This window comes from Anabrus simplex, chromosome 1 (assembly GCF_040414725.1).
Source record: "Anabrus simplex isolate iqAnaSimp1 chromosome 1, ASM4041472v1, whole genome shotgun sequence".
Lineage (NCBI taxonomy): Eukaryota > Metazoa > Arthropoda > Insecta > Orthoptera > Tettigoniidae > Anabrus > Anabrus simplex.
The window spans coordinates 1208602959-1208847752 of NC_090265.1; the positions used below are offsets into that span (position 1 = coordinate 1208602959).

At 38.8% G+C, this 244794-nt stretch overlaps 1 protein-coding gene and 1 pseudogene across 1 annotated transcript; one reads left to right on the top strand and one right to left on the bottom strand.

Moving 5' to 3' along the window:
- Nucleotides 1–15376: 15376 nt before the first annotated feature.
- Nucleotides 15377–19632, bottom strand: LOC136877519 (striatin-interacting protein 1 homolog pseudogene; annotated as a pseudogene).
- Nucleotides 19633–19969: 337 nt separating this feature from the next.
- Nucleotides 19970–207653, top strand: Atg6 (Beclin-1-like Atg6). Its single transcript, XM_067151648.2, has 8 exons — nt 19970–20426; nt 32507–32667; nt 49324–49475; nt 69642–69699; nt 91166–91353; nt 153032–153305; nt 164820–165034; nt 207295–207653. The coding sequence occupies exons 1-8, from the start codon at nt 20315–20317 to the stop codon at nt 207422–207424; spliced, it is 1290 nt and encodes a 429-aa protein (XP_067007749.1). The 5' UTR covers nt 19970–20314; the 3' UTR covers nt 207425–207653.
- Nucleotides 207654–244794: the final 37141 nt, after the last annotated feature.

The following is a 244794-nucleotide window of genomic DNA, read 5'->3' on the forward strand; positions in this document are numbered from 1 at the left end:
ATTGAATCTGTGATAACCCACACATTTCACCTTAAACAACCCGGAGTTCAAGAAGTTAAGCTTCCAGATGCAGTAGCTTACCCGCTTAACAAAGTTTGTATAAAACCTGCTAAAGTAAATGACATTAAAAAGTTAATGCCATACATTCCTCATGAGCTTCTGGAGTTCTATACTGAAATTCTAGCCTGGCCTACCTCTGAACGCAGCAATGATGATGGTGGTGATGATGATGATGATGATTGTTGTTTAAAGGGGCCTAACATCGAGGTCATCTGCCCCTAATGGTACGAAATGAAAGAACAAACATGTCAAATTCATCCACTGACCAAAAAAAAAAAATTATGTCGTCATGAAGAATGAATGGATGGACATGAACCAAAAAAAAAAAAAAAAAAAAGGAAACAAACAACCAAAATACAGTGGATCAGACTCAAAGATCATACATAATTGATTACTGACCAAGGGACCACTCATAAAGCACGATGATGCTTGATGTCGAAAGGGGTGCAAAATCCATGTCTAAGGCCCCACAGAATGGTACATGTCGCGAGTAAAGTAGAACCATGGTATTGGCATGTTGGGGTACTAATCAAAAGTAGCGAAACTCACGGTGTTCCACACAAGACGGTACTACTCACAAGTATTGTACTTTGTACAGGTAACGCAGACCTATGGTGTTTCTCACACAATGGCGCCACTCATAGCCAACGCAAACCAATGAGTTTCCTCACCTAGGTGTGCTAGGCACGGATGCCGGTCCCACGGGCCCCGTGGTGTTCCTCACAGAGTGGATACTAATCAAAGGCAACACAGACCCACGGTGTCGCTCATATAGTGGTACAACTCACAGGCTACGCCCCAGACCCGCAGTGGTGCTCACATGGGTACAACGCACGGGTACTGGAAACCCCCAGGCCACGCTCACGACTACTACTAAACACAAACCCATTTCGTACCGAACATAGTGGTACAACTTGCAAGTACAGGCAACCCATGGTGTTCCTCGCGTGATGGTACGAATCAAAAGTAGTTTCATGGTTCTAATTCAATCATCCCTTGGTCGCCCCTTTTAGTCGCCTCTCACGACAGGCAGGGGATACCGTGGGTGTATTATTCATCAGCCTCCCCCACCCACAGGGGGTGTGTGGTCCGCGAGAGGTATTTTATTTCCCTTATGTCCGCCGGCAAGCCGGTTAGGACCCCCCTATCCGCCACCTGGGATGCGCCACGTGGGAGTATCACCTCTCCCCCTGCTACGCCTGCGTAGCAGGTTCGTGGCAATGATGATGAAAATGATGACTAGGTTCAACTTAAATGACATTTTGTACTGATACATTGAGTGTTTCTTACCTTTATATAAATATTATACTCAGAATCTTTGATTGTTAGTATACAGATTGACAAAAACCGAAGATGTTCTGTTTCTACTTTGTGAAAACCTTGCAGTATGCTAAAAGGGCCTCTGTCCACGGCACTTACACCTAGTTTGCAAAGTAACTAAACATAAAGATTGTTAAAATAGTAAAAACGGGTACCGTTGAGGTATGTACTATCTTCCAGTAAAGTTAATTTTTTTTTTTTTAAATAGGGTCATTGAGAGAGAGGTTTTTTCGTTTTTCTCAAAACTGGGTTGCTGAGACCGACGCTTTTTTAACATGTGCCGATTCAAATACAAGGGAACCAAAAGTAGAAAGCCTCAACTGTTTGAAAAGGCTTCATCTAACACCAGATGACAGCGTATTGAATAAAAAGGATGTTTTTTAGGGAGAAGTTGAATTTAGTAAGTGGTGTAACCTCCCACAGAAAGAGGAAGGAGTTATCCTTTTTCGTCAACACCCTCCAGCCGATCAGTGAGTTAGTTGCCTTCAAGGATTATCTTGTAGCGAATGGCGTGATGCCTTGAAAATGACAAACTACGTAGCGGCCGTATGAGCTATTCAAGGCAAGACCATAGACACTAACCGTTGTTGGTGCTACCACAACGAGGTAGACACGCTTGCTCACGTCCTAGGTTACTGCTCGCATTGAGAAACTCTACGAAATACTAGGCACCATAAAATACGATCTGCCATTGCTCAAGCCTTAGGAACTCAGGCTTTACAGTCTTTGAGGAGGTTCACTCTCTCTCTGTTACAGGCAGAACCTGTCGAATTGACCTGATAGCCTTCAAAGACCACTGAAAGGGCTTTATAATAGATCCGATGATTAGATTTGAGACATCTGAAACACAACCCAATGAGGTACATGAGGAAAAGAAAACAACATATGAACCAACCATCCCCTTCTTCAACAACAATACCAGGTGGATGATATCAAAGTTATAGGTTAATGCTTAACACTGGAAGAACCATGCCTGCCTTTTTTGTGAAGTTCTGCAAATCATTTTACCTCGACAGGGCATTAACAAGTTCCAGCAAATGCTTTGAAATATTCTATCCAAATCCTAAAAAACGTATCTCCCAAATTTTTTAAAGTACGGTAACTACATATGTCAAATGTGCTTACTAACCATTATGTGATCAACTCACAATTACTTTTAACATTCATCTTGTTTTTTTGTATTTTGTATACTTTGCCCTCAGGGGCAATCTCCAGTTGGGAAAAGTCAAAATATATAGAAATAAATAACAGCTAAAATTTGAAAAATAGGTGATGATAGCCTAGTTCAGCAAATTCACACCATTATTGAAGATATCTGGATTACAGAAAAATATCCTGATGAGTGGAAGTGTGCCTTAATACACCCCTTGCATAAGAAAGGGGATAAATCTGATGTCAATAACTACAAAGGGATATCACTGTTACCAGTTGCCAAAATAATTCTCACCAAAGTGCTACTCACAAGGCTTGAGAAGCAAACAGACCACTTAATAGGTGAATACCAGGCAGGTTTCAGAAAAGGAAGATCATATGTAGAACAAATTTTTAATCTCAAAACCATCTTACACATATGTAAAACCAGACAAACTGTGACAGGTTTTGTAGAGTTCAAAAAAGGCATATGATTCTTTAGATAGACAAACACTTTTTGATGTTCTGGAAGAGTTTAGAGTGGATAAGAAAACAAGACTGACACTACCTCAAAATTTAAGTTCTTACATGAAATTGCTGAATCTTTTGATATTAAGACAGGGGTCAGATAGGAAGATGGCTCGTCTCCATTACTATTCAATCTTGTGCTAGAGAAAGTAATCCGAACCTGAGAAAAGGAAACAAAAAGAATATCGGCAAGCTAGTTAAAGATAAAATTACCAGGCGAGTTGGCCGTGCGCGTAGAGGCGCGCGGCTGTGAGCTTGCATCCGAGAGATAGTAGGTTCGAATCCCACTATCGGCAGCCCTGAAAATGGTTTTCCGTGGTTTCCCATTTTCACACCAGGCAAATGCTGGGGCTGTACCTTAATTAAGGCCACGGCCGCTTCCTTCCAACTCCTAAGCCTTTCCTATCCCATCGTCGCCATAAGACCTATCTGTGTCGGCGCGACGTAAAGCCCCTAGCAAAAAAAAAAAAAAGATAAAATTCACATAAATTGTTTGTCTTTTGCAGATGATCTGGTAATTCTATCCAACAATAGGCAAGAAGCAATCCAGTCCCTGGCAAAACTAAAACTGGACTCCAAATTTCATATGAAAACACTTGATACATGGAAGGATCTCCTTGATACTTGAACAAACAACTTCTGGTAACTCAGTTTGGCAAAATCCCTGAGGTAAATAATTTCAAATACTTAGGGGAAATCATCCAACCATTCAGATTAAATACTGAAGCAAGCAGAGAGAGAAAGAGAATTTCTAAATTACAAATAGCCTATAGAATTACATGGAACAGGTACAACAAAAAATCAATATCTCAGAACACTGCCTGAAGCATTATACGCATCAGAAACCTTGATCACTGGAGGCAGATCACTAACTAAAAATTTAGAAAAACAAGAAAGGAAAATTCCTAGGAAAATCTTTGGCCCGGTATACATAGAAGAAGTGTGAGGTCTCCTGAATTATACCAGCATTCTGAGAAAATGTCAGACACTATCAGAAAAAGATTAATGAAATTTTATGGCCATATTCAAAGAACGGACAATGAAAGACTTCCTAAAATGGTATTTAATTATGCCTCCTCCCCAAAAGTTAAGAATAATTGGATAATAGAAACTGAAAAGGACCTTCAAGAAATCAGCATAACAGTTGAAAGTATATGGAACAGGCCTAGCTTTAGAACATTGGTAAACAACTACCATTTTGCTGAAAATCCCAAGAGGAGAACCATCACTGCATGGATGGACGAACGGAAGATAAAACAAACAAGAGGGTGAAGAGATTCTGGGAAGAGAAGAAAGCAAATTCATCTGCTAAATAAGTTCAACCACACTCCTTAGAGGGGCACAACGAAAAAAAAAAAAATAATAATTTTTAAAAAGTATTTTTTCAATTTGATAACCAATTTTCATCAGGTGGTGGTGGTGCTGGTGGTGGTGATTATTGTTTTAAGAGGAAGTACAACTAGGCAACCATCCTCTATATAACACTAATCAGAGAGAAAAAATGGAAGGGGTCCGACACTTTGAAAAATGAAGGTATCGGCCAAAGGAAGACAAGGGCCACGAAGGGCATGAAAATGAAAGACTCCCTAGGCCTCCATATGTACTACCGTCGAGGTCGGAAAAGAACAAGAGTTGACCAAGGGAGGTCGGATAGGATAGATGAAAGTGAGGAGCCTGGCACAAGTAAGTGGAAGCAATGCCAGGACTCAGTTGAGAGCCCCGTAGTCGTCAACCCATGCTCCAAAGTTCACAGCCTCTGAGGCCCCTTTTAGTCGCATCTTACGACAGGCAGGGGATACCGTGGGTGTTATTCTACAGCCCCCACCCACAGGGGGGCCAATTTCCATCAATGAAAAGTTCTGGAGCAGCCAAGAAATCTCAATATGTTACCTTCTAAGAAAGATTAATAAGATGGACACATGGATGAATTGGAAGGGACATATTTGGTTTCACTTACCATAAACAACATTTTATGAATTCTTAAATTTTGCTCAGATACACACATACATTATCCAAAGATAAAACATACTAGAGCAAGGATGGTGAACCTATGACATGTGAACACGACTTCTGTGGCACGTCAGACAACATACTAACATATTTTAATGTTTTTATCATGTTATAAATAGGTCAAAAATCTAGCAACATAGCATATTTTAACATTACGCTTTAATAATCCATCTCTGTGGTCTAGCGGTTAGTGTGATTTAGCTGCCAACCCCAAAGGCCTGGGTTCTATTCCCGACTCTACCACGACAGTGGAAAAGTGGTCCGAAGAGGGGGTTCGATTCCCACCTCAGACATACTTGAATGGTTTTTCGTTGTTTCCTACTTCTCCAGGCAAATGCTGGGATGATACTTTACATAAGGCTTCGGCTACTTCCGTCCCTCTGCCTTGTTTTTCCCTTCCGATCTTCCCATCCCCAAAAAGGCCCCTGTTCAAAACAGCAGGTTGAAGGTACTGGTCCTCCTTCCCAGTTGTATCCCCTGACCCCATGTCTTACTCTCCAGAACACTGCCCTTGAGGCAGTAGAGGTTGAATTCCTCACTGAGTACGAGGGAAAAACCTACCCTGGAGGATAAACAGATTAGGAAAGAAAGAAAGAACGTTTTAATACAAGGTATTCCTCAATTAATTCTCTGGTCATATTTTTTGCACATTTTATTAGGTTAAAGCAAAACTATACCTTATTCTTAAAATGTACTTGTTTTTTAAAATGTAATTTTCAAGAGAAGTATGCAAAATAAAATCATGAAACATTCATTTGAGTGGATTTATATGTAATGCAATCTAATACCTAAATGAAGTCGGATAAGGAATTCCGTAATGATTTTAAAGGAAAACAACTGATGACACATTAGACAATCAAAAGTAATAAACAAGACCTTAAACGACACGATAGTCAGTAAAGGTTTGCTATCCCTGCACTAGAGGATTACGTATGACAAACGTGCTAATATGTATGTCTACTCCTTAGTCCCGTTTCCTGATATGGGGTTGGGGATGAGGCGATATGAAATTATACGACATGTTTTTACGGCCGAATGTCCTTCGTGATGCCAACCTCAGGGGACGAACTAATGAAGATGAAATGAACGATCGTGAATGAAAATAGGTAGGAGGTGGAAGGAATCGGCTGTGGCCTATGAATAGGAATCGAAGAGAAAATGGGAAACCACAGAAAACAATTCTCAGGACAGTGGACGGTGAGGCTTGAACCCACTTGTCCCCTGAATACAGAGCTTGTCTCCATAGCCGTAGCGCATGCCACTCCGAATGGAACAAACCTGTTAATACAATCGTTATTATTTTATGGGTCATATTCTTATTTTTTCTTAGTAACTTCAGTTAGTTTTAGTTGCATGCTGTATTTAACTTCAGCAGAATGAATGAATGAATGAATAAATAAATAGGCCTACATTAATTAATGAATATATATTTCTGAAGAAAAATTTCACGAAACGATTTCAAGAAAAATAAACAAATAATTCTGAAGAAACTCTCCTTACAATATCAGAAAATGCCAAAATACTGACATAAAAAATTTCTGTCTACATCTACAAAGACCACGCAGCTTTTGCTTTTGTTAAACAAGCAGGGCAGACTGTGACAAAGATTAATAATAATATTTATATCACATTTTAAGTTGTATTGATTAGGTGGAGAATCCTACCCTTTATCTTTGAATGTAAAACAAAGATTAGAACGTGTTATAAATTTATATAATTTTATAAATGGTTTTATCATCATCATCATCCTTTCCCCTTATTCAGCTCCTGCTGGGTCTAAGCATTTATGGCACTCCTCTACCATCCTCTCTTCTTCCACCATTCCTCTTCCATCATTTTGTCCCAGTCCAGATTTCATTTCCATTACCAACCTTGACACCCAAAGGGGCAACCAACAGCCACGGGTGAAGGGATCCTTCCTTTGGAGGCCAGATGAAGCCTTTGTGTAGGATGCGACACATAAATTGACCAAAAAACAGAAAAGGGTCAACAGTTTGGATGGCGGAAGAGGATCCAATCCCAATGGCAGATAAAACTAAAGAACTTTCTCCTGTCAGCAAAGTCTGTACTTCAGTGAAGTGGTTGCAAAAGGCATCTGTACTCCTGAGGAGCTGCCTAAAGTTACACCTGGGAGTGTCAAACCCACCTTAATACAGTAATAGCCTAAATATGAGAGTGGTACTTCTACAATTGCCTTGGAGAAGAAATGGTTTTATATTGCTGCATAAAGCATTCTTTTGTTCACTACTGTAATTTAGACTAATTATCCATTCTTCTTTCTTTCTTTTTCTACTACTTTTCCCACACCTGTGGGGTTGCAAGTGTGAACTGTATCGCACATGTTGATTTGGCCCTGTTTTGCGGCTGGATGTCCTTCCTGACGCCAACCCTAGACGGAGGGATGTAATCACTATTGCGTGTTTCTGTGGTGGTTGGTAGTGTAGTGTGTTGTGTGAATATGAAGAAGACTAATTACGGGTAATTACCCATTGCATATTACAAATTATGGTATTTACTATGTTGTGTTAAATTAAATACTGTATTAACACTGAAAAAGCACATATTAGAAATACATAAATATTTCTTATGCAATACAAATAAAAACACTGAAATAAAACATAATTACATAGGCCTATAACAATCAATATACTGTACTACAGGAAATAGCCTGGAGTAAAAATCTGATGTGACTTCTCACTCTAATGTCCAATGGAGTAATATTTCTGCTTAAATTAAACAAATTTGAAACATGAAGTACAGTATACTGCCATCTCCAGTTCATAAGTAAGTTTCACAAAGAGGAAAAATCCTCTCAGTTTTTATTACTGTGTTGACGGGATGAAAGTACCTCATGGGGATCAATGTAAGAAGTTCTTCATTGTTGTAATCACATTAATGAGGTTGTAAGTAAAGGTAACAGATCTCTTCATATGGTTATAAGGGTATTTAGAGGTTGTAGTACAGATGTAAAGATTTTTTTTTTTTTTTTTTTTTTTTGCTAGTTGCTTTACGTCGCACCGACACAGATAGGTCTTATGGCGACGATGGGACAGGAAAGGTCTAGGAGTGGGAAGGAAGCGGCCGTGGCCTTAATTAAGGTACAGCCCCAGCATTTGCCTGGTGTGAAAATGGGAAACCACGGAAAACCACCTTCAGGGCTGCCGACAGTGGGATTTGAACCTACTATCTCCCGAATACTGGATACTGGCCGCACTTAAGCGACTGCAGCTATCGAGCTCGGTAGATGTAAAGAAGACTGTGTATAAGTCTCAGGTAAGACCTCAATAATAATAATAATAATAATAATAATAATAATAATAATAATAATAATAATAATAATAATGTTGTTTTAATGCAGCCACTGGCCATAAAACAAGAATACAATCATATATATACATCCATACCTGCTTATTTCGGGTGGAAATCACTATCACTATCAGGCTTTCACAAATTCACTAATTGAGCACTTTCTCTCGGAGCATTCCTGTATATGATATCGCCCGCAGATTTGACCACAGAGCTTGCACACACACTGATCACTTGGGTCATGGAATTTCTTCTCTGAGCACAACTTAAAATGGAAACCATGGACCGCCATTCTTGTAGCGATGTGGCGCAGCTGGTAATTTGTGCCCATCCACCTTCTGTCCATCATGGCTTCGGTAGTGTAGAAGGAATCCCAAATTTCCATTTTCTTGGCTTTCAGATCTTGTAGAAGCTTCTCGTATGCCGCATTAACTGGCAGTATTAGCTCGTTCCGAAGGTCCTCTATCAGGTACGTTTCCCTCGTTAGCTCATATACCAACCGCGATCGGGTTGACTTTGATACTCCCAGGACCCTGTTGAGGTAGCGAGCTTTGATTTTCTCCAGTTGTTTATAAGTAAGGTACTCTCCTATGAGTTCGAGACCATATGTCAGCACCGGTATTACCTTTGCCTTAAATAGCTGCATAGCTGTCTCTACTGCAATAAGGGTAATATTCCCTATGTCATTCATTGCTGTGATCGCAGCAACCATCCTGGATCTGATGTGTATGCGGAAGCAATGCCCACTTGTTTGCAGAGTTAGCCCTAGATATTTGAAATGATTTACTCTTCTTAGACGCGATCCTCTACACATTATTTGGTCAGCCTCCGCGAATTTACCGCCCTTCCTGAAAATCATCATTTCTGTTTTGTCCTCGTTTATCCAGATTTCATTTTCTTCTGCCCATTCCACGAGTAGGTCCATAGGTCGTTGCAGTTCATCGATGTTCTCTGAAGCGATCGCCATGTCATCCGCGTAGATATACATTTTCGCATTGGTACTTTCTTTTATCTTTACCCCTACATCGCATGTGAAGGCATTAAATAAGATTGGACTCAGTGGATCTCCTTGGAGGACCCCTATTTTCTGTGGTATCCACTCTGATACGCCTATCCCATCGTCCATTTGCACATAATTTTCCGCTAGTATATTTGATATAAGCGTCGTCATATTAGATCTTCCGGTCAATTTTTCCAGCTTCTTGACTAGGATCTCCCTGTTCACTAAATCGAAAGCCTTCGAGAAGTCTACAAATATCACGTAGAGTTTTCCTCCTGGTGTTTCCAACGTAGATTTGATGTGTCCTAGCAGATTTTCCATAGCCATGATAGTGGACCTTCCTTTTCTGAACCCGAATTGTTCGTCGGGTAGCAATGGATCTATCATTCCCTCTATTCGCTTGGTCAGGACTCTTGTTAGCAATTTTAGGCCTGTGGACTCTAAGGCTACTCCTCTGTAGGAGTTAGGGTCGTCTGTGTCTCCTTTACCTTTGTATAAAGGCTTTATTGTGGATTTCTTCCATTGTGTTGGTATTCTGCCTAGTTCTAGACACTTATTAAGCAGTGCAGTCCATATAGATATAGTTTCTGTCACTGTCTTTTGGATATGTTCATTCCTAATACCATCTGTACCTGGAGCCCTGTTTTGCTTAGCTTTACTGATGGCCCAACTTACTTCTTCTGTTGTCAAAGGCTGGGGCTCATGACAGACCTCTGACTGACTGAACTGAGGCCTGGTTTCCTTCGAGCAGATGACCTTGCGCAGATGCTCCTCCCAAGTTTCCATCGGTATGTTTGGCTGGAATCTTCTTTCTTTGGGGCGTAGTGCTTTATATGGATCCCTCTTGGCTTCCTCTATAATTTTCTGTTTTTCTCTTTCGATGTTGTCACTTATTTTCTTTTTCAAGAGCTTTTTGTACACCGTTCTTTTGGCTCTATATTCCTCGAGTAATTCTGTAGTTTTTATATTCTTAGCCTTGTGGAGTGACTCTATCGTTTGTTTTCTTTGTAAGTAACACTCTTTGTCAAACCAGGGTTTTCCTTTCCTTTCAGATCGCGGTAATACCGCTGCCTTAAGGAGTCTTTCTAGGGAGAGAGCTGCTTCATCTAAATTTTCCTTCTCTATCAAGTTCTCGATATATCGTTTTTGAGTAGCCTCAGCCTTTATTTTCCCAATGTCAATTTTCTTGCCAAGCGTGATTGTCTTTCATTATTTCTTTAGTCTCGCTTATACTTGAGATGATCTCTGTGCTTACCGGGATGTGTTTTCTCACGACGGCTTCTTCTGAGCAAACTGGTTTAGCCGGGCCAACTATCTTGAATCCCTTAGTAAAGATGAGATCTATAGTACTCCCTCCGTTTGGACAGACATACATCCAGTCGGATTGTCGGTTTAGCAGTTGTAGGCCTTGTGATTGTAGGAACTCCACAACTTCTCCGGTTTTCCCTTTTTGCTTATCTATGGCACAGTTTAGATCGCCTGCTAATATAATTCTCTCATCTTTTTTATCTTGTTCAAAGCTATGCCGAGACTGTCAACAATATCCATTGCGGAGCATTCGGGGTTGAAATACGCTGCCAAAATTACTCCAATCTTAGTCCGTACTACGAGTATGTCATCTTCTCCCATTAGCTGTTTACAGGGGGAGAGATGGGGTTTAACCAATACTGAGACTCCTCCTGATGGTCTTCCTCTTCCTCCAGGCATTTTTGCTGTTACCTCGTAGTGGTAGAATCCTGGTATAATGATGCTATTATATTCTATGATGAAGGTTTCTGTCAATACGCAGATATCGTACTTTACTATTGTGTTCTTCGTCAGTAGGTTCAGGGCACCTCTTAATCCTTCAACATTCCAGTTCATGATGTTAAAAGCGTTGCTGCAACCCTCTAAACTTCCAGGGTTGCCGAAAGGGCCAGCAGAACACGCTAGAAGGCCAGAAGGAACTTTTGTGAACTCTCTCAAGATCAATCATTGGAATCCCTATTTTGAATGCTCTTGAGCCGGGTTTCTCACTAACTATATCACAGTAAATTCTACCCTTCACTTCGTTTTCTCTTAGGTAGTCTACAATATCGGCCTCGGTAGTGTCTGGGTCTAGTCTTCCTATGTATAACCAGGCAATTCTCTCCGCCCTTTCAGTCTCGTAACTCCTTCTCTCATACCTCGTACTGATTCCTTCCGTGAGTGTTCTTTGTGTTCAAGGGTTTCTTGTGTTGTTAATCCTCTGGTATCTTCTAAGTTCCTGCGATTCGTTTCTCTTTGTTGGTCTGCTTTCCTTTTATTTATTTTTCCATAAACGTTACTAGTACTTTCCTCCGGGTTGTAGTTTTCCTCCAGGTCAATTATGTCCCTTTCACGGTCGTTTTCAATACGGTATTTTCTCTTGTATGCTATTTCGTGGGGATCCCTGTCTCCTTTGGCTTTTCCTTCCCCTTCTGAGGTAGTTCTTCTTTTCTTCCCTCTCTTTTTCCAAAGCTTTGGAGCTCATTTCTTCTTTTTCGTGCTGTGGCTCTATTGCGGGTCCATCATTTGCCACACTTGCCTTACGTCCCATTTTTCCTCGTTGATGTGGGGTTATAGTATCTGTAATCATTGCTGAATGCGGGTTCGGTGGTCCGATATTCAAAGATGATTCTTCCCCTTGTTTTTCGGGAGGACTCGGCGCCTTACACTTAGTTACTGAAGATCTGCAAGTTTCGAATTCCTTCCGCAACGCATTGTGCATTTCTTCCCTTAATAAGCTATTCTTCACGGACTCTATTATAGTTTGAATACGTGTCGATAGTTTATCTAGTAGTTCCTCTTCCATATTGATTGCCTTTATTTTTGATTTGCATTTACTGCATAACCAAGTTAGCATGCAGTGTCTTCTTTTTATTATATCAAATTCCCCTTTAGTCATTTACGTGCAGCCGAAGTGCTGCCATCTATTACAAATCTCGCATTCGACAGCTTCGCCTCCCCATCGGCGACTTGCTTTTTGCAGTTGTCGCACCGATCTGTTTCTGCTGGGGTTGTACACTTCTCTGACATGATGAAAGTCACCACTTCGTAACGATCCACCGGCCGTGTAATTTGAAGCTATGTATAGTATAAAGTTGGCACTACACGGTATGATCAGTTGTCCCTTTCCGCACAAAATTCCGCTAACAACGAGATAAATATTGGTCTTTCTTCTTTATGCCTTCCTGAGTTCACCCAGCGAAAAAATGTCGATACTTTCCTTTAACAAACACCAGATATGTAGAGCAGAGTTACGATGTGAATCGTGGTTTCTATGGCAATTATGTTAAATCGGACAAGATGGCTGACACTTAGGGCAAGAATTTATAGACAGATAAAATAAATTGCCTTTCTATCTAGTGTTATCTATGGAACCATTGTAGGAAACCCAAAATGGCCGCCACTTAAGGCGTAAAACTTTCACAAATTACACACCAATAACAGCAAATAAAGATTGTAAAACTACTAGACAACACAAACACTAGGTCAGCACATCAAAGTAAGCCGCAAACGCACTCTAGAAACCACAACAGAGACACAATTCTTGGATATAGATCAATATGTTATGCAGCACAACTTCACTCATTTAACCAACATGTACCATATTTTGACTCAATATGAGTACGGTTCCAGTCAACAGGATCCACATCAGGATTTCTTGACACGAGAACTGGAAAAGATCCAAAGGAAAGCAACATAATTTATTCTGGGTGATTTCCGACAAAAGAGTAGTGTTAATGAAAATGTTGCAACTTTGGGCTGGGAAGACTTGGGAGTAAGGAGACAAGCTGCTCGACTAAGCGGTATGTTCAGAATATGTAGAGATTTGAGGATTTCCACCCAATTAATACAATTTTTAATCACTCTTAGCGATGAAGTATATTGTAAATAAGATGCAGTACGTTTCATCTCCTAAGAGACATCTTCAGCTGCTTTATACAGTTTAAATTAAAATAAACATAAGAGACATTGACAATGATCTAGTATAGTTACAACTCTTCAAACTACACTGAGTACATTTTAAAAGATGCTTAACCGAGCTCGATAGCTGCAGTCGCTTAAGTGCGGCCAGTATCCAGTAATCGGGAGATAGTTGGTTTGAACCCCACTGTCGGCAGCCCTGAAGATGGTTTTCCGTGGTTTCCCATTTTCACACCAGGCAAATGCCGGGGCTGTACCTTAATTAAGGCCACGGCCGCTTCATTCCACTTCCTAGACCTTTCCTATCCCATCGTCGCCATAAGACGTATCTATGTCGGTGCGACGTAAAACAGATAGGAAAAAAAATGCTTAGAGAAATATCTAAGTCATAAAATTAGAGTCTAAAAAATAGAAAAACATCCACTGTTTCTTCAAGTTACAATAATCACATTTTAAAATATTCTCTTCAAAGTAAAATTCATTCTTGTTATGATTAATATAAAATACATTGTTCGTAAGTTTCCACAATTAATCCTGATTGAAGCGGGGAGAATTTCTCAAGGTTGAAAAGAACAATGTATTGAACTATTACGGTAACAAGAACGACAAAAAGATACATATCTTTATTGAACACTGCACACTTGAATTCCACAACTTTTGTTATCGTAATAGTTCAATACATCATTCTTTTCAACCTTGAGGAATTCTCCCCGCTTCAATCAGGATTAATTGTGGAAACTTATGAACAATGTATTTTATATTAATCATAAGAAACACAAATTTTACTTTAAAGAGAAGATTTTAAAGTGTGATTGTTGTACCTTGAAGAAATACTGTAGTGGATGTTTTTTTTTCTTCTATTTTTAAGGCTCTAGTTCTATGACTCAGATTTTATTCCAAGCATCTTTTAAAATGTACTCAGTGCATACTCATTAGTTTGATTCTAGGACTTAAAAAAGTTGTAACTATACTAGATCGTTGTCAATGTCTTTTATGTTTATTTTAATTTAAACTGTATGAAGTAGCTGAAGATGTCTTTTAAGAGAGGAAACATGTACTGCATATTTTTTAAAATATAATTAATTGCTAAGAGTGATTAAAAATTGTATTGACTGAATGGAAATCCTCAAATCTCTATATATACTGAATATTCAAAGTCAATACGGAACAACAATGAAATTTATAACTTGCGATAAGTGGTACCGGTATGTTCTGAGCTGTTGGTGGAGAAATGACGTGGAATGGCATTAGTAAACGAATAAGACTGAGTGAAACTTTTAAAAGTAGGAAAGATCGTAATATGAAGACGAAGTTGGAATTCAAGAGTCAACATAGTGGTGCAAATATTCATAGAAGAAAATTAGTGAGAATTAGTGATTGGAATAATTCATTGAGGAAAATGTTTGAAAAATTTCCAAGTTCTTTGAAATCAATTAAGAAAAGACTATGTAAACAACTCATTGGGAATCTGTCACCTGAGCAAGAGTCCTAAATGTAGATCAATAATGACCGATTGATTGACAATGTGCTTTTGGGAAAGGATGAGGGAGAAATCTAAGAACAGTTTGATGCAGTGAATAGGAAGAACAATAATTGAGAATCAAAGTGAAGGGAAGGGAAAAAAATCCTGAGAAGTATGTTACAAACGATCAGAGAGAGATTTTTTAAATTATGTATTTCATAGATAGGTTAAATGAAGAAGGAATGCATTGAAAATATGAAATTATGAATGAAAAGGAAGAGAAACCACGGATGACAGTTTAGGAACATAAAGCAAAATTATATTAGTTTTTCTTACAGACTGATGATGCAAATAATAGGAAATAATAAAAATCAATCCTATAATATGCAATACACAGGAAGAGTAGAACATGATGATGATGAGTGGTACATAGTAATATGGAGAGGAATCATCTCTGCCCTGACCTGGCTGCATATGGATGAGGGCATATGATGATATAATCAACTGTAAAAAAAAAAAAAAAAAAAAAAAAAAAAAAAAAAAAAAAAAAAAAAAAAAATTACACAAACATTTTGTGGGAACTAAATACTGGTAATACTCGTACAAATCAATCTTAAAACACATAATACATAGGTAGAAAAACTCAATATACTAACAGGAATACATCTTTAAAATGGCCTCGTCAAAAAGATCCAGTTCATCTCTGCATGTCTAATGGGTTAAGTTAATAATGATTCATAGTATTTTATCAAACTTATAAACATTTTAGTTTTATCTTGTATGGCAATGATCACATTAAAACATAACAGTGAATTTCCTTTTACAGCTTGCTTATGTTACTTTCCTGAGTCACCAGTTCAGTATTTGCAGCGATCGGGCCCTCTTTTTTAATGAATCATATCAAAGAAACAAAACCACTTGATTGGTAAAACTATGTAATATGCATCTCAGCATAAATTACATTATTTCAAAAGGTAAATCACATAAATCTCACCTTGTATTATTTGTAGGAGAGTGGTGTGTTCATTGTCAAAGGAAGGGACCCACCAACCCTTGAAATACACTGACTGTTATAAGAAAATAACATAAATCATGAGATATTTTCTACTATCTGCGCACTTTTTAGTGATAGATTTACACCCTAGTGCTGAAGTGGTCGACCTTGGCAATCTTCGAGTTTCTTACTGGCAATCTTTGAAACACAAACTATGAATCGCTTATGCATCGCTGTGCGACGTCTGGTGTACACTTTACGTACTAGTACTGCTGTTATTTAAACAGCAAAGCCAAACTATTGAATTCACTCTAGGAATAAGATTCACATCAAGAAATGTTATATAATGTGTGTGTGACACAGTTGTTAGCTTAAAATAACAAAGGTTTAGAAAATTCATATCGATCGATCATATTATCGATTCAATTCAGATTTCATTTCCATTCAGTTGGCAGTACTAACGGAACTGGAAGTGCTCCCTCCTTACTCCTCAAAACCGTACACAAATCTATCGCTAAAAAGTGCGCAGATAGTATACAGGCCCCACCCCCCTGTGTGAACAGCTACTGTCACTGGATGAATTTATAAAATATGGTGTCACTCCAAGAATTTAATGCAGATTGGTGTGATTGCCAACTGTGACAAATGAATTAACCTAGGCTCTTATTAAAACAAAGCGGCGAGCCCTCCTCCCCACACACACATGCACGCACCCCCTCAATCAACGGGATGGTTCTTTTTTATTATGCACCCCTCATGGTTAAAAAGTGACAGAATGTTACTAAAATCTGATCAACAGCAAATGTCATGACTGATAATCATGTGAGCAAATAACTAAGCTGCTAGCAACAAAGGAGTAGTGAGTGGGAACCTACAGATATTGCCAGAGGTTTGTATTACATTAGTTCTACCCCCAAAACAACTTAACACAGGCTGTATAAGGATCAAAGAAACATACAATGATGACTTAAACCACACTTTCCTATATTTAGAGCTATTGCTGATCAAAATGAAACACACAATGTTTAAAAGAAAGTTACAATTAGACATTATTTCATTTTACTTTTCCCCGTTTAAAATGATTAATCAGTTACCTGTACTCAAACACAAACGTATTCAGACTGAAATAAATAGTACTTAAGTAAAGGGTAATTAAAAGAATAGAAATGTTGCTCCCATGGTATTCACTACAGAAATACCAAATTAATTTAACAAGAACATACACAGTATAATATTAAACTCACAATGTCAAATTTACCTTGGACATATCAATTATTTACACTAAAACTACATGTTTTTACAGTATTGATATGTCACTATGGTGCCAGCCACATATGATACAAGGAAATAGTTGCAACATCAATTTCCACTTTCAATTAATTTCAACTCTATATAAAAGCAGGCTTATCATTAAAGGATAATTCAATCATGATAGCTAACCAAACTTCTCACCAAATGAACCCCCAAAAACTTCCTGACGAAGCCACATTTCATAATGTTGCTTGAAATAGTCACTGAGCTCAAAGGGCTGACCAAGTACACTTATGCTACAGGTATCCAGTGGTTCAAAATCAGGGTCCCTAGAACCAGAATTATATCGTCGGTTGTTAAACCTATCCACACAGGCACGTAGAGCACATTCTTCAGCTTGAAAATCCCACGGGCGAGCATCCAGATCATTGCCGTATGCCCAATCATCATTCAAACGATGACGTACTTTTTGATAAATGGCACTCATCGTCTTCATGTTTGACTTACGCCACTGACGACCTAGGTATTTAGTTTGCATTTTCAGTAATTTTAATACATAGAGTTGCATCATGGCATGGCGAACTTTGAGAGTCCTCTTCAAAATAGGAGCTGATTTGAACACTACCAACATCATTATCCTAGAATGTTTCCACTTAGTAAGCTTATTGAGAATCCTCAAAAGATTAATGCACGAGAAGATATTGCGCCATGAAAATAACTGATTATCTCCTATCTCTAAACTTTCAGCAGTCAGTTTAGGCTGATCACCAATAACACAAGAAGGAAAATCCATGATGGGAATAGTATTTTTTGCACCAACATAAGCCATAATGTTCTGATTAAAGAACTTCAAAACAAGGGGAATACAATTCGCAAACACTAAGTGCTGAGACATGAACTCAAACTGATACACATGATTAAGCTTAAAGTGTTTGAGTAATAACAACAGTATGCCAGAAACTGCTTTAACAATGATTTCCTTGTGTCTATTAACATCTATTCCCAGTTTCATTGACTGAAGAATTGACATAGGCATCTCTTCAGGCAAAACATCAGCCATAATGTTAATGGAATCAGTTTTTGCTTTGGAAGTTGGAGCTGCAGCTAACAAGATCTTTAGAAGTGCTATCATATACTGGGGTAGATTTGGTAACATACCCTGATAAAGAATTTCTGCAGGAGTCAAAGGTATTGAGCCCTCAGGAGCTGATATGGGATTTCTTGATATATTCTCTTCTTGCTGTATCTGAATTTCTGATAAGGAGATGTACATGTTGTGTTTCAGGACGCTGACACCTTCATGAATAGGCTCTGGAAGACCAGCCAGAGATACCCTATCACCCTGAAGAGGAAAACCCACAAATTTCATTCTCGTATTTTCAAGAAATTGATCCAAGTCTTTCTGTCGTGCTTTAGGAGTCCAGGGTAGTCCTTTCCCTTTGACTGATATAGGAGTATCAGGTTGAGGACTAGGAGGTTGTTGCTCTTCAACTTCTTCCATTATTTCTCTCTCCTCAAACTCTCTACCCTCATCATCAACTTGATCAGTTCCTTCAAACTCCATGCCATCATCGAGAGAGCTTTGTTTCATAAGACTTCGACGAAAGGGCCTTATGTTGCGTTTCTGATTCTGAGCTTCAAGCAAATCAGCAGCACTTGCAGGAGGAGAGGAAGCTCGCATTGTTCTTGCAACTTCCATTGTGTCTTGGGATACACTGAGCCCATATTTTTCACGATATGCATGTTTTAGCTGGCATAAAGTCTCCATACCACCAAGTGTGAAGAGTATAGTTTTCCAGAGAACCAATAATACCTTCTTCATAGGAAAATGTGGAGCTGATCCACTGCAAAAGCGAGTTACCATTCCTAACAATTTAACAACAAGTAATTCATCTCCCAAAGGATTACTTAATTCACTTTTGAAAGCTTCACGGAAATTCTTTCTCCCACTATTATCACCCTCATCCTCTTCATCTTCTAGCTCAAATCGCATAACCTCAATCATAGTATATAACACATTCAGCACAACACGCAAATCTGCTGAGTCTGCTAAGCTGACTGTAAGTTTTCGTAGAGCAGTAGATGCTGCTGAACTATTTTCAATTTCCATATTCAGAAGTTCTACAAAGGCACCAAAAACACCACACTCATAAAGGAGGAGGACATTCCTCCTAGACCAATCCTGCTGTTCTGCATCCGACTGCAATTCAGCCCAACATCCCTGAGCTAAATACAATATACACCTTGCTGCTTTCATTCTAACTGTTTTATTAGAAACTTCACACTGATCTAGCAACTTAGCAACGACAGATTTTCGCTGTTCATCTGAAAATTTCAACCAGAAGGGACCCAGTTTATAATCCTTCATCTGCTCTTCAAAAGCTTTCACATTCTGCTGAAATTCGGGTTGTTCTGTATAACTGTACAATTCAGCTATCTCATTAACCAATGTATCAGAATCGTCATAGTTGAAATCTATATCCGGGCAATCGGGACCACTCTCCGAATCCTGTCTCTGCCGCTTGAACAAATCTATTAATTTGGTGGGACGTCCACGCTTCCCATTACCATTCGGGTCCATGATTATGCTTCGAATTAAACTTGAATAAAAAACATAACCTTCTTCCACTCGCTACCACCAATATCCTGACCAATATACCATATAAACAAAGATAATGCATATAAACAAACGAACATAGAAATATTTATACAGTATAGCCAATGTTGAAAACATGCAGCAGGGGGATTTAAATTTATCTAACCAACGTAACAAAGAAATTAAATCATCAACATTAATATAATTCTCATAATAAATCTGCACATTTATCTATTGAAGTACGTAGTTTTTATACCCTGGAATCTGTTTTTAAAAATAAATATGAAGATGAACCCAAAGAATAGCAATTTTACAAAATAACTAAATAATCGTAAGCAAAATGTGTCAACCCTGGGCGCTGTAAGATAGCATTGCGATAGGATAGTGTTTTCCAAGGTTGTGAATGATTGTGACTTGACGTATGTTGATGAAGGGATACTTTTTTTGTTATTTTTTGTTAGCCCTACTTAAAATGGAATAATGTGGTGCAAAAACTATAACTGTCTGTCGGAGATATGAGGAAAATTTTGTGCTCGAGTCTGATTGTTTGAAACAACCATCCAATTTTGTTGCCACTCCGTCTTTGAAATTGTTTTTATTGACCTTTTTGACAGTTCTCACGCCGTCGTCATTCAGTGTGTTGTTCATTGCTCTATGATTGCAATAATGATGTAAACATCACATGTTCCGAGTACCACGTATATGCGATATTGATCAAGTTTCCTTACAATGGTCGAGCCGAAGTGCAGTGTAAGCTTTGTTTGCCAGAGATGTCTTCAGCCTTTAAAACTTGATCCTTCATTCAACAGTTTAGGAGAACACACACTTGCTGAACTTTCTTGTAAGTACAGTAGTGTCATATAGAGAATATGTTATTTGTATGCCTTTAGTTAAGTTTCAGTTATTTTGGAAAGAGCATTAATTAGACTATGAGAAATTGTTAGACTATTGTTGATATTTAAATTCATGTAACTGCCTTTTTCTTTTTTGAATTTTCATGATAGATTGATATTGATAGAAAGAGGTGACCTACGCTTCAAGGAGGACAGGAATTAAAATACAAATGTAGTGGCCCCCGGGCAGGATTAATACCAAAAAGATGATTGTGTAACCAAATTTATTGGTGAATTTTATTAATAGATTGAGTATTCTTGTAAGCAAGTTTTAAGATATTGTAGGCATCTACGTCATCCATGTGTTTTCGAAGGGGAGAGAACACTAAGCAGTTAAGAGAAACAACATTACCATTACCTGGCTGTTCACAGAAGATGAGGTAGAAGAGGCAATTCAGAAAAGTAAAGACCACAAGGCTTGTGGTCCAGATAGCCTATGTAACAAACGCTTGAAACAGAACATTACAGAGCTCAAAGCAGCTTGGACATCCGTCATGAATCAATGCCAAGAGGATCCATTACGGACAGATGGAGATACGCCACACTAAAGGAGCTAGGCTATAAAGAGAAGGGAAATCATGAGGATCTACATGCTTACAGGGGTATTGCATTAGAATGCATTCCATTTAAAATAGCCTACTGACTTAAGCTCCTTGAAAAAAGACTAACAGAACTTGTGGACCGTGTGATACCGGAAGAGCAATTTGGGTTTTGTAAGGGTAGATCTACTCTACACGCTGTTCAGTGCTTACAAAATGACAGGGGGACAGAAGCAGAAACTACATGTTGCTTACATCAACTTCTCAAAGGTCTTTGGCTCGGTCAGCAGAACATTACGGATAGAAAAACTTGAGCCGCTTATTGGAAGAGATAATGCCCTACTTGTTCTGATACGAAATATACTTGCAGAGAACCACGTACAAATTGACGACAACTTGACAACGTCCCTTCCCATAGAACAAACAACAGGACTGCTTCAGGGGGATCCGTTGAGCCCAATCCTGTACAACATAGTGACCATGGATGCAATCAGAAGAGCAAGTTCGGAGAATGTAAAAATTTATGTCTATGCGGATCATATGGCAATTGCGTTTTCACCGGGTGAGTTGGCCGTGTGCGTAGAGGCGCGCGGCTGTGAGCTTGCATCCGGGAGATAGTGGGTTCGAATCCCACTGTTGGCAGCCCTGAAGATGGTTTTCCATGGTTCCCATTTTCACACCAGGCAAATGCTGGGGCTGTACCTTAATAAAGGCCACGACCACTTCCTTCCAACTCCTAGGCCTTTTCTAACCCATCGTCGCCATAAGACCTATCTGTGTCGATGCGACGTAAAGCCCCTAGCAAAAAAAAAGAAAAATTGCATTTTCGTCCAGTGAAGATCTACAAACAGCTTTTGATAGATTAGTGGAATGGGCAGGTAGAAACGATTTACAGCTAAATGCAAGTAAAACAGTAGTCTTGACATTCAGACGAGGAGGGAAAATTGCATTAAAAGACACAATTTATTACAGGTGTGAGAGATTATCAACGCCCGCCTCCTTTAAGTACCTGGGAATGACTCTACAGGTCACGGGTACCACTTTCACGCTACATATAAAAGACAAGGTCGCTGCTGCGGTAATAGCCATGAATGAAATTAAGCATCTACGGAGTATCTCAGTGGATATAGCGATGAAGCTCTTTAAAGTGAAGATCTCACCAATAGTGAGTTATGGACTACATCTAATATGAGACCATCTTACCAATAGTAATTTAAGAGATTTAGAGAAGACCAAAGCTGTTTATCTAAAGAAAGTTCTAGGCCTATTGAAATTTACTCCCTCATGATTGGTATACAAACTAGTAAGAGAAAGGTTCTTCATAGAGGACCTGCAAGAGTGGATGCTACTGCATACTACACCTGCCCACAACAATGTTCAACAAGAACTTTATTCAAAGAAAAAAGGAAATATGGAGCGCGTTTTATACCATGGATGCCATGATTACTCAAGATTGGAAACAATCAAATTATGAACTACGACATGTCATGACACAATTTGTGGTACATGGCTTCCATCACAGAATATGTGACAATACGAAACATCATGATCTGCAGGAGGATGGTATGTGTCAGCTGTGCAAGAATCGTTGTGATCGCTATCACCTCCAGGAATGTGGGAAAAGAGTGGTTGTCCTTGACCAAATTTTGTACTGACTAACATAGAGAACTTCATGGTATTCTAAGTGAACATTTATTCCATCTATTTTTGTATATACCGTAACTATCCCATGGCCATTGGTGCATTAAATTGTTAAGAGAAATGCAGAGGAATAATGTCTTATGGGAGGGAGAAATTGCTGTAGGTTTTATTTTTAATAGCTAATAAATCTGCACGTTCCACAAGCAGTCATAAAAACCAGTGTGTATGATAAATTAGGTTCATTGGGTAATCCACAGATTTATCTGTTGAAGTACATAATTTTATACCCAGAAACTTTGTTTTTAAAAATAAGTATGGAGATGAACCCAAAGAGTAGTCATTTTACGAAATAATTAAATAATTGTAAGCAATATGTGTCAACCCTGGGCACAGTAAGATAGCATTGCGATAGTATTTTCCATGGAAAATAAGCTACCTCGACTGATATCTTTGAACTGTCAGTCTCGGGATCATGAGTTGGAATCTCAACCTTTGAGGGCAGCTATTAATTGAGTGGTAAAAGTACATTTTAAAAATCTTTTCTGAGATTAGTAAATAGGCTCCAGTTAATCTCATTACCTTTGTAATTTTTTGTTATCTGGGTGCATCTCGGTCAAGAAAAATTATCCTCTCCACTACTATTTATTCATCACTGTTTAACTTACCTTTCCAGGTCCCATTATCATATAGCGTACTTTTGTCAGCCAAGCCCATCCATCATAATCTTGAATCAGGTAATCCTGGTGAGGGTCCCATAGACTGGAACCATACTCTAGTTGGGGCCTTACCAGAGACGTATATGCCCTCTCCTTTACATCCTTACTACAACCCCTAAACACCCTCATAACCATGTGCAGAGATCTGTACTCTTTATTTACAATCCCATTTATGTGATTACCCCAATGAAGATCTTTCCTTATATTAACACCTAGATACTTACAATGATCCCCAAAAGGAATTTTCACCCCATCAATGCAGTACTTAAAACTGAGAGGACTTTTCCTATTTGTGAAACTCACAACCTGACTTTTAACCCCGTTTATCAACATACCATTGCCTGCTGTCCATCTCACAACATTTTCAAGGTCACGTTGCAGTTGCTCACAATCTTGTAACTTATTTATTACTCTATAGAGAATAACATCATCCGCAAAAATCCTTACCTCTGATTCCACTCCTTCACTCATATCATTTACATATATAAGAAAACATAAAGGTCCGATAATACTACATACATACTTACATTATCATTATAGACTGTTATGCCTTTAATCAGAAAGAATGCCTTCCCAAAGCTTACATACAATGCATGTCAAACTTACTGGCCTGTAATTTTCAGCTTTATGTCTATCGCCCTTTCCTTTATACACAGGGGCTACTATAGCAACTCTCCATTCATCTGGTATAGCTCCTCCGACCAAACAATAATCAAATAAGTACTTCAGATATGGTACTATATCCCAACCCATTGTCTTTAGTATATCTCCAGAAATTTTATCAATTCCAGCTGCTAAATGAGAACCTATTAAGGGAAAGATAACCCAATGTTACAACTTGTAAGAAAAATCATGGCAAGAAAAGGAGGTTCAGACAGGCCTAGATGATTCGGTCACTATTTAATAATAAAGGAATAGCGCATGAATGTGCATATAGATTAGGCACGAGGCCACGATTATAGTAATTGCTCACACTGCACTCTTACGTTTCTTTGCTGTCGGCTGTCAGAGATTTGGTTTTTTCTTTGCACCATTGGATGTTGTACTTCCCACACTCTCCGCCGCATAGTTCGCACACACACATTTTTTTGTAGGTTCATGGAACGATTTGAGAATGCATATCCTATGCTGAAACCCATGTATGCTGAGGCTGGTCACTAAATGCTGTAGCTCATAATTTACTCCTGTTCAGTCTCTTTGTATGAAGGCATCTGTTGCATAGAAGTCTTTCTACATTTTGACTGCTTTTTTTTTCTTTTCTTCTTTGAATCGCTTGATTCTCTGCTGTCGTTGCTGATAGTTGATGGTCATATCCCAGGTCTTTCAGGAAGAAGGTCTCTTACCATTTCATTAACATATCTGGAGAAGTGATCCTTGTGACACACAAAGTTTTTTTTTTTTTTTTTTTTTTTTTCAAGAAGACTGTTTTCACTTTTTTCATAGTTTCCATGTTTTGTTCAGTTAGATGATCACATATTAGTGTTGCTTCACATTAGCATAGAACAAAGGGATATAACAGTAGATGTGCTTTCACTCTAACAAAGTACAGAACTGTCCTATGCTACTGCCTGCTGCCAAATGCGACAACAACAGCAAATGTGCTCATAATACATTACAATACGCAAGTGCACAGTAAGAGTGCATGGCTGGGCTACAACGAGTTGGTTGATGTCTGGGTATACTCGTAACTCAGCGGAATTAAATATATTGTACCTTCCCCTGTTCCTGCTTGGCCTATCTCAGCAGAGACTCTGTGTGGTACGTCCGAAAAATCGGTCGAAAAAATCTAAAATGATCACAGAATACTGGACAGGTTCTAGAATACATCTTCGTGAATGAGAACTTGACAAAATCAGGGATAAAATCAGGTTTATTTAACTAAAAACATAAAGTTCGAATTCAGAATCAGAATGAAAAATCCCTAAATAAAACAACACAGATACACGTTAATATACAATGATGTATAACGACACTGGTCATTAAAAAAAATACGGTACACAAACCCAGTCATAGAAAGCTCAATGAATTATGGAACATGAACGAAATTTACCTAATTATTTATAACAGAGATTGTGGTAAGTTGAACGGCGTTTAGCCATTAGGCTGTGATTAATAACCGTCTCTTCACATGAGAATACAATGATGGACTCGAATATAGTGACCTAATTTCATTACTTCTGAACTAGTCGTACACACTCTCTCTCTCTCTCTCTCTCTCTCTCTCTCTAAAGAACATTTTTTTTGGGACTGGCCTTAAATTTTCCACTCCAAAACGGCACAGATTCTAATTTAAATAATAACAGTAATGGCATCAATACAAATTAATAAAATAACTTATTGTTATTATTTCGATCAAATATCATCAATACGGATCAGAAATGATATTTATCACATGTAACAGATTCTAATCACTATAACTGAAATGTGGGCAAAGAACAGAGGTGTGAAACCTCACAACTCAATTATAGCCGATCGGCTTTAACTCCCTCTAACAATACACTGGACATAAAAATTACAATGAACACAAGTAAACCATTCCTGGAAAAGAAAATACACAAATATTTACACTACATGAATTGGAGTGAGCGGGCATCGCTCTCACGGTTTGCAAGGCAGCACTCCCCCATTCGATCGTTGGCGATTACTTCAAATATATTCACAGTGTTAATTTATCTCAATTGGACCATGATATGATATGGTTCAATATTAAGGTTCAAGGTAAATTTGAAACTTTGAACTTCATAACAAATTTAGCATAATGTAATTTGGTTTTTATGCATCCAGTCACATAAATATCTGATCTACTGCCAGAAAAAAATTGGTAATGGTAATACTATCATCAAAAAAGCTAGATGCCAGACTCTCATTTCAAGTCACCATGGAGACCTGGCACCCACGATTTTTCAAGCTCTGCACAAACCTAAACGAAGTCTAACCTCTTGTTCCTCACTTTGTTTGTAACAAACCAATGGTGATAAATTAATACACGTGCACACGTAAACAAATCTTATGCTGTAAATAAATCATTTGTGATACATTTACTTTCAGCCTCTTCCAGTCCCTCTCATGGAGTGCTTCATCATCAGTATACTCTATGTAGATTTCATCCACGTAGCACGTGGCTTGTATTGAATAGGTGGTGATGATAGAATAAATTATTTTTGTGATAATTTGCTTATAGTCAGTTTCAATACAGAACAATCATAAGAATTGTCTCTTGCAACCAGTTTACATCCACATTGTCTATATCTTTTTTTCATTTTGTGATACTTTTCTCTAGTTCCTGAGAGGACAGAAAATCATCATGGTTCATCTTGACCAGCGTGAACTTCTTTTGTCGGCATGCACCAAGAATAGGCCCTAATCCTATGCCAGTCTTCTGGCACATAAAGAACCTTCCCTTTGATTTCTTTCTCTGTCAGCCGAAAGTCACTGTCATTTGGGAGATAGGAATGCTTTTTCATGGCATCTTCTTCAACATCTAACAACTGTTTTAGCTTATCACATGTTTTGCAAGTATCCTGTCTTGGAGCGTGGAAATACAAATTGAACTGAGTCTTGAAGATATATCTGTAAGAATACTCCTTCACGGGTTCATGGCCTTGATGTCTGCACCATTCCTGATACAGAGTATACATCTGCCTCATGTTCAAATCGGGACAGAGGTACTTTCCCTCAGGATTGTCGCGTCGAGAGTAGTGGCTCTGAAATGCTGGAAACAGGTTTATATGTTCCTGGCACAAGAGCTTTTGCTGGTCAGTAATTTTCTGGGCAACCTTATGTTTTCCCCGCCGATCCTCACCAGGAGACTTTCCGTGTCATTCTTTAGCTATAGCTCTATTGACCCTTCCTCAGACACTAGAAATGTCTGTAGAAAAAACATTTTGCACACTCATACAGTGGAATTATTTTTTTGTAGGTGATACAAGTTCGTGGCTTGCCTGGAATTGCCCTTACTGCCTTTTTTTAACTGCTGTATGACATACTAGTCCACACAAATATGCATTCTGCCTTGAATAGTCACCCATTTCATAGAATCTTTCAAAGAGTTTTCTTTTTTCATCCCCATAGAACGATCCTACACATCCTTTTGGACAGCCACAGTCGGTATTTTGGAATTTTTTTTCCTTTACTAGGGTTCCTTTTATATTTACATATGCCTTACCTGAATTACGCAGGCACTTCACAAGTTCTCATTTTGGTGGGTTCCTTTTTCTCTTCCAGGTTTTGGTGGTTGCAGCCATGGTCACGCCCATGGTTACTTTTGTGACTTCTGTGGCAGCTTTTATCGTCGTCTGGATTTAATTTGGTTTTAGCTGACAGACACCTTCCAATGCTCCTAAAGACAAGACAGAGTCTCATGTATTGTAGGAATGTGTTCATTCAGAAAATATAATTACAACTAACAGAACACTTGTATAACAATGGCGTATGGCCTCCAAAAAGGCTGAATCCAAGTCTTTGAGTAGACTCCGTATTGAGAATGGGGCTCTACCTATGAATTCTAATTATGAACACGGCACACACACGCAGCCCCCAAGCCATCAGAATTAACCAATGGGGGTTAAAATCCCTGACCCGACCGGGAATCAAACCCGGAACCCTCTGGACCAAAGGCAGCACACTAACCATTTAGCCATGGAGCCACACAGAACACTTGAATCTAAAATAATAATAATAGGCTGAACAGTATCTCATTAGAGTTTCTGGTTTACTTTACGAAAGTAGCTTAGTACCTACTCTATTGCATGTTTGAATATCAAGTTTCGTAATTGGACATAATGAAACTTCAATTTACAATAACAGGAAAGTAATTTACAATAATAAACTTCATTCTTATATCCGTACGGAATTCAATACTAGTTTCACATTCAACAGTTAGGTAATACAGTAAAGTAAGGAAGCACATTGGCAGCAACAAGTTATTGACTTACCTGATCCTTCAGATGCACTGTCAGTATCATCAGAAGCTTGGTAGTCCAGATCGTTGTCACAGTCGTCACTATTTTCTACACATTCTAACAATTTATCCATATTTATACTAGTGGATGCCTTACTGCAAACTGTTACCACAAAGACAAACCAACAACAATCTTAACAATCTTCCCGCGCAATGCATTACAATCATAGTGGCTTAACTCTGACTTATGCCACTATGATTCTGTAAATTAGCTAGTGTCCTTGACAAACAATAAATTGTGCTGCCTTCTAGCAGCAATTGATGGTATCTGAGCTTACTTCACTATGAATCTAAACAGTGTGTGTTATTCTAATGCCAAATCGTGGCGTAACTCCATTTTTCAATTTTGCTGACTTACGCCACTATATTTCTCAACCCCTCAGTTAGTAGCATAGTGTCAGTAACTGAGTAAGGCATTAGCAACAAGAGACCATCGACCTGTGAACCACTGCAACTTGCTGTAGCTATGCTGTGTGAGAAGCTATTCTCAAGTTCTACCTTTCTTTAGTTTCCTTGATATATCATTGTTCAATAGCAGATTCTTTGTGATACAAGCATTTTTTCTTTTGTTTTAATATTGTACAAACATGTACAGGTTTTCAGCAATGCTGGGATGAGAGTGGGCCTCAATTAGAGTACAACCTCAGTATTTGCTTGGCATGAAAATGAGAAATCCGTAAAACCATCTTCAAGACTTCTGATGATGGGGTTTGAACCCACTATCTCCCAAAATACAAGCTTACAGCTAGACATTATATAAATCTACCACATAGCAAACTCTTTCTGTGTAATAGTAAACATTCTGAAATTGGGTCCTCCTGTTTATTTTCATAGTCTTTAATTTTCAATGTATTTACATCTATTGTAAATATGTACTTCAAACATTTGCAATGAATGCAAAATATGGAATAAACTTTAAGTTACAGTCTATGTTTAGTGACTTATACATGGTGTGTTCTGCTCTTTTAAACTACCTTTGAAATGAGGAAGTGACTAAAAATTAGAAACTAATCTTATTTTACACAATATTTACATATTCTATAAATTAAAATAAGGGAGAACAAGTTTGTTAATTTCATTGATCTGTTTCGGTCCCATCTTGGTTATGACCATATGAAATGGTAGAGGTATTGAAGTGGGGGTGGGCTGCTTGCTTGTAATATTCTTTATTCTTTGTGTAGACTGTCCGTATGATGAATGATGTTAAGGTGTTGCTTGTTGAGTCTGTTTAATCTTAGCATACGGATAAATGTTACAGCAACTTCGTAAATTAAAATGCCTGTACACAATAGCTGAGGCCATATTATTATTATTATTATTATCATCATCATCATCATCGTCGTCGTCATCACATCACAAACAGATATTAAATGTGATGTCTTAAAAAAGAATTGTATTTTGTTATAAAATTTAAGTCTCTTTAAATATTTCTCATTGGATTGGCCTTGTTTTCAGTTTTTTCAACAAGAGGGATCACATTCACTGGTAGATTACAAAATGTTGCCAGACATGGAGCCAATTTAATTTTGGTTTTTGCACGCATATAACTTACTGAGTTGACATCGAAGCCAGTCTGATTAAACAGAACTGCAATGATACTTTACACAATGGAATGGTACGACATTTCTTTTCCACTTTGCTCAGATTTCTGTTGAGGACAGGTAAATGTAATATAAGGTACAGTGAAAATTCTCACTAGCAGACACTTTTGGGGATTTACAAAGTGCCCATTATTAAGAGGTGTCCACTATTCAAAGAAACTAGAACAGATTTTGGGACACATTTTCCATTTGAACACTCTCAGCTGTAGTCCATAAATTAATCAGCATTCCATCTATAAAATTGAGTTTAATAGCCTAATACAGTACACTCCTTGGCTGAATGGTTAGCATCCTGGCCCCGGCCCAGGTTCGATTCCTCAACTGTATTTGATTAATTCCTCCAGCTTGGGTCTGCGTGTTTGTATTCATTGTAATACACATCTTCATTTGCATATAACACATCACACTGCAAACCACCATAAAAACACACAGTAGTGAATGCATCCCTCCACATAGGGTTGATGTCAGGAAAAGCATCTGGCCATAAAACTGAGCTTAATCCACATTTGTGCTGACCCCATGTAGTTGAAAAAAGGCCAGAATGAATTAATACAGTATAGTGAAACTTCCAGATCAAAATGAAAAGAGACAACATTAATTAAATCTAATATGTGAGTTTGTGTTGTGGAGGCAATTTCAAGTTCATTTTCTAGATGCTTTTCTACTATATTTTGATATCTGGACATTCTATTCGATGAGGATACGACATCAAAGTTCAGGCATTGGATACAAAATGAAGTGAGAAAACGATCTTATGAAGCATGGTGTAAACTCCCTCATGTAGGAAGGAGGAGTTGAAGTTTATGGGCAATATCTCAAGACTAATTTGTGGTTGAACAGTAGGAAAGGCTTATCATTCTCCCAGTCGGCTATTCCATCAAGATGTCCTGTAACATCTCAGCTGTGAGAGCGGTACCTGGAAGGAACCAATACACGACATTGTGCTGACACCCAGGATGTGGAGAGTGGGAACTGTAGGGTCGTCCTGGGAAAGTGTTCTAAGAGTGAATTGTTGAGGAAATATCATCATCATATAGTGTGCTCTTCAGTTGCTACATCACTACATAATTGCACTGATAAGTTTATGAGGAGGTGCACCGTACTTCAGAAGATGGCAGTAATTGTTGAATAGGTATAATCTGTATTAATAGGAAAGAAAAATGAGGACTGATTTTAGACCCAACAGTATGAATGGAACAGGACAACCAGCAAGCTGTTCACTTTGATGAGGAGAAGAAACCTGTCTATCAATTACGCATACCTCGCTTCAGTGAGAGAGATATATACCGGGTGAGTTGGCCGTGCAGTTAGGGGCGCACGGCTGTGAGCATGCATCTGGGAGATAGTGGGTTCAAACCCCACGGCGAGCAGCCCTGAAGATGGTTTTCCGTGGTTTCCCATTTTACCAGGTAAATGCTTTAATTAAGGCCACGGCCGCTTCCTTCCCACTCCTAGGTCTTCCCTATCCCTTCGTCGCCATAAGACCTACCTGGTACGACATAAAGCCAATTGTAAAAAAATAATAATAATAATAAGTGTGAGAGATATAACCTGAACGCAAAGGGTCTTCTTGAGGAAGAGCTTTCAAGCATGTGGTAGCCATCGTGAAAGAACTCAGCATCATTCAAAATGAGATGAATGACATCTGTACCAAAATTTTGAGATTCCTTAAATATTTTGCACTACCATTTGTATGGCATCTTTTAAAATATTTTTTCATTAGATTATAATTGCGAAATGTAATTTGAGGTATTTCCATGTAGACCTATTTGTATTTGTGCATGTTTCTTCTGAACCCCTGTGGTCACCTGGAATGTCTGACAGATTTTTGTTTTTAAGAAATATATAGCATTTCAAGTCTCTGCATCTCCACTATGGATGAAGTAATTTTTCACTTCTATCGTATTTGGGATCCTTCCATGAAATCACTTTGTGAGCTTCTGTTGCTTCCACTGCTTCATCCTCATCCATGGTTGATATGGTAGTATCAGCAGTCACATATCGAATGAGACATTGTCAGCATCCCTGGAGGGATCCTTTGTATACACTATGTCATCAGTGGACTCAAAGTCTGCTGTACCATCATCAGATTGTTTTTGAAGTTCATGAAGTTCATATTTAGTGCTTTCATTTTCTTGTTCACCATCCCTTTTGGAACTATGTCCAATATGTAAAAGAATGTATCCAGTAATACTGTATATGTATGCATGTATGAACATAATTTCAGTATAATAGTAAGAGAGCTCAAAATACCCTTCATTCCTGTGATTTGAGACTGCCTCCTCCTCCCTTATCCTTCTTGTGGTGTTCCCTTTTGATATTTTCTTTCTCAAATCGTTGGCTAATATTTCATCTAATATTCAGAGTCTGTATCAACGTAATTTGCTCCTTAATTATATTGTATATAGTACTCTTGTTGATACTGATAATAATTGTGATTAATATTTTATCTTTACTTCTCTGTTGTACACATTATCACTATATTAAAATCTTCTGTAATCTGTATCTTTCTGTATGAAATGTAATTGCATGACTTTTATTGTTTTAAGAAGCCATATTTTATTATTCCAGTGCCTATTCATGCAGCTCCTGAAGTGGATCTTGAATCTCAAGCAGGAAGTCTTGATCACTACATTCCACCATTTCGCCTCACTGAATCAGGCAATGGTGCTAATGGTTTCATGCTTGTTGGGGACGAAGGAGAAACATCAAGCCTGAGTCATCATATGAGGGTAATAAGTTGATATGACTCAATTTGAGTACTATATATAGCCTATGCAAGATTGGGCAAATAAATATCAGTTGTAATAATTGTCATCATAATTCTTTCCCCTCATCCTATTACAACTTGATCATGGAAAACATAGTTCTGCCCCATTCCTTTTTATCACTTTATCACTCCTCAGTGATCACCCATCTAGGTCCTGTTGTATATGCTGTTCTCAACTAGGTCCATTCATCATAACCTGATTATTACTATCAAAGGGTAGAGAAGGATCCACATATTCAATACTATAAGCTTGTATAGTGTCCTATGTAATTATTACTATTTTCGACTCCACATACATTGGATCATCTTCAGCCACGATCCGATTAGAAAACATATGTTCACATATAACCAATAATAAAGAAAGTCATCATTACTGTACCCCTTAGGCCAAGACTTTCACTGTTGTTTGTTTACTCGCTCGCGGCCTTCTCGGAAAGAATTTTCTCCAGTGGTGCTCTGTGCTGCCAACCTCTGTACTTAGGAACTATTTAGGATAGGATCTGGACAAGATTCTTGCCGTGCGGACGGTTAGGATAGGATCTGGACAAGACCATTGGTCTGGACGGTTAGAAGCGGCGAAGCGGCCCTAGGCCTCTAGTTTCGTGAGGAAACACGATTGGTGCTTTTATTGTGCTGCGTTTGGTGACTGATTATAATTAACTTTCTTCACGGCAAGGAGATCACGTATCACTTTACATTGGCCAGTAGGAATACAAGTAGCTACTTCAGAAATGAAAATGGCGTGTAATAATTTTAATTAGGTTATAAAAGTAAATGTACTTCTAGGGGCAGGATGGTGGGTTCCTGGACATCGCAATGAACATATCTCTCCTCTGAGATGCTCTCCAAGTAAGGTTGCATTTATTTCCACTTATAACTAGAGCCCGGATTTCAATGCACTGTCAGATTTCAAAATATGCATGCATTCATGCCCTATCATATGGCGAAATATGCACAATAAACTGGAAATATGCACTATGAAAATTCAGCTCCTTTTGAAACATTGTACAAAATCTAATTTCTGCAATTTGTCTTCATTTAAACACATTCTTTTATCTGTCAGCGCATTTTTAAGCACAGAAAATGACCTTTCTATGTCACAATAAGTGACAGGTGCATACTTAAATGAAGACACCTGGGACAGGTCAAATTGTACATCTTTGCATTTTTCACCACAATACGTCTTTTATAAGCTTGACAAATTCAAAATCAGGATTTGAACGGATCACTGTTCAGCTTATCTCTAGCTGCCACAGCTACTTCTCCATGCGATCTGTTCTTTTTTGACATGCTCTATTGGTGAAAAGTATCTAATTCCCTCCATGGGAACTTAGAATTTTCCAAACAAAGACATGTGACGAGTGAGAGTTCTGGGTAGGAAATTACAGGATAACAATGAAAGGTTCAGTGCAAAACTAAGGTTTGTAAGCTGCTATCTCAATAACATGGCCTCACAGAGAGAGAAGTGTGGTACTGTACAAGTTTTGTTTATTTTGTCTAACATAGAAAAAAAATGAGCCGTCATTTAGTAACGTTCAATTTATAGCAATTTATAACTGGGACACCTTATTCCTAAGAATTACAGAGATTGACGTGGGGCTTTCCGGCTTACGTCAATGTTTACTCAAGCAACAGATAAGAAAGTTAATTGGTTTATGGGATCTCTACCGTACGTATGCCACTAACTTTGGTTGTCAGATAGGATACCAGGAATACATTTTCTCTGTTTCTCAATAACAGACATACTGTAAAACATGGAAAAACGGTCCCAAATTCTGCAAACCACCATTCATAAAAGGCACTATTATGCAGCTTAATATTATATATGCACCAAAGTCAGAAGAAAAGTTATATTATGCAATATAAACGTCCAAATATTAGCTATTGAATCCAAAATCTTCAAAATACTCATTATGCATGAATTTTCTCCTAAAAAGGCCAAAACATGCAAACATGCAGGGAAAAAGAATGGTTATTTGGAATCATTAAGTCATAAAATGAATATTTGTAAACTTTGTAAAGTCAGCCAGCTTATTTAAAAACATGGATAAGCATGGAAATCCAGGCTCTACTTATAACATTAGAAATATGTTGGCCCACAGGGTAAAGTAACACCAAACAATCTGGTATGTTTAACTTTAAAATCCAAATTTAAAACATTGATGAAGTCCGACAACGCATCCAAAATTGAAACCAAATGACACATCAAAACTGCTGCGGCTGGTGCCGAAATATGTCATCTCTCCTACAGCAGCCAAACGTTCCTGAGTTGATCTGGGAGTTGACATTCCCCGTCTGTATAGTTGAGCCACTTATTCATCATCCCTTTTGGAACTATGGCCAGTATGTAAGAAAATGTATCCAGTAATACTTATTCATGTTTTGTTGAATAGTAATATGGGTAAATTGTGTGCACTTGGCACGGACACCAACACCAGATTGACAGTTGAGAGGGTCAAGTGCACACAATTTACGAGGAATATAGGGACATTCACTTCAAACCAAATTAAACAATAAATCACTACATCTGATGAAAAGGAATACTTATTCAAGTTACGAATGTTCCCCTTCAAGGTACATAAAAACCATTACCCATATTACTATTCAACAAAACATGATTTATAAATCAAGTGGCTCGACTATATAGATGGGGATTGCCAACTCCCAGCCTTTAATGGCATACCGTTCCTTGTTCAATAGTATATTCCATACTCTGTAGTAGCATACACTCCCAGGTTGCTATGGTCATCTGACGAGAAGTTGCATGGATATGAGTTAAGGGATGTGATGGGTAAGCATTGCTACTGTGCATTTGCCAGTCTCAAAGCCTGACAATAAACATTTGTTCCGTCCGCAGTTATTCTTGCGAATTGAGGTGGTGGTGTGAAGTTTCAAAGTGGTAGTGCTATTGTGCTTTAGTTACACATTTACTGTAAGTACTGCACAATGAACGGTTTAGTAATGAATGTGCATCTATTTCAGGGAACCTGCACTGTCTATTGCGACTAATATTTATAGCTTAGTGTAGTATCTGTTATTTACGCCGTACCTACAAGCTGCCACAACTTCTCGTCAGACACATAGTATATCCTCCTCTTGGTTTCCATATCCAGTCCTACATTATCCATTACTTATCTGCATAACTACTTGAAGTTCTTCACAACTTCAGTATCCTTAGAGTAATATATTTTGAAATTCTTATTCTAATTGAGCAAGCAGAGGGGTCTGTTCCCGCATCGTGCTCACTTGTTTCTCTCCCTGTCCGCCTTCTGCGTGACGTCGTGTGATATGAGACAGCGGTCGCCCGTCCTGCTGACACGTATCACCACTACAGTCTAAAATGGTCATAACATCTGCACCATTCAAGCAAATAATGTCCTGACAAGGTTATTGTAATCCTTATAAAATACTGGAGGAGGTCAAACAATTTATTTTGATGAGGAACTCGAGGATGATATCGAAATATTTATTTAATTTTAAGGAGTTATATTTTTTACCGTGGACTGTAGCATAAAATCGCTTCTAGAGAGCAGCCGGTTGGAAATAGGTATGTGCCATTGCGGACTTTTTTGTAGAGGATTCTATGCGCTACATTTCGTACGCTTACACTTGGGGTCTATTGTTGATGGTTCACGCAGTGTAAGCCAAGAAAGCAAGTGACCGACCGACATTTTTGTCTCTTTCTAGGTATTTACTATATATCGGATCACGGATACATAATAATTTTATAGTGGTTCACTACGTGAACAGTGTTCGTGTTGTCAGTATCTGAAGTAGAACCACTGTGCTGATTAAAATGCAGTCAACATATTATGGAAACGTGTGTGGTGCTATAAATTGTCGGTACGTAAAAGAACTCCTGCGGGACAAAATTACGGCACCTCGAGTCTCAGAAAACTGTAAATGTTGTTAGTGAGACGTAACACAAATAACATTATTATTATTTCGCATATTATAAAGACAATAACGACAACAACCATCATAGCCAGTTAGTTTGCTACTGTGATGACATAACAATACTTCCTCGTCGGCAATGCTTGGTTATTGAAACACTTTGTAATAAACTCTTGAATATCTCCATTATTACAGTTCGTACGGTAAAAAGGTGTCAGATATAAATGACTAAATGAAAATCATATTTTCTATAATTATTGTTATGTGCTAATAGCCGGGTTGAGTAGCAACTCAGATGGTAGATTGCTGGCCTTCTTAGCCCAACTTGGCAGGTTCGATCCTGTCCCAGTCCGGTGGTGAAGGTGCTCAAAAACATAGTGGGACGTAAAATCCAATAACATTAACATTATTATATGTTAATAACTTATATTTCTGAATATATTTCGAAGCTCGTGAAATAATACAGTATCCGTGATCCGATATACAGTAAATACGAAGAAAGAGACAAAAATGTAGTGCGAGAAGAGAACTGTTACTGGATCTCGGTTATTTTAAAAGGGGGCCTCACACATCCCAGTCATGAGTGGTTAAAAAATATATCCCAGTTCGAAATTTCATTTGGTGTGTTTCACGGTAAGACTGTATCCAGATGCAAAAACGTGAAAACTCTTATTTCTATTATTAAGTCAAAATTTCCAGTATTTTATGACAAAATAATTTGTCTCTACGTAAGGACCAGGACATTTATTAGGATATGGCATTTTAATGCAAAGAGTAACGAGCTAGCACTGAGAAAATATGCCAATAAGAAGGCTAAGCTTTGGGCTGGTTCTTCAAGTAATTAAGTCTCCTGACACGTACGTTTTAATAACTTAATATAATTCCATAAATATGTCGATATGATGCATATTTTCCTATGCCATTTGATCTAAATATTTACTTCATCAGGAAATAAATTATTTTCAATCAATCAATACTGATCTGCATTTAGGGCAGTCGCCCAGGTGGCAGATTCCCTATCTGTTGCTTTCCTAGCCTTTTCCGAAATGATTTCAAAGAAATTGGAAATTTATTGAACATCTCCCTTGGTAAGTTATTCCAATCCCTAACTCCCCTTCCTATAAATGAATATTTGCCCCAGTTTGTCCTCTTGAATTCCAACTTTATCTTCATATTGTGATCTTTCCTACTTTTATAAATGCCATTCAAACTTATTCGTCTACTAATGTCATTCCACGCCAACTCTCCGCTGACAGCTCGGAACATACCACTTATCTCCCGTATGCAGTTATCAGACTGTGCTTCATAAATAAGCTTCTGATAAGTTCACCTGCATACACCCCAGCGTCAGTGGGTAGGGTCTGACACATCCCACTCTGAAGAGTCTAGTGTCAGACCTAAGACGAAACACTGGTTAATAGAGCAAACGCCGGAAAAGCCATCCATCTAATTTTTGATCTGACATACCACTTAGTCGAGCAGCTCTTCTTCTTTCTCTCAATTCTTCCTAACCCAAACATTGCAACATTTTTGTAACGCTACTCTTTTGTCGGAAATCACTCAGAACAAATCGAGCTGCTTTTCTTTGGATTTTTTCCAGTTCTTGAATCAGGTAATCCTGGTGAGGGTCCCATACACTGGAACCATACTCTAGTTGGGGTCTTACCAGAGACTTATATGCCCTCTCCTTTACATCCTTACTACAACCCCTAAACACCCTCATAACCATGTGCAGAGATCGGTACCCTTTATTTACAATCCCATTTATGTGATTACCCCAATGAAGATCTTTCCTTATATTAACACCTAGATACTTACATTGATTCCCAAAAGAAACTTTCACCCCATCAACGCAGTAATTAACACTGAGAGGACTTTTCCTATTTGTGAAACTCACAACCTGACTTTTAACCTCGTTTATCAACATACCATTGCCTGCTGTCCATCTCACAACATTTTCGAGGTCACGTTGCAGTTGCTCACAATCTTGTAACTTATTTATCACTCTATAGAGAATAACATCATCCGCAAAAAGCCTTACCTCCGATTCCACTCCTTTACTCATATCATTTATATATATATAAGAAAACATAAAGGTCCGAAAACACTGCCCTGAGGAACTCCCCTCTCAACTATTACAGGGTCAGACAAAACTTCACCTACTCTAACTCTCTGAGATGTATTTTCTATTTTTGAGTTGCTTGGCAATATTTTATTTCTTATCGTAATATCATCATCATCATCATCTTCCTTCCAAGTATTGGGCCATGTGACCCGTTACGGTCTTGCATTTTACTTTTTGTAAGACTTGAAAGCAGTCAAATGTCCTTCCGACGGGTTGCTAGCCTGAAGGAAGTAAGACCATTGGTGGGGCTGCCACCTCTCAGCTAATGGACTAGCTGAAATCACAGCATTTCCTCCATAATGGATGTAACGGTTATACTGCTGTGACTCTGTCAACAGGGCTGGGAACAGGTTTTCATCTCGGGAAGGTGAGGTTGGCCTTTGGGCAGGAGAGGTTATGTCATAATCATCATCATCATCCTTCCAAATACTGGGCCATATGGCCCGTTACGGTCTTGCATTTTCTTTCCATCGCTTCATTGGACGTCCTATAGATCTCTGTCCTCTTGGCTGATAGCGTAGGATCTCCTTTGGTAGTCTTCCAGATTCCATCCATTGAACATGACGTTTCCAGTTTTCTTGGTAATCATAGATGTAATTGATTACTGATTTCACATTCAGTCCCTTAAGCACATCTTCATTTCTTATACGATCCCATTTCGTATAGCCTGCTGTTCTGCGCATGAATGTCATTTCACGTGCTGTAATTCTGGAAATGTCTTGAGTTCTTATTGTCCATGCCTCACTGCCGTAGCAAAGGGTTGGTCTGGCTAAAGTGTTATAAAGACGTAAGCGAGTGTGTTTCTGGACAAGAGATGGCTTCATGATATGATTTATGATTCCTGTTGTTCTGGTAAATTTGGTTATTTTTGCAGAGATATCAATTTCCCCTTGGTAAGATAAATTGTATCCCACCGAGCTCGATAGCTGCAGTCGCTTAATTGCGGCCAGTATCCAGTATTCGGGAGATAGTAGGTTCGAACCCCACTGTCGGCAGCCCTGAAAATGGTTTTCCGTGGTTTCCCATTTTCACACCAGGCAAATGCTGGGGCTGTACCTTAATTAAGGCCACGGCCGCTTCCTTCCCTTTCCTAGCCCTTCCCCGTCCCATCGTCGCCATAAGACCTATCTGTGTCGGTGCGACGTAAAGCAACTAGCAAAAAAAAAAAAAAAAAAAAAAAAAAAAAAAAAAAAAAAAAAAAAAAAAAATTGTATCCCAGATAATTGAATTCGTTGACTCTTTCCAAAATTTTATTATCTAAACTTTTTTTACTCAGGATAGGGTCCTTCCCCTTAAAGGCCATTATTTTGCTCTTTTGTGGTGAAATGATCATGTCGAATTTTGAAGAGACTTTCTGGAGATTAAATACTGACCACTGAAGATCATCTTCTGATGATGCTACCAATGCAACATCATCACCAAAGAGTATGGCATCTAGATGTGTGAGATATCTGCTGACTGGGATTGATCATGTTCCGGCAAGGTTAGTTGTGACCCACGAAACAGATGGCTCGGACTGTTACTGCGTGGTTTCCCATTTCAGCTTCAGGCAAATACAGGAATGGTACCTTTCTCAAAGCCACGGAGGCTTCCTAACCCGCGCAATTACACGGGAAGGTGTTCATATAGATTATGAACAACAAAGGAGAAAGTCCACAACCTTGTCTCACACCTCTGCTGATCGGTTTCCATTCAGTCTGATGATTACCTAACTTTATTGCAATAAGGTTGTCACTGTACATGTTGTATATGTTATCTATTAACTGTTGTGGGACATTATCTTCTGCTAAGATATTAAGAAGTCTGTTCCTGTTAACTAGGTCAAAGGCTTTCTTAAAATCAACAAATGCTATGTGAGTTTCCAAGTTAAATTCCCTGCGTTTTTCGACTAAGATTCTCAAGGTAAAGGAAGCATCAGCACATGAGCGCCCCTTTCGAAATCCATGTTGTTCATTTCCAATCACATTTTCATAATACCTGAATAATTTTTCTCTGACAATGTTTGAGTAAATTTTGTAACCTGAGTTGAGTATACTTATCCCTCTGTAATTTCCACAATCTTTCACACTGCCCTTCTTATGAAGAGGAATAACTATAGCTTTTTGCCAATTCTCTGGTGGTCTGTTGCCATTCCAAATTAAATTGATGAATTTGAGAAATCTTTGCTTGAAGATGTCACTGGAATACTTGAATAATTCTGCATTTATTGAATCTTCTCCAGATGCTTTTCCATTTCTAAGTTTTTTGAGTATTAGCTCCAGTTCTTCGAGTGTAATGGTTTCCGAAGACTTGTTAAGAGATGTTGGCAGAAGAAATAGCTCAATATTTGAACCTCTCCAAAGGTTCCAGAAATAAATGAGCCACTCCGTTAGAGGTATTGCATTAATGCGTATGTCTTCTTTTACATCATTATTTAGTTTCTTGAGTATTTTATAGGTCTGTGGTTGTGGTCTTGTTATATCAGTCTCCAGTTGTGAAACAAAGTTTTCCCAACTCTTTCTGTGCTTTTTCCACACTTCCCTTTTTGCTATTGCTCTCTTGTGGTGATACTCTATTTTATCTTCTAATTTGCCAGTTGACAAAAAAAATTTATAAGCATTTCTTTTGTCTGAAATAACCTTTTCAATCTCTTCATCCCAGATTCTTAAACCCTTTTTCCTCTGCCATTTTTCTTAACTCCCAAACTCTCAAAAGCAGACTGCTTTAAAATTGAACACAAATTAGACCACTCCATTTCCACGTTGTCACTAACTGGTGTCATCTGTGTAAGTTCATTAAGTCTGTTCTGGTACAGCCATTTTATACTGGGGTCTCTTAATAGGTTAACATTGTAAGAAGTTTTAATTTCTTGTGTTGTTTGTGTGTTTCTTTTATACCATCTAGGCCTCAGACGAATAGGTGCTACTAATAGATAGTGATCAGTTTCCAATTCAGGGCCTCGATAGACTCTTGTATCCAAGACTAAATCTGCCAATTTACCATTACAAATTATATAATCTATAATCGATTTCTGATTTCGTGCAGACCACGTATACTTGTGGGTGTCCTTGTGTGGGAACATTGTGTTCATAATCTTTAACTGATTGAAGACAGTGAAATCTATTAATTTCGTTCCATTGTTATTACGGGTTGTTTCTCCATGGATTCCGATGTGATTCTGAATTTTCTCATTACCAACTCTGGCATTGAAGTCTCCCAGTAATAGTAGCATATCTTGTTTGTTAATTTTATTGACTATCTTTTGTAGATCATTATAGAACCCATCACTTTCGTTTGAATTGCCCTCCACTGGAGCGTATACCCCTATAACTGTAAGATAACCCCTGAATAGTTTTAGTCTTAATTGGATAATCCTTTCATTCCAAAAGGTGTAGTTATCAATTGTTGATCTTAATCTTTTGTGTACCATGAGCAGTACACCCGCCTGTGCTCTAGTATCTCTGTCAACCCCACTGTAAAACTGTAAATAATTTACTGTCTCTTTTGATCCCTGAAGCTTTCTTTTTGTTTCTGAAATGGCTGCAATTAAAATGTCATGTATTTGATAGTTGATGTTCTACCTGCTCAGCATGTGACGAAATTTAACTCATTTTCAGGTTTTTAAATCTATTGGAAGTGCCATTACTTATCGAATCGGACTAAACCAGACTATTATTTGATGAAAGATTGAGAAGATGTTTCACAGGCACGAGAACTCACAGGCTTGCTGTACTGCGACTGTGTACCTTACTTGCTATCGTTCATACCGCATGATGTCAGAGCGCTCCAGCCAATGGAAGCTTCAACCCCGAGAGTAGCCTACCTTATATTCTAGTTACCTTGTTGAGCAAGTTGGTTACACTGTAAAACAAGAGCTAAAAGGTTTCCACCTACTCAATACGGAATAATATGAAATTTATTACCTATGATTGGCTACACTGACCTTAATTAAGGCCACAGTCACTTCCTTTCTAATCCTACCCCTTCTTATCACATCATCACCGTAAGACCTGCCTGTGTCGTTGCGACGTAAACCTAATAGCAATACTCTCATTCTAGAATATTCTTGGTTGATAGTTTCATTTCTAAAATGTTTGTTTAACTACTGTGAACAAACTACTGCTTATTCAATTACTGCATTTCTCCGAATCCAAGACAACCATGAATGCAAGACGACTCCCACTTTTTCCTTAAAAAAAAGTCAGGCTTAAAAAGTCCTTTGTGGAATCATATGAATGCCATTCTTGTACAGTACACATTTTTAGACTATCTTTGTTTTCATGCCAACACCTAACTTTTGCTTTAGTTATGCTGTGTTTTCTTGCAGGTGCACAGTTATTCTTTATTCCCGCAGGTTAAATAACCATTAAATTAAAATTGGCATCATAATACAGTATTGAAGAGAACCCGTAGAAAATTTGCCGGCAATACCTGTTCCATATCTCTAAAATACGATGTCTATTAGGAAAATATATATACTCTCTATAAAACTAATACTTTTACTAAGCGTCATGTACAACTGGCTGCCACTAGACGCGCATCTTGCTTGCCTGCTTCAGTCGACTTCAGCGGCTAGCGATGCATAATGAAGACGCGGACTTTGAAGGAGGTCAACGAGTTTGTTGCGCCATGGTATGGCCATTCCGCCCTTGCATTTTTCACGCACATACCTCATAATTTCATCTTTGACTTCTTTAAAGCATCCTTGTTGCGGGCCACTGAATGCATTTTTGTACATTACGTATTTTTAAGATATCTTTGTCTTCATGCTAACACGGAACATTGGGTGTAGTTATACTGTATTTTCTTGCGGCCGCACAATTATTCTTCATTTTCGCATGTTTAATAACCATTAACTTAAAATTGGCATCATAATATTGATAAGAACCCAGTGAAAATTTGTCGGCAATATCTGTTCTACGTGGCTTTACAATACGTCGATCTATCATAAAAATATTCCTGCTGTCTGTAAAACTGTTAATTTTACTAAGTGCCAGGTACAGTAGACGCCTTATAACTCTCCACTGAGTAGCCATGGCCTTTCTAAGAATTTGAAGGACCGGGCGAGTTGGCTGTGTGGTTAGGGGCACGCAGCTGTGAGCTTGCATCCGGGAGATAAGAACTACCTATGTCAGTGCGATGGAAAACAAATAGCAAAAATAAAAAATGAAGGCACGCATATTGTGGTGCCATTCTGTAGATTGAGAACCGTTTTTGTAGAGGCTAATACAGGGACTTTAAAAAAAAAAATCTATTCAGGGGATTGTCGCTTGCTTAGCTGCTCACACTGCGAGTCTGTCTCCCGCCAAGTAGAACATCATTCTCTCTTCACTACTGTATTTCCCGAGAATCAGTGACATTACACAGAGGCAGTGTACAACTAGTTGCCGTGGCTAGCGATGTAGCCTATAACCTAATAAAGACACAGATGTTGAAGGTCAAGTTTTATGCGAGCGTGGGGGGTGAAGGGAAGCAGCGTGATTACGTTGGTAGCTGCCAGTGGTGTTCATGACTGTTAGGTCATAAATGCAAGACGACCCTTGATTTTCCACATGAGATTCTGAGAAAAAAAGTCTTCTTGGATTTGGAGAAATACGGTAGTAGCTCATCTTTGTAAGTTTTGCCTAAAGACTGATAAATAAATGAGAACCGTAGTACGAGTCACAACTGTAAACTTGCATTTGGAACATGGTAGATTCCAATCCCACAATTGGCAGCCCTGAAGATGGTTTTCTGTGGTTTCCCATTTTCCTGTCAGATAGATGCTGGGGCTGTACCTGATAAGGACACCAATGCTTCCTTCCCAGTCCTAGTCCTTTCCTATCCCATCATCATCTAAAACCTTTCTGAGTTAGAACCATGTTAAACCACCAGCAAAAGGTAAATGGGAGCTGTCAACAGCCATTTAAACTGATAGGTTTCTTCCATTCTATTTGAGAATCAAAGGCTTGCAGAGGGCTTACAGAAATAGCATTGCATTAATGCTCATAATATTGTTAAACCTGCAGAATAAACACTTCGCCAAGAGATGTTGCCCCTAAGGACAAAGTGTACTGATTTGATATTCTGATATCAGAAAAAAATATTGATACAGACAGTATCATTCAATATTGGTAGTACTGTGCAGGCAGTTTCAAACATGAAGATAAGGAAAGAGCAGTAACGAATGAACAGTCAATTAATGTTTCGAGTTGTCAGTTGAAATTACATTAGTAGATGAATAAGCTTGAGTGGCGTTTTTAAAAGTAGGAAAGATTATTAAATGAAGATAATGTTGAAATTCAAGAGGACGAATTGGGGTAAATACTTGTTAATAGGAAGAGGAATTAGGAATTGGAATAATTCATGAAGGGAGATGTTTGATAAATTTCCAACTTCTTTGAAATCATTTAAGAAAAGACTAAGTAAACAACTTATAGGGAATCTGCCACTTGGGCGACAGTTCTAAATGCAGATCAATGGTGATTGAACCTTGAAATCTCTGTTATTATACACCGATGCATTATGTCAATTTTACAAACGTAAAAGTATAAGTAAACTAGCAGAACGTATGCTACTCATCATTGACGTGTTGATAGTTGGCAGTGTTACTGACTTCTGTTTCTACCTGACATTAATGTGTAAACTGTAAATTGCTGGTAAAGAATTTAGTTTAGTTAACACCTCTGTGAATTAGGTCATATATAGAGACAGGCAGTAATAAGAAAGGGAATATGTAATAGAACAAACACAATGGCAAGGCAGTGTGGGAAGAGAGATCAACAGAAAGAGGAGGCATGGACTCTTTGTACACTGTATCGGTGGCCAGTCCACCTGGGGCAAGAATCCATCTGACCAGCACTTGGCCAGTGGTATGACACAGTAAATATAATTTCCTGGAGAATCATTAGAATTACAAAGAAAATTAATTTCAACTTTTTTCCTTCTGAAAACTGGAAAGTAACATGCTGGGCTTTCTTTGGTGATAGAACTAAAGATGTGCCCGTTACTTCATTTTTATTGGATAAAGCATGGGCAAGTTCAGTAAATTCCTATATAATAATGGGCACCATCTCTGGAACATGTGTTTTAAGGTTTTAGTGGAAGGTGTATAAAAGAGTTTTGTCTAGGCAGTGACAGACAGAAAATTAATCATAGCAGTAGATTTCATTGTGATATTAAAATTTTTGTGAATGCCTCCGTAGCTCAGACGGCAGCACGTCGGCCTCTCACCGCTGGATACCGTGGTTCAAATCCCGGTCACTCCATGTGAGATTTGTGCCCACAGGGTCGAAAACGACCCACAATAGTCATTTGCCATCATTTATCCCCATGGATTCGTTTTCGACTTAAAATCATGATTATGTATTTGTCAGTATGTTGGCTATTATTGTGAATGTGTGATTGTTGATTTGAAGCTGTATTGTTTGCCTTGTAACTGCAAACAGATTGCTGTGTTACATCCTTCAGCATAGTATTGATGCAGTGCGGCAGAAAATGCAAGTTGACAATTTTGCTGTTTATTATTTTAGCTTGGTTCTTGTGCTGTTACTTAGAGTAAAGAATATAGTTTACGACTACATGTCACAAGTTTTTTAATTTTTCTATATGGTCATATAATAAAACGAGATATTTGATATGGGTCGTTTTCGACCCTGTGGGCATATAAGGAACCTTTCATGCATTTCATCAAATATGATCATAATTGCAGTATTGCTCAATGAAAAGATATAGCTTAGTTTCTTTCCGTTATTATTGCAACGTTTTTATATTTGGGGAGAGGGAATTATCACGGGAATCTATTACAGACTCGGTACTCGGATTTTAGAAGAGCTTGAAAGGTTATCTTCCAAACAGGAGGTTTCAACTACTGATGTGGCTATAAACCTCCCGCTGATGAAGTTCATTGCTTCAGACAAAAGGTGTAAAGGCAACAGGAACTGTTAGAAAGGACCGTACGGGACATTGTCCACTAAAGGGAATTGATGTTATGGGCAAGGAGCCTAGAGGAGCATTTGACACAATGATAAACAAGAAACACGGTATCAGTGCAATTAGGTGGCATGATAACAACGTTGTTAAGCTCCTGTCAAGTGAGTACGGAGTTCATCCTATTCGACCCACGCAAAGGTAATCTTCAGCACAGAAAAAAGGAATTGCCATTCCTCAGACATTCAGTTTTCATCAGTACAATGGTTATATGCGCGGAGTGGATCAAATGGATAGCAATGTTGTTGTGTACCGGGTTGGAATTAGGGGAAAGAAATGGTACACACCGATTGTATTTTGGCTGCTAGATGTTTATGTGAACAATGCCTACCTTCTAGCTCGTTCCCTTGGAAGAACCAATGATCTTCTATCATTTCGTAGGGAACTAGCTAAAGCGCTTCTTCTGAAATATGGAGTTGCGCGAACACAACCCGGCCCATCTACCCGATCAAGGAATGTCATAAAGAATGTCCCAGAAATCGCACGCAAAAGTGATGGTCATATGATTACTGTGGGTCAGAAACGTAAAAGATGTGTTTCGTGCAAAAGTAAAACCACGAAAGCATGCAAGAGATGCAATGTCGCATTGCATGATAAATGTTTCTTAAAGTTTCATGAAAACTGAGACTTCAGATGCACACAGTGCTTGTAACTTTCTAGTGCTGCAATATTTTTGTGAATGTGTTGTAATTCACCATTGTACTTGAACTCATAATTATCTGTGTAATAATATTTGTGTATAATTGTAATAAACAAAACAATAACATTTCACACAATAATGGTTGTCTGTATTAGTAAATAACTGTAAGATATGTAATTACAACAATTTAGGAAAAGGTAGTTTATATGCCCACAGGGTCGTTTTCGACCCATGGCCAATCAGACAGTAACGCTAATAGAAACAAAAAATCAGTGTTGCCATTAACCTAATATAACTAAAAGAAGCAACAAATGTGAAAATGAACACTTCATTCAAAAACAAAAGTTGCGGGCATATATGGGATAAAAGAGTTTTGTCTAGGCAGTGACAGACAGAAAATTAATCATAGCAGTAGATTTCATTGTGATATTAAAATTTTTGTGAATGCCTCCGTAGCTCAGACGGCAGCACGTCGGCCTCTCACCGCTGGATACCGTGGTTCAAATCCCGGTCACTCCATGTGAGATTTGTGCTGGACAAAGCGGAGGCGGGGCAGGTTTTTCTCCGGGTACTCCGGTTTTCCCTGTCATCTTTCATTCCAGCAACACTCTCCATTCTCATTTCATAGCATCTGTCATTCATTAATAAATCACTTTGGGAGTGGCGACCCCATCATACTAACAGCCTATATCTGCTTCATTCATTACATCCCTGACCCGGTCAATGACTGGAAAACAGGTTGTAGGTTTTCATTTTTCATTAAAATTTTTGTGACAAGCAGTTTCCACCTATGTATGGGCTATAGGGGCAAGATGTGTAAAAAAAAAATTAAGTGGCAATGAAAATAACTTTTTAAATTTCTACTTTAGCAGAACCAGTAGCTGTACTGTTTTGTCACTAAAAAAAATATTATGGGAAAAAATAGTTTTAAAAGTCCAAAGTATCATGTTTAGTTAGTCTCACTTAGTGATGATAGATACTCAGGGCCTCTGTGCTAAAATAAATGAGGTAATATATTGAGTGTATCAAAATGCAATACCTAAACTTCTAGGGATGATAGAAGAAACAGTTTTTTAATTAAATAACCATAGGTGGTTAAGAATAAAAATTGCTTGTCAATTTAATTGTAATCTTTTTAGAAACTGTTCAAAAGTGTATTTTCCTGCTTCAGTACATGCTCTGCAATGATGTGTCATTGTCTGCCGTACACATTCAAGCACCCAATTGACAAATTCTTTCTTAGATTCAGTTGGTCTCGTACACACTCTCGCTCTGCTTGAAACAAACAAAAAATTTACTTCGTGCTGTCACAGCCTGGATATTGCATTCTGATGTCATGATATGTTGAACAGAATGGTTGATGGTTTTGAAGAATGAGTCATAATTAATTTATAGCTTTACAGTACAGTTCTCGAGTTTGTCAGCCAATAATTTGTTTCAGACCCATGGCTGTTCACCAAGAATCGTTCACTTAGGTCTCTTCTATCATCCTTAGAAATTGGAATATTTAACTTTGACGCATTTTGTATTTTGGCTTGCGGACTTCAGTATCATTCAGCTCTGTGTGAAAAAAAAAATGTCAGCGAACTTCTTTAAAACTGATGTTCTGCAAAGTAATTGTGATTTTACTGATTACTTATTCAAAAAGTGAATAGTAACCAAGTGAAAAATTTCTCAGGTAATTCAGTCCTTTTTTTTTCTTTTTTTTTTCTTTTTTCGTTTCCTTATATAATTTTCCCATCAGGGATCAAATCCTCTATATTGACATTAAGAAAATTGAGATTGATTCAGATATTTTCCTAATAGGATGTTAAATGTAAATTTTGTTTTGTTTGTTTTTTTTATCTGGAAAACTATTACCTTGATTGAAAAATATCACTATACTTTCTAAACAGAACAACATTTCTAATCTCCCCTGAAATGATCTGAACATACTACAAATCACCGTGTATGTGTTTTTATATTCTTCATTTCATATGACTGTTTAAGTTACCCAGTAATTTAAATTTAAGGTCCAGGCTGGACTGTTCGACATCCTCTCGGGAAACACAGAGGTAGATCATCCTTTGTGTGAAGAATGCACCGATACTTTGTTGAATCTTCTGGATCAGCAGCTCACACTCACAGAAGAGGAATGGAAAGAATATAGTGAATTCCTCAAAAGGTACTTCATTTCTTAACCATTTGCTGTAAATTTTATATCATTTTATAAGTTGTGGAGTGACATCTATTTTTCACAGTCTTCACAGACTTCTTCACTCTCAAAAAGAGCTTACTTAATATAGTGCAGTGTACCATATAGGTAAATAATCCATGCACCCTAATTTTAGGAGAGAGAATATTTAAAAATTGGCTTTCATTTATGTTTTACATAATGACGTACCTCAAAACTGAATAAAATATAGATTTGTTTTAAGAAACACATAATCATCATGTGCTGTTGCAGAAACATCCAAGATTCTACCTACAATAGCAAAAAAAATAATGTGTGAATTACAATTTTTATCACTAATGTTATGTGCAATAAAATTGTTAGGGCAGGCAGGGTGTGGGACATAACAAGCAGCGGAGCCTTAGGACTGGACGAGGTAATAGAAAGAAAGAGCATCAAGGCAGTAGAAAAATGTATATTCTGAGCTTTATTTTTTTGTGTGTGTGTGCATGTTTCTTTCTTTCCCTTAACAATCTAATAATAGCAAATTATAATAGTAAATCTATCATTAACAGCAGATACATTCTTTTCAAAAGTTTTTAAAAGCTCTTGGAACGCTATCAAATAACAATGAACAAAATCTTCCAAGTTGTCCTTGATATATTCAGGTACAAATCAAGCACAGTGTCTGGCCATACCAGATATTAAATGAAATAAAATGTAACCTTTAATTTGAGGAAAGCTCAGATGCACAAGGAGAACAGGGACATTGGAAACATCAGTCACAATCCCCATATAAAATGACCTGATAACAGTCTAATGGGGCATGAATGCTCATTGACTCAGAGGATAAGCTCGTGCTAAACTACAACTATAGGGAGAAAAACTACAATAAAAAATAAATGAAGGTTAAATTTTGTAAAGTCCTAGTCACAGCGAAAAAAGGTTGATAAATGGAAACAAGGCTTAACACTCCTTTAGACAGTTTATAGGCAGAAATTGGCACCTTCGTGAATTTGAAATGTGATGAATAACTTAAGGAGAGGCCTATATAATTAAATTAAGTAGGAAATGTCAAAGTTCCTACCCTAAACATTTCATGATAATACCCTCTAGAAAAATCTCCATCAGCCAACAGGTTTTAAATGTTATGTCTACATGAGGAGAGCTGTGTGGTTTACCTTGTCCCAGCCACCATCTGCCAGAACTAGAGAACTCTGTACTCCACCAGGAGAGAACCAGTAAGACCTTTATAAGGCTACTATGGGATCCTTTTTAGCAAGTTGGCTGCTAATTGGACCAAGTTAGTGACAACTTAAAGAACGAGGTGTACGAACTCCTAAGAGTACATTATCCTCCTAAAAGTTTGAGCTTTAGCTCCTGGGTGGTTCTCAGATCAATGTACAATTGGTAGCCTACTAGCAGGTTGAATAACAGAACCAAGAATAATGGTAGTATATCAGAGTTCAGCACTTCCCCATCATACAATTAAGTAGTATTGTAGTGTAGTAGTAGCCTATATTAATTAACTTACTGTCGTGTGATCTTTGTGAACTAACCTAGACAATATTTCTTTCCTTTCATTTTTATTTTGCACAGAATGAGTTTTCTTATTTTTCCTTTTCTTTTCATTGTTTAGTAAAGAATGGCTAAGGACTGCGAGTGTCGGAACTGTGGGTGTGGCCAGGCATTAAGGAGTATGCAGGAGGAGTTGGAGAGCTTGAGGGAGATACAGTAGAAGTCCGTTATAGCGAGAATTCATAACAGTGGAAAATTTAGCGAATTGTCGTTATATTCGATTTTTTGTAAAAGTCTGGAAAACCCCCATACACATTAAATTCAGTATGAAATGGCAATCAGTTTGCTCAAAATTTGAATTTTCGCGGATAATATCCACATTGTGGCTTACTTGTTTGTTGTTTTTCGAAATCCAATACTATGCGAAAGTGTGTATTTAATTTCATTTGAAAAAAAAAAAATATTACCATATTTCTCCAAATCCAAGACGACCCCCACTTGTTCCTTTAAAAAATTATCAAGCTTAAAAATGGCTTTGTAAAATCATATAAATGTCTTTCTTATACAGTACGCATTTGTAGACTGGAGACGCCGAACATTGGCTTTAGTTATGCCGTAATTTTTTTGCGGCTATACAATTATGTTTTATTTCTGAGGGTTTAATAACCATTAACTTAAAATTGGCATCATAATATCGAAGGGAACTAGTTGAAAATTTGCTGGCAATACACATTCCACGCGTCTTTACAATACGATGATCCATCAGGAAAATATTCTTGCTTACTGTAAAACTGTTACTTTCACTCAGTGTCAGATATAACTGGCTGCCGCTGCACACACGTCCTGCTCGCAAGATTCGGCCAACTTCAGCGGCTAGCGATGTATAGGGAGCGTGCACGGCCGCTCTTAGCGCCTCTAGTGGAAGAAATCGGTAATGTTTTGGTGATCTTGTCTTGAGCGGTCAATCCAGGCTGTGTAACTGTGGGTGTGAAATTGTGGTAGTAATAGTGTATCAAATTGCCTAAATCAAATAGAAACTTTTGTGCAGTGAACTGCCACAACACACAAAGAAACATGCATGGAAAAGGAATTACATTTCACGCATTTCCTGGTCGTCCATGGGAATCGGACAGACGCAGGAAGTATATTTCGGCTGTGGGAAGAATAGATGAGAGATGTTACATGTATTCTTCGTACAAGCCATGTTATGCATTTAAATTATACCTTAAACCATTCATCACCTTGACTTGGAAACTGAGTTTTAAATGCTATATCAAGCATTATGCTATATCAAGCATTTTTTTTCTGTTAGCGTAATATGAGAAGCATAATAATCCTCACTTAAAACATTCTTCTTATTATTTGTTTTACATTGCACCGACACAGATAGGTCTTATGGCGACGATGGGACAGGAAAGGCCTAGGAATGGAAAGGAAGCGGCCATGGCCTTAATTAAGGTACAGCCCCAGTATTTGCCTGGTGTGAAAATGGGAAACCACGAAAAACCATCTTCAGGGCTGCCGACAGTGGGGTTCGAACCCACTATCACCCGGATGCGAGCTCACAGCTGCGCACTCCTAACCGCGCGATCATTTAAAACAAACTCTCAGAAGTGAACACTGTGGAATCGTTTTGAAGTTGAAGCAACTCGTTCATGAGTTTATTAAAATTTATTCTTATGCCAATACTGACACTATTGTTGCACAACTCTTCACACAAACTTTTAGCTACCGATTCAGACTCTCTGTTTTCAGCTCCGCTCTAATCATTTCAGTCCAAGGTGAATTATCTATATCTGTTTTTCCTAGTTCATCGATGGTAATAACAGCACCCTTGTCAGTTCTCACCCTCTTCTTAGGAAATAGATCTTCAGCCTTCTTCCCTTTCGCATATTTTATGGACCCTAGAAGATATAAAATCTACACTCTATTAATCATATTGTGAGCACTTAAATTTATTACATAATTAACAGCGATAATATTACATACCAGCTGTTTTCAAATTTGGTTTCGCCCATTCTTGCGGCAAATTTGTCTTACTAAATCCTGAATCAGAATTGTAGTACTGTATAATGGCACACAGCCACACAGTCACAGTTTGATTCAACACAGTTTTGTTGATTGTCAATCTGTAATAGAAATTCGAAGTATTACAGACTTCACTGAATCACATAAAATTAAAATGTAAAATATAATACTGGTCCGCCTCTGTGGTGTAGTGGTTAGTGTGATTAGCTGCCACCCCCGGAAGCCCGGGTTCAATTCCCGGCTCTGCCACGAGATTTGAAAAGTGGTACGAGGGCTGGAACGGGGTTCACTCAGCCTCGGGAGGTCAACTGAATAGAGGGGGGTTCGATTCCCACCTCAGCCATCCTCGAAGTGGTTTTCCGTGGTTTCCCCACTTCTTCTCTAGGCAAATGCCGAGATGGTACCTAACTTAAGGCCATGGCCGCTTCCTTCCCTCTTCCTTTTCTATCCCTTCCAGTCTTCCCATCCCCTCACAAGGCCCCTGTTCAGCATAGCAGGTGAGGCCGCCTGGGCGAGGTACTGGTCATCCTCTCCAGTTGTATCCCCCGACCCAACGTCTCAAGCCCCAGGACACTGCCCTTGAGGCGGTAGAGGCGGCATCCCTCGCTGAGTCCGAGGGAAAAGCCAACCCTGTAGGGTAAACAGATTAAGAAGAAGAAGAAAATATAATACTGTACGTTTAACAATAATGAGCTAACGTAATTACCTGAACTGTAACCTTGCATGGGCTTTTGCTAACACTCTTCTATCTTATGACAAAGCCGGTAAGTGTACAACTGGAAACATTTCGTCTTTCTCAACTTGTAACTCACAGCCACTGTCAACTAGTTTCTGCGCTTTATTCACTGTTGACTTGCTACTATTTTGGAAGTCTATGTACTCAAACCCAAATTGTATTACAACTTCCATAGCACTACTTCATATCTTGATGACAAGATGCAACAATATTTTTTGCCATAACTATGACGCAAGTCTTCACTTCAGCGGAACGCACTCTCACCGTATTAATTCTTGGAACTCTGCCAGAGCGCTCTGTTACTAGTACCGTGCACGCTCCTTATAGGTCTTAATCACGGACTTTGAAAGTCAACGAACGAGTTTATTGTGCCGCGGTATGACAATTCCGCCCATGCATTTTTGTGCAATACCTCACAATTTCATCTTCGACTTCTTTAAAGCATCCTTGTTGCAGGCCACTGAATGCATTTTTTGTGCAGTACGCATTTTTAAGCTTTGTCTTCACGGTAACGCCGAATATTGGCTTTAGTTAGGCTTATGCCGTATTTTGTTGTGGCTTCGCAATTATTATACATTTCCGAGTATTTAATAGCCATTAACTTAAAATTGGCATCATAACATCTACAAGAACCCGTTGAAAATTTGCCAGCAATACCTGTTCCACGTATCTTTACAATACAACGATCCATCACGAAAATATTCCTGCTATCTATAAAACGTAATTTTAAAGCGTCAGGTACAGCAGATGCGTTATAACTCTGCCACTGAGTAGCCGTGGCCTTTCTAAGAATTCGAAGGCTCGCATGTTTTGATGTCATTTTGCAGATTTGAGAAACGTTTTTGTAGAGGATAATAGAATGTCATTCTCTCTTCACTTTTTCCCGAGATTCAGTGATGCTACACATACGCACTGTACGACCGGTCGCCGCGGCTAGCGATGTAGGCCTATGATAAAGAGGTGGTCGTTTGTCAACGAGTTTTTGTGCGCGCACGCGGAGGGATGAAAAGAAACAGCGTGGTTACTGTGGTAGTTGCCAGTGGTGTTCATTACTATCAGGCCGCAAATGTAAAACGACCCTTGATATTTCACATGAGATTGTGAGAAAAAAAATGTAGTCTTGGATTCGGAGAAATACGGTATCAATCCAGAGGCTTCTGTGGCAAACATTGCTGTTTTCTGTCTCAAACGGCATCACCTAACCTCAGTAGCGTAGCCAGGATTTCAGTTTGGGGTGGGGCCATTTATCCAGAATTTTATTTTGATAGGTGTCCAAACTTCCAGAGTTTAGATGGTGTAGAAAACCTAAAAAGCAAATTAGTTTCCTTGGATCCAAGCAAAAGTGGTGGATTCGTGCGGATTCTGGAAGCTAATAGTAATATTCTTCTTCTTCTTCCAAACACCCCCCGCGCTTTTCCCTCATCTGTGGGGTTGCGGGTGCGAACTGTGCCGCATATGTGGATTTGGCCCTGTTTTGCAGCCGGATGTTCTTCCCGATGTCAACCCTATATGAAGGGATGTAATCACTGTTGTGTGTTTCTTTGGTAGTTGGCAGTGTAGTATGTTGTCTGAATATGAAGAGGAAAGTGTTGGGACAAAGTCCTAGTCTCCGAGCCAGAAGAATTAATCACACGCGATTAAAATCCCCGACCCGGCCGGGAATCGAACCCGGGACCCTCTGAACCGAAGGCCTCAACACTGATGATTCAGCTAATGAGTCGGACTCCGGAAGCTAATATTAATATACGTTATATATAAAATGCTTAATAAAAGTAGATTCGTTAAAACTCCTGGGGTGTCTGGACTCCTTGGACGACACCCCCCCCTCTCTGGGCTACCACTGTTACTCCCATCTCAACATAACTGCAGCATTTCATATATTCCGAGTACAAGTGAAATGATGCAAGAATAAACAGTGTGAGTAAAGGGGCAATATTCTGGTTTAGATTAAATACGGTAATGTTATTATAATAATGGTCATGTGATAAGCAATAAAGAAGTGACACTTTATACAAATAATGCAGCAAAAAAATACGCACACACACGTCGAATACAGGTTTGTCGCCCTTCTTGTCCATGGCTAGATGATGAAGCCAAGAGAATGATGGCCCACCGTGACTCGTTATTTTGACATTATAAACAAACCCTAGATGACACAGACTTTGAATATTACCGCATCTTAAAACATCGCACAAAGCAGTTAATCAGAAATAAGAAATGTATATAGGCCTATTTCCGGAATTTAGCTAACAACTTAAATTCTAATTGCGCATGTGACCAACTTAGAGCTCTGGGAATAGGAAAACATCAACAGAGACAGACGACTTCTGACATTCCACTTGACGAACTGAATGATTACTTTAGTAGAATAAATATTCATCCTACCCCAATTAACTGCACCGACTCTCTGCCCTCCCCTCCAGCCAATCCACCATTCACATTTCACAGTGTCACAGAAAATCAGGTTGAAAAGGCTTTGCATTCCATTAAATCAAAGGCTACAGGTGTGGATGATATTCCTATTACTTTTATACATGACATTATGGGTGCTGTCCTGCCTGTACTACTGACGCACATACTGAATTACTGTTTACTAAACGGAAATTTCCCTACTGTCTGGAAAACAGCCAATATTATACCGCTATCTAAGAGTTTAAACCCACAATCACCCTCTGACTATCGTCCTATGTCTATACTCCCTGCGCTTTCTAAAGCCTGAGAACATTTAGTATACGAGCGGAATACCTAAATCAAAGTGCTCTTTTGTACCCTTTGCAATCTGGATTTAAGAAGGGTCACAGTACCGTCACAGCACTTTTGAAGGTTACTGGAGACATTAGAAATGCTATGGACAAACGACTGCTCACTATACTTATCCTTCTTGACTTCAGTAGCGCCTTTGACACTATAGTAATTCGGGCTATAATAAAGAAAATGAAACTGCTAAATTTCGACCTGGCTGCGCGTAACGTTTTTAGTTCTTTCTTGAATAACCGTCAATGGCGTGTAACAGTAAACGGCAAGGCCTATAAATGGAAAATGAAACTTACTGTTGCCCCACAGGGCAGTATTCCAGGGCCTCTAATTTTCTGTATTGATATCAGTGACATACCATCTGTCACAGGAAATAACACACACCACCTTTATGCTGACGATCTTCAAATATATTGACATTGCAAGACAAGACATTAATATTGACCTCCGACGACTCAGTATATATGCACAACGAAACTCTGTTAATACTAAACTGCACAAAATCTCAGGCAAACATAATTGGATCACGAAAATTACTGAACTGCTCAAACAATGTCGTAATCCCGCCTATCCTACTGAATGGTAACATTATTCCCTACAGTAAAACGGTTAAAAATCTCAGCGTAATGACGAATGAAACAGTTGATTGGTCTGATTACACGAAAGAAATACGTCAAAAAGATTTTTGGAGTGCTTCACTCTCTTAAACGGCAGAGGGATGTATTTCCATTTCAGCTACTGGCCAAACTCATACAGACACTCATTCTTCCTATTCTTGATTATTGTGATGTTGTTTCAGTTGACATGACGAGAGAAGAAACCCTTAAACTTCAATGAGCACTGAATTCCTGCCTGCGATTTATTTACAATATCGGGTACGATGTTCATATCATCCCGTACTTTCAGGTTTCTTGGTTGATGTCTGACAAACGTCGGCAGCTACACACTTCAACGATGGTGTTTAGAATGGTAACTGAAAGTCAGCCACTGTATATTTCTTCTAAATTAATCTTTTTATCATCATTTCACAACTTAAATACATGTTCAAGATTCATTCTTTCTATTCCACTGCTCCCCACAAATAAAGTTAATAGATCATTTGTGGCGGCTGTCGCCAGATTATGGAATTCCCTGTCAGCTCAGGTCAGAGAAACTAGCTTTTTTAAATCACGATTTAAGGTCACCCTGCCGAGACTACCTGCTGAGGAGAGTTGACTTAAAGGTTGAATATGAATGTATGCGTGCCTGAGGATTAGTCATTTTTAAGAGTTTTTAATATTTAGTTTTAAAATTAATTTAGTAATATATTTAAATTTATTTTCAATTCTATTCATTTATGTAGTTTTTACTATTTTAAGTATCTCAGTATTTTATTTAATATTCTGATTAGTATGAGCCCAAACTTCGCCACTGTACAGAAGGCACTAATACATACATACATACATACATACATACATACATACATACATACATACATACATACATACATACATACATACATACATATATACATTGTCATTATAGACTGTTATGCCTTTCAGCGTTCAGGCACTAATAAATAAATAAATAAATAAATAAATAAATAAATAAATAAATATAGAATGTAAAGCGTATGGGTATATATATTTTGTTAGTTGGTAAAGAAAAATTTCACGTCACAACATATGCTAGGTAGGGTTTACTTTGTCCTATTAGTTTCCCTCGTGGTTAGGGCCGCGCAGCTGTGAGCTTGCATATGGGAGATAGTCGATTCAAACCCCACCGTCAGCAGCCCTGAAAATGGCTCCCCGTGGTTTCCCATTTTCACACCAAGCAAATGCTGGGGCTGTACGTTAATTAAGGGCACGGCCGCTTCCTTCCCACTCCTAGGCCTTTCCTATCTCACCGTCGCCATAAGACCTATCTGTGTCGGTGCGACGCAAAGCAAATTGTTAATCAGTTTCCCTCGCAAGCCTGGGATACATAATATAGTAGTATAAAGTTCAGTTTTGTGACTCTAATATTCGTATGTATAATTTTTATTAACGCGGCGCCATAACCAACAACACGGAGCTGTTGCCATTTCAACACCGTTTTAAGGGCCACCGACCCAAGCCGGGATATGAACCTGCCAACTCGGACTCAGAACGACAGCGATTCAACCAACTGAGCCACATGAAAAGGAGGCATTTGTAATTATTGTTATAAATAGATGCCGTTAGAATTTTTACAAAGGTTTTATGAGGAGCATTTATTACGGCGTACGTTTTCCAACTGTCATAAATGCACGAGGCCGGACAGAAGAACTAGCTGGAAGCTAAAGAGCCTTGCAAGGGTGTCGCTTCCTTCTCTGTTCACTTTTCCAAACCAAACTCCATGGCGTAACAGCCCCGAAGGGCCATCGCCTACCAAGCGACCGCTGTTCAGCCCGGAGGCCTGCAGATTGCGAGTTGTCGTGTGGTCAGCACGATGAAACCCCTCCTCCGTTATTCTTGGCTTTCTAGACCGGGGCCACCATCTCACCGTCAGATAGCTCCTCAATTATAAACATGTGGGCTGAGTGTACCTCGAACCAGCCCTCAGATCCAGGTAAAAATCCCTGGCCTGCCCGGGAATCGAACCCAGGGCCTCCGGTAAGAGGCAGGCATGCTACCCCTACACCACGGGACCGGCTGGTTACCTTTAGGTCTCCTTATTTTAGAATTTGACTTAAGGCATCCTGCATTCGATTCCCGGCACTGACAGAGTTAAGAAAGGCATGCGATGGGGAAGACACAGCCTTGTTTTTGTGGGTGCAGTAGAGTTGGCCTTGAGTCTCCCATAATCAAAATATCTATGACCTTCATGGTGTGTAGTACCAAAGTGATTCCTTTTTTTAAGAAGACAAATTAAATGAAAATTCTACTTCCTCACAAACAAAGAACGATAATATCAATTTTATGAACAGTTTCAATAATGCAGCCGGTTTATGTTAAGAGTACAGAAGTTATGATTGTACATGGTAAAAATCAAAACCATCAATATGTACTTAAGATCCGTCACCGCACTCGGTAGGGCCAGCTTTTTTTCATATCCACCGGGCGAGTTGGCTGTGCTGTTAGGGGCGCACAGCCGTGTGCTTGCATCCGGGAGATAGTGGGTTGAAATCCCACTGTCGGCAGTCCTAAAGATGGTTTTTCGTGGTTTCCCATTTTCATACCAGGCAAATACTGGGGCTGTACCTTAATTAAGGCCACGGCCTCTTCCTTCCTTCCCACTCTTAGCCCTTTCCTTTCCCATCGTCGCCATAAGTCCTACGGTGCGACGTAAAGCAAATTCTAAATAATAAATAAAAAATCTTTTCACAACCCCTTCCAAGGAAAAGTTGTATACACTCTACTGGCCTCGACTTACTGAAATTATTTTGTGGGTGCGCCACTGCATCCACTCACCATTTAAGGTACAAGGTAAGCCCGAAGAATGGTTGGATACTGAAAATACACCACCATAAATGATGCGGTTATGGCTCAAAACTATAAAGAAAGGTAAGGGACGGGATCCAGTGTTATAAGTAGAAACCATATCAATACAACGTGACTTCTCATTTTAAAAATGTTTCATGCATCGACTGCGATTCAAGCCTGGGCCGTCCTGATGAGAAGATAGAACCATTGGAACTGAGTTTTCACGCCCGCCAATTACAAAGTATTTACCCGCACTTTTGATGGTGCAATTGGAGGTTCCAATCAGTCACCGGGCATTTGACAAAATATATAGGCCTACATATCGAACTTAGGCACGCATCCCCGATTGTCTTGCTACTGTTAGAATTAAAAAAAAAACTTTTTCATAACTTATCGAGGATGTACATAGTTTTGGCTTCTCAGTGACGAAATGGCCCTCTTCAAAAAAATTTATTTACTACCGAGCCGAGTTGGCCGTGAGCGTAGAGGCGCGCGGCTGTGAGCTCGCATCCGGGACATAGTAGGTTCGAAGCCCACTATCGGCAGCCCTGAAGATGGTTTTCCGTAGTTTCCCATTTTCACACCAGGCAAATGCTGGGGTTGTACCTTAGTTAAGGCCACGGCCACTTCCTTCCAACTCCTAGGCCTTTCCTATCCCATCGTCACTATAAGACCTATCTGTGTCGGTGTGACGTAAAGCCCCTAGCAAAAAAAAAAAGTTTACTTATATGGCACAAAATGGGGAACTGACGTACAGCTCAAAATCCTGTCACAGTCTTCCGAACGCTGCAACTTAAACACAGCACATCTCTAACCACAGTACAACCCGAGGATCCCTAGGACATTGTTGCTTCCTAGAACCGATGTGCAAAATCTGACACTGTGTTGTAAGCTTGCAGCTGTTTCTGGCCGTGGCCCCAGTTATCTCGGTGGTCACGTTCCAGCCCCCAAATGAGTAATCCCTTGGTAATTGCCCTTTTCCTGTCCGGCTCCATGGCTAAATGGTTAGCATGCTGGCCTTTGGCTACAGGGGTCCCGGATTTGATTCCCGGCAGGGTCGGAAATTTTAAACTTAATTGGTTAATTTCGCTGGCACAGGGGCTGGGTATATGTGTCGTCTTCACCATCATTTCATCCTGATTACGAAGTTCAGGTTGGCTACGCACTCTGCCATATCTTGAGGTGAAGGCCTATCTCATTCTTACTTAATTGCGGTATTTAGCATTAAAAGTAAGTGATCGTTTATTCAGCGTTTATCTTTAACGAGTTAACAACGGTTATCGAGCACGTTATTTACACGTATATAACGAAAACATGATCTCCTCTTTCATTTTCTTCACGGAAGAACAGTCAACGGGTATTACTAATAGACTCCGACATTGCCTTCGAATGTTGACGGGTGAGCTCGCTGGTGGGCATAGCGAGAAAACGATACGGTACCGAAGATGATCGATCGCATGCAGTATAATGACTGGGTGCATAAATATCGGCAATGGAAAAAATGGAGCGCGTAATCGCTTGTAATAATGGGTGCGTCAATGATAGGGTTCTCGCTGTAACCGAAGGATAATACACAGTTTAATATAGGAATTTTGAAGGGATGGACAAAAGTTATCGTTATAACGGGGTTCTCATTATATACCGTACTCGCTGTAGCGGACTTCTACTGCAATTAGGATTCTCTCAGAGGACAGGAAGGAAAGTAGGCCTCGCTCAAACAATGTACATGATACAGTAGGTGTAATAGAGGGATGGGAAGGAAAGGGGGGAATTGTACAAGACAGGTGGTCTAATGTTTTAAGAGGAAGGAGATTGCAGGCTAAGGGCTCCATTCAGGATCAGAATTCAGGACAGGTGTCGGTGAGAAATCAGTACGAGTCACTGCAGGTAGAACAACCGAGGGAAGATGAGAAACAGGGAACTGTTGCCGAGAAGTGTGGAAGTAGGAGAGAGGGAAGAGGTAGGAAAGGGAAATGTGGAGTAGTGGATAGGAAAAGACAGGTGGAACAGGGTCATGGGATGGACAAATGGGAGGAGGGAGTAGCTTCTGCGGCTGTCAGGAAAGATAGGACTGACCAGGAGGGGAGGGGATCAAATGAGGTGGATAGGGTTGAGGCTCTGGTTATGGGGGATTCCATCGTTAGACATGTTGGGAAAGTGTGTGGAGGAAAGGGTACCAGGGTGGAGAGTTATCCAGGAATTAGGTTAAGGGAGATGTTGAGGAAAGTTGAAGAGAAGGAGGAGGGAAAGGAGAAGGTGGTAGTGTTTTATCTTGGTACTAACAACGTAAGACAAGCAGGTATAAATACCAACATAGTTGGAGACGTGTGGGACCTGGTAAATGCAGCACGGTTGAAGTTTAAGAAAGCGGAGATTGTTATCAGTGGAATACTGTGTAGGAGGGATACTGACTGGAAGGTGATTGGGGATTTAAAGGAGACTATGGAGTGGGTATGTGGAAAACTGGGAGTGAGATTTCTAGATCCTAATGGGTGGGTAGGAGATAGAGATCTGCACTCAGATGGCCTTCACTTAAACCGCAGTGGTACGTATAAGTTAGGAAATTTGTTTAGAAGGGTTATAGGTGAGGTACATTCAGGAAAAAAGGGTGGCCTAGGGAGCGGTGTTAAGGGAACAGGGAACTGGAAATCAAGTAGAGATGACATAAAAATGTTAGTGCTCAACTGTAGAAGTATTGTACAGAAAGGAATCAAATTAAGTAATTTAATAAATATATACTTACCAGATATTGTAATAGGAGTTGAATCATGGCTGAGAAATGATATAATGGATGCAGAAATTTTCTCACGGTACTGGAGGGTGTATCGTAGAGATAGGATAGGAATGGTAGCACGGGAAGTATTCATTCTGGTGAAGGAAGAATTTGTAAGCTACGAAAAAGTTAAAGATGACAAACACGAAATTCTAGGTGTAAGGCTCATCTCTAAAGATATTGGGGAACTTGATATCTTTGGAGTGTACAGACCAGGAAAGGGTAGTGCAGATGCTGATTCAGAATTATTTGATAAGATAATCAGCTATGTGGGAAGCGATAGGGAAAGGAACATGATTGTAGCGGGTGATCTCAATTTACCAAATGTCAATTGGGAAGGTAATGCGAACGACAGGAAGCATGACCAACAAATGGCAAATAAGTTAATATGGGAAGGGCACCTGATTCAGAAAGTGATGGAACCAACTAGAAGGAAGAATATTCTGGATGTGTTGCTGGTAAAACCACATGAGCTCTATAGAGAAACCGAAGTAATATATGTTATTAGTGATCACGAAGCTGTTTTTGTGGTAATTAGAAATAAATGTGAAAGAAAGGAAGAGATTAAAATTAGGATTATTAGGCAGTACCATATGGCTGATAAAACAGGCATGAGGGAGTTTTTAATAGGTAACTATGATCGGTGGAAAACGGTAAATAAATATGTTAACAGTCTCTGGGATGGGTTTAAAGCAGTTGTTGAGGAATGTGAAAATAGGTATGTACCTTTAAAAGTGGTAAGGAATGGTAAAGATCCACTATATTATAACAGGGATGTAAAGAGACTAAGAAGGAGGTGCAGGTTGGAAAGAAATAGAGTTAGAAATGGTTGTGGAAATAAGGATAAATTGAAGGAACTTGCTAGGAAATTGAATCTAGCAAAGAAGTCAGCTAAGGACAACACGATGGCAAGCATAATTTGTGGCCATACAAATTTTAGTGAAAAATGGAAGAGTATGTATAGGTATTTTAAGGGAGAAACTGGTTCCAAGAAGGACATTCCAGGAATCATTAATGAACAAGGGGAGTGTGTATGCAAGGATCTTCAAAAGTCACAAATATTCAATCAGCAGTATGTAAAGATTGTTGGTTACAAGGATAATGTCCAGATAGAGGAAGTGACTAATACTAAAGAAGTATTAAAATTTACCTATGAAAGCAATGACAATTACAGTAAGATACAAAAGTTGAAAACTATAAAAGCAGCTGGAATTGATAAAGTTTCGGGGGATATACTATAGACAATGGGTTGGGATTTAGTACCATATCTGAAGTACTTGTTTGATTATTGTTTGCATGAAAGAACTTTACCAGATGAATGGAGAGTTGCTATAGTAGCCCCTGTATATAAAGGAAAGGGTGATTGACATAAAGCTGAAAATTACATGCCAGTCAGTTTGACATGCATTGTATGTAAGTGCGATTGGACTTGACAAAAGAGTGACTGAATGGGTGGCTCTGTTTCTAGAAAATAGAACTCAGAGAATTAGAGCAGGTTAAACTTTATCTGTCCCTGTAATAATTAAGAGGGGAATTCCTCAAGGCAGTATTATTGGACCTGTATGTTTTCTTATATATATATATATCAATGATATGTGTAAAGAAGTGGAATCAGAGATAAGGCTTTTCACAGATGATGTTATTCTGTACAGAGTAATAAATAAGTTACAAGATTGTGAGCAACTGCAACGTGACCTCGATAATGTTGTGAGATGGACAGTAGGCAATGGTATGATGATAAATGGAGATAAAAGTCAGGTTGTGAGTTTCACAAATAGGAAAAGTCCTCTCAGTTTTAATTACTGCGTTGATGGGGTGAAAGTTCCCTTTGGGGATCATTGTAAGTACCTAGGTATTAATATAACAAAAGATCTTCATTCGGGTAATCACATACATATGATTGTAAATAAAGGGTACAGATCTCTGCACATGGTTATGAGGGTATTTAGGGGTTGTAGTAAGGATGTAAAGGAGAGAGCATATTTGTCTCTGGTGAGACCCCAACTAGAGTATGGTTCCAGTGTATGGGACCCTCACCAGGATTACTTGATTCAGGAACTGGAAAAAATCCAAGGAAAAGCAGCTGGATTTGTTCTGGGCGATTTCGGACAAAAGAGTAGCGTTACAAAAATGTTGCAAAGTTTGGGCTGGGAAGACTTGGGAGAAAAGAGACGAGGTGCTCAACTAAGTGGTATGTATGTCTCAAATATTATTACAATATTGTTAAGTCCACCTGTTCAATACAATACAATATAATCCACTATTTCATATAGTTAAAATTTTATACATAATATATAAAAGTCACTGGTACATGTTTCACCCTCCTTTACGGGCATCATCAGCCTATATCAGTCTTAAAAATAATACATATGGAGTCTTTCTAATCTTATAAATTATGGGGTAAAATGTTGAACAGTGATTTCGTTAAATATTATACAATAACATCTAAAACAACGATAATGCACCAAAGTGTGTTAAAAAAAAAGAGTAAATTAACAGTTTTTGAAGATTAAAACGTGGTTAAACATGAATATTTGAGAGTTTAAAACTAAAATGGATTCTTTTGTTATATATCATTAAGACTGTGACGGCCTTGAGTGTAAACACAATCATCAGAGGGGGATGTTTCTTCAATTCCCATAGTATGAATCCAAGATGGTAAAATCACTGTCAGTTATTTAAAACAGAAGTGTGAACGTAATAAACATGTTAAAATGTATACGGTTGATATATCTGAAAGTAGAAAAGAAAATCGAACTTCTTGTGGAGGCGTTGCTGATGATAAAATGTATGTCAAAGCTAGCGGATGTCAGTATATATGTTGGTGTGGTAGTTAACATGTTTATTGTACGTTCACACTTCTGTTTTAAATAACTGACAGTGATTTTACCATCTTGGATTCATACTGTGGAAATTGAAGAAACATCCCCCTTTGATGATTGTGTTTACACTCAAGGCTGTCACAGTCTTAATGATATATAACAAAAGAATCCATTTTAGTTTTAAACTCTCAAATATTCATGTTTAACCACGTTTTAATCTTCAAAAACTGTTAATTTACTCTTTTTTTTTAACACACTTTGGTGCATTATCATTATTTAGGATGTTATTGTATAATATTTTACGAACATTTTACCCTATAATGTATTGTATTGAACAGGTGGACTTAAAAATATTGTAATAATATTTGAGACATACGTCAACTTCAATACGGAACCAAAATGAGAATAGTTACTTGTAAGTGGTATGTTCCAAGCTGTCAGTGGAGAGATGGCGTGGGAGGACATCAGTAGACGAATAAGTTTGAGTGGTGTCTTTAAAACTAGGAAAGATCACGATATGAAGATAAAGTTGGAATTCAAGAGGACAAATTGGGGCAAATATTCGTTTATAGGAAGGGGAGTTAGGGACTGGAATAACTTACCAAGGGAGATGTTCAATAAATTTCCAATTTCTTTGCAATCATTTAAGAAAAGGCTAGGAAAACAACAGATAGGGAATCTGCCACCTTGGCGACTGCCCTAAATGCAGATCAGTAGTGATTGATTGATTATTAACCCATATGCACCCACCTGCCATGTGCACTGACATAGCTAGGAATCCACCAACTTTTTAGTGTGCAGGCTTGGTGTTGCAAGCTTTCAGTTAAAACTGCAAGTATTATCACAGGTTCTGTTTTATATTATTGTGAAATTCCACATTACTGCCCATGACACAAAAAACAGAACAATACAGAAAACAAACACACACAAAATCCCTGAAATTTTTCATTAACGTATATTACCTCAGAAGTTCTTTACTGCGTGGAAATGGTCCATACAAAGTGGACCACTGTTAGGTGGTTTCCTTCCTCTGCTTGTGTTTCAGGCATGCAACACACTGTTTTGTTGTTCTGGAACCCTTTGATTGGGAAGTGGTGACCAGTCATTCTTGGTGGTAACTCTCCAGGTGTGACAGAACGTCTAGCTACAACCCCTTCTTGAAATGAACAACCAATAATTTCTTCTGTCAATTTCTGTTTGAAAACATTAAATGTTCTGCCCTGTTTCCCATTGATAATTCGGTGCAGAATGCGAGAATTCAGAAGGATCATATCCAAAATTTTAAAAAACTTTTTTGTAGGCCTTGTGAGTTTTAAAGTAATAAACTTCATGGTTGGGTTTCGTATTGAGTTGAGACTTAACTTAAAATGAATACAAGATTTATTGCTCCACCTTCTCAATACTTAAAATCATTTAACGTTTAACGTGACACTCACTCTGTCTGTTGCACTCCTTCCAACAGCTCGTTCCAAACAAGCGCAAGGTGAGTACTCGTTATTTCACACACACACACACACACACACACACACACACACACACACACACACACACACACACACACACACACACACACACACACCCTCCCTTAGTACTTTCTCTATCAGATTTTTCGAGTTAATTCTAATTTTGTTCTTCAGGTTCTTTGGGTTCCGACTGAATTGAGACTTCCCTTAAACACAGCATTTGCTTAAGCTATATAGAACAAGTCCAGCTTTCTCAATTCGTCAAGTCTACTGTATATTGGTCATATTGGACAATTCCCTCTGCGCCATCGTGGAACTTGCCCCCTGAACTTTCCAGAAAACTAAGACTTCACTTGAATTTAAATGTGCAACACGAGTCCAACCGTCAACCTAGACTTTGGCATCAAGAAATTTTAAACGACATCACAATTATTTTATTCATTTGTTAATTTTTACATATTCTGGTCATATTTATTTTAACTTATGTATAAGGTTTGTACTTGTATGTCATTCCACTACCATCAATCCTCTTGTTCATCCATATTAATTTAGTTTATGTCTTTTGCTTGCAATTTCGGCTAGGCTGATGATGGTCCAAAAAATGTTTTGTTAAACGTTAAATGATTTTAAGTATTGAGAAGGTGGAGCAATAAATCTTGTATTCATTTTAAACTTGTGTGTTTTACACATAACACGAAATTGACTGAGAAGTTGGTCTTCTAAATCTACACCTCCCATGTTAAGCCTTATAGGAAATAAAAGCTGTTGGTGTGAATAGGACAACTCCAGTCTTCCAGTCATTCTTTCCAGTGCAAGCAAAGTCTAGTCCATGAATTGTTGAGAACACTAAAATGTCCTTCTTGTCCTTCCAGTTGATCACACACATACTGTTGCAAGAATATATAATTGCCTCCCCCTTCTGGAGCTGTAGGCATACCTTATCTATTTCTTTGAGCATATTTTCCTATTGGCCCTGACTGTTCCACACACATTTGTTCCTTTTGAGTGTAAATAAAGATATAGATCCGGTGACGAATACCAGTTATCTACTTACAAACAATAGCCCTGATCCAGTAAATTACAGTGAGACATCATATCTATCACTATCTTGCTGCTAGCTGGCATATCATTGACTTTATTTCGACCTACATAAATTTTGAAGGAATGTATGTAACCATTGTTTGAGTCAGACAGTTTATAAAACTTTACACCAAACCGTGCTCGCTTAGATTTGTTGTACCAAATGAAATGAAAACAACCTCTACATTTCATCAGTAATTCACTAATGAAATGTTCCTCCCAGGTGTGTACAATGTTCTAAATTTGGTTTCAATCATCTCCATAACTGGGCCCAACTTTCTAAGAGGAACGGATGTATTAGCGACCTCATTATTTGCCAGATGTAAATATTTGCTCAGCTCAAGAAATCTGCCGTGAGGCATGACAGTTCTAAAATAGGGTGTATCAATACTTACATCTTTGCACCAGTAAGTCTGAATTGTTGGTTATTGTATCAGTCCCATTAGAATACAAAGAGCTATATATACACATATTTCATTCAAGTCGGTCTGAGAAAAGTTGGGATCAGCACTGGCATACCTATTAGTTTTGTCTGCTATGAACTGTACAGTGTTGTCATCTAAGTATTTCTGGGCTCACGTTAACTAGATAGTGAGTAGTTAGTATCTTTGGAGTCTAATAAAAAAGTTATGTTATTGAGAATTTGTTTAAGTTTTTCTGCGTAGATGATGTGGGATCTTTCTTTCTCAATTCAAAATTATTGCTCGTTAGAAAATTCTTAGTCTTTTCAATATAATCTTGTCTTTCTATCAGCACAATAGTATTACCTTTATCAGCTTTTGTCACAACAATATTATTATTATTATTATCTATCTTCATCAATAATTTAACATTCTTATTCAACTCCTTATGGTTCTCTACCGTATGTTCTATCATATTCTATATAATGTTCTACTAACTTTGAATCTAAGAGTAACTTGTTCATCAACTGGGGCTGTACCTTAATTAAGGCCACGGCCGCTTCCTTCCCACTCGTAGCCCTTTCCTGTCCCGTCGTCGCCATAAGACCTATCTGTGTCGGTGCGACGTAAAGCAACTGGCAACAAAAGGTATGTTAGCTATGATCACTTCAGTTTCAGCTATTAACGTGACCAAATCTTTTACATTATTATAATTCTCCTTTTCCCAATTCACTGATGAATGGAATGGATGATTTTCTGGAAACATGTATGATAAAAAAGTAATTTTCAATCATTATAAGGTGTATTGTCAAGGTGGACCCAACATTAATTATTTTAAATAGTTTCTTTAATAGGTTCAGACAAGTCAATACAGGATCAAATAAAATACCTATTATGGTTAAGTTTATCAATAATGAAAAATGATTATCATTGAGTGTGGTTCAGTAATGCAAACCGGAGACAGAACAGCTTGGACCAAACATAGCAGACTTACTTGTCAGAACATTGTTTTGTATTTTGTGTTTAAGAGTGGCTTCAACATTGAAAGGAAATTTAAAAATTATTACATCATGAATTTTCAGTGTGTTGTACAATTTTAAAACAGTATTGTTACATGTTATAAAAAAAATATTAAACTCTCAGAACACTAGTTGAAAAACCATTATATCTTGTTTTTTCAGGCTTGAACAAGAAGATGAGGAGCAGGGCTTGGAAGTACTTGAAAAGGAACTAGATGAAGTAAGTGTTCACTCACACTCACACTCACCCCCACCCCCATCACCAATTCAAGATTCACACTTCTATTCCATAGCAGCTGGTATCATTGAGGATGTAACAGCAGGAACCCATACTCCAAAGCAACTTTTGGTTTTTAAGTTAGTTTTCTTGTCAAAGGAAGAAAATTATTTTATGATATTAGTATAAAACACTGTTTTCTGTCATAATTGAGGTGCTGCATGCAAAAACAGTTTAGCCTTGCATCACTAGTTAATCTGGAAAATATATTTTCAGAACCTTCAGTACATTGTGGATAGAGATATAAAATATGGATGAATACATTGCAGAAAATACAAGGCATTTTTCAACATGTGGAAAATTCCTAATAGTTTAGTATGAACACACTAGCATAACACCAATAAAGTAAATGGATGCACTCATATTACTTGAGGCGATGCAATTTTTTTTTTTTTTTTGCAGGCACATCCTCAAAGGAGGTGAGGTGCGGGTTCTTCTTTAACCACATACCAGCCCTTCTGCCTATCTTAAAACTCTGACCGCACTGGGAATCAAACCCCGGCCTCTGAGGGTGACAGCTAATATCATTAACTGTTACGCTGTGGACATAGCACCAGTTATACAGTCTGGTTCTGGATGTCAACTTTCAATCTCTACTGGGGAAAATATTTTTGTTTTAGATTTTTTTATCCAAACAATGTCCATAAACATACTGGTGAATCCCATGCTTCGTGTATAAATTCCACTGACCTACAGACTCCTACGACCTCTGTTTCAGAAGATAGTGGGTTTGAACCACACTGTCGACAGCCCTGAAGATGGTTGTCCATAGTTTCCCATTTTCACACACCAGGCAAATGCTGGCTGGGGCTGTACCTTAATTAAGGCCAAAGTCATGTCCTTCTCACTCCTAGCCGTTCCTATTCTATCATCACTGTCGGTGTGACGTAAAGCAGATTGTAAAAATAATATATTTTTTAAAAAACCTCTGTTTTCAAAGAAAGAATTGTGCTACTTACTGAGGCTGAGACAAATGATGTTCCAACTCTGACAGCACAGAAATGGATTTCGTATTACTTGTACATCAGACCCTCCTCTTTTTTTCCTCCCATTTTTACAGCCTTTTACAGGGGTGTCCATTATATAAGAACCTCCCATTTTTGTATGGTAAATATATGACTTTTAGGACTACATAATGGTAAATAATGAACACTTGACTTTTAGGTCTTGACTCACATAATACACTGACCCAGTTTTTCCCTTACATTTCTGGAAACAAATTCCTTGCTTAATGGACATATTTAATTGTCAGCAAAAAAGATCTTAATAGGTAATAGAAAATCTTAAAATTGGATGGATTGCTGTATGCAGTAAAACTAAATAAGAGATCAACAGCTGCACACTCTTGAACAAACTATGCCGTACACTTGCCACACGCTTTTGATACCATGAAATTTGGAATTTCAGAATATGCCTCACAATATAGGGAACTGCTTCATCAGACACTGTCGGAGGAGTATCATCAGGATGTAATACAGCACTGGGAGAGCCTGAAGACCACTATTTGGGATGCTTGCAAAGAAACGATGGGTTATAAGACCAAGAAACATCAGGATTGGTTTAATGAAAATGATGAGTTTGAAGCAGTGATCTCAGAGAAGCGTGGTGAAACGACATAAACTGCTTTGCAAAGAAAGAAGCCTTTTGTCTTACCAAAGCAAATGTCCAAAAAAGAACCTGTGTGCTCAAGAATGCATGGTGGACAACCAAAGCAAAAGAGCTGCAATATCTAACAGACAAAAATTCGCGGTAATTCTTCCAAGCCATGATAGCAGTTTATGGTCCCACCACCTTTGGTAGAAATCCACTCTGTTCCAGTGATAGAAATACACTTCTAAGGCTGGTATTCATAGTCGCAATAAGTAATACTTACGTTCAAGTTGAACTTAAATCTCGACTTTATTCCAGATTCCGGCACAAATAAGTCCTACTTAATAGTGATATACTTCATAAAGTCTAACTTCATGAAGCTGGACTTATTGAAATTCATAGTCATTTAAGTGTTACTTATGTGATGAAATAAGTTGAACTTCGTCAAGTCAAGCAGACCCTTGACTTATTTCACATCTTAACCTATAAAATGGATGAAGATTTTGAGGAAGTGTTAGACAAAATCCATGCTCCAAAGCGATACTTGAAAAATGTTATGGACCCATTTGAATTTTATAGTGAAGTGGAATTCAAAAGGAGGTTTCTGTGATGGCATTTCATATTTGCCCATACTTCCCGCAATTTTTAGCATCTCGCTATAATAAATTATAACGAAATTGGTGCTAGTTATAATAATACTTATAAAATCTTCGCTTCTGAAATAGTATTTTTACCATTATAAGAACATTACTTACATTTTCTACAGTGTGTATTGAGGAATTGAATTCTTCAGCAATACTTAACCAAGCATCTTCCTTTTGCTTAGAAGATACCGCGTTCATTTTCTTATTCTCTACTAGCAAATGAATGCTTCGCTACGGTATTCTACATTATATACAGATTTCTACGTGAATTGCTGTGAGTGAATTGCTATTTATTAAATAACATGTCTCTTAGCGTTATCGAAGAAACGCCACGCGAGGACCCCATACTTTCTTTCCCGTGTAACGTACGACTTGTGGAGTTGTGATAACGGCAGGCCCCCTTGTCTACTGCCGGTCACAATCGATTTGGGGAGTTTTCGTTACAATGACAGGCCCCCTTTCGTACTTCCGGACACATTACATATGAGGAGCGTTCATTACAACGGCAGGCACCTTCCCTACTGCCAATCAGTATTGAGTTATACTATTATCATTATAATGACAGGCCCCACTTTCTAATGCCAGTCAGCTTACTGTCAGTCACATTCGAGTTGGTGAGTTTCAGTTACAATACCAGGCCACTTTGCCTAAAGCCAAACACATTTTAATGGGTAAAACTGTTTATAATGGCGGGCACCCTTGTCTACTGCCAGACACAATCGGGTAGGGGAGATTTGAACAAAATTGCATGTTCCCTTGCCTTCTGCTAGTCAAACTGAGAAGGGAATTATTCATTAAAATGGTAGGCCCTCCTTACTAATGCCAGTTACACAAGAGTTGGAGAAGGACCCCATTCTTTTTTTTTACAAGTTGCTTTACGTCGCACCGACACAGATAGGTCTTACGGCGACGATGGGATAGGAAAGGACTAGGAGTGGAAAGGAAGCGGCCGTGGCCTTAATTGAGGTACAGCCCCAGCATTTGTCTGGTGTGGAAATGGGAAACAACGGAAAACCATCTTCAGGGCTGCCGACAGTGGGGTTCGGGACCACTATCTCCCGAATACTTAATACTGGCCGCACTTAATAATAATAATAATAGTAGTAATAATAATAATAGCAATAATAGTAATAATAGTAATAGTAATAATAATAATAATGTTATTTGCTTTACGTCCCATTGGAGTTTCAGATGATGATCTTGGAAGATTTTTGGCAGAGGTCTGGTGTTACCGTCAGCTAATCTCCAGATATCCTTGTACAGTGCATTCGAGAAGGTGTCCGACTGTAACAAAACAGATATGTCATTTTTAAAAAGTAGTGCTTGGCGTTTCGTTCCATGCGCTATTAGTCCTAACCCACCGAGCCTATATGGAAGATAAAGTTGGTCTCGTTGTACTCGAAATAGCTGGCCTTGCCATATGAACCAACCTATATATTTTGAGAGTTGGCCTTCAAATTTCGTAGGTAGCGGGAACACTTGAGCTAAATACCAAACCTTTGATAGCACATAAATGTTTATCACCACAACCCGCTGAGTTAAATTCAAATTCCTTTGACGAAATTTCATCATGACAGCCCTAACGTTGGCGATAACTATAGCCCAGTTGGTTTCTAAAGTATCGAGCACACATTTCTTCCATTTAACACCAAGGATCTTCACCTCATCAACCATACGAAACCAGTTCCTTGGAATGATTCCTGACCCTCCATTGAAGTGAAGTAAAGTCGTTTTTTGGATTAGATTTCGCTCCTGAAGCGGCACTATAGGTGCTGAGAGCTTTAGCAAGATGATCAATGTCATTGGTACATCAGACTAACATCGATATGTCATCAGCGTAAACACACAATGAAAATGTATAGGTATTTACTCTGTATCCTTGTAGCTGTGGTTGAAGTGTCTGAATGAATGGTTCCAGTCCTATGACAAAGAGTAGCATGGATAGTGGGCACCCCTGTCGTACTGATCTCTCTATCGGTATCAAAGTTGAAAAGTATCCGTTGACAAGCACTCGAGATATAGAGTTGAAATTGATCATTCGAATGTACTCAATCACTATATCAGGGAATTGAAAATGCTTTAAAACTAGGTATATTGATGGCTAACACGGTCAAAAGCTTTATCGAGATCTATGTTCAACAAGCTTAGTTGGTCACTTGGCTGGGATTGGACTTTCAAATGGATATCACGTAGAGTTCGCAGATTTGTCAGAATGGTACGTCCGGGAACACTGCAACACTGTTCATTTCCAATTACATCTGGCAGGACAGTCTTCAGACGACGGGATAACACTCTGGCTAATATTTTATAATCACTGCATAACAATGTAACCGGCCGGAAGTCCTCCACCTGAAGAGGTAATGTCTTTTTTGGGATGAGAACTATAATACCTTCATGTTGAGATTTGCATAGGGCACGACGGTTCAAGATAGTGCGAATAACATCACAGAATTCCTTTCCAATAATATGCCAGTATTGTTTGTAAAATTCATAGGGGACCCCGTCGATTCCTGGAGAGCGATTAGAAGGAAGATTTGTTATGATAGCTTGAATTTCAGCATCAGTAATTTCCATGCTAAGCAGTTCTTTGCTTTCCGGAGTAAGTTCGGCGTTACAGGATTGAAGTAATGTATTGACTTTGTTTATATCAATAGATTCCCTGGCGTATAACTGTTGATAGAATGAAGAAATTTCTCTCCGTATATCTTCCGGTGACGTAATCTCACTTCCATCAGGCGATTGTATTTTATGAATGTACCGGCGTTGCTGCTCTCGCTGTGCACGTGCTATGTGGTAGACACTGGCAACTTCATCGGGTAGGGCCGTGTGATCCTTCAGGCTCACGTTGATTTGTGTGAGGGTCCGCTGCTGCACTTTCAACAGTTTGTCTCCTTAATCTCATCGTAATTTTGTTCACCAGCATTATTCCTCTCCTGGAGCTTTCGGAGGACGGTATAATGGAATTCAGTGGTATCGCGTCTCTCTTGAGCCTTGTGATACGCAATGTTTTTGAAAATTCGTCTTATCCCTGGTTTACTGTTGTTTAAAAGTTTCATTTCCGTATTGATAGATATTACTTTACAAAAACAATATAAATATAAGTCACCACCTTATCAATACAAAATTTATTCACATTCAGCTAGTAAATATGGTCAAGACCGGTTTCGGCCCCTAGGGGGTCATCTTCAGTTGACATGCATAAAAGATATATTTTACAAAAACATCACATATAATGGTTAAAACGGACCCATTATATCGGAACATCATAACTAATCAAATACTGTTGTGAAAACTTCGTTAACCCCATTTTACCCCAAACAATGTATATATAGCACCACATATTAATAATGTTAATACAATGTATTTTTAACAAGGTATATATATTCCACTGTTTTAGTTATGTGTCCAATTTAACAAGATTATCCAATGCCTATGCTCAACAAAACAAATAATTTTCTAAAAGTTTAACCCTATTCCAAGACATAAAATAAGAATAATAGGCTTTATAAACTGATACTTTAGTATTTAAGATATATGCCAACAAGGTATTGCATACTAATATTTTAATCACAAGTGTCCAAACTAATAATTCTACATTTTCATATGACTGATCAATAATCAATTAATGTAATTTAAGAACCAATTTTTAATGTATATTACTGAACTTACTACCATTAATTTACACAAATGTATGTATATCTTATTCCACATTGTACAACCCAAATTAGATAGTGATAACATGAAAAATAGCATGTAATTTCATGGATGATGTATATTAGTTAACTACTTACCTTGACACTGTATGTTGGGAAACTTAGGATTGACACATACAATAGCTCAAATGTACCAAGACATACATACCAACATTTATGATCAGTTGGACTTATTTTAAGTTTTAACCGTTATATGTGATGTTTTTGTAAAATATATCTTTTATGCATGTCAACTGAAGATGACCCCCTAGGGGCCGAAACCGGTCTTGACCATATTTACTAGCTGAATGTGAATAAATTTTGTATTGATAAGGTGGTGACTTATATGTATATTGTTTTTGTAAAGTTATCCCTGGTTTGATGAGCCGATCCCACCATTCTGCACAATCACTATATTTACACTTCTGAAGTATCCATATATTCCAGTGGCGCAGAAATGTGTCCGTACACTGGTCATCCTTAAGTAGTGAGCAGTTCATTTTCCAGTATCCTCTCCCTATATAATATACTTTATGTGGGTACTGTATTTGACATACGACTGCGTGATGGTTAGTGAAGCTAACAGGTATCACCTCATAATTCCTAGGTTGAATGAGTGCTCGTGAGACGTACATGCGGTCAGTGCGTGAGGAAGAGTTGTACTGGATATAGGTATAGTGAGGAAGGGGCACATTCAACTCATCCACAACATCAGTCAGGTTCAAGGAGGTTAGGAGGTCATGTAAGGCAGGGTTCGGCGTGTAATTGTGGCCCGTTGAGTCCTCTAAACGCTGAACACAATTGAAATCCCCGGCAAGGATTGTTTTGGATGTTAGGAAAAACTTAAAACGGTCCACCTTTTCAATACAAAAATGTTATATTTATTTATAACATGTATTTGCACTTGGAACTAGTTTTGACGCTGTGTTTGCGTCATCATCAGCCAAAATGTGGGAAATAGGCAAGATGTAGGCATTTATATTACACAAGGCGTTACATTAAACAATACACATCTTATAAGGAGATAAAAACAGGGACGAATATAGAAACAAATGAATCGTTGAGAAAACAAAAGTTATACATATTAAAAATAACCTTAACCACATATCTTGCAGTGCGAAAGTGTTCTTCTTGATTGATTCCTGAATATAAAAACACGCGCACACATTTCTGGAGAGCCAGCAGGCAGGACAAAGTAAAGTGAAACCTTAAGAGTTCTTCTGAGAAGAATTCCTCATTTTTTCTATGTTCCGACTAACTAATTAAGTCTCCCTTGAGTTCTTGATAAACATACATAACAGGAAATTCTCCTTCACTCTCAACAGTAACTCTAAAGACCAACGGTAAAATTTTTATTTTAAATATTGTGCAGAGACGTGAAAGCATGATTTTGAACATGATATAACTCCTTCATATAACCCAGTTTTTTAATACAAGGTGTTGCATTGAATAATACACATCTTACGAGGAGATAAAAACAGGGACGAATGTAGAAACACATGCATCGTTGAGAAGGCAAGTTATACATATTAAAAATAAGCTTAACCACATAACTTGCAGTGTGAAAATATTTGCCTTGAATGATTCCTGAATACAAAACGCGCGCGCACACACTTCTAAAGAGCCAGCAGGCAGGAAAAAGTAAGGTGAAACCTTAAGAGTTCTTCTGAGAAGAGATCATCATTCTTTCTATGATCTGACTAACTAATGAAGTCTCCCTTGAGTTCCTGATAAACATACACAACAGGAAATTAAACAATATACATCTTACAAGGAGATGAAAACAGGGAAAGTTATACATATTAAAAATAACCTTAACCACACATCTTGTAGTGCGAAAATATTCGTCTTGAATGATTCATGAATACAAAACACACGCGCATACATTTCTGAAGAGCCAGCAGGCAGGAAAAAGTAATGTGAAACCTTAAGAGTTCTTCTGAGAAGAGTTCATCATTTTTTATGTTCCGACTAACTAATGAAGTCTCCCTTGAGTTCTTGATAAACATACATAACAGGAAATTCTCCTTCACTCTCAACAGTAACTCTAAAGACCAACGGTAAAATTTTTATTTTAAATATTGTGCAGAGACGTGAAAGCATGATTTTGAACATGATATAACTCCTTCATATAACCCAGTTTTTTAATACAAGGTGTTGCATTGAATAATACACATCTTACGAGGAGATAAAAACAGGGACGAATGTAGAAACACATGCATCGTTGAGAAGGCAAGTTATACATATTAAAAATAAGCTTAACCACATAACTTGCAGTGTGAAAATATTTGCCTTGAATGATTCCTGAATACAAAACGCGCGCGCACACACTTCTAAAGAGCCAGCAGGCAGGAAAAAGTAAGGTGAAACCTTAAGAGTTCTTCTGAGAAGAGATCATCATTCTTTCTATGATCTGACTAACTAATGAAGTCTCCCTTGAGTTCCTGATAAACATACACAACAGGAAATTAAACAATATACATCTTACAAGGAGATGAAAACAGGGAAAGTTATACATATTAAAAATAACCTTAACCACACATCTTGTAGTGCGAAAATATTCGTCTTGAATGATTCATGAATACAAAACACACGCGCATACATTTCTGAAGAGCCAGCAGGCAGGAAAAAGTAATGTGAAACCTTAAGAGTTCTTCTGAGAAGAGTTCATCATTTTTTATGTTCCGACTAACTAATGAAGTCTCCCTTGAGTTCTTGATAAACATACATAACAGGAAATTCTCCTTCACTCTCAACAGTAACTCTAAAGACCAACGGTAAAATTTTTATTTTAAATATTGTGCAGAGACGTGAAAGCATGATTTTGAACATGATATAACTCCTTCATATAACCCAGTTTTTTAATACAAGGTGTTGCATTGAATAATACACATCTTACGAGGAGATAAAAACAGGGACGAATGTAGAAACACATGCATCGTTGAGAAGGCAAGTTATACATATTAAAAATAAGCTTAACCACATAACTTGCAGTGTGAAAATATTTGCCTTGAATGATTCCTGAATACAAAACGCGCGCGCACACACTTCTAAAGAGCCAGCAGGCAGGAAAAAGTAAGGTGAAACCTTAAGAGTTCTTCTGAGAAGAGATCATCATTCTTTCTATGATCTGACTAACTAATGAAGTCTCCCTTGAGTTCCTGATAAACATACACAACAGGAAATTAAACAATATACATCTTACAAGGAGATGAAAACAGGGAAAGTTATACATATTAAAAATAACCTTAACCACACATCTTGTAGTGCGAAAATATTCGTCTTGAATGATTCATGAATACAAAACACACGCGCATACATTTCTGAAGAGCCAGCAGGCAGGAAAAAGTAATGTGAAACCTTAAGAGTTCTTCTGAGAAGAGTTCATCATTTTTTATGTTCCGACTAACTAATGAAGTCTCCCTTGAGTTCTTGATAAACATGCACAACAGGATATCCTCCTTCACTTTCAACAATAGCTATAAAGACCACGGTAAATTTCATTTTTAAATATTGTGCAGAGACGTGAAAGCATGATCTTGAATATAATATAACTAATTCATTTAACCCAATTTTTTACACAAGGTGTTACATTAAACAATACACATCTTACGAGGAGATAAAAGCAGGGACGAATGTAGAAACAAATGCATCGTTGAGAAAGCCAAAATTATACATATTAAAAATAAGTTTAACCACACAACTTGCAGTGCGAAAATATTTGCCTTGAATGATTCCTGAATACAAGACGCACGCGCACATATTTCTAAAGAGCCAGCAGGTAGGAAAAAGTAAGGTGAAACCTTAAGAGTTCTTCTGAGAAGAGTTCATCATTCTTTCTATGTTCCGACTAATTAATGAAGTCTCCCTTGAGTTCCTGATAAATATATACAACAGGAAAATCTCCTTAACTCTCAACAATAGCTATAAAAGACCAACGGTAAATTGTATTTTAAATACTGTGCAGAGATGTGGAAGCATGATCTTGAACGTGATATAACTTCTTCATTTAACCACCTTTGAAAGTTTCTCTCTATATTACATAGCTTCATTAACACACCATTCTGTAGATGCACAATATAATCTTGTAATCTTCACAGGTCCGGTATTCAGCTCAACAAGAATATAAAATAGGTATTAAGGAATCTTTGTTGAGAGTGTGGAGGTTGACTGTGCCAGTATTTGTGGTCTATTGTTGCAGCGTTGCGTGTAGGGTGGGGGCAGGTTTCTATGATGTTTATTGCGGGACATGAGGCGGTAAAGCTATGGCGCGAGATGAAGAGGAACAGAGCGTGTTGGATAGTTTAGGTCTGGGCAGCGGCCGTTGTTGGATTAGGAGGGGAGAGGGGAGGAGCGGTAGGGGAGGAGGAGTGGAAGGGGGGGAAGTATGGAGTGTGATGAGGTGAAAGTGTGTGGCGTGACGAAGTATTATGCATAATCTGAAAGACAGATCTGTTTTTCCCACATTTTGGCTGATGATGACGCAAACACAGCGTCGAAACTAGTTCCAAGTGCAAATACATGTTATAAATAAATATAACATTTTTGTATTGAAAAGGTGGACCGTTTTAAGTTTTTCCTAACATCCTTTCTCAGTTCAATACGGACAAAATGAAATTCCTATGTCTAAAAGGATTGTTTTCTCTATTATACTATGCAGGTGTGAAAGTAGATCACTTTGAAAGAATGTCTTGCGTGGAACACGGTTGTGGTTCCTTGATGGTGCATAAATATTTATTAGGGTAGTATCATTGATATGTCCTGATATGATTCTTCCAGAATAGTGACACTGTACACCTTCGAGGTCCAGATCATGTCGGGTTAAGAACCCTGTTCCCCTGTTAGCATTGCCTATATTTATATACTGGTTATAATATGAGGAAATGGATAACACCGGAAGGGCAACTTCTTATAGGAAGGCGACGTCAACATCAGTAGCATGGAGAAATTGTTCCAAACATTGAAACTTGAGGTTGCATTGTATAACATTAATGTTCACACTGGCTACTGTCAGTAGTTGAGCCATCAGCAATAGGAACAACGCCATGTTACACAGTAGACTGAACCGAGGTGATAATACGTCCTAACTTGTAAGTCAAGAAGTATCTAGCTAACACGGGGTGAGATGAAGCGGGTCTTTCTTCTTGCTACTGTTCGAGAGCTGGATATCGGCACGTGCTGCTGTCCTCGGGTCTCGGTGGGACATTGAACTATTTTGTTGTTTTTTAGTACCTACAAGTGTTTCACGTATTGATTCAGAAGCCTTATTAAGAACTGCAGCGGAAGATGAATTATGTATTTTCATTTTCTTATTGGCAGTGACGGGCCGCAAGTCGTCAGCCTCGTTCGCCTCACTATCATCATGCATTTCTATTCTTTGTGTTCCTGAGGGTTGTTGTTTATTTACTAGTTCTGGAAAGTGTTCGTCAGAAGTTATAAATAAGGAAGGGGCATCCGTAATTATTTCCTCGTCTGGTGTTGGTATAGCTGGCATATCAGCCGTGAGCTCCGTTTCCATATGTTCGCTTGAGGCTAGTGGGGTGTCCCCAAGGTCAGCTGAAGGCTGTATGCTCGGGGAGAGTGTGTCCTATTCGGGGTTAGCGCCAGTGACTGCCCCAGAATATAGTACACTACGCGAATGTTTACTACTGGCTGCTAGTGGAACCATTCGGTTCGGACAGTTGTTACGTAAACGGGTCGTTTCATTACATATGAGACGTGTTTGTACCTGTCCATTATATGAGATATACCCGGGGTGGCCACCGAAATTTTCTTTTGAGGGAATCGGTTTTTTAATAACCATAGTTACTGCGCGAATGCCATTATCAACAGGAAACATATAAGAAGACGACCACTGTTCTTTTCGCACTTCACTGACGGTTCCATATTTACTGAACACTGACCGGAATATTTCAGAGGGAACTTTCAAGGGAACATTGAAAACACGAACCGTAGTCAAATTCAAGTCAGCTGGAGTGATCTTGACATAACACCTTTTCCCAGATTCATAGCAAAATTGTACAGGATCCTGAAAAGTTTGTAAGCATTTCTGATAAATGGAATCACTGATTACCTTAATGTACATGGCTCGCTCCTGGGCATTCAGTTGAATAGCTTCCACTTGGTTGACGGTTAACCTGAGTGTGTTAGCAATCCACCGATGAATTTCCATAGGCGAAGGTCGGGGACTCTGACCATCCCACAAACAGCGTACGGTGTTTTTCCGTTGGTATGTTGACATTTCCCTGTTATTTTTTTTCTTTCACTACAGTTAAATCCAGAAGGATTGTTCACTTAACCTTGTCGCTATACTACAGAGTATTACACTTCACTGATTACTGTCGTATACTGTTCAGGCGCAAGCGGACAAGTAACATGTCCGTCCTCTACCGCAGGCACAGCACTAGCCACTCAGCCCGGCAGCGACTGAAGCTGTCGAGCTCGGTGGATTCCATTCTTGTTGCCAGTCAAAGTAGATGGGGGGAGAATTTATAACAACAGGAGACGCCCTCCTGCTGACAGTCACTATCAATTTGTAAAGTATTAATAATAATGACACACATTTTCTAGATCGCTCCAAACCGACTTTTCTAGATTTACTGCTTCTAAACAGTCCATCATATCGACAAACGGTTTAAGCCGTCAGATGCCAGTTTTGTAGTTCTACATGTTTGGCCTTCAAACATTTTCTCGTATCTCCCATATTTATGGGTTCAATTGAGTTAGAATATTTGAATGGGGTGAAATTTGGGTATATTTTTAACACTTTATATTATTTTTCGCATACTGACGTGGAAGCTAGAATCATGAAATTTGGCTCGCAATATGGCCAGCATTGGTCGTGTCAGTGTGCGTGCCAAATTCGATGACTCTCTCTTTCCTATAAGTGTGTCAAACTATGACATATACGTGTAAAAATCATAAAATGTACGTACAGTCTAGAAATACAGCCACGCCTAACGTATAAGGGAGAGAAATACGACAAAAAATCGGGAGTAAAAAGTGAAAAATTTAAAATTCTTTGAATTTTTCCGCCGCTTACAGGCTAAAAGCTATAACTTCGCCAAATTTCAATTTTCTAGCTCGTCTGGTAGATTGTGCCGCCAGCTTGATTTGGGGGAAGGGGGATAAAAATTAGGAATTTCCCGAATGTTTTTAAGCCCACTAAACCTATAGGTTATCGCTTTGGGTAAATATATATGAGTGCGTTCTTATGCTGAGCCCAAAATTTCAAGCCTCCCCAACCCCCAGCGTGCCCTTTTGAGGGAATTTTGAGAATTTTCGATTTTTGTAGTAAGTTGTAAGTTTCTGAGATGCATGGAACTACCTCATTAATTCACGTCTATTCTCATTTGTGTACCTTTATATATATTTATAGACCGACTTGCTTATATTTGATGGATAGATAGATGATTTGAGAATGGTTCAATAAAATATCCTTGAAAGCCTAGTTTTCAACGCAAGTAAAATGCTTGCGACTGCATTTCATATCCATTTAAGAAAAAGTAACTACAATTTTAGCCGCAGAGGAACACGCAAAAGAACAAATAAATAAACAAATAAACTCGAAATAAGGAGTGCAGCGTAGATCTAGTTGGCCGTGTCTGAAGGATGACTCGCATATTCAACTGTTGTGATGATGGCTGTACTATTTCTTATACTATAAAGTTCAACTTAATTGTGCAGAGCGTCTGCATAATAAGTTTTACTTTACAATGGCGAAAAATGAGGGTATCCTCCTATTCAATACATCATATATTCCGTCATTAGACGGAGCAAACAAATTCAGACATGTTTCGGCTCGCTTGAGCCATCTTCAGTGAAAATGGCTGAAGATTGTAAAGTGAAAACCGTCAATACGGAATGATTCCAATATCTTGTAATGCATAATAAGTAACGCTTTATCAAGTCCAGCTTAATAAAGTAGAACTTGACCAACAACTATGAATACGAGAAACGTTTAAGTCGACTTCACAAATAAGTACAGCTTTGTTAAGTCGTTCTTATTAGAGAAATAAGTCGCTGACTATGAATACCGGCCTAAAAGGTCAGTTCTCCATCATGAATAGATGGAAAGAGCATTTTGAAGGTCTCCTGAATCAAGAATCAGTTGTTGATGAACAGGTGTATGACTCAATAGAACAAGCATCCATGAAAGAAAAACTTGGTTCCCTACCAACACTGGATGAAGTTGGGAATCATGCTGTTTATCAAGCAAGGTAATTGAAATGGCGTATGGCTTTTAGTGCCGGGAGTGTCCGAGGACATGTTCGGCTCGCCAGGTGCAGGTCTTTTGACTTGACGCCTGTAGGCAACCTGCGCGTCGTGATGAGGATGAAATGATGATGAAGACAGCACATACACCCAGCCCCCGTGCCAGAGAAATTAACCAATGATGGTTAAAATTCCCGACCCTGCCGGGAATCAAACCCGGGACCCTCTGAACCGAAGGCCACTACGCTGACCGTTCAGCCAACGAGTCGGACATCAAGCAAGGTGACACAAGGCCACTGGTCTTGACGATATACCTGCGGAAGCTCTCATAGAAGGCGCTGAGGAACTCATAAGACACTTAATGAACTGATTATTAAAATTTGGAACACTGAAATGCCTCCCGGTTTCAGAGATAGTCTTATACTGTAGTTCTAATATTTAAGAAAGGTGATCAAACAGATTGTAATAGCTATCAGGGAGTATCATTATTGTCTTCCTTGCGAAAGCTTATTGCTAGAATTTTGACAAATCATACACTAACCTTACTGGAGGAAATACTACCAGAGAGCCAGTGTGGCTTCAGGCCTTCTAGAGGAACCATGGATATGATATTGACAGCCTGTCAGCTTCAGGAAAAATGCAGAGAACAAAATAGACCTCTTTATATTGCCTTCATTGATCTCACTAAGGCATTTGTTTCTGTAAACTGTGATGCTTTGTGGAAGATTTTAGGATTGTACATTTTTCAACAGAAATTTCCATCTTGAAACTGTTGTATACTGATATGATGACAGCTGTTATCGGTACCAACTCTGTTGGAGAGCCATTTCATACCAATACCGGTGTTAACCTGGATCCGCCCAAGATTTTATTTTTTTACAATAAACTTGTAACTTCTAGCATTGGATAATGTGCATACGAAGATTCCGGAAAAACTTTAATTTTATTTATTCGACATGTAACTTCCAAGAAAAGGCCCGTGCCATATATGGTACGCTGGGCGATAGTGCTGTCTTTTGTTTCATATACAGGAATTTTTGATGTTATTCCGCATTTGGCTTACCAATACTTTCTTTTGTAAATCATCAGTATACAAGTTTTTCTTTAATATTTGCCAATATTACAAAAATAATGTTGTTCCAGAACTATTAAAACTACCTTGATGTTTGTTTTTTGATGTTAGGGATGATTTTATAGGGGTTGTAAATGACTTAGTTGTTAATTGTATGAGGAAATGCATTTATATTTTAAATAATAATGCTAAAATCTCACAAGATACCCAAATCACTTATTACATCGTGAGGCAATCAGACAGTCTGTATGAGGAATTATAGCAGCGGTATGTACAAAGATAAATCACCTGTTCATAACGTTGATGTTCTGAAAGGCAAGTACACACTACTTATTACCTTTGCGCGTATGATAATCAGTAAAACAGTCTACACATAAACCTGCATTGCACTTGGTACACTGGGTTCTAGGCCTAGCAAGATGATTTTCTGACACGCATCTCTTTCTCTTTGTTTCTGGAATTGTAGAAGGCCAGTGATGCATTCCATCGTACTGAAGTTCCTGCACTGCATTATGTCCAAAACAATGAGATCTGCTGAACAAGAGATAAGATAAGTCTAGGCAATTGGTTGTCGAAAATCAAGGTGAGAAATGCCTTCTCCATACATGTGTTTCAGCTGCAATGCATTGTGCATTCCTACATCGACGAGCCAGGGAAATATTGCCCACCACCACTTTTTCTCGTATTCCGACTCGCACCTCTGTCAAGTTACGACCCATACGATCAAGTTGTACTGAAAAATCATGTATGGCTGAAACACTCAGACTTTTCCACCTCTAGCCTGTCCTTTTTCTTTCACATAACGAGATACCTGTTCTTCAGGGTGCACTCCATAACATGTAGATACTACGGTTACTACTGAATTATCCACCCAACGGCAAACCTAAACAGCTTCCTCCAAGCTCTTTAGGTAATCATATGTACCCCGTTTTTCTTTCTTCATGGTAGCGGAATATTTCAAATTACAATCCTTAGGAATGCGATTTTCTCGAAGTGTGCATGTAGCACCCTATCCCCGTACACCAAGATGTGTTAGCAATCCCGTTCCAGTGAAGAGATTGTTGAAGTATTATTTGAAGGGCAAATTTTTCAGATCCGGTCGAAGATTATCCAGCATTGTTACAAGGGGGGCTGCGCACTTCCTAAATTCTGCTTCATACTGGGCATTCACGTTAGGATTTTTTTCTTGGTATACTTAAAAATCTACAAGATATCCATGACGAGTGTTTAGACACCATACCTTACAACCAAAACAAATAGGTTTTCCTCTTATAAGTTGTTTGCAGGAATGCCTCCCAAAATACGGCATCTCATACTCATCATATTATAAGTGCTCCTCAGCTCGAAATTTTTCCATGAAACAAGCCCGTAGAAGGTCAATCGGAGGTTTCAACTTCCACATTTTGTCGTTGAAAATTGGGTTCGTGTTATCAGCATAGTGAATGAAACAGCAAATTTCAAGAAACCTATTTTGCCGCATAGCACTTGTCACCACAGAATGGTGCACGTCACACGCTTCCTCTCAATATGATCTCTTTGGAGGAACAATATTTTATCTAGATAAATCAAAATTGTAATGAAAACTTTCATTTCTTGCCGAGTAATATTCGGGGAAGGACAGTTCACAAAGCTGGCATATTTGTTAGATTCAGAAACTAAGTGATCGAAAATGTCTTGTGTAAAAATTGACTCAAATAGTTCAACGCACTATTTTTCTCGAAGTTCGGCGAAATCACTGTTGGGAAATATTCCTGAACGTGTGCTAAGGTTTTACTTTTCCCATTTTGCAGGAATTCAAGGTACCTTTCTGGGTTTTACTTGTACCAACTCAGCTTGAACCACTTCAACAGGCACAACTTCAAAGTCTTGATAGTCAGTTGGAGTTTCACGTGGTTCTAATTCTGCGTTTGCCCGAAGCTGGCTACCAGGTAAATTATCGGCGAAGCCACCTCCATCTTCATCCCCGCTCTCTTCATCTGACAAAACTGTGGCGTCTGGAGGCTCGATGAATACCTTTTCTACATCGGAAAGTTCATAATTTTCCAACAAGTCTAGTACTTGCTCGTATTGAAATTCCCCTAGAAAAATGTACAAACCCATAAATGTGAAGCATGTGAAAAGACAGAATGAATAACTGCTTAAAAAGATACATTTCAGCAAGAAAACTGCAATGCAGTGTCAATATTATGTGAAAATTTTACTCTATATGATTAAAAGTGGTTAAATTAAAACATATAATTTATAGCCTTATGCTATTATGTGCTGCTAGGTTGATAAAGAAGAATGAAATGAACAGAAAGGAGCATCAGAACTACAACAATTATAGGCTGAGTTGTGCCACGCAGAAAGACGGCACTTCCGCCCAGCGTGCCAGATAAGTACCACCAAACTTCTACTTCAAATGAAAGGACGCATAAGCACCTTCGAGAAAAATATAGCACAACAGGGTCTATATAAATAACTATAGAAGTAAAGCAGGAATTACTTACTTAAAACAAGCAGCCCTTACTGGCACTCATTAAAGCAAGACAATACCATAGTAAACAATACAGTGCGCTCAGTTTCAAGAATAAGAGTCCAAGAAGATGGTGTAGTTTGCCGTGCCATGTATGGCACGCGGGGCGGATCCAGGTTAAGCAAGACTATGTGATTGTCCCCACTTTGTTCTCATTATATATAGCCACCATTATGCAGTTAGTCAAAGATGTTCTTCCTCCAGGAATACAGATAAATTATAGACTGGATGGGAAACTGTTTAATTTGAGCTGTCTAAGGCCAAAGACTCATACACTTTCTACAGCGTTATTCAAGTTACAGTATGCTGATGATGATACAGTTGTAACTCAGTCTGAAGAACTAGTGTTATCCTGAATGCCTTTTCAACTGCACACAGAAAGATTGGTCCCAAACTGAACACCAGTAAGACACAGATTCTCTATCAACCAGCCCCTGGAGAAGGACATAGACAGATCAGTGTCGCCATCGACGGAGTGAGCCTTCAAGTAGTAAACTCCTTTCCTTACCTTGGCAGCATCCTCTCATCAAGCGCAAATATAGATTCGTAAATCGTATTTAGATTCAATCGTGCTGGAGCATCCTTTGCCAAACTACGATCCCGAGTATTTGACAGTCATGATGTCATTGTCGCGACAAAGATCCTCGTATACAGTTCAATTGTAGTTCCCAGCTTACTATATGGATCTGAATCATTGACATGCTACAGGCAGCATATTACAAAGTTGGAACAATATCACCAGCGATGTTTAAGGAGAATTTTGCATATAACCTGACAAGATAGATGCTCAAATGTCAACGTACTTGAAGAGGCACAGACCACCAGTATAGAAGTCATGTTTTTAAGACATCAGCTACGATGGACAGGGCATGTAATACGCATGTCCGACAATTGTATTCCCAAGCAAGTGTTTTACTCTGAGTTAACAATGGATAAACATTGTTTGGGAGGTCAGAGGAAGCGATTTAAGGATGTAATTAAGGCTAATATGAAGATGTGCCACATTGTTGCTAACAATTGGAAGTCCTTAGCCCTCAATCGTTCATCCTGGAGATCTTTAGTTCATTGCGGCACACTACTTTTTGAAGAAAACTGTAGGTGAATAGCGAATGATATGAGACAACGAAGGAAGAAAAAAAACGAAATAGGAGAACAATGGCCGCTCCACCTGGAACTATCTGCCATCTCTGCAGAAAATTCTGTGCCTCCCGTATTGGGCTGTTCAGTCACCTACAGACTCATAGATGAGGAGGAGTTCTGATTGAAAGACCAACCTACTAGTTTTCAAGTATTTGCTATTGTATTGTACACTTGCCATGAAGCACAGCAATTATATCCTTAGCCTATGTGTAAAGATGATAACAGTGTACAGTATTTTTAGTGTGTGTGTGCAATAATTATTGGCAATGACAAGAAATGGAGGATGGAGTAATCATGTTCTAATTCAAGTTTTAAGCAACAGTGCATGAAAAACTAATCACAACTGATTCATTTTAACATGCACAAAATAACCTAGTATTGTTTGAATGCCTGTGGAAGTTGGTTGTGTTGATAAACTACTGTTTTGTTTTTTTTTTTGTTTTTTTGTTTTTTTTCAGTGTATAGGAATAAGTAAAAATATTTAACTCGTACAGTGAGTACCAATAATTTCTGCTGTACTTAATTTCCAGTTATACTGGTACACTGCCGTTTACCATTTGTGTTTTGTTACCTGTTAGCTACACAGTTGATGCTAGTTGTTGATTATTTGTAGTGTCTAGTGGTTTGCCTTGTCACTATTCATGTTCACAACTGATTCACTTTAACATGCACAAAATAACCCAGTATTGTTTGAATGCCTGTGGAAGTTGGTTGTGTTTCACATTCAGGATGGTGCTTTTTTATAATGAGTGTACTTTTTCTGTTATAAATTCTTCCTTGCATAAAACAAGCTCCCAAAATTTTTGTTACATAAATTGGGAAAAAAAGGGAAATTTGTTTTTGCCAACTAAGATTCAATATATTTTGCCTCTCCCAATGCTCTTTGTTGAATTATATCATGAGTTACAGCAAAACCATCATTTTCCCACTTAGTTATATACTCTAGCACTTCATATTGATCTTGGGATATTTACCTTTTAGGTACTAGGATAAAAACTTGCACTTTTATTTGCCACTTTCATTTTCTCGTTTTTGGTTGCTCCATTGTCTGATCAAGTTAGGTTGAATATTAAATTCTTTGGCTGCTGGATTCACACCTTGTTTTTCTGCAAAAGAGACTGTGACTGAAGGCTGTGGTAGAAATACACTTCTTGTTTATTGTGTTATTCAACTCAATAATTTTGTAAAAACTCACTTAGCAAGAGTCTAATGGACTAAACACAGGTCATTATCGAAAGGAAGTTGTTATGGCATTGTTGTTGGTTCATTAACATTCAAAACATGATTTTGTGCTGTTGTAGTGCTACAAAAGACTCTGTTACAAAGTTGAATCCTTGTTCTTCTTTGATGAGTTATGTTTGCCAGAGTGGGGAGTGTGAGCTTTTATTTTCCTAAAATTTCCTTGTCCTGAAAAGCCACGGGGCTTTAATATGCGAGGGGTACACAAATAAATACGGTAATAAGTTTTGGGAGGCACGAGATACTAATAGGCAGCATGGCAGTTATGGTAAACAAGTTTCATCTTTTTCATTTGAAACTCAGAGTACTTCAAATTTTATTCAGAGATTCAATCAGTTTACCTACATCATGCGATGCTACTCAGTGGTAATAGCACAGTACTGTTCTGGCAGATTACTGTCCAAGAATCCCATGATTTATTTCCATATTTACTGTATTCAGCAAAGGTCATGACTGGAAACATGATGACTTCAAAGATGATCTCATACATTAAATCAAGTTTGATCTGCAGTATGTATCTATGTCCTTGTGGAGCAATTATTTCTGCGTTGTGCTGAGTAAGGATATTGTGTGATGGAAGTGGAATACTGCTCCAAATTGACAGTAACCTAATAGCAACCAGTGTCTCCATAGTATGGAAGAATTTTATGACCTCAGTAGGAAAGTTTCAGCCTGATTTTCAAAGCTGGGTTATATTCAAGTTCTTGATTTATGAGCAAAGATACTAGATTTAAATCTTATTGAGAATATGTAGAGCAAGGTGTGGGGATTGATGAGATACTATTTGTCCAGAATTTCCCTTGAATATCAGTCTCTCTCTGAGGTAGTACATTCTTGTATGCAGATGAACATGGCCTACTGTGAGCAAATGGTAATTTCAATATCACAGCAGTTGTTTGCTTTTGAAGTAGATACTACCCCCAGATGTATTCAGGAACTCTCTTTAGGATAGGAAAAGAATGATATCTGTTGTTGAAATCTAAACTCTGCTGCAGGGTAAGCGGGATTGGGGATACAGGACAGAGAGATAAGAGAATGCTAAGTGAAAGAGTCCCTTCACTGCACTTATTACTCTGCCATTTACTGTATTGTTTTGCAATCTGTCAGCACATTTTCTGTACTCAGTCATAATTGTCAACATTGCAGGTAGAATTTGTGCAGTTGAATGTACACTAATGATAATTTTGTGTTTGTGTTTTTAGCAGTGGGTGCTGAAAATTCATGAAGGAGACATAGATATCTTTTAAGTTCCATTCTCCTGTCAATTGTACACAGAATAAAATTGGATTATAATCTCTTCTAGCTTAAAGCAGAAGAGCAGCGACTTATGGAGGAATTAGCTACACTGCAGGAAAAGGAAAAGGTGGTCAAAGAAGCTCTTGCTGAACAGGAGCGGGAACATGAACGCTTAGATGGGGAAGAGGAAAGATATTGGAGAGAATACACCCGTCATCGACGAGATCTCATGCTAACAGAAGATGAGTTTCGAAGGTAATTCATTCTGATACAGTGGTAAAATTTGTTGTCATAGATTTTTAAGTTAAATGAGGATAATTTTTTAGCACTGGCACTCTTTATTATTTGTAATCAGCAAGTACATACAGGGTAGTTGGAAACAATGTGAACAAGGTATATGAGAATTAGAGGGTTGGTCATACTGATAAATACCGTATTTACGTGAATAATCCCCGCACCCTAATTTTAGAAGGATGATTTTGAAAAAAATGAAATGAACTAAAATTCGTTCCAGCGAAAGAGTAACATAGGCATAAACAAACATTTCATATCATTCCTCGATTTCCACGTGGTCTTTACGCAAATATGAACATGACAGATATAGCAACTTTGCCTGAACATATTTGAGATGATAAAAATACTTTATCACTGCTATAAAATATACTTGCCATGAAAAGTAGTAAGTAGGCTTTCTTATGTGGCAGATATTTCATTAATCTGAACTTGCAATAGGCTCAATTCGCTGCAGATCGGAAGATTCTTTGTCTTTTGTATCACTAGAATCCTCTCCTAAATCACTTACAAATTTGTCACACCCCACGTCTAAAACACTTCTCAAACGTGATTCCTTTTTACTCAGAGAGTAACACGACCAGTGGTGGATACCATATAATCCCGAATAACACCTGCCACCGAATAAGACCCTCACCCTAAATTTGAGAGGGCAAAATACGGAAAAAAATAAAAAATCAAATAACTTACATACCTATTTAATTTTCTTCAAATATAGCACAAATATAAATTCAAACAGCTTACAGTTAATAAAATCATCACAAATATCATAAATAAAATTGGTCCAATCCTCAGATCATTCACAATTCACCGTTGTCATCTGAAGTTTCACCATAGGAACTTTCGATGCTGGCATCTTTCCACAAATAGTCATCATCACTGCCGTCCACTGAATTTGAAATTCCACATTTCTTAAAGCTTTTGGACACTAGATCGTTGGGAATGCGCGCCCATGCGGTCTTGATCCAGCTGCATATTAGTCCCACTTCAGGCCTCTTCACTCGTCTGGATGGTGTTAACGCGTGATCACTATCAGACATCCATTCGGTGTACAACTGTTTCATTGCAGTTTTGAAAGGCTGGTTCACGCACACATCCAACGGCTGTAGAATAGAAGTGAGTCCTCCGGGAATTATCGCAAGATCGGTTTTTCCTTTCCTCCTCATATCTTTTACGGTGTCAGTTGTATGTCCTCGATAACTGTTCAACACAAGCATGTTTTTGTAACAAAGCTCCTGCCAAACGCACTTCACCTAGTCCATCCAGCCGGACTCGTGTTCTAATAATAACACTGGACGGCAAGTTTTCTTTCAGAAGCGTTTTCCTTCTCAGAACCACGTATAGAGGGACTTTGGTTCTGTCCGCTAATACGCACATTACCATGCATTGTTGCTTTTCGTTACCACCTATTCTGATGGTTACATTTTTAGAACCCTTCGTATCCACTGTATTTTCCAACGGCATTTCAAAATAGGTGTCTGGTCAGCATTCCCAATTTATGACAGCAAATAAGAATTTCGCTTCTCAAATGAATAATGTGATGCTGAAAGGCCGATCATTTTTCTTCATACACCCCAGGGAGACGATATAGATGTTGATTCCCATAGGAAATCTGAAATATTTGTCCTGAATGAGTAAATTTGTAATACCAATATAAATCGTCCGTTATTGGACATTATAATGCCCCGAGGAGACGTTGTAAAATAGACGTACGTCTCTGAATGCAAAATCCCTTTCTTCAATAAAAGTTTTGGATCCACCTGCCGCTTGCAGTAAAACCCTGTGTTTTGGGTTCTTTTGAGATCTCTAGTGCTTTCAATCGACACATTTCACTTCAAACACCATATTCTAACTCGTGTTTTTCTATCACAAATTTGTGGAGTCGTTCTTCAATTTTTGGAAATGCCCTCCGCCCGCAGAACGCTCTGCGATCGCAGTTACTTTTTAGAAGTTTTCCTTCTTCTTCCACCAATCACGAATACATGATTCATCAGTACTGTAGTTTCTGCCAATGGCACGATTTCCGTATATTTCAGCTTCGCTTACAACTTTTAAGTTTCTCACGCACAGTAAATGACCACAGATGCCGTTTTAAATCCATCGCTTACTATCAAGACAGCACTTTCACGGGACAGATACGGAACTCGAATGTGAGCAAGGTAGACTTCCGTAACCAACAGCCTCGACTCTCGCAAAGTACGATGTCTCGCAAGATCAGCTATTTGCACACCCAGCATGCTAGCAACACTTGTGAACCAAATGACGATCGAGCATCCGCAGCAGTGGCTTTCATATTTACCGCATATATACACATATTCTTTGATTTACCGTATTTCATTACCTTACATTTTGCGTTTACATGCCCCTGTAACCATATTGAGAAAAAAATCAATCTTGTTTTCTAGAACGCAACTAAAACACAATAAGACCTGAGTGCCCGTTTACATGTGGTATATTGAGTACGGTAACCGTATTCAAATCTATTTCAATACTCCATGTAAACATAGTAAATATTTACGAGAATGAACGGCTTGAATACGACCCGCACCCAAGATTTAGAACCAATATTTGGGGGGGGGGAAGTGCGGGTGGTATTCGGGATTATACGGTAATTCTTTTCGTGCAATGAAAACACTTGAAACAGACACACCTGCAAACTCGTCTGTTAATTTTGCTATACAGTAAAACTTTGTTAATTCAAAGTCGTAGGGACGCAAAAATGTAACTTCAAATTACGTGATTTCGAATTAACCGTCTAATGTCAGTCCTTGCCGCGTCACAATATATTTTAAGACCCGTTACTGCATGCAATTAATATTGATTCACAGTTCAAATCTTTCAAATGTCACGAAAAATACTATTTCCAATATGTATCCAACAAGGCGCATTTACAGTATTCAAATAATGCACTTGGATAACTCCCTCGTAAACTTAACCTCACGCAACGAAAGAAAAAAATTATTCAAAAATGAGGAGAAATCTATGCTGGCTCTCATTGGATTACTGTACTATGCATTTTATAAATGCTTTGTACTTGCACGGAAAGTACCCGATGCCCTTAAAACACTGTGACTTATCGAACATTCCTATGTAGAGGGAAGGAAGTAGGAAGTCTCTTGCTTCTGTCTGCATTGCAACACAGGACTGTGACTCTATCCTTGTACGATTTCCCACCACGGCACTTCTCTCCTAATTCAGAAGTGCCAACCTTTGTCGCATCACAAAGTATTCTAAGACCCATAAATGCATGCATAACATTGATTCACAGTTTAAATCTTTCCAATGTCCCAGAAAAGAACTATTTCCAAAATGTATCCAACAAGGTGCATTTACATTATACAAATAAAGCACTTGGATAAATCACTGGCAAACATAACCTCATGTGCAACGAAAGGAAAAGCAAGATTCAAAGACGAGGACAAATTATGCTCGCTCCCCTGTGCAGGTGCCTTATTTTTTGGATTATTGTACTGTTTGCATTTTTAGATGCCTTGTACTTGCATGGAAACATCATGGCTTATGGAACAAGGGGGAAGTCTTTCACTTCCGTGTGCATTGCAACACAGTACAGTGATCCCATCTCCTTTAAAACTATAAATCCATTTATACTCGCATGCAGTTTCATCGGCATTGACAATATTGTTCTATGCGTGCAAATTGATTATAATTATGAGCCACACTTTTTCGCCAACTGTCGGCATTGCCAGTGTTCGCCGACTCCGTTTCTCCACACATTGCCTGCTATGTCATATTGTGACGTTCCTTAAAACACTAAATACTAACGAACTAAAAGTTCACTCAAACTATGAAACACACTGTAGACACATTGAGTGAAAGTGTGGAAAGCTATCCCTGCACGTTCCAGAAGACTCATTCTGTCGTGACGCCGAGAAAATTTGAATTTAAATTACTCTGTAAAAACTATTTTTTTGAATGTGAAGGCAGTTTTGAATTAAAAGTATGAAGAGTTTTCCGTTTAAATATGACGTATGGGGACAGTTTTCTTCCATCTGCAGTCACACAAAACATAACTGTACACCCATCATCAAATTCTACATGAACCAGGAGTGTGTTGCCAGCCTTGATGCGAATAAAACCCGCACCCCAATCTCGTGCCTCAAATTTTTCAAAAATGTATGCGGGGATTATTCGCATAAATACGGTAAGTGGAAAAAAATAATTAGATATCTCGCGCTGTTGTCATTTTATCAGCTGCTGAATTTAGCCAATCAGATCACTTCGCGGGCGACTTAAGATGGTCCTTGCAAGGGGATGTTGCTAAATCTGCAGGTACCTTGTGACTGGTTTGAGAGCACCAATAGAAGAAATAGACTTCTCCAGGGGAAGGACTTGAACAAGGATCTGCCTGCTGATAGGCTTGACCCATAACAAGCGCACTACGGTGGCATTGGCTGAAACCTATGGTGTGTTAGTGTTTCATGTTCATTTCTCAGCATGGCTAGGTGTGTTAGTTACTAAACGGTGAACCCAGATTAGCACATTGGGATGAAACGCTGGCATCCAAGAATGAGCTAGCTGGAAAGTTTAAAATGTCCAGTAACGGACCAATTATATTGGAATTATAAATTTATTCAGGACAAATATTTCAGGTTCCCTATGGGAATCAATATCTATATCATAAGCGGGATATTCCAACCTCTCAGTGAAGAGATGGCATAGAATGACGTTAGTAGGTGAATAAGCTTGAGTGGAGCTTTTAGAGGTAGTATGAAGATAAAGTTAGAATTCAAGAGGACAGATTGGGGTGAATATTAATTTATGAAAGAGGAATCATTGATTGGAATAATTTACCAAGGGAAATGTTCAATAAATTTCCAAGTCCTTTGAAATCATTTTAAGAAAAGACTAGGTAAGGCATCGATAGGGAATCGATCACCTGGGTAACAGCCCTAAATGCAGATCAGTGATGGTTGATATTGATTGAACATTTTGGAGGGACATCCCAATTTACATCTGGCTTCAATGAATGAAAGCATGAAAATCACCAGGTGTTGGGACATGATAATTCCCACTCTGATCGCGATTGTGTGCTAGTGTTTTAAAAGCGGAGTAGTGAATTGTGTGTAGAGATGACAGCCATCTGCTCTCTGTTAGGAAAAGTAAGTTAAATATTGGAGATGTGTACTCCAGAGAGTAATTGAATGGGTGCTCGCAAAAATGGGCTAACCAAAAAAGTTTTTAAAAATGAGTTACATGTCGCCATCTGTTTTGGAAGGTTCAAACTAACCAAAAAAGTTTTTTAAAATGAGTTACATGTCGCCATCTGTTTTGGAAGGTTCAAACTATCTTCTATGAGTTGAGGCAAGATAAGGGAATCCTGTGTGATGAGATACAAAACTTTCAACGTTATGTCATTTTATTGAGACTAAGGGGGACTGGGGGACTATGGAATCAAAGGTAGATTATTAAAATCAATCAAAGGTATTTATGTTGACAATTGGGCTTCAGTGAGAATTGATGGTAGAATGAGTTCTTGGTTCAGGGTACTTACAGGGGTTAAACAAGGCTGTAATCTTTCACCTTTGCTGTTCGTAGTTTACATGGATCATCTGCTCAAAGGTATAAAATGGCAGGGAGGGATTCAGATAGGTGGAAATGTAATAAGCAGTCTGGCCTATGCTGACGACTTGGTCTTAATGGCAGATTGTGCCGAAAGCCTGCAGTGTAATATCTTGGAACTTGAAAATAGGTGCAATGAGTATGGTATGAAAATTAGCCTCTCGAAGACTAAATTGATGTCAGTAGGTAAGAAATTCAACAGAATTGAATGTCAGATTGGTGATACAAAGCTAGAACAGGTCGATAATTTCAAGTACACTGACTGACAGAGCAAATGCAACACCAAGAAAGAGTGGTCAGAACTTTATGCCAATTGCAGGGTAGACTGACGTCACTGATGTATGCTCATGATGTGAAATGCGCTGCTATGCTGCGCACGTAGCGAACGATAAATGGGACACGGCGTTGGCGAATGGCCCACTTCGTACCGTGATTTCTCAGCCGACAGTCATTGTAGAACGTGTTGTCGTGTGCCACAGGACACGTGTATAGCTAAGAATGCCAGGCCGCCGTCAACGGAGGCATTTCCAGCAGACAGACGACTTTACGAGGGGTATGGTGATCGGGCTGAGAAGGGCAGGTTGGTCGCTTCGTCAAATCGCAGCCGATACCCATAGGGATGCGTCCACGGTGCAGCGCCTGTGGCGAAGATGGTTGGCGCAGGGACATGTGGCACGTGCGAGGGGTCCAGGCGCAGCCTGAGTGACGTCAGCACGCGAGGATCGGCGCATCCGCCGCCAAGCGGTGGCAGCCCCGCACGCCACGTCAACCGCCATTCTTCAGCATGTGCAAGACACCCTGGCTGTTCCAATATCGACCAGAACAATTTCCCGTCGATTGGTTGAAGGAGGCCTGCACTCCCGGCGTCCGCTCAGAAGACTACCATTGACTCCACAGCATAGACGTGCAAGCCTGGCATGGTGCCGGGCTAGAGCGACTTGGATGAGGGAATGGCGGAACGTCGTGTTCTCCGATGAGTCACGCTTCTGTTCTGTCAGTGATAGTCACCGCAGACGAGTGTGGCGTCGGCGTGGAGAAAGGTCAAATCCGGCAGTAACTGTGGAGCACCCTACCGCTAGACAACGCGGCATCATGGTTTGGGGCGCTATTGCGTATGATTCCACGTCACCTCTAGTGCGTATTCAAGGCACGTTAAATGCCCACCGCTACGTGCAGCATGTGCTGCGGCCGGTGGCACTCCCGTACCTTCAGGGGCTGCCCAATGCTCTGTTTCAGCAGGATAATGCCCGCCCACACACTGCTCGCATCTCCCAACAGGCTCTACGAGGTGTACAGATGCTTCCGTGGCCAGCGTACTCTCCGGATCTCTCACCAATCGAACACGTGTGGGATCTCATTGGACGCCGTTTGCAAACTCTGCCCCAGCCTCGTACGGACGACCAACTGTGGCAAATGGTTGACAGAGAATGGAGAACCATCCCTCAGGACACCATCCGCACTCTTATTGACTCTGTACCTCGACGTGTTTCTGCGTGCATCGCCGCTCGCGGTGGTCCTACATCCTACTGAGTCGATGCCGTGCGCATTGTGTAACCTGCATATCGGTTTGAAATAAACATCAATTATTCTTCCGTGCCGACTCTGTTTTTTCCCCAACTTTCATCCCTTTCGAACCACTCCTCCTTGGTGTTGCATTTGCTCTGTCAGTCAGTGTATTTATGTTTTGTGTTCTCCCAGGATGGTAATATAGTAAGTGAGATTGAATCAAGGTGTCGTAAAGCTAACGCAGTGAGCTCGCAGTTGCGATCAACAGTATTCTGTAAGAAGGAAGTCAGCTCCCAGACGAAACTATCTTTACATCGGTCTGTTTTCAGACCAACTTTGCTTTACGGGAACGAAAGCTGGGTGGACTCAGGATATCTTATTCATAAGTTAGAAGTAACAGACATGAAAGTAGCAAGAATGATTGCTGGTACAAACAGGTGGGAACAATGGCAGAATGGTATTCGGAATGAGGAGATAAAGGCTAATTTAGGAATGAACTCGATGGATGAAGCTGTACGCATAAACCAGCTTCGGTGGTGGGGTCATGTGAGACGAATGGAGGAGGATAGGTTACCTAGGAGAATAATGGACTCTGCTATGGAGGCTAAGAGAAGTAGAGGTAGACCAAGACGATGATGGTTAGACTCGGTTTCTAACGATTTAAAGATAAGAGGTATAGAACTAAATGAGGCCACAACACTAGTTGCAAATCGAGGATTGTGGCGACGTTTAGTAAATTCACAGAGGCTTGCAGACTGAACACTGAAAGGCACAACAGTCTATAATGATAATGTATGTATGTATGTAATTTTGTTTTTGCAAAATTGGGATAACAGATTTTTTTTACACAGGAGCCATAAGTATCTACTGTAGTTCCTGGTCATAGATATCTTCTCTGTGACAGAGGTGTTTGGGTGACCGAAAAAAGGAAAGGGGCTGTTGTTTGTGTTTTCGTACATGATATGGATTTAGTCAAATGAGCTAGAGTAAAAAAGCCATTTCAAGGAGTAAAAATGACAAATTAGTGAGCATTCAACCTTTGCTAGAAAAAGTAACTGAGAGACTGGTGTCTGGAAATAAGTACAGAGCACTAATTGGTAAAGTTTCAAGCACACTGTTTTTTTTTTTTTTTTAAGAACCATTTAGGTATTTTATTTAATATTCATATGGTATTGTTGAGGAATATGATTGTGTTGGTTGGCATTAACAAAAGGAACAGTATTGGTGGTTGACCATCACTCGCTGGTATTGAGCTGCCACAAAAGTACAATGGTACAAGGCTAAAGCCAGCAAAGCTTCAGGACTTGCTTGAACTACTTGAATATGTCCCTCCAAGATATCACCAGTATTACAGAGAACTGACAGCTGACAATGGCCAAGAAGTGGTTGAGTAATAGTTCTCCAATACATTAGAATATGACCCATACGACTGATTATTGTCCCATGAGGAAAAGTTATGTCATATTGCAAAATAAGTTTGCAGCACCTTTATACATAGTCTGCTGTATATAAGACACCTGTTTTGTATTGTACGATTATAAAATAAAGTTTGGTTATAAGCAGTAGCCTAATTCTAGGTCAATGCAAAAGTCACTTCTCTTTAGTTTTTGATAATCCTGTTTTTCCAAGCTCCTTTCATTTTTAATACAGTTCTGTTACATGGTATTGATAATTTAAAGGCACTACATAGAGATAAAATAATGAAAAAATGGTTTTTTGTGCAGGTTTTTTTCTTGATGTTTGCAAAAGTTGCTTTATATCTGACAAAATGATAGTTAGCCCACTTTTGCAAGCACCCATTCAATTTCAATAGTCAAGAAAGTGTCCTCCTGAGGATTAGCATTCCGGGGTGAAGATGAATTATTTGACTCTGTTAGGAACGGAAACTTTCTAACATGTCTTGAACTTATAGCTGAATTAGACTCATTCTTGACAGGTCTCATAGCCCAGTCTGAAAACCCCAGTGAAGGGAAGACTTGCTATTTATCATTTGGGACTTTTGAGAAACTCATTCAGATTGTGGCAAATACTGTAATCAATGAAATAGTAAGAGAAGTTAAGGAATGTAAATATTATTGTGGATTCCAAATCTGACTGCAAGTGCAGTGATCATTTGAGCTTTACTCTCAGATATATGAATAAAGAAGGGTTTCCTGAAGATGTTTCTTGAAGTTCTTTAAAAATAGTGGACATACCAGAAAGGTGCTGGTTAATGCTGTAAATACTTTCCTCTCATCCCACGGTGGCTGTGCGGTTTGAGTCACGTAGCTGTCAGCTTGCATTCGGGGGATAGTGGGTTCGAACCCTACTGTCAGCAACCATGAAGATGGTTTTCCGTGGTTTCCCATTTTCACACCAGGCAAATGGTGGGTCTGTACCTTAATTAAGGCCACGAGTGTTCCTTCCCACTCCTAGCTCTTTCATATCGTATCGTCACCAAAAGACCTATCTGTGTCGGTGCGATGTAAAACAAATTGTAAAATATATATATATATATATATTCCAGCCTGCAAGCAAGAATCAAAGATGCCAATTTATAAGCAGTTTTAAGCAGTTTTCATGCCATGCTCATCTCACTCCCTAAATTTAGTGGGATCAAGTGCTGCAACTTGTTGCACATTGGCTATATTTTTTTTAATGATTGCAAAAACTGTATAATATTTTCTCTCAACATCTACCCATTGTTGGAATGCTTCAGAGTTCTTTTTTGTATCAGGAAACCTTTCTCTCTAAACACTTTCTGAAACAAAATAGAGAAGATGCAAACAGAAGTTTAAACAGTAATTTTGAAGCCATTATTAAAGCTCTGAAATTTATAAAATAAAACAAAAATTCACAATCACTAAAGCAGAAGCAGAAGGAATATTGTAAATTTGAACTCTCCTGACATGACCTTTATGGCTGCAGTGTGGGGAGCTATTCTGGGAAGATTTGACACTGTCAGTGCAAAATTACAATCTGAGGAAATTGATATGGTACAGTGGTGAACTTATAAAACTCTCTAATTGCTATACTGATTTAAATAAAACCATTTAATATCTAATGAAGTCTCTTGAGAAGAATATTCAAAACATTCAAAAGTGGTAGAAACAGAGGAAAGTAGGCCCAAAAAAATTTAAAAGTGTAAGAGATCCTTCAACGAAGAGTCTGAATCTGAAACTGAACCAGAAAATGAAAATAATCATTATCATCATCATTGCAACCCCATTAAGAAGAACACAGACATAACAATGCAAATACATATATAGCAAAATGAAAACAAATCACAATTACTTACCATGAGGGCAGTAGCACAATACAATGCGTGAAGGGCCAAAACATGAAGGATAAAAGGACTGGATCTTAACATTAACACTTGAAAGGTTGCCAGGTCAATATTACTAACTACTAAATAACAGACAAAATAAAAATGTAAATAAGATGTTTATTTAAAGAAAAAAAATATTCATAGCATTTATAATTAAATATTTCCTTTAAAAAAATAATAACTGAAGGATAAATAACTTGCTTTCAAAATAATTAATAATTAAATAAACAAATGGATGAAATTCATAATAATTTACAGTAAGAGGTTCCTACGTTTAAAAATTAAATAAGTTAAGGGACCAATAAAATTTTTAAATAAATTAATAAATTATTAAATCACTAAATTATACAAAGTTAAATCAGTCGCTTAAATTATAATACAGAAAAGATTTACAAGCTTGTAAATATTTATTATGAACAAATACCCATTTAAACATATTAAATTTTAATTTTAAGCTTTAAGGTATACCTTTGTAATTAAAATTCTGGCCAGTAATTATGAACCTGGTTAAACAAGGTTTCAACCTTCCTGAAGTCAATCTAAGTTACCAACTCTCTGACCAATACACACAAACCCAGAATATGTGACCATCGGTACCAATATTACACAATAAATTAATAAATGAACAAAATGTTAATTACTAATAAACAGAGAAATATTCCTCAGATCCATACAATATTACAAGGGGAGAAAAAAATTATGTTCTGCAATGTAAACAGAATGACAACACACGCAAAAGTCAGCTTGCAACTCACGACCCAAGCTATCTAATTTTATTAATAATAGGCAAGGCATGCTCAAAACTTTTAGCGTTCACCAGATAATAAATATTTAGGCTAGTGACTTAACAAAGCAAGAAGAAAACAAAACTAAGTAAGAATAAGGTATGTGAGCGTTAATCACCACCAAGTTCAAGAACCGGGCAAAGAAATTTCAGTTTTCTACAACCGAGGAGTTACCGAACATGAATAATAGTAATAAAATTATAATTACATAAATCATAAGATTTAAATTCTTAGGATGTGACATTTCATATAAGAAATAATTTTACAAAAGACCAAGATGGTCGTTATTAAATTAACTGCGAGGTGGCCTTGGAACCACGACAATGGGCACATGAGATAAGGCTAAAACGCGGAAGATATCAGCAAGGAAAGGATTACATCACAGCAAATCACAAAGTTGGAATATCACACGAAATATCCAACACAATCAGAGCACGCATTACAAAATCAGGGAAAACTGACAGAAAGAAAAACACACCCCAATGATAATAATAATAATAATAATAATAATAAAACCAACAACCAAAACTATACGCATACCGTATATGGAGCAGAAAACAAAACATGTACAACAATATCAATAATACCAAAAGTTAGAATCACATAATGCACATACCGCACATTTCCAATTCACCTCGTAACTAAATTTACATATCACTTACATGAAAAATTTTAACAATAGTGATTTAGTTTTTAGTTGGTTACTAAATTTCCAAATACTGGATATAGAGTCCAGATTCAATTCTCACAATATTGGCGATAACTCAAGATAGGCCTAAAATTTAATAACGATGGCAATATTGGCTCATAAAGTCTAGGTAATGTTTTTGAAAATTCCAAGATGATGGTTGTAAATAATGTCTCCTCCAAATAATTCACTGAAGTAGATGATGCTCCGAAACAATTTTTTAATAAATAGTACTTACATGCCGGTGGTGTTGTATCCAAATTAGTGTAATCCTTTATCACAAACTTACACCAGAATTACGGTTTCAGAGGTAATCTGCCTGCTTGCTGCACAGGCCGAGGTCAACACTCACATAGTTGAAACAAAAGAGTCACTAAAATACCAAAATTACTATGACTAGAAGAACATGATAAGTTTGAAACGTATTTAAGTCATAGCCAAGTCTATCTCTTGCCTAGCCGGGAGTGTCCAACTCCATTCCGCCAGCCTTCCAAAATGTCTTCCAAGGAACACCGCTAGTTGTGTCCATCTCGGAGCTCAGTAAGAACGCAACTGCCTTGCTCGCATAGCAGGCAAGCAAGAAACAACCGCACGCGCACACCAAGGATTTGCTTATTGAGCGAATGAGAAAAATCGAAGCTATTGACGTAATAATTGCAGATTACAGTTCTTAAATTAAATATGCATGGTAGACTTCACAAATAGACGACCATTCCAAACAATGGGCAATAATAGTAGATAATATTTCAATACACAAGCAGACATGCAAAATAAAAATTTGTTGATATTTTCAGGTTACAATCATCGTTGACCATTTCCAGTTGCTCGGGTGTGGTGTACGAGCCCCCTCCATCTTTGTCTGTCCATGAACCACTGTTCTCTCATAATCTTCTCCCAATCTTGTCCTCTCTTCTTGACATCTTTCTTTCCTCTGGGTCTGCCCACTGGTCTTTTTCCTTTTACTTCTCTTTCAAATTCTCTTCTTGCAGTTCTGCTTGCTCTCATCCTTCTTACATGGCCAAACCACTTCATAGGATACAACAATAGGACACGCGCCACATGCCGCAACGAAAGGTTAACTTCATGGACACTGCAGTGAATTGCAAATTTATACCAGCCACAAATTAAGAATGTTTCAGTTTTAACCATATCATCTTATTTTTTATTTTTAAGACTAATTTTGGAAATAAATTTTGTGACATTGCCTAAATCCAAGAACATAGGTAAAATACACACGCAATTCTAAACAAAACAACATCATTAAAAATTTGATCAATTTAACTACAACCACCCCAAAAAGTTTTTTTTTTTTTTAATCTGCACTCACCATTTTCCTCTCTGAAATTTTTGTTCCACACTCAATTGAACAATAATTTAATGCACAACCCTCTTGCAGTACACAATAATTATTAGTGAAAACTGTAACAATGAACATATTTCAACTATATACACCCTTAAATCCCTTCTATGAAAAAATGTTTGTCAATACCACCAGACCATGTCCTCTACATTTTGCAGTAATGATGTTTACATTGAAATTATTCAAACTATAAGGCAATAAATACAACAATGTAGCCTATAAATGATTAAAACTACAAGACAATGAGAACAACAATATAATCTACATCTTGAAGTTTCCTTATACTGCTGAAGATAAATATTCAAGGGCACCAGATTACTTTGTCTATTATTTACACTCAAATTTAAGAAACGAGATTTCCACTTCTGGAGGTGCACATGGCCCTGAGGTTCACTCAGCCTACACCAAAAATGAGTACCAGGTTAATTCCTGGGGACAGAGGCGGCTGGGTGTAGAGCTAACCACTCTACCCCATCGAGTGCCGAGGTTACGAATAGTGGAAGCCTTTACCTTCCACCTCTCCAAGGGCCTTCATGGCCTGTACGGAGATGACTTTGCCTTTTGTTTTTGCTTTTATTATTTACACTCATGTAATTCCACATAACTTGGGTGTAACCGTTTCATGCAATGTACACATATGGTACGGGACCTTCTACGTTGATGAGGAGTAGAACAAACTACACACTGTTTTTCTTTCTTTTCTGGCAGTGTTTTGACACCAAACACTGACTTTTCTCCCTGCTTTGTTGTCAAAACCTGAAGAGCTTCCTCCCTTTTGTTTTGCATCCATTCTGTGCTCACTGCTTCAATAATGGATGAGTAAAACTGAAGTCTGTTAATCGGCTTGGTATCATTATTCTCACAATATAGAATGTAGGCGTTAAGCATCATTCTTGCAAGAACATTAAATACCACTTTCTTCCAATACTTCACTGCTCTTTGTTCATCCAAGTAAAAGTATACCATCATGTCATTCCCATCAATACCTCCCATGAATTTATTGTACTCCAAAATAAGATCAGGTTTTACTACAGCCTCCTGACAGTTCCTTGGAGAAGGAGGGATTACACTTTTTGCTGCCCTACCATTTGTACTGAGAAGTATTACATGGTTCTTCTGAGATTTCTTCTGCTTTGATCCTACCAAGAGCATGGGTCCTTTCCTGAAATACTTATTGGCAATTCTACTGAATTTCTTCCTCAATAAATCTGGTAAACCTTTTCTATTCTTTCTGATAGTGCTAGTAATATATGTGCCAGCATTGTACAAATGCATGGCAGGAGGAATACAGAGGGCACTAGGAAAGTTTTGCAATACACAAAAACGGTTGGCTGGACACCCCTGTTATGGTGAGAGATGAAAATAGGGGTGAAAACCGGTCTAGAAGACAGCAAGGCACAACCTTCACACCAGTTGTTACCAAGCAGTGGGATTAAAAGCAAGTTAAGATGTCAGTGTGGTCTAAAGGTGAATATCGCGCAATTATCCGATACAATTTTGCTCGTGGATTAACTGTTGACCAGTGCCTGGAGGAAATGACTCCTGTGTTGGGGAAAGACTGTCCACTTCAGACAACAATTTTCCACTGGTACAAAGAGTTCCAGAGGGGAAATTTTGGGGTTGAAGACGATCCTCGTTCTGGGCGACCGTCTGAATCAATGACTGAGGAAAACATTGAAACTGTGAGGAAAATGTTGCAGCAAGAGAGGCGGTTGACATATCAGCAGATAGAAGAGACCGTCCACATCCCTGGGACCAGCTATTCATTCAGTTCTACACAACCATCTCCATGTTAGAAAGGTTTGTTTCCTTTGGGTGCCCCATTCACTTTCAGAGGAACAAATGGCACATCGAGTGAAATGGTGCTGAAAAATGCTAAAACAGTTTGAAAATGGGACTTCGCGTAACGTCAATAGCATCGTTAAGTAGCTCCGTCCAAGGTCACGGCTCAACACTAGGCTCTTGCATCACGACAATGCTCCAGCACATCGTGCTAATGTAACAATGGATTTTCTTGCCAGATCAGGGTTGACTGTGTTTGATCACCCTCCATACAGTCCTGATCTTGCCCCATGCGACTTCGCACTCTTCCCAGAAGTGAACCTGAAAGGGCGGCGTTTTGCATCCGACGAGGAGCTTCTGGCAGCATGGAATCAAGAGTGTGAAAATGTAACCGAAGAAAAGTGGCAGAGTTGGTTCAGTGACTGGTTTTGACGTATGGAGAAGGGTATTGAGTGTGGTGGAAGTTATTTTGAAAAGTCTAAAGCGTTCACTCACATTGCAAAACTTTCCTAGTGCCCTTTGTAGATGTAAAGAAATTGTCTACATATACATGAAAACCTTTATTGAAATAATTTCCCATAGCAAGTAACTTTGTAACCACTGTGAAGGGCAGGCCTTGATCCTTGACAGCTGTCTTTTCTTCAATAGATTTTGCACCTCTGTAAGTGAAAAATCCCAAACAGTACTTCGTGACAGAATCACACAGCATCCAAAACTTGATGCCCCATTTATGGTGGTGCTTGTTGGGCATATACTGAAGTAACTGTGTGTAGCATTTTGTTCCTACTAGGCCTTCATCGATGGATAACTGTTTATATGGTGTGTAATGATGTCGAAATAACCTGTTAGCATGCTGCAATAGGGGATCAAACCTAGCACATGGATCATAATTTTCAGTACCAGGACCTGAAAGTTTACTATTGTGTGTCAAGTGAAAAAAATCATAGTATCAATTGAAATCTGTTTCGTGAAAACATTTTCCCAAACCAGGGTATAGCAAGATGATCAGTTACGGACCTATACGAAAATATAAAAGGCTTTCTGATAAGCCCCATGTTAAAAATTACAATCAGAAATGCTTTCATTTTCAATACAGAAGTAGCCCGCCAAACTTTAACCCTTGATTGTAGTGAAAAGACATATGTTGCCATGAATTGTTGGGCATACTTGTTTGTTTCATTTACCATCAAATTTAGCAATGAAGCAGTGAAGAACGACTGAAAATAATCTATTGGAGGGCCATTATGCGGAGGTGCATGTTTAGGCCCAGTGAGTTCCATGTAAATGACGGGAGTGGTAGGCCTATCGGACTGGTTCGGAAAAATTTCTTGGAAACACATTGCCTTCATTATTATAGTCATTATCACTTGCATCTTCCATAGCTCTGTCAAATTTACTGTCACTTTCTGAATCACTCAGAACTGCCAGTGAATTTTTAGTCGGTTCCACAGACTGCAATTTAGTACTAACTTGAACATCCGATGTACTGGGGCCAGAATAGCACTTCGTTTTCGGTACTGGTGATAACGGTGGTGTTCCTGGTATCACGTCACTATCAAAATCACTTTCCAATTCTAATTCATCCACTATTATATCACTTTCCTCTAAATAGGCTACTAGCTTATCGTCATCCATGCCAGCAACAAAACTATCTCTACTACAGCTTGCCATGTTGTCAACAACTCAGAGCTTGTCAACATCACAGATTATTAACTCCCTCCATTTGTGTCAAAGATCTCCAAGGCCAAAAATATGCCACTCTCGTGAATGCTTGAAACCTCACCTTTCTAACTGAATGAAACACCCGGAGACATCTTTTAGCAGAAGCCGTTAAACGCTAGGAAATCATCTCGCCGATTCAGTTGGCTCTGGCACTTTTTGCGCGAGGAGCAAAAGCCGATCTGATCAGCGCATGGCACTCGGGTGGCTAGAAGTTGGAACACTGTCCAGTTTGGTGTCATTTATTCTGATTTGTGGTTTGTTATCTGCCCTCTGTAACTTCATCACCACCGTCTTAGCCTTGTTGATATTTAAATCATACCTCTTAAACTCTTGGCTCCATTTCTGCACCTTTTTTTTCCCACAAAATTTTTGATTTCACCCCAGATCACCTCATCGTCTGCAAAGATGAAAGCTTTCAAGTCCTGCTGCCCCTTCCTTTTTAGAGCCTTTATTATGACATCCATCACAGTGATAAATAAGAGGGGTGACAAAGCACTGCCTTGCTGTAATCCTTTCTTTGTTTCAAACCATTTGGACAGCCTGCAAACCATTTGCACACAACTTCTGGTTTTATCATACAACATCTTCACTTTTGCAATAAGACTGTCACGTACTCCCAGCTCTTTTAGGCATTTCCCGATATGCTCTCTTGGTCCACTATCATAAACTTTTTCGATGTCTAGGAATAGTAGAAAAAGTGGTTTCCCTTTTTCCCAGAGCTTTTCCATTAACATCTTGACAGCAAAGATAAGGTCTGCAGTTGTTCTTCCAGGCCTAAAAACATATTGTTCCTCTTCCAATAAAGGTTCTACAATTCTTCTTAAATTTACTCTCTATGATTTTTTTCCAGAAGTTTTAGACCATGAGAGAGCAGAGTAATTCCACAGTAGTTGATGCATTTCCGTCTACTCCCCTTGTTGAAATGAGGTACGATTATACCTTTCTTCCAGTCTTCTGGGATAGTGTTTTCCTGTCCTACTGTGTTGAGGAGTCTATATAACCACTGGACTGCTGGAGTTTCTGCTGCTTGCAACATATCTGTACTTAACTCATCCACTCCAACTGCTTTTCTTTCCCTCATACTTCTCATGGACTTTTTTATCTCCAGCCATGTAATTGGGGTTCTGTGCTTCTACTTCCCTCGTTACTACTGTGCTACAGAGTTCTTCACTGTCTGATGTAGTGCTCGCTACTCCATTTAAGAGATTATCAAAAAGGTCTTAAATTCATTCCTGATTTCATCTTCTTCTCGCACTAAGGTTCTGTTATCCCCTTCTATTGCCTTTATATCCTCTTGTTCACACCTTTTGTTCTTGACTACCCTGTACAATCATTTCCTATTTCCTCTGCTGTATAATTCTAATTTATCCACAAACTCATTCCATGCTTTTTCCTTCTCTTTCTCCCCTCTTAACTATGAGTTTCTTCTATAAAATTCCTGTAGTCTATAAACTTCTTGGCTTATTTGGTCTTGGATAGTTTTTGTTTTTCTTTATTTAGCATCTTTTTTGCTTGGTTTCTTGCTTTAATTGCTGTTTTGATTTTGTCGTTCCACCAAGGTGTCTCTTTTTCCTTCTTGGTCGATCCTGTTAAACCACAGAGAGCTTTAGGTTCTCCCACAAATGTATCTTAAAAAATGTTCCACTCTTCCTCTACTGTTGTTGTTTCTCTCCATGGTAAATTTTGTTGTATTATATTCTGATATTCTTCCTGGAACTGAGCTTTCTCTAATTTCCATGTCTCTATTTTACATTTCTTCTTTGTTTTCTTCTGAATTTCATTTGTCATATGGTCCAAGTCCCTGATCAGCAATCTATGATCGCTGTCCATACTTTTGTTAGGAATAACCTTGACATCAGTCAACCTTTTCCCCCCACCTTTGTTTGTGATGACATAATCGATCAGAGATTTATTTTTGCCATCCCAGCTATACCTTGTTATTTGTGGCTCTCCCATTTTTTTAAGAAAGTGTTCTTGATGATCATGCCATTTCTTCTACAAAGATCAATCAGTTGTTCACTTTCTGCATTTCTCTTTCCAAACCCTTGTGGCCCAATGATATCCTCACAGCCTTGTCTGTTTGCTCCAACTTGTGTATTTAGGTCTCCAATAAGAACGTTTTCTTCATCGATTACCTCATCTAAGTCTTGAAGAAATTTTTCTTTATCATCAGCACTGCATCCAGTCTGTGGGGCGTTCACTTGTACTATCACGTAATTTGTTGACTCTAATTGTATAGATAATTTTATGATCCTATCGTTCTTGTAGGAAATTTCTGACGCGGCATCCATATCTTTTCTCAGTAAAACTCCCACACCATTTTTGGCCTTGTTTTTCAGTCCACACCAATATAATTTGTAGCCACCTCTGAGAACCTTGCTACTTGTCTTTCTCCATTTCGTTTCGCCCAGACTCAATATAGATATGTTTTTCCTTTGCATCATATCTATGAGTTCTTCGGTCTTACCAGTTAAGGTCAATATATTCATAGTCCCAATTTGTACTTTTCTCTTCTGACAAATCCGTCTATTATCGGAAACATGTTGGCCATCATACCTGATAGATCTGCTCAAAGACAGTGTCACATTAGGTAATAACTTTGATCCGAGGCTCTTTTTACGTTTGAAAGTGATAAGAAGACGCTAACCACTGGCTTGCTGGGCCTATCGTGGATCTTCATGCTAGTGTTTGGTTTTTCACTAGATGGTCCGTACCTGACAAGCATTTCCTCATGTCAGCTAGATCTATGATTTACCATGAAAATGATAATAACGTAAATTGTATCCTACAGAGCAGTTATCTGGAGATATTTGAACAATTGTAAACAAAGAAAAGAACACAAATATCTGTGTTCTCATTCGTGTCAAACCTCACAGAAATTGATCCTGATGAAATTCACAAATCATCTGACAGAGTGAGTTGGCTGTGCGGGAAGGGTGCGCAAATGTGAGCTGCATTTAGGAGATAGTGGGTTCACACCCCACTGTCGGCAGCACTGAAGATGGTTTTCTGTGCTTTCCCATTTTCATAACAGGCAAATGCTGGGGCTGTCCCTTAATTAAGACCACGGCCGCTTCCTTCCCACCTCTAGCCCTTTCCTACTTCATCATCGCCATAAGACCTATCTGTGTTGGTGCGATGTAAAGCAGATTGATGATCATTGATGACCAGACAGGCATCAATTTTTGGTAATGAGACAAAGTCTCTCATAGTGCATTGGCATTGCCGGTGAAGTAGCCTACGCAGTGGCCTCCACGGTTTGCATTAGCCATGCGTCTTGGTGAGTGTGCTATTTACCAACTGATGAGCCCAACTTAGCATACTGGGGCAAAATGCTGGCAACCAGGAATGAGTTAGCTGGAAAATTTATAATGTCCAATAATTGACCATGTATTTTGGGAAAGCAGATTGTAAAAACAATCCATCCGACAAACTGCAATAGACTTACCCATCAGATATCGAAGAAATATTTGGTACCAAAAGTTTTTATCTTAGAAGAAGGAAAAAATAACCTGTCATTGCCACTTCTGAACTAACTTCTGATAGAAAAATCAAAACCTCCAGTACTTCTATTCATAGATATACAGCTTTGAAGATCTGCTTATCTATTCTTGATACTAATCGGGAGATAGTGGGTTCGGACTCCACTGTCGGCAGCCCTGAAGATGGTTTTCCGTGGTTTCCCATTTTCACACCAGGCAAATGCTGGAGCTGTACCATAATTAAGGCCATGGCCGCTTCCTTCCCATTCCTAGGCCTTTACCATCGCATCATCGCCATAAGACATATCTGTGTCAGTGCGACGTAAAGAAAATAGCAAAAAAGAAAAAAAAAATTCTTGATACTAACTGCTCAGCTGATAGTTCCTTCTCAGCACTTGTGAGGATTTAAAATTATATACGTTCATTTCAAACCCAAAAACGCTTGGTGCACCTTACAGTGCTTGCCATTGAAAGTGATTTAACTGTAAAATTAGGCTATGAAGATGTTGCAGACAATTTTTTGCTAATGAAAAAGCAAGACATAAGCCATTATTCTGCTAATTAGTCCTGTATTTTTATTACTTTTAATTGAGTAAAGTAGTTTTGTCAGTAGTATAATGGTATTATTATTATTATTATTATTATTATTATTATTATTATTATTATTATTATTATTATTATTATTATTATTATTATTACTTAGTGGAATTATTATTTGATATTTTACCTTGGAGGCATTCTGCTGTATTATTTCATTCAAAATTTAATTATTTTGCTAGTGGTTTAACGTACTAACATATTCAACGTTTTTGGTAACGGAAGGTTGGGAAAGGGCTAGGACTGGGAACGTAGGTAGCGGCCATGGCCGTAATTAAGGTACAGCCCCAGCAGTTGCCTGATGTGAAAATGGGAAACCACGGAGAACCATCTTCAAGGCTGTCAATGGTGGGATTTGAACCCACTATCTTCTGAATGCAAGCTCACAGCTATGTGACCCTAACTGCACAGCCAACTCGCTCAGTATTCATCATAAAAATAATGGTAATTGTAGTATTGGCTTGTCAAGTTTGGGGAAGGGGGGTACAAAATTCTTGGGCCCAGAGGTGCTGTAGGAGTGAAATTCAGCCCTGTGCTTCTCCCACCTCATCTTTGCTTTCAGAGTTTCCGTCAGATGTGTTCAGAAACTATCACCAGCATAGATCGTTGACGTAGGAGTGTTCCTGGACTCCGAAATCACACTGACTTCAACCAATTCATGTACAATCTTCTATCATCCACCCTTTCTCTGTGCACTGTGACCAAAATTCCTAGAGGCAGAATTTCTTCTGTCATTGTTTCTTGTTTGAAAATGACATACGGTGGCAGTTTGCATCCATCAGCAGTTACATCTAGCATTATAGAATACTGCTGCTTTTCTGCTCCTGCAGTTTGCTCGAACACAATCTTTCACCTGGCGTGTCAAAGAAAATGGGAGATTCATCAGCATTTCCAATTACCCCCATAATGTAGTCGTGTGCCCTCCATAACTATAGGACGTATCTTTGAAATGCAAGTTTCTCCTGGTATGTGTCGGGAATCTGCTATGCTATTGATGTTCGTTTCTGAATTACGAAATCATACAGTCATAAAACAACTTACTCAGCCATAACTTCTCGTAAATTCACTACCGGTACAAGGAATCTGGATGTTGCCTGCTATCTTGAAGCCTTCAAACCGTAACATTTCCACACATGCCAAAACTCCATCAGCTTACATTTTACATACTTATTTCAGGAGATTGACTTCTAGCTCAAGATATTTTGCCTTCTCTTAAAAAAATTGTTTGTTTTGAGACATTGTTTCGAGCACATCTTTTGCTTGTATCCATCTTCGTATGATTTTTTTCAATAATAATAATAATAATTTTGTGTGGCTGTTTCTAGCCGAGTGCAGCCCTTGTAAGGCAGACCCTCCGATGAAGGTGGGCAGCATCTGCCAAGTGTAGGTAACTGCGTGTTAATGTGGTGGAGGACAGTGTTATGTGTGGTGTGTGAGTTGCAGGGATGTTGGGGACAGCACAAACACCCAGCCCCCGGGCCGTTGGAATTAACCAATGAAGGTTAATATCCCCGACCCTGCCGGGAATCGAACCCGGGACCCTCTAAACCGAAGGCCAGTACGCTGACCATTCAGCCAACGAGTCGGATAATGATTTTTTTTCAATGACAAAGAAGAATTGGAAAGATTATTCCTCTTACATGAATAAACTTTATTCACTACTAGTTTTGGACCTTTTATGGGCCATCTTCAGCTTAATAGATAGGCATAAATAAAAACTTAAAATACAAATTAGCATACATTAAAACTTATTGGACAAACATATAGTTGAACATGGTGGTTGGGGGTCTATATGATATCCATTTTAACACATAGTTTGTTACAATTTAGTTAAAGTTTTATATGTATCTATTGTTCTTCATTCTTGCTGACAAATAAGTATTAATACATTACAGTTTTGCCAGAAAGTTTAGGGACACACTGTGTCTTGAACATAGGTGACCCTGTCACTATACTATCAAGTTAAACAACACTGTTTTAACTGGTAATTAACATTGGGAAATGAGTATTTGTTTGGCCCAAGCAATGCGTTTCTACAGCGATGGGTACTCCCAGAAAATGTTATAGATTTTTAAGCAAATGAAAAAATTGTACTTTTTGACAATAAAATGCAAAATTACAGAATGACTAACTGTGATTCAATATTGAATTATTGCTGAACAGTCCAGCGATAAATCAAAATTGCATCACATGTAGTTTCTTTATTTTATTATTATTTTATCAGCTTACCCTTCAGGGTTGATTTAACCCTCAAACTCTGCAAGGGATCGTACCTCTTTCACCTCAAGGGCAGTGTCCTGGAGCGTGAGACATTTGGTCGGGGATACAACTTGGAAGGAGGACCAGTAACTCGCCCAGATGGCCTCACCTGCTATTCTGAACAGGGGCCTTGTGAGGAGCGGGGAGGGGGTTTGAAAGGGATAGACAAAGAAGAGGGAAGGAAGTGGCCGTGACCTTAAATTAGGTACCATCCCAGCATTTGCCTGGAGAAGAAGTGAGAAGCCATGGAAAACCATGCGAGGATTGCTGAGGTGGAAATCGAATCCCCCTCTACTCAATTGATGTTCCAAGGCTGAGTGGACCCCATTCCAGTCCTCGTACCACGTTCCAAATTTCATGGCAGAGCCGGGTATCGAACCTGGGTGTTGTATCTAATCACACTACACTACACTACACACTACACCACAGAGGCTGACATCACCATTATTTATTCAGTTATTTGGTGTTTTAATGTCAAAGGAGAATTTTTCGTTTGCTTAAAAATCTATAAAATTTTCTGGAACAAGTACCCATCATCGTAGAAATGCCTAGTTTGGGCCAAACAAATACTCACTTTCCATTGTCAATTAACACCTAAAAACATTGTTATTTAACCTAATAATATAGCAACAGGGTTGCCTATGTTCAGATCACTGTGTGTCCCTAAACTTCCTGGCAAAACTGTATATATGGGGAAACAATTAAAACTTGGATTAAAAGACTTGTTTATGACTATTTGTAATACAGTGTAGTATGCCATTCAATTTATAGTCATATTGTATGGCCAGTTAATCTGCTATGGTAATGGTGTGGAGACACCGAGTGTTGGGCGGCGGTAAATGGCCTGACCCACTATAAGGACCAACGGCTAAGGGCGGAGGAGTCCTTATAGAAGGGAAGTGGGTCCTCAGTGGAGGAAATGCCACTGAAACCCCATATCAGCAATAGCGTCTTTACTCCAGAGGAGCGGCTACAAACATTCAAAAGCTGTTGATGAACAAAATTAAACCGGGCGAGTTGGCCGTGCGCGTAGAGGCGCGCGGCTGTGAGCTTGCATCCGGGAGATAGTAGGTTCGAATCCCACTATCGGCAGCCCTGAAGATGGTTTTCCGTGGTTTCCCATTTTCACACCAGGCAAATGCTGGGGCTGTACCTTAATTAAGGCCATGGCCGCTTCCTTCCAACTCCTAGGCCTTTCCTATCCCATCGTCGCCATAAGACCTATCTGTGTCGGTGCGACGTAAAGCCCCTAACAAAACAAAAAACAAAAAAAGAACAAAATTAAAATCATACACATGAGACGTGCCGACGCACCTGAATGCTGCATGTCAACGGCACCCTCAAGAAGAACTTTAACAACAAGCTTTACTGTATCGTCGCATGTGTATGATTTTAATTTTGTTCATCAACAGCTTTTGAATGTTTGTACTTGGAACAATCGGGAACATACTCGCTATTTTGGTTGATGTGTTCGGCAACCCAATTTATTTTAATGTGTTGTTCTGTCCTTGTCTTTTTTGTGCTTTTTCTTAAATATCTTACGGCTGATGATGTCTACAAGTTAGACGAAACATGTCCCGTCATAGACAATAGACAAATAGACAATAAACTTATGGTATTGTAAAGGTGGAATATTGACTTAACCTAAAAGTAACTCCACTTCATTAAATAGAAATAATGTTTTTCATAGTTCTGGAGTATACAGATTACGCTGCCATGACTGCAGCAGTTCTTATCTTGGACAAACAGGACGAAACTTTAAAATCAGATACGCGGGAACACGTTAATGCCATTAGGTACAATAGGTTTTCAGCAATGGGGCAGCATTCAACATAATTTACTAGCATTGATCAGGATATCACAGTTTTACAGGTTATTAAGAAAGGTACTTTGCTTGACATCACTGAGAGCTGTTTCATTCACCTGGATCAATACTTTAATGCTGGTTTGAATCTTAATGATATTTCTGAGAAACCAAGAGTATTGTTTGATTTTTGATAGCATTTTTCAGACTCAGAAAAGTTTCCAATAGCAAATCAGTTTTTCATAGCATACAGAAAACGTTCTCACGCCACGCCCTCTCGCCACATCGCCCTGCATAATTCCCCTCCCTCTTCCCTCCTTCGTTCATTGCTATTGGCTCTGGGTCCTTCCTACTCCTTCTCAGTACCTCCCTTGTTCTGCTTCCCCCCTCCAACGCGGGTGCATTGGTCACGGTGTCTTGCAGCTCTCAGTGTCTTCCCTAACATCTGGAAACACACATAATATATACGCTCCCAGAGGTGAGTCACTTATTCACGTTAATTCTTACAACAAGATGTTTTAAAAAAGCCTTTCTTTCTTTTTATTTGCTTCAGGTCCCAATTTGAACTGAGAACATCGTTCAGTACCCTGGAAACACGGCGTCTGCCATTTTTCATTTAAAAATATCTTGTTATTTAATACATAGCAGACTGAATCCAGCCGCGTTCTTTAAGTTAGAGAAGACCTATGTTTTATTATGCAAAACACTGTCTGAAGTTCTCTCATGTTCTTTTTTGGTACTAGAAGTTACGTCTTTTGACTGGTTACGTTATTTAATGACAGCCATTTTTAACCAATAGAAAAATGGTTTCTTAATTCGTGCACCTGTTACTCTAATACTCAGTGGATGTTCAGCAAGAAAACCTTTTATACATATGTTCTTACAAAATAAGAAAATATGCTCTTGGACTTTTATGATAGTGAAGCATTGTGTTTTTTTTTTTGTTTTTTTTTCCCCTTGGCTCAATTTAATTTGCTCGCACATGGTTTAATGTTTTTAGATTCAGAGGACTTTTGTCAAGAGGAAGTATATTCAAAGCTTTAAGACAGTTGGTTTTTAATTAGGTCTTGCCAGTTTTGTAAAATTTGTGTATACTCTATGCATTGTTTTTTTGTAACCTTGTCAATGTATATTTTTCTTATTTTTGGCTGATGATGATGATGCACACCAGCATAATAAAATGTTATAATTTATCTTATAACATTATATGGTGTTGAATAGGTGGACCTCTCTTGTTTCCATTAGATTCTCGGTTCAATATGGAATTAACATGAAGTTTTTAAACTTGAAGGAAATCACAGAGTTGTGATAGCTAAGTTAAAGATGGGAAAGATACAAAAGATGACTGAGATTAGGCAGAGAAAGCTAAGGGTGTGGAAATTGCAGGAGAAGGAAATAAATGAAGAGTTCCAGACACACATTAAGACAAGTATACCTAAGGAAGACATCGGAAGGGTCGAAGAACGAGCACACTTTAAAACAGTGATGGTCGAGTCTGCAAAGAAGACCTGAGGAAGAGTATCAGGAAGGTAGAAAGATCAAGAAACACCCTGGTGGAATGACAGAGGAAGAGAAAAGCTTGGAAAAGATGGCTGAGAAACAGAACAACAACAGAATGCAAAGCAGAGTACAGGCACTGCAAGAAGGAGTACTCAAGGTGGTTCAAGAAGAGAAAAAGAAATGCTGGCAAAAATTCACTGAATCTCTGGAAGAAGATACAGCCAGAAACAAAAAGATCTTATTGCAGTGGGTTGAAAAGAAGAAAAACCCAAGTGTAGGTTCTAACTTCATTAAAAATGAACAGGAGGAAGTGATGACACAGAGCAGGATATATTGCGGAGGTGGGGAAAATACTTTATAACGAGCATAATACCTCGGTACAAGGAGAAATTGAAGAACCAGATTTAGTGCAGTTGGAAGATAAGGAAAACAAGGTGCCCATGGCAGAGATTGAGTGGGCCACTAAAAGAATGAAACGAGGCAAGGTAGCAGGAATAGTTGGTCTACAGTGGTTGTATAGACTCTTCGGAGTGATATGGAGAGAAAAGACTGTTCTAAAAGACTGGACAAAAGGGTCATTATACCAATTTTCAAGAAAGGAGACAGCAAACAATGTGAAAATTACAGAGGAGTGACACTGATACCTCATACAGCTAAGATCCTTGAAAGAATCTTGGATAGACGAATAAGAGACAGAGTAGAGGGAAAATTGGCAGAACACCAGTATGGATTCAGAAGAGGCAGGTCCACATTTGACCCAATATTTACATTGCATCAAATGATGGAAAGGTATTGGGAATATGGAAAGGACATGGTAGTAACATTTCTAGATATTGAAAAGGCATATGACAGTGTCCCAAGGAATTTGGTATGGAAAACATTGACAGAGGCACAGATTGGGAATGAAACAATGCACATGGTAATATTCCTGCTGCTGTTATCATTGCTGTGGTGACCTTGTCAATTCCAGCTGCCTTGCCTCGTTTCATTCTTTTAGTGGCCCACTCAATCTCTGCCATGGGCACCTCGTTTTCCTTATCTTCCAACTGCACTAAACTGAATGGTTCAGAGTTGAGACAGGCTTAAGACAGGGAAGTGTATTGTCTCCCTTACTCTTCATTATTATCATGGATAGAATTCTACATAATATCAAGGAGGAGATGATGGGCGATGAAGTAAAGTCTATGCTCTTTGATGATGACATTGTAGTTTGGGAAGATGATGAAGAGGAAGTACAGACACAAATTGATTTATGAAATGAGGAGATACGAAATTTTGGAATGAAGATTAGTACTGCAAAAAGTAAGACTTTGATCATGACAGGAGGTAACAGAAAATCCAGGGAAGTGATAAAAATAGGAAATGAACCTCTTGAAGTAGTGAAAATTTTTAAATATTTGGGCAGCGTGATATCGCAAGATGGAAATTTGGATGGAGAAATTGATTTAAGAATACAGCAGTCTGCAAGTATCTACCAGTTTGTGAGAGACATTGTATGGAACAAAGACGTGCCAATGAAGTGCAAGAAGGTTTTATACTCATCCTATGCTTCAGCAGCCTGGAAGTTAACTAAGCGGAACCAAAGTAAGATACAAGCAGCTGAAAGAGGTTCTTGAGGAGCATACCGGGAAAGACAAGGTGAGATAGAATACGAAATGAGGAAATAAGGAGAAACATGGGAGTGTGTAAACTTCAAGAAGAGATTTATATAGCAAAGCTAAAATGGTTTGGACACATGATGAGAATGCCAGGAGAGAGAATACCAAAGAGAACATTCATTGATACAGAGACTGGAAAGAGGCCTAGGGGACGTCCTAAAATGAGATGGAGGAGCTCTGTTGTGGACTGTATTGCAAATAGAGTAGTCGATAGCAATAAAGTACTAGAAGAGGAATGGTGGAAAGATCGAGTAAGGTGGAGGGCTTTGGTACACTATCCTCCCCAGAGAGAATCTGGAAAAGAGAAGGAGGAGGAGAAGAAGAAGAAGAAGAAGAAGAAGAAGAAGAAGAAGAAACGATTAGTTTGACTGTCCATGTTCATTATTAAATCTGATGTATATTGGCGTGTCTGAACTACCGGTATGTCCAAAAATGTCTGTTAAGTATAATTAGATTACACTATGTTCCTGTAATTTGTTCACAAACCTTTAGTAACAAGCATCACAAAGTTGTTGAAATATTTCCAAAAAAATATATGTCTTTCACTACCAGAAAAGTTGATGAACTTTCATTATCATCATCATCAACGTCCCACTCCAGTCGCCCATGTATGGTTAACAAGCCTCCTCCACTCCTTTCTGTCCTTCCACTTTTCCTGCTCCATTACTTCTGCCACATCCAATCCAGCTTCTCTAATGTCCTTTCAAATCTGATCCATCTACCATCTTCTCGGTCTTCCAACTGGTCTTTTTCCCTTAACTTCTCTTTCCAGTTTCCTTCTTGCTACTCGTTCCTTTCCGATTCTTTTTATGTGTCCAAACCATCTCAGTCTTGCTTTCTGTATGCTGTGTACTAATGGTTCTCTATTTAGTTCTTTTCTGATTTTAATATTTCAAATTCTATCTCTTATCTTTTTAACCGATGTTCTTAAAAATTTCATTTCTACTGCTTGGATCTTCTTGTCTCTTATTAGTTACCAGCATTTCTAGTCCCTATGTTACAGTTGGTATGAAATACTGTTTGTGTAATGTTAATTTCATTCTCTTGGGTACTTTGTCATCCCATAAAAGCTCTCGGACTTGATGATAAAATGTTGTACATTTACCTAGTCTGTTATTAATTTCAGGGTTGATTTCATTACTTCCACTAATAATGCTATCCAGATATGTAAACTGTTCTATATTCTCTAACCGTTCTCTGTCTATGTCCACTTGCTATCCAGATATGTAAACTGTTCTACATTCTCTAACCGTTCTCCGTCTATGTCCACTTGGCTTCTCTTTTCCACAGTGCATGGCTACAGTTTTATTTTTATTAATTACCATTCCAAACTCCTTCAGATTTTCATTCCAAATGTGCAGTCTCCATTGTACTTCCTTTTCTCCCTTTCCCCAAATCACCACATCACCTGCAAATACCAAAGCATTCACTTCATCACTAGTGATACTCTGTTTCACACGTTTTATGATTTCATCCATCAACATAATGAACAGTAATGGCGACAGTGCACTTCCTTACTTGAGACTTTTTTTTTTTGTGTAAAATGTTTCAGTCACTTTACAAAGGAAAATTTAATATGGTATGTCCTCCTATTCAATACATAACACACTGTCAATACAGAATGATTCTAATATTCTGTAATGTTTCAGAGTCACCACGCCCCACTTGTACACTGCTTTTACTCTCATGATACAACATTTTTATCTTGTCAATTAATGATTTTGGTACATTCCTTTTCAGTAGACATTCCCATATATGTTTTTTCTTAACTGTATCATACATAAGCTTTTTCCAAATCCAAAAATATGAGGATGATTTCCTTGCTCCTTTCCAGATGTTTTTCCATTATCATTTGCACTGTAAATATTAAGTGTATTGTTGATCTATTCGGTCTAAAGCCATATTGTTCCTCTAACTGCGTTTCTGTTATATCCCTCAGTCTTTTGTCTATGACTTTCTCCATTATTTTTAGCCCATGTGATAATAGAGTTATACCTCTATAATTTTCACATTTCTTCCTATTTCCTGTTTTGAACAATGGTACAATGCTTCCTTGTTGTCAATCTTCAGGCATCCTTTCATCCTTCCGTATGGCATTGAAGGCTCAGTACAGCCACTGTAGTCCAATGCTTCCTGCTGCCTTAATCATATCAGCATTGAATTAGTCTTTTCCAATTGCTTTACCTTCGGTCATTGCATTCACTGCCCTTTCATGTTCCAACCATGTTATCGGGTTCTCTTCTTTTTTTTCCATCTATTATTTCCATTTTCCTCTCCTCCTCCTTCCGAGCAGTCATCCTCATTATAAAGTTTTTCAAAATACTTTGCCATCACCATCTGAAGACCCTTTTTGTCATTTACTATGGATCCATCTTCTCTCTCTAATGCCTTGATTTTTACTTGATTTATTCTTTTTGATTTTATTACTCTGTGTAATAGTTTATGATTTCCTCGACTATCTTGCCCAATTTTATTGGTAAACTCTCCCCAACATTTCTCCTTGTCTTCCTTGATACTCCTCTTTACTCGTAGTTTCAGTCTTTTGTATTCCACATGTAACCTTTCTATCATATTCTCATCCCTCTGATACGTTTTTTTTTTTTTTTTTGCTTTTCCTTATCCATTTCTTTCTTCGCCTTGTTCCTTTCTTTTATTTCTGTTTTTATTTTGTCTGTCCACCACCGTGTCTCCTTTCCCTTAACCTTTACTTTTGTTTCCTGCATACTTCAATTGCTGCTTCCACAAATGTCTGTCTTAAATTGTTCCACTCTTCTTCTCCACGTCGTATTTCCGTGTTAGGCAACTTCCTTTTTATCCTATCTTGGAATGCCTTTCTTTTAACCTCCTCCTTCAATTCCCAAATCCTGATCTTTGGTTTCTTCTTCAGTACAAGTTTAGGGATTTTTACTTGTTTTAGTTCCACAATTAATAATCTATGATCACCTTCCATACTTTAACTGGGGATTATATTCATATTCATGATGTATCTTTTCCATTCTCGGTCTGTTATTATAAAATCGATGAGTGTTCCATACTGTCCATCCCAACTATATCGGCTTATCTTATGGCTATTCCTCTTCATAAAACATGTGTTCTTTATTATCAGGTTATTTCTGATACAAAAGTTGGTCGTACCGAGTATAATAGCCTGCCTGAATATTGGCGGGTAGTAGCTGGGGAGTTAGATAACTTTCTTCTTTAGCATGCCAATCCTCTGATTCATAAATTTCCTGATACTACTGGTACGTAACAAACCGGTTCATCATAGCATTCGAGCTATTCAATCCCTACCCTGAGGCACTGATTGGAATGAGCAATGTGCATGTTTAAACGAATAATGGCAGAGGAATGTCCACGGCTATGTGCGGCCTGGTCATTCCAGCACTGGAACTTTGGACTGTTAGATCGACATCATAGTACTGTTCGTTAAAAGTGACAAAATGTGCGGTTTGCATTTGAGCGAGTATTTTATATGATAACATTGCTTTTAATCGCTACATTCCTACTGACGTTTTTGTAATGGCCTAAGTTATCTGTAGTTAGGAAAACCACAAAGACACACTTTCTGAGAATCCCATAGCGGAGCACGGGTACATCAACTAGTAACCCATATGCGTTAAAGCAAAACACATGTCCCATTTCTTAGGAGGTTGCAGTCTTGAACTGAGGCCTTCAATAGCTGCCTGTCAAATACTTCAAATTGATGTACTTTTCCATTCTTGTCTGACACTGAATCCCACATTTATCCACAACTGATCTCTATAGGTAATCGGCTCTCCCAAGTCCCTAAACTTTTCACCTGTCAGGTAGGTGTGGCACCAATGAATTCTATCTTCTAGCTCTTAAATATGATATTCAATCCAATATCGTCAAGGAATATATGCAAGGTGAAATTAGAGATATCTAGCAATGATTCTTCACTGTTAACATCAACTGACATTATATTAAAAGTTTTCGGAGGGAAGGGCGATATTGACAAAGAAAAGGGTGTGAACAATATTGTAATCACAAAGACGCACACACATGATGCTGTCAGTTGTGTACACTGTTTTATTTACAAATCATATACACATTCTACACACACACACACACACACACACACACACACACACACACACACACACACACACACTTATAAACTGCCGCCTTGAACAAAACACTGCTACGAAGAAGAAGAAGAAGAAGAAGAAGAAGAAGAAGAAGAAGAAGAAGAAGAAGAAGAAGAAGAAGAAGAAGAAGAAGAAGAAGAAGAAGAAGAAGAAGAAGACTGCAACATTCGCATGTCAACCAATACCAACACAGCAAGATCACAACATAAGTTCACGTACTTGACTAACGACTTTCTCTAGCAATTTAATATTAAGAATTTCATAATGGTCCGTATTGAATTGAGATTTACAATGCTATTGAAGATAAAAGGTTTCCACCTATTCAATACACTAACATAGTGATTCAATTAAGATATCACATATTTATTACAAACATTATGTACATTATGGTACCGGTTTCGGCATCTTGCGTGCCATCATCAGCCCTTGAGAAATTTATTGCAAGGTATGTTGGATGAATATATATATATATAAACAATTAGTGCAATATAAAATATATAAAGAGCATACTATTCTGATTAGCGAGTCTTACATTTATATATATAATAATAATATATGTGACTAAGTAGCAAAGACCAATTAATCTTTAGAAAGTTAAATACATCTTAAAACACAAAATTATCTTGTATGTAAAAAAAATCTGTTAATAGTTAAAAATGTCTGTAATTGGCCTAGAAAAGTACAAGGATTTCCTTATAAAATTTATCATCAGTCCTTCAATAACATCTGATGTGTTGAATACATAATTTCTAGAACATTGTTCTTTGGTTAGGTGTGAGTTATCCGTATTTATGTAAAACAGTCCCTCACAATATATAATTGTAAGATTAATATCGTATACAAGGTTTTCTTCCTTTTTTTAAAAATATCAGTCTTTGTGTGACTATTGTAAAAACTTCTAATTGTTGACATAATTTAAGCTTGAACTCTACATTCATAATATTGTTCAAAAAAGTATAATAGTGTATGGCTTAGATCTTGAAAAATTGTTTCAATGTTAGGAGGAATTGGACAGGTTAATACTGATCTTGAACCAGCACGGACCTAAAAATAGAAAATGAATTGTGAATTTGGTATTGGAATTCCGAGAATCAGAAGCGGCGCTTTAGAAAAGAAGGGAACAATAAGGTATGAAATTCACCTCTAGCTCGATGTAACTGCGTGTGATGTTTGTGAGGAACTGGATTTTGAAGTGTCAAGCAACTGCCAGCAAGCGTCAGCTGTTAGGTAGGGGAAGGGGAAGTTGCAGTAGCGTGAGACTGTATGTCAGGGGGGCGTGGGCTTTGCTGGGGGTAATAAGCCAGTGTGCTGCATAATGTTTTGTGTACTAATTGATTTTTAGGTGTTTTTAAGTTATTTATCACTGAAATAAGCATCATCATCATCATCATTTCCCCTTTATCCAGCTGTAGCCAGGTAGGGGCAAATATGGTTCCTCTCCACTTTCTTCGGTCTTTCCACCACTCCTCCTCCAACACTGTGTCCCTGTCCAGGTTTCTTTCTATAATGCTGCGTTGGATGGTATCCTTCCATCTCAATCGTGGTCGTCCATGGCCTCTCCTTCCTTGGATTTGCATTTCCATCACCTTTTTTGGCATTCTTTCGTCGCTCATTCGCTTTATGTACCCAAACCATCTTAGTTGGCTCTTCTCTATTCTATCATTCATTTTTTCCACTCCAATTTCTTCCCGGATTTTCTCATTCCTTATTTTGTCTCTTCTACTCTTCTGTATCATACTCCTCAAGAACTTCATTTCGGCTGCCTGTACTCGACTCTCATCCTTCTTTGTCATTGTCCAAGTTTCTGCTCCGTAAGTTGTTATGGGTTCACAATTAAGTATTTATTTATTTTCCACCTAGTCGATACAATGACTGAAGATGTTGATAATATACGAAACATGTACCACTTTTGACCATTAAAAATTGCCTTAAGCAATCATTGTATCGACTAGGTGGAAAATAAATAAATACTTAATTGTGAATCTATTGAAGTGCGATACGGACCATGAAGCTGATTTTATGTAAGTTGTTATGGGTACGTAATACATCTTGTACATAGTATCCTTTGCTTCCGTTAGCACATCTTTGTCCCATAACATGTTTCTTACACTATGATAGAAACAACTTCCAGCTTGAATCCTTTTACTAATCTCAGCATCCAGTCGAGCATTCTCCATTAATTCACTCCCCAGGTATTTAAACGTTTCCACTACTTCCAGGGGCTTGTCTGCAAGTCTAATTTGACCTTTCCCCTCTTTCTCCCCTCTAGTCATAACAGGAGTTTTACTCTTTTCTACACTTATTTTCAATCCACATTCTTCGATCTTCCCATTCACCACATTCAACTGTTCTTGAACCTTCCTGTCGTCTTCTCCCCAAATCACAATATCATCTGCAAATAACATCATGTTCATTTTCTTCCTCCATATGCTGCTTTTGCTGTTCTCATGATGTCACCCATTACTATTGTAAACAGGATTGGTGATAGAACACTTCCCTGTCTCAGCCCACTAGTTATTTTGAACCAACTTGTCCTGCCAACTTGTGTTTGCACGCAACTACAACATTCCTTATACAATGCCATGATCATTTTTATTAATCCCTGTCCAATTCCTTTTTGCACCAGACTGTCCCAAACGTTCGTCCTGGGGACACTGTCATATGCCTTTTCAATGTCAATGAATGTCATCACCATATCATTCCCGTACTCCCAATGCTTTTCCATTAGTTGTCTCATAATGAAAATGGGCTCTATTGACCTTCCACTTCTGAAACCAAACTGATTTTCCTGTATCTGATTCTCAACCCTCAACCTTATTCTACTTTCCAGTATCCTTTCCATTATCTTAGCAACATTCCCCTGTAGTTCTTCAAAACTTTCTTATCACCTTTCTTGAAAATTGGGATGATTATTCCTTTTTGCCAGTCCTCAGGGACCTCATAATTCTCCCAGACATTCCTGAGAACCCGATATGTCCACTGCAGGCCTACAGCTCCAGCTGCCTTTATCATCTCCACTGAAATTTCATGTATTCCAACAGTTTTTCCATTCTTCATCTTTCTTACTGCCATTTCAATTTTATTCATTGCAATTTCTTTATCCATTTCTTCATCAACTAATTGCCTTTCCTGGTCGTCCATTGAATGACTGTCATCCGTTCTTATGTTCAGCAGCTTCTGAAAATACTCTCTCCATCTATTTCTTATTTCTTCTGGCTTTGTTAAAATTATGCCACCTTCATCCTTCACAAATCTGGTGTTTACTTGATCTCTCTTTTTGTTTCTTAAGATACCATACAGTAATTTCTTGCTGCCCTGCATATCATCTCGCGATTTCTGTGTGAATAAGGCCCAGCTTTTCCTCTTTTCTTCCTCCACTACTTTCTTGGCCAAATTCTTTGTCTCCACATATTTTCTTCTACTTTCTTCAGTCTTAGATGTTTTCCATGCTTTCCATGCCATTTTCTTTTCCTTCACCCTATCATTCCACCAGTGTGTTTCTTTGTCTTTCACATTTCCTGATGTTCTACCACACACCTTTTCTGCACATCCAACCAGTGCTTCCTTAAATCTTTTCCATTCCTCTTCAACATTCCCCACCTCTGTCCTGGGTACCAAGGGTATTATTTCCCTTTGAAATTCTTCTTGTATGCTTTTCTCCTTCAACTTCCATACTTTAATTCTTTTCTCTCTTCTTAATTGGGGCTTTTCAATCTTTCCAACTTTCAATTTTCCTATCACAACTCTATGATCTCCACCAAAGGCTTCTTCAGGCATGGCTGTTACATCTACAAGGTTCTTCCGGTGTTCTTTCTCTATGATTATATAATCAATCATGGTCTTTGTGCGCCTGTCTCCCCAACCATACCTTATAATCTTCTGACTGTTCTTCTTCCTAAACCAGGTGTTTCCAACAATCATTTGATTCCTCATGCAAAAATCCACCAACAACTCGCCTTCTGGATTTACATTTCCATATCCAAAGGGCCCTACAACATCTTCCTTTCCTTGTCTTTCCATTCCAACTTGTGCATTTAGATCTCCTATCAATAGTACTTCCTTATCTTCTATCTGTCTCTCCACTTCCTCTAAGAAGTCCTCTAGATGTTCATCTATGCAACCAGTTTGTGGGGCATACAACTGAAGTAGATCTTTCATGCCATTTTCAAACTGGAGTCTCATCATCATCATCCTATCGCTGACGTACTTTGTATATTCCACATATTCTTGGATTTCTCTTCTAAGTATGATGAAATAAGCATATCAAATAAAATTGTAGGTTTCTCCGAAAGATCATTGAAATTGTAATTAGGATTGTAATACTGATCTAATGTAGTGAAACATTGCTCCGTCAGGTCTAATAGTAGGCCTTTGTTCATTGTTTCAATGATGTCCAAATCGTTGCTAATACCGTGGAAATTATGTTTGTATTCTTGTATATGCTGGCCTATTGCTGAAAATTTCCTGTACTTAATGGACTTAATGGCAGTAATATGTTCGTTTTATCTAATATTAAATGATCTCCCGGTTTGTCCGATATAAACACTGGAGCAGTCGTTGCAATGAAACCTATAAACGCCTGATCTATCAAACTGATTGGATACATTAACCAATTTAGAATTATGAAAAATATCAAGGTTTTTGTTGTTAGTTCTAAAGGAAATATTGATGTTTCTTTTTTTTTTTTTTTTTTTTTTTTTTTTTTTTTTTTTTTTTTTTTTTTTTTTTTTAAATATTTGTTAATCGGAAAATGTCAGGGTTAAACGTGAATGTTGCATAGGTTTTTGCTTCAGTTGCTTCTTCTTGTAACTTAGTCCTAGGCCGGTGTTTGAACTTGTAAATTATGCATTCTATAAAACTTTTGTTATAACCATTGTGGGATGCGATCTTGCGTATAGTGTTGAGTTCTTTCTTGAGTTCTGTGTTAGACATGGGTACATTAAATGCTCTATGTATTAGACTATTATTATTATTATTATTATTATTATTATTATTATTATTATTATTATTATTATTATTATTATTATTATTATTATTATTATTATTGAATTTCCCATTACAAACCCTATTTTACAAGTAGTATATTAGGGCTATAGATAGTGAGACTAAGTTAATACATGACAATTGAATTAAAATAGAGATGACTTATAAATGAGATGGAGAAATTTAACAAACACTTTATAACAGCATCTTCTCTGAAATACCATAGTGAGAGGTACTTGGTATTCTATATTACACATATTTAAATGCATTAATAATTCATATCTACTCCTGTTAAAAATTGGACACTCAAATAAAAGATGAGGAACAGTTTGTTGCATTTCACAGGTACAGCTGTAGGGCTTCTGAATACTGATTCCAAACCTCTCGAAGTATGATCCAAACTTTCCATGTCCTGTCAAAAACTGAGTTTATAATATGTTCATGCTGCAATAACCTACTTTGTAGTCTGTCTTGAATATTTGGAAAGAACAACTCCCTTGTTAGCCGGCCATTAGTGCTGGTGATCCATTGGTTGTTCGACAGATCTTGTGTATACTCCCTCAGTTCCTTTTGTACATGAGACATAGGGGACTTTTCATATATCAACTAGGCGTCAGAAGAGGTAGTAGCTGCTATTATAGGTAGCTCTTTTATGACTAGGAGGATGTACAGAATCTTGTTTGATCATCGTAGCTGTGTGTGTTGGTTTCCTGTAGATTTTATATCTAAAAGAAAATGGGAGTCTGGTGATGGTTAAATCTAGAAAATTTAGGGTCTTATTACTTTTGGATTCTATTGTGAATTTGATATCAGTATCAGTGTTATTAAGGTGTGTTAGGGTGGAGGGTGCATCAGTGATACGTTGGTCCATGATTATAAAAGTATCATCTACGAATCTAGACCATAAGGCTATATTATTGAATGTCTTGTTCTTTTCCATTTTTGTGTGCTCCAAAAAATCTATGTATATATCAGCCAGGATGCCTGATGCCGGTGAACCCATAGCCATTCCATCTTGTTTATATATTACTTTGTTAATAAACTTAACCATGATAGGTTAATATTGTGTTTGGTCCGTATTGACTGGTCTGAATGTACAATATAACTATTTATAATAGTTTATTTAAATCCGCCTTGATCAATACACTCATTAAATGAAAGAAACATTATTTATTAAACCATACATGTTTCGGGAAATCTCAACCATTCCCTTCATCAGTGGTTATTCTTTGATCTAACCACTGATGAAGGGAATGGTTGAGATTTCCCAAAACATGTATGGTTTAATAAATAATGTTTCTTTCATTTAATGAGTGTATTGATCAAGGCGGATTTAAATAAACTATTATAAATAGTTATATTGTATATTACTTTGTTGAAAGTAAAATAATAATTATTGGTTAAAAGCTTCAGAATTGGCAACTCTCGCTAACAACTCGACTCCAACTCCCAAGATGGCCTCTTTATATACATTGCCTGGCCAGGCAATTTTCTATTTCCTGTACAACTCTAGTGACAAGATATGTTGTTCTGGACTATTACCGTGTGTTGCACAACATTACACTGGATTTATACATCATACTTACAGGTAATAATAAATTATATACTATTAATTATGTGTTCTTACATTAAATAAACTCATATTAATATACATACAGCAGACGTGTCGTGACATAATCTCACGTTTTGTTACGACCATGATTTATACCAATAAAGTCTGTACATAACTACGTAAATAATAATGATAATAATAATAATAATAATAATAATAATAATAATAATAATAATAATAATAATAATAATAATAATCAGGCTCGATATTTTCATTATTCACCCATGGATTAGAGAATTGTTTCCAAGTTATACTAGTCCATTACACTTGCTTCAACAATAACATACTAGTTTTCTTCTTTTAAAACTTGGGTTTTGGCAACAAGATCAGGTTATACTTTAGAAATTGATTTCTACCTCAGAAAGAAACAAAAGAGGAATAAAGATTTGCTGCTAGGTGAACAAGTTGTTCACGAATTGAGTAGGAAATACTGGGGAAAGTATCATCACCTATATTTTGATAACTTTTTCACTTCACCAAGACTCCTGTCAATATTGAATGACAATAAGACTTATGGTTGTGGAACAGTGAGAACTAACAGAAAAGATTGTCCCTTAACCCTCAAAAATACCAAAAGCCTGAAGATGAAAAGAGGGGATTCTAAATTTATGCAAGCTGGAGATGTCATTGCCACAGTCTGGCATGATAAAAGAGACGTTGCTTTCCTCAGTACCAACAGTAACCCTGCAGTTTTTTTAACCCTGAAGAAAAAACGGGGCATGGCAATGAAAGAATTGATGTGCAAGCACCAGAAATTGTACTCAACTACATGTTAAATATGGGTGGAGTTGACCGAAGTGATCAAGCACCTTCATATTACGAAGTTGGCAGACCATCCGTGAAATAGTGGAAGCGTATCTTCTGTTTCATTATAAACATTGCTATAGTGAATTCATTTATTGTATTTGACCAAAGTAATAGACCCTGCAACAGTAGACATGGAACAACACAGCTAGAATTCAGGACGCAACTTGTCAAACAGCTGATTGGGAATTTCACTTGCCGCAAACAAGTAGGAAGAAAAAGAAGTTCCTGACACAACCACATCTCCAAAACAATTCCATTCTATAGTAAAAATTCCTGGTAGGGTAAAATCGTGTGTGAAATGTGCTGCTGACAAAAAGAGGACTTTATGTGGAAAAAATGTGCAGTCAGGCTTTTTGTGTAAACAATGCAACTTGTGTTTGTGCAAATCCGATTGCTTTCTATTGTTCCACCAACAAAGAGGAGTTGAAGTTATAAATTAAACTCTACAATGCACCCATTTCCTATATGTATGTACCGTTGATTTGGTGAAAGAATCATATTTCTATGTTCATTAGTTTTTGTACTATTTACATTTTTATAAATGTCTGCATTATCATAATGATGGCTGAAAAGAATTGCTTTAATTCTGGGGAAAACATGCATTTTAATATGGGCGGGAAAGGGTTAAGGAATGTTGCAGAGTAAAATACCTGAGTAAAGGGTTATAAATCTCCAATAAGAGTTATATCATCTCCTGTACCCATTGTCTGAAGTTTAATGACATAAACAGAAATGAAAAAATTGCTATTTATACAAGAGCAAGATATAATGAATGTCTGGTCCAGTTTCCTTTGACTTCCTTTGCTGCACTGTGAGTATCAGCCTGTTCTTATTCAGGATATACAAGATGCTACTAAAGCCACTAAATCATCTGATTTTCTTGTAAAAATAAATCAAATCATTTGTAACATTTTTCACACTTTTATCCCCCATCTAACATTGAAAAGTGAAAAGCTATAACCTGTTTTCCAGTCATTGACCGGGTCAGGGATGTAATGAATGAAGCAGATATAGGCTGTTAGTACGATGGGGTCGCCACTCCCAAAGTGATTTATTAATGACTGATAGATGCTATGAAATGAGAATGGAGAGTGTTGCTGGAATGAAAGATGACAGGGAAAACCGGAGTACCCGGAGAAAACCTGTCCCGCCTCCGCTTTGTCCAGCACAAATCTCACATGGAGTTACCGGGATTTAAACCACGGTATCCAGCGGTGAGAGGCCGACGCGCTGCCGTCTGAGCCACGGAGGCTCTCCATCTAACATTAAAAACCAAAAATATCTTAGCAGAGTAACGTTTTGTTGTATAGATTTATTCAAAAATCCACTTCGGTTATTTTTATTTACTAAATTGTAAGGAGTCTGATAGATTCCACACATATTGTTGTAGTTATCATAAAAATTTCTAGCGCAGCTGTGAGCTTGATTTCGGGAGATAGTGGGTTCGAACCCCACTGTCGTCAGCCCTCAAGATGGTTTCCCGTGATTTACCATTTTCACACCAGGCAAATGCTGGGGCTGTACCTTATTTAAGGCCACGGGCACTTCCTTCCCATGATGTATCCACAAAGACGCACACAAAAGGCTGTCAGTTGTGTACACTAATTTATTTACAACTCATTTTCACATTATACACACATAACCTAATTAACTGCCATCATAAACAAAACACGACTACGGTAAATAAGAAGAATGCGACTGCCATCTTGAAAAACATTTGACTGTTACAGTAACATGTCATCAGAATCACACCACGAGCCTCAAAAACAGCTCCAACTAAACAGTAACTCAACTCCACCATCAAGACCGCCTCTTTATATGTGTTGCCTGGACAGGCTTTTGGAAGGATATGTCACAACCTATTGTCTCGTAATGTTTTTTTTTTTTGCTTTACGTCGCACCGACACAGATAGGTCTTATGGCGACGATGGGACCGGGAAGGGCTAGGAGTGGGAAGGAAGCGGCCGTGGCCTTAATTAAGGTACAGCCCCAGCATTTGCCTGGTGTGAAAATGGGAAACCACGGAAAACCATTTTCAGGGCTGCCGACAGTGGGGTTCGAACCTACTATCTCCCGAATACTGGATACTGGCCGCACTTAAGCGACTACAGCTCGGTTCGTAAATTCTAGAGTGTTCAATGGCATAGTTACAATGTAAGGAAGGTTCTACATAGTTCTTGTACATTCTGGATATTATGGTGTGTTGCACAATATTGTAGTGGATTATACATCATATATACAAGTAATAAATTATATACTATTAATTATGGATTCTTACATTAACTAAACTCGTATTAATATATATACACAGCATGTTTCATGACATAACCTCACAAATAATATGATTGTGATTTGTACCAGATAGTCTGGACATAACTATGTAAATAATAATAATAATAATACTAAATGGATGTAAACACTTCATAGCCATACCTCACAAATAATAATAATAATAATAATAATAATAATAATAATAATAATAATAGATAGATAGATAGATAGATAGATAGATAAGAAATGGGTGAGCCCTGTCTTCGCAGAGCTCCACACGTAGGTCTATGAAGACCCTTTGTGCCCCTTAAACAGGTTTGCCTAGTCCAGCCCTAGTGCTCCTATAAAGGATACTAGTGTCCGGATATTGGCATTCCTGATGTCTTCCAGGCTCACAAAATGTGAGCCAAGGTATCGATGTCTGGTGCTTGCAAGAGCCTCGCACTGGCATAACACATGCGCGGAGGTCTCCTCCTCCTTACCGCATCTTCTACACATCAGATCCTGGGTGATTTTCATGATGTGTAGGTGTCTCTGTAAGGTATTGTAGCCTGTTAACAGTCCAACTACCATTCTCATTCTGGTCCTATTCAAATTCATTAGGACCTTTTTATAACTTTGGCTAGGCCCTTTGATAAGTTCACGTGCCTGCCTTGCTATAGTTAACCTCTTCCAAATATCTAAGTGAGACTGGTTTGTCCTCTGGGATATTACCAGTCTCACGCTTCGGAGTGACACTCCCAGGAAGGGCTCTGGTCCTGTGAAAGAACCTTTTGAGCCTTGTTTCACTAGTTTGTCAGCTTCTTCATTTCCACTGATACCTGTGTGCCCAGGGACCCATTATAGGGTAACTGAACTAATTTCACACAGCTGATCTAACATCCTTTGGCATTCCCATACCAGTTTTGATGTTGTTTTAACTGCACATAGTGCTTTTAGCGCTGCCTGGCTATCACTGCAAATAGTGATGCGTCTTCTGTGTCTAGGCATATTCCATATATATTCAGCACAGGCTAGTATTGCGTATACTTCGGCCTGGAAAACAGTAGCATATTTACCCATAGGAAGGGAGAGCCTTGTCTTAGGCCCCCAGACCCCGGCGCCTGTGCCCGTCTCCGTCCGCGAGCCATCTGTGTACCATGTACAGCCCCCAGACTTAAGATGGGCCTCAGCATCCGCGGCCCACTCCTCCCTTGTGGATATCACCACTGTAAATTTATAATTCAAATTAAAGCTAGGCTTCATCAGATCCCCGATCATCATTGTCATAGGGCAAGTCTGGTGGAGCCTTGTAAGAATAGAGGCATGACCTCTATTTGGGTTTTTGAAGGACCATCCTCCGAGTGAGCAGAAGCGATAGGCACTCATTCCCGCTATTACCTTAACATATAAAACATATAAAAATGGAAAACCTAGGATGGCCTCCATTGCACATAATGGTGTAGTATCCAGTGCCCCTGTTATTCCTAGACACTCAAGTCTTTGGACACTGTTTAACTTGGTGGTCACAGTTTTACTCTCCGAACCTGGCCACCAGACTAAAGATGCATAGGTGATCGTGGGCCGTACAGTAGAGATATAGAGCCACTGGACCACCTTAGGTCTTAGGCCCCAAGTCTTCCCGACGGCCCTGCGACAGGCCCACATAATCTTGCGAGCCTTATCCACCTTATGATCTATATGTTTCTTCCAACTCAGTCTTGCCTCAAGGATTACCTCTAGGTACTTAACTGAGGTTGTCTTAATTAATTTTTTCCCAAATAGGAAAGGCTCTGACAGTCCGTCTAGCCTCCTCCTCCTGGTAAATACCACGAGCTCCATCTTATCGGGATTAACCGACAAGTCTGTCTCGTGGCACCATCTTTCCACCCTACGTAAAGAGCTCTGTACGAGCTCGGAAACCGTGCTGGGGAAATTTCCTACCGCCATCAGGCTTATGTCATCTGCATAGCCTTGGGCGTATATTCCTCCAACATTTAACCTGGTAAGTAGTTCATCCACTACCAGACACCATAATGTTGGTGATAATACTCCTCCCTGTGGACACCCCCTGTCTATATTAGCTCTCAACATTACAGCGTTGAGGGTAAACAGAACTTGACGGCCCTGCAGTGAGGCCATAATCCATTTTATGAGCATACTGCTCACTCCTCTTCTCTCTAGACTACGTTCTATGGAGCCCAAAGATGTATAGTTAAAGGCCCCTTCTATATCTAGGAATACAACCATAGCAAGTTGTTGCTGATCCAAGGCACTCTCCAGCCTAGAAACTAGCTGGTGTAGTGCCGTCTCAACCGACTTCCCTGGTTGATATGCATGTTGATGAGAATGCAGGGGAAAGTCCCTTAATACTTTCTCCCTGATATGTCTATCCACCAGTCTTTCCAACGTCTTAAGTAGAAAAGACGTTAGACTAATGGGTCTATAATCCTTAGGTCTTCACACCACCTTCACCTGACGCCACAAGGAGTACACGTACCCCATAGTGAGACAGGCTCTAAAGATTCTGACCAGGTATGGTATAAGGACACCCCCCCCGCTTCCTGAAGAAGTGCCGGGAAGATCCCATCCACCCCTGGGCTTTTGTAAGGGGCAAAGGATTCTAATGCCCACTTAACCCTTCTTGGGGTAACAATCTCTGCGGCTTCCTTCCAGCCACTTATATCGGGTCTGAAGGATCCGCTCGATTCTACCTTACTATTCGTGACTACCGAACCTGGAAAGTGGGCATCAAGCAGTAAATTCAGGGTCTCCCTCTCTGTGGATGTGTATCCACCCGAAGGCGACTCCAGTGAACCCAGCCTTGCCCTTCTATCCAAGGTTAAAATTTTATGAAGTCTTGAGGCTTGATGTTGACTTTCAGTGGATTCACAAAACTGTCTCCAAGATTTCCTAGAAGCCTTTCTGACTTCTGACTTATCCCTTCTTTGTGATTCTTTGTAAGAATCTAGGCTTTCTTGATCCTGAAGTTCCCTGTATTTATTCCAGAGGCTTCGTGTATTTCTCCTCAGGTGTTCAAGATAACTATTCCACTTGAAGCTTCCTGTTACTCTTTTTGCCTTAACAATAGGGCAGTTTAGTTCATAAGAGATAACCAGTGTCCGTGTGAGAAAACTCACACTTAGCTCCAGCTCCTCTTTGTTTTTAATTATATTTGAGGGTCCTCCCTCCAGTCCCCTCCTCACGTCCTCCCTAAGAGACGTCCAATCGGTTCGTCTAGGGTTTCTGTAAGACGGGATCTCGAGGGAGCCCTCTATATAAATCACAATGTGTCTATGATCTGACAAGGAAGGCTCCAAAGAAACCTTCCAGTCTTTAAATTCCTGTATGATTCCCATGGAACCCAGGGTAAGATCTATGATCCCCTCACTCTTATTAATGAAGGTAGGGGTATCACCAATGTTCATGATCTCAAGATCAGTTATACATAGGAATTCTATGAGGTGCTCTCCCCTTCGGTTTGTATATTTACTTCCCCAAATGCTGTGATGAGCATCCTACTGTGAGGTTTAATCCTTGTTTCCTACAGTATATCACCAGTCTCTTGAACTCCTCCGGCGGGGGTGGAGATTCAGAGTCTCCTGGGAAATATGCAAAGCAGACAACCAAGTCTTTTGGCTGTCCGCCCTCTTCATATCTCACTAGGACTGCTACCAGGTCTCTAGTAATGAAGCCTGGTATAGCCCAGGCGTTGTGATCTTTAACTAGTATACATGCTCTAGGCTTCTCCTCTGCTTTTCTACTGAATAAAGTGAAACTTGTACATTTTAGTCCCATGATATGCCCCTGGCTAAGCCAGGGTTCTTGTATCAGGGCGACCGAAAACCTGCCCTTCTGGATACTTCTAATAAGTACCCTAGAGGCCGCTATACAATGTTGTATATTTGCTTGTATGAAAGTAATCATTCTTACCTTCATGCAATACTTTACCTTATGCAGTCTCCGGAACGTGCTGCACCGTCTCCCGCGATGAGTCTTGAGGCTTGGCTGGCCCAGGTTTCTGTCCGGGCTCCTGCTCTTCGCCCCTGTTAGTCTCGGTATTTTCTGTGGTGGGGTTGGTCCTTTGCTTGTCACGCTTGCCCTCCACCAAGGTGAAGGTAGCCACATGCACCCCGCAGAAGATCTTCTTCCCCACCACTTTCTCCACGTCTCTGGAGTCCATGCTAACCACAAGTCGGACACCTCTCTTCTCCTCCTTGCGGTTGTAGACCCTCCAGCTGGTGGGATTTAAGCCATGGTTCTGGCGTGCCATTCTTCCCAAAAGGACATTATTGTCCTTTGGTTGTCCTGGTATCCAGACCATGACTTTCTTGTAGGAAAGAAGTTTATCCATGCCCACAATTATGAACCTGGCTCCTTCCCACGGTTGTATACCTGTAACAAGACTGGAAAGCCATGCTACAGTCTCGTCGTTCTCGGCTATGATGACGGCCGCACCTCTCGACAGATAGCAATCCAGGAACTGAGGCTTAATGGGCCCCTGCTCCGGAAGCTCGTCTATCAGATTGGTGATAGCCTCTTCCACAGCTTCCACCTGTTTCTCGGTTAGCTGCTGGTCAGGATATCCTACAGGTACTATGGCCATCCTGATCCCAGCTTTAGCTATCCTGGCATATTCCACCTTGGGTTTTTTGCGGGTCTGCAGATCTTCTTCTGGGGTTGCCCAGAAGTCGTTTCCCCGCTGGCATCTTAGTGGGTGGGGTCTTCTGTGCCGTAGAAGCAGAGCCCTTTTCAAGGTCCCGCCCCCTGTGCCCATTGGATCCCCCCACAGTTGTTACTGTCGTGGTATTGGAAGGCCCCTCAGCTCCCGGAGTTAAGCCCTCTTTGGCCTGCTCCCGGGCCTTTAAGGCCTTCTTATATCTCCTCTTCTCAGCGCCAGAGCGCTGTTTCTTCTTCTTCTTCTTCTGGACCTGTAGATTGCCCACCTCTTGAGTGAGCTCTCTAACTGTCGAAGATGAACTATCCGAGGGTATCTCCAAAGAGTCCCCTTCGGTTGTTGTTGTTGTAGTGTTTCTCTCGGAGGCCCCAGAAGAGCTCTCCGGTTTATGGATGGCTACCGTATTCATTAAAGTCCCACGAGTAGCTAGGGAAATATATGTCCGCCCAGGCAGAGCCCCGCATACCTGGGTAAGGCTACTTACTTCGAGAGGGCGCCAAGTATCTCGAAGGCTCCGTTCAAGACACATCTCACATGTGCCATGCACCCCATCAGCATGCGTCGCATTACACCTTAGGGTTGGGCGGTGCTTTAGCTTCCTCCTCCTTGTATACCGAACGGTTACCCAATGGGGCTCCATTCGGCATCGCAAGAAAGGAGCTACTAGTCCCCCTCACCACAAAGGATCTTCAATTGAAGAGGGTAACCAGGGTTAGCCCCCTACAATTGTGGAAGCGCACACGAGGGGGAATAATAATAATAATAATAATAATAATAATAATAATCATTCGAGCTCGATATTGGCATTATTTACACATGGGTTAAAGAATATTGTTTTCAAGTTATATCAGTCTGTTACACTTGCGTCGTCCATTCTTAGGCCTTTCCCATCCCATTGTCGCCATAAGACCTATCTGTGTTGGTGTGTCGTAAAATAAATAGCAACAAAATAAAAATCAACGGGATATCATAGCTATTTAGGTAATTATGGGGTGATGTATTAGGGCACGTCAAGAAGAATTTTGTGTGAAATTTCCTTTTTTTTTTTTTTTCATCCCTTTGAACGGTCTTTGAAGTTTAAGATTGGCCTTAATCAGATGTGGCTTTTGTTCTTGTTGCTTGTTGTTTTAAGGGGCCTAACATCGAAGGTCATTGGCCCGATGATGTGATGTTGTACCATACTATGATATTCTCCCTTATTTTGATATATATGTTTAAGAATATTTTGGCAGCAGTGCACAAAAAGACAAGGACAATGCTATTATTAAAGTAAGCAAGAAGAAAAAACCCACAAATTAAAGACTGGAAATTGAAAGATCTGGAAGTCAAACAGCAGTTTCAAGAGGAAATCAGAACTAAAATACCAAGAACAGACACAAAGAAAGGTAATGAAGAATGGAATCATTTTAAGGCAAGTCTGGTTGGTAGCGCAGATAAAATATGTGGAAGAACAAGCAGAAGATTTAGAGAGAAAAGAACATCTTGGTGGAATGATAAAGTGAAAGAAGCCATAATGAAAAGGAATAAAGCCAAAAAAGCTCTTGATGTGGCTAAGTCTGATAGAAGAATCAACAGCGACCGAATAGACAACAATAAATTGGAAGAGATGGCGAAAGAATGTAGATACAGGAAGTTGGAAGTAAGAGAATTGTACAGGAAGAAAAAGAGAAAATTTGGGAAGAATTTACTACTAAACTGGATGAAGATGGTAAAGAGAATATGAAAATGTTGTATGGAATAGTAAAAAGTAAAAGATCAGATAAAGAAGCAATTACAGCTCTGGAGGCAGCAGATGGGAATATAGTTTGCAATATGAAAGATGTCGGGGGATATAATGGGACATTATTTTGACAAGCTCATAAATGGCCCTAATGAGATCTCTGTTGAGAATGTAGGACAGAAAACAATAGAGGAAGATGTCCCAATTACATGGACAGAAGTAGAGCAAGCTCTCCATTAGATGAGAAGTGGTAAGTCAGCAGGACCTGATGAAGTTACAGCTGACATGATTAAAACTGCTGGGGTCCACCAGGAATACAGTGGCTGTATAGAGTTCTCAGAACAATATGGAAGGATAACAAATTACCTGAAGATTGGACAAAAGGGTGCATCTATCGAGTCATAAAAACATAATATCTTTTGCATGCAAACCAGTCTCATGAAAGTCCTATCTTTAATAAAGGGGGTAGAAGGAAAAGTGAAAATGACAGAGGTATTACCCTCCTATCACATGGCCTTAAAAATTATGGAGAGGATCATTGAAGCCAGAGTAAGGGATATACTAGAGCCTATCTTAGAAGAGGAACAACGTGGCTTTAGGGCTGGAAGAAGCACAACAGATCTGATATTTGCTTTGAGGATGTTAGCAGAGAAACACTGAGAAAGAGGAAAAGACCTAATTACTGTGTTTGTGGACCTTGAAAAGGCGTGTGATAATGTTCCTAGATCAGCTATTTGGAAAAGTCTTAGAAAACTTTGTGTACCAGAGTACATTATTAGGAAGATCGGAATGCTATATACTAATTGCAAAAGCTGTATCAGTATTGGAGATGGTCACTCTGAATGATTCAATACAACCAGAGGTGTACAACAGGGAAGAGCCTTATCACCTCTTCTATTCATAGCAGTTATGGATACCATTTGAAAGGAACTAAACTAAAAGGTAATAAAGATCTTCAGGCTCTGGTGTTTCCAGATGCTGTGACAATATGGGATGAAACAGAGGAGGGAGTGCAAAATTATCTGAATGCATGCTGTAAGTTGATGATTATGGAATGAAATTGAACCCATCAAAAAGAGTGCATCTGTCGACTCATAAAAACATATTTTTTGCATGCAAACCAGTCTCATGAAAGTCTTAAAAAGTGTTCATTGATATGTTAATACACAGTGTCTTGATGTAATGGGAAACCAAATTAAACATGTCTCACCTAAAAAAGTGTGCATAAGAAACATTCAAATTAGAGGTAAACATCCTCTTATAGCGATGGATCTGTCTATTTTATATTGTAGTGGGTTTCAAAAGGGAACCAATGAACCTTTCAACCTTTAAGATCTTGTGAACCGATAACTGCATATAACACGTGAAAAACGTGTAATGTTCCCCGCAGGCCCCGTTAGAAGTTCTCAAGATGGTCTGCACCCTTGTTTGTATATATATTGAAAAAAAGTGACATTGAGTTTATTTTCCAGAATGACATTGAATGAATACATATTATATAAAGATAACTATACTAAACATGGTTTCAAAGTCATGCCAAGGTACCAGTTCTTTGTCTCAGTAATTGATGTGTCCAATCAATGATTCCAGGAGAAAAAGAAATCGGCATCCATTAGGCCTTCAAATGATGATTTTCGAGGACCTGTAGAACTTGTTAAACTTCCAGGAAGAAAGGAAAAAACATGCTGGTCATGCAGTAAGACAGAAGGAGTTAGAAAAAGGTCAAAAACTGTGTGTAGCAAATGCCAAGAAGGATGCGATGGCATGTGCATTGTTATCAGTGGAATACTGTGTAGGAGGGATACTGACTGGAAGGTGATTGGGGATTTAAATGAGACTATGGAGTGGGTATGTAGGAAACTGGGAGTGAAATTTCTAGATCCTAATGGGTGGGTAGGAGATAGGGATCTACGCTCAGATGGCCTTCACTTAAACCGCAGTGGTACGTATAAGTTAGGAAATTTGTTTCGAAGGGTTATAGGGAGGTACATTCAGGGAAACAGGGTGGCCTAGGGAGTGCTGTTAAGGGAACTGGAAATCAAGTAGGGATATAAAACTGTTAGTGCTGAACTGTAGAAGTATTGTAAAGAAAGGAATATAATTAATTTAATAGCTATACTGTATACTTACCAGATATTGTAATAGGAGTTGAATCATGGCTGAGAAATGATATAATGGATGCAGAAATTTTCTCACGGAACTAGAGTGTGTATCGTAGAGATAACATAGAAATGGTAGGAGGGGGAGTATTCTTTCCGGTGAAAGAAAAATTTGTAAGCTACGAAAAAGTTAAAGATGACAAACATGAAATTCTAGATGTAAGGCTCATCTCTAAAGATAATAGGCAACTGGATATCTGTGGAGTGTACAGACCGAGAAAGGGTAGTGCTGACGCTGATTCAGAATTATTTAATAAGATAATCAGCTTTGTGGGAAACAATAGGGAAAGGAACGTGATTGTAGCGGATGATCTCAATTTACCAAATGTCAATTGGGAAGGTAATGCGAACGACAGGAAGCATGACCAACAAATGGCAAATAAGTTAATATTGGAAGGGCATCTGATTCAGAAAGTGATGAAACCAACTAGAGGGAAGAATATTCTGGATGTGGTGCTGGTAAAACCAGATGAGCTCTATAGAGAAACTGAAGTATTAGATGGTATTAGTGATCATGAAGCTGTTTTTGTTCTAGTTAAAAATAAATGTGAGGGAAAGGAAGATATTAAAATTAGGACTATTAGGCAGTACCATGTGGCTGATAAAACAGGCATGAGGGAGTTTTTAATAAGTAACTATGATCGGTGGAAAACAGTAAATAAAAATGTAAACAGACTCTGGGATGGGTTTAAAGCAATTGTTGAGGAATTTGAAAATAGGTTTGTACCTTTAAAGGTGGTAAGGAATGGTGAAGATCCACTATATTATAACAGAGAAGTAAAGAGACTAAGAAGGAGGTGCAGGTTGGAAAGAAATAGAGTTAGAAATGGCTGTGGAAGTAAGGAGAAATTGAAGGATCTTACTAGGAAATTGAATCTAGCAAAGAAGTCGGCTAAGGATAACATGATGGCAAGCATAATTGGTGGCCACACTAATTTTAGTGAAAAGTGGAAGTGTAGGTATAGGTACTTTAAGGCAGAAACAGGTTCCAAGGAGAACATTCCAGGAATCATTAATGAGCAAGGGGAGTGTGTATGCGAAGATCTTCAAAAGGCAGAAGTATTCAGTCAGCAGTATGTAAAGATTGTTGATTACAAGGATAATGTCCAGATAGAGGAGGTGACTAATACTAAAGAAATATTAAAATTTACCTATGACAGCAGTGACATTTACAGTAAGATACAAAAGTTGAAAACTAGAAAAGCAGCTGGAATTGATAAGGTTTCGGGGGATATACTAAAGACAATGGGTTGGGATATAGTACCATATCTGAAGTACTTGTTTGATTATTGTTTGCATGAAGGAATTTTGCCAGATGAAAGGAGAGTTGCTATAGTAGCCCCTGTATATAAAGGAAAGGGTGATAGACATAAAGCTGAAAATTACAGGCCAGTCAGTTTGACATGCATTGTATGTAAGCTTTGGGAAAGCATTCTGATTATATAAGACATGTTTGCAAAATTAATAACTGGTTTGATAGAAGGCAGTTTGGGTTTAGGAAAGGTTATTCCACTGAAGCCCAACTTGTAGGATTCCAGCACGATATAGCAGATATCCTGGATTCAGGTCAATTGGACTGTATCGCGATTGACCTGCCTAAGACATTTGATAGGGTAGATCATGGGAGACTACTGGCAAAAAAAGTGCAATTGGACTTTAAAAAAAGTGACTGAATAAGTGGCTCTGTTTCTAGAAAATAGAACTCAGAGAATGAGACTAGGTGAAGCTTTATCTGTCCCTGTAATAATTAAAAGGGGAATTCCTCAAGGCAGTATTATTGGACCTTTATGTTTTCTTATATATATCAATGATATGTGTAAAGAAGTGGAATCAGAGATAAGGCTTTTCGCAGATGATGTTATTCTGTACAGAGTAATAAATATTACAAGATTGTGAGCAACTGCAAAATGACCTCGATAATGTTGTGAGATGGACGATAGGCAATGGTATGATGATAAACAGCGGTAAAAGTCAGGTTGTGAGTTTCACAAATAGGAAAAGTTCTCTCAGTTTTAATTACTGCGTTGATGGGGGTGAAAGTTCCCTTTGGGGATCATTGTAAGTACCTGGGTATTAATATAAAGAAAGATCTTCATTGGGGTAATCACATAAATATGATTGTAAATAAAGGGTACTGATCTCTGCACATGGTCATGAGAGTATTTAGGGGTTGTAGTAAGGATGTAAAGGAGAGAGCATATTTGTCTCTGGTGAGATGCCAACTAGAGTATGGTTCCAGTGTATGGGACCCTCACCAGGATTACTTGATTCAGGAACTGGAAAAAATCCAAAGAAAAGCAGTTCGATTTGTTCTGGGCGATTTCCGACAAAAGAGTAGCGTTACAAAAATGTTGCAATGTTTGGGCTGGGAAGACTTGGGAGAAAGGAGACGAGCTGCTCGACTAAGTGGTATCAGGTGGGAGGAGATCAGTGGACGAATAAGTTTGGATGGTGTCTTTAAAAATAGGTAAGATCACAGTATGAAGATAAAGTTGGAATTCAAGAGGACAGATTGGGGCAAATATTCATTTATAGGATCGGGAGTTAGGGATTGGAATAACTTACCAAGGGAGATGTTCAATAAATTTCCAGTTTCTTTGCAATCATTTAAGAAAAGCCTAGGAAAACAACAGATAGGGAATCTGCCACCTGGGTGACTGCCCTAAATGCAGATCAGTAGTGATTGATTGAAAAACATGTTTGTAAATAAATTTTCATAGCATGGAAAACAAATGGAAACACATTTCTGAACATTATTGGGTCAATTTCAGTTTGTTACATTATAGGTGTGTATCAGTATTATTCAGAGGTTCTGGTTCTGCATGTATAAAGTTTAGACAAGCAATGTATGCTTACTGCTGTGCTGAGTTTTTTGGAGAGTTCAGGGCAAGTTTACAATAAGGCTGCTTGTCCACTGCAACCGACTACATATGACTGTGAGATCAGGCAACTACAGCCGACTTCAATTCGTACGACTGTAAACGACTGGGAGTTTTCACTGCAGGTGACGTTGCATGACTGTCATTTGGCATCTGTACTCTGTACAGGTCTGTGTGAGTGTCTGTAGTAGGCGTTGTCAAGTTGTTAATGATTCTGTGAGATGGATGATAAGGTTTTAATATACTTTCTGGCGATTCCCTTCCTGATGAGGCGTTGGAGGAGAAATCGCAAAAGAAGACTTCGGTGTTGGGTAAACTCGATTAGCTAATAGGAAGCCAATGAGAAAATCCATCATCTGTTCGATGATTTGAACAAGGACCCTCAGAAGTTCTTTGATTATTATCGGATGCGTCCAGAAACATCCGGAAACTACGTTCTGAATGCAATAGGCCAAGAATAGCCAAAATGTCACACTTCAGGGAGACAGTAACACCTTTGAAACGTTTAACTGAGAATCTGTAGTACCGTAAGTGATATGAATACTTTTCTAAAAGCTTTGAATTTTTAAAAGAATTGAAGGTCAACTTATGACTGATGATGGTCTCTAGCAAAACCAAGACTAGTTTCATTAAATATATGTAACTTTTTTAAGTTTACAGTAAATAGTATTGAATAGGTGGAAACCTTTAGGTTTTGTTTTACATTATATTACTCTTCAATATGGAATAATATGAAATTTATTACCTATGATAAAAAATGTATCATTCCTTTTCCTTCGCTTATGCTGTTTGGTATTAGTACTTGGAAGCCACAATTTTGTTTGTTCAGCAGATGAGCTACGCTGCTGTGGATAAATTATAGCATGTTACTGGAATTATAAGTATATTATATTGTAAATAACCATTTAATAAGACTACTTACGATTATTAACACACACTCAGTGGAGTAGCCACGCGTGTTAACGCGCTGCGGCTCTATGTAGACAAGCTCTGCATTCAGGAGGCATGTAGGTTCGACCACACCGCCAGCTGTCCTGAGAATGTTTTTTTGTGGTTTCCCATTATCACTTGCAGGCAAATGCCAGGACATTTGCTGTTCACTAGGCCACAGCCGATTCCTTCCACCTCCTTATCCAGTTTCATTCACCATCATCATATGATTTTCGTTAGCTCCTCAACTGAGGTTGGCGTCAGAAAGGGATCTAGCCGTAAATCACACCATGTAAATTCATCCCACCTCATCGCAGACTGCGTATGAAGAAAGGGGACTAAGGGGGTTGACATACAACCTGTGACAATAAAGTTCGGTGAATAGTCCTGTACTATGAACATAGATAAACAGTGTACGACAGTGACCTTACTGTCCTTCGAAATAGTCCCCTCCCATAACTGTGCACTGCTGAGATCAGTGATACATGTCCTGGAAACTTTGCAAGAAGGCTTCCTTTGGGATGGTGTTCAAAAGCCTCGTCACGTTTCGTTGGATGTCAGGAATATCGTCAAATCTCTTTCCTTTCAAAGCGAGTTTGAGTCGTGAATTTTCGGCTCTGACCTTTTTCCAACGAGGGTTTCCTGGAGAATGCCATTCCATGCTTTGCCGTTTTGTTTCAGGGTTGTACCTGAGACACCAGGTTTCATCCTCAGTGATGATACAGTTCAAGAAGTTTGGTGTCGCATCGACCGTTTCGACAAAATCCTGTGAAGCCTCCAAGCGTGCCTGCTTCTGATCGTTAGTCAAGTGATTTGGCACAAGACAAAAACACGTTTTCCTCTTCCCTAACTTCTGGGTATCGATTTGTCGCACAGATTCACAGTTAATCTGTAGTTATCCGCTCTCATGCGCACAGTTAATCGCTGATCGTTTGTGATTAATGTCCTCACCTTCTTAATGTTTTCGTCACTGATGGCGGTCGCCGGTCTTCCGCTACAGGGGTTGTCAGAAACACTTTCCCGGCCTCCTCAAAAACGGGCAAACCACTCATACACACACTTCAAGGACAGTGCTTGATCTTCATAAACACGTACCAGCATCGCATGCGTTTAATTTGGTGTCTTGCCAAGCTTAAAACAAAACTGTACATTGATCTTTTAGTCATTCATGTTCCTGTTCGCAGTTCAGAACCAACGCACTAAACACGCACTGTGTCAAACAGGTCTTACACGGCACACACACGATGCTCAACTGAACAACGTTGCGAGCAGGTGGTCAAAACCTGCTGCTACGCAGGTGCAGTGTTGCCTGTCGCCAGTGTTGCCAGATCGGCCGTTCTTACTCCATTCACCGAACTTCATTGTCACAGGTTGTACATACCATTATCAACACCCACTTCCTCTGTAACATTCGCCCATAGTTTGCATTGTATATCTCAAGAATGATAGCCTTTATCTTTCATATTCCATAGGGGTGTTTTTAATAATAATAATAATAATAATAATAATAATAATAATAATCTCAACAAAGAGTTACAGCAAACATGTCCTTAAAGATCCTGCTACTAAGAATGACGAGTGCAGGATTACCAGTGCCAACATCGTACACTGACAGACGTAATGATGTAGCCAAAGTTATACACCAAGAAATTGCCCTAGCCCGATCTTTGATCCAGAACAGTGTCGTAGGTACGACATCATAACTGACGTAAAACCTTCAGTTATTGTGTTTAATATATATTTTAATTATAGTTTATTTAATGCTAAGCTATCTTTTATTAAATGTTAAATATGATTAATATATGATTTCCCTGTAAATATGTAGTATAGAATTGTATAACCTCAAATACGTATTGTTTAACCTCAAAATCTATAGAGTCGAAAGCGGTAGAAAATTCCATAATGTTCGTATGTTAGACTTATTGTACTATAATTTGGTATAGGTGAAAGGTTCTGGAAACTTATGGCAAGGTTTTATTATCCAGATACATGTAGAGACATTACAAATGTTGTAGATATTTCCATGTACAGTTTTAAATAGGAAAGGAATGTTCGAGTACCCATTCGACTAGCTGGTCGATCGATGTTTCGAGTGTGCTCCCTTAGTGTTGTAAGAACTCTTCCAGAAGTCGATCATTCTAGATGGTTGATCGAGTAGTATAAATATCGAGCTGTCAGTCAGTGAAGGCAGTTCTTAGTTCTAAGTTCGCAGTTCTTAGTTCTTGGGACTGAGGCAAGTGATGGACTGGGAGTGACTGTTGGGCTCCGAGGTGGAGTGAGTATTGGGCTCAAGTGAGTGAGGCGGTGAATTCAAGAGAGAGTATGTTATAGTGTGCGCATCAGTGTTGTTGATATCTGTACTTGTCAGAAACGACTTCAGGGTACTCAGCTATTGAGTGTTGTATATAGTGTCATTTGCGACTCTGTATAATTGTGTGTTGTGACGTACAGTGTAAATAAAGTCATTTATATCAGGATGTGAACGTGTTCTTGTGTGATATTTATTTACGTAAAATAAAATCGCAACGTAGAACGATATCAGAGTGACTTACTACAAATACTCCCCACTAAATGTACTGGAAAATGAAAATACAGATAAAACAACTCCACACTAGACTAGACATAACATAAACAGACAAAAAGAATCAACACACATATATCAGTTACATCACTATCCTGAATGACCACAATATGAGACAGAAATACAGGGTGAATGTCAATAAATATACTCGTCTGGCTATGGAAGTAGAAAGAATCTGGAAACAAGACAGTGTGACAATTCTTCCTTTTCTCCTTTCTCCCACTGGACTCACACCAATCATTTCCAAAAAACTTAATGAAACTACAATTCCCCCATCTACACTCACAATGTGGCACAAAAGGCTGCAATTTTGAAGATCTGCAACATCGTCAAAACATTCTTGAACATCGTCGCCATAAGACATATCTGTGTCGTTGCGACGTAAAGCAGCAACAACAACAACAACAAAAATTCTTGAATGCTTAGTATGGACCACAAATTGAAAAAGCTACAACATTTATAACGAAGAGAATAATGAAGGTGTATATTGTAATGTTATGTAAATTATGATTAAGCACTATTTCTTATATGTAAAATATTGAAATACGTGTGATATTAGAACCTATAAAGTTGTAAAATAAATAATAAAATAATAATGTTGCATATGATCATGGGATACAACAAAGTGCTTGTAGAAACCGCAGTGTACTGGCGACTACAAGCGGCAAATCCCGTTTGAGGAGGATCTTTGATGGTTATGAATGTTTTATACAATACTTCACACATCAACAAGACCAGCAGTTTTTTAAAATCAGGAGTTTATAGGATCAAATGTACCACCTGTAAAAAAACCTACATCTGGCAAACCGGGAGAAACTTCATTATCAGATACCACGAGCACACTAACGCAATAAAATACAACAAGTTTTCAGCCATCGGCCAACACATGCAAGATTATAACCATAATTTCACCAATATTGAACAAGACATGGACATCCTCGTATTAGCAAACAAGGGCCCTTTACTGAACATAATGGAAAATTACTACATACACCTAGACCAATACTTTAATGCCAGTCACAATCTCAATGAAATCTCAGAGAAACCCAACATACTCTTCGATCTATTTATCACTTTCCTCAGAAACAATAATGCAGCCAACCTAAACTCAATCCTAAATTTAATCAAAGGTACTTTTCCAAGACAATTACACTTTCTCCCGCACCCTTCAGCCCCACCTTAAGCCCTCTTCCTAAGCCATATTTCATTTCAATACAAGAACTTACTGATTTCCATGATTATAATTTTTACAACACCCCATTTATACTTTATTCTTTGTTAAAAACCTCTTAGTATGTATATTCCTTGTATTATTAACTATTACCATAACATCTCATTTCACTTGTTATTCTTTAAAATAATATTGTCTTAGGATTTCGCCACAAATGATCTTTGCTCCAATACGGCTGATGATGACCCCTAGATGGGTCGAAACTAGTACCGTATAATTTTGTAATTTTGTGAATATATTGTATTGAAAAGGTGGAAACATTTACGTTATTATTATTATTACTTGTATATTATTGAGGAGGATCTGTCGGCTGTATTCGCGTGAATTTGGCTGCTCCAGGTCACTTACAGTAGATGCAGTTTTGTTTAACTCTATGCGGTGGAATCGGGCACACTTATACACATGTAATACCAATATAAATGGGCCTTTATTGGACATTATAAATTTTCCATCTAACTCATTCCTGGTTGCCAGCGTTTCACCCCCGTGCACTAGGCTGGGCTCATCACTTGGTACCTAGCACACCTACCAAGACGCATGGCCAGTGCATACCGTGGAGGTCACTACATAGGCTAATTGATGCCTGCTTGGCCATCAGATGATACACATGTTGATTCCCATAGGGAATTTGAAATATTTGTTCCAAATGAGTAAATTTATAATACCAATATAAATGGTCCGTTATTGGACATCATAAATTTTCCAGCTAACTCATTCCTGGATGCCAGCATTTTGCTCCCGTGCACTAGGCTGGGCTCATCAGTTGGTACCTAGCACACCTACCAAGACGCATGGCCAGTGCATATCGTGAAGGCCACTACATAGGCTAATTGTAGCCACCGGCAGTACCAATGCACTATGAAAGACTTTGTCTCATTACCAAAAATTGATGCCTGCTTGGCCAGCAGATGAACAGATGTTGATTCCCATAGGCAATCTGAAATATTTGTTCCAAATGAGTAAATTTATAATACCAATATAAATGGTCCATTATTGGACATTATAAATTTTCCAGCTAACTCATTCCTGGTTGCCAGCATTTCGCCCCCGTGTACTAGGCTGGGCTCATCAGTTGGTACCTAGCACACCTACCAAGACGCATGGCCAGTGCATACTGTGGAGGCCACTACGTAGGCTAATTGTAGCCACCGGCAGTGGCAATGCACTATGAGAGACTTCGTCTCATTACCAAAAATTGCGATACAAACAGATAAAACAACTCCACACTAGACTAGACATAACATTAACAGACAAAAAGAATCTACACACACATATATAAATTACATCACTATCCTGAATGACCGCAATATGAGACAGAAATACAGAGAGAAGGTCAATAAATATACTCATCTGGCTATGGAAGTAGAAAGAATCTGGAAACAAGACAGGGTGACAATTCTTCCTTTTCTCCTTTCTCCAACTGGACTCACACCAAAATCATTTCCAGAAAACTTAATGAAACTACAGCTCCCCATCTACACTCACAATGTGGCACAAAAAGCTGCAATTTTGAAGACCTGCAATATCATTAGAACATTCCTGAATGCTTAGTACGGACCATAAATTGAAAAGGCTACAACCTTTATACAACCTTTTTTGGTAATGAGACAAAGTCTCTCATAGTGCATTGGCACTGCCGGTGGCTACAATTAGCCTACGTAGTGGCCTCCACGGTATGCACTGGCCATGCGTCTTGGTAGGTGTGCTAGGTACCAACTGATGGGCCCAGCCTAGTACACGGAGGCGAAACGCTGGCAACCAGGAATGAGTTAGCTGGAAAATTTATAATCCAATAACGGACCATTTATATTGGTATTATAAATTTACTCATTCGGAAAAAATATTTCAGATTCCCTATGGGAATCAACATCAGTATCATATGATGGCCAAGCAGGCAGCAATATTTGGTAATAAGACAAAGTCTCTCATAGTGCATTGGCACTGCCGATGGCTACAATTAGCCTACGTAGTGGCCTCCACGGTATACACTGGCCATGCGTCTTGGTAGGTGTGCTAGGTACCAACTGATGAGCCCAGCCTAGTACACGGGGGCGAAACGCTGGCAACCAGGAATGAGTTAGCTGGACAATTTATAATGTCCAATAACGGACCATTTGTATTGGTATTATAAATTTACTCATTCGGAACAAATATTTCAGATTCCGTTTGGGAATCAACATCTGTATCATCAATGCGCACGTAATTGCCTCCTCTCGCAATCGCGCGTTGTCGCTTCCAATGAACAAAAGTTAACCTCCTCCTCTCCTCCTCTCATTTTATCCAGCTCCTTCCAGGTCAGGGCATTTATTACGTATGGAACGTAAATGTTACATTTCCCATAGATAAATATTTTGCTTAATTTTGAAGCTAGAGATATTTCATTTTGATATTTATCAAACATTTTTTGTGTATTTGAACAATATTGTTTTTATTAAAATATTAATTGTATTCAAACCACCTCATTTAAATCTCATAAGAAAAAGAGTTGTTTCTTCAAGATTTTGCAAAAAAGACTCTCAATAAAACATCTTATACAACCTAAGTTTAGATTACTGAAGGGAGATGTGAAAAATATACCTCGAACGCCTTGGTCTTTTTCATCATTCCACTTGCTAAACAGCTAGTCTTCTTAGGTGTGCCCTCCTTGAATATACCTAGTCCTAAAAGGGTTAAACCAAAGTAGACCACTGAATGTCTTGATAATAGTACCTTCAGCACCTACTGTGACATAATTAATTGTGTTAGATGATGTGTGCCACTAGGATACTCATCCTTGATGAACAGAAATGGTCCTATTACCCTGCTGTGTGCCAACAGTCATCTTTGATGGAAAGGGTCCTGTCATCCCTACTTGATAATGCAAAAGGAAATGTGTGTGCAGTATGACAGATGTAGAAGTATACAATTATGCACAAGACTCATCACACATCCTGCATGACCATCTTTTCATCCTTTTAAACAATTACCTGCTGAAAACAGAAGAAGCATAAAAATGTTATTGTATGGCTTTCTTGCCTTTATAGCAAGGAACCAGTTTTCTTTTCGAATTGGTAAGGAGTCGCCAGTAAATTGTTGGGAGAAGTGCATAGCTGCTGAAGGAGCTTGTTTTAAGTCAAGGAATTTTATGAATTATTTATTGCTATTGACCTCATGGTTACTTGGTTCAGTGCCTCATACAGCATACTATTGTATATAATATCAAAAAATATGTGACCAAATAGGGAATTATGTTACTTTCTGGTGTGGTATGTTCGTGTTGTAGGATTCAGATTTCTTTGCTAGTTGCTTTACGTCGCACCGACACAGATAGGTCTTATGGCGACGATGGGATAGGAAAGGCCTAGGAGTTGGAAGGAAGTGGCCGTGGCCTTAATTAAGGTAAGGCCTGGTGTGCAAATGGAAAGCCACGGAAAACTATCTTCAGGGCTGCCGACAGTGGGATTCGAACCCACTATCTCCCGGATGCGAGTTCACAGCTGCGTGCCCCTGACCGCACAGCCAACTCGCCTGGTGGATTCATATTTAAGCACAAAAAAGAGTAGTAAGGATGAGTTAATAAAGTTAAGGCATTGTTAATGAATAAGAGTGTCAAGGTATTAATAGGAACATTTTTAACTGAGTTGGTGCATGCCTTTTAATCCCTTTTGTTCTTTTTCTTTTTTTATTCCTCCAGTTTGGAGTGTCAGCTACACTATGCTCAAGCACAACTTGACAAGCTAAAAAAGACTAATGTCTTCAATGCCACTTTTCATATTTGGCATAGTGGACATTTTGGAACTATCAACAATTTTCGCCTTGGCCGATTACCAAGTGCACCTGTGGACTGGAGTGAAATTAATGCTGCTTGGGGCCAAACAGCATTATTGCTCACTGCTCTTGCTCGAAAAATGAATCTGACTTTCGAAAGATACAGGGTTGTCCCATATGGCAACCACTCCTACATTGAGGTAAGTCTGTAGGATGTAGTCATGTGCTAGTTCTAGTGTCTCTCTTAAATATTCTGTTACATGATGATGTATGAAATAACTTTAAAATATCAGTGAGTAGGCCTACACTTCATGTAGCATTTTAAGACATATGAATAAAATGTTCATTTATTCAGATATATGGTTTTCTTGCAATACATTGCATTGTAATATCTATTGATTCATATGAATGAAAATACCAAGAACTTGATAAACTTAAGAACTTTAGGAGCCATACATACCATATGCATATCTGCAAACTTTCCCAATTTAGGTGGGAGACTCCCAATTTTCAAAAGTTTTTCCCGCCTCTCGATTATTCACAACAAATATGTAGGTGGATGGTCCGCCTAGTCAATACCATCCACCTACATATTTGTTGTGATCAAGTCAATACGGATCAAATACTGGCCACTATGGTCAAGATTATTAATCTCGATTATTCTATTATTTCTCCTGATTTCAGCTTATTTTTTGGTGAATTTCAAACATTTATTTCCATGTCCCACCATTTCAGCTAGTACGCCAGTACCCGGAACTTCTTCGCTCATTGGCCGCTTTCAAATGAGCTATTGACGTTTATTAATACGAGAAATGTGCACGAAAATGCGATGTTTATTGAAACCTGTATATCACGATGCGTATATCGATTGTCAACCTCTCGTTCTTGCATGCTATGTTCGTGTTCGTTCACATCAGTCTGCAACTATTTTTTATTTTCCACCTTGTCGATACACTAAAATTGCTTAAGGTAACTTATTGGTTAAAAGTGGTACATGTTTCATATATTATAAACATCTTCAGTCACATAACACTGTTTAGATGAAAAATTCATATAATGACAAAGTATCAATGCTTTAGAGGAAGTCGTCTTATGTTAAATTTAAGGACACTTCCTCTAAACAGTGTTATGTGGCTGAAGATGTTTATAATATACGAAGCATGTACCACTTTTAACCAATAAGTTACCTGCAATTTTAGTGTATCGACAAGGTGGGAAATAAAAAATAGTTGTGAATCTGTGTACGTAAGTGCGATACGGACCATGAAGCTGATTTTATGTGACACATCAGTCTAGTAGATTCTAGAGACTAGTTGCTAGATTTGGAGTCTTTTTTAGTAATTTAGTGACAGAATTTCAAAGATAGGGACTAGTTGACTTTTCCAGAGATTTTAGGAGCCATTTGGAGACAATTCTGGCGAATTTTAATTTATTTCTTGATAAATAGCATTGCACTTCACATAAATGCACAGGCACATGATGCAATATATATATTTTTTTTGCAAGCTGCTTTACGTCGCATCGACACACATAGGTCTTATGGCGATGATGGGATAGGAAAGGACTAGGAGTTGGAAGGAAGCGTCCGTGGCCTTAATTAAGGTACAGTCCCAACATTTGCAAATGTTTACCATCTTCAGGGCTGCCGACAGTGGGGTCCGACCCCACTATCTCCCGAATACTGGATACTAGCCGCACTTAAGCGACTGCAGCTATCGAGCTCGGTATATCAATATATTAATCAATGCATTTGCTAAGTAATGGCATCTAAGTGCATGACTGATTCGTAAATGTGGAGCATGAGTTCATACTATTTTCGGAAGGCTTTTCAGAGACTGATCATCTCGTGTACTTCCTGTGAGGGAATAGAGGTGTGTAATTTTTAGCCTTGTAGCCCTGTATAGCAACAGTCGGGTTTCGAGACAATAGGCGTTATAATATATACCATTGTACTCCTGTATTGTGAAAGACATGTACTGTAGAATAAGCAGTTTTGTTTTTTCCTGATTTTTATATAAAAATCTCCTGATTTTCGGTTTTGTAAAGTTGGCAGTTATGCATATGGAAGGAACTGTATGAATGTGCATTCTAAAGCTCCTTTTTGTGAAATACTACCTGGCCACTGCTTGTGATGTTAAAATGACTGTGGTTTTCTTGAAGTCAATTTATTGCAGTTGAGAGGCATTGCAACATCAGAAATACAAATTTAGAAACAAATTAGTGATCCAGAAATTAAAAGGAGTTTTTGAGTTATGTTTCTGCAAGGGTTAGTGTATCTGTTAAATTGTGTTTGTAGTGCAATGGAGCAGTTCAGCTTCTGGGGCTTTGTAATGCTTGGATACCCTCTCTCCTGGGGCCGTAAATTATTTTTGGGCCAGAGTTCATGTAAGTGGAAGTGGAGGGCTTTAATTTGGCATGAGAAACAGAAGAGACATTGAAAATTCAAAGTACTTGATAAAAGTTCAGAATAGCAGCCTGTATGAATGTGCACTCTAAAACTCCTGTAGGTACCGTCTGTATTCTGCAGGAGTGACCTGAATTCCTGCTGACATTATCTCTAACATGCTTGGGGATATACAGTGTGACAAGTCAACCCTCGAGAAGGTCAAAGATTAGGCTGTTTCCCGTAAGTGACATGTGTCGGCAAGACCTGGGTAATATGATTAATATGCAAGGGTTACCATGGGATGTATGGCAGTGGTTAAACAAGCTAGCCCCTACATTCCACTGTGCATTGTTCAATGTTGGCATTGTGTTTGGACGATAAACTGAACTGGCAGACATGAGAGATGCAAAGAAGTTCCATTCAGCATCAACCAATCATTCAAGTGTTTTCCATCAAGCCACTGAAAACCAAACCTGTACACAAACAAGACCATTCTAGAATCATATGATGGCACCTCAAAGGCAAGACAGTTGTAATACAAATGACATTGCTGCTCATTTCCACTGTCGAGGAAAAGCGGAGATTATCAGTGGAATACTGTGTACGAGGGATACTGAATGGAAGGTGATTGGGGATTTAAATGTGACAATGGAGTGGGTATGTGGAAAACTGGGAGTAAGATTTCTAGATCCTAATGGGTGGGTAGAAGATAGGGATCTGTGCTCAGATGGCCTTCACTTAAATCGCAGTGGTACATATAAGTTAGGAAATTTGTTTAGAAGGGTTATAGGGAGGTACATTCAGGGAAACAGGGAACTGGAAGTCAAGTAGGGATGACATAAAAATGTTAGTGCTGAACTGTAGAAGTATGGTAAAGAAAGGAATAGAATTAAGTAATTTAATAGCCATACTGTATACTTACCAGATATTGTAATAGGAGTTGAATAATGGCTGAGAAATGATATAATGGATGCAGAAATTTTCTCACGGAACTAGAGTGTGTATCGTAGAGATAACATAGAAATGGTAGGAGGGGGAGTATTCTTTCCGGTGAAAGAAAAATTTGTAAGCTACGAAAAAGTTAAAGATGACAAACATGAAATTCTAGATGTAAGCCTCATCTCTAAAGATAATAGGCAACTGGATGTCTGTGGAGTGTACAGACCGAGAAAGGGTAGCGCTGACGCTGATTCAGAATTATTTAATAAGATAATCAGCTTTGTGGGAAACAATAGGGAAAGGAACGTGATTGTAGTGGGTGATCTCAATTTACCAAATGTCAATTGGGAAGGTAATGTGAACGACAGGAAGCATGACCAACAAATGGCAAATAAGTTAATATTGGAAGGGCATCTGATTCAGAAAGTGATGAAACCAACTAGAGGGAAGAATATTCTGGATGTGGTGCTGGTAAAACCAGATGAGCTCTATAGAGAAACTGAAGTATTAGATGGTATTAGTGATCATGAAGCTGTTTTTGTTCTAGTTAAAAATAAATGTGAGGGAAAGGAAGATATTAAAATTAGGACTATTAGGCAGTACCATGTGGCTGATAAAACAGGCATGAGGGAGTTTAAAAAAAGTAACTATGATCGGTGGAAAACAGTAAATAAAAATGTAAACAGACTCCGGGATGGATTTAAAGCAATTGTTGAGGAATGGAAAATAGGCTTGGCTGTCCCCAACATCCCTGCAACTCACACACCATACATAACACTATCCTCCACCACAATAACATGCAGTTACCTACACCTGGCAGATGCCGCCCACCCTCATCGGAGGGTCTGCCTTATAAGGGCTGCACCCGACTAGAAATAGCGAGACAAAATTATTATTAATGAACAAGAGGAGTGTGTATGTGAGGATCTTCAAAAGGCAGAAGTATTCAGTCAGCAGTATGTAAAGATTGTTGGTTACAAGGATAATGTCCAGATAGAGGAGGTGACTAATACTAAAGAAGTATTAAAATTTACCTATGACAACAATGACATTTACAGTAAGATACAAAAGTTGAAAACGAGAAAAGCAGCTGGAATTGATAAGGTTTTGGGGGATATACTAAGGACAATGGGTTGGGATGTAGTACTATATCTGAAGTACTCATAAGATTATTGTTTGCATGAAGGAGCTATACCAAATAAATGGAGAGTTGCTATAGTAGCTCCCGTATATAAAGGAAAGGTTGATAGACATAAAGCTGAAAATTACAGGCCAGTCAGTTTGACATGCATTGCATGTAAGCTTTAGGAAAGCATTCTTTCGGATTATATTAGACATGTTTGCAAAATTAATAACTGGTTTGATAGAAGGCAGTTTGGGTTTAGGAAAGGTTATTCCACTGAAGCTGAACTTGTAGGATTCCAGCAAGATATAGCAGATATCCTGGATGCAGGAGGTCAATTGGACTGTATCGTGATTGACCTATCTAAGGCATTTGACAGGGTAGATCATGGGAGACTACTGGCAAAAATGAGTGCAGTTGGACTTGACAATAGAGTGACTGAATGGGTGGCTATGTTTCTAGAAAATAGAACTCAGAGAATTAGAGTAGACGAAGCTTTATCTGTCCCTGTAATAATTAAAAGGAGAATTCCTCAAGGCAGTATTATTGGACCTTTATGTTTTCTTATATATATCAATGATGATATGTGTAAAGAAGTGGAATCAGAGATAAGGCTTTTTGCAGATGACATTATCCTGTACAGAGTAATAAATAAGTTACAAGATTGTGAGCAACTGCAAAATGACCTTGATAATATTGTGAGATGGACAGTAGGCAATGGTATGATGATAAGCAGGGTTAAAAGTCAGATTGTGAGTTTCACAAATAGGAAAAGTCCTCTCAGTTTTAATTACTGCGTTGATGGGGTGAAACTTCCTTTTGAGGATTATTAATATAAGGAAAGATCTTCATTGGGATAATCACATAAATATGATTGTAAATAAAGGGTACAAATCTCTGCACATGGTTATGAGGGTATTTAGGGGTTGTACTAAGGATGTAAAGGAGAGGGCATATAAGTCTCTGGTAAGACCCCAACTAGAGTATGGTTCCAGTATATGGGAGCCTCACCAGGATTACTTGATTCAAGAACTGGAAAAAATCCAAAGAAAAGCAGCTCGATTTGTTCTGGGTAATTTCCAACAAAATAGTAGCATTACAAAAATGTTGAAAAGTTTGGGCTGGGAAGACTTGGGATGAAGGAGATAAGCTGCTCGACTAAGTGGTATGTCTTAAAAATCACAAATATTTATTTGAGCAATCTACGTATTCAATATATGCAATGTTCTTGAGATAAAATTCAAGCTGGAACGAAGTATTAGACAATCGGACCAAGAAGATCCTAACAAGATTGTCAACATATTTTAAATTTTAATTAAATGATCTCATTATCAGTAGTGCCATAATTATAGCTAAGCAGTTATTCTTAGGTGTCTTATAATCTAATCCTGTTTTCAAATAATCAAAACAAGAACTTATAAAATAGACTTTTTAATCCTGTATATAGAACTTAGGCAATATTTTTTGAACATAATCAGGATCCTGATTATTGACTCTGAGGTGCTATGATGGCTGATGAAATGTCGTATGGCTTTTAGTGCCGGGATATCCCAGAAAGGGTTCGGCTCGCTATCTGCAGGTCTTTCTATTTGACGCCCGTAGGCTACCTGCGTGTCGTGATGAGGATGAAATGATGATGAAGACTACACATACACCCAGCCCCCGGACCATTGGAATTAACCAATTAAGGTTAAAATCCCCGACCCAGCCGGGATTCGAACCCGGGACCCTCTGAACCGAAGGCCAGTACGCTGACTGTTCAGCCAACAAGTCGGACATGATGGCTGATGATGCCCAGCAAGCGGGTGAAACATGTCCCAATTACTGTAGATGGTTATAATAAGGATTAAGTCCTGTTGGAATTCAAGAGGACAAATTGGGGCAAATATCGTTTATAGGAAGGGATTGGAATAACTTACCAAGGGAGATGTTCAGTAAATTTCCAATTTCTTTACAGTCATTTAAGAAAAGGCTAGGAAAACAACAGATAGGGAATCTGCCACTTGGGCGAAGATCAGTATTGATTGATTGATTGATTGATTGATTGATTGATTGATTGATTGATTGATTGATTGATTGATTGATTGATTGATTGATTGATTGATTGATTGATTGATTGATTGATTGATTGATTGATTGATTGATTGAAGCTGGAGGAAGGGGAACGAGGCTATTCACAAAACTAAACATGCCATTCTTGGAACAATGAAGTAATGATAACAATGGATTGTCTGTTTTATGTACTTTGGAATGATGACATAGATGCAGTTGAAAAGAAGAAAAGGTTATAGATAAAGCCCGGATTTTTATGCAGTAACAGGTTAGATTGCAAACTAATTTGGTTAGTAGGAAGTGTCGGCCACCCGCTCTTCCATAATGTAGCAAGAGTAACATAAATTATAGAGGTTCTGATGGGTCGTACCCCTAATGTTTATGCAAACCCCATAGCATAATCTTTGTGAAGGTAGATTATACTTGCTACACGCTTCAGTAAGTTTGTTTTCTAACCTATTAATGCATAAAAATCCGGGCTCTAGTTATATAACTCAGTTGTGTTGTATCGCCTACAAAGAGCCCATAGATAGAGCCCTGCATGGATCCGGATATCTGTGGATGTCTTGGCAGATACAAACTGTATGGCCGTGCGGATCATTTTGCTGATAATTTCTAAATAATGATGGTTATTGATTTTCACTCAGATGTACTTTTATTTTTGCTTGTGATTTGGTACCCTTGACAGTGGTATGGAAGAATGGTGATATGTAAAGAGCCTTGAGACCAAAAATCCGTAAATCTGACCTAAGTCTAACTAGCTCCTGCCCGTAATTAATGGAAGGAAGGAACAAAGGTCAATACATTGGTAGTAGTTGCAAGAGAAAATCCCTCATAAACCTGTGACTGTAGGGGTTCTGGTGCCAGGTGCCAGGCCTATTGTATTTACGTTGAATGTTCTATCCGTTTTAATATCTTGGGTGTAATATACTGTAGTTAAATATTTACAGTATCCACAGATAACCATTTGCGGTTGTGGATATTATTTTGTATATCCGCGCAGAGCGCTGCCCATAGGGAGGCAAAAAAATCATGGTAGCAATAAAAGCTGCTCGGTACATGGAACGTTTTATAAATGGCGTAATATTTCGCTTCTGGCCTTTAATTGTATACTGGCCACATATATTAAAGAAAGAGTTGGGATTGTTCACACATTTTTGCCTCCGAACATCACTGCCACTTGCCATTTTAACACAAACTAACTCGCTTATTTACTCAATCAACTTAAAGTGCATGTTGTAACTTGTAGACAAAGGCGTGACACACGTTCTCTGATTCTCCTCTCAGACTACAGAGAAACACAATCTTGGTGTTTTGACCTTATCTGACATTGCGCATGCACAAACTGCAACTGTTCTAATTGTTCTTCCAGTGTTCCTGTATTTACATACTCTCCTCCAAAACAGAGCACATACAATATTTTCTCTCAGACATGTCCATACCTGCATTCCATACAACCAATCCAAACCTCATTTTCAACAACGAAGCTCCATTAGCTTAAACATGAGACGGACTTGTGACAAATCTGTACGTGATACGAAACAACTGGTATTATTTTTTACATAAGGACACTAAATGTAACGTATATCGTATACAATTACCTGTGCCGGAAAATCTTTGCAGGCTAGTGTTGTTAATTATTGCTAGACTGTAAGAAACTGAGAAGCTTCTGTTTAATAATCTGAGTGTTGGATCCCCCCACCCACCAGCCAAAAAACACAAGGGCCATTGAAGGACCCATCAAAGAAATACAGTAAGACGTGCTAAAGGAAATAATGTTGGGAAAAGCCACTGGTCTGAGATGTCTTTGCAGTAGAGCTGTGTTGCTTGTTATTGTGTGTTGCTGGCTAAGACTGTTGTTCAGCCAATTTATTTAAAGAGGGACAAAAGCTGACTGACTTATAACAGAGCATCACTGTACCCATCTTTTAAAGGAAGGGAAGTCCTATGGAGTGTGCTGATTATTACTTGATCCAACCTGTGAGTCATATAAAGAAGATCATCAAATATATATTATAGACCAATAGGTTTTGAAAAAAGATAGTCAAAATGACCAAAAAGCAAGTTGAATTTTTGAAAAATTGCAGCAGAACTGATGCAATCCATGCTGCATGGCTCCTACTTGAGAAAAACTATGAGAATAACAAACCACTTCGGCTCGCTTTTCTGGATGTTGCAAACACCTCCAATTATATGCTGCATGGTCTGATTTAGCCGGGCTGAGTAGCTCAAATGGTTGAGGCACTGGGATTCTGACCCCAACTTGGCAGGTTCAATCCTGGCTCAGTCCGGTGGTATTTGAAGGTGCTCAAATTCCTCAGCCTCGTGCCACTAGATTTACTGGCACGTAAAAGAACTGCTGCAGGACTAAATTCTGGCACCTCGGCATCTGTGAAAAGTAAAAGTAGTTAGTGGGATGTAACAACATTTATTTATTATTGATCTGATCTCCTCATTCCAGGTTCATTCAGGAGATAGTGGGTTTGAACCTCGCTGTCGGCAGCCCTGAAGATGCTTTTCTAAGGTTTCCCATTTTCACACCAAGCAAATGCTGGGGCTGTACCTTAATTAAGGCCAAGGCTAGTTCCTTCCCATTCCTAGCCCTTTCCTACCTCATCATCGCCATAAGACCTATCTGTGTTGGTGTGACGTAAAGCATATTGTTGTATCGCCCTACCATTGTTCTCCACCTGTTTGTACCAGAGATCATTCTCGCTACTTTCAAGTCTGTCACATCTAGGTTATGGATAAGTCCATACAACTTTTACTCCCATACAGCAAAGTTAGTCTGAAAATAGACCATTGTAAAGATAGTTTCGTCCCATGGCTGACTTGTTTCATATAGATGACTGTTGATCGCAACTGCGAGCTCACTGCATTAGCTTTGCTGGACCTTGATTTAATCTAACATATTACCATCCTGGAAGAATACACATCCTAAATACTTGAAATTATCTACATGTTTCAGTTTTGTATTCCCAGCCTGACAGTCAGTTCTATTAGGTTTTCCCCTACTGACACCACTTTTAGTCTTGGAAAGGCTGATTTTCATATCATACTCACTGCACCTGTTAAGTTCCAAGATATTAGATTGCAGGCTTTCAGCACAATCTACCACTTTATACCTTTCAGTAGGTGATCCATGTAAATCATGATCAACAAATGTGAAAGATTTACAGCCTTGTCTAACCCCTGTAAGGACTTTCAACCCAGAACTCTCCTACCATCAATTCTCACTGCAGCCCAATTGTCAACATAAATGTCTTCGATTGCTTTGAATAATCTACCCTTAATACAACAGTTGGCCTTCTCAACACTTTGTGACATGTGATTACGTAACCACACAAGTTATTTCCAAGATTTCACTGGATTTTCACTCAACATATTTGTAACAATAGCTATTGCACTTAAATGATGGTCATTCTTGCTTCTCTGACGTAGATAGTAGACATTAAATGCTCCTTCTTTCCTCTGAGGTGGCCAGAAATAGACAGACAATACGTGGTGACCCAACATAGTCAGTAGAGAGAAGAGTAAAACAGTAGAATGCTGAGATCTGGCCTAGATGTTGTAATAAACATATACAAATATTCCAACAGTTAGATATTGTCCTTAATTTTCCTAAATACCTACTTTCACCATGGCTATTCATTACTGTCGTAAACTAAAAAAACCTGAAAAGAGAATGAGATGGAGAACTATGCACATTGGTGTTTTCTGATGATCTAGCATCTGAGGAGAGATAGAGATGCAAGTCATACTTTGTGCCCATTCCCACATACAATCTAGATAAATGGTAGCTAAGTTCAAACAGTATCAGATGAAAGATAGTACAACAAAAACTGTTGCACTGAAAATGAGTAGGAAAGATACTGGCTGCCACATAAAGCTTGAAGGTGAAAACATTCAATGTGTACAGGTGTTCAAATACCCTCAGAAGTATGATTTCCAGTGGGGGTACGGCATATAAAGAAATAGTAAACAGAGTGGCTAGCAGTTCCAACTTCTCCAACCTCGTAAGACATCTACTTTGGGATAACAAAGTGCCCATGAGAACCAAGGTGACTCTGCATAAGTCGTACTTTGTGCCCATTCCCACATACAGACTAGAAACGTGTACACAGAAAGAGAAGTGAGTAAATTGCAAGGATGTGAAATGAATTTTCTACGAACTACCCTCCAAAAAAATATGCAAGGACCGTGTAAGGAATGATGACATCAGAATGGAACTGTAAGTGGACTCGATAGAAGAGAACCTAAGGACTTCGAGACTAACATGGTATGGCATGTAAAGCAAATGCCTGGAACAAGAACACCATGTGCTTGCCTTGAAAGAAGGATTGAAGGAAGAAAACCAGTGGGAAGACCTAGGAAGAGATGCCTACGCCAGCTGAGAGAGATTGTAGAGAGAAGAGGAGGAAATTGGGAGTCAGCGGTGAGAGAGAAGGCATTTCTGGACAGATAATGATGACAAAGGCTCATTCAACACCACGCTACCCGGCATGCTGCAGGGGTTCTACGATGATGATGATGATGATGACGACGATGACTCCTCCTCAATTTATCCATTAGTTCCAAAAGAAATATTCACTACTAATTGCTCTGTGGTATTTGAAGAAATCTTGACGCCTGCTCTTCGGCCCAACATAGACACAATTTCCTCAAACATTTAATTTATTTCTGCAAACTTGTTGATCGTCCTAATGTAATGCATCTTAAACTGTTGAAAACAACTGTGGAAGTTATAGTTCCAGAATTCCATTATGTTATAGGTTCGTTCATTTCTTCAAGACAAATATTACAAGGCCTTTTGCTTTAAATTCAAACAGAATATCGGATCAGTGATGTCGCAAAGAGTATACTGCTGTATTAATATAATTATTCCATATAATTTAATGCCACACTTCTCCGCTTCATCTGTACAAGTGCGCTCAGCCATTGGCCATGTTTAGTCGCTCATGATGAAAAGTCTTAATACCATGTAATTTAAATCTAGATTGGAGCCATTTTCCCAGTAAGTCACTGGTATTCAGATAACATTCCTCGTTTGTTACAAGATAGTGACGAATTGAGCTGTAGGATGTTTGATCCATATAAAGTATGGGTAATATAATTAATTGTAGGATTATTTTACGTTCAAAACTCTTTTGCTAATCTAAGACAGGATACTGCACATTCTTTTAAAATTATGCAATGTTAATTAATTTTTGGCAGGTGCTATCAGAACACAGAGAGTTGCCTCTGTATGGTTCTGGAGGTTTCCGTTTCTTGTGGGACACTAAATTTGATGCCGCAATGGTTGCATTTCTGGATTGTCTTCAGCAGTTCAAGGAGGAAGTAGAGAAAGGTGACTCTGGTTTCTGTCTACCATACCGCATGGACAAAGGAAAGATTGAGGACTCAGCATCTATGAATTCCTTCTCTATCAAGTAAGTGACAAGTGAAAGAGGTTGAGGGAACTTCGTACTAATTCTCATTCTTATCATTTTCAAATATTTGTAAGAGTACTGTATATTTACTTGAATCAGTATATCAAGTTGAAATTTAAATTTGAAAATTATTAGTACTATATAATCCTGAATACCACCCGCCACCAAATAAGAGCCACATCCAGAATTTCTAATGGCAAAATTTGGGGGTGGGATCAAATGTTTACTGACCAACTTTATTAAATTTAACTAAATGTCACAAAATTGCTAATTTCAAACTACAAGTAATAGAAATACCACGTAGAGTAGCCCACTATAGCGAGTATGGCATATAGCGAGAAACTCATTGAAACAGGTTCTGTAAAGCCCCTCGAAGATTCTTACATTAACCTGTGTAATATCCTATTGTTACAACGAGAGCCTTTTCACACATCCATCTCAAAGAGCATATTCATCCATTATTATATACAACTTGAAGAGTGATCACAGAACGATGATTATCATAAATTAAGGCCGAGGCCACTTCCTTCCCAGTCCTAGCCCTTTCCTGTCCCATCATTGCTATAAGACCTATCTGTGTCAGCGCACTGTAAAGCCAATTGTAAAAAAGTAATTATCATGCATTATTTTCATCGTTATCAATCTTTATACACTCCAGCATTTAAATTGAATACTATCGATCCTCTTCCATGTTGCTTTTCCACTATATGCACTAGTGAGTGCTCTTGGTGGGTACAGCTGTAATGATTTCGAAGCAAGATCAGAGGAGCTGGTTGAAAGTTGAATGAGCTAGAGGTTGCAATGCAAGGCATTGTTACAAAGGATTGCAAGAGACTCGCAGTGAAAGTGTATTATCTTACTGTACTGTAGCATGGTGGTTCAAGGCCTTCAAAGACGGACGACAAAATGTGACAGACATGCCGCTGCCTGATCATCCTACAGTAAGTGATGACGATGTGCAGAATGTGAACACGTTAGTGCTGGCAGATCATAACACCTCTATTCGTGAATTGGCCAACGATACAGGGCTGGCGCCTTCGACTGTGCTGCAAATCCTGAAGAAGCGGCTGGGAATGCGGAATATCGTCTCCAAATGGGTTCCACATGATTTGACCGAAGATCAAAAATGGCTGCGATATGATGCAGCTCGTACACACTTGGAGCGCTATGAACGCCAAAGTGAGGCCTTCTTACTTTGGATAATTACTGTTGACAAGACCTGGGCCAGATCTCATGAACTGCAGCTGAAATACCAATCAAACAAGTGGTGTCATCACGGGTCACCATGAAAAGTAACGGTTTGTCCGACCGGAACTAGTGTGAAGGCCTTGCTGATCGTTGCCTACGACTGGGATGATGTTATCATAAAGCTTACCATTACTCGAGGACACACCATTAATGCAGAGTATTACTGTGCATTTTTGCAAAACAAACCTGGTAACAGCTCTAAGAATAAAATGAGGACGCTTCTGGAATAACCTACCCATCATTCTGCATGTCAGTGCAAGGCCACATGCACCAGAAGCTGCGACTGAGTTTTTCAATCTCTGGGGCTGGGAAGTTCTTTAACAACCCCCTTATTCTCTAGATCTCAGTCCCTGCGACTACGATCTCATCCCTAAAATTAAAGCACTTCTTCGAGGGGTCCACTTCCGCACAGTGGATAACATTCTCCAGTCCACCAACCACTCCGTCCGCAACTTCCAGAGATCACAATTAGAAATAGGAAAGGACTTCCACCTATCAATACTTATTTATTGCACTTATTATGCTACAGTACTGGTTTCAACCCCCTACATAGGATCATCTTCAGCTGAACAATACATTCACATATAGATCATGAAGCTATGATTAAGATTACATTGTCTGGGGATTGCCATATGATAACAAATATTTGGTCACGTCCAAATGGGGCATGTCAAAACAGGAACTGGCGTGTATGTCACTATGTTTGACAATGCAGTTGTATGTCTATAATGATATGCTTTAGGTCTTAAAATTAAGTTATAAAACATTATCTTCTCCACTTAAAACTAACTTATAAGTATATAAGATAAAAACAGTATGTGTAGGAACACTTCATGCACATGAACGTTCGTGTCTTGCGTGTTATTCAGTTCATCTGTTGACTGCTGTGTTCAGTCTTATTTTCGTAGTTGTACACTTGATTGATGTTTTTGGGGCTTGAGTGATATGATTTGCTTGTAAAATTATCACATTATATGTATAAAAGATTTTGTCTTCAAGTATATACATAGAATAAAACACTTTCCAAGTTTAAAAAGAGTGCCAGGTGTATGGATACAATTAGAATAAAATATGTATATTCAGCTCTGCTGTATGTTGAGTCTTGTTGTTTTATGTTAAAATTTAATTATGTTGTCCTGTGACATCTGTAAAATTTGAGTGGCATTGGATTCAAAGTAGTGGCTCCTTTCCCATTTGTAGCTGTGCAGTGATGTTATAATTATCTGTGGAAGATAAGATTGAACTGTGAGATATTTTATGTTGGAGGAATATCTAAAGATTGTGTGTGCTAATTTGAATATGTACTTACTGTTATTGGTGTGGTTGAGCTGCGTTTGATTGTGAACTTGTTGTGTATTGCTTCTTGTTCGTCTTGGGCTCATACTAGCTGTTGCGAGGGGAAGGGAAGGAGGGGTAGGGAGAGTTGCTGTTGTGGGGGTAGGGGGAGAGCTAGGTGTGTCGTTTGATGTTTCTCTGTCGCGTGTCATGTTTTGTTTATTGATTATGTTAAGGTAACTGTTTTTTAGGGTGGGAATGACTGTAGTGAAGATGATGTTAGTTTTTCTGTAGTTTCATTTATGTTGAATTATGGATTGGTATACTGATCTAGGGAAATGTAAAATTCTTCTGTTATGTTGAGCAGGTTGCCCTTGGGGTTTATGTTCAGGATTTGCATGTTGTTCTCGATGTTCGTGAAACTGTGTTTATAGCCGTCGATATGTTGGTCTATTGAGGAAAGGTGAGTGTGTTTTACAGCATTTATGTGTTCATTATATCGGGTTAGGAAGTTCCTACCGGTGATCCGACGTAGCTTGATCACAGTTATTGCATTTAATACGGTATACCCCTGAGTGGTTGTATTTACTGTTGCTGTTGATTGTCCTGACGTTGTGTATGATATTGGTACTGTTGTGTGTAGTTTTAAATGCTATTCTTAAGTTATGTTTTTTTTTAAACGTTAGTTATGGGGTATATGTGTACATTATTGAAGGTGAATAGTGCGTAATCTTTCTTGGGTTTGTCTATTTTTGTTAATTTGGTTTTGGGTTGGGATTTCATTTTGTGAATGATTCTGTTAACCATTTCTTTCTTGTATCCATTGTTTTTAGCTATGTCATGAAGTAGTTGTAATTCTTTATTTAAATCTTCTTTTGCTCAGAACACTTTAAGCAAGCCTCGGACCTATGGGAGTATCGGAGTCCCACTCCCATTTGACAGGCGAGGAACTCCTTGGAAACAACTTGACGAACGAAATGGAATTCGATGGGGAGCTATCAATATTAATGGGGCTTATGGAAGAAAGAAAGTAGAACTGGCTGAGTCAGCAAAGAGGATGCATTTGGATGTGCTAGGAGTAAGTGATATTCGGGTAAGGAGAGATAACGAGGAAGAGATAGGAGATTATAACGTGTACTTGACGGGTGTTAGAAAGGGAAGGGCAGAGTCTGGGGTAGGGCTCTTTATCAGGAATACCATTGCACGCAACATAGTTTCTGTTAGGCATGTAAATGAGCGAATGATGTGGGTAGATTTGTCAGTTGCAGGAATTAGGACTAGAATTGTGTCCGTGTATTCACCATGTGAGGGTGCAGATGAGGATGAAGTGGACAAGTTTTATGAAGCATTGAGTGACATCGTGGTCAGGGTCAACAGCAAGGATAGAATAGTACTAATGGGCGATTTCAATGCGAGAGTTGGGAATAGAACTGAAGGATACGAAAGGGTGATTGGTAAATGTGGGGAAGATATGGAAGCTAATGGGAATGGGAAGCGTTTGCTGGACTTCTGTGCTAGTATGGGTTTAGCTATTATGAATACATTTTTCAAGCATAAGGCTATTCACCGCTACACATGGGAGGCTAGGGGTACCAGATCCATAATAGACTATATCTTAACAGACTTCAAATTCAGGAAATCTGTTAGGAATGTACGAGTTTTCTGCGGATTTTTCGATGATACAGACCACTATCTAATCTGTAGTGAACTAAGTATCTCTAGGCCTAGGGTAGAGAAAGTGAAATCTGTCTGCAAACGAATAAGGGTAGAAAATCTCCAGGATGAGGACATTAGACAGAAGTACATGGATATGATTAGTGAGAAGTTTCAAACAGTAGACAGTAAGCAGGTTCAGGATATAGAAAGTGAATGGGTGGCATACAGGGATGCTGTAGTAGAAACAGCAAGGGAATGCCTAGAAACAACTGTGTGTAAAGATGGGAAAAGGCGAACATCTTGGTGGAATGATGAAGTGAGAGCAGCTTGTAAATGTAAAAAGAAGGCTTATCAGAAATGGCTCCTAACAAAGGCCGAGGCAGACAGCGAGTTGTACGTAGATGAAAGAAACAAAGCGAAACAAATAGTTGTTGAATCCAAAAAGAAGTCGTGGGAAGATTTTGGTAATAACCTGGAAAGGCTAGGTCAAGCAGCAGGGAAACCTTTCTGGACAGTAATGAAGAATCTTAGGAAGGGAGAGAAAAAGGAAATGAACAGTGTTTTGAGTAATTCAGATGAACTCATAATGGATCCCAGGGAATCACTGGAGAGGTGGAGGGAATATTTTGAACATCTTCTCAATGTAAAAGGAAATCCTTGTGGTGTTGCGAACAGCCAAGCTCGTAAGGAGGAGGAAAATGATGTTGGTGAAATTATGCTAGAGTAAGTGGAAAGGATGGTCAATAAACTCCGTTGTGATAAAGCAGCAGGAATAGACGAAATTAGACCTGAAATGGTGAAGTATAGTGGGAAGGCAGGGATGAAATGGCGTCATAGAGTAGTAAAATTAGCATGGAGTGTTGGTAAGGTACCTTCAGATTGGACAAAAGCAGTAATTGCACCTATCTATAAGCAAGGGAACAGGAAGGATTGCAACAACTATCGAGGTATCTCATTGATTAGTATACCAGGCAAAGTATTCACTGGCATCTTGGAAGGGAGGGTGCGATCAGTCATTGAGAGGAAGTTGGATGAAACCCAGTGTGATTTCAGACCACAGAGAGGCTGTCAGGATCAGATTTTCAGTATGCGCTAGGTAATTGAAAAATGCTACGAGAGGAATAGGCAATTGTGTTCATGTTTCGTAGATCTAGAGAAAGCATACGACAGGGTACCGAGGGAGAAGATGTTCGCTATACTGGGGGACTATGGAATTAAAGGTAGATTATTAAAATCAATCAAAGGTATTTATGTTGACAATTGGGCTTCAGTGAGAATTGATGGTAGAATGAGTTCTTGGTTCAGGGTACTTTCAGGGGTTAGACAAGGCTGTAATCTTTCACCTTTGCTGTTCGTAATTTACATGGATCATCTGCTGAAAGGTATAAAATGGCAGGGAGGGATTCAGTTAGGTGGAAATGTAATAAGCAGTCTGGCCTATGCTGATGACTTGGTCTTAATGGCAGATTGTGCCGAAAGCCTGCAGTGTAATATCTTGGAACTTGAAAATAGGTGCAATGAGTATGGTATGAAAATTAGCCTCTCGAAGACTAAATTGATGTCAGTAGGTAAGAAATTCAACAGAATTGAATGTCAGATTGGTGATACAAAGCTAGAACAGGTGGATAATTTCAAGTATTTAGGTTGTGTATTCTCCCAGGATGGTAATATAGTAAGTGGGATTGAATCAAGGTGTCGTAAAGCTAACGCAGTGAGCTCGCAGTTGCGATCAACAGTATTCTGTAAGAAGGAAGTCAGCTCCCAGACGAAACTATCGTTACAACGGTCTGTTTTCAGACCAACTTTGATTTACAGGAACGAAAGCTGGGTGGACTCAGGATATCTTATTCATAAGTTAGAAGTAACAGACATGAAAGTAGCAAGAATGATTGCTGGTACAAACAGGTGGGAACAATGGTACTCGGAATGAGAAGATAAAGGCTAATTTAGGAATGAACTCGATGGATGAAGCTGTACGCATAAACAGGCTTCGGTGGTGGGGTCATGTGAGGCGAATGGAGGAGGATAGGTTACCTAGGAGAATAATGGACTCTGCTATGGAGGGTAAGAGAAGTAGAGGTAGACCAAGACGACGATGGTTAGACTTGGTTTCTAACGATTTAAAGATAAGAGGTATAGAACTAAATGAGGCCACAACACTAGTTGAAAATCGAGGATTCTGGCAACGTTTAGTAAATTCACAGAGGCTTGCAGACTGAACACTGAAAGGCATAACAGCGTATAATGATAATGTATGTATGTATGTATGTATGTATGTATGTATGTATGTATGTATGTATGTATGTATGTATGTATGTATGTATGTATGTATGTTGTTAAGGGTATATTAAATGCTCTGTGTATCATGCTGTAGTAAGCTGTTCTTTTGTGTGTGTTGGGGTGAACGGAATCTTTTTTAATTGTGTTTGAGGTGTGCGTGGGTTTTCTAAATATTTTGTAAGAAAGGTGGTCTTCCTGTCTGGTTATCATTATGTCCAAGTAGTTCAGAGTGCGATTGTTTTTGGTTTCTGTGGTAAATTTTATGTGGGGTCTATTGTGTTGAGTTTGTCTAATATATTGGTTTCATTTGGGAACCTATTATCGATGATGACAAAAATGTCATCAACAAATCTGCACCAAAAAAATATATTGTCTATATTACTAATTGATGTGTGCTCTAAATGGTCTATGTAAATTTCGGCAAGTATACCAGAGGCGGGAGATCTCATTGGTAAGCCTTGTTGGTGGTAAATAGTATCATGGAATTTAAAGTAGTTGTTACTAATGGCAAAATCAAGTAATTTAATGAACTCTTCTATTTCTAAAGTACTTAGAGTGCTGTGACTTTTTAGATTGGATGCAATGATTTCTGTTGATCGTTTTGTGGGAATGTTGGGGTACATGTTTATTATGTCGAATGATGCAAGAATGTGGTGTTGTTACAAGATATTAGAATCATTCCGTATTAACGGTTTTCACTTTACAAAGGTGAGAAAATGAGTGTATCCTCCTAATTCAATACATCATATATTCCATCATTAGACGGAATAAACAAATTCAAACATGTTTCTGCTCGTTTGAGCCATCTTCAGTGAAAAATGAGGGGGGTTGAAATAATTTACATAATATAAGTTTAAAAATGCCAAAAAAACATAATGAAGTAACAAATTAAGAAACAAAAGAGAGCCTAGACAGAAACAAAATTAGCACAAATATACAATATTTACATCATTATGTGGAGCAAAAAAAACTCACTGTAACAAAATTCAGTGAAACTGGTGTTAATACAAAAATAATAATTGAAACTAAAAACTGTTAACCTAAGAAGAAAATAAATGAAAACAAATGATACAGATGGAAATGAACAATAGGTGCACATAGTGAAGTTGCGGCCCGCATAGTTTACAAAATATTGGTATTTTAACAATAATAAAAATAGGTTGAAATCACTGTCGAAAATTCAGGCAGAAAATCTATCTTTGTAGAAACCCATCACATCAAATTGGCTAGGAGGGGAGTGGGAGTGAAAAAATTTGACAAACCAAGCCTGATATAACGTGCAGGCAAAAAGCCTGTGACAAGGAAAAACACCGATGAAATTCAAGTTAATTCAAGATACTGTAATTCAAGAAAGGGACCGCTGGATTGAGAAGATATTGAGAATACTGCTGTTTCTAAAGCCGCCTTAGATCTTACTCGACTAGCCCGCAGGAGGTTCGAAGAAATTGGTCTTGATATCAATCCACAGAAGTGTACAGGGATGTGTAATCCGAGGTGAGTTGAAGCGAGGGTCGCTATCCGTGGAAGAAGACTGTAGCATTGACTTAATCGGAGACGGCGAACAAATTCGTTACCTTGGAACTACCTTCAGGGATACTCTAGTGTTCGACGAGACTGCTGTAATGAAAGACCTTCACAATAAACTCCAACTTCTAACATCGTCGCCACTGCTTAAGGAAGACCAAAAGCTCATAGTACTAAATTCCTCAATCTGTCCCACCCTGATATACCCTTTCCTGACATGCAGTTTCAAGAAAATTGCACAGAAATTTTTATCCGATAGCGATAAAATGATTAAAAGTGCAACAAGATATTGCAGTTGTCGACGGATACCCCAGATGGCATGATGTACACCGGAAAGAAATACAAAGGACTCGCTCTGTTTAAAACCTCGTGGGAAGTTTACCTACAATGCATTAATACCTGCAATATCTTGCTGAAGACTAAACATCCACTTGGTGTCGCTTCGAGGAATTGTCACGCGGAGAGTCGGGAATGTATAGAACGCCTAAAACTAACAAACGCTGATACCCAGAAAATAACCGCCAAGAACGGCCTGTACGATACTAAGAAGATCCGTCAAGAGCTACGAGAACGTGAATTCACCTCCTAGTGTTCACTACCGCAAAAGGGACTCGGAGTACAACTTTACAAAGAGTATACACCAGCAAACTCTTGGGTGCGAGATCATACCGGACTGTCTTGTAATGAGTGGAGAGAGGCTATAAAGATGACTGCTAATGTTTCTGCGTTGCGCTCGGTGCCAGGCAGATCCCTGGACAACAACCTCTGTCGGCATTGCCACGGAGAGAAAGAAACTCTTGGTCATGTCCTGGGATTCTGCACCCGCGGGGAGCTCCTTAGAAACACGCGGCACCACCAGATCAGATCCTTCATTGCCGCAGAACTGAGAAAGAAGGGATTCAGTGTACATGAGGAGGTACACGGACTGGCCGTAAAAGGTAGTTCGCAAAGAATTGACATCATAGCCTTTAAAGAAAACAGCTCTCAAGGATTCATATTAGATCCGACTGTCAGGTTCGAGCACCATAGCGGTCAGCCAGAAGAGGTTAATCTAGAAAAGATTAACAAATACAAACCAACTATCCCTTACTACAAATCCAAATACCACCTTCAGGAAATTGAAATAATAGGGATAATGGTCGGAGCACGCGGTACCATACCTCGTCACTTCGTCGCCACATGGAAGCGCTTCCAACTCCCAATGAAGCTCATCCCGGAAATCGCGACCCTCGTCCTCCGAGCCTCCATCAAGGTCATAAGGCACCACCTCTACAGCTAATTTTGAATGTTCTTTTATTAATACATGTTGTTGTTTGAGTCATCAGTCCATAGACTGGTTTGATGCAGCTCTCCATGCCACTCTATCCTGCGCTAACCTTTTCATTTCTACGTAACTATTGCATCCTACATCTGCTCTAATCTGCTTGTCATATTCATACCTTGGTCTACCCCTACCGTTCTTACCACCTACACGTCCTTCAAAAACCAACTGAACAAGTCCTGGGTGTCTTAAGATGTGTCCTATCATTCTATCTCTTCTTTTCGTCACATTTAGCCAAATCGATCTCCTCTCACCAATTCCATTCAGTATCTCTTCATTCGTGATTCGATCTATCCATCTCACCTTCAGCATTCTTCTGTAACACCACATTTCAAAAGCTTCTATTCTCTTTCTTTCTGAGCTAGTTATCGTCCATGTTTCACTTCCATACAATGCCACGCTCCACACGAAAGTCTTCAAAAACATCTTTCTAATTCCGACATCAATGTTTGAAGTGAGCAAATTTCTTTTCTTAAGAAAGCTCTTCCTTGCTTGTGCTAGTCTGCATTTTATGTCCTCCTTACTTCTGCCATCGTTAGTTATTTTACTACCCAAGTAACAATATTCATCTACTTCCTTTAAGACTTCATTTCCTAATCTAATATTTCCTACATCACCTGCCTTCGTTCGACTGCACTCCATTACTTTTGTTTTGGACTTATTTATTTTCATCTTGTACTCCTTACCCAAGACTTCATCCATACCATTCAGAAACTTCTCGAGATCTTCTGCAGTCTCAGTTAAAATAACAATATCATCGGCAAATCTCAAGGTTTTGATTTCCTCTCCTTGGACTGTGATTCCATTTCCAAATTTCTCTTTGATTTCCTTTACTGCCTGTTCTATGTAAACATTGAAAATGAGAGGGGACAAACTGCAGCCTTGCCTCACTCCTTTCTGGATTGCTGCTTCTTTTTCAAAGCCCTCGATTCTTATCACTGCAGACTCATTTTTATACAGACTGTAGATAATTCTTCGTTCTCGGTATCTGATCCCTATCATCTTCAGAATCATAAATAGCTTGGTCCAATCGACATTATCGAATGCCTTTTCTAGATCTACGAATGCCATGTACGTGGGCTTGTCCTTCTTGATTCGATCCTCTAAGATCAGACGTAAAGTCAGTATTGCTTCACGTGTGCCTACATTTCTTCTGAAGCCAAATTGATCTTCTCCCAACTCAGCTTCTACTTGTTTTTCCATTCTTCTGTAAATAATACGTGTTAAAATTTTGCAGGCATGAGATACTAAACTAATGGTGCGGTAGTTTTCACACCTGTCAGCACCGGCTTTCTTGGGAATAGGTATAACAACATTCTTCCGAAAATCGGATGGGACTTCTCCTGTCTCATATATCTTGCACACTAAATGAAATAACCTTGCCATGCTGGTTTCTCCTAAGGCAGTCAGTAATTCAGAGGGTATGTCATCAATTCCAGGTGCCTTGTTCCTATTGAGGTCACTCACAGCTCTGTAAAACTGTGACCTCAAAATTGGGTCTCCCATTTCATCAGCATCAACAGCCTCTTCATGTTCCAGAACTAAATTATTTACATCTTTATCTTGATACAACTGTTGGATATGCTCCTGCCATCTTTCTGCTTTGTCTTCTTTCCCTAGAAGTGGCTTTCCATCTGAGCTCTTAATATTCATACACCTAGATTTCCTTTCTCCAAAGGTTCCTTGATTTTCCTGTATGCAGCATCTACCTTACCCAGGACCATACAGCCTTCGACATCCTTGCACTTCTCCTTCAGCCATTCTTCCTTAGCTACCTTGCACTTTCTATCCACTTCATTCTTTAATCGCCTGTATTCTTTTCTGCCCTCTTCATTTCTAGCATTCTTGTAGTATCGTCGTTCATCAATCAGGTCTAGTATCTCCTGAGTTATCCACTGATTCTTAGTTGATCTTTTCTTCCTTCCTAACATTTCTTCAGCAACCCTACTGACTTCATTCTTCATGACTCTCCACTCTTCCTCTATAGTGTTTCCTTCATCCTTTTCATTTAGTCCTTGTGCAACATGTTCCTTGAAACAATCCCTCACACTCTTTTCTTTCAACTTGTCTAGATCCCATATTTTTGCATTCTTTCCTTTCTTCAATTTCTTCAACTTCAGATGGCATTTCATGACCAACAAGTTATGGTCAGAGTCGACATCTGCTCCTGGGAAAGTTTTGCAATCCAATACCTGGTTTCTGAATCTCTGCCTAATCATAATGAAGTCTATTTGATACCTTCCGGTGTCTCCAGGTCTCATCCACGTATACAGCCGTCGTTTGTGGTGTTTGAACCAAGTATTGGCAAGGACTAAATTATGATCAGTGCAGAATTCAACCAGCCGACTTCCTCTTTCGTTCCTTTGTCCCAATCCAAATTCTCCTACTGTATTACCTTCTCTTCCTTGGCCTACCACTGCATTCCAGTCTCCCATCACAATTAGATTCTTGTCACCTTTTACATATTGTATTAAATCTTCTATCTCCTCATATATTCTTTCGATTTCTTCATCATCCGCTGAACTAGTAGGCATATAGACCTGCACTATTGTGGTGGGCATTGGTTTGGTGTCTATCTTGACGAAAATAATTCTTTCACTATGCTGGTCGTAGTAGCTTACCCGCTGACCTATTTTCTTATTCATTATTAAACCAACTCTTGCATTTCCCCTGTTTGATTTTGTGTTGACAATTCGGTAGTCACCTGACCAAAAATCTTGTTCTTCCTGCCAACCTACTTCACTTATACCAACTACATCTAACTTTAGCCTATCCATCTCCCTTTTCAGGTTCTCTAACCTACCACAACGATTCAAACTTCTAACATTCCACGCTCCGACTCGCAGAAAGTCAGTATCCATCTTCTTGATGATCGCCCCCTCTCGTGTAGTCCCCACCCGGAGATCCGAATGGGGGACTAGTTTACCTCCGGAATATTTTACCCGGGAGGAAGCCATCATCAGTACATCATTCATACAGAGAGAGCTGCATGTCCTCGGGAGTTAGTTACGGCCGTAGTTTACCATTGCTTTCAGCTGTGTAGCAGTATCAACACAGCTAAGCCATGTTGAGTATTATTACAAGGCCGTATCAGTCAATCATCTAGACTGCCGCCCTTGCAACTATCGAAAGGCTGCTACCCCCCTTTCGATGAACCATTCGTTAGTCTGGTCTCTCAACAGATACCCATCCGATATGGTTGCACCTGCGGCTCGGCTATCTGCATCATTGGGACACGCAAGCCTCCCCACCGCGGCAAGGTCACATGGTTCGTACATAAAATTGATATGTTTTACCTTGTTCTTAGCAGCAGCCTGTAAATACAGGAGGTCTTTCCAAAATAAATGGAAATTATATATTTTGTTTCATTTCTTTTCTTCTTAGGTTAACACAGTTTTTAGTTTCAATTATTATTTTTGTATTAACACCTGTTTCACTCAATTTTGTCGCAGTGAGTTGTTGTTTGCTCCATATAATGATGTAAATATTGTATATTTGTGCTAATTTTGTTTCCATCTAGGCTGTCTTTTGTTTTTTCAATTGTTACTTCATTTTTTTGGCATTTTTTAACTTGTATTATGTAAATTATTTCAACCCCCCTCATTTTTCACTGTAGATGGCTCGAACGAGCTGAAACATGTTTGAATTTGTTTACTCCGTCTAATGATGGAATATATGATGTATTGAATTAGGAGGATACACTCATTTTTTCACCTTTGTAAAATGTGGTGTCGTTCAATCTTCAATCCTTTCGTTCTATTACAAAAATCTATTGAATTCCGTATTGTTTTATTGGCTGAGAATACGTAGTGCTTTTTAAGGAATTTTTGCATAAATTGCGAGAGTTTATAGGTTGGGTTTGCTCTGTAATTGATAATAGGTCTCATTGGTATGTGTTCTTTATGTATTTTGGGATAAGCTTTAACAGTTGGTATTTGGGGATTCATTACTATAAGTTTTGAGGATTCTACTTCAGTTAAAAGAAAGTGTGTATTTTTTAATAAAGCTTTGAAGTTTCTTTGTATGTTATTAGTTGGATCTTTACGCTTGATGAGGAAAGTGTTGTCTTGAAAACATCCTTTAGTTTTCGATATGTATTGGTCTTTGTCGATGATAACAGTGGTGTTGCCTTTGTCGGCTTTCGTTATGAGTAGATTATTCTGTTTTATTTTGTCTTTGTTTATGTGCATTTCATTGGCAAAGTTATTGTTTTGGGAGTTACTGTGAATTTTGTTGATATATTGTGGAAGCCTTTTTTTAATATCATATCTGTCTTGATCTCGTAGCTCGTGCGGGATTCTCTGTATGGCGTTTTCTATTTCAATGATGGTGGTTGTAATGTTCTGGAAGGTTGATGTGTTGCCCCATTTGTGCTTGGGTCCCTTGCTCAAGATAACAGTTTCCATTTCATTGAAAGTCATGTTTGTGAGATTTTTTACGGGTGGGTGGAATTTGTGTTCAGTAATTTCGTTGGAAAGGGTTGGAGAGTTCGTGTTCGGAATTTTGGTTTATGGGTTTGGTTTGGATGGTTGTTTAAGCGCTTCTAATTTCTTATTTAATGTATTCTGTTACTTAGTAACTTTTTTGTGTCGTAATCTGTTGAAAATCATCCCAGTAGCTGTGTGGTAGCCCAATGGATGCTTTTAAATGTAATTGGTATAGTTCTTTGTTGAGATGGGTTTTTTTTATGGTATAAAAATGTTATTTCTTCTTTCAGCCAGATTTTGTTTGTTCTTTTTTGCGCATTGTGAGTTTGTACAGTGTGTCTGTGTTTCTTATTATATTTTCTCAAAAATTTAGGTTTTAGGTCATTTATTAGACATTCCTTCAGAAAGCACTGCTCGTAATCACGTTCGTTAGTTTGATCTTGAAGTTTTGATATCTATATGCGTTCCGTTTTGCCTGGTTGGCTACGGTATCGTAATCTATAATCTTCATATCCATATTGAGGAACTACACACTTATCTTCCATAGATAATTATAACATCACTGCACAGCTACAAATGGGAAAGGAGCCACTACTTTGAATCCAATACCATTCAAATTTTACGGATGTCACAGGACAACATGATTCAATTTTAACATAAAACAACAAGACTCAACATACAGCCGAGCTGAATATACATATTTTATTCTAATTGTATCCATACACCTGGTACTCTTTTTAAACTTGGAAAGTGTTTTAGTCTATGTATATACTTGAAGACAAAATCTTTTATACATATAATGTGATAATTTTACAAGCAAATCATATCACTCAAGCTCCAAAAACGTCAACCAAGTGTACAACTACGAAAATAAGATTGAACACAGAAGTCAACTGATGAACTGAATAACACGCAAGACACAACGTTCATGTGCATGAAGTGTTTCTACACATATTGTTTTTATCTTAGTTATGTTAGTTATGTTAGTTTTAAGTGGAGATAGTGTTTTATAAACTAATTTTAAGACCTAAAGCATATCATTATAGACATACAATTGCATTGTCACACACGCCAGTTCCTGTTTTGACATGCCTCATTTGGACGTGACCAAATATTTGTTATTATATGGCATTCCCCAGACAATGTATCTTAACTATAGCTTCATGATCTGTATGTGAATGACCCTATGTAGGGGGTCAAAACCGGTACTGTAGCATAATAAGTGCAATAAATAAGTATTGATAGGTGGAAGTACTTTCCTATTTCTAATTGTGTAGTTCGTCAATATGGATATGAAGATCATAGATTACGATTCCAGAGATCAGGCACTCTGAACGGCATCTAACGGCTTCCACATCACTGGGAACGAGTGGTATACAACGTTGTAAGTATGCTACGTATCTAAATAAAAAATAGCTGCCACTATTAAAAAATCAACCCATGTACATTTTCAACAAATTGCCATTTCATACTGATCTGAATGCCTTTTCTCAAATCTTTTCCTACTTTTACAAAAAATCAACTGGTACACCATGTGGTTCTGGTAACGCAGAAGTGAGCATGATTTCGGCCGCTTACAAGTTACATTAGACATGAAACTACTTTTGCCACCTTGACGTGTATACTAAACAATGTGTTATTAGAGCCCTACAAGGATGCGGATATCCGCAAAGTTAGTGTCTTGGCGGATACAACCAGTGCAGATAATATTGCTGATAATTTCTAAATAATGATGTCTATTAATTTTTACTCAGGTATAATCTTTATTTTTCCTGGTGATTAGGCAATTGAGGGAATGGTGATACATAAAGAGCCTTGAGACCATAAAGCCGTAAATCTGACCTGAGCCTACCTGTCTCCTGCCGCAGTTAATGGAAGGAACAAAGGTTAATACTTCGGTAGTTGTCGCAAGAGAAAATCCCTCATAAACCTGTGACTGTAGGGGTTCTGGTGCCAGGTTTCAGGCCTATTGTATTATATTAACATCTATCAGTTTCAATACCTTGGGTGTAATACACTGTAGTTAAATATTTACAATATCCGCAGATAACAATTTGCAGATGTGGGTGCGGATGAAGTAAGTGCGGATGCGGATATTATTTTGTATATCCACGCAGGCTGTATGTATTATGCAAACATGATATGAAAGGCTTGGATATGACCCGCACCCAATTTTCAGAAGTAATATTTTTGCAAAAGAAAAGTTTGGGTGGTATTTGAGATTAAGTGGTACATATAAACAAAGGAAATGGTAACTTCTGTCCATACATTTCAAGTTTTTGCACAAAATTAAAGTTTTTTTTTTAGACATATCCAAGGCAGGTGATGGCAACAGCTCAATGTGTTGTATCTCTGTCTCTTCCATCATCATGCAAAAACCACTGAAATTTTTTTCTGAAACTTGGTATTCCTGGGCTGAGTCGTGTTGCCATTCACTTCTAGGGTGTACCATATTTCCTTGTGTAATAGAAGATGACCCCCCCTGGCTTTTCGAGACAAAGAAAATGAAAAAAGTAAAGCTTGTATATAAGATTCCCTCAACATATTCGTCAGAGAAGAATAACGATTCTGGGGCCGATCACCTCAGATGTTAGACCCCTTTAAACAACAAGCATCATCATCAATAACGATTCTGCTTCGTTTTGGGTATGGTCGTACTGCAAGTCTGATGACATCACACAAATAGGTGAATAGTTTTGTTTGTCCGACCCTTGTAATGCAAGCACACATGAAAGTCATGCAGTTCATCTGTGTTTTGTCTGCTTCCATAGCATACTGCAGCTCTGATGATGTGACACAAATAGGTGAAGAGTTTCATGTCTGACTCATGCATTGTAAATATGCATCAGTCATCCAATGTGTCTGCGTTTTGTAATGAAAAATGTCTGCCTCTGCAGCGTAACAGCACAATTAGCTACAGTTCTCAGGGACCAAAGTTTGATTCTGCCAGAGATTTACGAGTGGCAGGAAGGTTGGTATGCGGTATTTGGTACGTGCAGCTCACCTCCATTGAGGGCGTGCCTGAAAAGAGCTGCATCACCTGGGGATCAGGACACAAGTTTACTTTAGTTAAGAAATACTCACACCAGGCAAATGCTGGGGCTGTACCTTAATTAAGGCCAGGGTCATTTCCTTCCCACTGCTGGGTCTTTCCTATCCCATCATTGCCATAAGACCTGTCTGTGACAGTGCAACGTAAAGCAAAATGGTAATAAAATAAAAAAAGAAATACTCAAAGATGTTGCTATTAATATAGCAGGAGAGGTCATTAACACTGTGATCATGTAATATCTTGTCAGTATAAGCCTATAGGACATTTTTGGAGTAGTTGTTTTAGAACGTGATGAAAGCAATCCAATCCTAATGATTGTTTTACTCTTCAACATGTCTAGCATATTATATTATGCATTAATAAAAATATGGTCGAGACAACAAATTTATGAAATTAAACGTTGTTGTTGGTGTTGGTGTTGTTGTTGTTGTTGTTGTTGTTGTTGATGATGTTGTTGTTGTTGTTGTTTGAGTCATCAATCCATAGACTGGTTTCATACAGCGCTCCATGCTACCCTATCCTGTGCTAACCTTTTCAGTTCTACATAACTACTACATTCTACATCTGCTCTAATCTGCTTGTTATATTCATATCTTGGTCTACCCCTACCATTCTTACCACCTATACTTCCCTCAAAAACAAGCTGTAGTAGTCCTGGGTGTCTTAAGATGTGCCCTATCATTGTATCTCTTCATTCATGATTCTATCTACCCATTTCACCTTCAGCATTCTTCTGTAACACCACATTTAAAAAGCTTCTATTCTCTTTCTTTCTGAACTAATTATTGTCCATGTTTCACTTCCATACAATGCCATGCTCCAGACAAAGGTCTTCAAAAACATCTTTCTAATTTCTGTATCAATGTTCGAGGTGAACAAATGTCTTTTCCTAAGAAAGGCTTTCCTTGCTTGTGCTAGTCTACATTTTATGTCCTCCTTACTTCTACCATCATTAGTTATTTTACTACCCAAGGAATAGTGTTCTTTCCTTTAATACTCCATTTCCTAATCTAATAGTTCCTGCATCACTTGACTTTGTTCGACCCCATTCCATTACTTTTGTTTTGGACTTATTTATTTTCATCTTGTATTCCTGCTCCAATACTCTGTCCGTACCATTCAGCAATTTTTCCAGATCATTTGCAGATTCAGATAAAATAAAAATATCATCCATAAATCTCAGGATTTTGATTTTCTCTCCTTGGACTTTGAGTCACTTTCCAAATTCCTCTTTGATTTCCTGTAGCGCCTGTTCTATGTAAACATTGAAAAGGTGAGGGGACAAACTGCAGCCTTGCCTCTCTCCTTTCTGGATTGCTGCCTGTTTTTCAAAGCCCTCGATTCTTTAATTAATGCTATTTGCTTTATGTCCCACTAACTACTCTTTTACGGTTTTCGGAGACGCCAAGGTGCCGGAATTTTAGTCCCGCAGGAGTTCTTTTACGTGCCAGTAAATCTTCCGACACGAGGCTGGCATATTTGAGCACCTTCAAATACCACCGGACTGAGTCAGGATCGAACCTGCCACGTTGGGGTCAGAAGGCTAGCGCCTCAATCGTCTGAGCCACTCAGCTCGGCCCCTCGATTCTTATCACTGCAGACAGATTTTTGTGTAGATTGTAGATAATTCTTCTTTTTCGGTATCTGCACCCGATCACCTTTCAGAATCCCAAACAGCTTGGTCCAATCAACATTATCAACAGATCTACAGATCTACGAAAGCCATGTACGTGGGCTTGTCTTTTATATGTTATTTGCTTTATGTTATTTATTATGTTATTTGCTTTTACAGTTTTCAGAGATGCCAAGGTGCCGGAATTTAGTCCTGCAGGAATTCTTTTATGTGCCCAAAAATCTACCGACACAAGACTTGAGCCACACCCCCACTTACCGACAACACACCTACGCATAAAACGCCCATGTCGTAGATTCGAGGCGTGGACCTCAACTAGGAAAGGTCATACACAGCCTTGAACTGTAAACGGTGCTCATACCAAAATCATAACAGGAAAAACACAAAGCTACAAGCAATAAAATGCCAAAAAAATTAAATGGGGGTTTATTACAATAATAAAATCAAGTGGAAACAAGAAATGAAGCCAGCAATTAAATAAATAAATGATATGTACATGTACGCAGCCCATCCAATTGAAGTCATGATGCTAATGCGTGAGCACAAACTTATCAAATACCAGTCTCAAATTATTCATAACATGGGCTCACCGTTATATTCTCAATCTCTCAGCATAATCTGGTAATGCAAATACAATACATACAGCTTATTTTGGTCATTCTTTCCGTGAGATTGATAAAATTCATTATGAACCCGTCTATTTAACTTCCACATCCACAACAATTACAACACAGATCAAAGCTTCCACGCAGCATGGAGGGCAAAAGTACAGAGAAAAAAGATGCGAGAGATCGCGACATAACAATAGACAAACATCTCTGGACCACGGAAGTAAAGTTTAAAACTCAAGGAGCACCACAGGCAAGTGCATGGCCTGAATAAGAAAAGAAAATGGCGGCATCCAAGGCAAACAACGGCCATGATAAAAACCAAGGCAAAACAAATATTATCGTGCCAGAAACAAACATGAGACACAGAAACAAGGTTAAAATATAAAATAAGCAGATCGATATGCCATCCCTTCTCCCAGTTCACTCACAAGCACACTCCCAAACATTCAGACATCGCCAGAACGGCAAAACAAATCTGAGCATTAGCTCTCATAAATAAGTCGAACTCAATCACTAGTAGTATGACTCACACGGTCACGAACCAGGGTCTCCGGTATGACAGAGCAGCGTCCATAGCGCGCACAATTACCAGCAGGATAATACAGACTCAGTAGTCACACATTAAACCATCATCTCACGCACTGCGTACAACAGGAACGGATCTCCACGTCGACATGCAGGGTGTGCATTCATTGACGGCTAGACACAATACCATGAAGTGCACAAAAATAATCAATCAGAGACCCAGTTATTAATACATTGCAATCACATCAACCACAGACACACGGCCCATTCATGCAGTAGAGCACAAGGATGCATATCAACCGGCCATCATTACTAAAAGGCGAAGGGCACAATTTATGCATAGTAATAATATAAATACTAAATTTACCGTACCTGCCATATCAATACTCAAGACATCAAGAAGAAAGGTAGTACGGATCAAGTTTAAATCTGTTAAAGATCCATTTGTGGCACAAAAACGCCACTCCAATATGCATGGGGTCCATGTTTTACATTTTACACATGTAACAATGCAAGGAAGGCCTGCAAAGAGATAAAACTACTCTCTCGCCGAAAGAATGATCTCCCGTGCTCACGACCGAGGGAGCTACCCTCTCTGATACAAACATGGAATCACTTAAGTGAATTGAGGCGAGGCCGATACAAGTTCTTTGTAATACGAGAAACAACATCTCAATGAACATGCTATATTAGCATGGCTCAGACTGACGTATTTGAGCACCTTCAAATACCACCGGACTGTGCCAGGATCGAACCTGCCAAGTTGGGGTCAGAAGGCCAGCGCCTCAACCGTCTGAGCCACTCAGCCCAGCAGGGGCTTGTCTTTCTTAATTCGGTCTTCTAAGATCAGACGTGTTCCCACATTTCTTCTGAAGCCAAATTGATCTTCTCCCAACTCAGTTTTGACTTGTCTTTCCATTCTTCTCTAAATAATATGTGTTAAAATTTTGCAGGCATGAGATACTAAACTAATGGTGCAGTAGAATTAAACATTACGATAGTAAAATGCGTTACTTCCACCCTTTTAGATATCCATAAATACAGCAAGTTTCCCTATTATTTATGTTTTTGATCTTGGAACTTCTTGCCCTATCCAGACTCCTGAGATAGGATACCTAATCTGAACAGAAATGACAGCTATTTAGGTAAATCCTGATGTTGTCAATGTAGAGAACAAGCATGAAATATATTTAAAAATAAATGTCTGGCTTTCAACAGCTGCAATTATCCTAAGAATGCTTCCAGTTGTTATGTATTACATTCAGAAGTACAACTCCTAACATTTGCTCAGACTTTCCCAAGCGATCAGCTGGTGGTTGGCATACTTTCTGTAGCACAGCTTTATTCTGATGGGGTGGCCTCTGCTACACATACACCAACTGGGAGAATACGGAGACCATCTCTAGAAACCATCTGAGAATAGATTCTCACCATTTGGTCTCTAATCAGCAAAGAAACTACAGTAGAAGTCTGTTATGGCGAGAATTCATAAGCGCCATAGTGGGTTGTCTTTATATCCGATTTTTAAAAGTCTGGTAAAAACCTCACACTCATTAAAATCAGTATGCAACGGCAATCAGTTTGTTCAATACTTGCATTTTTGCATATTTTCATACTACAGTTTAAGCTCTTTTTTAATTCCAAGACAACGTGGAAGCACATGTTCAATTTCATTCTGAAAAATTGGAGTAGTTTCACTCGAGTGGCTTCTGTGGCAAACGTTTCAGTTTTCTTATTCAAACAGCATCACCTAACCTAACTTAACCTCTTTTTTTTTTTTTTTTTTTTTTGTTAGGGGCTTTATGTCGCACCGACACAGATAGGTCTTATGGCGACGATGGGATAGGAAAGGCCTAGGAGTTGGAAGGAAGCGGCCGTGGCCTTAATTAAGGTACAGCCCCAGCATTTGCCTGGTGTGAAAATGGGAAACCACGGAAAACCATCTTCAGGGCTGCCGATAGTGGGATTCGAACCTACTATCTCCCGGATGCAAGCTCACAGCCGCGCGCCTCTACACGCACGGCCAACTCGCCCGGTACTTAACCTCATATGAAACATGAAAACTTCTTTCAAGTGCCAGTAGAGCAATGATAACCTTTTTTGCTATAAATTTACATGAGAACAGCCTTTCCGGAATTAAACCAGGCGCGAGAAAATACAAGGAAACCTCATTAATGCATTCCCATACCTGCCAACTTTTGAAAAGGGCTATCAGTAAAACTCACATGCGACAAAAAAAAATCTTAACGATCCTCAACATACCCCCGGCTTGTTGCAAGTGACTAATCTCATGTTTTAAACCATATTGAAAGCTGTTGATTTACAATAACAAAGTTTTATTTTGATCCACCTATTCAATACATTATAATGTTGTCACATTTAAAATATCTTCATTAGTTAAAAAGTTAGAGAGCCTCCGTGGCTCAGACGGCAGCGCGTCGGCATCTCACCGCTGGACACCGTGGTTCAAATCCCGGTCACTCCATGTGAGATTTGTGCTGGACAAAGCGGAGGCGGGACAGGTTTTTCTCCGGGTACTCCGGTTTTCCCTGTCATCTTTCATTCCAGCAACACTCTCCATTCTCATTTCATAGCATTTATCAGTCATTAATATATCACTTTGGGAGTGGCGACCCCATCGTACTAATAGCCTATATCTGCTTCATTCATCACATCCCTGACCCGGTCAATGACTGGAAAACAGGTTGTAGGTTTTCATTTTTTCAGTTAAAAAGTTATATGTGGGATATGTTTTGCTCCCTTACAGAGCATCATCTGCCAAATCTGAATCTCGAAGAATGGTTATGTTCGTTAACATAATGTATTGAACAGGTGGATCATAATAAAACTTTGTTATTGTAAATACCACGGCTTGACTAAAATAATAATACTTCTGGGCTACAAAATACAATAATTCATGCTTTAAACAGGATACTTCAATTAAATCACATCTACTTATATCATAGGCTAATGATTTTTAGATGAACATATGAATTAAGAAGAAATCCATGTTAAACAGAAGCAGGTGTGGTGAATATTAGTTTGGAGTATAAATAACAGAACTTCCTTGATAAATTAAGCAGATATGCGATAATTGAAAAAGGCTTTACACACTAAAACTTCTTTAACATAACACAGGCAAGAAATAATATAATACACACTGCAAATCACACACTAGTTTGACTTTACCGAGCTCGATAGCTGCAGTCGCTTAAGTGCGGCCAGTATCCAGTAATTGGGAGATAGTGGGTTCGAGCCCAACTGTCGGCAGCCCTGAAGATGGTTTTCCATGGTTTCCCATTTTCACACCAGGCAAATGCCGGGGCTGTACCTTAATTAAGGCCACGGCCGTTTCCTTCCAATTCCTAGGCCTTTCCTATCCCATCGTCGCCATAAGACATATCTGTGTCGGTGCGACGTAAAGCAAATAGAAAAAAAAAAGTTTGACTTCAAAGTCATAGTTGTGGCCTTTTTAGCTTCCTGCGAAAAAATCTTGAGAAAATATTTTGTCATAACAAGGACCAGAACGCCTGATCTTCAGAATAGAAATAGACTCCAGGAATTCATTGGACATGGATGATCTGAACTGTGTTCTATTTTTCTTTACAAGGCCAAACACATGTTTACATTCTGCATTGCTATGGTGAGAATAGAGAGCATTACTCTAGAAATTTGGTTATACTTGAGAAGTCCATCAGCTCCACGAATTCTTGATATTTATGCCCAACTGGAATCGCTTGCATCATCTTTATTTGCAACCAAAGTGTCATCTATCTGAAGAGCTGTGAACTGCCTCTGAAGCTCATTCACTACCCCATCTGTAGTTTCATTCTCTTCCTTGCATAACACGATAGGAAACTTTTCCAAGAAAAAACAAATGGAAGAAAACTGTGCATCTCCAATTTTGTCTAACCTAGCAACTTGAGCATGCTTTAGCACATCATCCTTGAGTGGAAACTTGTTCATGATGTCACATGCAGTACAAAAGTAGTTTCTCACTGATGAAAAGGAAAGGGATTTATCTGTATCCTGGAGATAATTCACTATGTTCGAAGTCTGAATGCCAATAACTAACTCATCATCTCTTCTTTGATTGTGAATCAAGTACTGTCTCACTTTTTTTTTTTGCTAGGGGCTTTACGTCACACCGAGACAGATAGGTCTTATGGTGACGATGGGAGTACTGTTTCTTGTTGGAGTTATTCATGATAATCTACAATAGGAATATAGCGTATGAAAATGTCCGAGAACAAATGTCTTGATATCCACTAAAACATCGGAAGGAACCCGGATCACTGAACGTCACATAAAATCATAACATAAACACTCAAAGCAGTCAAACACTTCATTAAAACATGCCAGAGCACACAAAGTCTTATACTATTAAATGAACATGACACCAACCTCGTGAACAAAGAATATTAAGAGATAAGAATTTCATATTGTTCCATATTGAAGTGAATTCAATATTAAGTTAAAAGAAGGTATATAATGGTTCCACCTTTCAATACTATTAATATAAGAAATGTAAGTTTATACATACATACATACATACATACATACATACATACATACATACATACATACATACATACATACATTATCATTATAGACTGTTATGTCTTTCAGCGTTCAGTCTGCAAGCCTCTGTGAATTTACTAAATGTCGCCACAATCCTCGATTTGCAACTAGTGTTATGACCTCATTTAGTTCTATACCTCGTATCTTTAAATCGTTAGAAACTGAGTCTAACCATTGTCGCCTTTGTCTACCTCTACTACTCTTACCCTCCATAACAGAGTCCATTATTCTCCTAGGTAAACTATCCTCCTCCATTCGCCTCACATGACCCCACACCAAAGCCGATTTATGTGTACTGCTTCATCCATCGAGTTCATTCCAAAATTAGCCTTTATCTCCTCATTCCGAGTACCCACCTGCCATTGTTCCCACCTGTTTGTAGCAGCAACCCTTCGTGCTACCTTTATGTCTGTTACTTCTAACTTATGAATAAGATATCCTGAATCCACCCAGCTTTCGCTCCCGTAAAGCAAAGTTGGTCTGAAAACAGACCGATGTAAAGATAGTTTCATCTGGGAGCTGACTTCCTTCTTACAGAATACTGTTGATTGCAAGTGCGAGCTCACTGCGTTAGCTTTATGACACCTTGATTCAATCTCACTTACTATATTACCATCCTGGGAGAACACACAACCTAAATACTCGAAATTATCGACCTGTTCTAGCTTTGTATCACCAATCTGACATTCAATTCTGTTGAACTTGATTCAATCTCACTTACTATATTACCATCCTGGGAGAACACACAACCTAAATACTTGAAATTATCGACCTGTTCTAGCTTTGTGTCACCAATCTGACATTCAATTCTGTTGAATTTCTTACCTATTGACATCAATTTAGTCTTTGAGAGGCTAATTTTCATACCATACTCATTACACCTATTTTCAAGTTCCAAGATATTACACTGCAGGCTTTCGGCACAATCTGCCATTAAGACCAAGTTGTCAGCATAGGCCAGACTGCTTACTACATTTCCATCTAACTGAATCCCTCCCTGCCATTTTATACCTTTCAGCAGATGATCCATGTAAACTACGAACAGCAAAGGTGAAAGATTACAGCCTTGTCTAACCCCTGTAAGTACCCTGAACCAAGAACTCATTCTACCATCAATTCTTACTGAAGCCCAATTGTCAACATAAGTGCCTTTGATTGATTTTAATAATCTACCTTTAATTCCATAGTCCCCCAATATAGCAAACATCTTTTCCCTGTACAAATCCCTGTCTGCCTCGGCCCTTGTTTGGAGCCATTTCTGATAAGCCATCTTTTTACGTTTACAGGCTGCTCTCACTTCATCATTCTACCAAGATGTTCGCCTTTTCCCATCTTTACACACAGTTGTTCCTGGACATTCCCTTGCTGTTTCTACTACAGCAACCCTGTATGCCACCCATTCACTTTCTATATCCTAAACCTGCTTACTGTCTACTGTTCGAAACTTCTCACTAAACATATCCATGTACTTCTGTCTAATTTGCCTCGTCCTGGAGATTTTCTATCCTTATTCATTTGCAGATAGATTTCACTTTCTCTACCCTAGGCCTAGAGATACTTAGTTCACTACAGATCAGATAGTGGTCTGTATCATCGAAAAATCCGCGAAAAACTTGTACATTCCTAACAGATTTCCTGAATTCAAAGTCTGTTAAGATATAGTCTATTATGGATCTGGTACCCCTAGCCTCCATTGTCGAGCGGTGAATAGCCTTATGCTTGAAGAATGTATTCGTAACTGCTAAACCCATACTAGCACAGAAGTCCAGCAAACGCTACCCATTCCCATTAGTTTCCATATCTTCCCCACATTTACCAATCACCCTTTCGTATCCTTCAGTTCTATTCCCAACTCTCGCATTGAAATCGCCCATTAGTACTATTTTATCCTTGCTGTTGACCCTGACCACAATGTCACTCAATGCTTCATAAAACTTGTCAACTTCATCCTCATCTGCACCCTCACATGGTGAATACACGGAGATAATTCTAGTCCTGATCCCTCCAACTGACAAATCTACCCACATCATTCACTCATTTACGTGCCTAACAGAAACTATGTTGCGTTCAATGGTATTCCTGATAAAGAGCCCTACCCCAGACTCTGCCCTTGCCTTTCTAACACCCGTCAAGTACACTTTATAATCTCCTATCTCTTCCTAGTTATCTCCCCTTATCCGAATATCACTTACTCCTAGCACATTCAGATGTATCCTCTTTGCTGACTCAGCCAGTTCTACTTTCTTTCTTCCATAAGCTCAATTAATATTGATAGCTCCCCATCTAATTCCATTTCGTTCACCAAGTTGTTTCCAAGGAGTCCCTCGCTTGTCAAATGGGAGTGGAACTCCGTTACTCCCATAGGTCCGAGGCTTGCTTAAAATGTTCTGAGCTCGGTAAATTCATGAAGCTGGATGCTACCCTACTGGCACATAGTCTAAGTGAGGATCTCTCCTCTAACGAGTTATGGACCAACGGTGAATTGTATAGTCCTCGCCGCCTGAGCACAAGGAGGGCATGACTCAGAATATGTCCCAAGATGCCCACTCCCATTCCATAGCAACTGGTATCCCGACTGTCAGGACCACTTACTAGGTCACTCAGCCATTACCCATGGTTCACGAACTAGGACGTGACTACAGTAACCCACACAATGAACCATTGTAATTTTATATTCCTATTTGATTGAATTTGGTACCGGTTTCGACCATTATTCATAGTCATCATCAGCCAATTATATGTTTTAAACAATGCATAACCGAGCTCGATAGTTGCAGTCGCTTAAGTGCGGCCAGTATCCAGTATTCGGGAGATAGTATTTTCGAACCCCACTGTCGACAGCTTTGAAAATGGTTTTCCATGGTTTCCCATTTTCACTCCAGGCAAATGCTGGGGCTGTACCTTAATTAAGGCCACGGCCGCTTACTTCCCACTCCTAGCTCTTTCCTGTCCCATCGTCGCCATAAGACATATCTATGTTGGTGCGACGTAAAGCAACTAGCAAAAAAAACAATGCATAGAAAAATAAATTGCGAAGTTTAAATAATTCTGTTTGGTTTCTGCTAGTGAAGCACTAAAATCTTTTAAGGAGCACTGTGCGTTGAAATATAGCGAAAAAACACAAATAAGATGCACAGGTATATAGTAGTATGAAGTATTGTTAACAAAGACAACAAGCATAATGGTAAAAATTAAAAACAGGTCAAGTCAGGAAGTATCAGCATAATAGAGCAAACCAAACCAAACCCCATGGTGCTACAGACTCTGCTCAGCCGGAAGGCCTGCAGATTTCCTTGTATTAAATAGATTGAAGCACTTTATTTCTTGTTTCAATTTAATTGTGATACAGTTCAATACGGAACATAATAAAATTTTTATCTTTAAATAGATTACAAGATGTTGTGTGGTCAGCATGACGGATTCTCTCGGCCGTTATTCTTGGCTTTCTAGACCGAGGCTGCCATCTCACCATCAGATAGTTCCTCAATTGTAATCACGCAACCTGAGTGGACCTCAGACCAGCCCTCAGGTAAATTGCCTGACGTGTCCAGGAATTGAACCCGGGGCCTCCGAGTAAGAAGCAGTCCCTACACCGTGGGGCCGGCATGGCATAATAGACCATGGGCATTTAATTTTATGACTCTGATTGTCAAGATCAGGAAAATGGTAAACAGATATCAATGGTAAATCATCATGAATTTAATATGGCTGAAACCATGAAAGATGAAAAGAAATTTTAACATACAGTAGATAAAACCATTAAAATAAATGCAATGAATGAAGCCTTAACCTCTTCAGTGGCACGCCCAAGAAATTCTCGGGTGGCGCACGCTTGCCTATGATGTCACTGCATGAGAAATTCTTGTTTAGCTGCAGTGTTCATTTCGCGATCGCCCAGTAATTTCTCGGATACTGTAATCTCTTTGGAAAATGTTTTCCAGCATTCTCAACATATAGCGGGAGGGTTTCCAGCTGTATTCATGAAGTCTCTGGCCTAAAATATGCCTTATCTTCTCTACTTGCATATACAGTCTCTGGCCAGCTGACGAGATAAACAGAAATGGCGAGTGCGAAACGGAAGAGATGTTTGTCTGAAGACAAAATAAGGAACTAAATCAAAGATGAATCTCTACGTGACATTAGTATTTCTGATGGTAGTGATAATGATTATATTGATTCTTCACATAATGACATTCTTAGTAATCCTTGTGAAAGTGAAAAAGATATTACGTCAGAAGCAAGGTGATGGTAGATTTGAAAATACATTTGTGTGGAAAAAGTGTAAGCCTGGGGATAGTGTGTGACCTAATATAATTCCATTTATGGGAAATCCTGGTGTGAGGGTTGGATTATTACGAGAGGTGAGTGTGATTGACTGTTTTGAACTGGTTCTAACAGATGAAGTTGTGACCAAAATAAATTCGTTGGCCTTATACTAAATGCTCTGAGAAACTCATAAATAAATCTCTGCATGCACGGGCGCAGTTTTGGAAGAAAACAAACTCTTACGAATTTGGCAGTTTATTGTGTTAGTGTTGTTGATGGGGATAATACAAAAGCCTGAAATAAAAATGTATTGCTCACAGGACAGTATTCTCAAAACACCAATATTTTACAAAAGCATATCACAGGCCTACTGTAGAAAAGTGTAAATAGTGTGTAAAGTAAGTTTTTATTAACCTTGAATAATATATGGACGTGTTCCCTTAATAATTGTTACTCATTCCTTGCTTCCTAAAAATAAATAATTTCCTCTGAAAAAACCTCACTTTTCTGGCGCAGGAGGTCTGCCAAAACCTGCCCCTGAATGGGTTAACCAAACCCGCCTTTGTTGACTCCTATACATGTTGGTGTCTATAAAGTGTCCAATAAATTAAACCACAACAGTGAACACCATGAATTTCATCCCATAAATGAAGTTACGTAAATGAGCCACATGAATGACTCCCAAATTATCGTTCATGCATATTTCACATGGGATAGTAAAGCACTTCCAGGATATGAATGATACCATCTCCAGCTTATTGTTGTTGTTCTTCTTCCATAGCTTTTTCCACGTTATGGTGGGTTCACGGATGCAGACTGTGTATTATTTGTGGCGTATTATATTATTATTATTATTATTATTATTATTATTATTATTATTATTATTATTATTAACAATAAATGGTAAAATATTTCTTGTAATATTATACTCTATGCTCTCGCTTCTTTTTATGTAGTTGAAGTTAATGTTTGTGATTGTTAGGAGTATTCTGTCAGAATCTAATATTTATTTATTTTTAAGTTAATTTGGGCCACCTGAGGACCACAGTGCTTGTGCTTTTCTATTTTGCATTTCTCAGACCATTTCCTGGTCTTATTGCGGTTTGCTTCTGTAAGGGATGTTAGGAAGGGTCTGGTTTTAATAGTTGAATGGTAGTTACTTCTGTTAATTAATATTGCGTGATTGTTCTCCGAGATCCTTCTCTAGCTGCTGGATCCACAGAGATCCAGTGCCTTTACAAGTGTGTAGGTTTTGGTCACCCGAAAGTAACAAGTTAATTATCAACGTAGTAAGCCTTGAAAACCCCCAGCACTAATCAGCTTACCGACCCAGCTTCCCACTGGGATTGGTTACCCAACCCTCCATAGGGTTGCTCAGCTTAGCAGAGGCACCTGAATTGCTGAATCCAATACTTTCATGTTGCAGAGGACTGGCATCACTCCCATTTGTGTGTCATAAAGACTCCCAGGGCTCATCATCATCATGATCATCATCATCATTATCATCATTAAACTTCATATGAATACAAGATCAATTAGAAAATATTGGGATCAGATGGATATAATATATAATAACTGTACCGATATCACATGATACTACGTGTAATAAAAATGTTCCAAGTGAAAATGTTATAGATAAAATACAGGAAAGGGTGAGTAAATCCATGTTAAGAACAGACATAGAAATTACTGTATAGGAAAAGAAGTTAATGAGAATATGAATTCAGATGATATATACATGAAGATTTGCAATGCAGTTAACAAGGCAACTAATGAGTTGAAAGATACAAAAAACCAGTAGAAAAGGAAAGACACTCAACTGTGGCTGATGGGTGCTATAATAGAAAAAAATCAAAGAAAGTGACAGACTTTTCAAAAGATAGAAAAATGCATCAAATTCAAATCCAGAAAATAAGGAAAATTTAAGTTTATATAAAAGAATGAGAAATACTATAATAGCTGATATTAATAAAGCAAAAAAGAAAGTATTACAAATTTCAGTTTGAAAGTTTATAGGGTACATGAGAAAACTTGGGAAGTATTAAATGATGTGCTAAAGACTAAAGAGAAATGCACAATAGAAGAAATGGTAAGACATTATTTAGGAAGGCAAGATTCACTAGAAAACATAGTTGATAAGTTTTCAAAAGCACTTTCAGAACAACTAGAAAAGGTAGTACATGAATGTATTTTTTTTGCTAGGGGCTTTACGTCGCACAGACACAGATAGGTCTTATGGCGACGATGGGATAGGAAAGGCCTAGGAGTTGGAGGGAAGCGGCCGTGGCCTTAATTAAGGTACAGCCCCAGCATTTGCCTGGTGTGAAAATGGGAAACCACGGTACATGAATGTAAGGTACAACAAAGACCATTACCTAATAGAGAGACTTTCATCATTTTACCTACCACTAGCAAGTACAGCAGATATAACAAACATAATTGAAGGACTGGACAAAACATGTGTACTTGGCATCAATCAAATCAGTCAAACAATCACTACTGATCTGCATTTAGGGCAGTCGCCCAGGTGGCAGATTCCCTATCTGTTGTTTTCCTAGCCTTTTCTTAAATGATTGCAAAGAAATTGGAAATTTATTGAACATCTCCCTTGGTAAATTATTCCAATCCCTAACTCCCCTTCCTATAAACGAATATTTGCCCCAATTTGTCCTTTTGAATTCCATCTTTATCTTCATATTGTGATCTTTCCTACTTTTAAAGACACCATCCAAACTTATTCATCTACTGATGTCCTCCCACTTCATCTCTCCACTGACAGCTCGGAACATACCACTTAGTCGAGCAGCTCGTCTCCTTTCTACCAAGTCTTCCCAGCCCAAACTTTGCAACATTTTTGTAACGCTACTTTTTTGTCGGAAATCGCCCAGAACAAATCGAGCTGCTTTTCTTTGGATTTTTTCCAGTGCCTGAATCAAGTAATCCTAGTAAGGGTCCCATACACTGGAACCATACTCAAGTTGAGGTCTCACCAGAGACAAATATGCTCTCTCCTTTACATCCTTACTACAACCCCTAAATACTCTCATAACCATGTGCAGAGATCTGTACCCTTTATTTACAATCATATTTATGTGATTACCCCAATGAAGATCTTTCCTTATATTTATACCTAGGTATTTACAATGATCCCCAAAGGGAACTTTCACCCCATCAACGCAGTAATTAAAACTGAGAGGACTTTTCCTATTTGTGAAACTCACAACCTGACTGTTATCCCCATTTATCATCATACCATTGCCTAATGTCCATCTCACAACATTATCAAGGTCATTTTGCAGTTGCTCACAATCTTGTAACTTATTTATTACTCTGTACAGAATAACATCATCATCTGCGAAAAGCCTTATCTCTGATTCCACTTCTTTACACATATCATTGATATATATATATATAAGAAAACATAAAGGTCCAATAATACTGCCTTGAGGAATTCCCCTCTTACTTTTTACAGGGATAGATAAAGCTTCACCTACTCTAATTCTCTGAATTCTATTTTCTAGAAACAGAACCACCCATTCAGTCACTCTTTTGTCAAGTCCAATTGCACTCATTTTGGCCAGTAGTTTCCCATGATCTACCCTATCAAATGCCTTAGATAAGTCAATCGCAATACAGTCCAAACACCAGTAATACAGAAGCTAATCAATAAAATAATAGAGACAGGTATTTTCCCAAAGGATCTGAAAACTGCCATAGTGAGACCTATTTACAAGCAAGGTTCACATTTATAGTATGAAAACTATAGACAGATATCTATTCTTCAAACTATAGGTAAAGTAATTGAAAGATACATTGCTGATTACCAAATCTCATATTTAGAAAAATTTAAAATTATTAATGAACAGCAATTTGCTTATCAAAAACACAAGGGTACAAGTAATCTTCTCGAAGAATTCTCAAATCTGATCAAATCTGATCAGTGGGAAGCTATGTTTATTGGTTTCTCAAAGGGATTTTATTCAGTTTCCCATGATAAAATTATTCCAGCCTTAAGCAAAATAATTGAGGTCAGAGGAAAACCACTAAAACTTTTTGAAAGTTATCTGACTGACCGAACATATAGGGTAAAAATTGATAATATATATGGAGAAATTTCTATTAAAAGAAGTGTTCCACAAGGAAGTATCTTAGGACCCATTTTCTATATTATTTTTGTCAGTGAAATATGCTCATTTTTTAAAAATTGTAAATATTTCATGTATGCAGATGATAAACTAATTGTATCAGTACATGAAAACCCAAAAGTGGTAGAGAAGCATTTACAAATGGAGTACAACTGCTTTCAAGAATAGTGCCATGATAAGGTTCTGATAATTAACACTTCAAAAACAGAAGTCTTTTACATTACTACCCCAAAAATGCAGAGAGGAAACATTAAAATAACAGGCCATTCAGTTCAGTGCATTCATGATGGTGAACAAAAATCATGCAATTGTGACTATATAATAGAGGAAGTTGATAACATGAAATACACACATAAAAAAAGTGGTGAATCACCTCGGTTCCAAGATCGCCGGAACACTGACGCTGAATGTTTATATTGCATCAAGAACACAGTCCCTTTGACTGTTCCTAAATGTCGCTAAACCTGCCAAAGATGTAAACAACCAGGCTTGAGCAGGGCCTGTTAGACGGAGTGCATACGACAGCCAATCAGTTCCAGTCATTCCACAAGGAAGGAGGTACACTGCTCGTGTTGTCTGTAGTTCTGCCATGCCTAGAATGTCATTACCACAGTTTGGTCTATCAGCATTGTTACGTTGTGTCAGGAGGGGCTCTCATGAAGGGAAGATCCAGACGTCTCCGAGTGAACCAAAGCGATGTTGTTCGGACATGGAGGAGGGACAGAGAGAGATACAGGAACTGCCGATGACATGCCTCGCTCAGGTCGCCCAAGGACCACGAATGCAGTGGATGACCGCCACTTACAGATGTCAGCTTGGAGGAACCCTGAAAGCAACGCCACCCTGCTGAATTTTGTGTTTCGTGCAGCCACAGGACATAGTATTTCAAATCAAACTGTACGCAATAGGCGGCATGATGCGCACCTTCACTCCCGTCATCCATGATGACATCCACTTTTGCAACCTAGACACCATGCATCGCGGTACAGATGGGCCCAACAACATGTTGAATGACCCGTCAGAATTGGCATCATGTTCTCTTCACAGGTGAGTGTCGCATTTGCCTTCAACCAATCGTTGGAGATGTGTTTGGAGGTAGTCTGGTCAGGCTGAACGTCTTAGACGCACTGTCCAGCGAGTGCAGCAAGGTAGTGGTTCCATGATGTTTTAGGGTGGCATCATGTGGAGCCAACATACGCCACTGGTAGTCATGGAAGGCGCTGAAACGGCTATACGATACAGAAATGACATCCTCCGACCTATAGTGTAACCATATCGGCAGCATTTCTGAGATGCATTCGTCTTCATGGATGACAATTCTCGCCCTTATCGTGCACATCTTGTGAATGAGTTCCTTCATGATAACGACATTGCTCATCTAGAGTGGTCAGCATGTTATCCAGACATGAACCATATCGAACATGCCTGGGATACATTGAAAAGGGTTGTTTTTGGACGAGGTGACCCACCAACCAATCTGAGAGATCTACGCCGAATCACCATTGAGGAGTGGAACAATCTGGACCAACAATGCATTGATGAACTGGTGGATAGTATGCCACGAAGAATACAGGCATGCATCAATGCAAGAGGACGTGCTACTGGGTATTGGAGGTACTGGTGTATGCTGCAATCTGGACCACAACTTCAGAAAGGCTAGCTGTATGATTGTACAACTTGAAATGTGTGGTTTTCATTAGCAATAAAGAGAGCTAAAATGTTGTTTGTGTATATCTGTATTCCATTTGTATGTAAAGGTTCAGGACTTCTTAGCACCAAGGTGTTGCAAATCTTTTTTTTATTTTTTTTATTTTTTTTTTATTTTATGTATGTAGGTATAATAATAGATAGATATTTTTCATGGAAGCAACATATTAGTAAGTTGTGTGAAAGACTGAGGCTAAGCTTGTTCAAAATGCAAATGGTGAAGTATATAATACCTCATGATAGCTTAAAAATGGTTTATCATTCACTTATTGAGTCACTTATATCATATGGTGTAAGTGTATGGGGATCAGCTTCTGTTACAGACATAAACACAGTACAAATGTTACAAAATCATATTGTCAAGGCATTCGTTTGGTAAGAAAACAGAGGAATACTTAGCTTAAGTGAGGATATGTTAACAGGGATGTACCAGATGGAAAGGTTCTTGAGAGTTAAACAGCTTTATATATACAACATAATTAAAGAAAATTACTGGAAGCCACAATATAGAATTGTAAATGAACATGCGCATGGAACAAGACTGAGGCATATAAGTTATTTTCAGATCATCAGGTACTACAACAAATATGGATCCAGAACACTACAAGTTGTTCCTAAATTTTTGAACATGTTGCCCTCAGAATTGACACACTTGAAAACAAAATATCAACTAAAAAACATGTGAAACTATGGAGCATAGAAAATAAAATAACAGTTCAAATATTTGTTCATTAATGAAAAATGTATCACAGACTTATCTATTTTGAACGATACTTTCAGGCATTGAGAAAAATTCACACCACAGGACAAAATTACAATGTTAAAGTAAATGTACAAATGTTATTAATGTTGTAAACGGTAAGGATTGCAACAATGTACACAAATATGAAACAACACGGGCAGATAAGCATCAGGTGTTTTGCAGGTGTAAATAATTGCAAAGATAATGTATAATATCTTACTGCATATTTGCAAACATATTTTAGATAACATTATGATAATTATTAGGGGATATTAGGTCGTGTAATAATAAATAAATACCAGATGACATGTTTCGATTCTGCGACCAGGATCACCTTCAGAGCAACAACAAAGCAAAATGGCTACGGTCACTCCATAGTAACCAGACTCAAGATAGAGAGACCCTGTTAGAAATATAGTTCATTCCAGGGCCTCCAGAGTCACGGAGAAAGATGTTGACGAGTTAACTATGGATGGTAGCCATGATATACTCAGTATATAGCCGTCACTTTTGTTGAAATTATTCGGGCATTTAGCAATTTCTATCGCCTCACGAATGATTGTGGGAATAAAATGTTTCTCTTTACAAATGACAGAAGTTGCATCAAAAATTATTTGTTGGTCATTATGTATGGCATGTTCTGCCACAGCAGACTTCTCTGGCTGGCAAAGACGTAAGTGCCTGCGATGTTCTTTAACCCTTGTTGCTACTTTCCTACATGTTTGGCAAACATAAACCGATCCACAGGAGCAAGGAATCATATATATTCCAGCACAGTTTAAACCAATAGGATCTTGGACAGATCGCAAACAATTGCCTATGATGATATTAGGCTTAAAAATGGTCTTGATATTGTGCTTTCTGAGAATATTGCCAATCCTATCCGTGACAGATTGTACGTATGGCAAGAAGGCCAGACTCAAAGGACGAGAATCACGTGACAATCTGTCTTTTGGCTTAGGATTTAGCACTTCGTCAATCTGTTTCCTTGAATAGCCATTGCTCAGAAATGTTCTGGTTAGGAACTCAAGTTCACTGTTTAATTTATCCTCCTATCTTCTATTGTTATTTGTAGTTCTTTAATATCTTCCTTCATTTCCATGATCTATCTAATTGATTTAATCTTTGTCTTGCTATTCCATAATTTTTCAATTCTTCTGTTAATTCTGGTGTCAGGTGTTCTGATAAGATGTCCAAAGAATGATATGCATTTTTTCCTAAACGTGTTCAATACTGGTTCAGTTTCTTTATAAACTGTTTTATGATGCTATTCTCCATTGTCCATTAACTTGAAACTGTTTGTTTATGCATGTTCAAATTATTCTTTCTGTCTTAAGTATTTTGTCTGTTTTAGCTGTATTAGTAGTTTTTAAAATGGTTTCACTAGCATAAGTTATTTCTGGCTGTGTGACTGTGTTATTATTATTATTATTATTATTATTATTATTATTATTATTATTAACTATAATTATACCTGTGGGCAGTCAACGGTCTCAAAGGTGGAAGAGGATATTTCCCAATGGCTGAGAGGTGGAAGAACTGGCTCTACGGCTAACAACCGTAGTTCTAACCATGGACAGAGTAATCTGTCCCACCAAGCATTACCATAAGCATACCTGCCAACTTTCCCGATTTAGGCGGGAGACTCCCCATTTTTTACAGTTTTTCCCGCCTCCCGATTATTCTATTATTTCTCCCTATTTTAGCTTATTTTTTTGTGAACTTCAAACATTTATTTTCAAATCTCGCCATTTCAGCCTTTTTACGCCAGTGACCAGAAGTCCTTCGCTCATTGGCCGCTTTCAAACAAAATATCGACGTTTATTAATGCAAGAAGTGTGCGCGAATGTGCGATGTTTATTGAAACCTGTATATCGCGACGCATATATCGATTGTCAGTCTCCCATTCTCGCGTGTTATGTTCGTGTTCGTTCACAGTTCACATCAGTCTAGTCGATTCTATAGACAAGTCGCTAAACATGGAGTCTTTTTTTTTTAGTAATTTTGTGATAGAATTTCAATTATAACGACTAGTGACTTTTCTAGAGATTTTAGGAACCATTTGGAGACAATTCTGACTAATTTTAATTTGCAATGTATCAGTAAAGGAAAGTTAATGAATGAAATATAAAATTTACACATCTTTTTGGACCAAACCTATAATAACAATCATAATTTAAATGAGGTCACAGAAAATAAAAATCCTTTATACAAACTAACACCCAAATAATACACATTGTGAATTCACACCGGAATAAAATCCTGAAAGTTTTTAAATCCCCTCATTTAAATAATTCATCCACAAAACCAAACGTCAGGTCTACTCACACTACCCTTATTAACGCCCCTCCAGTAACGGCACAGGCACTTTAAGATCAACGTAACTCCTCCCGCTCTCTACACCCCACCCCTCCTTTACCACACAAGTATAAAACCAGGAATAGAAATATTAGTCAGGCAGGAGCTGCTGGAAGAGTCACATCTACTTGACAAGTTACTTCTCAATTGAGATATTAACTACTTGAAGTTTCTTCTCAATACGCGTGCTCAAAATACTAATTTTAACTTCTCTTTTAATTCATTACACACATTATCCCTCTCAAAGGCTAATAATCACATCTACAAGTAAGAATATTCACGCACGACTGTTCGTAATGTCAAGACACAGTTCAACGTTAAGCAGCAGCCTAAATCTGGAATGTGGCACCGCTTTACGCGACAGAAAACATACGATCATTTTTACATTTTCATCGCAACACTCAACTTATCTAATTTAGTTTTAAATATCCAGCTGTTGTTTATAACTAATGGACATTGTTTTCATCAAGTTCAGATACAGAACATTTGGGATTAATGTACCCAAAGAAGATTACAATCTTTACTCAAGACTGTTACTATCCCATTGATCTGCAAATTCTTAATTTCCCTTTTTTTTTTTTTTTTTTTTTTTTTTTTTTTTTTTTTTTTTTTTTTACGAGTATAGACAATATCAAATCTCAAAACTCGTAGTGCGTAATGTGGCATTTTTTTAATATTATAATTGTAACATGTTTCACTTAAGATGATTTTAATGTATTTTTCAGTTTTATCCTTGTATGCTATTTCGCTATTTCGCTTTACGTCGCATCGACACAGATAGGTCTTATGGCGATGATGGGACAGGAAAGGCCTAGGAATTGGAAGGAGGCGGCCGTGGCCTTAATTAAGGTACAGCCCCGGCATTTGCCTGGTGTGAAAATGGGAAACCACGGAAAACCAGTGGAGCTTGAACCCACTATCTCCCGATTACTGGATACTGGCCGCACTTAAGCGACTGCAGCTATCAAGCTCCTTGTATGAAGATAATGTTTCGTACATTTGACCTTAAGGTTACCTACAGGCTGATGATGCCCTTAACAAAGGGTGAAAATGTCCCTGAGAAGTGTATATAGTATTACGTAGATTTCACTCACGTAGCACATGGCTTGTATTGAACAGGTGCTGATAATAGAATAAATTATTTTTGTGGTGAACTGCTTATAATTTTAATTTATCTCAATATAAATAAAATAAGAGTTTTGTCTGTACATTGCTCAGAATTTAAAAAGAATGATATTTCTGTACCGGTCGTGACCACAGTACCTAACAAGTGGAAATGCACATTTTAATTTTCCGTATTTCTGTCTGTCTGTATGTATGTACGAGGGGCGTTTGAAAAGTCCGTGCAAAAATAAAAACTACTTACGTGTTTGGGGTAAACCATTTTTATTTTTCGACATAGTCTCTTTTTAGGCTTATACACTTCGTCCGACGACGTTCTAGTTCGTCGATCCCTTCCGAATAATAGGATTTGCCCAAGTCTGCAAATTATCCATTAGTGTTTGCAATCACCTCCTCATTTGAATAAAATCTTTGTCCTGCCAGCCATTTCTTCAAATTGGAGAACAAATAGTAGTCCGAGGGAGCCAAGTCTGGAGAATAGGGGGGATGTGAAATGAGTTGGAATCCTATTTCCATTAATTTTGCGACCACAACTGCTGAGGTGTGTGCTGGTGCGTTGTTGTGATGGAAAAGGACTTTCTTGTGGGCCAATCACGGGCGTTTTTCTTGCAGCTCGGTTTTCAAATGGTCCAATAACGATGAATAATATGCACCTGTAACAGTTTTACCCTTTTCCAGATAGTCGAGGAGGATTATCCTTTGTGAATCCCAAAAGACAGTCGCCATAACCTTTCCGGCCGAAGGAACAGTCTTCGCCGTTTTTGGTGCAGATTCCCCCTTGGTAACCCATTGTTTGGATTGTTGTTTGATCTCAGGAGTATAGTAATGTATCCATGTTTCATCCTCAGCGACGAAACGACGCTTAAAGTCCTTCGGATTCTTCTGGAACAGCTGCAAATCTTCCTTGCAACACTTAACACGATTCCATTTTTGCTCAAGCGCGAGCAGTCGCGGCACCCATCTTGCGGATAGCTTTCTCATGTCCAAATATTTATACAAAATATTATGTACCCGTTCAGTCGAGATGCCCACAGCACTAGCAATCTCACGCACCTTAACTCTTCTGTCATCCATCATCATATCATGGATTTGATCAATGATTTCTGGAGTCGTAACATCCACAGGCTGTCCAGAACGTTCAGCGTCACTTGTGCCCATATGGCCAATCCGAAAATTTTGAAACCACTTATAAACTGTTCTAATCGAAGGTGCAGAGTCACCATAATGTTTATCAAGCTTCTCTTTATTCTCCTGAGGCGTTTTGCTTTTCATAAAGTAATGTTTAATCACCACACAAAATTCTTTATCGTCCATTTCTTGAAAATCACTCGACTTCCTTGATTCACACAAATGCCAAACACAAAGAAATAGACCAATATGGCTGAAACTTGGTGTGCGTTCATTCAAGAGATGCTACTAATTAAACATGACCTCGATATGCATCGGTGGTGCCATCTCTCGGACTTTGCACGGACTTTTCAAACCACCTTCGTGTGTACGTACGCTCATCATGAGAAAATGGCTGAAGAGAAATTAATGAAAATCGTTGTTTGAATTTGGGGAATAAGTCACTACAATCTAGACCATGAATAATTTTATTCACACTGAGTGAAATGGTATTTTAGGGGAAGGCCTCAAATTTAATTCTCAAATATTTGTATTTATTGGCCCTATCGATAAATACTACATAACTAAAGTTATATATTATTAAATTTCCTATCATTTATGTCTTTTACATTTTTACTGTACTTGCTGTGATAACAGAGATATTCGTGAATTTGTATTTTTAACCGAGCTCGATAGCTGCAGTCGCTTAAGTGTGGCCAGTATCCAGTATTCGGGAGATAGTGGGTTCGAATTGAATAAAATTCAATAGTGTTTTCAGTAAGTTGGGAGTATACAAACTGTCATATCAAAACTGCGAAAAGAAGTATGTAGGAAAGTCAGGAAGAAATGTGATGGTACGTTATAAAGAGCATGTGAATGCAAGAAGATATTCCAGATACTCTGCCATGTGCAAACATATGTATGAAAACAATCATCATTTCACTAATATTGAATGGCACATGGTTTTATTATACCCGTTAAATAAAGGTAAACAAATGAATGCCCTTGAGAAGTTAGGAATTTACAAGTTACAAAAATTTGATAGTGAAAATAGCCTTAATGTACACATGGCTGAGGATAATCAGTTGTTTAAATTCATGACCCAATATTCTAGAAAGAGGGCAAAAGAGAATGAGGGAAAGGGCGCAAGAGGGGAAACATGACGGTAACAATACGTGACCGCACTCTCCACCCCTCCTTCCATCCGCCGCACCTCCCACTGTAACTCTGCAATTAGTCGTCGATCAACTTCAGTTGCTTTTATAACCCTTTGACAGTCGCATGACAGCCTTGCGCACCACTTGTATTATAACATCGGTGAGTTTTTATAACTTTTTACACGTTGTATTCTCATTTTGTTTATGTTACACTCTTGCACTTACAGTTTCTATTTTACCTCTCCTTTCAGACCATATAAAGTTCATATCAACCTGGCTGCATAAACACCTATTAACTGAGGGTATCGGCTTGACAACTTGGTTTTACATTATTTTACATTATTCTTAATATCATCCTACTTGAATTTTATAAGGGAGTATTGGATCACCAAGGACACAGTGACATCACATCGGAACAGTGCTCAGCATTTTATCCATATAGACATCATTCTTCTGTGTTTATACTGAAATGACAAGATGGAATTTAATTCCATGCCACTATCCATCAATTTTTAATATGTTACATTGTACTTGTCGTAGTTTTAGCTTTCTTAAAGGGGCCTCCCATTTTCATTAGGTCTTATTGTATACACAAATTTTAACCTAATTAGCTGAAGAAAAGAATGTGCATATTCTCGAAACATGTACTAGATATAATGTAAATGTGAAATGTAAATATAAAAGAAAACGTTTTAACACATAGTATTGACCAGGTGGATCATCCATCTCTCTATTTACAATCATAATGCTTGTTCTCTTTCTTTCACCCATGTTTACAACTCACGAATCTCATGATGCTAATCACAGCTCAGAGTCACAATTGAAGACAGAACACCAAAGAATATGCTCTAAAAGAGCTTCAAGGTTGCTCACGCTACCATCATGCGTGCCGAGGTATGATTTCCAAGAAAAGTGCTATGCGAATCGTAAGTTTGTGTTTAGAATCTTTCTTGCAATTCTGAAGATGGAAACCAGCATAAACCTATTAACGAAGCATTTTGCCCATGAGGACAATAGGATATAAGCGTAAAAATCGTATAAGTGAAAGTTGTTTAAACAAAATAACTTGCTGTTATACATATAGGATTTTACATGTAATAAATATCATTTTTGGTCCGTATTGATGATATTTGATTGGAATAATAACAGTAAGTTAATAGTTAACAAATCTATGTAAATCATCCAAGACTAGACTTTGTATTGATTAGGTGGTGTATTTAATAAATAACTGAAGAAAACAACAACGTATAAGTGCAAAAAACATAATAAAAGTATGAAACGTATAAAAGAAGTTTTACTGTTACCATGTTATTTATCAGTACTTTTAATCTAAACGTTGTACTAAAATTAGGACAAAAATGCAGGATGTATTTTGTAAAAACAGATGTGCCTCTAGTAATTACCATCACTTGCAAATATTTCAGTATTTTGCTGTGTAAATTACTATTTACCCGGCATAAACTTTGAGCTACGAACTTATTCTTTGATCAATAGCTCTGACAGTTTCTTTCGTTTTATTGCAGGATCCAGTTTAATTCTGAAGAACAGTGGACTAAAGCCCTGAAATTTTTGCTGACAAACCTGAAGTGGGGTCTTGCATGGGTCAACTCACAATTTGCTAAAGATGAGACAGAGGGAAGCTTACCACACTAGCAAATTTTCTGCTGCCTCAATATTTATAAGTATTTTGCAATATTACTAGTCAGAATGTACATAAAAACATTGTGAATATCTCTGGTATAAAGCTTGTATATTACATTTGTATTACAGATTTTTATAGTAAAGTTATCCTTGTAGTTTGCATACTTATTAGACATGTACCTCCCATAAGTATGCAAACTACAGAAAATACATTACAAATTTTTTAATTTGAAATTTTAAACCATGTTTCTCATTAATTTTGTTCCATTTCCAACCTTGCATTTTGTAAAAACAGAAACAGTATTTATGCCTCGTATGCACATCCCACAGAGGTTTATTGCAGGTATGGGGAGATAAATGTTTGGGGACCAAAAGAAAGAAATCATGCAATTGTTTTTAAGATCATATTCACCAAATATTGTATTTATGTTTTAGTGCCTTAGATACAGTGTGATAATCTCCCCCTCTTCTTCTCACTGATAAGGTGAATGGATCGAGGCCTCTTCGTGAATTAAGCTGTTTGAGTGTACGCAGAACGAGTAGAAGAACTAGTGTGATCAAACTTTGATTTTAAGCGCACCACCACTGCACAGTGACAGTGTAGGCTACGGCGACTACTCATATCACACCCCACTGTCAGCCGTTTTAATATTTAACCAAACACAATACTGTACCTAAGTACTTAAATACAAAATAAACAAACTTTCTGATTAAGAAGGTATAATCAGCATTTCCTATCACCCCTGATTTTCACTGAAAGCCTTCTAAAAAGTAATACACTAGAAAATGGAAACTACAAACAGTGGCTGGTTCAGAACCTTTTGAACTGTATATTTTGAGAATAGGTTCTGTTTGAACAGTATTGATGTTCAAGGTAACCAAAAGTCAGGTGTGGTACTGTTCAGTCAGCTGAATTTGGTGTCACAACAATGTACCTACTGTACAAATGTTTGGCCTATAAAAATCCAGAGAACATACTCATCCTTGAGATTGTGAGGTAGTAGGATGAAGAGTGGATCACTTAGTTATCTTTACATGCTGGTGTGATATTTATCTGCATGCTGGATGTCACTGTCAGTGATAAGTACAACCTTTGCCCATAAACAAGTGGTGGTAGCTTTTTGTCCAATTTGTCACTACAGGCTCCTCATTCCCTTCCTCTCCCTTCACAGTACACCACCTTAGGAAAATCCGCTGGGAGCTGTTTGCTGTCGGCGAACTTCAGGTAGGTCCACTAGCTAGCTTTGTTCTTTATATTACAGCAATATTGTACATTGTTAAACTAGAGAACACTTTTAAAGGAGCTTAACAGAATCAAATTACTCACCATCACCGAGCTTGATAGCTGTAGTCGCTTAAGTGCGTCCAGCATTCGGGAGATAGTGGGTTCGAACCCCACTGTCGGCAGCCCCGAAGATGATTTTCCGTGGTTTCCCATTTTTGCACCAGGCAAATCCTGGCTGTACCTTAATTAAGGCCACAGCCGCTTCCTTCCCAGTCCTAGCCCTTTCCTGTCCCATCGTTGCCATAAGACCTGTCTGTGTCGGTGCGACCTAAAGCCAATAGCTATTACTCACCATCAGTAAGTGTCTGCTACTTTTGAAAGTTTGCAAGGAGACTTAGCAGATTTTCAAGCTTGAGCTTGAAAGTCCAAATTTCCTTTTCCCTGAAGAAGAATCAACACTTCAAGTAATGCAGTATCAATTTAGGGGATTATATCTATGGTGTGTTCGATGTAACAGCCAGCATCTGTCAGTTCACATTATGAGTGCTTCAGGCAGCCCTCCAAAAAACACAGAGTTTCTACGCCAAAAATCCGTTCTAGCAGTTTTCTAAATCTCCCATATCTGAATTCATCATATTCAGATATTATCTACGAGTATCTAACGAAGTCTGTGAAGATGGGAGAACAGAACTGATTGCGTATGTTGCAAATCAGTAATGAAATTGAATGCCTTGTCAACTGAAAATTGTGTAAACTTTGTGATTAACTGAAAGTTGTTCAGGATAATGTAGTGTACTAGCTGCTTCAGCACCCACTTGAACTGATGAAAATACAGCACATCAAGAGGCTGAAGGTAAGGTGTGCATCCAGGAGGGATGACCTTGAAAGTACACATTATGTTGTAAGGTTTGATGGCATCTATATGCGTTCTGTCTTGATACATACCAAGTGAGTCGACCAGAAGAAGAGACTCCATGCTGCATGTGGGCAGAGGAGATTATGAGAGAACTGCATTGCGATTTATTTCATTAATAGGCTTGCCTTCGAAGCCACCTGAACCAGATTTCTTCGTCAGCAAGTGTTGTGATACTCATACTCCAAATTGACCCTTTGGTTCTTGATAAATCACCATCATCTTTAGAAACACATATTCACAAGCTGAACTAAAAGACTAAAAGATGGTATAGTGTAGAAAAGAGTAGTCACATGCTCACTCCTCACCAAACTTCTTACTGATTTTGCTCCCGTTAAATGCAGAGTTCGCAATGAGTGGAGCTCCTTTCGTACACCAGTTTGATCAGTATTATATACTGTTACGACCGCTCTACTATGTCTTACCTTCTGCCTTCTGTCGCATTCATCTGCTTGCTCGCCCAGCTATTCACTAACTGCCCTGCTCTCTGGCACTGCTGCTGCTTCCTCGTTGTGACGTCACACCTACGTATTTTTCATCGAGTAACTTCTCGAATATGTTCACCACCTATATAAGCAAGCTATTCCTTACTCTCGGCGGTCAGACATTCAGTTGGAAAACAACTCGAGTGGAGAGAGCGGAACTGTTCGCCAGCGGCTGGTCCGTTGCGACGTTTTACCTACTTTTATTTGTGAATTGCTGCATTGATTTACCAACAGACTGGGTGAGCAAAAAGTTACAACTTTTTATATCTTTCGCGGTCAGTATCAAGATTTGAACTTTGAATGTTAAATTATTTAGTGGTTTCATGGTTTCTATTCTATCTAAGTCCTTCAGACTGGAACCTTTATCAATCTCATACGCCAGAATAAACTGTGCTTGGACAAGTGAGAGTAGTGTTGCCACACCTTGAACTTTTTACTGACCCGAGTGGTTGTTTACATTGCCAACGTGATAGCGTCTAAGCAGCCTGGAAGGATCCCCCCCCTCTTCATTCCTTTTTTTTTTCTCTTCTTCCCTCCTTACTCCACTTCCTTTTTCTTTCCTTTTCTTCCTTTCAGATATCGAGTTCTAAAAATTCTTGTCCTCCAATGTGCTATAACTCTCCTGCCCTCCTTTGGGTGCAAAATGAAGATTGTAAGGGTGGCCTTAAATCATTGTTTATATAAAGATTTAGTGGCTTTGTTTCTTAATTAAAGTGTTTGTGTACTTATATAGGTGTTGATTCTAGTTTTCCCTGTCGAACCTTGGTCTTGGGCTTTTCTTGAAAGTCATAATAATAGTTCCCAAGAAATCTTAATAATTATTATTCTTGCTTGTGTCTTGGTTGTCAAACGGGCTGAGCCCTTGTCAAAAGTTTGTAATTCCCCTTCTTTGCTTGTTGTACCCTGCTTATTCTAGTCATTTGAAGTTTAAAATACAACTTGTTTTAAAACCATTCTCCTTTTCTTACATTTGGTCAGTTGTACGTTCTCTCTCATTCTTTACCTTTTCCTTTTCCCTTCTTCTTTTTAAAACAATAAAAATTGTACTTACCACGGACACCCCTCTCGGGTAGCCTGCCGTGGCGTCCACTGGCTCTGCTGATTGGTGAATGATAAAATCTGATATACTAGGTTTCACCCAACGAGGCATTGGGCACAAGTCTTTCCGCGGTCCGACAAGTCACCACCAGTGAAATAACTTTGGTTTACCTTGAGTGTTGTGGTGTCCTAATAATTATCTTTTGACGATCTTTGTTGTTGTGGGTCGACCATCTCATTTTCTATGCTAAGGTTTTCGTTCCTTTTGCCACTGGTATGAATAAAATATTTATTGGCACCCCACATTGACTTATCACGCCACAATAGCTAGTTATGTTGCATTGGCATTCATTAAGGGTAACACACTGCATCTTTTAGTCACATCGTTTTCTTTGTCCCAGATGTTAGTTTTATTTTGCTCATGAGCTAAGATTGTGTCACTGTTTGAACCTTGCCACCTGGAGACAACAAGGAATGGCCGAAGAAGGTTTCCAAGTTTCTTGGAAAATAAGAAATAAGGGATCAGCAGTTACAACATTTATTATATTAATAATGTAAAGATGACAATGAATACTAGAGGGACTTTGACAATAATTAATTATTTAATACACAGTTATTATATTGAGCGCATGGCCATGAGCAAAAGGTAGCCACCGGCTGCGTGTATAAAAATGTTAATCTAAGTAAGACTGTTGTCTTACGACACTTGAGAAATTCAAAATATCTGAGTGATCACATTAATCTGAAGGCTGGTCAAAACTAGACCGATAATTGAAGCTAAATAACATGAATAAGTAGATAAATATTAAAGTTATAAAAAGAATAACAAAGTTGAATGTACGAAGTTTCAATAATAAAAGTTTACACAGTAAAGTTACAATTTAGATCAGAAAATCTTAAGTTGGATCTTGCAGCACTCAATTCTCCGCCAGGGAGTAAAAAGTTCAGAGAAAATTGCAAAAGACCTTAGTCCAGCAGCTTCATTATCCGGTAGTGAGCTGCAATTAATAACCTTCATAGATGAACCAGCCGACATATAAAATAAATGTGTTCTTTCCAAGTATTGGACACGACTGGTTAAAATAGTCAATAAAATCTTAGTAGATTAGCGCATATCTCGCTACGAAGAAAACCAAAGCCTAGGCTGGCGTTCATTTCATATTTGAAGTAAAAATACAAAGGTCAGCCAAGCCAATGACGAATGCAGCTACGCTGAATGACGGGTCATGCTGTAGCGCTCAACACATGAGCGAAAGGCGAGGTGATTGACCTCGAGCAGAAAGTTGTGAAGTACATGTTGGCGAGAAGCAGTTATTGCCAATGTGTGCGGACAAGTATCTTGTCAGGATGAAAGTGCAGCATAGGAGCTGCCGTAGAGTACTGGCGGCGATTCCGGTAAGACCCGGAGAGTGAGGGAAGCATTCCTGTAGACTTGATCCTTAAATAGCGCTGTAGAAGGTTCCAGATAGGAGGCAATATAGGCTAACAGAAATAATTACACAACAGTACATGAAAATCTTAACAAAAAAATACAAAATGGTGAGGGAAAGGGAGTCCAGAAAGAATATTAAAAATTTCCAATTAATTAATTAATGTAACAAAGGCTAAAGGCAAATAACAGAAATGACCAATTGAAAAATAGAAAAGCGCGGAAGAATACATTCTCGGTACCAGTTAGAAAGGAAGTTGCTGGTGACGCACACAGTCATGTCATGTCAAGGTGATGCAACCAATCAGCAAGCAAGAAAAAATTATGTAAGGCAGCGAAGAAGAGAAAGAAAATAGGCAAGCAGTGTTCACATGACCTGCAACATGATTGCATGTCGAAGGGAACTTATAATAAATCTACAAAAAGTAACCAAACCGAAATAATTAAGGTAAGAACAACATATAACATAAATTCAGACAAATAGGAGAGGTACCGAAAATAGTGAAAATTACCAACAAATTGTACGTTCATGAACGCATGAACCACCCCCCATCCATGGATAGATGAGTAAAATTGGCGAGACTAATGTCTCGAGCTTTTTCCAGACCCCAAGTTTGAAGATCATTGTCATAATCATTTGCGTCTAAAGTAGATTATGTGATCCTGAATTTTTTAGCCATATAATCATAAATTATGTGAAGTTTCGAGTACCGGTCTTTCTCTCCTTTCCTTACCAGGTGACGTAGATATTGAAGGTGATTTACGTCGGGCATGATACAATAGTGTTTATAAACTACTGAAGCTCAATCTTTCATTTAGTGGAATATCACCCCACTTTTTCCCTCTTCTGTGCATTTGGCAGAAAATCAGAGACTGGCTTCCATCACTCGTAACATCTCTTCATTAGGTTCTGGATTGGAACTTGGATTACCATCAGTTTCTTCTGGCATATTCATATTCATATTTTTCAATGTAATTTATTGTATGTTCTTTGTATGTGCTACATCCATCTGTTGCCACTGTGTCTTCGATCATTGATTATGAATTCAGTTGCTTTCTCTCCTGTGCTGTATTTTCTGTAGATTTTCTTTTGTATTTGTAATGACTAACAATTATGCTTATGATATGTGCAGGATTCATAGCTGTTGAGTCCATTGGTGAGAGTTAACTGTCTCGCTATATAATCAGTCATAAAATAAACAAAATTATTGTGTAGCTGCCCCAGTTGATACATCATGATTGGAGAACATACTGGTTATGAAGCTCTTGCTCTACATCTACAGTACTTATGATCATCATCATATCCAAGTATCCTCAAATGTTGAAAGCACTCCAGTGTGAAGCAGCCATAATAAATTTATCACTGTCTTCAAGTTGGGTTTCCACAGGGCAGTTTGGACAGTGAAATAGATGCAGAAGATCTTGAATTGCACCGCAGTCACAGTCGGCATTCCCTGTATAACCCCATCTTTTGACTGTAGCCTTGGTTCTAGGCATTCCAGTCATCCTATCGTATTCAGGGTCTTCCAGACAGGCCACGATTGCAAAGTATATGCTTGAGTTCCTTCTGTTGGCCGATTCCAGTCGGATAGTGTGTACTGTTGCTGCTAGTATTGATTCCTAAGAATACTTGCTATGGCTGATGCTTGCCTGGTGTTATTAATGAAACTCCTCTGTGATCTGAGACACTGTTTTACTACATCATGATCATAGAGAGGATGACAGTTGTCCACTTCTTGTTTGAGTTTCTCAGTTTCAGCTGCTACTTGCTGTCAGATCGAAGGTGGAGCTATGCCACCAAGTGTGGTATAGCTTTTTTACATCTGTTGGTTTCAGGCAGCCAGAAACTGCATGGCACGTGTTGTTCAAAGCAGTATCCACTTTCTTGGGAATGGACAGAGTTGACCCATACAGCTGTAGAGGAAGAAAGTGCCAGGGCTGTAGTTCGTATACTTACTGGTCGGCGCTACAGTCCTTGTAGGTCCTTGGCCTCCTTTATCACCTGCCTCCATTCATCTCGGTCCTCAGCTTTTCTTCTCCAACGTTTAATTCCTAACTTTCTAAGGTCACCCTCAACATCATCAATCCATCTTTTCCTGGGTCTTCCTCTCTTCCTCCTTCCATCAAGTTTCCCTATAAACACCTTTTTAACGGTGTAGGTTTCTGCCATTCTCTGAACATGACCGGCCCACCTAATTCTTCCCTGCTTAATTTTAGTAACAATATCTGGCTGGCCAAACAGTCCTTGCAGCTCTACATTTGTCCTCATTCTCCACCCATCCTGCTCTCTTACTGCACCGAATATCTTTCTCAATATCTTCCTTTCCCACCGTAACAGCCACTGTTCTTCTCTGGAGGTCATCACCCAGCATTCTGATCCATACATAACTATTGGTCTTAGTACTGTTGTATATATTTTAATTTTTGTATTCCTGCTGACATTCCTGGATTGAAACATATTTTGCAAGGCGTAAAAGCATCGGTTTCCACTTGTTATCCTCTCCTGTATTTCCACAGAGGTTTTATTGTCCTCTGTTATTATAGAGCCTAGATATTTGAAAGATGTGACTCTTTGATATTCCTTCCCATTTAATCTTACTGGGGTCCTTCCTCTTACTCCCTCTGTATCTCCCATCTTCATATATTTTGTTTTGTTTATATTCACTTCTAGTCCTAGGTCCCGTGCTTTCTCTTCTAATACTGAGTAGCTCTCTTCAAGAGCTCTTTCATTTCTTGCAATTATTGCTACATCATCAACATATGCTATCACTTGTACTAATCTGTTCAAAATGGTTCCCCCTGGGTTGATGGGCAATTGACGGATTACTTTTTCCAATGCTAGGTTAAAAAGCAGTGTGGAAAGTACATCTCCCTGTCTTAGTCCTCTCTCCATTAAAAACTCCTCTGACAGATCTTGCTCCACTCTCACCTTGCATACTGTTGTTTTCAAAGTCATTTCTGTTAATCTAATCAATTTCCTTGGGATTCCAATTTCTTTCATAATCTTGTAAATTTTACTCCTATCTAGACTGTCATATGCCTGTTTAAAATTCACATGCAGCTGATGTAGCTGTTTGTCATATTCATAAAATTTCTCTAGCACTTGTCGTAATATAAATATCTGATCCAGAGTAGAGCGATGTTTTCTAAAACCTGCTTGGTAATCCCCTAATATTCTTTCCGTCCATAATTCCAATCTTAAGGCTAGTACCTTACCAAAAACCTTGTACGTTCCATCCAGCAAGGTGATCCCTCGATAATTTCCACCTACTGCCTTGTCTCCCTTTTTATGTATTGGGTAAATTATACCCAATGTCCAATCCTTGGGTATTTCCTCCTTTGTCCAAACCTCCTTAATCAATTCATAAACAGCCTTTTCTATTCCCTCTCCCCCATATCTCAACAGCTCTGACTCCATTCCATCTTCACCTGGGGCTCTATTATTCTTTAATGCATTAATTGCAGCTTTGACCTCTTCTGAGTCTGGCTGTTTTACTGATTCCAATTCTCTTTCTTCCCCATCAACATTTATATTTTCCTCCTCTCTATCATCTTCATTATTTCCATTGAGTAACTCGTAAAAATACTCCTGCCATCTTCCAAGCACTTTGCTTTTATCACCCAGAAGGTTTCCATCTTTATCCTTGAAGAAAACAGCTCTTGGTTGAAATCCTCTCTTAAGGTCTTTTGTTCTTTCATAGAACTTTCGTACCTCATTTCTATCCTTCATTTCATCCAGTTCTTCGATTCTCTTTCTTTCAAAAGCTCTTTTCTTATATCTACATATCTTATCTGCTCTTCTTCGTTTCTCTCTATACTCTTCTACTGTTTGTCTTGTTCACCTTTGAAGCATTCTGTTCCTAGCATCATTCCTCTCTTGGATTAATGTTGAACATTCCTCATCAAACCATTCTGCTCTCTTTACCAATTTCTTCTTTCCCAGGGTACTATCTGCAACTTCACTGATAGTTGTTTTCAGTATCTCCCATTTATCTTCCACTTCTCCTTTCTCCCATAATTCCCTTTTTATTTCCAAGATAGAGCCATTTTCTTTTTGTATTTCTCTTGCAATTCCTCATTTTTTAGACCTTCAATATTGTGCTTTGCCTTTCTTGTTACTTTTTTCGTTCTTGCCAAATATATTTTTTGTCTGTACTTGACTCTAACAAGATAGTGGTCTGTATCTGCATCAGCACCTCTGCAGCTTCTAACATCCATAATATCTGATGCATGTCGACTGTCTATGATAACATGGTCTATTTGATTTCTTGTCACACCATCTGGTGAAATCCAGGTCTCCTTGTGAATGTTTTTCCTAGGATGCCAAGTACTTTTAATTATCATCTGCTTTCCACTCACAAAATCAATCAATCTCAATCTGTTATCATTACTTACTTCATGCAGGCTCTCTTTCCCTACTAAGTGTTTGTACACCTCTTCTCTTCCAATTTTTGCATTTAAATCTCCAAGGATAATTTTCACATCATGCCTTTGAATTTTATTAATTTCTTCCTCCAATTTAGTATAAAATGCATCTTTCTTCTCATCTTCTGCCTCCTCAGTAGGGGCGTACACACAAAACACAGTTACGTTGAAGAATTTTGCCCTAATTCTCACAGAGCACATCCTATCATTGATTGGAGTAAAGTTGATCACGCTTTGCTTTACCGACTTATGTATGAGGAATCCTGTGCCATTACTGCCTGCTTTTTCTCCACTGTACATCAAGATATATTGTCCAGACGTCATCATCCCTTGCCCTTTCCATCTCAGTTCCTGTAGAGCTGCTATTTTCACTCCATACTTAACCATTTCATTCCTTAATTCTTTCAACTTGCCAGGTCTCTTCAATGTCTTAACATTCCACGTTGCTAATATAATATCCTTTTTCCTTCTCTTTAGCCGTTTTTCTCGCCGGTTCGTCACCAAGTTTTCCAGTCCTGCTTTATTCATTCTTAAGGTATCCGTAACAGTTGTTTTTTTACGAGGTAGGGGAGTTAACCCTATGCTCAACACCCAACCTGGAGGACCAGGGTATCACTCTTAGTCTGGATCATCACCTTAGACCTGTCCGGCTTGGGTGGCCCTACCAGAAGCAGATGCTCCCGCCGGCATAGCTCTAAGGATCATTTGACCATGCAAGCCTCCAATAAACACCCGGCAAAATATATTTTGCCTTCGTCAAGGTGGTGATACCTTCGGGAGGTGTAGTTCATATAGTTGCTGCATATGCTCCCCAGCTTGACCCCGGTAATATGTGTAGTAGATTATTCCTGACTATCATTCTGTCAATAGAAGGTCAATGTGCTCTAAAAGTAAGAGACCGATCAAGCTGAACTCCAAGGAGTTTAACAACAGGGGTGAACTCAAGCTGCCTTCCTTCCCAACTGAGGTTTTGTGATTTGCAGCACAATTATGTAGATAGAAGAGTGTAACCTGTGTTTTTCTTCATTGTCTTAAGACAAATTCATTGAGGCAGTTCTGCAGCCTGGATTCTACTTCCCAAAATGATCTGGACTGAGTTCCAACACAAAGATTGTCAGCAAATAGGAAATGCCTGGTATTCAGTCCAAGAGGTTGATCATTAGTAACAAACATTGAAGATAATTGGTGCAAGGATACTACCCTGTGGGAGACCAATTTTCTGGTTCCTCCAGAGACTTTCTTTGCCTTGAAGTGTCACTTTGAAGACTTCTGTCATTTTAAACAGCTTTTGCATGAGAAACCGGTCGATCATATCATAAGCATCAGTCAGATCGACAAAAACAGTGCCAGTTACAAGGCCCTTCTGAATCCTCAATGCACTGAGTAAGGTTCAGCACTTGGTCTGAGCATGATTGTTTTGGTCTGTAGCCTGTATGTTGTTTAATCAGCTTACTGTGTACAAGAGAAGTCGTTCTGTTGAGTACAAGGCATTCGAACAGTTTGAAAAGGTGACTCAGGAGAGAGACAGACCTTGAAGTTCTTGGGGTCGTCTAGTGTCTTTCATGGTTTCAAGAGTGCCACCACTTTTGCCTTAAGCCAGGTCTGGGGGATGATCTCAGACCGGATTCAAAAACTGAAGAAATTAGTTAACCATTCCAGGATCTTTGCACCAAAATTCTTGTTCTGTTCATTCCTAATACCATCTAAACCTGCAGACTTTCCTACTTTCAGCTTATGAATGGTGTTTTTGACTTTCTCATGGGTAAGCAGTATACTCAAACAAGAAGGTTGAGCAATTACTGGCTAGGTGAGACGAGGGAGACGATGGATTTGTTAGGCTTCCCGTTCGTGATTAGCTGATGGGCCACTTGATCTGGAGTAACATTATAGTGGCCTACGTTGTGTTGTTTAATGCCAGATAGTCTGTGAAATGTTGCCCACACTTTTCGACTACTCTTTGAGATATTGATCTCGGAAATAGTATTTTCCCATTTTTCTCTTTCTTTTACCTACGAGTTCACTGAGTTTGTTGGATATGCTGATGACCTCTTCAGAGAAAGGATGTATGCAGTAGGTAGCCTGTGGAGTTCTTTTAGTAGTGATTCTTCCTCCTTAGTTAATCCTGGAATTGTCTTTTTTTGTCCTACGAATTGTCTTTTTTGAGATCTCTCGTACAGCAGTAGTGAAATCTTTGTAACCTTCCTAGTTGGTGGGATTACCTTAAACAGAAGAGTCCAGTTTTAGTTTGAACTCCTCGCAATCGCCTTACTGAACTGAAACGGAGTTGGTTTGTTGAGTACAGGGGATGATTGCCAGATGAAATTCTCCACATTATGGATCATTGTTGGCTGTGTGGGAAGCAGTCACCCATAGTTTTGATACATCCAGTTCTTATACTGGTACTGATAAAGATGATGTCTAGGTTGGTGTGACGAGATCAGCACCTGCTTGTGAATGATTTGGGCTGTTTGGAATTGTACACGACACTCGATTCATTTGCTTCTGCCCAACACTCAACAGCTTCCCCATTTTCATTAGTCTTACTATATCCCCAGCTTGTACTGTGACTGTTGCAGTTGCCTATAACAATCTTTGCACATTGGTTACTAAAGTTTGCACATTCGGTAAAGGCAAACTGTCGTGAAGGTGGTGTTTTAGAATGATATTATGGTTACCCTTTGATTTCTATGTTTAGAATTTCAGTATCTTCCTACTCACTGATGTCTGTGGACAAGATCGTCAGTCCAGGTTGGCAGATGATAGCACTACCATACCCACAGAGCTTGGATGATGAATAATCAGTTTCAGGAATGGTTGGTGGCCAATGAGCTGCAACAGAGCGAGTGCAACATATCGTACTCCTTCCACGAATACACTGAGGGGCGCGGATCATGATTACTGTGAGAGTTACCAAATGTTTCTAATGAATAACGAAGTAACACAATAATGAGCGCTTGGGTCAGTAGGTAAATTGCAGCTCTAACCAGCAGGCCTATACCAATTAAGCATCAAGATGAATGCTGATGATGGTACAACACTGTTTACCTCAAGTAGAAGGCTCAGATACTAGCTGCTACTACTGATTTGTGGGCAGAAAACTATCATAAAAACCATTTCTTGACTCCAGCGATTCATTATATAATTTTCTAACAGAAGTATACTTTCTGCTTTATTCATGTGATAGAATTAATAAAAATACAAGGAAAGCACTAGTGGTTGAATATAAGAAAACTGCAGTTTATCAGCTGGAAAGAGATGCTTCACAAAGAATAACAATAAACAATACTGTTATTACAACTTCCATATTTATTTCATGACACTTACTAGCGCCAATTGGAAATAAAGGTGGCTGAATAAATGAATGACCAAGCAAGTTGACCATTGCGGTCAGGGTCGTGCAGCTGTGAGCTTGCATTTGGGAGATTTTTTTTATCTAAGATGTCAGTGGTTACAAGTGCTCACCGTGAATTAATTATAGTGTTGTTGGTAAAAAGTGCCGTGAAGTACTCGAAAAGTGTAACAGTGCATTCGGATAAGTCTTATGGTGATTTGAAGAAGATTCATCTTGGTAAATGAAAAATGTTCTCAAGTGTGTCAATGAGTGTGGCAGTGAAAACATTGAACTGCTGGCATAGGGCGGCCACGTCCAGTGGCGTATCCTGGGTCTAAACGTGGGCTACCACTAGACTTAGGTTACCCTTTTTCGATGGTTGGTTTAGTGAACGTCAGACCTTAAGCGTTTTGAGGTGCAGCCAATAGGCAACGGAGAAGCCTGTTGTGTTGTGAAGGCTGCTTCACAAGCTAACTGCCCTGGCCTCTGCTGCTGCCAATGCTCAATCCCTGATCAGTGGAGATTGTAGCCTAAGGTTTAGCAAATTAAAATCTGGTTTTATGGCTATATGGATAGAATGCTTGCCTTTGGTCCGATGCCCCGGATCAATTTTCAGAATCAACCCCTTCATACTGTTAATTCCCCTGGCTTGGGGACTGGGTGTTTACGACATCTTCACCATTCATTTTATCCTCATTAGGACACCACCAAGCCTATACAGATGCCATGCACTATTATTATTAAATACAAATGTTGAATTTTACAGCGGTCGTACCCATCGTTCACTTTTTAATTAGCTTCCTCAGAAGATCAGTGGTGGTGTCCGACTCATGATCATGGGTTCGATTCCAACCAACGAAAGAGAACCTGAAAGATTACATTCCATTTTAGCAGATCTATTTTATAAAGGAAAACTGTATTACTCCTATAACAGCATCCCTGTAGTGTCTACCTACAAGGATGTAGAAGTAAAAGGAAGTGAAATACCAGCATTCTGTTATGTATATGATTTAGAAGTATGAGGTGAGGAAGTATATATGATGAGTAATGCATGGTTGATAGTTAGCAGTGACAATCTGACAAAACGAAGCCTAGCAGACCCATTCCCCGCTCCTATCTGATATACAGCAGCAAGCCGTGAGAGGGATGAGAGTCTGGGCTGTGATATCAGTCACCAATGCCTTTCTCTCAGAAATACGTGCAATGTTTTTTCTCACTGCTTTCAAGTTTTGTAAATGGAACAATGTGTCAGATGCTTACATTATAATGTGCTTTAGAGACCCATCATTCTCAATTGAGGCTTCACCGATAGCCTTGGTAGCCCTCAGTTTTCGCCACTGGCCACGTCGTGATGGGGAAGGCAGAGTTGTCAGACTTCCGATTGCTGGGCAGCCACTGTAGTGCTTAACTCGCATTAATTGGATACATTGAATTGAACCCCGGATCTCAGCAGTGTACAATATGTGAAAGCAGTGGACGTCGTAATCAACTATTTGAACTGTAACATTTGTTCGTCGAGTAATCACAGGAGATGTGCAAAAATTTCAACTTCTGAATACTGGAAATTAAAGAAGGGGGGAAGAACGTAGACTTGTTGGCAATACGAAATGTTGCCAATAAAGAACTCTTTCTTTTCCAATACATGTAACATTGCCAGTGACTCTGTAAATAGCTACAACTGTAAATATGTAAATAATAGTGTAACTCTCTTTGCGTTTAACACACGCAGCATTTTGTGTCCAGGTAGAAAAGAATATATTTTTGCTTCGCTCTCAAGAATAAATCACACTATAGTGTGTATCAGTGAAACATGGCTTTCATACATAATTAATGACTCAGAAATGCTACCAGATTCTTTGTCCTGTTCTGTAAGGACCGGATCCTAACTGCAGGGGGCGGAATTCTTATTGCTGCAAAACCAGAGTATAATCCAACAAGACGTCCCAAGTTGGGGACGATCGCTAAAGCCGTGTGGGTAGAAAGAAATTACTTGTGGTAGTGTACCATTCACCGAAGTTCTCGCAAACGATGAATGATGCTTTGCTTTCCTGTCTGGATCATGTGCAACAAGTACAGAATAATTACGACGCAATTTATATTGCCAGTGACTTCAATCTCAAAATTACTTGGTCTAGAAATGCCGCCCCAGTGCCAAACAGTCCTCTTACTAATAATTTTATCTCCAATGTTTACGAAATTTTTCTCCATCATTTAGGGCCTGTACTACGACTGTCAGATAAACAGCCTGATATGTAGGCTGCAGTTTTGTAAACTGGATGTTAAATATTTTCTTGCGTACTACCAACCGATTTTAATGATGGTTTTGTTATGTGGAAGATGTAGTAACATTTTTATTGCGTTGGTAACAAGGTTACTGAAAATATAGTGAAATGTAGCGCAGTGGTATAAGTGTTCCCTGATGTTTTCGTTTGTTTAGCGCTATTCCTTTTGAAATTGTATTACTAGAGTCTAATATCAGACTCTTATTAAGCTATAATGTCTGACTCATTGGCTGAATGGTCAGCATACTGGCCTTCGGTTCAGAGGGTCCTGGGTTCGATTCCCGGCAGGGTCGGGAATTTTCACCATCATTAGTTAATTTCCCTGGCACGGGGGCTGGGCGTATGTGTTGCCTTCAACATCATTTCATCCTCATCAGGACGTGCAGATCGCCTACGGGAGTCAAATAAAAAGACCTGCACCTGGCGAGCTGAACCCGTCCTGGGATATCCCGGCACTAAAAAGCCATACGACATTACATTACATTAAGCTATAATGTGGAAGTTCAGGTCAAAAACAAAATTAGGACTGAAATCTACACACACAAAGAAATGTTAAAATTAATTAACTATGTAATGAAACTCATACTGTTGTAGAAAATAAAAAGACTGAAAATGTAACCTGGGCAAAACGGTTAAGATTCAGGTTATGTATCTTACCCAATAACTCCTACCACACGGTGTAATTTTGTTTTTTGTCTAATACTATTCACGAGGATGCACGTTACTGTGAAAGAAAAGTTTATATTCGTAATTAATGCCGCTGTATGCAGCATGGGATCATTAATTTTATTATTAATTTAATTCATTGTTGCTAATTTAATAATTAGTTTCTTTTTTCCAAGACAATGTTAGAATAGTAGCTGGCAAGCATGTATCTCACTTTAGTGTAAATACTTATTAACAAGTTGTTATGAAGTTAAAAGAAATATAACCTTAATGTCCTCATTCGACGGACGAATCACCATGAACAACCTTGTATACCTTTACTCCATATGTGCGTCGCGGATAGATTTGGAATAGAACCCAAGCTTTTGACACGCACTCTAATGAATAGGCTGTTGTGTACTATCACCTCTAGTACCCTACCGACTAACAAGTAGAAGGACTATTGGACTGTTGGTCTATTGGGACTAACCCATAAATAACTGCGTGTCAGCATAAAATGATGTTGCCGCAACGACTACGGCTACCTGGGAAGCTTGCTGCTGAGTTGCTTACGGGCAACTCATAAAGTCAGTAGCAACAACTTGCTAGTTTGGGAAATCTTTAAAAATTCTGTGATAGCTGGACAGGAAGCAGGATATATTTTATAAATATATACATAGATTACATTATAACAACTTATTTTTCGTACAGCTACATGCAGATATAGATCCATCTTGATTCTTACAGTAGCGTCCCCGATAGGAGCACAGTTCCAGATAAGAGCGTTAACAGCCTCTCCAACTTCGGCAAAGCTAAACTCAAGAACATTCTCCCAGATTGCATATAAACGAAAGTCGTGGTACACGTTTCCAACAAACTTCCAAATAAATGTGCAAACTACCACGTAAATTTAAACTGCACTTTTATCTGGCTGTCATAGTACAGATCCTTAGTCTCTGAAGCAACTCGTATTACTCAAAATTTTATAGATGTTGATTCCTATAGGGAACCTGAAATATTTGTCCCGAATGAGTAAATTTATAATACCAATGTAGTTGGTCCGTTATTGAACATTATAAATTTTCCAGCTAACTCATTCCTGGTTGCCAGCATTTTGCCCCAGTGTGCTAAATTGGGCTCATCTGTTGGTAAATAGCCATGCGTCTTGGTGGGTATGCTATTTACCAACTGATGAGCCAAATTTAGCACACTGGGGCAAAATGCTGGCAACCAGGAATGAGTTAGCTAGAAAATTTACAATGTCCAATAACGGACCGACTACACTGGTATTACTCGAAATTCCAGATCCATGCTAAACATGTTCCTTACTAACTTCCCATCATCTGTCCAATCCCTGGACGTAAAACATGGATTTTGTGATTACCAAGCTATAATTAAAACTTTGACCTACAGAAAACCCTCCCCAAAACTCCACTCCAGAACAATATATAATTTTTCCCACACCAACTGAAACAATCTGTCCTCTCTTCTATCAAAAAATCTTTGTATTCCCCTCACGTCCTTCAACGGCGATATACATATCAATGAGATCAGGCGAAACTAGAAAACGGTTTTTTTCAAATGCGTCGATCAACTGGTGCCAAAAGTTTCCATCCCTAATAAGTGAAAAATGCCATGGATCACTAAAGAGATTACATTAAGTATCCAAAAGAGAAATAATTTATACAGGAAATGGAAGTAAAATCCAAGTGACAGTAGGTGGGAGAAGTACAGACTGGCTAGGAACAAAATCAAATCATTAATGCATGATGCCTACAGTTCATATATCCACAGCTTAGTTCCAATAGTAAAAAGCTATGGGCATTCATCAGAAACAAAAGCAGCACCAGTACTCCGTCTTCAAGTACACAAGACTATCAGTTTCCTCTCCGCAAGAAATAGCAGGCACATTTAACAGTAAATTTAAAAATAACTTCACCACTGCTGACAAAGACAAAGACATGTTCACTACAAGGACAACCCCTCCCTTCCGCCACTACTTCACTGCTAACAAGGTCGCAGCAAGTCTTTGGAGAACTAGACCCAGCGCAGTGAATAGCCCAGATAACGTACCACCCAGAATTTTCCACCGCTGTGCAGATGCATTAGCACCTTCTCTTTGAGCAATATTTAACATTTCTATGAAGAGTGGGACTGTGCCAGATGAATGGAAGAAAGCAAACGTCGTTCCCATCTTCAAAGACGGCGACAGGGAAAATGTAGACAATTATCGCCCAGTCTCTATTATATCTGGTTTACGTAAATGCATGGAACACCTAATTGTTAAACATATGCTGGATTTTCTGAATGAGAGAAACCTGTTAAATAACAACAAACATGGATATCTCCCTGGAAAATTCTGTACTACACTTTTAACCACAGTAATTGATGAGTGGCAACATTCCCTGGACCAGTCTAATATCTCCCATGTGGACTGCAGAACTCTCGACTGGAGTAAGGCCTTTGATCAGGTACCTCATCAATGACTGTTGTTAAAACATAACAAGTATGGCATTCAAGGCAAACTGCTAGCGTGGTTTTGATCATTCCTGGTAGTACCAATATAGTTGATCTGTTATTGGACATTATAAATTTTTCAGCTAATTCATTCCTGGTTGCAAGCGTTTTGCCTCAGTGTGCTAAGTTGGGCTCATCAGTTGGTAAACAGCACACCTACCAAGACGCATGACTAGTGCATACCGTGGAAGCTACTGCGTAGGTTACTTGGAACCACTGGCAGTGCCAATTTACTATGAGAGACTTTATCTCATTTTCAAAACTTGATGCCTGCCTGGGGCCAAATGCTGGCAACCAGGAATGAGTTAGCTGAAAAATTTATAATGTCCAAAAATGGACCAACAATATAAATTTTTAAAATTCAGGACAAATATTTCAGGTTCCCTATAGGAATTGACAACTAAATCATATCTGGTAGGTCAAATGCAGTGCATTGTGTTCAGTTGGACCAGGTTAGACCAAACTTTAGTCACCTCGGGTGTGATTCAGGGTAGTGTGATAGCGCCACTTCTGTACATAATCTTTATGCTGGATCTACCAGGTTGTGTATCGTCTACTATGGCACCATCGTTTACAGAGCCATTCGCAATGAAAACGATGTAAGTTATTATAGTCAGATCTTCATAATGTGGCTCTGTGGTACAAAATAAATACAATGCCTATAAATGTACAGAAATGTAAATATATCCGCTTAACTAGAAATAACATCAAATTTCACTGTGGTAAAAACCTGATGCCTTGCACCTCAATAAAATTGCTTGCCATTCATATTTGCATCAACAGTGGATCATGGGAGACTACTGGCAAAAATGAGTGCAACTGGGTTAGACTAAAGAGTGACAGAATGGGTTGTAATAATTAATAGGGGAATTCCCCAAGGCAGTATTATTGGACCTTTATGTTTTCTTATATATATAAATGATATGTTTAAAAAGGTGGAATCAGAGATAAGGCTTTTTGCGGATGATGTTATTCTGTATAGAGTAATAAATAAGTTACAAGATTGTGAGCAACTGCAAAATGACCTCGATAACGTTGATAAACAGGGTTAAAAGTCAGGTTGTGAGTTTCACAAATAGGAAAAGTCCTCTCAGTTTTAATTACTGTGTTGATGGGGTGAAAGTTCCTTATGGGGATCATTGTAAGTACCTAGGTGTTAATATAACAAAAGATCTTCATTGGGGTAATCACATAAACGGGATTGTAAATAAAAGGTACAGATCTCTGCACATGGTTAAGAGGGTGTTTAGAGGTTGTAGTAAGGATGTAAAGAAGAGGGCATACAAGTCTCTGGTAAGACCTGAAATAGAGTATGGTTCGAGTGTATAGGACCTTCACAAGGATTACTTCTCATAGAACCTATTATAATTAGTGTGGATTCAAAACAAGCTATGGCATCAGCAGAAAGCAACTTTTTTTGATGAGGAAATTTATAAATAGATTTGCTGAAATGTTCTGCAAATTTGTAAATAAGAATGATAGTGACAAAATTTTGCACATAAATACAGTGTAACACAACAAGGAGAGTTAATGATAATACCTTAGTTATAAATCAAGGCAGCTCACCATTTTTAAACCTACCATTAGAGGTCCAAAGCCTACATGCAAAAAGATTATGACAAATGATCGATATTCTAAGTTTGCAAAATATTATTTTCCTTTTTAAAGAGGGTTAATAATATTTTCCTAACTGTACCGGGAGGTACACCTCTACGCCGCACATTTAAATCTTGCGCCTTAAAGAACTCCTCTACAGGAGAAACAGTAAACTTGAAACTGGACCCACTTATAATTTTCTCTGAAGATGGCACCACTAAAATTTGGCGTAATTTTGTTATTGTGAAGTTCCCAGTACTGTGTGAATTTCAACTTGTTTTTGTTTTCCGTTCATCAAGAAGTTTGGACATTCTCTCATAGATGTCACTGCTAAAAAACTATGATCATGCACCCTGGTCCGAAGTGAAGAAACCTTTTGAAGAAATTTTGTATTCATAAGTTTTTTCCTTACTAAATTTTGTTCATTCATCTTTGGGTTGGCAATATTTATCTTTTCTTTCCACCAGTTTTGAATTTACCCAATCAAGAATTTCTGTAATTAATTTTCAACCAATCCCGTATTTCTTCTTCGATGTTGAGTGTAAACTTTTCATCCACCAATAAAATTGTGAGGGTGTGGGTGTTTTATTCGTGAAAGGTCTCGAACTTTCCCCGAGGGTTTATAAACTGCAGATTTTCTCGTCTCTTGGCCATTTTTCATCATCATCTAACTAAGTGTGTGTGTCAAGCAGAGGGCGGGAGGTGCCTCTTTCATCAGGCAGCAGAACTCCGACAAGGTATGGCCACTTAACATCTTCACTTTTTCTAGCTCCGCAGTTTAACCCGAGGGAAAGGTCGAAACTTTAAATATGTAACCAATTTCCTTAAAATGTAATTCTCCGCTTGGCTCATGTAAAATTTCATAAATCTTTAACTGTAATCCGGGGATAGAGAGTGATATACCCTCTCGAGCTCCCCTTCATCTTGGTTTGAGGTACCGCATTTGTTTCTGCGTTGTATTAAAGAAATTTCCATCCGTGCTACCTCAGTAGATTGGGATTAGCCCCTGTTTCATTGGCCAAGTGCCCTATAGGTCTTTAAATTTTTGTGGAGCTCATCTCAGACTCCATTCCAGTTGTACTCGGGCCGTTTATTGAACCTGTTCATTTTTACTAAGGTCCCGTAGGTTGGGTACTAGATACCCCTGTGTAATAAGATGGCTATTTGTAAGTAGTGCCTTGTAGGGCCAGCTATTGTTAGGCTTTCACATGGTGTTGCCTTGAGTAGGCTGTGAATACTGTGAGCACGTCAGCTCTTTTCAAGTATTGTAAGAATGCCTCTAGGAGGCTTGATATTGTAAATTGGGAGCAAGAGCTCCATGTATTAGGGGATTTCTGCCCTTGTATAAAATTGTAATCTTTGGTAAAGTTGAGCTGAGAGCTCAGGTAATGTAAAGCGAGGGGCTGGAAGCCCTGGTTACTAAACAGTTACTAAATTTTGAGTTTTCTTGCTTTGTCTAAACTTTGTCACGGTACCTGATATGTCATTGTTATCTCACTAAGTGAAAAGTTGTTAAAGTTTAGTTCTTTTTTGAAGATATAACGTTTGTTAAAATTTTAAGTTAACTTTGACTTTGTAGTTAGACCCATTCATCCCGGCACCTTCTTTCACCTCTGCCGGTCCACAGGTAACCCTGTAACAGGTTGTAGCAGAGCGTGGTTGAATGGGTCTCAATTAAGCCCCTTTTGACGGCTAAACATTGGATTCGATTTGTACTCTAACAATTTTCTCAGTCGCTGGAATTTTTTTCTTTTCCATATTTATTAATTTCTGTCATCATGTCTGGCGCTCGCGAAGTCCTCCATCCCGGCTACTTGCACAAGGAGGAATTGATTTATGAATTAGCTATTAGAAATGTTCAATCTGGAGGCACGGTTGCGCAGATACCACCAAGCTTAAAGAGTCATTAGAATTACCTATTTGTATCCCAACCTTGGGAGAGAAGGACATTGATGGGGCTCTCTTCACTATCACTGACAACACTACTGAGTTAGCATCTGTAGTTAGGTTTTTTGAAGTAAGTGATCCACCTCCAAACCAACATAAAAGAGTGCAGGCTAGATTGTTCCATTTTTACAATAGAGTTAGCGATCTGTTGTCTCTAAAGTTAAACGAAGTTCAGGGTAAGGAGGCTAGTACTCTTGTTGAACACCTTTCTAAAATGTCCAATAAAGTTAGTCAATTGTTAACTGGGTGTGCCACTCCCAAAACCGACCAAACCACTGTTGTAAACATCGGATGTGAGGAGGACTTGTCCAAGAACGTAGAAAGCAGAGAATCCGTGGCAACTCCACAAACTTCTGCCCCACTAGGAAAGGAACCTGAGCATCGTACATCCATTCCACCTTTCTTTTTAAATAATGCTTTGTCTGAGGCGTCTTCACCCCCTAGGCCAGGGATGGCGAACCTTTTCCAGCTAGTGTGCCAATTTAAGTCTGTTTTATAATCCTCAACTGTTTACTGTGCCAGTTGTTATTTTCTTTTAAAGAATGGCTGTAACCCCCCCCCCCCCCCCCGTATGACTTCCTTTCTTAATTTCCAATTATGTTTCATAATATGTTATGTATTCTTTTAGTGGTTTATTTACTTATTTAATATACATCTTATAAATACATTTGACTGCATGTTTCGTGGTTGCATTTTGCAAAAACATCAAAAATACATTTTTAAGTATTTTGAGAATACCTAACATTACTTGTAAAAATATATAATAAGCTCCCATTGTAACATTCCTCGTCATTAACTATTATTAGATATAGCAATTAAAATACTAATATTGCTAATGAACTTCGAGTGAAATATCGTTCTCACATTTAGTACCCATGTCATTTATATTAGGTTCATAACTTCTTGGCTTCAGTAACACACAAGAAGCACATAGGTCTGAACCAAGACGGATTCTAACTGTTGACTTCACAACGTTCATTGTAGGGTGTTTAACGTTTCCTTTAAGAAATTGCACAAACCCATTATGAATACGCACCATACTTGAGGCTATTCTGTAAGTCAAAGCCCATTTTTAATACAGGTTCTTGCTTCACATCCTTCATTATATCCTTACCTATTGTCGTTTTTCGTAAACTCAACAATTTTACTAATTCCTCCGTACCCTCATCATAGTTTCACAAGGAAATCATTCAAACCAGCAATCCTTTCCTGTAAGGTTACATACGTGTTTTCATCAAGGCATACTGAACACAACTGGGAGTTATCCGAATCAGCTTTCAAATGCTCCGAAACATCTTCACTCATTCTTATTATTCTACCCTTGACAGTATTTCGGCTGGCTGGCATTTCTTTAATTCTGTTAATTATTTGCTGTATGTTAGGAAAGTCTTCAATTAATGTATCGGACGTCGATAAGAAAGTCTCTTTCAAGAACTCACCGTCAAAAATCGGCTTCCCATGCTCTTAATATGCAGTGAGACAGGTGGAAACATCCGCACTGATATTATTCCTTGGCCTGAAAGATGATGTGTTCTTCGATTTTCTATGAAATGAGCTCTCTTCTTTCTTCATTTGACATGGAATGAACATTTAAATGATTCGTCCGGAAATGGTGCTTTTGGCCTACATTAAATGTGCGGGACACGACGGTTTTCAGTCACAGGCAACACAAAGCGTTATTGCTTATTTCTATCACTCTGAATTCCGTTGTCCACTGTTCTTGAAGAATTCGGTTACTACTTTTGTTAAGTTTCTGTTTTTTCGGCACCGAAAACATGTTTGTGACATTCAGTAAACAGTAACACACAACGAATAATTACGCGCTACTGGCTACCACACACACGTCAAACTTCACTCACCGACTGACTGACGGCCAGGTTTTCGATATTTATGCCTTACACGTGAAACACTATGACTATACGAACTATGTGATATTGTATAGTCTGTAGCACAAGACGTATATAAAAACTTAAATATGTTCATGTGGCGTGCCACCGAAATTCTGTTCGCGTGTCACCTAGTGACACGCGTGGCATAGGTTCGCCATCCCTGCCCTAGGCCATTACCTGTTATGTCACCTGGCTTTAGTACTTTGCCTCGTCCTTTGGCTATGTTGCTTAGGGGAATTTCCAAATTTTCGATCAATTCTACTAGTGATGTCATTTCATTTTTAAGGTTTTTAGTTGAATTTCAAGATCACGCTCTAGTGTTTTCTTTCCCCTTCTCAAATTCTTCAGATTATTTACCCTTACTCCATTGGTGTCCTCTCGGACAAGATAGTCAGAGCAATAGCTGAACAATCATCTATACAAGACTTCCACGCCCATCTGCTAGCTAATTTCATTCCGGCTCAAGCTATGTCATCACTAATTCAGAGGTACTATTATAGAGTACAGCGACTAGACGAAAATCTTGCCGACTTCATCCAGGACATTAAGTTCTACACTAAGGTATTTGCTCTTCATTTCCCAGAAGATCAAATTGTGCAAGCCATTGTGGAAGGCATTTCCCCACCCTACAGGTCATATCTGTGTTTCACGTTGCATCCTCAAACCTTTGCTGAATTGGAGGCGATGGCTGTCTCAGCTGAAGGAGTTAGGTATGCCGACACCTTAAGAGTCGCTAAGGAACCCCCTCCATCTTCCAGTAGTTTTCGGCATTCACCTCGCCGAACTTCCACCACCCGCAAATGTTATGCTTGTGGATCGGCAGATCAACTGCGTAATAAGTGTCCTTTGATTAAATCCAGTGGGACAAAGAATGGAGCAGGGTCGTCACAAGGATGCTTTTAAATGTGGCTCGTTTTCTCATATTGCCAAGAATTGCCCTAATGCTAATAGCACTCCCTCCTGTTCAACTTCTGGTGCAACCTCTGCAAACTCAAATAATAAAAAATGACTGGTGGCATCAGCTGAGTCGGCAAATTCATCTTCCCCGGGTAAAACCAGCAAAAGCTCAGAACAGGGTAGCAGTTCTTCAAACCCAGCATTTGAATGCCCCAAAGAATGTCTTAGGATTGCGGCGGAGACCCCCGCACTTGTACCTTTTCTCAAAATTGAGTTGAATAATGAATCGATTACTGCTCTAGTAGACTCAGGGAGTGTTTGTTCCATTATTTCGGCTGAGTGGTATTCCAAATTAAAGTCCGTTTGTAAATTTGCTAATTATTGTTCGTCTTCGGTTCAGTGCGTTTCGTCTAATTCTTCTCCATTAGAAATTTTAGGTTTCCTATATGCCAAAATTCGTATTTCTAAATTCACTTGGAAAGTAAAACCGTTTGTGGCTAAGCACTTGTCCTGCTCCATAATATTAGGAGCGGATTTCATGTCTCACACCGGTCTAGTGCTCGACATTCAGAGCAAGTCGTGCACCTTCAAATTTGCTAAGAATTGTAAAATTCCCTTGCTACAATGTAATTCTATGTAATGTTCATCTGTTTCGCCTACCCAGGATGAGATGTTGTTAGATCTTAGACATCTACCTGAGGAGCAGGCTGAGTGTATTCGTAAGTTGTGTCAGTCGTTTCCAGATGTTTTCTCCGATACTCTTGGTGTTACTACCTTACTGAATACAAGATTGAGGTTACTGATTCAATCCCAGTTAGGTCTCCACCTTATAGGCTATCTCCTCCTAAAATGAAGGCCCTCAAGGAGATCATCGATCAAATGCTAAAGGATGGTATCATTCGACCCTCTGTCCGACTCGTTGCTGAATCGTCAGCGTACTGGCCTTCGGTTCAGAGGGCCCTGGGTTCGATTCCTGGCCGGGTCGGGGATTTTAACCTTAATTGGTTAATTCCAGTGGCCTGGGGGCTGGGTGTTTGTGCTGTCCCCAACATCCCTGCAACTCACACACCACACATAACACTATCCTCCACCACAATAACACGCAGTTACCTACAAATGGCAGATGCCGCCCACCCTCCTTGGAGGGTCTGCCTTACAAGGGCTGCACTCGGCTAGAAATAGCCACATGAAATTATTATAATTATTATTCGACCCTCTAAGTCAGCGTATTCATCACCCATTTTTCTGGTTCCGAAACCCCAAGGTGGATTCAGACCTGTGATTGACTATAGGGCTTTAAATCGGAAGGCGGTGTTACAGTCTGTGCCTCTTCCCGACCTACACTCTTGTTTTTCATGGTTTCGGAAAGCTAAGTTCTTCACCATCTTAGACCTCAATCAGGCGTATAATCAGATCCCTCTAGCCGCGGAATCATAACATCTAATAGCGTTTGCCATGGATTGGAACTTGTATGAGTACAACCACATGCCTTTCGGGCTGCCCCTGACTGCTAGATAGGGTCTTCTCCGACATCAAGTTTGAATACTTGTACCATTATCTTGATGATGTCATCGTATTTTCTGAGACCTTTGAAGAACACCTTGATCATCTGAAAGAGGTCCTTAATCGCCTTCTTAAGGCAGGGTTAACAGTGAAGTTATATAAGGTAGCTTTTGCTAAACCTTCCATGTCATTCCTAGGACATATTGTGTCACCCAATGGTGTTTCTATTGATCATTCTAGAACACAGGCCGTCTGTGATTTCAAACCTCCTAAGGACATCAAAGGTATTGCCAGATTCATAGGCATGGTGAATTTCTTCAGGAAATGTATTCCTAACTTCGCTAACAGAGCGGCGCCCTTGAAATTACTTCGTAGGGAAGGCGTCAAATTTGAGTGGGGGCCTTCTCAACAAGCCGCTTTCGAAGACCTGAAATTAGCTCTTTGTAATGCCCCTGTTCTCGCTATGCCTGATTTCTCTAAGAAATTCATTGTTCAAACCGACACGGCGGCTGCTGTGCTTCTTCAAGAGACTGAACTCGGACGGCTTAAGAAGCCAAGTACTCCATCTATGAACTTGAGGGTTTGGGAGTCTTATTTGCACTAGAGAAGTTCCGCCTCTATCTGGAACATGTCAAGTTCAACTTGGAAACGGATAACCAAGCCTTAAGTTGGGTCTTAGCCAGGCCGCGTCGTACTGGTCGTATAGCCCGATGGGCCATCAGGATTTCGGCCTTCCAGTTTGACGTTAGACACATTAGAGGATCAAATAATTGAAAAGGAGGTTCAACCTATTCAATACTTAAAAGAACGAAATGTAGTAATAACATTCTTATTTAAATGGGACCGGTTTCGACCTTAGTCCAGGTCATCATCAGCCGTAAAAACATGTACAATGTTTATGAATATTGGAGGTCAGTTTCACACTCTGATAGGCACAAAGACACGACACCACATTCTGTCATGCACAAAGTCACAACACTATCAACTAATATACGAAGATCAAAAATAACTTGAAGTCGCAGACGAATAGATTTGTAGTAGAAAGCCGCCAGCTCCTGGTGATCAGCGCGGCACATTCAAGGTCATGCGCTGTGGTCGAACGCCAAAGTAGAGTGGAGAATGTTTTGAAGGACCTTCAAAACATTCTAAGGCAACAAAGACACTCTAAAGCTGGAGCTAATCCAACTTCCACCTGTCTACTTAAAAAAAAAAAAACTTAGAAATTTTTTCTTTCTTCAAGTTAAATAATAATATTTTTTCAAAATTCTTCTGTGTCACCCCTTGGAAGGACATTTGGGTGGGGAGGTCTGTACCGGGAGCTATACCTCTATGCCCACATTTAAATCTTGCGCCTTAAAGAAATCCTCTACAGGAGAAACAGTGAACTTGAAACTGGACCAACTTATAATTTTCTCTGAAGATGGCACCACTAAAATTTGGCATAATTTTGTTATTGTGAAGTTTCCAGTACTGTGTGAATTTCAACTTGTTTTCGTTTTCTGTTCATCAAGAAGTTTGGACATTCTCTCATAGATGTCACTGCTAAAAAACTATGATCATGCACCCTGGTGTGAAGTGAAGGAACCTTTTTGAAGAAATTTTGTATTCATAAGTTTTTTTCTTTGTTCATTCATCTTTGGGTTGGCAATATTTATCTTTTCTTTCCGCTGGTTTTGAATTTAGCCAATCAAGAATTTCTGTAATTAATTTTCAACCAATTCCGTATTTCTTCTTCGATGTTGAGTGTAAACTTTTCATCCACAAATAAAATTGTGAGGGTGTGGGTGTTTTATTCGTGAAGGGTCTCGAACTTTCCCCGAGGGTTTATAAACTGCAGATTTTCTCGTCTCTTGGCCATTTTTCATCGTCATCTAACTAAGTGTGTATGTGTCAAGCAGGGGGCAGGAAGCGCCTCTTTCATCAGGCAGCAGAACTCCGACAAGGTATAGCCACTTAACATCTTCACTTTTGCTAGCTCCGCATTTTAACCCGAGGGAAAGGTTTGAAACTTTAAATATGTAACCAACTTCCTTAAAATGTAATTCTACATTTGGCTCATGTAAAATTTCATAAATCTTTAACTGTAATCCGGCGATAGAGAGTGATATACCCTCTCGAGCTCCCCTTCATCTTGGTTTGAGGTAGCACATTTTTTTCTGCAATGTATTAAAGTGATTTCCATCCGCGCTACCTCAGTAGATTGGGATTAGCCCCTGTTTCGTTGGCCAAGTGCCCTATAGGTCTTTAAATTTTTGTGGAGCTCATCTCAGACTCCATTCCAGTTGTACTCGGGCCGTTTATTGAACCTGTTCGTTTTTACTAAGGTCCCGTAGGTTGGGTACTAGATACCCCTGTGTAATAAGATGGCTATTTGTAAGTAGTGGCTTGTAAGGCCAGCTATTGTTAGGCTTTCACATGGTGTTGCCTTGAGTAGACTGTGAATACTGTGAGCACGTCAGCTCTTTTCAAGTATTGTAAGAATGCCTCTAGGAGGCTTGATATTGTAAATTGGGAGCAAGAGCTCCATGTATTAGGGGATTTCTGCCCTTGTGTAAAATTGTAATCTTTGGTAAAGTTGAGCTGAGAGCTCAGGTAATGTAAAGCGAGGGGCTGGAAGCCCTGGTTACTAAACAGTCACTAACGTTTGGGTTTTCTTGCTTTGTCTAAACTTTGTCATGGTACCTGATATGTCATTGTTATCTCACTAAGTGAAAAGTTGTTAAAGTTTTGTTCTTTTTTGAAAATATAACGTTTCTTAAAATTTTAAATTAACTTTGACCTTGTAGTTAGATCCATTCATTCTGGCACCTTCTTTCACCTCTGCTGGTCCACGGGTTACCCCGTAACACTAACAATGCGGTGTTGACTGCAAGAAAGTCTGGAAGCGGCTACACAGGCTCGAATGTCGCTGTGTTCTTGGCCTGACACTTGCTCAATATCTCTGTCAAATAATATTCTATATAAATCCAATGGTGTGGGTTACTGTAGTCACATCCTAGTTCGTGAACCATGGGCAATGGTTGAGTGGCCTAGTAAGTGGTCCTGGGCATCGGGATACCAGTTGCTATGGAATGGGAGTGGGCATCTTGGACATATTCTAAGTCATGGCCCTCCTTGTGCTCAGGTGACTGGGACTATACAATTCAATGATGGTCCCTAACCCATTAGAGGAGAGATCCTCACTTGGACTATGTGTAAGCAGGGTAGCATCCTGCTTCATGAATTTACCAAGCTCAGAACATTTTAAGCAAGCCTTGGACCTATGGGAGTAATGGAAACCCACTCTCATTTGACAGGCGAGGGACTCGCTGGAAACAACTTGGCGAACGAAATGGAATTCGATGGGGAGCTATCAGTATTAATGGGGCTTATGGAAGAAAGAAAGTAGAACTAGCTGAGTCAGCAAAGAGGATGCATCTGGATGTACTAGGAGTAAGTGATATTCTGGTAAGGACAGATACAGAGGAATAGATGGGAGATTATAAAGTGTACTTGACGGGTGTTGAAAAGGGAAGGCAGAGTATGGGGTAGGACTGTTTATCAGGAATACTATTGCACGCAACATAGTTTCTGTTAGGCACGTAAATGAGCAAATGATGTGGGTAGATTTGGCAGTTTGAGCAATCAGGATGAGAATTGTCTCAGTGAATTCACCATGTGAGAGTGCAGATGAGGATGAAGTGGACACGTTTTATGAAGCATTGAGTGATAAAACAATGAATTAGATTGTACAAGATCCATCTTTTCAATACAAGATGTGTTGTTGGTTAAAATTACAGCCTCATTTATTTATGGTACTAGTTTCAACATCCATGGATGTCATCATCAGCCAAGTAAGGTATTTATACAAAGATACATAGTAAAGATTACACACAAAATTGACCCTCATAATTAAAACTGTGTATAACAAGTTAAAATACAAAGCATATTAATGCTAAATGTCCAGGTTTGAATACACAATATGTACAATTTTGACAACTTGTTAGTCACAAATAAAAAAATGAAGCCGAGGAGCCTCGCAGAAAAATTTGTTCAACTCTTAAATTTTTTTTATAGATTTGGGTCCTTTGTGCAGCGTTGGTTGCCATAACATATGCAGAGTCCATTGCGGTAATAGGTTAAAAGAGTAGTTGGTGTTCCTCTGTGAGCATAAATGAGTCAATTTATTGGTAATATATATGAAAACTATCTTCATAAAATACGAAGTTATGCTGTGTTATACTGAAGCAAGTGGATCTTGTGGCCGGAACTGTGTGTTAAAGAAGTTAAAAGCAAAGATTCTTGATTCAATGCGGGCCTGTAGTATGAAAGATAAAAACGAGTTAAACTCGGATAGTGAAATCAATCAATCAATGCTGATCTGTATTTAGGGCAGTCACCCAGGTGGCAGATTCCACATCTGTTGTTTTCCTAGCCTTTTCCTAAATGATTTCAAAGAAATTGGAAATTTATTGAACATCTCCCTTGGTAAGTTATTCCAATCCCTAACTCCCCTTCCTATAAATGAATATTTGCCCCAGTTTGTCCTCTTGAATTCCAACTTTATCTTCATATTGTGATCTTTCCTACTTTTATAAACGCCACTCAAACTTAATCGTCTACTAATGTCATTCCACACCATCTCTCCGCTGACAGCTCGGAACATACCACTTACAATAGAGTAAATTAATATATTATTTGGGTCCACCTTTTCAATACAAAATGTAAATAGTTTAAATTACATAGGGACTAGTTTCGACCTAGTAATAGGTCATCATCAGCCAGAAGTAAATTAAAGCGTAAATATCGAAGAAAAAATAAACAATGTAAACACAAGTACAGTTTTTAAAAGTACATACCATGTGGGATATTGAGCAGCAATATATTAAAAATAATAACTCTCCCAATTGACGAAGCACTGAGCGGAAGTCATGTTGTTTATTTATGAATAAAGTTCAGTGCGCCGTATAGTATTAAAAGTCCAGTGTGCACTAAAAGATGTTATAAAGAAGAATTATCATTTGAATGCTGGCTTCTTGAGTTTGCTGTTGTATATTCAAAGAAGTTACATCATTTTTTAAGGTATTCATAGACGTCAAAACACATGGATGTTGGAATGGCTCTTCAGTTTTTTGGAACTAGGTAATTGTTGCGCGTGGAGGCTTAGGAGTCCAGAGAAGCGCTATTATTATGTTAAAAAATAGAGATCCATAAAAAAGGTCCCGTGCGTCGTATAAAAATGAAAAGTTGTGAAAGTGGAAATCGAAAAAGGTTGGTTTTCAAGCGATGATGTTGTTCATTCAGAGATCAATTGAAATTAAAGTATCGTGACATTGTCTTCTCAAGATGTTTATAAACTAGAAATAATTGTCGATGCGAAGTAAGATGCTAGAAGAAAGCTCTTCTGCTTCTGGAATCTTGAAGGACGATGGATGTTTCACGAGGCAGAATAACATATTGTACCTGTAACGGCGGTACAGACTAAGTCCCCGTTATAAAAATCTTAAACTTACGTATTATGCTCCGGACCGCTTACGAAGAACTGACTAGGCAGCAAGCAACAGCTGCGCGCGTGTGACGTAGTGAGTGGGTGACGTCACAGCATGCCTCGCTGCACCACAAAACCTGGATTGATGTAGAATGTTCTACGAGTTTCGGATCAAATATAAATACGTGCTGCTTCGCTCAGACGACCAGTGAGTGTGAGTGTGTTGCAGCATGTTATAGTGAGCAGCAATGCGCTGCAGAATGTGATACCAGTTTGTGGCCGGGATTTCTATAAGCACACTAAACTGTAGTATTCGCACCGTCAGTTCGCGGGTGCGGTAATCGAGCGTGAAGCCGCTGTTAAGTTTCAAGTTCGTGGACTTTAATATAGTCACGTTGAATGTGGACTTATTCAGATTTCCTTATATTGTGACAACCTTTTACTCCGATAGGACGTGAGGTGAACTGTGTATCGTCTGGACATTATTTATTGACTGTTACTCTATACGAGTGTCCGAGACCCGCAAACATTTTCGAGTGTTCGAAATTGAAATTTTATGGACTTGAATCTGATTGCTCCTTGCCGAGGACTCGATACTTTAAGTTATAAACTGTGTTTAATCCAAATTTAATTTACCAATCCGTAAACTGTGGTCATGAACTGTGAACTGTGCAGGTGTGAACAGCGCATCTCTATTTTAATGAACAGTGCATTTCCATTCTAATGAACAGTGTACATTTAGTTTACGAACAGTCAAAACCAAGGACTGTCAGTACTCAGTTAATTTCGTCTTTTGGTTTCAACATGTGAACGAGTTTGATTCACGAGCGGAACATCTTTATTTCATTTAAATTGAACAGTGCTTCAATGAACTTACTTCACGTTGTAATAGGTGTAACAAACTTTCAGTCAGTTCCGAGTGGACTTTATTTTGTGAATGTTTCTTTCACTTGACACGTGATAAAGTTAAGTGACATTTCACCGAAACATTTGTGTTTGGACTTGTTGAAAGCATTTATAAACACTCTATCATCTGTGCAGAAGCAGCCTTTGCACTAACTCGCCCCAGAGCTGAACGATGTTCATTCATGTTCACCATTTACAAGGACTACCTCGACGCCATGGATCTTCAAAGCACCGAATAGATCTTCTAGAACTTCCATCGGGGGACGAATGGTGGTTCGCTGCTATGGAAAATGGAGCTGCCGGAATCCAAGGACATCGCCAGCCATAGGACGAGGAACTTTTTCGACTGTATACGCTGTACAGAGGTGATATTAATTTCAATTTTTAATAAACTCTGGAACAAAAGTTTTTTAGATTTCATTTAAACAAACCCTCTCCCTCTGTATGCACTTCAGCGACTGGTACACGTCCTGCGTCTCATCTCTACCGAAGTACCAAATTTACTGTTACAATATATGGAGTTAAATTAAGGTGGATATAAATTCGCAGTTCAATGTGGACCATACAATTGACTCTGAATAAATGACAGTAGGAAATAAATAAATTTGGTCAGGTGGAAGAAAAGGTTTAAATAAAATATGTCATAACGGAATTTACGCGTGTTGTGATAAGCTGAAGAGAGAAATGGTGGTAGGTGAGGTTCAAAGGAAATCTTGAGGAGGTGAAGGGAGAAAAATAAAGGAAGGAGAAGAAAAGGTTTTTTTAAAAATAAATGACAGTAAGGAAATAAACAATATTTGGTCTGGTGGAAGAAAATATTTATGTCATAAGAAATTGACGCGTGTTGTAATAAGCTGAAGAGAGAATGGTGGTAGGTGAGATGCAAGGAAAACTTGAGGAGGTGAAGGGAGAAAAATAAAGGAAGGAGAAGAAAAGGATTCTTTTTTGTTTTTGAATAAATGACAGTAAGGAAATAAACAATATTTGGTCTGGTGGAAGAAAATATTTATGTCATAAGAGAATTGACGCGTGTTGTAATGAGCTGAAGAGAGAAAATGGTGGTAGGTGAGATGCAAGGAAAACTTGAGGAGGTGACAGGAGAAAAATAAAGGAAGGAGAAGAAAAGGATTTTTAAAAATTTTTTTTAGGGTGGGGCTGAGGGCTGTGGGAATATGGAAGAATGATTAAGAAAAGTACTAGAAATAGAATGAAAAATCAGACCTTTAATATTAGATTTTGATTGTCTGAAAAGTTGAAAGAGCAGGTCAAAAACAATGTTCGATTTTTCGGAAATGTCATTAAGATTGAAATTAGGATTAAAATATTGGTCTAGATTTATAAAGCGATTCTCTGTTATGTTAAGGAGGGGTCCTTTATACATAATTTTGAGAATTACCATATCTTGTTTAATGTCAGTAAATTTATGATTATAATCATTCATGTGTTGAACAACTGCAGAAAATTTATTGTGTTTTTGGGCATTGACATGTTCCAAGTATCGTATTTTAAAGCTTCTTCCTGTTTGTCCAATATAAGAAGAATTGCAGCTGTTGCATTTGACCCTATATACACCAGATTTTGAAAAATGGTCAGTTCTATTAACAGATGATGAGTTGTGTAAGACTTTAGCGTTATTATTGTTGGTTCTGAAGGAGATTTTAACATCATGTTTTTTAAAAATGTTAGTGACCTTATAAATATCTTTATTGAACGTAAAGGTAGAAAACAAAGAAATTTTTGGTTTTTCTTTTTTCAGAGTGGTTATAGGACGATGTTTGTATTTATTGATAATACCTTCAATGAAAGAACTATTGTATCCATTGAGTTTAGCAATCATACGGATATTGTTCAATTCTTTTTTAAGATCACTTTCAGACATTGGGACCGTATAGGCTCAATGAACCATACTATTATAAGCCGCTCTTTTATGGATTTGCGGATGAGAGGAAACTTGATGAATAGTGGAAGATGTTTGTGTAGGTTTTCTGAAGATGTTGAATTTTAAGGAATATAGTTGCCTGATGATGGTCAAGTCTAAAAAATTTATTCTTCGTTCAGATTCAGATTTGAGCGTAAATTTTATGTGTGGGTTAATACTATACGGCGCACTGAACTTTATTCATAAATAAACAACATGACTTCCGCTCAGTGCTTCGTCAATTGGAAGAGTTATTATTTTTAATATATTGCTGCTCAATATCCCACATGGTATGTACTTTTAAAAAGACTGTACTTGTGTTTACATTGTTTATTTTTTCTTCGATATTTACGCTTTAATTTATTTCAGGCTGATGATGACCTATTACTAGGTCGAAACTAGTCCCTATGTAATTTAAACTATTTACATTTTGTATTGAAAAGGTGGACCCAAATAATATATTAATTTACTCTATTGTAATTACAGTTCAATACGGATCTATCATTATGAAACTTATTTCTTTTAAGATACCACTTAGTCGAGCAGCTCTCCTTCTTTCTCTCAACTCTACCCAGCCAAAACTTTGCAACATTTTTGTAATGCTACACTTTTGTCGGAAATCACCCAGAACAAATCGAGCTGCTTTTCTTTGGATTTTTTCCAGTTCTTGAATCAGGTAATCCTGGTGAGGGTCCCATACACTGGAACCATACTCTAGTTGCGGTCTTACCAGAGACTTATATGCCCTCTCCTTTACATGCTTACTACAACCCCTAAACACCCTCATAACCATGTGCAGAGATCTGTACCCTTTATTTACAATCCCATTTATGTGATTACCCCAATGAAGATCTTTCCTTATATTTACACCTAGATACTTACAATGATCCCCAAAAGGAACTTTCACCCCATCAACACAGTAATTAAAACTGAGAGGACTTTTCCTATTTGTGAAACTCACAACCTGACTTTTAACCCCGTTTATCAACATACCATTGCCTGCTGTCCATCTCACAACATTTTCGAGGTCTCGTTGCAGTTGCTCACAATCTTGTAACATATTTGTTACTCTATAGAGAATAACATCATCCACAAAAAGCCTTACCTCTGATTCCACTCCTTTACTCATATCATTTATATAAATAAGAAAACTTAAAGGTCCGATAATACTGCCTTGAGAAATTCCCCTCTTAATTATTACAGGGTCAGATAAAGCTTCACCTACTCTAATTCTCTGAGATCTATTTTCTAGAAATATAGCAACCCATTCAGTCACTCTTTTGTCTAGTCCAATTGCACTCTATTTTGCCAGTAGTCTCTCATGATCCATCCTATCAAATGCTTTAGACAGGTCAATCGCGATACAGTCCATTTGAACTCCTGAATCCAAGATATCAGCTATATCTTGCTGGAATCCTACAAGTTGAGCTTCGGTGGAATAACCTTTCCTAAAACCGAACTGCATTCTATCAAACGAGTTATTAATTTCACAAACATGTCTAATATAATCAGAAACAATGCCTTCCCAAAGCTTATATACATCATCATCATCACATCAGTTTTCCACTCCAGTCGCCCAGGTGTGGTTTACGAGCTCTCTCCACTTCTGTATGTCCATGTACCACTCTTCTCTCAAGACGACATCCCATCTGACTCCTCTTGTTCCTATGTCCTCTTTCACTTGGTCCAGCCATCTCTTCCTAGGTCTTCCTCCCGGTTGTTTTCCAGCCACGACTGTGTGTAGCCATTGTTTTGCTGTCCTTCTATCGTCCATTCGTTTAACATGGCCAAACCATTTCAAACAGGCCCTTGTCACTTTTTCATTCAGGGATGGGTACACACCAGCTTCGTCCCTTATTCTTTCATTCCTTACCCTGTCCCTTTTTGTCTTCTGTACCATAGTTCGTAGGAACTTCATTTCTGCAGCTTGTAGTTTGCTATCCACTTGTTGGGTTGTTGTGCAGGTTGCTAGGCCATATTTTATTATGGGGGTGAAGTATGATTGGAATAGAATCTTTATCTTAAGGGAACTTGTTCATTCCAGAGGAGGTTCGGAACTTGATGGTAAAACTGAGCTGATTTTTTAATGCGGTTGTTAATCCGATGCTGTATTCTGTTATCACTTGAAATGATGCACCCAAGATATTTATATTGGTCTACTGTTTTCAGCTGTGTACCTTCCAGCATTATTTTTTCTTTCTTCTTCTGCCTGTTGACAGACATAGTAACAGTTTTCGATTTATTTATTATTAATCCGTGTGCTTTCAAATGTTCAATCCAGGTGTTCAGCCTCTCTTGGACTTCCTTCTCTGTATTTCCCCAAATTACTACATCATCTGCAAATGCAAATGCATTGATGTCCATATTGTTCTTCTGCTTAATTTCTTTCATGACTTCATCCATGACAGTGATAAAGAGTAAAGGTGAAAGGGTACTGCCTTGTTGCACTCCTTTAGTGGTTTGGAACTAATCAGAATTACCAAAGCTTACATACAATGCATGTCAAACTTACTGGCCTGTAATTTTCAGTTTTATGTCTATCACCCTTTCCTTTATACACAGGGGCTACTATAGCAACTCTCCATTCATCTGGGTAATAGAGAAATATTTCCAGAAAGGTACACAGTCTATCGTAGAGACCGAGGAGATAAAAAGGGAGGGGGGGGGGGGGGGTTATTCTGGCGAAGGAAACTTATTATTCACATGAATGGTTTACTGATGAAAGGGATGTAATATTAGGGATAAAATTAGTTTGTGATAATATGAAGGAGGTGGGAATTATAGGAACATACTGTACCATTACGTTACAGTTGAGATGGTCTTTGACATGGAGAGGTAGCGAATAAAAATGGCGCGGAGCAGCTTCAGGTGGCGTAAGTGTATACGGAATGTATTCATACGGCAAGTTGATCGTAATTAGAAGGCGGAGAATTATATTTACCGGCGAGAAAGAAAAGAGTTTCTTAGAT

Bases quoted from the DNA above. Each gene is read 5' to 3' on its own strand.
- Atg6 (XM_067151648.2), top strand. From the start codon at position 20,315: ATGGTCGAGCCGAAGTGCAGTGTAAGCTTTGTTTGCCAGAGATGTCTT. The intron at 32,668-49,323 runs GTAATAAGTTGA...TTTAAATTTAAG, and splicing joins GCCTGAGTCATCATATGAGG to GTCCAGGCTGGACTGTTCGA. The intron at 91,354-153,031 runs GTAATTCATTCT...TTATTCCTCCAG, and splicing joins ACAGAAGATGAGTTTCGAAG to TTTGGAGTGTCAGCTACACT.